Source organism: Urocampus carinirostris, chromosome 1, assembly GCF_059441175.1.
Source record: "Urocampus carinirostris isolate Australia breed hairy pipefish chromosome 1, RoL_Ucar_1.0, whole genome shotgun sequence".
NCBI classification, from domain to species: Eukaryota; Metazoa; Chordata; class Actinopteri; order Syngnathiformes; family Syngnathidae; genus Urocampus; species Urocampus carinirostris.
In genome coordinates, this window is record NC_142349.1 from 28,937,334 (window position 1) to 29,157,880 (window position 220,547).

The 220,547-nt window shown below is 39.5% G+C and overlaps 10 protein-coding genes across 16 annotated transcripts; 3 read left to right on the forward strand and 7 right to left on the reverse strand.

Moving 5' to 3' along the window:
• Positions 1–8,998: 8,998 nt before the first annotated feature.
• Positions 8,999–43,532, reverse strand: myo15aa (myosin XVAa). Of its 2 annotated transcripts, none has more exons than XM_088333673.1 (63): positions 43,450–43,532; positions 43,298–43,361; positions 43,092–43,201; positions 42,928–43,002; positions 42,698–42,788; positions 42,343–42,446; positions 42,185–42,248; positions 42,000–42,113; positions 41,729–41,890; positions 40,637–40,750; positions 39,591–39,649; positions 39,258–39,381; positions 39,026–39,121; positions 38,818–38,949; positions 38,634–38,759; positions 36,672–36,749; positions 36,373–36,524; positions 36,254–36,299; positions 36,066–36,190; positions 35,828–35,945; positions 35,510–35,685; positions 30,132–30,216; positions 29,948–30,001; positions 29,798–29,879; positions 29,571–29,707; positions 26,293–26,388; positions 25,980–26,215; positions 25,714–25,904; positions 25,556–25,628; positions 24,211–24,402; positions 24,020–24,135; positions 23,704–23,798; positions 23,055–23,190; positions 21,648–21,712; positions 20,824–20,949; positions 20,669–20,714; positions 19,201–19,345; positions 19,032–19,125; positions 18,861–18,969; positions 18,635–18,750; positions 18,488–18,547; positions 17,908–17,983; positions 17,712–17,827; positions 17,461–17,579; positions 17,066–17,207; positions 15,645–15,756; positions 15,483–15,557; positions 15,212–15,414; positions 14,961–15,082; positions 14,818–14,881; positions 14,634–14,706; positions 14,498–14,571; positions 14,345–14,427; positions 14,142–14,272; positions 13,986–14,080; positions 13,812–13,889; positions 13,600–13,696; positions 13,383–13,543; positions 12,737–12,870; positions 12,291–12,424; positions 12,089–12,222; positions 9,304–9,444; positions 8,999–9,216 (listed from the first exon to the last, which is right to left on the reverse strand). In XM_088333673.1, the coding sequence occupies exons 1-63, from the start codon at positions 43,530–43,532 to the stop codon at positions 9,115–9,117; spliced, it is 6,933 nt and encodes a 2,310-aa protein (XP_088189799.1). In that variant the 3' UTR covers positions 8,999–9,114. The 2 variants fall into 2 exon arrangements, with proteins under 2 accessions (XP_088189799.1, XP_088189810.1); XM_088333684.1 differs by having other exon boundaries at positions 19,050–19,125; positions 23,055–23,178; positions 40,574–40,750.
• Positions 43,533–62,893: 19,361 nt separating this feature from the next.
• drg2 (developmentally regulated GTP binding protein 2) lies at positions 62,894–71,043 on the reverse strand. The gene is made up of 14 exons (XM_088333696.1): positions 70,882–71,043; positions 70,677–70,769; positions 70,350–70,510; positions 67,231–67,320; positions 67,089–67,149; positions 66,910–67,000; positions 66,756–66,828; positions 65,202–65,292; positions 65,027–65,124; positions 64,890–64,966; positions 64,730–64,818; positions 64,597–64,655; positions 64,449–64,502; positions 62,894–63,201 (listed from the first exon to the last, which is right to left on the reverse strand). Exons 2-14 carry the CDS (start codon positions 70,738–70,740, stop codon positions 63,115–63,117), a joined length of 1,095 nt encoding a protein of 364 aa, XP_088189822.1. The 5' UTR covers positions 70,741–70,769; positions 70,882–71,043; the 3' UTR covers positions 62,894–63,114.
• Positions 71,044–74,301: 3,258 nt separating this feature from the next.
• gfer (growth factor, augmenter of liver regeneration (ERV1 homolog, S. cerevisiae)) lies at positions 74,302–79,851 on the forward strand. 2 transcript variants are annotated; one of them, XM_088354630.1, is made up of 3 exons: positions 74,302–74,726; positions 77,784–77,992; positions 79,493–79,851. In XM_088354630.1, the coding sequence occupies exons 1-3, from the start codon at positions 74,517–74,519 to the stop codon at positions 79,653–79,655; spliced, it is 582 nt and encodes a 193-aa protein (XP_088210756.1). In that variant the 5' UTR covers positions 74,302–74,516; the 3' UTR covers positions 79,656–79,851. The 2 variants fall into 2 exon arrangements, with proteins under 2 accessions (XP_088210756.1, XP_088210765.1); XM_088354639.1 differs by having other exon boundaries at positions 74,302–74,702.
• A 4,382-nt stretch (positions 79,852–84,233) lies between these two features.
• On the forward strand, positions 84,234–105,327 carry syngr3a (synaptogyrin 3a). The gene is made up of 4 exons (XM_088333730.1): positions 84,234–84,498; positions 95,488–95,722; positions 97,579–97,724; positions 100,721–105,327. Exons 1-4 carry the CDS (start codon positions 84,397–84,399, stop codon positions 100,925–100,927), a joined length of 690 nt encoding a protein of 229 aa, XP_088189856.1. The 5' UTR covers positions 84,234–84,396; the 3' UTR covers positions 100,928–105,327.
• A 328-nt stretch (positions 105,328–105,655) lies between these two features.
• Positions 105,656–116,178, reverse strand: znf598 (zinc finger protein 598). The gene is made up of 12 exons (XM_088333708.1): positions 115,781–116,178; positions 113,659–113,771; positions 113,373–113,502; positions 112,032–112,243; positions 111,726–111,943; positions 111,559–111,649; positions 111,230–111,417; positions 109,303–109,381; positions 108,369–109,219; positions 107,949–108,120; positions 107,714–107,861; positions 105,656–107,140 (listed from the first exon to the last, which is right to left on the reverse strand). The coding sequence occupies exons 1-12, from the start codon at positions 115,928–115,930 to the stop codon at positions 106,763–106,765; spliced, it is 2,730 nt and encodes a 909-aa protein (XP_088189834.1). The 5' UTR covers positions 115,931–116,178; the 3' UTR covers positions 105,656–106,762.
• A 991-nt stretch (positions 116,179–117,169) lies between these two features.
• On the reverse strand, positions 117,170–124,577 carry LOC148374213 (peroxisomal membrane protein PMP34-like). Its single transcript, XM_088333719.1, has 9 exons — positions 124,382–124,577; positions 123,694–123,754; positions 123,130–123,196; positions 122,130–122,281; positions 121,351–121,467; positions 121,124–121,272; positions 120,011–120,106; positions 119,566–119,651; positions 117,170–119,406 (listed from the first exon to the last, which is right to left on the reverse strand). Exons 1-9 carry the CDS (start codon positions 124,436–124,438, stop codon positions 119,253–119,255), a joined length of 939 nt encoding a protein of 312 aa, XP_088189845.1. The 5' UTR covers positions 124,439–124,577; the 3' UTR covers positions 117,170–119,252.
• Positions 124,578–125,627: 1,050 nt separating this feature from the next.
• On the reverse strand, positions 125,628–132,931 carry rpusd1 (RNA pseudouridine synthase domain containing 1). Of its 3 annotated transcripts, none has more exons than XM_088354660.1 (7): positions 132,845–132,931; positions 132,472–132,575; positions 132,184–132,365; positions 130,304–130,427; positions 130,126–130,228; positions 128,702–128,803; positions 125,628–126,959 (listed from the first exon to the last, which is right to left on the reverse strand). In XM_088354660.1, the coding sequence occupies exons 3-7, from the start codon at positions 132,363–132,365 to the stop codon at positions 126,553–126,555; spliced, it is 918 nt and encodes a 305-aa protein (XP_088210786.1). In that variant the 5' UTR covers positions 132,472–132,575; positions 132,845–132,931; the 3' UTR covers positions 125,628–126,552. The 3 variants fall into 3 exon arrangements, with proteins under 3 accessions (XP_088210786.1, XP_088210777.1, XP_088210794.1); XM_088354651.1 differs by having other exon boundaries at positions 132,184–132,383; XM_088354668.1 differs by having other exon boundaries at positions 132,184–132,400.
• Positions 132,932–138,588: 5,657 nt separating this feature from the next.
• LOC148374215 (rho GDP-dissociation inhibitor 2-like) lies at positions 138,589–163,935 on the reverse strand. Its single transcript, XM_088333743.1, has 6 exons — positions 163,437–163,935; positions 149,384–149,557; positions 148,872–148,955; positions 142,174–142,247; positions 141,044–141,107; positions 138,589–139,552 (listed from the first exon to the last, which is right to left on the reverse strand). Exons 1-6 carry the CDS (start codon positions 163,507–163,509, stop codon positions 139,353–139,355), a joined length of 669 nt encoding a protein of 222 aa, XP_088189869.1. The 5' UTR covers positions 163,510–163,935; the 3' UTR covers positions 138,589–139,352.
• Positions 163,936–169,262: 5,327 nt separating this feature from the next.
• Positions 169,263–190,812, reverse strand: clcn7 (Cl-/H+ antiporter 7). 2 transcript variants are annotated; one of them, XM_088333765.1, is made up of 25 exons: positions 190,558–190,812; positions 189,117–189,194; positions 187,431–187,496; positions 187,168–187,233; positions 186,907–187,039; positions 186,703–186,812; positions 186,548–186,628; positions 186,392–186,454; positions 185,182–185,265; positions 182,477–182,570; positions 182,230–182,294; positions 181,677–181,793; positions 181,513–181,567; positions 181,329–181,389; positions 179,407–179,548; positions 178,129–178,222; positions 177,856–178,028; positions 177,664–177,715; positions 177,447–177,574; positions 177,243–177,328; positions 177,028–177,163; positions 174,465–174,524; positions 174,191–174,367; positions 174,024–174,104; positions 169,263–171,699 (listed from the first exon to the last, which is right to left on the reverse strand). In XM_088333765.1, exons 1-25 carry the CDS (start codon positions 190,669–190,671, stop codon positions 171,613–171,615), a joined length of 2,403 nt encoding a protein of 800 aa, XP_088189891.1. In that variant the 5' UTR covers positions 190,672–190,812; the 3' UTR covers positions 169,263–171,612. The 2 variants fall into 2 exon arrangements, with proteins under 2 accessions (XP_088189891.1, XP_088189881.1); XM_088333755.1 differs by having other exon boundaries at positions 174,465–174,554.
• A 2,291-nt stretch (positions 190,813–193,103) lies between these two features.
• Positions 193,104–205,677, forward strand: slc2a6 (solute carrier family 2 member 6). 2 transcript variants are annotated; one of them, XM_088354681.1, is made up of 8 exons: positions 193,104–193,180; positions 193,669–193,940; positions 194,948–195,044; positions 196,674–196,773; positions 201,069–201,262; positions 203,746–203,921; positions 204,029–204,321; positions 205,136–205,677. In XM_088354681.1, the coding sequence occupies exons 1-8, from the start codon at positions 193,127–193,129 to the stop codon at positions 205,441–205,443; spliced, it is 1,494 nt and encodes a 497-aa protein (XP_088210807.1). In that variant the 5' UTR covers positions 193,104–193,126; the 3' UTR covers positions 205,444–205,677. The 2 variants fall into 2 exon arrangements, with proteins under 2 accessions (XP_088210807.1, XP_088210814.1); XM_088354688.1 differs by lacking the exons at positions 196,674–196,773; positions 201,069–201,262.
• Positions 205,678–220,547: the final 14,870 nt, after the last annotated feature.

Consider the following 220,547-nt stretch of genomic DNA (forward strand, 5'->3'; position numbering starts at 1 on the left):
GGGGCCGCCGAAAATAGGGTCTGTGTGAGGTTGGGCCAAATGGGGTTTTCTACAAAAACAGCGCTGACAAAAACATTCTGCTGTTCTTAAAGGGATCATGTTTTATAGTTGTAGACTAGATTTTGCTGTAAGGTGTAGTAGGACCAAAAATGGGTCCAAGGAAGACTACAAACTACAAAGACTGAAAGTGCGCAAAAAGCAACCTATTTCTTCTTATTTTTACATAGTCTTTCACAGAAAAAGACTAAAAGAAAGGAAATGTTTTTATTTTCAAATGAAAGAAAAATAGGAAAGAAGAAAAAATAAAAAGAGGCAAAAGCGAAAACATGGAATAAAAAAGGGTCCAGGGGAAAAGAAAGCAATAAAAAGAAAATGGAAAAAAGCAATAAAAGAAAAGAATTAAAGGGAAAAAGTACAAAAACATGGGGGGTGCAATTTCCTCTCTTTTTTGTTTCATTTCATTTATTTTTCTCCTTTTTATTTTTCCTTTTTTTAGTTGTCTCTTTTCTTCTTTTTAAATGTATTAAGGTATGTTTTGTTAACTTTGAGGGTCCGAATTTTTTCTTCTTTCGTTGCACTTTTAGCACTTGTTTTCGACAGAATACAGCGACATCTACTGGGCAAATAATACACTCTGTCCCTTTAACTTCCCTAACAAGTAAGGCCGCGAATTAGAGACCCCTCTATCACATGTTATATGAATGTTATTAATGGGCAATTTTTGGTAACACTCTGATAATTATTCCTACTTTTCTATGAGCTAACTCTTAAAGGTGGACGAAGGGAGCCGGCTCCCCACCAATCATCGGCTTGTTCCTTCCGAGACGCCCTTTTTTTCTTATGATTGTTCAATATGCATTTTGGAGGGATTCTGTGTTGTCCATCCATTATCTGCACCGCTTATCCTAAGTAGGGTCACGGGGGTGCTGGAGCCCATCATAGCCATCTTCGGGCAGTGGGCAGGGGACACCCTGAACTGGTTACCAGCCAATCGCGGGGCACACAGGGACAGACAATTCGCTCGCTCATTTACACCTAGGGACAATTTGGACCGGCCAAATAACCTAAAATGCATGTTTTTTTTGGAATGTGGGAGGAAACCGGAGTGCCCGGAGGAAACCCACACAAGCATGGCGAGAACATGCAACCTCCACGCAGGAAGGTTCGACCCCATGACCTCAGAACTGGACCGCACACGCGCTAACCACCGCGCTGCCATGCTGCCCATTCCATGTTGTTGACTTTAAAATTGTTGGGCATACAAAAGGTAAACATTGTTTTGTATTCAATCTTTTTTAATCCATAAATACTTTAATGTTATTTCTGGTTGTTTTCACTGTTATTGTGTTTATACAAAAATGTAAAGTTTATTCTTTTTTCTTCTTTTGTCTCCCTTTTTCCTTTTGTTATTGTATTTTTTCCTTTTGCTTTTTTCTTCCATTGTTTTCTTTTTTTCGTTTGGGGACGGACACCTGGTATAGAGTGAAAAAATAATGCTATTACAATTTAGCAGAATGATAGATTTTGATATAAATATCAATACATTTTGTGCAACATGTTATATTATTAATAAAGGGATTCCCCCAAACCAGTGTTTTTTTTCTAGCTTTTTTTGTTAAACCCACCCACCCACCCCTTGTTTCTATTTTCTCCGTTTTGTTGTTCTTTATATATATAATTGGTAATATATTGATCAAGGCAACGACAAAATCTAAAGAGGGAGCTGAAAGATTCGGCTCTTTTTAGTGAGCCAAGCCGTAGGAGCCGGTCCTCTAAAAGAGCCGGAATTTTCATCACTAAACATACGGTGTAGGGTTGTTAGATTAGTAACACAGAACACAACGTTTGAGATTTGCTTGCCGTCGACACTCAAAGGGGCGGCTTAACAGCTAGATAGACTTCATAATGAAGCTCAATGTCGTAAGAGTGATAGTCAGCAAAATATGTAGCATTTATTTGCCCTCCTTTTTTGTTCTGAAAAAATCTGCATACCTTAAATAGGAGCCATTTAGGTTCTTGGGTTTTGTACAGTATATATTGTAATGATAATGGGCCATTTATCTCAATTAGAATAAATATCTGGTAAAAACATCCAGAAATGGACATTGTGTATTATTTAGCGCCTTCTAGTGGTGAATATCAATCGTGTTTGAACAATATTGATTTGATTTATAGGCAAAAATACATTAACTATCATACAAAAGTGCATTTGTTAAAAAATAATAGGTCGAGAAGTTGTATTTTATTTACATAACATAAGATTCACCTAGAGGGAGCAGATATCGTTGTCGGCCATCTTGCTGCTACGGACATCCCCATTATAAAAAAAAAAACACTTTTAAAAGGCTGGTGCAGTTTGGTCACATTGAGTCCCTGTAGTTTGTATATTTCACAGGGCTTAGTAGCACCTTTTTTCAGTTGCACTACACAATACAGTAACATATAGTAATAAAACTGTATCCCTTTAAATGAGCAAAACTAATCTGCTGTTTCAGATAATTAAGCTAATTTTCTGGGAGGGGGGATATTTTACAAGAAAAACGTGATCAAATGTAATGTTATGTAAATATAATATTATTTGTAATATTTTAATGTTATATCTTTTTTATATATTTTGTTTTGATTGTGCCGACTGTTGCCCTGCGACTAGTTGGCAACCAGTTCAGGGTGTCCCCTGCCCACTGCCCGAGATACCTGGGATGGGCTCCAGCACCCCCGCGACCCTACTGAGGATGATCGGCACAGATAATTGATGGATGTGCCGAAATGAAAATGAAATTAAATGATCTGCATTTATATAGCGTTTTTCAAGTCAATGACTTCCCAAAGCGATTTACATTGTGCTTCACATTTCCCAATAGCGGCCGTGATCTTGTAAGGCGCTAACCTGCTTATTGGTGGTATTGGGGATTCAGTGTCTTACCCAAGGACACTTCGGCATGTAACACCGACAAGCCGGGATTCGAACTCCCTTAATCCTAAAACGATCACTCTACCTCCTGTGCTACTGCCGCCCCAAAGGAGTACACCCCAGATGGGGAAACCCACAATCCCTGGCTTAGGAGGCCAGTGCCTTATCCATTAGGCAACTGGGGCCGACTGTGTTGTATGGTGCAGAAACTTGTAGCCTGAATGCAGATTTGAGAAAGAAATTAAATGTTTTTGAGATGAAGTGTTTGAGGAGTACATTAGGAGTGACAAGATTGGATAGATTGAGAAACAAAATTGTGAGAGACAGAAATGGAGTAGTCGTGGAACTGAGCAAGCGTGTGGATAAGATAGTACTCAGTTGGTTTGGACACATAGAGAGGATGGATGAGGAGCGAATGTTGAAGAGGATCTACCGAGCAGAAGTAAATGGAAGGAGACCAAGAAGAAGGCCGTGATTGACGTGGATGGATGGTGTCATGAGTGCACTGCAGGAAAGAGGTCTAAATATCGTGGAAGCTAGAGCTCTTGTTGGTGATAGAAATTAGTGGAGAGGTGTTATAAAAGGATAGTGGGATGCTTAGACGCGCTTTCTTGTGTCCTGTTTCATCTGGAGGGACGAAAGCATGACCAACTTGGGTGCCTGTGTTTTTTGCTACTTTTACCTTTTTTCTTTTCCTTGTTTTTGTATACGTGTTTGTCTTGCTGTGAGTCACCCCTCTTGAGGGATATGACCAAGCTAGATAGATAGATAGATAGATTTGGTTTTACAAAATTAAATGTATTTTTAAAGTAGTAAACTACATTAATACTCAAAATGAGACCAATTATCTGCCAATGGGGCAAGATTGGCAAGATTGTTTTTTTTTTTGCAATATAGGTAGAAGGTTACCAAATGTTGTGAATTTTATTCTTGGCTATTAAAATATCATTTACCCCCATTTGAGAACCACTGGTTTAAACCATTCAAGTGCTAACAATGCAGAATAAAATCAGGGAAGGGGCAAGTCATTTGATACTGCTTAAATAAACTGATTTAGTGTTAGTGTTCAGTGCAGCAGAACAACTTTTTTGTTTTTATTCTCTGGATTTCTAATTTGATTTTTTTTGTCAAACCGAGATGTTTGTGTTTACTAGCTTACTTTCAAAACTAAATAAACCTTTGTGGTGGAAGAAGAAAATATTATTAGTTGCAGAGTTGTTGTTAAAATTTCTTGGTTGAACAATCAACCGATTTTTCTCAATTAATTCAGTTATGGGAAATATGTGAGTTATGTGTCCGTCTATTTTCCACAGTAAAATCCAAATTTCTCTTAAAGTACATTTGGGAAAACATGCAACATTCATCTCTGCACGGGCAAGGTAACATCAGTTGGCACCTACAACCGTAAAGCTTATTACTCACCATGAGAGGATTGTTGCCATTTGAATTTTGTTGCTAGGTAATCAAAACCAGACAAAGCCTTCTGCTCTTCAGAAAGGAATTTCTACTCCTACTCATCCCAATTTCCTTCAAATCAACTGTCATGCGACACCAAAGGGGAGTTACATTTTCCTGACTGTCTCACTTCCACATGTCTCGCACTGCATCGCTGCAGACATTTGACTCATGTCTGGTGTTTGTGTAAGTGTTCAAGTGTGCAGGGTGAAGCCGCTCTTTCAAAAGATAAGTACTTATAACAGATACGTCAACTTTAGAAATATTAAGAGTTCAAATGTTAACCAAGCTCCACTCATCATCAATGGAGGCTGTGTAAAGCATAGGTCTCAAACTCAATTGAGTTAGGGGCCACTGAAGCTAGGATCTGAGTGAAGTTGTGCCTTATTGGGGTTCCCACAAAAACAGCGCTGATAAAAAACATTTCGCTGTCCTTAAAGTGACAGTCCAAGGAAGACTCCAAACAATCGAGACTGAAAGTTAACAAATGAAATGAGGTTAAATTAAATGTTCTCTTTTTTCCTTTTTTGGGTCTTTTTCTATTTTTATATAATTTCATTTTTCTTTATCTTTTTTTTAGGTTTCACTTGTCTTATTATTATTTTTCAATTCTATCCCTTCTTTTTTTAATTTTTCAAATTTATTTTCTTTTCTTATTTCTCATCTTCAAAAGAGCGTTTTGGTCACTTGGAGTCTCAGAATTTTATCTTCTTCCATTGTGCTTTTAGTACTCGTTTTTGGTGGCACGACAGTATACCGAATATACAGAAACATCTGGTGGGAAAATATTCCACACTGTGCTGGTAACTTTCATATTTAGGGGGGTAGGGAGGAGCTCAAACTACTGCGGGCCGCAATTGGCCCCCCGGGCAGCGAGTTTGAAACCCCTCGTGTAGAGAATCCTGTTCAAAATCCTAAATGTGCACATCTGCTATGACCTCTGCTGGGCCACCAACACCAGAGATTTGGTAGGGAAGGGCCAGCAGCAGATCCTCATCATGAGAGTGTCACGAGACGCGGTGGCGTGGAAGGTGACCGGACCAGAACGGAGGCAGGAGGCATGAAGGGAGAACTCAAATGCGTTGACGATCCATAAGTTTTATTTAATAAAATAAAAGTCGCCCAATACTCCGGGGCAAAACAGAACAATACAGAGTTCCTCCGGCACGAACTCAACAGGACAAGGCATAACAGACTAAAACAGGACAAGGCATAACAGACCGGGATTATGAATAAGAGTAATGAACCAGCACCCGCCAAACCCAAAATCCAGCCTTAAATAGCAGAACAGCAATCAGCTGATCTGCTTCAGCTTGAGTTCGGGGGCGTGGCATACTGGTCGTCATGGCGACCGTGACAGAGCCCCCCTCTTAAGGGACAGCTCCCGAGGTCCCAAAAAAAAAGAAAAAATTACAACCTCACGCCCCGGAATGGTTCGACGCTCACGATTGGGGCAACCCCGCTCCCTCCTCCGAACACGCAGGAACGGGGAGAGGCAGGCGCCATCTGCGTCGGGCGGATCGGAATCGGCGCTCGGCAGGGGGGGTCCGGCGGGCAAGCTGGACAGGGGATAACAGACAGGCAGAACCGACGAGAACAGGACAGGCAAAATCAGGGCAGAATCAGAACAGGTAAACAGGACAGGCCTCTACAGAAGAGTCGCACTCTGGTCAGGCCGATGCAGAAGAGTCGCACTCTGGTCAGGCCGATGCAGAAGAGTCGCACTCTGGTCAGGCCGATGCAGAAGAGTCGCACTCTGGTCAGGCCGATGCAGAAGAGTCGCACTCTGGTCAGGCCGATGCAGAAGAGTCGCACTCTGGTCAGGCCGATGCAGAAGAGTCGCACTCAGGTCAGGCCGATGCAGAAGAGTCGCACTCAGGTCAGGCCGATGCAGAAGAGTCGCACTCAGGTCAGGCCGATGCAGAAGAGTCGCACTCAGGTCAGGCCGATGCAGAAGAGTCGCACTCAGGACAGGCCGATGCAGAAGAGTCGCACTCAGGACAGGCCGATGCAGAAGAGTCGCACTCAGGACAGGCCGATGCAGAAGAGTCGCACTCAGGACAGGCCGATGCAGAAGAGTCGCACTCAGGGGGGTCAGATTCAGAAGAGTCGCACTCAGGGGGGTCAGATTCAGAAGAGTCGCACTCAGGGGGGTCAGATTCAGAAGTGGCGATTCAGACAGGACAGGCGGAATCAGAACAGGCAAGACATGAGAGGGTCAAAATCAAAACAGGCAAGACATAAGAGAGTCAAAATCAAAACAGACAAGACATGAGAGAGTCAAAATCAGAACAGACAAGACATGAGAGAGTCAAAATCAGAACAGACAAGACATGAGAGAGTCAAAATCAGAACAGACAAGACATGAGAGAGTCAAAATCAGAACCGTCAAAACAGGAGGAGCGGAGTCGGGCTGGCAGGCAGCGGAGTCGGAGTCGGCCCGACGGGCAGCGGAGTCGGAGTCGGCCCGACGGGCAGCAGAGTCGGAGTCGGGCTGGCACGCAGGGGAGACGGAATAGCAGGCAATCGGCACGGGAGTCGGGCAGGCAGGCATGAGAGTCGAACAGGCAGGCGTCAATTCTTCCCGGGACTCCATTCGAGGCACAGCAAGGGCCACGACGGGCGGGGCCGTGGTTCGAACGGGCAGGGAAGGCCAACTCAGTAGGCGCCTGCCGAACTGCGCTCTCCAGCTCTCCCAAGTCGCGCTGGGATCGTTCGCTGAGTTCTATTTGTTGGCTGGTTCATTGTGTCACGAGACGCGGTGGCGTGGAAGGTGACCGGACCAGAACGGAGGCAGGAGGCATGAAGGGAGAACTCAAATGCGTTGACGATCCATAAGTTTTATTTAATAAAATAAAAGTCGCCCAATACTCCGGGGCAAAACAGAACAATACAGAGTTCCTCCGGCACGAACTCAACAGGACAAGGCATAACAGACTAAAACAGGACAAGGCATAACAGACCGGGATTGTGAATAAGAGTAATGAACCAGCACCCGCCAAACCCAAAATCCAGCCTTAAATAGCAGAACAGCAATCAGCTGATCTGCTTCAGCTTGAGTTCGGGGGCGTGGCATACTGGTCGTCATGGCGACCGTGACAGAGAGTGCTCATGAAAAACAACATGCAACAGAAGCTGCTGGTGTCCTTCTACAGAGACAATTGAAGAGCATACTGGCTTATGGCATCACAGTGGAATATGTTGGGAGCACAGCAGCAGACAGAAGAACCTTTCAGAGTTATCAACACAGCCCAGAAAATAAGTGACTCCTGTCTGCCTAGTCTGGAGGTCATTGCTGACTTGCGCTACTACAGCAGAGCCAACAACATCATCAAAGTACTCCTCTCACCCCATCTGGCATTTGTTACAGATACCTTAAAACAAAGACTAACGTGGCCAGAGTCAGTTTCTTCTCCAGAACCATCATAACCATAGGTAATACAAATTTGGTATGTATGATCTGCATTTATATAGCGCTTTTCAAGTCACTAAAAATTTCCCATAGCGCTTTACATTCACACACACTCACACACAAATAGCAGCGTCAGCCATGCAAGGCTGCTTATCAGGCATTAGTGTTTTGCCCAAGGACACGGAGCAGCCGGGAATTGAACCTGCAACTTCTTGACGAACGCTTTACCTCCTGAGCTACTGCCGCCCCATATCTTGACAATGTATAGAAAAATTGAGTTTAATATTTCATTTCTTTACTCTAATTTTTGCTAAAGGATGATGGTGTAGGTCATTGTACTACTTTTTATGATGCGCTTACAACTTAGACCAGGAATGTCAAACGTACAACCTGGTGGCCAAACCTTGGCTGTTGGACGATTTAATCCAGACCACCATGAATTTTTGGGTACGTCTAAAAAGAAGTAAGTTTCTAGGTCAATTCTATTTGAAGTTATGATTTTTAAAATAAATCCAAACCAAATGCTTCCTCTGGTGGGCAATAAACTATGTACTCTCAGCTTTAGTAGGCCGAGCCCATTAGTTTTAGTTAATGCAGTCTAATCTTATTGCCCATGCACAGCTAAAACTTTAGTTTTGTATTTCTTTTTTTGATCATTTCAAACAAGTACAACGATTGAGGCAAAACTTACATTTTTTTTCATAACTCCCACTTGAGTTTGTATAGCACGGCGAGTTGATGCAGGTGTAAAACTTCATTAACTCAGTTAACGCACTTAATACTAAACATGAAAATCAATTTTTCCCGTTGTGAAAGGTGTGTTATGCTTTGAAAGTATTCCTTGTCATCCCTGATTGTAATATGTAGGGTAGCTACTAATGTGGGCTGAATGATAAAACAAAATACTGAAAAATTGCAGTAAGCTTACTATTTTTAAGCTAAAATTCTTTTACTGTTAAAGCCCGCCTTAGAACAGAAAGTCTTGATCCCGCCTAAGTGCTAAACTGAGTTTGACATCCCTTAACTGAGACCAATCTACAAGCACTATCTTGTAAATAGTGCCTATGTATTTTAATTTTAATTTCATTTTCTCTTTTAAGTATGTTATCATTTGTTTATCCTATGCCTAAACTTGTTGTAAACAATGTTCACTTTGTTGTTATTAATGAAAATAAACACAAGTCTAATTCAAATTTTGATATATTAAATAAGTGAAACAGTGGTACAAAACAATTTATTGAATGGCATAGTTGCTAACGTCCCAGTTTTATTGTGGGGACACAATCAAAAAGCACAAAGATGAGATCCTCTCAAGCTTTTAAGACCCAAATGTATGCTATAACAATGTTATTTCGCTTGGTGGCAAAGTAAGTCTCTTTTCTCTGGCAGACAGAATGTTCTCCATGTGCATGGCAACCACTCGACACAGCTCCAGACCCTGGAAAACCCATAACACACACACATCTTGTAACAACTGCTCAAAAACCAATTACCAATCACAGCATTGTTCAATTAAAACACATACCTGCTCCAACTGAATCTGTATGATACGCTGGTTGAGCAGGTCTCCAACCATGATCTCAACATACGGGTAGCTTGATCCTGACGTTGGTCTTTGGGTACGAGTTGACTGGACTTCTTTTAAAGGGAAACACACCATGGCCTCCTAATCATATAGATACAGGCACAGCAATGTAACATAAATGTGACAATTGTAATGTAGAAAGATGAGCTTTTATTAATAGGGATATATCATTTATCAACCAAAAGGACCATCAGGGATTTAATAACAAATGGGGATAAGCAGGTCAAAGGTTCACTGTAATACACTCGAGGAATTGCGTTATGGCAAACAACATAACTCGTGGGTCAACTCACCAATGGTTTGCCCACAATTAATTTCAGCCAAAGTAGAAAATATTTAAGTGGATCGGTAGCTACATAAGAAGTATAGTGGCTCAAAAATCCTAGTGACTCTTGATGCATATTGCAGTAGGGATTTTTGAAGCTAAGAGCTCATTCATTGTTACAGATCACTGCAAAGAGCTACCCATTCAAAATAAATTTATGAAATGTAGTTAAAGCTTATCATGTTACTACTAAGTGATGCTAAAGTACACTAGGCCAACCAACCACAAAAAGGGGCAATACCCATTTACATACTGTTATATAAATAAAAGGCTAATTCTAAAATGATGTATTCATAGTTCATGTATGTGAAGGCACTGATCGTGCTAATGTTTTATGCCTGTAAAAAAGACAAGGGAACAGATACTTTTTACAATATCTATAATATAATCACAATTTCAGTTAAGGAGTTGATTTTTTGGGGGGAAAACCCTAAGGAAAACATTATTGTAAAGTAAAATCAAGAAGTCAAAAGTTCGGTCACATCCGTGATGAGAATGAAAAGTTTTAGGCTTACTACAAATGAAGATTGGGTAAATGTTGACAAAATTCACATAAACTCCACCAAAATATTAAAAACAGGAGCAGATTAGTTCTGCCTGGAAACACTTCAGTCTTGCTGGCAGCAACTGGTTAGTGAGGTTGCCACAATCTCTATTGGATGCAAATGTTGTGTATCCTCAGGTAAAACACTAAAAATAATTGCACACATTTCCTATCTGTCTGTGATTGGTATGGGAAAAGAAGAATTACGTTAGATATGTCAATAAGTCCCACTGCCCGATGATTGCTGGGATGGGCTCCAGCACCCCGCAACCCTACTGAGGATAAGCGGTACAGCTGATGAGATGAGATGAGATGAGATGTCAATAAGTCAAAAGGTGCTATCAAAGGTCTATCCATTCGTTTATCCATATTTCCCTTATCTACTCATTGCCTCTAATTTATAATGTAGGTTATCTGGTGGTCTTGTTCCAATACTACTGAAAAGTATCTGAAATTCCTTAAACCTGGGTATTGATTTATGTCCACAATTCAAGCAGCTTTGAAGATTGTCAGTTTTCTTGACTTGATTAACCGTCCCTCAAAGCGCGCGGCAAAAAAGGAAAACATTGCATGAACCAGTCCACCTTCCAATGGTTCCTCTTTGTGACTTCATTTGGAAAGTCCTCTTTGTGTTCACCAGGACCCCTGCTGACTGCAGCTGATGACAACAGAACCTTTTCAGAGGCTCTTTCACCTTCTGGAGTCCCAGGAAGACCAAGTGGATTCCTGTTTGTGGGTCGCTCCCCCATACTGCCAAAGATGTCCATGCATGTTTGTAAAGCTTGAAGCCTCTCTTCCATCTTTGACGTGTCCATGTCCTGCTGCTGTCCAGATAGCAGGTTGAAGGCATAGATCAGCAACTGTCCTTTCATCTTGTTCGCCTGAAACTCGAGCTCGGACTTCTTAGCCTGGAGGTCCTCAATTGTCTTCTCTGCAGTTTCGATGCTTTCTTTTTCCTTCATCAAATTTTCATGAAGCTGATATCTGAGGTCATTGATGATCTTCCAACTTGCATGTAAATTGTCTTCACTAAGCTGCTCTTTTTCTTCAGAAGCCTTCAGCTTCTCTCGAAGAGGAATGAGCTGCTTCCAAAGCTGAGTTAAGTTCATGTCTTGTACTCTCTTGCCTCGTAATTACTCAAGGACAGCAACTTGGACGTTGATTTCTCTATTTACATCTTCGCTCTCCCACGCGTGACGTGACAAAAGTCGGGTTCTTATGGCATCCTGATCTTTAGTGATACGCCTTGGGGGGTTATCAATGGAGTAACACGGGTTTGTATCTACATGATTCGGAATTTTACTTCAGCCCCCCAGTAAATCTTCTTCCAAGCATAAGTTATTTCAACTGTCACTAAAGCATCATGACATCAACAAAGCCATCAATCCGTGATGTCATTTATATTCAAACATCATCACAACGAGTGAGGAGAGCTTATTAAAATCACAGATCAACCTAAAAACTTAAGCTTCTGTTATTAGTGTCAATAAATTTGTTCAAACCAAAAAAAAGTGGGTTATTAGTGTCAATAAATTTGTTCAATCCAGGGTTATTATTTTAATTCATTTTCGAAATATTGTGTATTGCAACTGCTAGTATGTTTTTCCTTTTTTCTACTCTTTGTCTTGTTGATCATGAAAATGTGGAAGCCAAATGCTATGTTTGAAATATACTGGATTGTAGCACATTCTTAATCTTGGTGCAACAACAAATGTTGTTGGCCAAACTATGAAATTTTTTGAGGACATCGACGCAAATCTATCAGGATTTGCTTTTCAAGAAACAAATTTAAAGAATTACAGTATGTAAGTATGAGTAAATGAAAAAAAAAGTAAGCGTTAACAATTGTTTTATACGTGAGTGTCTTTGTTAAGAAAATGCAGCCCATTCAGATTCACAGCCAGGATGCATGGCGCCTTGATGGAGGCCGAACTGGAACTTTGAATGTAGAAGAAAGAAGAGCCAAACATGGGGAAGGGGCTGACCAAACCTGTGGAATTGCACGTAAACTGAATGACTACAAATTCACTCCGAAGCAACTGTGACGCACTATTTTACCGAGGAATTGTGCTCGGGCCTGATGTGGGTTTAGAGGGTGGACCTGTTGCATATGGTGAGTTGCCATAGCCAGCCACTGCTGTGGAGTCTGTTTGCTGTAGAACTGCGGGGGGACACACTCCTGCAACTCATGTCTGAACAAACAGATGCACACACATGTGCTTTATCATATAAGCATTTGGGGAACGCGGTTAATATAGTGAGCAGGCTAATGGAATGTTGTGTATTGAAATAATGACCATAGAGAATTCTCACAACCTTAGCGATGTTGATCCAATTTTTTGATATAAAACCTACAAGATAATTTTGTGCAGAATTGACAGGCATCATATTCATTCAAACATTAAATAATTTGGCTGTGATTTACAGGAAGTCAATTTCAAAGTTCTGCATTTTGAAATACTGAAAGAACAGATATCTAACATAAGATGTAAATGTATATTTACATTGTGAGCGGAGAGACGGCGTCTTTGGCACGATGCTGTAAAACAGCCAGTCTGGCAAGCTGTTGGAGATGTTGTTCACTTGCCTTACTCAGAGGGACCACACTTAGCAAAGCCTTCAAGTAATCTGGCAACACCTGAGACAGACACATTAAAATTGATGTATATATCTCATCTCATCAGCCGTACCGCTTATCCTCATTAGGGTCGCGGGGGGGCTGGAGCCCATCCCAGCCATCTCCCGGCAGTGGGCAGGGGACACCCTGAACTGGTTACCAGCCAATCGCAGGGCACACAGGGACAGACAACTCATTCGCTCATTCACACCTAGGGACAATTTGGACCGGCCAATTCACCTGAAATGCATGTTTTTGGAATGTGGGAGGAAACCGGAGTGCCCGGAGGAAACCCACGCAAGCACGGGGAGAACATACAAACTCCGCACAGGATGTCTGGAGCTGGATTTGAACCCACGACAGGTTCCCATGACATGAACTGTGCCGCACAAGCGCTAACCACTGCGCCGCCGTGCTGCCCGATGTATATATATATATATATATATATATATATTGCATGTTACATATAAATCCTTTCATAACGGAAGTAGCCTCATAACATATATATTCAACAGCGAGTTAACTTTATTTACCTGGTTATAAAGCATAGTAACATATATTTCATTGTCAAGTTTCAATGCAAGGCTCCATATAACTCTTCGAAACCAAAGACTGTAGTTGGTATCCATTGGTTCTGCTTCTGTAGCAACATCCAATATGTATTCCCTCTTGATCAGTGGACGAACATTCTGACCTAGTACAAAAAAACTTAAGCATTCATTTACATGAAATGACAGATATCAATATTACCTCTGTGTGTGACCAAAAAGATGGCATATTCATCCAAAGCCTCCACTCTATGTAGGTCCATTACACAACAAAGCTCTTCAATGGCATCCAAAGCGACCTGACATAAATAATCATTTTCAAAATAAGATGCATTCACGAGTAGGCCTACTGCACTCACTGAGTCTTAGATAGGTAAGTCAATTCACAGACAATATATTTAAGTATTTTCTTACGGAACACGTCTTGATTTTCAAGTGCCTTTCAGTCCCACCTGGCAACAAGAACAGCTGTCTTTTGGAGCTGCGCCCTGCCTGCACATACACCACCCATCACTTGAATTGTTTTCAAAACAAATACACACTAAATAACTGTTTTGTGAAGGAAGGATGGCGATTCTGGTAACTAACCATTATCGCTTTTAGTTCCATGCTGTTGGGATATTGCATGCGCCCGCCGTACTGAAAGGTTTTCCTCAGATTTTGCTCACATGCCATGGCAATACCTATTGACAAACAAAGGATGGATGGACAGATGGATGAATGAAAGGAGTTCTAGTGTTGTACCTTGGTACTGTAGTCCAATGTTCACGGTGGCATTGTGTAAAAAGCTGAATATAAATGGCTTCATAACATTTGAACAACGATGGAAAGCAGTCAAGATATAAAACAGCCTCCAACCCCTCTGGCAACTGTCTCTGTAAAATAAAACAGACATGATAAAGCAGGCTCCCCAAATCTTCGGCGTGTGCACGTGATCTGAGCCTTACGGTTTGGAGCTGTTGTTGGCAGTGACTTGCTTCATCACCTGGCAATAGGCTTCATCTTTCATCAGGCCATGATCTGAACTCAACTAAATCAACCACGCACCCATGAAAAAACTAGACATTTTAACATGAACTTATCTGCATCAACCACTGTACCTTCAGTATAATTGTGACAAGGTCCAGCTCAGTCTGACCTCTCAGGGGCAGGTCTCCCATGAACTTCATAACAGCTGTCAGTAAACAACATTGCATTCTAAGTTGATCAAACGTGCAAATGTATGTCTTCTCTCACCAGTGAAAATATCAGCAGCCACTTTGTTCATCCCACTGTCTGAGAAGTCAATCAAAGACTCCTGGAGTGGAGACTGGAAAGAGTAGCAGATAGGTAAGAGGAAATGCCTTTCAATTTGTACATTGAATGGCCATTTAATCAAATTACAGGTTTGAATGGAATCATGTATTCTAAATAAAATAACCTTGGAGAACTTGATCATATCAGCAGGCTCTCTGCACTCTCTCCCTTTTTTGGCTTTTGGACCACTTGGAAAAAATAAATAAAATGTTCAACCAAATATAAGTGTGAGTTTGACTTAAAAAGCTTGATTATATATTTTGTTACCTGTTCCGTTGTGCCTCCCTGAAGTACCTCTTGGCAAACTCAGTCATGTGGTACTGGTTTCCATACTGAGACACATCATCCAGCTCCTGACTGAGGCTCTCCAAATGTGTGTCCTTCACTATCTGATAGCATTAATAACACTGCGTACTTTTGTGTTCCATAAACCGAACATCCAAATCAAAAGCACTTTTTTATGAGGATAAGAACAATCAGGTTAGATTGTGCAGTGCTAAAATGAAACACAATCTTACTTCAGTTGAGCGGTCAAGCTCCTGGGCCACAACCGCTGAGCCCAACGCCACTGCAACAGCAGCAGAGGCAGCGACACAGCCTTGCCTGTGACGGGGCTCGGCCCTCTCTGTTGGCAGGAGCAGGAAGTCTGGAGCCGCCACAGGTCGAACATTTTCACTAAGAAATACACCCAACATCCCGTAAACTGCCCCAAACCGCCAACCTGTGCACATAAATCAAAACACAAAATCGGTATTTAATATGCTTATTGTGAAAATCTTGCCAACCTACCAAAGTCAGGCGTGTCTCTTTTGAGTTCCTCCAGCAGCATCACCTTTTTCTTCACAACGCAGCCATATCTTTTGCCTAAACACACCCCCACACACAACTCAAAGCTTGGACTGAGCGAACTGCACGCAGTTCACAGAAAGGCTGTAAACGAGTGTGCCTCACCTGCTTCCAGGCCGTCCATGTGTTGTAGTCTGATGATGTCGCCTTTGTGGAAGCTTAGCAGTGTCCTGTCCTCATTAATGCAGTTCCTAGTTGCCACCACGTACTCTGAATCCTGGTCGAGTAAAGTTTGTTGACAAGTCCTGAATTGATTGCTTTGTTATTTTACTGTATTGTTCTGTTGTGAACATTGTCTAACAACATATGTCCTGTGCTGCATTCCTTGTGCCATCTAAGGAAGTTCAATAATGACTTCAATCACCCTAAAAGGTTTGTAATTGTATTGTTATTTAACTAATATGTTACCTTGTTTCTGTTATAATAACCTCTATTTCTTTACACAGCCTTTTTGGTTGAGTTTTAAATCGTATTGGCTTTTGACCACCAATACTTGGGACTAGAACAGATGTGTCATAGTCAAACTAAATAAAGGCCCGAATAGAAACTTAAGCAACAAGCTGAGGGGAAGACTGATCGAATGTTGACAAATTTTAAAAAAGTAAATATAATGGAACTTACTGAGCACCTAACAAATACATTCCAATATAAATCATAAATGAAGCAATACTTTCTTATGGCTCTGTCAATAATCTTTACTTTTTAACAGGCACAAAAGACATTTACTTAACTTACTAATCATCATTACATGAGCATTAAATGAACGAAGCAGGCACCATCAGTAGCCTATATTTTGGCAAAAGTGGACAAAAATCAATTAAAAGAAAAAACAATTTTCTATCATTCACTAACTACGATAAAATAAAGTGCAAGGAGAAATAACGTACAATGAAAAGGAAAACAAAATGATTACTGGTGTTTGACACCATTATGAATAGAGTTCACATCAAGGGTTGAAGAAAACCTCCATTGGGGCCAGAAGAGGCCCACCGGCCTCGGCTTTGACATACATGGTCTAAACCAGGATTCTTTGATGCGGTGCCCGCAGGCACCAGGGTGCCACCTTAGGAGAGCTTGGATGCCCATGGAAACAGTCATCAAAATAGCCCACTAGTGCTGAGTCATTGTGATTTTCTAGTAAAATTATAATTTTAGTGGTTGAATGACTAATTAACCATACTTCCAAATAGTAACCTGGTAGTAACATAGAAACAACATATTAATAACATGATAAGTTATTATTTTAGAAATCCATATCAAACTGGGTGCCCTTTGCACTAATTAGTGAAAAAAAGGAGCTGTGACCTTGAAAAAGGTTGGTGACCCCTGGTTTGGATTCAATACCAAATGCTTGTACCAAAGGTAGTTTCAAAATACAAAGTTTCACAACACAGTGATCTAAGCGGTATTTTAGTGCCAAATAAAATAGAATATAATGTTGATAAAAATTTAAAATAATAATCATGGGTTTTCAAGAAATTACAGTATGTGTGTGTCAAATGAAAGAAAAGGAAAGACACCCTGACCTTCTTAATCTCTGTGAGGAAGTAGTCAATCATGCTTTTGACCTGCTGGGGTCTGGCGGAAAACAGGATCAGCTTCTCGTTGACCAGATTGAACTCCAACATATTCTTGGATGGAACAGACACGAACAGGATGTCCGAGTAGCTACAAAGGAAGTTGTAACATTTTGGGTCACATTTATAGACATTCTTATTTTAAATTCTTGGACATACCAAGACTTTCATAAAAAGCTGCCCACCGCAGGGAATAAACAATGCAAAGAATGCAATATGGGACTAGCATGTTTTTAACTATTTTAAGTATGAGTAAGTTCCATTTTTTTATAATGTGTGCTCTAGAAATGTGTACTTTTCATGACATTGTCTTCTACTGATTATTCAATTTATTCAAGTTTTACCTGTAAGGCCTCAGCACTCTGAAGTAGTCCGGAGCAGTGGTGCCACTCCTCACTAACTTAAGAAGCTTAATGCCTTTATGTGACACAGACAACACCTGCACTCCCGTCCCAACACTGCCCTGCAACACAAGGCGCAGAAACAAATAGATAAATGAGTGCTAAAAACACAAACAATGCCCAAAGTAAAATATACAGCAATAGTATCTTTGAACAGAATGGTTTGACTTCAGTAAAAAATGCAAAGAGCTCACAGAAGCTGGGAAAAGGCGAGAGAAGTAAATCTCGCACGAGTCTCTCGCCATGGCAACCACCTTTTTCTTAACATTCTCTGGGTGAGTTCCTGCAACTTGATCCACTTGATTTTCCACTGGAGACACATTCAATTACAAGATCAATCGAAGTTGTCCGTCTATAACAAACTTCCACCTGCTTTGTGGGTTCACGTACCAAACAAAGTCTTCATCATTTGTCTCTCTTCTTGAGTGATTCGTATGCAGGCCTCAGAGAATGTATCATGGACTACCTGCAGAGAAATCGGAAACAGAATAAATTCAATATCTTAATATCATAAGTTAGTTCCTTGCTTTGATTTTTTTCAAAAGCCCAAAATACCCTCCAAAAAAACTAGAAATGTAAATGGATTGCTAAAAATATGAAGAGCTAAATAAATAATCTCCTTTTCCTTTACTTTGAAATTTAGATGGAAAGTTTCAAGTTGCACCGGTAAACCTTTGAAAAACCAAAGGCAGGGTGGCTGTAAACATATTAACATCGGTGTTATGGTCTGATTTTAAAGTATGTGGTAAGAATAATCTGAGAGGTTTCAGTGGAAACTGTTTGAATTATTAAATAATGTAGAAATTGTTGGGGTAGAGGGTATTAATCGTTTTATTTTGAGAAATTTTAAATAACATAGACAGTAGTTATATAAAAAAGTTTCTAAATTATTTGAAATAAAGATTATTTATTGAGAAAAAATATTGTCAGTCACACTGTTAGTACTACTCCTTTCAATTCCTAAATTGACCTGTCTGAAGATCAGGTCCAACATCAACGGATCATTGAGGTTCTCTTTGGGATAAAACACCTAAAAGAGATTGAAGGAGGTGGAAAATAAAATGTCAAAATGACTTAATAAAATATTTTTAGTTATAGATGGATGGTGGAAATGCACCTCTTTTCTTAGATAAAGTTTCCAGGGAACATTAGTGTAGGTGTAATAGTCATCGCCGATCCTGCTGTGGAGTTTAGTTTGGATAACTTCATTTTCAACTGGCAATTCTCTGCAAACTGGACACACACAAACCAGTTACAAACGTTTATAATCACACTTAGCGTGTAAGTACATTTTGCCTTATTCTTTACCGACACGGAATTCAAATGTCATGTTGAAAACCCACCTGTAGGGGGCACACAGATTGACCTGGAGTGGGTTGGGTCAGTAAGCTTACTTGTTTTGGTATTTCTGCTCCCCTCTTTGTGATGAAAAGACGGAGGCTTCTTCTGAGTCTCAGGAGGAAAACAGAGTGAATCTACTATTTGTTTGTTTTATTGGTGTGTGTTTAATGTACTGGTTGAGGTGGATTGGCCATTTGTTCTTTAAGGATCTCCAGGGCTTCATCGTGAGGGTCTGGTTTCTTCATAAATATCTTTCCATCTTCTTTCCTGAACACATAAAACTAGACTTGAATGGGATCATTTGACCGATGAAACTGTGCTCACAAAATGTGTGTAGCGTACCGTTTAATGCAAGATTCAGTGGGAGTGATGCTGACCGGCTGGTGCTGTTTGATGATGTCTTTGATATCATGGCTGGGCTCCATGCGCTCAGTATTACTCACACTTGCACGGACCACATCGTCTGGAGGGGGGCTCCGTGTTGGGCCTAGTAATGACCGGTTTGAATATTAACGAAATGTACTATGTACAGTGCATGTTTCCACATTATCGCAATATAGATGGCTGCATTATACTAGTATTGCACTTTAAATGGTAAATGGTCTGGATTTGTATGGCGCTTTTCAGGTCACTGAAGACCCCCCAATGCGCTTTACAATGTGCTTCACGCTAGTGAAGAAATTAAAACGGCAAAGACCAAAGAAAAGTGCAGATCATGAATAACGAGTAAACAAGAGAGCTGCAAGTCCAAAACAGGAGTAGGCAATATTAGTTTTTATGTGGTAAAGTATATACAGTAATCCCTCGGTTATCACGGTTAATGAAGACCAAAACCACCCGTGAAAAGTGAAAATCCATGAAGTAGCGACGCCCCTTCAAAAATGCTTAAAAAAATAAATAAATAATAATAATAATGATAATTATTGTATTTTATTATTATTTTTTTTAGACCTGCAAAGCTCTGAACCCGTGACCGTGGAACCACGAAGTAGTGACGCCCCTTCAAAAATGCTTGAAAAAAAAATAAAAAAATTAAATATTTTGTTTTTTTTATTATCATTATTTGTTAGACCCGCGAAGCTCTGAACCCGCGAATGTGGAACCGCAAAGTAGCGAGGTCCCACTATATATATATATATATATATATATATATATATATATATATTATGTATATATATATATATATGTGTATATATATATGTGTATATATATATATATATGTGTATATATATATATATATATATATATATATATATATATATATATATATATATATGTGTATATATATATATATATATATATATATATATATATATATGTGTATATATATATATATATATATATATATATATATATATGTGTATATATATATATATATATATATATATATATATATATGTGTATATATATATATATATATATATATATATATATATATATATATATATATATATATATATATATATATATATATATATATGTATGTATATATATACAATATACACAAACAAATTGTTATATACCATACTCTTTTTGTCATATATTTCTATCAAGTAAAAGTTCTTCAAATATTGCACTATCTCAAGATCATAATAAATCCCACTGTTAAAACCGTCCACTACCAGTGTTACAACCATACTTGGTACTGGGTACAGTTGTAACACTGTGTATCTCTCTGTTTGAGAGACAGTCACCGAGTTTTGAAAAGAGTGTGTTACAGGGAATTGTGTGAAATAGATGTAGGTTGCACAGAGCCAATATTATTTTGTTCTAATATGGGAAAAATGTTCAAAATATGTTGCATACTTACTCATTTTGCTTTGGAAGTTGGACCGAGTTGGTGATTCTTCTCTAGTCTGCATTGATTGAAAAGTACACCAATGGATGGTATGATTTTGTATACATTGTGTCTGTAATGCATGCGTACAGAATAGCAAAATACAAATCAGCTATGTGTCTGCTTACTGGGCTTGGTGTGCGAGAGTTTTGCGGTGTTGGTGTGTAATAATGTAGTGGTGGCGACTGAGAGGCAGGTAATGAGGACATCATTTGCTGCTGAATTGCAAGAGCCTGCATGGTCATCTGCTGGGCCTGTAGAACACACACAGAAAAGTGTCGAGCACAAAATATACAGTAAGAGGTGCTCTTGCCTCTGTCTTCTCTCGAAAAAAAACATGCCCTTTTGGAGTTATCTAAAAATGAGGTACAATCCTCTTATAGGTTAAAAATAAATGTAAGTTGTTGTTTAATTGAATCCAACAAATTTTAAATAGCAAACGAAGGTGTGTAGGTATGTGAGATGGTTATGAATATAAATGTGATTAATGGGGCAGCTGCTAAATCACTAGTGATTGTTTGATGAAGATTTTAGATAAGCTATGCTACACCAGCTAGCTACTAGAGGAATGGAAATTGGAAGTTGCATTAAAGTATGAAAGTACTCCTCAACTAGAGGAATGCAAAAACATATTTGAGCTAGGTAAAGAAAAAAAACCACAATTGATTGTGTCAAACTCCATTTGATATTAACAGCGACCAGATGATTAAAGTGCTGTATCAGAGTCAAATCAGAAGGCTTCTCCTGCTACTGGTAACCATGTAAACCATTAAAATATATTTCATGTGGGGGAGATTACCCAACCCCAACAAAAGCCTATGGAGGGATCTGAGCCACCCCTCTATTTACTTCCTGTGTTGTGTCCAATTAGACACAACACAGGAAGTGGTGCCCCTACGACCTTGTTGCTTATGGGATCCGTAAACCATGATATAGCAGAAAGTATCCCTACCAGAATAATTGCTTGCTGGTTGATAATTGCTTGCTGCTGTTGAGTAAGTACTGCCTGATCCATTCCTGCAGGACAAGCACATAAAGTACTTCACGTTCCGGTACAATGGCAATAGACTGAGCACAGCAAACAGAGGAACACACCGTTAAAGCCAAAGAAAGCCCTTGAACCACACAATTTATAATACAGTTCGACACAACTTACTTTATCATGCCCTCGGGCCACACATTACATAAACACTCCATTTTTGTAGCTGACGCACCTGCTGTCAAAGCAGGCAAGCCTGGAATTACAGGCACTGGTTGAAGTGGGGGCAACACCAAACCTTGGAAACCGGTGCAATCAGGTGATGCTACATCGGTAGCACTCACAGAAGTAGGAAACAGAGAGGGGTGCACGGAAGAGGGTTTTGTTGGGGCGTGAGAGGGAGTGGGGAAGGTATGTGTGGAAGTGGATGAAGTCAGCTGTCGTGGTCGGTTGTATTGGTGGTATGGTTGTGGCTGCTGCTCTTCTTGTTTCTGTTGTTCACGGTGATAGAGATGAGAGGGGACTGGCATGGTAGGGATAGGTGGCATCATCCCTCCTGCTATTGGGAGCACTGGCACAGCTTGAGGAGCAGCAAGCAACATGTGAGCATTGAAAAAACCTTCCATTTTAAATTAAATATAAATACTTTTTGTTTTAGCCAACAATATGCAGAATAAGAGTAGAAAATGACTAGGAGGTGATTAGGGGAAGACCTTATGAAATGATTCAGATGGGGGAAATACTGCTTAAATAAAAACAAACACAAACAACTAGTGAAAGATTGGCAGCAACAAAATAAATGGTCAGCTTTGAGGTGGAATTAGAGTCAGGGAGATCAGGTGGGCAATGTGTGCTTACATTGAATAGTAGTCAATGCATTAACCATGAGGAGGAACAGTGCCCATTACAGTGGCTAAACCTAATGAAGCGTAGAGTTGTAACGTTTATAGGCTCAACTGGATATCAGAAAAACAATCTAGCTTGAATGGTTTGGAAATATATTTGCGCTTCCAACTAGATCATGTCTTGGTTATCGCTTCGTTGGGGTTAAAAGATTAGATACAAATCTGAGTTTACGGGATGAAGGGGAATTTACTGTGCAGGTTTACTTGAATTCTTGAAAATCTTGAATGGTGAAAATTAGCAGTGTATGTGATTTCTATACAACTGAAATGAACAATTATTGAACTGGCAAAACATTTCAACCACAAAGATGAATAATTGATACAACTGGAAAGTCAATGCATGTCACATGAAGGCAGGAGTGCTTGTAAAATCTTCGTTGTGGACAATTTTGTTCAAGTTTAACTCACAGCATTAAAACAAGGTAAACATAAAAATGTAGTTTCAACAAAGTGAAAAAAAAAATCAAATGTTTACCTCCAGGGTGTATTCCAGGTGGGTAAGACCTGTTTGGGACAAGATTAGGCTTTTCATCTTCTTTTCCTTCATCTGAGATGCCGATACCGCCGCCTCCTTTCAATCTTGCTGCTAATGCAGCGGCCTTTTCCATTTCCTGACAAAATTGTCAGAATTAAAAGAGACACTAACCTGGACAGAGAAGACCATGTCATGAAATAGAAGGAGGATAGAGGAAAACAAATTCAGACCCTGTTTAGTGTAAATGAGCAGATGCTATAGATTGGACTGCACTTTAAATAAAAAATACTAAAGGATACAGTATACACTAATGAATATGTTGACATTTTTTCAATACTAATACTGTCAGGTGGTGCTACCGCTAGCCGGAATTTTAGGTAAGAGTCCAAAGATATTTTCTAACGCCAGCGGTAGGCTGTCAGGGCCTGCAAGGCCTTCTCTGCAGGCCTAGAAAAATATAAGAATCATGTGATGTTATTTATTTTTTGTCCGTGTGAGTACTTATAAAATAATTCCAAATTGTCTGTCAGCTTCTTTAATTGATCTTCCCACAGGTTGGCAATAATATTTCGGATCTTTTGTTTTAAAAAAAAATAAATCTTGAAAATTGTATATCATTGTCTATGTTTATTAATTTTAATGCGCTTACCGCGTTGTTGTCAGACAGGACAGGATCGAACAGGCTGTCTAGGTAGCGGTCCATTCCCCTCTGAGTCTGGCCGTCACTGAATGCATCTGACTCCACTGCACATCAAGCAAAAAGGCCCATAACTTCAATCCATTTTAACAGACACTTCATTGTGTCATTGTGTATAAATATACCTAACTAATGACCTTCTCTAAGTGGCCATGATCAGACTTGACATATAAAAATCATTTTAAATCCAGCAAATAGATCGAGGCTAGTATCAAACCAAATTAAAATGGATTTATTTAGTGAGAGATAGCTGAGTGTGTGTTTGCACCGTGGCTGTGGTAACCGTCAGATTCCGACACGCTGTAAGCTGGTCTGCAACCTCCGCTCAGAGGAAGGGAAGGTGGAGGTTCATCGTCTGAATCAAACCCGCTTCCGAATAACGTTCTAAAAGAAAATAGAAGATGTATGCCTACAGGGGGCGAATGGCAATAATTAGTTAGATCGTATTCCTATACTGACAGGCTGGTATTGGCTCTGGCTTTCGTGGGGTTGTCACTACTGATGATAAAGTAACTCTTTTGCTTGGGAAAATCATTTGGAAGTTCCAGGTCTGCAATCAGGTCCATCACATAGTCATGACCGGCAAGCTCTACCCACTGGCCATGCTCCTTCATCAACACCGAACTCCCTCTCCACCAGTCTGACACGCCCCTGCAAAACGAGCCAAAGTGCAAATTCTTTAGATCAGACCTGTGCAATCTCGTCCTCGAGGGCCCCATGTCCTGCATGATTGTATTTAAGTTTCTCTACTCCAATATTCGGGTACGTGATTCTGTTAGGGTACTGCACGCCTCTGTCCACCGGGGGGCGCCTAATCGGTTGATTATATAATCACCCCACACTTCTTAATTAGCCTGACCCTTCAAAAGGACATTTTGGACAGCACCCAGGGTCGATTGATTTTCATTTTCCACCTTTGCTTTCCAACATCGCCTTTTTCCAGTCCATCCTGCTTTCTGGAGTTTTTGTTTTTGTTCTGACAGTTGAATTGTTGTTTTTGATTGTTGTTTGTTACTTTGATGATTTTGTTATTAAAGGCCATCTGTTTTCCTGCTTCCTGTGTTTGGATCCACCGCAAATCCCAACATAGTCCCCTGACCATGAAAGGACCCAGCGGGAAGCTCACTGTCATGACTGAGAGGAGAGTCTCCAGTTACTTCAGCTCCCTTCCACGGCAGCGAGTCCTTGGCTGGCTGTGAGGCAGGAATCCCGACTACTAGTACAAATGAAGTAACACCATGAACTCATTTTACATTTTATCAATCAGTTATGATCTGTTTTTCTTTATAAAAGAAAATAAATTATCCACTATTGGAGAACAGGATACAGTAAAAGTGCTAGTTCTTCCTACTACATTTGAGCAATGCTGATCTGGTTCATTTGTTCTTCTTTCTCCAAGTATATAGTGTTATATTTTGTAAAGTGTTTAACAAGATATGCGCCCATAGAGGTGAGCGTCTACATCAAGGGTTGATGAAATAGTCAGTTGTAGTGCATGTTTGAAAAGGGAGTGAATGGCACACCGCATATGAAATGAACTGTAAAGCTTGGTGGCACAGCCAGACATCCATTTTGCTATATAAACAATTCTCCTTTGTAGAACACCACTATTTAAGCATAAGAGTGCATTTTCCCCTCAACCTCACGCTGAGGTTTTGAGTTGTTCCTTGCCCGCATCTTGATTAAAGATCAGGTAATTGTATAATTGTAATCCTGTGCAGTCCTTTGAGACATTTTTGTGATTAAGGGCTATATAAATAAATTTAAATTGACTTGACTTGACTCAAGATCTTTAGTTGGGCACCTGTGGTGGAGGACGTCGCCCGCTAAATCTTCACCGCTGGTCCAGGAGTGAACTGGACAATGAAACGACAATCCTAAATGATAAGAGAAAGTACAATTTCAAGCAACAAGTATATCATTGTATGTATGTGCTAACAAACTAAAGTAAGTGTTTCTTACCATCGAAACAATACACTTGTAAAACCATGTTTGCTTTCTTCCTGTTGGCCGTCCACTCCAACAGGGAAAGGGGATAGGTCCGTGATGTTTCAGGGGCGGGACCTGAATTCCGCTGCATCTTCTGACTGGCCTGGATGAGTCTATGTTGAAGCGACGCTTGGCATCCTATGGGAGCGTGGTCCGAAACAAACCTAATGAGAATAGTTAAACGTTGAATTGTGTGCAGTGTGAGGTGTTGTGACTGTTCATTTCATCTGTGTTTTTACTTGAGTAAATATTTGTCCATCTGTGGTGAGGGAGCAAAGCTGCATACACACGCAAGTAATAGCAGCCATCCTCTCTCTGCGTTTTCAGCATTCACATTACGCCACACCTGGTTGACCACCTGAGACAAGATCTCATCTCGTAATCCTGGTGATGAAAGACCTTTTTGGATGATGTAATTGCCAAACATGTTCTCCTGTGCACCGTTCAGGTAAGGGTCTCCCATGAATCGTAAAACCTGCAGGAGAACACAGGTTGTGTGTCACATTACCTTTTGGTGCATTGGACATGAACAATATTAGGAGCTGTACATACCATGTTGAAAAGCTGCAGAGCTTCTGGCTTAAAATCTTCTTCTATGCAGGTTAAAGGTGCCTCCAAGGGTGTCATCAACATTCCAAACTTGGGCTCCTACCACAAGTATAATTTGGTGGGGGGAATTATACCAATGCAGAGTACAGTAGGTACCAATATATTTAAAAATGGGTATTGTATAGAAAAATGGGTATTCATGTCTCATTTTTGAGGATTGTGTTGCTGCTAAATGTTGTTGCACTACTTTTCATTGCGCTATTATTACAATGCACTATTTTATCATTATAAAAGAAAACTACGCTTACAACATGGGCCCATCTCCAAGCACTACCTTCTAAATCTCATCTCATCTCATTAGCTGTACCGCTTATCCTTATTAGGGTCGCGGGGGGGCTGGAGCCCATCCCAGCCATTCCTGGGCAGTGGGCAGGGGACACCCTGAACTGGTTGCCAGCCAATCCCAGGGCACACAGGGACAGACAACTCACTCGCTCAGTCACACCTAGGGACAATTTAGACCGGCCAATTCACCTGAAATGCATGTCTTTGGAATGAGGGAGGAAACCGGAGTGCCCAAAGGAAACCCACGCAAGAACAGGGAGAACATACAAACTCCGCACAGTAAGGCCGGTAGCTGGATTTGAACCCATGCAGGAGGTTCCCACGACCTCAGAACTGTGCCGCACACTCGCTAACCACTGCGCCGCCGTGCTGCCATACCTTCTAAATATCTTTGCCTATTTATACTGGCATTCTCCATCTCATTTTTTTCTTAAGAGTCTTTATGACGGGGCAGCACGGTGGATGGGTGGTTACAAAGCAGCCCCACGGTGTGAGATTCAGGATTGAGATTCAGGATTCAAGTCCAGCTACCGCAGCCTCCCCGTGTGGAGTTTGCATGTTTTCCCCGTGCCTGTGTGGCTTTCCTCCGGGCAATCCCGTTTCCACCCACATTCCCAAAAACATGCATGTCAGGTTAATTAGCTGGTCCAAATTGTCCCTAGGTATGAATGAGTTGTCTGTCTCTGTGTGCCCTGCGACTGGCTGGCAACCAGTTCATAGAGTCCCCTGCCCACTGCCCGAAGATGACTGGGATGGACTCCAGCACCCCCGCAACCCTACTGAGGAGAAGTGGTGCAGATAATGGAGTCTTTATGACGTGTTTATCTTGTTTACCCTGGGTTAGGGTCTAATCTTGTTGCAAACAATGATCACCACATCAACAATAAAGACAACAATATTATATTCTGATTTATTGTATTCTAATTCATTTATATTTATATGCACATTTCCAATTGTAGCCCAAAGTAAAGCACATAACGATTTTTTTTTTATTTTAAAAATATTTGTATAACTTTAAAACTGCACATGACTCTGTTTTTGTATGATGTTGTTTTATGTCTGATGAATGTGTTAAAGGGACACTGAGTATTAATTGACCGCTAGATGTCGCTGTCTTGTTTAGTGCAACCAAAAATAAGTCTTATATAAATAAGAATACAAACTACGTAGTCACATAGTGAGCAAACGGCACCATTCTTCATCTATTTTTTGCGCAATCTTTCAAAAGGTTTTTGTTTTTTGAGTGTACCCGTAGCAGTCAGATAGCGGAAATCAAGTCAGGTCCCTTCCGGTGAGCCATATGTTGTATAAAATAAATACAAATTTCTCGACCAACAAATATAAGGCTGTTGATGTATTTTTTCTTATTATTCAAATCAACACTCCTTTGTTTTATTAAGGTATTTTTTTACCACTAACAGGTGCTAAATAACTCACAATGTCCCTTAACATATATTTTCAACCAAAAATATAGAAAAACTATATTTTAAGGGATCCATTTTTGTTTTTCTATGAAAGGGGCCACACAGCAGTTTGCGGCTGAATCACGGCCAGAAATTTCTGCCTGTGAGGCGGACGCTATTGGACTCTTTGAGATCGCCATACAGACGAGATACAGCAGTGCTTAACACGCGGTCGGAAATTCGCGCGCGGGTGGCAGCGCGAAAATGTCTTGCGCCTCTCAATTCTTTAGAGCGCGGGTACACAGCCTTTCACGGGCGTATCGAGGCTTGACCACGGTCAGAAATTTCTGGCCGTGAAGCAAACGCTGTTGGGCGCTGTTGGACGCTTTGAGACCGCCATATAGAAGAGATACAGCAGTGCTTTACTCGCGGTCGGAAATTCACACGCGGTAGGCCGCGCGAAAAAGTTTTGAGCTGCTCAAAACTTTGAGCACGTGTTAACCGCGGGCGGCACATGAGGTAATGACGCGGAAATGACGCGGAACGACGTGCTCTGGCCGCGGCCAGGGCGTGGTTACACATGGGTAGGACGCGAAATTTCAGCGGGTAATCGTGGGTGGAGCACGGTCATAGCATGTTCTGCGCCTGTATCGCCGTGTTATTACGTGAAATTAGCGTGTTACGCGTGTGACGGTCAAACGCCTTTCTCCGCGTATATACAGCGCGATTTGCCGAGCACACGTCAGTTGTGCTCGAGACGTCAAGGGGGTGAACATGGATCCCCGTCAGCGTAATGACCTCGTCTTAATCCATTTTTATTTCTTGACATTTCTTTTCATTTCATAACAAGATAATAAAATAAAAATGAAAAACTATTACAATAATAACATATTGGCTTCTTCGGTGCCATAGCTTGAAATCTTGATCTTCACGGGACTGTGTCTTGAGCGGTTATGATTTCTACAGCGCGGTGTTATGCCGAGAAATGCATCCCTGCCGAGATTTGCATCCCCTCGCTAATACAACCACTTTTACCTCGTTTTATCTCACTTTTATCTCACTTTTAGGGAATGTAGGAGTAGGAGTCGGATTTGGGCACAACACCGGCTCGGGAGCTTTTATACCCGTGGTCCACACGAGAAAATGACGCGGAAATGACGCGATGAGGAAGCGGAACAGTCGCCGGCGTCTGTTTTGCGGGCATACCACTGATGAACAGCGGGTTGGCCAATTTTGCGCATTTTTCATCGCGGGCAACCACGGGCAAAAAAAAAAACGCTAAGGGTAGGCAAGTACTGGTGCAAGATTTGATATTAGCTAATACTTGACCTTTTGTGGCTTTTTAAAAACGAATGCATATTAGAAATAAGAATGATAAAACTGTCAATTATTTCACCGAGTTTTAAGGTGGATGCTATTTCGGGATCAATTGGTGCTTATATCAAAATGAATGTCAATTTTAATTTTGAATTGCCAAGATACTAATGGTGTCAGTACTTGTTATTGGTGATTCATGTTTTGCTTTAACCTTACTCTGAAGTTGCTGAGCACATAACGATAGAAGGGGTAGTTGTTGATGTCCAGGGGCAGGTTGAGATGACAGCTAGTTGATTCTTGGATATGAGGAGCTTGAAGGAGAGCCAAGCAGTCAGAGTGCAACTCTCGCCTGACTGATCAAGAAAAGGAAAATGAGCGCTGATTTTTCTCCAAGCGCTGACGTAGGTTGCACATTGCTCAATATGCAGACAATATATGCGGACCTCTAGCTAATTGCAGTAGAGTACCAAGCTCCCCAGGTATCACCAAGTGTGTAACATTTACTACCTCTCTTTTCAGGAGTTCCTGTTGGAAGAGTTATTGCATTTCACTTCAAAATCTTATCCTGCTGAATAGTGTAAGTTGGCGCTCACCATTTCCCTCTTCTTGCTCTCTTCCACAGCTTTTCGCTGGGCCATCAGCTTCATCTGTAGGTAAGACCGTAATCATTTTAAACATGATATGTGGAAGATATCCGGATGCAAGGTAAAATGTTGATTTTTTTTTTTTTTATTGCTTGTTTTGGGCACGGCACACAGTGAGTATGTACTTGTGTACCTTGACATATCGTTTCCGGCTGATGTAAAAGTTGACAAGGGACCGGAATCGTGCCAGGCTGTCTCTCATTTTTACAAAGCGCCGTCTAAAAGAAATGAGTTAGTCCAGTAGTGTCAAACTCATTGTGATCGAGGCACACATTTTAGTATAGGTGGTTCATTGCGGGCTTGCTGAACAGGATTTGGGGGAGTTGTTAGTGCAGTCATGTTATTTTCTGATTACTCTTGGTACATATTGAAGAGTCCTGGAGAGGGATGGGCGCCACAGGCTGTACTTGACCAAGACAACCACAGGAAATGGTGCCCCAAGACCCTAGTGGTTAAGGGATCCAACCAACCAACCACAGGTTGAAGGCTGATTTGATGTTTATAAAAAGTAAAAAAAAAATCTAATCAATTATTTTTTAAGAATTATGCATGTCGTATAAAGCAGGGGTCTCCAACGTGATGCCCCCCTAAGGACAGCTGAGGTGCCCGCGGACCTGTTCTGAAAATAGCTCACCAGTATTGGGTCAATAATTTTCCAGTACAATGATTTTTTTTAAAGGTTGGCTGAGTCTATTTAACCCGGCTTCCAATAACTAACTTTAGAAATGCATATCAAACTGAGTGCCCTTTGCGAACTGAGTGCCTGATGAACTTTGCTTGCTCCATGTTTTGAAACCATTTATTATGGACAAAAGTGATGGTCAAAATGAACCTCAACACTCTTAAGACAAAATTGAAGTGGCATATTTATTTAGAAGACAGGCTCTGGTATTATTGTTATTTCATAGATTTGATCCATTCATCAAATGACACACAGTGAAATAAAATGTGCTAGAGAATTAGCTTTTGTCTGGAGAGCGAGTTTGGCAGGTTGGTTGAATTTTGTCTTTATATATGTTGTGGTTCTTTCAAAAATTATTTATAAATATTTTTGCTTTTATGGTTCTTTGGATTCAAAAGGTTCTCTATACCTGATCCAAGGGGAATCCATAATTTCAAGATCTGATATTCTCATACAACATTGAAAATACATTGTGCTACACGAAAAGGCATGGAATGATTTAGATGATGACCATAAAAATGTCCCTAATTTACATCAATTAAAAAATTATATACTGTACGTATTTTAGAGAAATACTCTAAAGAGGATTAATGTATCAATAGTTGCTTTGGATATCATAATATAATAGCAGGTCTGGATGAGAGCACAGGTAAGAACTACATGCAGGCCTTTTCCGCCGGGCACTCCTCAACCGGGGTAAAATGAAAGGGGTAACTGCAGGGTCGTAAGCCGGGAGCCACGCTTCATTGATGTTTTGCTCCATAAATCTCAAGGTATTTCATGGGAGTGGCGCAACGGCAGGGACGTCCCCCTGCAACTACCCCCAGATCCCTTTTCCCCCACGACCTGTCCTTCTTTCTCAGCCACAACCAAAAGCTGGCTCTTTCCGCATCTTCTACCTGGTCCCTGGTTGCCCACTTCATTCTCGCTCCACTCACTCCAATCTTCCTGAGGAGAAAGTTGGATGGATGTTCCAACAAAACCCCTGCAGCCAACCTCCGCAGGGTAGATAAATGTTGCCCAACCCGATGTTGACACTCGGCTACCATCTCCGTGTATTTGTGTCTCTTTCTTTCATATGCAGCTTCTTCCCTCCCAAAGGACGATTAACTTTGCTAGGATCGCTGTGTTGCTTGCAGCGGACCACTGGATGACGTCTGGCCTCAGAGAGGTGATGGTTATCTCTGGTGAGAACTTGAGCTGCCTACCAAGGTCCACCTTTAAGTTCCATTCACATCGTGGTGTTAAAAGTGGTGGTGTCTCCCTTTGGCTTATGCTTTAAGCTCCGACCCCTTGTCCAATGAAGCGGATCAGATTTTGCATCCTGGAAGGACGGTCTTTGGAACCTACATTCTCTCTTAATCAAGGACTTCTGCAAGCTTCCGCAAAACCAGATTGTGCTGCCACCTATACCTACCCTGCCCCAGCACCGTATTCCAATTAGAAAGGATATGTTGTAGGCTTGGGTTTGGGGAATTGCAGAGATGGCAGTTCTCCTCAGAGCCATACCACTGCCTCAGATTGCTTGGACATACTAGGGTTCCGTACATGGCCACATTCTTTGTATCCTCAAGGAGACTCCTGGAAAACATAAAGGTAAGAACTCTGACCTCTCTTTCTTTCCTGCTTCTCCGTCTTTGGATTTGCTCTGTTGCCCTCCGCAAAGTTGCAAACCTCACTCTGATCTGGACCCGAAGTGCTTTGAGGCATTCCTTTTCATGGTCTTCAGCCTTTCTCCAAGCCTGCTTGAGGTACCTCCTCTCTTTCGCGAGGTGTTGTATCTCCTTCATTGGTCTTCCTGGCTCTGTACCTGTGTTTTTCCCTACGCACCTTTCCCCCAAACTTCTTGCCTTCTTTATATTTGATGTTACCAAAAAGATTCAGCTTGCTCCTTATGCTGCTTTGCAATTACTTCCCAAGGATAACATTTAGGTCTTGGTCGAGACCATGCAGAGGCCTACTTGTCACTAGCTTTGAGCCACTTGACTCTGGGTTGTCGGATAGGCTTCTCCTTCCTTGTTTTTGTGTGGGGTTCACTACTTGACACTCATTGTGGAGTGCGGGCTCAAGATGTTGTCTGTTCTCCTGCTCCAGGTAAAGGTAGTTTTGTCCCTCTGGGATTCTGCGATTTTGGAAACAGCAACACTGTGGTGCTCAACTGGACTTTGTCTCCTGCTTGCCTGATCTGGCTGGTTCTGCCGCACTTTGCGCTCCCCTGTTTGCTATGCAGGCCCCTATGAGTTGTCACGTTGGATCACCCTCAGCTACATTTTCTAAAGGTCCTATGCTGGTTAGTGGATGCCATTCCAGTTTGTACTGTGTTATCCGTCCAGTCTGGTCCATCTTCCATATAATTTATTTGTTTTCAAATTTCCCTTTTATGGGGTACAAATATGTTTTCTTGAACATGTCTTCCCTACAACTAAAAAATGTAATAAGGGTAGGCACTTAAACGCTTCGGCTTCAACCTAATTCCTTTGGCCACGTGTTTATGTATTATATTATTGTATTGTAAAGCTGTTTTGTGCAAATATTTCATTTTCTATAGTTAGTTCGTGTTTTATGTGTTTTTTTTATTCTGTGCCTAAATAAAAAGCCACACATAAACAATCAGACAAAAACTTTTTTTTTTTAATATAAGAAAGTTTAGACAGAGTGTCTGGTCTGTAAATGCACCGTAAGTCCAGGGCACTATTGGTTGCTTTTCCTGGAGAGGCTTACTTTTTGTGACCAAGGTACCCTTCTTTCAGGTGAAAATCATATTGACCAAATCATCTTTATTGAGGAAAATGTCATCACCATTTAGTTTTAGATTTATGGAGGATCGATCCTGCCAAATGTAGGGATAAAAAAAAAAACCTTCAAATATATGCCATATAAATAAAGGAATAAATAAATAAGTCAATTAATACATAATAAATGATCTTCTACTGGCAAAGGACTCCGGTGCTTCATCACTCTTGCTGCTGCTCGACCTTAGTGGTGCCTTTGACACTGCGGACCATAATATCTTACTAGAACGGTTGGAAAAATGGATTGGTCTCTCAGGAACCGTCCTCTTATGGTTCCGATCCTACCTCTCAGATAGGACGCACTGTGTTAAATATGGTGAAATGACATCTGAGCCCTTTAGTGTTAGTGGTGTTCCGCAGGGTTCAGTTGGCCCCCTTCTTTTCAGCATTTACATGCTTCCATTAAGTGATATTATTCGCAAGTATAATATAGATTTGCATTGCTACGCAGACGACACGCAACTATATCTTCCGATGGAGGAATCTACCACACCAAACTGTGGAAATTTTTGAGGCCTTACTCACTGAGCTAAAAGAATAGATGTCACTCAACTTCTTGAGCCTTAACTCTGAAAAGGCCGAAGTGCTAGTTATTGGTCCATCTAAATGCCGTGACTTCTCTGAACATTGACAAATGTAATATCACCCAGAGTGACTCTGTCAAAAATTTAGGTGTCATATTTGACCCCGATCTGTCCTTTCAAACACACGTTAAGAATATTACTAGAACAGCTTTTTACCATCTTCGCAACATTGCTCAAATTCGCCCTATGCTGTCTCAGTCAGATGCGGGGATTATAATTTATGCATTTGTTATTTCTCATCTCGATTACTGTAATGCACTACTCTCCGGTCTCCCGAAGTCCAAACTCAAGAGCCTTCAGCTCGTGCAAAATGCTGCAGCGAGGCTTTAAACTAAGACAAGAAAGTTTGATCACATTACCCCAATTTTAGCTAACCTGCATTGGCTCCCTGTTAGCTTTAAATGTGGTTTTAAGGTTATGTTGGTAGTACACAAAATCATGCATGGACTTGCTCCCTCATATCTTTCAGATATAATTTCCCCCTACGTTCCGGTCCGGCGCCTTCGCTCTGAAAATGCCGGTCTGCTAGTGATCCCAAGAGCCAAGAAGAGATCTGCAGGTTGGAGAGCGTTCTCCATTCGGGCCCCGGTGCTGTGGAATGCTCTTCCCCCTGAGATTTGATCTGCAACCTCCGTGGAAATGTATAAATCTAAACTTAAAACACACTTCTATTCTAGAGCATATGAATAACCTATATTTTATGTTAACAATATCTGTGTATTATTTGCCCTCATGTAGGTTTTAGATCAGGTGACAGTGCCATAATGGTCTGTATTTTGCAATAATCTTTGGTCTGTGCAGCCCTTTGAGACTCTTTGTGATTAAGGGCTATACAAATATACATGACTTGACTTGACTTGACTATTTTGTCCCGTAGTACATTGTGTATTTTGTTGTTTATCTTATCACATATTTTGTCATAATAAAAGGTTATTCAAATGAGTTGTGCAGGTCAAACAGATATTTTCACCATAGATCGACAAGTATGCCGATCAACCAATGCTCAGGCAACTGGGCTGTTTGTTGTGACAAAATATGGAAATGGAAAGGGTCTGCATTCATATAGCGTGTCAATGAAGACCTCCCAAGGCGCTTTACAATGTGCTTCACACTTACCCATTCAAAATACATGACAATAAAAATAATGAAGTAAATAGATGACAAAATGAATGACAAAATGCATAAATAATTAAATAAATTGTATTCATCTCATAGACTGAGGTATTATGTGTTCTATTCATTTAAAAAAAAAAATTTAAATGGCATATATTTGTCGTTTTTCACTTGTTTTCACCCTTATTTCAGCATATGCCAAGATCGGTCCTCCATAGAAATTGCATTGTATGTGTTATTCAGCCTCCAAAACTGAATTTGTTGTGAAATAAAAATACATTTATCTAACATTCTGACAATGACTTCGTGTGTAATAGGGTTGATGATTTTCCTTGTGTACCTCGTAAGAAAGCCCCTACAATGAGCCTGCAGCCCGATGATCACGTTGCAGAGGTCAACGTAACGTTTCCGGACCAAGTACATGCGAGCATAACGCTGCAGGGTGATCGCAGCAAACTGGCGACAGCGCTCCCGTTTACATTCCAACAGTTGATACACGGCCTCCTTCACAAACAACTGCAATGATCACAGCAAAGTGAGGGATAACCTAGTCAGTCTACGCTTGCTTCCGTTCAAGGTAAAAACACGACATAAACTTGCATGTCATAATCAAAGTGGAATGTGGAAACTTCATTTTGGTCAGAAAAAGGATGCAAACCTTAGTGACCCCGACATGGTAGTCGCCTGGTTGGAGAGGACAGAGTTTGCTGAGCAGCAGCACACAGTTGTCTCCATCAGCTGGTGGAAGCTCCTTACTTCCTACAAACGACTTATATCTGTAACAGACATTGTTAAGGGTTCAATTATAATCAAACTTGGACAAATTTAATGAAGATTCAGAATACAGTGGGATGTTCTTTAGTTAAAACCTCAAATAAAAAAAGAAAGTGCTCCACCTGGAAAGGAAGACAGAGAAAAGCATCCTGACAGGATATCCCTCTTTCCGGATCCTGATGGTCTCCATGATCCCGGAGTGCCGCAACTGACCTTTGACAAGGTCATCTTCAAACAGCCTCGCATGCTAAAGACATGAGATTAAATCGACTGTTTGTGGGATTGTGAGGAGGATGCTCTGAAGTTTTACCTTTGTGGTATTTGGTTTAATGCAGCGGACGAAAAATGGGTTGCACCTATAATATAATGAAAGAAACACAAATGAGAGATCTTTAAGTTCTTCCCATTCAACGTTGAATCTTATATCACCGCTCCATCTTTTCCACCAGCTCCAACAGCGACTGTTGAAACTTGCTGCTGACTGTGGATGCTTGATATTTCCTGGTAACCGTGCTGCTTTTCGGGCCTCCCCTTTGATGATCAAGGAGCTCTGCGTGACCCAGGAAGAGGTTCGACACCATCTTAAACACAATGACATATTAGGGTCACCGTGATGGATCTTTTTATTTCAATAAAGACAACTTTAAATCCGCAAAAGGCTGAAAATCTTGTTCATGTTTAGTAGGATGAGCATTTAGATACTGTACGTGTCAAGATGATTTTCTCACCTTGTTCCCGCTGTTAATGAACACATCGAGGACATCTTGTCGGACTTGGTCATAGTTTTTGTCAAGGAACTTATAAACCTGCAATAACAGATGAGGGGAAAAACATTGATATCACATCCTTCAAATGGGTGCTTGATTACTGTTAATGTTGGTAAGGTGATTTTTTATAATATATCTAACCTAATCCTACAACTGCTAACCATTCCTTTCTGCACATTTCTGAAATGCAAGCTCCAAAAATAACAATGTTGATACAGTTTACGACTGGTTCTTTGAGAGTCATTAATTGAAAAATACTGATTAGATGAGCTTGTTTCGAGTGACATTGTGTGCCCACAAACAGTTCTGATTAGGGGTCTCAAACAAATTTACTTGTGAGCAGGGCTCTTCCATTGTCCCCTAAACTTCAGTTCAACAGCGTCGACAATCTCCGCCCCAGACCCCTGCAGTTTCTCGTTCAGCGTTTCAATTTAAATCAAATGTTGTAAAATTAGATTGTAAGAAATTTAAGTTTGATTAATGGAATCTTCTGATGTGTTAAAATTATAGTCTGTGATGGGTTGATGTGCATATGTGCCCGAGCCAAAACAGGGAGTATCTCTCTCTCTTTCTCTTTCACTCTTTCTCTCTATCTATGCATCTATCAATCTATCTACGCTGGTCATATCCCTCGAAAAGGGTGACCAACAGCAAGACACACACATACACAAAAAAAAGAAAAGAAAAAAAGAAAATAAATAAAACACACACAACAATTGACCATGACCAACCTGAATGCCTAAACGCCCTAACAAGTTAAACACCTCGGCACCCAAGTTGGTCATGCTTTCATCCCTCCAGATGAAAGGGGAGTAGCTAGCCAGTCATATTGGAGGGCAGCCGCACATGGAGCTCAAACTTTCTTTCTCCCTAGTTTCTTTTCGCTCTTCCTCTATTTTGAGCTTTCAACGGGAGTTGTCAGTCAATGCAGTGACTTCTGAATACAATACATTTAAAACACACCCTAGATGGAACCTAAGTTTTGCAAGCTCATCCTGCTTTTTTAAATTGTTTCCCAATTTTAGCTCTGGCTAACTAAATAGTGCGGAGGTATCCATATCAAACTTGCAGGGGCCGCATTACATTAAAGAACCTGTACAGAATTTGGAATTTTTTACTCTCTGCCGCAACCTGCTAGCATGTGTCATTATTGCAATCTCAGTCAGCTCATTCATGGTGTGCGTACAAGTATATGCTTTTCTTAGACACACTCAAATAAACTGTTTTTTCATCTTTTTGGAGGTTTAGGTAGGTGATTAGACTGTTACTTTCACCATTCTTATGCTACACTTTCAAATGGAAATAAAAATAAGCAAACTGCTGAGACAAGGATGAGATCACTCTCCAGCACTAGCACCATCCCCCATTTGAGCCGCAAACAGCTCTGCTAAAAGTAAAATATAAGCAGATAGGCACAGTGGAAAATTCAACATAAGGGCTCTTTGAAATCAGTTGGACAGTGTCAACACAAGTTTGCATGTTCTCCCCGTTCTTGCATGGGTTTCTTTCGGACACTCCGGTTTCCTCCCACATTCCAAAAACATGCATGTCAGGTTATTGACCAGTCCAAATTGTCCCTAGGTGTGAATGAGCGAGTGAATGGTTGTCTGTCTCTCTGTGCCCTGTGACTGGCTGGCAACCAGTTCAGGGTGTCCCCTGCCTACTACCCGAAGATAGCTGGGATGGGCTCCAGCACCGCCGCAATCCTACTGAGGATAAGCGGTGCAGATAATAGATGGATGGATGGATTGTCAACACATTTAATGGAGAAATAATTTAATTTGCAACTTTTTATGGACACTTCAAATGACGCACCCCACTTTTAAGGATTTATAGAAAGGCAGGGGCCTCCAACTACTGTCCCGAGGGCTGAAATTTGCCTGCGGGCCTCCAGTTTGTGACAGCTGGTTCGTATCAACATACCTGATAAGTGACACGTCCTGCAAAATGCTTGATGGCAAACTCTGGATGGGGCATCTTTGGCTTCACATACAAGGGGTTGTTGCCATGATGATAGTGACACTTCTGGAGAAACGTGTGATCTGTCGCCTACAAAGGGGCCGTAGAGTTTAACTTACAGAATGTAAAACTATTTTTGCTTGCTCACCTGTGGGAAACAGCTCTGGTCATCAAGGATCCTCAGAATGCCATGAGGCTTGGCGGCAATAAGATCTATACAAGGTTGGTTGTCATTAAATGCAATGTCCTTCCATTGGATTTGTTCCCTGCTGTACTCCTCCTACATCACAATCAAAATACAGCAAACTACAAAGCGCGTCTTCATTTGAGTTGTTGACTGTGTGCAACCAACTTACCTGTTCTTCCCTGAAAACGATTTTGTTAAAAAAGTACTGCAGGTACTCATTTGCATAATTGATGCACAACTGCTCAAAACTGTTGTAAGCCAGATCCTGTTGTTTCAACACACAACGTGAGAGTTTTGGGTATAACTGGAAATTGCAAACTGAAACTTCAATGCCGTATGTTTGCTTTAGGAAGACATTTGGTTAACAAGGAAATAGCAATGTAAAGATCACGATGGCTAACCTCAAATCCATAAATGTCCAGGATAGAAATGGAGAGTGTGTGTTGGCGAGGGTACACCTGACTGTTGACCCTCTCCGTTAACCAATGAAAAAGAAGCGAGTACAAGATCTTGGCAACAGCATCTCTAGAAGAAGAAAATTACCGCTAAACCTTAGGACTCGTTTTGTGCTCAAGTGAATGAGTGTATTGGGAATTAAAACCCTCATTGTGTTTCTGACCACTCATGGTTATAGATGGGCTACAACAGTATCAAACACGTGTACTAGAATGACAATAAAGTAGATCTGAATCTGAATCTGAATCTGAATCTGAAAAGAAAAAAGTGTTGGTCACCTGGCATCTACAGCACTTTCCACAGTCAATGGAGTGTATATCTTGTCCCTCATCGTCTCCTGTCAAGCCAGAAGATGAGTCTTTATTGTTGCATATACTTACAGAAAACCACACATTTGAGGTTATTACACAGAAGAAGAAAAATAAAAGATCTAAACTAAAATAAAGCTAAACAATCGATATTGGCATTGTTTTGCAACAATAGTAAACACTGTATATTTTCAATTGAGAGAGTGTGTGTTTCTCCTTCAAAATGGACTTCTTGTAAATATGTAAATACAATACCTTACATTCTTGTAGGCAATTTTATTTTGAAACAAACGTTTTCACAAAAATGTCTACTCATGTAAAATGACTGCAGTTTAGTATGTCTACATGTTAAAACAGTCAGGTGAGTGACAAAGTAGTAGTAGCAGCAGCAGCAGAACTAGCAACAGTAGCAACAGCAGCAGTAGTAGTAGTAGCAGCAGTAGTTTCATCCAAAACATAAGTAGTAATAGTAGATCCAGCCTGACTAATCAATGTTAGTGCAGAGGACCATCTGAAGTCTAACTATCAGGAAGTAATTCTGCTGTACAAGGTAATTCAACCAAATAATCCGAATTATTGAACAAATAAGTCATCCTGTATATTTATGCAACTCAATTGGGGGGATTTATGGGAGAACGACCAGAAAATTAGCGTGCATATCCAATCACATTGAAATGCAATGAAAATATTTAATGGACATACAGTAAAACAGTGTATACATCTTCACTGGGTTATAGAAAAAAGTCCTCAAGCCAATCATGGAAAAAGGTTTTTGGAATGTGACACCAGGGATACATATGAGGTAGAATAACATTTACAAAGTCATCAAGGAGGCTGATTTAAAGAAAAGCAGAATATCTCATTATGATGTGAATAACAAGTTTTTTCCAGATACACAGTACGTATAACCCAGTTTTAAGACACAAACAGTACCAATAGGTGCTATCCTGTGCATTGCATATTGGATAACCTGTTGTGGTGTTAAACATGTCAACAAAACATGTTTTGATACTGACCATTACTTTATAAGTGATGGCTTTCTGCAGGCCCTCTGGAGAGATTTGCAACAATTCCGCTACCACCCTGATCTCTTGGGAGCTCACCACTGTCGCTACCTCTTGGCCGTCGCTCTAAATGCAGGAAAGGGGATACAACACAATGTATCAATCCTGAAGCTTCACTTCCTTCTTATACCAAGGGGTGGGCAACATGACGATATTACATGGCCATCTTGCTTACACAGTGCACGCAAACACATACCCTCACACTCATTCTGCCATTTCTCCAATGATTAAGACAACACCAAAGCATGATCCCCTTTCAGTAAAGCAACATATATTCCAATTGAAATAGTTCTTAATTGCTCGTTGGCGGGCAGAGGCAACAACCAGCTATGGAGATCCTATAGTCCCTGTTTGGGGAAAACCTACTGCTCCACTAAATGGCTTTTTGTGAGTGACGGGGGAGTCAGGTTACTGCAAGTTTTTGTGTTTTGTTAGATAACATTATTTTTAAATCGATAAATGGACAATTGAGAACGGTATAATCACAGCAGAATATTGGCAAAATTCTTGGCAAATACATAGAAGCAACGCACGTATAATACAGTTAATTGTCCGTTCATTCACTTTTACATTCATTTCCCAACCGCCTTTCCTCACAAGGATCGCGGCTGACTATGGACAGTGGGTAGGCGACACACTGGACTGGTTTCGCAGAGCACATAGAGACACAAATCGCGCACAATCTTAGGGAGTTTAAACTCATTATGGACCTGCCATGCATGTTTTTGGAATGTGGGAAATAACTGAAATGCTTGGGAAAAAAAAACACTAGGCACCTCTAAAATGTGAGGGCGACGTGCTAACCAGTGAAAAACTCCATGCACATTTCATACAAAATTGCATGTTGGGAATATTAAAATTGAATTTTGTTCATAAGACATTTTTAGCTAGATGTATCTGGGTTTTTTTCTGATCCATGATGGGTAAATTGTCAAAAAAAATGAAAACTTTTAAAAAATTGTGATAGAAGCGAGATTGTATTCCTCCCCCCCAAAAAATGACAGATAATCCACCCGTATTGTATCAGTGGAAATATTTAAAAACCTGATATTTCTCAAAGTAAACATTGCCCAAGTGCAATATAGAAGACAAAATCCTGAAAATGGCCAACTGGTCATCTAGGGTGAAGCGGAGGATCTCCATCGCAGCAAGCAGGCGGTGGAAGTCCTCGCCATCATCCTTACCAGTAATCCCACAATCTCCTCCCTGAGTGGGTGAACCAGAGTCAATGAAAAAACACATCTCACTCTGTTTCCATATTCAAGAAATTAAAGAAAGTGCTCTAGAACAAATATTAACGGAAATTGTCGCCCACCTGGTTTAGGTAATAGTAAGTCTCAGGGTCCTGGAGATAGAAAGTCTGCTTCTGTTGAAAGGGAAGACCTGCCAGCATCTCATAGAAGATGTGATAGTTTCTTTCATCTTTGGCCTAAGAGAAACAAACTCCTCTTTTAACATTCTGTGAGGATTTACCTAATCATGCAATTTACCACATATTACCTGAAAGACTATTCGAGACTTTTCCAGAAGATACTGAGAAGTTATGGCACCACTTATCACACCACTGAGTGGAATAAAGAAGATAAAGGAAAGGGTGCATGTGAAAAAGAGGGCTGCAAGGTATCAGGCCAAAGATAATTGCGAAGTGCCATACTAACTCCTCCAGAAAGACTTCCATGTGTTTCCCAAAGCGACTGGAGTTATCATTCCGTACTGTTTTGGCATTTCCAAAAGACTCCAGCAGAGGAGCAGCTTCAAGAATCTTAAATAAATATAATTACATATAAGCACATATTGTCTCTGTGTCGGTTCATGTCACATACAACAGCAAAACACAAAAACTATGATAAAATTATCATATGTGATGATGAGTTTTTATACCACACAGAACAAAACATGCAGTGAACCTTGTACTACCTCAATCTGTGCCCAGAGTGAAAGAAAACACACGCAAGGATATTTGTCATGATTCAAGTCACATCTCTGAGTTAATGTCAGAGTAAGAATTGTTACCTGTTGGGCAAGATTACATGTATGATGCAAAGCTACCAAGTAGCGAAGGACTAGTTTGGTTGCCTCTGTTTTCCCAGAGCCACTCTCCCCACTGAAAAAAAAAACAACAACATGAAATATCTGCTTAGCACTGTGTAAGCCTGGTTTTTCTGAACAGTGTTCAGTGTATGAAACAAGATAAAGTACTCTAAGAGATTATTGGCCTGCGAAGTGTATAAACAGTTACTTACCTTATAATTATGACCTGATTATGTTTGGCATCCATCATTTTGGAATAAGCAGCGTTTGCAATAGCATACAAATGTCTGGAGGAAAGACATGTCACTTTGGCAATAGGATGCTATAACCCCTTACATTCAAAGCTCTTTATGAAGTATTTCAAAGTAGCACTTACGGAGGGTTCTCACTCAGCGCATAACCTTTGTACTGCAGCACCGTGTCCGTTCCATAGATGTTATACATCTTATAAGGGTTCACAGAAACCAGGATACTACCTATATAGGTCTGACAAAAAAGGCAAAAAACATGCTCTATAGAATACAAAAAGAGTGTAATTTACCTTGAAAAGAACAATTCAGAATGAATGCACGTGACACTTACATAAATAAGATTCCGTTCAAACCTTCTTTTTAGATTAAGAAGAACAGCATCATCACGCATATCCCTAAGGATAAGAAGGAGATCAAATATTTTATTTGTGTTTATTTGTGGTCTGCCTTGGGCAATTTTGACTACTACATAAGAAATGTTACTCAAGCTGTGTCATATCTTCAATGCCATCTTCCTCTCTTTGCGCCCTCTGAGCTACTATGGGTAGACTTCTAATCGCGTACATCTGAAAAAACAAACAAATAAATAAATACAAAATTGTCAACACTGCAGTTTTGGTCGTGTTTTCATAAAGCTTTCCACAATTGTCTCAGTTTTTTTCTTAAAGGCTTAAGACCTAAAACAAAATCCTCAATTATAATATAAGAGCTACTTGCCTTGTCAAACCATGGACCTTGAGGTTCTCCTTCCCTGTTGAGATTACACACTGCTGATTTGCCACCAATATTTTGCTGAGCCAGTGACTTCTGTTGCTCAATTAAGTTCTCATCGCCATACATGGACCATTTATCAAGAATTTCGACTTTCCCATGAGATAATGCCGTTTCTGTATCCAGTACATCCATGTATTGTTGCAGATCAGGAACCTTGTCATCGGAGTCATGAGCCCGGTGCCCTTTAGGAACAGGAACAGTATCCTGAACTTGAGGGGACACCACTGCACATGTAGAAGGGAGCCTATATGAGGCTCCATGAAGCACTGGGTTCTTTAGGGCACCTGAGAGATCTACAGAGTGGTGCTGAGTGATACTTAGTTGAGGCATGACAATACTGTCAGATTTCAGATTTGTTTTACGAATTATAGGACTTTTTGACAAAGCACTGGTCAGATCAATGTTTTGTTGGGTAAATATAGGCTGGTGTTCGGCTGAAAAAGAGTTTGTTGGCAAGGAGTAGGTGTGACAATTGATGTTTGCGCTACAAAGCGCACTGGTAGGGTCTAAAGATGGATCCATTTTTGAATAAATTTCACTCTGTACCGATCGGTTTGAGAGGCTAAAAGAGGCGCCACGGATGCTAGTGTTTGACAAGGCACCAGAGAGGAAAGGACCAGTGGCTATTGAGGTTGAAGAATCATTTGGATGTAACGATCCCTGTGGAAGCTCAGACTGTGCCTCAAGAATAAGAGAATTCATCTCCCCACTTGGAAGCATTGGAGTTGTACTTTCAGTTTTTGCACCTGTTCCCCTTGGTTGGATTTTAATTGAACTGTTTGGTAGTTTGGAAGAGTTTTTAAGGGCATTTACATTTCCAAGAGCAGAAGAAAGCATAGGGGAGGGGGTTTTAACCTTTTCAAATGATGGTTTGGTTGTCAAAACTGAAGTCTCATCAGGCAATTTGTAAATAGGTGTCTTAATTTTGGGATTAAGTAGCGCTGAAGAAAGCATAGGCGATGTAGGCATGGTTGCATTTGTGGGCTCCAAGTTGGTCCTGAGCATTCCATTAGGTAAAGAATAGGGGCCTTGTTGCAAATGGGGATTAAGTAGGGCAGAGGACAAAATAGAAGAGGAACAGGGCTTCACAGAATTAGATTCAGCAGGTTCACTTTGATTTATGATCGTCCCATCGGGTAGTTGATAGGATGTCTTGGAAAAATGTAGGTTCTGTAGAGCATTTGGGAGCACAGGAGATGACTGATTTGCTCCATCAACTCCATCACCAACTGTAGACTGACTTTCTCCAGTATTTACAGGCATTGATAAAGTGTCAACTGGGAGTTTAAACATTGATTGTTGGATTTGTGAGGTCTGAAGTCCAGAGAAAAGGGATGAGTTGACAGTGGCAGTGTGTTGAGCAAGAGATACTTGGGTCACAGGAGAGGGATGTGACTGAAGTGATGAAACAAAATAATTGCTATGGAGTTGGGAATTGTGGAGAGCAGAAGATATTTGAGGGGGTGATGATGTTGAGGAGGGACCAGGAACAATTGAATAGGATAGGGTGGCATTGGATAAAGAGACAGATGAGTCGAAGGTACTATTTGGCTGAGAGTCCTGCACGAAAGTTTTGGAATGATCTAAAGAGGCTATTTGATTTACCTCGTGGCAATTCTGGGCTTCACCCACAAAAGATGAGTTAAGGTACATGTTCCACTGTGTTTGAGGAGTTTGTTGGGTTCCATAAGGTGGAGAAGGAAGGTTAGAGAGAGGTAAGGGTGCCTCTGCAACTTCAAGATTTTGAGAATTGATTGGAAATTGTTGCAAAGTAGCTCTGTTGTCAACCTGTATCACATTCTGAGGTGAGGTAGGCGGAAAAGGTGCTGGGTCGTGAAAAGATCCAATATTCTTGGCACTCACGGTTTGATAAGGTAAGGATGTGTGTGCATATAATGCATATTCTTTAGCAGAACCCAAATGGCCTGGAAGCATAGATGATTCTTGAAATGGTTTGGGACCTCTTAATTCATTATGAAGCCCATTGCTGAATGATTGGGGAGAAAATGTCCCCCTGTATTTTAACGGAGGCTGTTGCATGAGAGGCATTGGGAAAGGTGCTCTGAATGAAGGGGAGGACTGATTTCCGGGCATTCGCCCCAGTGGCTTGCCCATACCAATAGGCCTTTGGAAGTTCACCTGAGACGTTAAGTCCCTCGACGGAGAAGGTTTCCTTGCAAGCATGGGGCCTCCAACTACACCATTTAACTTTACAGAGGGAGAGCCTCGGCCACTGCGATTAGATGACCTAAATGGAGCTACATGTTGAGTAAGAGGGGGTCGACGCCTACTTTGTCTTCGTGAATGCACATTAACAGGAGAGGGTTTCGAGGGAGTTCTGGGAAGAATTGGACTACCTGAAGCATCTCTTGACTTACGAGTGGAAGATCGGCCGAAGAGGGGCTGGCTGACATTGTGTGACTGGGAAGGAGAGAGAGGGTGATAGATTGAGGCAGAATGAACAGTTTGATGGCGAGACTGAGCCTGGTCAGACACTGGATCCTTTTCTCTTGGTAAAGATGGAGGAGAAGAATGTGATCTTCTCACCTCGGCTATTTGCTGTTTATTTTGTACTCTAGAAGATTGAAGAGGTGTTTCATTTGAATGAGGATGGGGTCTGGGTGAAACATTTGGATCAGAAAGTTCGCACTCTCTCTTTTGCAGAGATCCTCTCGGTGTAGTATTTGCATTCAAAAAGGGTGTTCGGGTTTGAACTCTCTGAAGACCAATTCCATGCCTCCCTCCTGTAACACGTTGGTCAGTGGTAACTGAAGTTCTGTTCCCATGGAACTGTGGTGAAGCATATGGGTTTGGTAGCATTTGTAGAGGGGATGATCTTTTGTCTGCAATTGGGTATTGGTATGTTGAACCTATTTTGTGTAAGTGATGGGGAAAGTGGCCTGACTGATCGTGTGATTGAAAATCTATATGATGTGGTAAAATTCTTGGCCTCTGTAATGGATGAGGTTTAATGCTATGTATGGGTCTTAATGAGTCCTGAGACACATATGGTGGTGGATGCACCAATAAACTATTGTGTGTTTGTATTGGTGGAACTGTTGATGGCATTTCCTCCATCTGGAACATTAGTGGGTCTTGTGTGTAAGGTTGTTCATTGACCTGTGTATCAAAATGAGGTAAAGAAAATCCAATGACGTGATGAGAAGTTGACTGTGGCGTGTGAGTAGGTTGGTTTGAATTCATGTGGCCTTGTTGAATTATCTCAGATGTAGGTGAATGTGGTACGACGGGGGCTTGTTGGTGATTTATGGCAGTTCCAAAGTGGGGCTGTGCTGGGATGTAATTGGGAAAGGACTGTTTATTATGATTTTGAAAGTCAAATCCAAGGGATGGAGGTGACATTCTGGAAGTTGAAAGTGGTAGTGGAGGAGGCAAGGTTTCTACTTCCATTCTTTCTTTTCCAAATAATCTAACCTGAGGCCTGGGGACCCTGAATTGCTCAGAAGTGGAATTGAGAAAAGGGATTTGTTCTTGTCTGTAAATATGTTCTGTTTCTGTTGGTGTCAGGCCACCATGAACACTGAATAATTGTTGGTAGGGGAAATGAACTTTAGTACCATCTAAATATCTATGCATCCAATCCTGGTATAAAGGTAAGGCTGGGAGTGTATCATATTGCCCCCCAACCCTACCATTAGGATCAGATTCATATGGATTGTAGATTGTCTCCATACCATTGCCATAATAATCCAAAGGTTCTTGCACGATAGCATATAGTTTTCCATCATCACCATAGTAACACTCCAGCTCTTCATTATCATTATCGTCATACTGATAATTTGGGTAAGTGTAACAATCTACATCGTGACCATCATTAAACTCCTCATCAGGATAGAAGTTTCCATCCTCATCATGGTAGCCATACTCATTTTCCCATTCGTCATCATAGTATTCAAAGTCTTCTGTCAGGCCATTGAGGTAATCCTCCTCAGATTCAAACTCATCCTCGTCATAATCAGAAGGTTGGTTGTAATATCGTCTTCGTCTTCCTAGTGTGTTTCTGTTTGGAAACGGCAATCGTTTTTTACTTTGACGCTGTGCCCACGCCCCCAGTCGACCTCGACCCTGGGAACTTGGCAGCCCTCCTATCAACCAGTTGGTGGCAGCAGCTATCCTAGCTAACATCCACCCTTTTGTCTTGAACCGTAATCCCACTTTCTTTTTGCCAAACATGTCCTTGAATTTTGCCCTCAATCCCTTTGCTTCTGTAGCTATTGTCCCAGTCCCTCTTAAACAAGATACATCCAATGTCTTTTTACTATCAGATGAATTGTCTGGACCACTCACTGTTTCATTGAGCGGGGTGGAAGCAGATACTTTTTGTTCATCAGATATATCTTTAATCCCAATTCCTTTTAAAGGTTGGAAACCTGATGTACCTGGTTTTTGTTCCTTAAATGTGGATTTGGGCCCAAGTTCACTTAAAGGTTTGGTGGTGCTAAGAGGTTGACCAAAAGCAGATGAAAGCTCCTTTTTCTTAGTGGGAAGAATGAAAAGAGTGGATGTGCTTTTAAGGCTCCTCTTTGGTTGAGATTTGTCTGGCTGCTTTGGTTTGTTTAGTAAACTAAAAGGAGAAGTCTTTCCTGTGAAGCCACTGATAAGTTTAGAGGCCCCTCGGAGATGACTCTTGGCATCAGGTGTCTTTTTTCCGACAATTACATTTTTGATCTGTTCCTCTTCAGCAAGGTCCGTCGTGACTTTGGAGGTACCTATGATTTGGACATCAGTAATTTGTTTTAGGTTGATTGCATCAATTCCTTTTTTTTGTAATGGCTCCTCCTTGTCTGATATCGCATCCTCATCGTCTATCGAAGGAGAATCACTTGTGGGAGTCTCAGGACACTTCACAGCTGTCACTTTAAAGGCATTTTTAACAACCGCTTTACCTTTATCTAAATCAATTTGACCTGTGAGCTTAGGGCCCACTTCACTCACGTCACTATCTTCTTCCTCACTCACCAACTGCCTTTCATCTTCTTCAGATTCGTCTTCTGACTCACTGGCAGGTTTTTTCCCTTTTCCTTTCTTAGCTAAAACCTTCCTTTTTCCCTTGCCTGGTTCCTCTAATTTCTTTGCTGCCTTTTTATCATCCTTCTCTGCCTTTTTATTGTCCTTTACTCCCTTTTTTGTCTCCTGTGGTTTGCCTTTCTTGGCAACCGATTTTGTGTCTGCTTTCTTAGATGGCATGATATTGGCTAGAATGTACAAGTAGCTATATAGTTATTGAATTGATTTGTGCCAAGTTGGTCTCTGCTCATTCTGCTTTTTGTTTTCTTCAGTTAAATCAAGGTTTACTACAGGCCAAAAAGAAGCTCCTTAAGTCTTGGATCCAAATATTTAGCTTGCTTTTCCGATCACAAGACACTACATGTCTGGTTGTGAGATCACCCCCCTTTTATGTATGAATTGAAGAATCCAAACAAATTGGTGTATTTAAATATTGAAACTTATTACATATACAACTCCTCCTATTAAGGCATTTTACTTGCTTCCTCACAAATGTAGCATCCAGAAGAAAACATCTGTCCCTGATCCATCTTGTCTTTGAAAGTCATGCAAATTCACCAGGTCAAAAGAGAACAAAACCAAAAATAAAGGAGTCAGAGAGGTCCTTTGCGTAGTTCCCATGACAGCATGTCCTAAAAGTCCTCGACTGAATCCTCAAGTTGGCTGCCAATCATTCATTGTCGAGAAGATCCTCATCAAAAAAAAAGGAATAGCATAGGTCTTCCTTGCCTGAGAAGGGTACGTTCTTTATGGTTTGAGAATTAACTTTGTCGGTTTTGTGATCATCTTCTGCCTTTTGTAACGCTGGCTGGTACTGCGACTGACTCCTAATTTCTTAGCATCATATGACCATTCTGACAGTATCTGTGTGAGAGTCCGGTGTATATCCTCTTAAAATACCTGCTATACTGTCTCACAGTAACCTTATCTACGGACTCGCCTTTGTATGAATAATGCATGCTGACTGAGCTGTTGCTAAACTGTGTCTGAGAGGCGAAGCAACAGAGAGTCAAAACACAAACACCTGAAGCCCCAGTGTTGGACATTGAGAAGAAACACTTTGTTACCCGCTCTCTTCTTTACATAAACTTTCTCCCTCATCAATGTTGCACACTTAGCATAGATGTTTCTGTTAGCTTGTGGCTTACTGGTTATGCATGCCATTCCTCTTTATCTTTCAAGTTCAATAATCAATGATATAAAAGTGACATGATTACCGGAAAACAGATCCCCTTTGAATCAACCGCCCACCTCGTTATTTAATATTATTATTTTTATGAAATGTAACATACAGAAAAATAAATACATTTAGTTCCAGATAAGCACAAACAAAGAAGACATCTCTCATCATGCTTTACTCCTATCCCACACATCATGAGTTGTCCGTCACTACTAAGTTGCAGCATGCAAGAAGGGAGCTTATTGAAAATGGGCTGATATTCAAGGAGGTCATCTCAGTGGCAGATATGAATGTTTGATGACTGCCACTGTGTTCTGCCTACACAGATAAAACATTCATTGCAGGCCTCTCTAAATATATCACAAAGCATCACCTCCCACCCTGGCAAACTCCCCGGCCAACATATTATACATCTGGGTAACTATCAAGAGTTAACAGCCAGATAGCACTGAGCAGATAGAGGACAGAAGCTAGCTAATAAACAAAAAGAATAAATGGTCAAATAAAACAACAATTTGCTTTTAAAATAACTGAATCCTCCTAATAATAGATCATAATAATTGATAAGAAGAAAAGGATAATGAATATAAGCAGAAGAAGGAGTAATATTAATTGCAATGGTTGATGGGACGAACATTACCTTATCATTAAAATACAAAGGACATACTGTATATCAAGATAAATATGAAAAAAAAACGTGGGACTTTCGAAAGGGGACAAGATGGCTTGGGGGCATCAAGATAAATGTCGAAACTGATTCAAAGAAATGTAAATTCCAGACAACAGAGTGCACCTGATTGCTCTGAGAGTGGACCAAATTGCATTCGCTTGTTATCATTACTCGACGATTAAACGAAAATTCAGTGACCTGATATTGACGTCGATGATATGAAAAGAGAAGTGTAGTCTTTTCGATTGATTACTTTCAAAACTGTTCAATCCGGATGTATAAATTGAAGACTTGAATTGGGAGTGAAAAAAGTGAAATAGCATGAGTACTTTGTAAACATTGATGTTGGGGTTGTCCATCGATTCGATGATGACCATCTTCTTTTATTTGTGAGTCTGCTGATGTTTGAACAGTCCGATCCTGGATTGTGGTCGGAGACTCAGGTAAAAGAGGATACCTGCGCAATGATGGTTTTTAAAGTGGCGTAAGTGGTGCGCTTTCCCCAACGCCACTATCTTGATTGTAAAGAAGATGGTTCCAGTGGCAAGGGAGACCCTAGACGACCGGCATCTTTCTACAACTGCAGGCGGCTGCCGGGATCCAGGTCTGTAGGAAACCGCCTCAAAGCGTGCCGCCACCAGCTTTTGGGATCACTCTTAGTCTGGACTCTACCCTTCGACCTGTTTGGCTTAGGTAACCCTACCAGGAGTACAAGACTCCCGCCGACATAGCTCTAGGGGTCATGGAGACGCGCAAAGTGCCCCACCACGATAAGGTGGTGATCCGTCGGGACACAACATTGATAATATAGCACTGTCAAACATCTTGTTTTGCTCCTGTTACGTGTTATATGAAAAAATAGCAAAAACATCATCTAATTTCTCTCGTTTTGGAGCTCTGCAGAATTCGATTTGATTTAATTTTTGTGTTCAAAGTACTGCATGGAATGATCGATGTGCCTTTTGATCAATTTTTTGAGTTCTGTCGTGTTGATGGTTTACGTGGTCACAGATATAAGTTACAGGTGCCTAGACCTACCAGCAACTTGCATGGAAACTTTAATTCTTTCAGGATACCAAAAATTTGGAATTTTTTGCCTGACCGGGTTATTAGTGCAAATACGGTGCAAACCTTTAAGCAAAGGTTGGCAGAAACAGATCTGTCAAATTTCCTTAGGGGAGGGGGCGTAAGGTGACCATATTTGGCCATGCTCACTCTCAGCATTAGTTTTTTTGTGTCATGTTTTGATTAATGTATCCAACAATACCTTCAATAAACATTTATTATTATTATTTTATGGTGTCATCAATGTTTCCAGATGTCACAATGGTGTTTTGTATTTAAATTGAATTGTCTTTATCGTCATTGATACATTGTGAAACATTATATGCAACAAGATTAGACTTTAAGAGAAAAAAAGAGAAAATACTGTCAGGATAAATAGGCAAAAATATTTACACGGTAGTGTTAAGATCACCCGAAAGGACCTCGATTCAAGACCGGGGTGGACATATTTGTTGGCCTGGAGAAGGATGGGCGCCACCAGGCTGCACTTGCCCAAGACACACCTCAGGAATGGCGCCCGTTCGACCCTAATGGCCAAAGTTATAATCACAGCGCAATGAAAAAGATTAGTGCATTGTAACAGTAGTCCCATTAAATGAAGTGCTTTACCAAAACCCCAAATTAGTCTTAAAGTATATATTTTCACAGTTTTGCAACATTTAGCAACAAAAAAAAAACAAATACAAAAACATATATGTTTTCACGTATTTTTGAGCTTTAGGGTGCTAATGGCCTTGGGGATAAATGCTGTTTCTGAGCCTGAGACACATTTAGATCGCATGCATTGTGGAAAAGAGCAGCTTGCTGTTTACCTCGCTGCTGCGATGAAAAAAAATTAAGGGTTACCATATCTAAAGCCAAAGCTTTAAAAATGTAGCAAAAAGTTGCAGCTTGTAGTCCACAATTTACGGTACGTAACATACAAATGTGGATAAATATTGTGTGGTCAGGTCCTGAAGCAAAAAGTTGAAGTCCTTTTTATTGGTGCAGAGTGATTATTTTCTGTGAGCTGACTGAACAATAATTAGATACGCAGTCTTTAATATTGTGTTGAAAAATAATGTCAGCAGGTTCAAAAGTTTGAACCGTCCGAAACGACCTACTATAAGATAGGATCTTGAAATCTGTATCACATATCCCTGGTAGCAGTGACCATGAACGGGGCCAGGCACACAACGCACTGTCATCCACGGAAAGGTCACTACTCACCTAGGTAGGCGAATAGCTTTACAAAGAGATCTTTTGATAAGCTGTGTCAGCCAGTGTTCCTGAGTTGACATTGTTGACCTAACATTATTTTTGAGAAGGCAGACTATAAGGAGCCAGCTACATTAACCTGATCAGATAAAATATTACATTTTCACATATCAAATGTGTCAATGGATACGAAGTAATAAATACATCTAATCCTTATGGTAAAAAAAAATAAGTACATATGTATTAAATAACAAACGTTATATTATGTTGTTGTTTTTCGTCTCAGTTACACGTGAAAAATATTACTTGATTAGCTGTGTTCCAATTCCGTAATATCGCGAAGATTCGTCTGATGCTGTCTCAATCAGCTGCTGAGATTATAATTCATGCGTTTATTACTTCTTGGCTTGATTAGCGTAATGTATTGCTTTTTGGTCTCCCGATGTCTAGCATCAAAAGTTTGCTGCTGGTTTAAAATACGGCAGCGAGACGTTTGACTCAAACAAGAAAGTTTGACCATATCACTCCTATATTCACTAACTTGTAGTGGCTCCCAGTCTGCATAAAATGTGACTTTAAGGTTCTCTACCAAACATACACATGTTTGAATGGACCTGCCCACTTTTATCTCTCTGATTTGATTCACCCTTATGTTCCTGCACAGAGCCTCTGCTGATCTACTTAGGACTCAGAGAGCAAAAAAGAAATCTGCAGGCTCGAGAGCGTTCTCCATCCGGGCCCCAGTGCTGTGGAATGCTCAGCCTCCGGAGATAAGATCTGCAACTTCAATGGAAGTTTTTAAATCGAAACTTAAGTAAGACCCACTTCTACTCATTAGCTTATAAATGATGCCCACCTTCTACTTCTCGTTTTCTATATTTTCTAGCTGCCTGGCTGGTGGTGAAATGATGAAGAACGTATCAAGATGAGTCAGCAGACCAGCGTCTGAACCTGAAGCGTGTCAACGTCTGCATCGACCACGTGGCAGAGATGAGAAGCTACGTCATGGCTGTCATGAACTTTCTGAACAATTCTCTACATATCCAGGGTTGGGTAGGGTTACTTTAACTGGATTACTTTCAATTACTTTTGGATTACTCCAATACCAAATATGCTTATAAAAGACAAAAGAAACTAAATAAGAATAAAATTATGACTCACAACACGTAGTAAGCTTTCTCTCCTGGCTTTGACCTGTTTGATCTCCGGCAAAACTAACATAAAATGCGAGAGAAACAAAATGAAAATAAACCCAAACAGCTTGCCAACATCATTTTTGCCATTCCATGTATTCCGTTAACCAGCTCGGTGGCCTTGGGGTATGGCGCCTGCCCCGAGACTGGGAAGTTGTGGTTCAAGCCTCGGCCAAGTCATACCTAAGACTTAAACATTGGTGCCCGTTGCCTCCCTGCTTGGCGTTCAGCATTAGGGGTTGGAATTGGGGGGTTTGGTCACCTAATGACTCCCAACACCACAGTTGGGTTGAGCGAGGGGGCTGGGAATCCCCTCCTCTGAATCAACTCATATGTGTGTTAGCAGTTAGCACCTTTCAAGTCCCGGATTATGAGGTTGAAGGTGGAGCAATGACAGTGCGAAAAAAGAAAATAGAAGATCTGCCAGAATAAGATTATTAGAAGGATGAGAAAGTTGGAAACAGGTTTCTGGTGACTATTTAGCCTTCTTTTAAGTGCTCACCTTCAGTGCCCGACTTCTGCTGTTTCTGAAAAATTACAGACACATTCTGCTTTTGATTAATTCTGAATACTTTATTTCTGGTAGACATATTAGCCTCTATGCGGCCCAAGGCATAAGCGAGATGAGCTGCTGCTTAGGGCCTCGCAACCAGCTGGGGCCGCACAAGAGTGTTCAACTTTTTTGGTGCCAACATTGACCCAATTGTCACTTTGTGGCTCCACTCAAAAATACTTCTACAGAAATACAAAAAAAACCCACCATTAAATAACTACAAAACTAAATAAAAAATGTAGTGCTTAAATACAGGGACCTCATATATTATTTTGCTTTCATACTGAAAATAAAAAATTGTACTGAATTACTACAAATGTACGAATACAGTATTACTACATTAAAAATAATTCTACAGAATTATTTACTCCAAAAATACTACAAAAATACAACTACCGTAATATTACAAATATTCTAAAGGAACATGACAAAAATACTACTATGGAAATACTACAGAAATTCTACAAAAATACTTCTAAAATACTACTTTGCTACATCAATTATACTTCCACTGAAATTCTAAAGAAATACCAATACACAATACTATAATATAAAAAACTACTGATGAAATATTACTACAAAAATACTACTATAAGAGGTTTACAATAGAAATACTGCAAATTACACCTATATCACAAAAACACTACAAAAATAAAAGTACAGTCAACTGTACTACAGAAATACTACAGATATACAACAAACGTTCTTATATGGAAATAATACAAAATACTACAGAGATAGTACGAAAATAATAATAAAAATAATACTAAAGTAATACGACAAAAATACTATACTCATAAAACTAATAATACACAAATACTACAAAAATACTACGGATATGCAACAAAAAAATCTACTTTCGAAATACAACAAACTTACTACAGAAATACTAAAAGAATACTACTATGGAAATACTAAATACAAATTACTTCAGAAATACTACAAAAATACTAACATCAGAAAAAGAAAACAACTTTTGGAAAAACTACAGCAATACTTCAAAAACTAAATAACAAATTAAGTGCCTTAAAACAGGGACCTAATCTGTTATTTTACTCTTGTTGAGGTCGTTTCAAAAGCAATTTGATAAAACTTATCTATTTAAAAAGAAGTATATCATGTCAGATGCGGCCCCTGGAGTAGAACATGGAATGAGTTCTAGTAGGTATGCAAATTATCAAGTAATAGGAGCCCAAAATCTAATTTTGCTTAGGGCCCGATGAAGACTTGGGCCGGTCCTGCCTCCATTTGTCAACATGAAATCATGATTTACTGTCTACTTATCAGTGAGTTACGTGCCATATTTTAAACAGTGAACAAATTGCAATGTGGTATTGCCATCTAGCGGGGATTTTTTTACTCACATCAACTTGCTTATTAACGATGTAAGGGCTTAATTTTGAGTGTTAAAGCAGTTGAAGCGCTCAAACACTGAACTATTAATTTGAATGAACTTTCAAGTTTTCCACTAAATAAAAAAGGTTGGGGTTTTTTCTTATTGTCTTAAGAGTAATATACTAAGTAATAGCAGATTTGGAAGATTATGGATACTGTTTTAAGAGTATTCTTCCTTTCTTAGTTTGCAAGTCCTAAAATGTAGTTACTGTATAAGCACAATAACCTAAAAACTCCCCCAACTCTCTGGTTTATGTCATGGTCAATAGTTGTTTTTGTTGTTTTGTTTTCGAATATTATAGTTAAAGGGACCGTGAGTATTATTAAGCGTCTGATTATCCATCCATTATGTGCACTGCTTATCCTCAGTAGGGTCGCGGGGGTGTTGGAGCCCATCCCAGCCGTCTTCGGGCGGCGGGCAGGGGAAACCCTCAACTTAATTTGGACCAGCCAATTAAGCTGGCAGGCATGTTTTTGGAATGTCGGAAAAAATCCAAGCACGGAGAGAACATGAAAACTCTACACTAGGGTGGTCCTTATTTTTCGACTTTTAAAATTTCATGCTCTGACCCCTTGAATATGTTCCAATATATACAAAACGTAATTAGGCAAAGTTTCATCAAAATACAAGGATATTTAGAGGTCGCTCAAGGCCTCTGAAATTTTGGTATGAAAAATAAGGATTTTTCGCACATTATATCAGACCTAGTGTACAAAGTTACTTGTAACTTTTCTTGTGTTACAATTATAAGCAATGGACTGAAATTGGATGTTCTAAAACGCCGTACACATAGGGTTAAGATTTCCGTTTTTTCTCGCAAATTGCCAAAATTTTACCATTTTGGGAAATTTCAAAGTCGTTGAGCTACCTCTAAATATTATCCAAATTGTTCAAAATTGCACACAGTGTGTTTTTATCGATATAAGAACATATGTGGGGGGTCAGAGCCCAATATTTCAAAAAAAAAAAATTCGACACCCATTAAGGACCACCCTACTCTACACAGCTGGATTGGAACCCATGACCTCAGCGTTGTGTTGCCGTGCCGCTGAGTCTGATAACGGTAAAGCAAATTTAATTCATGAACCCATTCAATGCCAGACGTTTCTCTCAAATGGAAAGTTCGGGTGCTAGCCAAAGTTTACCATTTTGACTCATTTTTGAAGGCCTACAGAAAATTTTGTTTTCTGGCTATACAAGCACAAGACATATCAAAAGAAAGCTTTCATTAAAAAAGGATGTTTTTAGCTTTCACCATTGTTTAGTAAATTACAGTTGAAGATTCCGTTTCTAGAAAATACTAATATCTAACAAAACTTCTGAAGAAAACGACTTTTCGTGAAAGGATTCATTTCAAAAAGAATTTTCACCTCTGTGCTTTTTTATTTTTTGTTGTTGCTTTTTATAGCAAAAATGTAAATCTAAATGGTCTGCATTTATATAGCGCTTTTCAAGTCAATGAAGACTTCCCAAAGCGCTTTACAATGATCACTTAACATATGCTTGAAATTTTCAAGATCTTTTCAGCACTCGATGAATACATGATCCCGCGATTTTGGTCAATAGAGGGCCACCCACACAATCGCTGGATAGGAGGAGGAACACGAGGAAGTGGGGGCTCCTCGACGTGTCGACAAAGATCTGATCAAAGCCAATCCAGCCATCTAGTGGTGATTCATCATACTGAAATCATTCATTCCCAAAAACTTGATACTTACTGATCAGCTGCGCCAAAGCCTTTAGAATATAATTTTTAAATAGATCAAAATAATGTTTTCATGTTTTGGCACTCGGACTACGCTTCTGGAAACGTATTTATACGTTATGGCACAGAATGAGTTAAGAAAAAAACATATTGATTTATGTCTGTTTTTTCAATACTTGTAGATTGAGAAATTTGCAATTATTTTACATAGTATGAGCCTCACCTAAGGGGAGCAGACATAATTGTCTGCCATCTTGCTGCTACGGGTACCCTAAAAAAACTAACTTGCAAAAGGCTGAGTAAAAAAGATTTGTTTTACCTTGAGTCTCCGTACTTTGTATATTTCCTCGTATTTTGTGTTTTCAGTTGAACGACACAAAAAAGTGACATCTAGTAATGAAATAATATTCACAGTCCCTTTAACTTACTACACTGGCAGATAATTGTATCTGTTTTAGTCAGAAATATCTTTTAAAAAGTATTTATTTCACATATTTAGACAGTAGGTTTGCATTTTGTTTGTCGAAAAAGCGAGAACTTTCTATTTCAAATAATTTAGAGTGAGGAAATGAGTTAGAGGATGGATGGGTGGTGAATACGTTTTCTAAGCTTAAGTACAAAATGTAAATTGGGACATTATTAACAAAGACTGTAGGCAGAAAACATGAAAATGGTAAATCATTTTAATTTGTGCAGCAATAATCCTTTCAATCCTAACCATGGTTCATTTGAGTTGGTACAAAAGGCTGAATTAAAAAATCTTAATCTTTTAGACATTTAATCACTTTTTTGAACCACTTTGACTTCAAACATTCAACTGATTATTTTTTGGGGTAAAAAAAAACGAGCCCTCATTGAAATCAAAGAATCTCCCTTTGATTTTGAATAAAAAATCCACTTTTATAATCTAATTGAGGAATGTAGTTGGCGAAAAAAATTACAAAAAATTTTGACTTACCCTTCCGCTTAATTGCAGCCACAGTCACTGATCATAGTGCGCCGATATCCAATTGAGTGTTTGCCTTCTCCACTCACTGACTGCCTGTTTAAACCACAGAAATCTTCTCTGGTACATCTGCTCACATTTTTATAGCTCACCACACACACACACACACACACACACACACACAAATACACAACAAAGGCTCGTGGATTACACACACATTCGCAAAACAAAGGCCTATTATTTGCAAAATATACACATTGTCATATGAGCTTAATGGAACATTATTGTGCAATATTCATTTCTTTGTTAAAGATGCTTCACGTATACATTTGTGTTTCGAGCTTAGATAAACAACTGGCCAGCCCTATTGTATGTCGATAGGCGGGATAAAACACACACACACAACAGGCTTTCATCTTCCCGCATTGGTTGCCAGGGTCCAAAGCCTGATGTGAAACCCCTCTGACTGAAGGTTGAAGGCGTGTGTTTATATGTGTATGCTTATCAGTGCACCACACACACATTTAATGCAAAAAAGAGCACCCTCTCTCACACGCACTACCTGGGTCAACTTGTCAATACATGTGGGGTGTAAAGGGTTATGCAACAAAGAGGCAATCGCTACACGAAGAAAATATCTGAAAAAAAACTGAGCTGATCTCAAGAAACAAAAAAATCAGCTTGCTAGCCTGTCTTTCAAAATAATCAACGTGCATAATGGAGCAATAAACTTGGCTGTGTCCTTATCAAGCAGAATTCAAGGTAGCTAAGGTCCTTCCACATCAGTAAAGACTTGTCTTTTCTTGCAACTTTTCATCCACCAACAGCAAAAAAGCCTCCTTCAGTTTGTACCCAAAGGTGAGTAAACAGGCCGACAAAAACAGACAAGGTATATGTTTGTACAAAGATGCATATGTCTACTGTTTGTAATGCACCCAAACAGCATCCTGCGTTTGCAGTGTCAACAGTCACATGATAAAAGCCAGCACTCGCATCCTGCACAAACAAGGATGAGCGACATAGATAAAAGCTTTTGCCGTCTCAAATGTCTTCTGGTACGGTTATACATTGCAAACCAATGCTCTTTGCGCGGTTGCCACTAAATTGGAATTTCATCAAAGCAGTGGAGAGCGAAAAAAGCATCAAAAGTATGACAAAATATTGTATGAGTGCACCAAAAGGGTTGTGCACCTCAACAGCATTACCCAAGTTGAGACGCGAAATCATTTATGGGTGGCAGTTGCCTTTTAGATAGATAGATAGATAGATAGATAGATAGATAGATACTTTGTTCATCCCCGAAGGGAAATTCACATTTCCAGCAGCATCCCTGAGCTGAGAACAATCGAGAACAATCGAAAATAACACGGGAGCTGCTGGAGTGGCTGCCATTCGTGACGGCGCCGGAAGAAAAGATTCAATTTGAATCATGTACAAACAAACAAACAATTGAATCATGTACAAACAAACAAACAAACAAAATATTCATGTTTCAATAAGTGGAGTGTTAATAAAATGGGGGGAAAATAATACTGATATAACCAGGTAAAACTAATTTTAAGTTACCTGTCCAAATGAATGTAGGCAGGGTCATTGGCACATGAGGATGGAAAACTCAAAGAGTAAGACTGAGTCCAGAGGGAGCAGAAAATCTTGAAATAGGGGTACGAAGAGCCCCAATGTGGAATTGTCTACATATAGGCTACTGGTCTATTGTTTGGAAAAGATTAACTTCAAGATGCGAAGATCCAAGGAGAAAACAAAGGAAAATCGGAAGTTAAAAAGCAGCTGAAAAAATGCTGGGTCAACAACATATATGGGGCAGCACAGCAGCGCAGTGGTTAGCGTGTGAGCGACACAGTTCTGAGGTCATGAGATCTAACCTCCTGTGTGGAGTTTGCATGTTCTCCCCGTGCTTGCGTGGGTTTCCTTCGGGCACTTCAGTTTCCTCCTACATTCCAAAAACATGCCTGTTAGGTTAATTGGCCGGTCCGAATTGTCCCTAGGTGTAAATGAGCGAGTGAATTGTCTGTCTCTGTGTGCCCAGCGACTGGCTGGCAACCAGTTCAGGGTGTCCTCTGCCCACTGGCTCCAGCACCCTCGCGACCCTATCGAGGTCATGAGATCGAACCTTCCTTTATGATGTTTGTATGCGACCCTACGGAGGATAAGCGGAGCGGATAATGGATGGGATATATATAATAGATATATATCTCATCTCATTAGCTACACCGCTTATCCTCAGTAGGGTCGCGGGGGTGCTGGAGCCCATCCCAGCAAACATCGGACAGGGGACACTCTGAACTGGTTTCCAGCCAATATATATATATGTATATATATATATATATATATGTTTATTTATTGAGAGTGCCTTGAGGCCTAAAGTACAACTGTGTAAATTTTCACGAAAAATCCGTTTCGAAGCCTAAAAGTCACATACAAATACACAATTTGGGTTTTATCAAGTAATTCATATAGATGGATTTAAAAGATAAATTTAGTAGCTACAGAATAGAGGTATAATAGAGATAGATATATCTATATATATAAAGACTTCAAAAAAATCAAATCATATAAAGCGTATCATTTATTTGATTCAACACTGCAGCAAAGAATTTAGGAATTGCGATAGCCCAACACATTTCCTGAAATTAACCTTACAGCTTTTCACGCATCGGCAGAACTGGAAGTTTCTTAAAAGAGCACAATTGTAAGCTGTCTAGCACAACACACACACTCACAGTTAAAGTAGCATCAAGTGTCTGCTCCACTCGGGCAATGTATACCAAGTTGAATGACTGTACCTGTGACTCCTTCCCCCGGCAGTCACCCTTCGATTATTCTCTCACTTCTCGGGTCATTCCAAAGCACTTGCTCCATGAGCATAACGAAAACATATTTCATTAAGTCTTGAAAGGGGGTAGAAGGCACTGCTCAAGCCCACCCCGCTTCGGCAAAATGCATCCTCATTTCTCTCCCTCTCCATCCAAGAGATGCTCCTCAATTTTTAATGCTGCCATTGTGCTTGTAGGTTTGTGTGTGTGGTAAAGAGAAACGTGTACACTGGATCGGAGCTGAAAACGTTAAACAGTCAAGCAGCTGGGGGCTTGGGATAGAGGCTGAGGGAGAGGAAAGGGGTTTCGAAAGTAAGGCGAGTGCGCCTTCTGCAGAGTAAGAATTATGCAGGCAGACTCAAAGACGTCCTAGTAAGGGTGGACGGATCGATCCAAATATTGATATTATCAATACTGAGTGCTTTCTTGGCTTTGGCCAATACAATTTCTTTAAAAGTGCCGCTTCAATAAGTTAAAAGTGTAGTCCTCTCTCCCAGCGCATTCGGCTGCTCTATAAGTTCATGCATGTTTGAGCGACTGACAGGCACACTTTTAGCACATTTCCCTACCTGTTCTGCAGCTGCATCTTTCCTGCCAGGCAGAAGGCACTTAACAGAAGCTAAATAAGACATAGGCAAAAAGGCAGTGCAACACTGTGTGTACTTTTTTCTAATACAGGAAAGGACAATTCCAGGTGTCATTTATGTGGGAAAGTAGTCCGCAACTGTGGCAGATTCATAAAAAAAACATGAAGAGTTCACGCTACAGAGAGCAACAACCTGCAACCAAAAATGTAAACTTATTAGTGTTCCTGGACAGAAACCTGTAAATCCATAGTCACTTTGGCAACAGAGCCAAAAAGGTTTCTTCGTTACATTGCTGATTATGATACGACTCTTTTGACTCTTGCTGTTATCTTTCAGTTGTTGTAGAAGAATTATTTGCATTTTATAATGTTAGGTTTTTAGATTGTATTTTTACACTATTTGCACTTTGACTTTATTTTGGAAATATAGTGCAAGGGAAAATACAGATGCATGTTGACTTTGTTATATTTGTTTTTGTTACATTGCTGCTTTTTTATCTGACTCTCTGGGTTTTTGTTTCCAAAAAGGTGTAATGAAAATAAATTTGTATTTTTCATTGTTAAGTTTGAATTGTAGTTATTTTTAAAAATGAAACATTTTCAGAGCCTAAGATGTTCGTGAAGAGTTATTATTAACCAACTCAATATAACAATCATGACATTTCCAAGCAAAAGTACCAGATCGATATCAATTGATATGACCATGCAGATCGATCCTAAAATTCACTGTACTTTATCTCCCTCCCCTACCTCCTAGGAAATATTGACCTGGTGATACGTTATAAGAATGAAACAAAGACTGGTTTTGAAGTTACGTACACTTTTATTTCTTTAACAGGTTTGGTCGTTGAATTCAATTGTTAAAATTAAAAGGGAAAAGAATCAACTCAAAGCATGTTTGTTAAAAGTGATAAAGATTATGTAGAGACACTCCGGTTGAAAACCTGTAAGTAGAAATCCTTTCCGACCAATTGAACGCCAGCGAAAGCTCATGCAGAGTCCAAAAAAGCAGAGACTCTCTTTACTTCTTGACGATCTGGATGACATCCTCATGCTCCATGATGTGAGTCAGACCCACCCTCTGAGGACTGTACTTTGTGCTGGTGCCCTGCAAACGGTGGAAACACTTAAAAAGACAACACTTTTTAAGAGGTATTTGTACTTTCTCATTTTGAAGCCGAGGCGTGCGACGGAGGCTGATACTGATCTAGTATGCCCTTTAACTCATTTAATGCCAGATGTTTCTCAAATAGGAGCCATTTTTTCATTCTGACTCATGTTTGAAGGCCTACGGAAAACTTTGTTTTGTAGCTTTATAGGCACAGGAAAGGTTAATGATTATGCTGTATTGTTTAAATTTCAACTTTTTTTTTTAAAGTTCTCAAACAGCTTCACCAAAAACAAAATAAGTTATTGAATATATGTTCCTGTACGACCTCATGAGCAGATAATAAGTACCAGTATATACAAAAATAATAATAATGTGCCAGTGTCAACTTCATCAATGCATGTTACAGTTACTTGGCTGATCACTGGAAAAAAAGCAATGGCATGTTTTTTTCCTAAATAACAATAACATTGGGCAATTCCCTGCAGCACACTAAACATAGTCTCAAAGCAAACTGGTTGAAATACGCTCGTCTCAAACAAAAAAAAAAAAGTGTGGTTTTGTACTTAACTACATCCGAATGCTCTTAAGAGTGGACTATTCCATTTCAACCTAATATGGGTGTTTTTTGACCCAAATGTTTTCAGAGCGCCCTATTAAAGTATAGTGAGCTACTGTAAATCCTCATGTTGTAAGTGTTCTAACTGCACACAATAGCAATGGCTATAACTGTTGACAAATTATGCTTATTGTTCTAAAATGGGTAGATTGCATACACAAAATGTGAATATATTTGGTAAAACTGAAGGAAAAGGAGGTGCAGGAGTCTTTAGAAGAAGTATAGTTTTGTAATGATAGGGTATGCTGGGATCACGGCAGAGAAGAAAAGAAACCAAAATAATCAGCACAGCCCAGAAAATCATTGGCTTCTCTCTGCCTAGTTTAGAGGACATTGCCTGCTCGCGATACTGCAAAAAAGCTAACGGTATTATAAAGGACTCCTCTCACCACAGCCACCACCTAATTGACCTGTTGCCCTCTGGCAGGTGCTACGGGACCCTAAAACAAGCTCCAACAGGCACAAGATAGTTTATTCCCTAGGGCAATCACCACCATAAATAAGCAGGCAAGACAGGAAAATATCTATTTTGCACGCTGTTGACAGTTTTCCCAAGCAAATAAGAAAAATGTAATTTAATGCCTTTAATTGGAGTCATCCCCTCTAGTGCTTCAGAGTAATAACTTACCCAAACAAGAGCATACTTGAACTGGCTCGCTAAAGTTCTGTGAATGCGATGGCACTGCAAAGAAGCAAACATGAAGGCCTCAAGTCAAGCCAAAACACTACATATAAATGACATGAATCTCACTGCAGGAGACTGAGAAACTACTGACCACATGTTCGACACTTGCGGCTCTCCTCATAATGATGGCATCTGTGAAGTCCGGGCGTTCTGATTGAATATAGAGAAAAAACATTGATCAAGGAAAATGGACACAGAAAAGATTAAGTGTGTGTATGCATTACCGCCTCTTTTCTTGGTAAAAATACAAATCAAAGCCAAGTATTCCCACAACGTCTCAAGAAGGAAATCCAAGTTGAGCTTCATCCCACAACTGGTAAAAGAAGAGCAGTCGATTGGGCACTCAAACCAACACGCACATCAGCAACCAATTAAAATTCTAACCTGATCACAACACTGTGAGGTCTCCGAGCCAGGCGGTCCACCTCCTCCATAGAGATTTGATCCACTTTATTGTACACCTGTTTGAGGCACATACATCAAAGATGCAACTAAGAAACACCCTTCAAAAATCACCTTACGTATAGACAAGGCATGTAAACTCTGTTCCCGACGAGGACATCGATGAACTCGTCCGGCGTGCAGTCCTCCCTGAAGAGAACTTCAGCGTTAAAGATTTCTGAAAGCCGGTCAAGGAAAACAAGCGTACCAAACACTCATTTATTCCACATCTGATTCTGTGCTCGAGAGGGATACTGTATTCGTGAAGAATGAGCTGGACAAGCTTTTCTGAGCAGTGCGTCAGAGGCACTGTGGAGTTATAAGAGAGGCCGCCGCCTTTCTTTTGCTGTCAAAAGAAGGGAGAAAAACGAGACAGATCGTCACTGTCATATAAATAATAATCACTTAAATTCATTTTTTGTTAGTTATTGTAAATTTAATTGTCTGTCAATGGTTCATTAAAAAGTAATTTAAATAGGTATTCTTCTTTAAAGATTATGTATCGTTGCTTTAAAGCAGCAGTCTCCAACTTGTTTGAAACTAATAAGCATAAGGGGCACGCAGTTTTGTATGCATTTCTAAAATAACAGCGTATCATGTTATTAACAGGTTAATTATCTAAAGTAGGGTCAACAAGATTTCGCCAGACACTAAAAAAGTCATTTTACCAGAAATTTGCAATGATACAGCACTGGTGAGCTATTTTCAGAACAGGTCTGCTCCCCCAAGGTGAGCCTCGTGTTATTTTAAATAAATGCACATTTCTCGACCTACGAGTATTATTATTATTATTATTATTATTATTATTATTAAAAAAAAAACCTGCATGTTTAAATAACAGTTAATGTATCTTTGTTAATTATTCAAATTAATATCGTTATTTAATTTGAGTGTTTTACACTATGAGGCGTTAAATAATACACAATAGCCTTCAAAGCACACGTCAAACTCATGGCCCACAAACCAAATGTGGCCCGTCACATCCTGCTTTGACAAAAACTACATTTCCCACAGTAGCCGTCAACTACGATATCCGCTAAGTGACGGCTCAACCCGCTAGACACCAATATTTCATATTGATTGTATTGCGAAACAAATTATCCTAAAAATGTCCAAGAAAATTGTAATTTTGTTATAAAGCGATACCTCAACATACAACATGTATTTTTTTCGATATCGTGCTCAAATTTTGAGCAAATTTTCCCGAAAGGAAATAACAAAAAAACAATTAATTCTTTTATTAATCCAAGTGAACCCTATATAGCTATAAAACACATCTTCCTGATCACATAAAAAACATTCAAATAGTAAATAAGAATTTAAAATGTTTGCTGAAAAGAAATCTCATATCTTGATTTTCTCATAGTTCAAGTAGCTCGCATGTGGAGCTATCACTGTATTTAATTTATAAGATATTAAATAAGGGTAGTGACGTTTTTTCAATGCACATGTCATGTTTGTGACTTGAATATTTAACTTTCAGAGTTACCTTAGATAAATAAGTAGTTACATTTATTTGACATACAAATTGCATTTAGTTACATTTAAAAGTTACATCAGGCCCTTTGTGGCCAGCCATTAAACTGACGTGGCCCTTGGTAAAAATTAAGTTTACACCCCTGCTTTAAAGCAAAAAAAAATCCCCTCTGTTATTTTTAGGGGGGGAGTAATAACGTTTTTCTCATCATCCTGGAAAAAAAATTGGAGACCAGTTTTTTTCACATGACATTGATATATTTGTCCATTCACAAAAGAACAGAATTTCAACACAACCAAATGGAGGTCTTACAAATTACAAAAATGATTTACCTTGAAATATATATTGGGTTTTTTACAGTTCAACCTAATTCCCACAGACTCCAATTCTTTTTCTAAAAGTGTTCTGTAGAGAAACGACAAAAGCCACAGCTATTATTTAAACCGTTTGCACAGACAGAAAAAAAACATGTCGTACTCCTCTGACCTCTGAACGTCCCCTTTGGTAGCATCCAGCATCATGATGACGACGTCTGCTGTCCTAGCAACAGCGATGACTTGACGACCTCTTCCCTTTCCTGGCAGAATGTCACAATTATTTAACAAACGACCACACAGTGTCAGTCTGATGCGCTTATTAGACAAACGTGACCGAGCAGTAACTACCTTGAGCAGCTCCCTCGATGATTCCTGGCAAATCTAGCAACTGGATGTTGGCCCCTTTGTACTAAGAATAGCAAAACATGTTTTTGTGGAAAATAAGAAAAGACATAACGCCATTTGAGAAGTATGATGAAGACAAGTGTACCTCGATGACGCCTGGTATGCAGGTGAGGGTAGTGAACTCATAAGAGGCAGCTTCACTGGCAGTTGATGTCATCAAGCTGAGGAAAGTGGACTGGAGTATACAAAAGTGAGTCACTTTCCCAATAAATTCTTAATACATGAAAATGTGCTTGTAAGCCACAATAAACACAGTTAAATTAGGGTATTTGCCATTGTACTTACAGTAATGATACTTTGATGGCATAAATCTTTATACTTGATTAGAAACCGTGAGAAATTATTTAACAGCCACGAAAATGGGTCAGGGTTTAAAAAGGTAAGAAGGGTGTGGAGGAATTATGATAGATACACGGACTATATATTGAATACACCTTGAGGATATTGCTCAAAACCAAAATATTGGATTCAGCCTGGATATGTTTATTATTTTGGCTAAATTTAGCCTAAAGTCAATTGCATGAAAGCAGGTTAAATTTTGCCTGTTGCAGTTACTAGTCGTGTTCATTTCTATAGCCCTTAAACACAAGGAGTCTCAAAAGGCTGCACAGACTATCACAAACTACAGACTATTATTACACCATCCCCTGATCTAAATCCTACATGAGGGAAAGGGATTAACTCAAAAAATGAAAAATCAACACTGTCAATACAAAAATAAGGTGCATTGCTTTTAGTGTTAAAAAAGGTAAATTCACTGTTTTGTATCTATTTGTTGTTTGACAGATCAGTAATACATTCTCAACAGCAGGCTTGCTCCAGACAAGCTCATGATCCAGGCTAAGATTATCCCTAGATACACTAACATTTGTTTAAAGTGTTGAGTTTTGTGTCACTTAGAACTATTCATTCTTTGACAAAACCAAAGTTTGAGGGATATATGTTATTTTTATTGTTTAATATCGAGCATCCATTCAATTTGGTTGGTATAAAGTGTAAGGAAGAGGCGAGCCGTTTCTTTTGAATCAAAAGTGGAATTAGAAAGCTTGATGCGGTTGAGAAAATGGTTGGATCCCTTTTTTCGGCCACTCTTCGACACGGAGGAGGACCTCTTGAAGCTTATTTCCCAAAAGTAAGTTACACTTAACTTTATTTATCTTTATAGAGCATATGATGTTATGAAATGTTCATTTTTCAGTACAAAACAATACTGGTTACCTGTACAAGCCTTAAACATACTTACCGTAAATTCCAGACTATAAGCCGCTACTTTTTTCCCCAAACGTTCAACCCTGCGGCTTATTCAGTGATGAGGCCAATTTATGTAATTTTTCTAACAGCCGCCAGCGGCGCTCGAGTTAAAGGCACATGACGCAGCTTACAAGCTAAACGCAATCGAGCAGTCAGATAAAGGAGGAAACAGAGCTACTGCGCGCAAACTTTACCTTGCGAGCGTGTTGCTAGCGTGTTTTTGAATAAGTGAGCGTGGGACGTAGTCTGTAAGACAAAGTCTCTTTCCCATACTAAAGTAGGACAACTTTGATGACGTCAGTTATAGGGAGGAAGATGAGAACGGTTTACCGTGACCTCCACATGTACAGAATGTTTTTTATAACAGACCTGCTAACGGTATTGCGAGCGTGTTCTTAGTAGCGTTTTGCTACCCTTCACAGGCACGGTTTGGGATGAAAGTTATAATATTATTATTAAAGCTTTGAAAACTCTCGGTGTATCGTCTTTCTTTGTAAATATGTGTAACCATGTATAATATGTATTTACAACTGTATATTTTTGTAAAGTATTTATTTGTATTTATTTTGGACACTTATTCTGATAAGTCTTGCACTGACCAATTAAAAAGAAGGGGCGTAACAGACGCGGGGGATGACGGGAAGTAGGGACCGGTAAAGGTGAGTGTTTGTGGACACGGCAGACAATAGTGGATATATATTTTTCCCACCCTTACCTTTGGAAATATACACTTTTTTCCTTGGATTACTTCAAACGGGACCCGGACTCTGCAGGTCTGCATCAAATCTTAACTACCGGTATCATTTTCTGTTCATTTTACCGGCTGTGGTTTTTGAACTGTGTACTTTATGTTCAGTTAAAATCACGGGATTCAGAGTAGGGTTTGGGTTAGTTTCATTATTGTGTTACATATTTTAATGTGGGCGCGTGCGGCTTATATACAGGTGCGGCTTGTGTAAGTACAAAAGCGGTTATCTTCTTAAAATTTGGTGGGTGCGGCTTATAATCGGGTGCGCTCTATTGTCCGTAATTAACGGTATAAAAACCTTAAACATACATTCCATACAAACGTTAGCACTGAAGCAACTTACGGACAAATTCAACTTTTAAACGATCGTCTGGGACCTATCTCGTTCGGAAGTAGGGCAGCTTCTGTTCTGCATTAAGAGCTCACATATAGGCTACACTGTCATTTCATTAAACTCTGTTGACTGTCATTTTCCTAGCCATTCATGTAGTAAATCTATTGCCGTCAGGTCATTTGTATAACTGTATCTATTAGAAATGCGTGTCAATTTTTCAACAGAACTTTGTTGAATATGTTAATTATTGCTGTTTCTGTAATTCTAAAGTTACCAAAACTTGAAAAGGTGTTATCAAAGACATCTTTGACAAGGGTATTATAAATATGTTCAACTCCCACCTTAAATTTTAGTTTTAGAAGTTTAGCTTAATTAAAAATGAAATAAAAAGCTTGCGTTTGTTCAAATGAAAGGCTCTTAAGACACTTAAATGCTGACATATTAATTGGGATTTGTATTTATAACTATTGTGCTGGGTTGCATGTATTTGATTTGTATAATTCAGTTATCTTGTTGACAGCTGGAGCAAGTTAGGTTGTCTTAATTAGTGTATCAATTTCAACACTAAGAGACACTATGTAAGAGGAGTTTGTGAAGTATATATCAGTTAAAGTTGTGTATCATTTAGTGTTTGTAAATTGGAAAATAAGGCAGGCAAAAAAACTTTGGCAAGTCAAACATGCAGTAATCATCATTTTAGAGATAACAATTTGCAGTTGGGCAGAATTGTAACACGTAGCATAGCTTGTATTGTCACATCCATTGAGTGTTATGATGGTAGTATCAGAGCATCTTTAGGCAAAACTGGAATCTTGCCAAGGTGAAAATATAATGAAAGACTACAAACCGACACCCAAAACTGAAGTCATACCTTGCCCACAGAGGGGAAACCAATGAGTGCGACGCGTGCATCTCCAGATTTCATTACATCGAAGCCTTCACCTTTGGCTCCCGCCGACTTGGAGGGCTCTAGCAGCTGAGCTCTGTACTTTGCTAACTTGGCTTTTAACAAGCCCAGGTGGTACTCAGTGGCTGTAGAAGAAAAACAGTGAAATCACCACGACTCAGGAACACTGTTAGTGTCATTTTGTATAATTAACACATGAGGTCGACATTTCTGTTCCTTGTTTTCATATCACGACCATAAAAAGACCTCCAAAGTTATTTGCCAACGGTAACCCACTTGCTCCTACGTTACCTTTGTTTTTCTGCGTCCGAGAAATTTCTCTCTCTATTTCGGAGATTTTGTCTAGAATCCCCATGATGTCAGTTCAGCTGGGCTGCAGAGGCACTGCCAAATAAAGAAAAGGGCATTCAAAAACGTGTCCTATTAGCTTGCCTAGCCAAACCAAGTATGCAAAAAAACAAAAACAAAATCTAACAGTCGTGAGAATAAAACCCACATTTGTTCAAAAAGGGATGTGCATCCGCGATGCGTGACTTCTACAGTTTACAAGGCTGCAATTAACATTTACACTTTAACTTAAGATTCGCGAAACATCATGCTCCTGCTGACCAAAACCTTGGCATCCGATTATTCTTCGTTTGCAACGTAAATAGCCTCCATGGACTCAAGCTGCCATACTGCCACCTCGTGGAGGGAGTGTAAACGAATGGACAATAATTTGTGTTGAAAGCCTTTGGTAGTGTTTTAATATTGAAATGTGTCACTGCGTTTAGTCACAATTGTATGACTTTATCAGTTACATCCTGTTCAAGTTGATAACTATCTGGCAATTAATCCATACATTTGAACGTAGTTAATTACTCATTTTTTCTTGTTTTATTCATTTGACGTCCCGATATATTCATTCATCTAGTCCAGGTGTCAGCAATCCAAAATGTTGAAAGAGTCATCTTATTTCATCTCATTAGCTATGCCGCTTATCCTCAGTAGGGTCGCGGGGGTGCTGGAGCCCATCCCATCAATCATCGGGCAGTGGGCAGGGGACACCCTGAACTGGTTGCCAGCCAATCACAGGGCACACGGGGACAGACAACTCACTCGCTCAGTCACACCTAGGGACAATTTGGACCGGCCAATTCACCTGAAATGCCTGTTTTTTTGGAAAGAGTCATATTGGACCAAAAAAAAATCAAAAAAACAATTTGTCTGGAGTAACGATGCAGCCACCCATCTCTGCCGACCGGTCGATGCAGACGTTAAAATGCTTCAGGTCCAGGTGCTGGTTTGCTAAATCATCTTGATACATCCTTCTCCTATATCATACTACCAGCTAGGCAGCCAGAAAGAAAAGAAAAAGAAAAGTATGAGGCGGGCAATCAATTATAAGCTATTGAGTATAAGTGGGTCTTAACTCTAGATTTTAAAACTTCCATTGAGGTTACAGATCTGATCTCCAGAGGCAGAGAATTCCACAGCACCGGTGCCCGGATAGAGAATGCTCTTGAGCTTGCAGATTTCTACTTTGCTCTAGGAGTCACAAGTAGACCTTCATTTTCTGGATGGAGGCTCTGTGCAGGAAATAGCGGCAAATCAAATCAGAGAGATAAGAGTGGGCAAGTTCATGCAAACATTTGTATGTTAGGTATAAAACCTTAAAGTTACATCTTAAGCGGACTGGGAGCCACTGCAAGTTAGCGAAAATAGGAGTGATATGGTCAAACTTTCTCGTTTTAGTCAATAGTCTCGCAGCTGCATTTTGACCCAGCTCCAAACTTTTGATGCTAGACATCTGGAGACCAGAGAGCAATACATTACAGTTCTTAAACCAAGAAGTAATATATGCATAATTTATAATCTCAGCATTTGATTGCGACATAGAATCTTCGCAATTCTGCAGAGGTGGAAGACAGCTTTTTTGGTAATATTTTTCACATGTTACAGAAATAATAGATTAGGATCAAATATGACACCTAGATTTTTGAACAAGTCACTATGGGTGATATAAAATGTGTCTAGGTTCAGGGCAGTGTTTGAAAACAACTCACGACAATGAGCTGGACCAACAACAAACATCTCGTTTTTTCTGCGAAAAATTAGGTGACATTGATCTTTGTATCTCTGTAAGGCAGGCCTCCAGATTTCTAGAACTTAACTGCGCAGTTGTCTCCAGTGGCAGATACAGTTGAGTGTCATTTGCACAGCAATGGAAATTAATATTATACTTATGGATAATATCACCAAGCGGAAGTATATAAATACTAAAAAGAAGGGGGCCAAGTACAGAGCCCTGTGGAACACCACAGATAAATGGTAAATGGTCTGCATTTATATAGTGCTATTCAAGTCAATGAAAACCTCCTAAAGGCTTTACAATGTGGTTCACACTTACCCATTCACACACACACTCAGACACCAATAGCGGCCATGCAGCCATGCAAGGCGCCAACCTGCTTATTGGAGGCATTGTACTGTATTAGCTAGCCACCAATGCCAGTAGCAGCAAAAGCTAAACTAGCCACTAGTGCACATGTGTCAAACTCATTGACCAAGGGCCAAATGTGTGTAAAATGCCTGAGCGTCTAAAAATAATTCAGTGCTTTGACCAAAATGCACATTTTCCACAATACCTGTGAAGTGACGGCTCAGTACCACTACACAGCATTTAATATATATATATATATATATATATATATATATATATATATATATATATATATATATATATATATATATATATATATATATGTGTGTGTATATAATATGTGTGGCGACATTTCTTTCTAAGCAAACTTAATGTGTAATTACTTATTCTACATAAAATGACATCGAAATGTTCAGAGGTCAGACTGCTGTAATTGCCACTTTGTGTCCTGTCTGACAGGTAGGACCTAAGAGTACAGTTCCTGAGATACAGATGCATTCCAGACAAACAAGCAATATGTTTTGGTCCACAGTATCAAAAGCAGCAATGAGATCCAGCAGCAGTAACATTGACGAGGCACCGGAATCTATTGCAAAGAGGAGATCATTGGTTACTTTTTCAGTAGAGTGATTTGCTCTAAATCCTAGCTGGACCGTTTCAAAGACATTATTTTCCGACATAAAGTCGTTCAGTTGCTGTGCGAACCTTTTTCAAGTAATTTTGCAAAAAAATTGTAGATTTTACACTGGTCTATAATTACATAGGCTCTCCGGGTCAAGGTTAGGTCTCTTAAGCACGGGTTTAATGAAAGCAGACTTGAAGGCTACCGAAGAGATACCCGAAGAGAGCGATATGTTAATGACATTTAAAACTGAAAGTCCTAAAATCCCAAACAGATTTTTCACCAGTGAGCCCGGAAACGGGTCAAGCAGTCAAGTAGTTAATTTGGCCCTACTAACAATCTGTGTAAGTCTATCAAGGGACAAATCACCAAAACTGGAAAACATTTTTGAACAGCCGCTGACACGACAAACTTCTGGATCTATGAGGTAGAACAAAGTGGCAGAATGTTCATTTAAGAACTCTTTGAGGATGAGTTGAATATTTTTATTTAAAAATACCATAAAGTAATGGGGAGAATAGGTAGAACTATAAGGGTTAAGTTGCTGACTATTGGGTGTCGCCATTGTGTTGAACAAAAAATGTTAGTCATTGATCACATCGAGGGTCATTACAATACTGTACTTTTTTAAATCTTTAAAGTCTTTATTACATGTGTACCTTGGAGTTGCATAACATGTTTCGCAATGATGGTGTCAATGGCAATAAAAAACATTCATTCAATATTATTTGTAATTCATAATTAATTTTCCCTGTTTTTGCCAGAACTACAAATTTTACACCGTCATCCTCCACATTACGGGCCACCTTCATTCACCTGTTGTGCCGTTATAAACCGCTAGACTGTAGTGTTATCCAACTAATAGACTAAAATACCACGCCCCCTTATTCTAGTCACACCCGGAAGCCCGTAACCACTTTCTGGACATCTGCTTCCGGACACAAGTGCAAGACTTACGTCATACGTGAGAGCGTGTGAATTTAGTGTAATTATTTGCTTACATAAATATTTTTTTTGAAATATATATCAACAAGCGGACTCATAGCCAGTCAGTTACTCTTTAAATTACGCTTAGGTTAGGACAAACATGTCTGCAGCCTCCTTCCAGAAAAGCTCAGCAGCCCCTAACTCATCTGCTTCTGACGCTTTTCCTTTTGCGGTGGCCAGCACGACTTCTGAAGACAACTCCAGCAGGGAGCATAAACCAAGCGGGGAGAAAAAGAAGCCGTGCAGAGCTTGCACCGACTTCAAATCATGGATGAAGACACAAAAGGTGCAGACGACTGCTGCTGTGCAGGTGACATGAGGTCAAAGGAGATTGGCGGGTGTTTGAAGGACAGCGGTCTTCAACTTTCCCTTGTTTAACAACCTCTGTAGAATTACTTCCTAAGAGCTATGTTGAAATCACTTCAAGAAATCCAGTTATTCCTAGTCGTTAGTCAAAAGTCTGTGCCAATATTGTGGTTTATGAGCTGTTCCTAGTAATCGTCAGCTTGTCACCCCAAAACATTCATAATGATACATCTCATCTCATTAGCCGTACCGCTTATCCTCATTAGGGTTTTTGGGGGGGCGGGTTTGTGGGGGAGAGAGTTGGCTGGAGCCCATCCCAGCCATCTCCGGGCAGTGGGCAGGGGACACCCTGAACTGGTTGCCAGCCAATTGCAGGGCACACAGGGACAGACAACTCATTCGCTCATTCACACCTAGGGACACATTGGACCGGCCAATTCACCTGAAATGCATGTTTTTTGGAACGTGGGAGGAAACCGGAGTGCCCGGAGGAAACCCACGCAAGCACGGGGAGAACATACATACGTCTCTAAAAACAGAGGTGTCAAAGTCAAACTAATGGAGGGGGCCAGATAAAAGAGAAATGAGGACAAGCTGATCCCGGACTGATCGAATGTTGACGAAACTTAAAATGACGCATTTATAGTCTAGTGCAGTAGTCAGCAACCACCGAGCTGCGGACCAGTACCGGGCCGTGGGTCGTTGGTACTGGGCTGCACAGAAAAGGGAAAAAATGCCTTATTTTTTTGCTAATAGGCTACCGTATTTATCGTGAATCCACACATTTTATAACCCAAACTATGTACACATTTTTACAGTGGTATATTACCATATATGAGCCGGGATTATCGGTTGACAAATACCATTTACTACATTTGCTCAGCGTGGGATGCAATGGGAATCGAACCCTGATCGCAACAGTGACAGCATCAAATTCTACATGGAACATTGGAAAATGTATTAGATTTGATCTTTTCAGCTAATTTTTAGATTCGGTGCCACGTTGTACAACAGCGTAATGTAACATTATAGGAAAGAGTGCAGCCAAAACAATGTTGTACAACATGGTACCATGAGTAAAATCAGTGTCTGAAACAACGTTTGCCCGGACGCCTGTGGCGTCCATCTTTTGCGCCGAGCGTACAACTTTCACAACGTCTCTGCCCGGGTGGCCGACACATTTTCCAAGAAAAAAATCTTTCGTTTTAATTTTTAATTGTTTTACTTTTTTCAAATCAAACGTTTGCTATTTCCTGATTTAGAAATCTTTGTTTGGTTTGGAAATTTCAGAATTTCTGTTAGTTTGGCAATTTGCATACTCGGCTGCCAATCAGTAGCCTGCATCGAATAACTCCGTGCTTCCGGACTTTCCCGAGCGTTATAAGGTCGTGCTTTTGGATATAATTTTCCAAAGTAGAAGCTCAGAGAACACAAGAGAAATGGAGAAGTGGTTAGGAATCAAGCCAAAATCTCAGCCCCAGAAGAAAGATTCGAAAGAAGCTAACAAAATTTATGACGCTACAAAACATAAACGTACATTAAAAGCATCGTGGAAAGAGGAGTACACAAGGCTTGTAGCAGACGACGCAACGCAAACATTGCAATGAAGATGAGTAAATACAGGTACATACTGATGGCAGATGGAAAACGGCGATGTCATATACATGCAATGAATGTTATAAGTAGATTTATGATAGACCTAATTTTAAAGAGTTGTTCTGTTATATATTCTGATTAGCAATCCTTAATACGTTGCAACAACGTTTTTTTTTTTTTTTGCGATTAGTCGACTTATGGTGTTTCAAGTTGTGAAAAATGGGGCAGGCAACTTTTTGGCTGGGCAGGCAACTTTTCAGAGTTGTCTGCCCTGGTGTCCACTAACTTTTTGTCATGAGTTTCAGACACTGGTAAAATTAGGGAATGATGAGATAAAATCGAATGCCCTTTCCTATGTCATCCAGATTTGTTGTTGTCGTCTCATGATTACACAGTCGATTTAGGCTTTTTAATATTTCTATTTTTACTAATTTTGTTATTGGGCCGGGCCGCGCAAATATGTACAGAAAAGGTTGCAGACCTCTGGTCTAGGAAACCTAATTGAACCCACTGTAAAGCAAAGAAATATATTCAAATGTGATCAAATAAATACATTTTTTTTCATGGATTTATCTGTCATCTTCAAATATCAAAAGGCACTAAAGACAAATTTGTTTGATATGAAAGTTCCAACTATGAACATTAAATGAACTAAGCCAGTATTATTCATCAACAATCAGTAGCCTATATTCTATAGTTTAGTAAAGGTGGGCTAAAATGACTTTAAAGAAATAAAAATCATAGCTCTTTTCTATCATTGATTAAATTACATTAAAATAAAGGAGAAGTAATGTACAGTAAAGTTACATACACGATTCCTGGTGAAAGATACAATAATGCATTAAGATCATCTCTGGGGCCGAAGAAAAATTCGGGATGTGCTTTGCGAGCCTTTGACACATGTGCTCTCGATGTATTTTTTCGGGTACTCGTTTTTGCTAACTTGTGATCAGGATTTTTAAGTACAGTGTCTCCCGATTCAGTTACCAAATCTTTACACAAGGCACGACCCGACCTAACAGCTATTTTTTTTAATCTTCTAAATGTTTATGACGGGCAGCACGGCGGCGCAGTGGTTAGCACGTGTGCGGCACAGTTCTGAGGTCATGAGATCGAACCTCCTGTGTGGAGTTTGCATGTTCTCCCCGTGTTTGCGTGGGTTTCCTCCGAACACTCCGATTTCCTCCCACATTCCAAAAACATGCATATTAGGTTAATTGACCGGTCCAAATTGTCCCTAGGTGTGATTGAACTGTGTTCCCTGCGACTGCCTGGCAACCAGTTGAGGGTGTCCCCTGCCCACTGTCCGAAGATAGCTGGGATAGGCTCCAGCACCCCCGCGACCATACTGAGGATAAGGGGTGCAGATAATGGATGGATGGATGTTTACGTACCACATACCAACTAAAAGCAGATTATAGTGTCTCACACATAAGTGGTTAACTTTGGTTTGAAACTGTTTCAGGAGTCCCAAGTTGAGCAAGGAGCAGCAGAGCCCGAGTGCCCGCTGGATAGGCAGGAACTGGGCCGAAACACGTGGTCCTTTCTGCACACCATGGCAGCCTATTATCCTGATGAACCGTCTGCCAACCAACAGCAAGAGATGGGCCAGTTCATTCAACTCTTCTCCAAGTTTTTCCCCTGTGATGAATGTGCAGAAGACCTCAGGAACAGGTCGGAATACGCTTCGGTAGTTGTTTGAAATGATCATTATTATTGGCTTTTACTTTATTTTGTCTCATTTAAAAAAAAAACTCTCATATCAGTCTACATCACATATAAGCGACCCCTTAAAACTGCTTTAATATAACTGTTCTTAAGTCATTTGTAGTGTCATCTGCTGGACAGTATAAGGGTTGATGTGCGTTTTTTTTTTCCCCTTAAATTTTTTTAATTAGAGATAACAAAGTCCAGGGGTCGGGAATGTTGGCTCCCTAGCATAGTCTAAGGGATACTTTTGTCTTCAAAATGGAGCTCTTAAATGCTGCAATGAAAAATACTCTTTTATCCTTTAAGAATTAAAATTTGTTGTTAGCACTGTAATATGAAAAAAAAAAACAATATTTTATTCTCCCTAGTCACAAAAAACTTAATTATACCGGTTCTGTTTATAATTTAACACAGTGCTCTAAACACTGGGTACTGCCCATGTACTGTATTAACACAGTTAGTACGTTTGGCTTTCAATCCAATTTTCTGTGATGGATCCTTTTTCCATCCTCCAACATTGTTTTCATTTTCATATCAATTTCTTGCTGCTTCCAGGTTCTTCAGCAGCCTTCTTACTTTTAGCTTGAAGTCAGCAGTATAGGACATACATTTTCCTTTTGATCCAGGCATAGTGTAGTTTGGGCAGCGCAGTGGTTAGCGCGTGTGTGGCACAGTTCTGAGGTCATTAGATCAAACCTTCCTGTGTGGAGTTTGCATGTTCTTCCCGTGCTTGCGTGGGTTTCCTCCGGGCACTCCGGTTTCCTCCCACATTCCAAAAACATGCATATCAGGTTAATTGGCTGGTCCAAATTGTCCTTAGGTGTTAATGAGCGAGTGAGTTGTCTCTCTCTGTGTGCCCGGCGACTTCCTGGCAACCAGTTCAGGGTGTCCCCTGTCCACTGCCCGGAGATGGATGGGATGGGCTCCAGCCCCCCTGCGAACCTACTGAGGATAAGCCGAGCAGATAATGAATGTATGTATAGTGTAGTCTAGGTTAAAAATAATTTTACAATTCAATTCAGCCTTTTTTGATGAATTCTGTGGCTATGTGCTTGATTGGTTTTCTGTTGGTTTCTTTTTCCTCTATTAGCCACGTGCTGCCTGAAGGGTAGCCACTGGTGATACAAATATGTGCATTTACGAGTGCTTCTCAATTATTTTCTCTCACGCCCACCCTCGGAAGAAAAAAATCCTCTCTGGGTTTGTAAACTATATAATCGCATTTTTATGACCAAATTTAAATCAAAACTGTCATAGGATTTTTAGCAATTGGTATCTTACTAAATATCTACTTGGATATACAATGGGCCAAATTTTCGCTCTCCTCAAATGAATAGAATTTTTTTTTTCTATAAAGAAAAATAATTGACTTACGACTAGCTCTCCTCAAAAATGTTAACCTTCTGAGGAAATATTGCGCTATGTTTATGTTAAAAGCAGATGATATAATTTTCTTCTCCACAGCTTAAAAAGCAATCAGCCAGACACGAGGAGCCGCCACGCTCTTTCCCAGTGGCTCTGTGGACTCCATAACAACATCAATGTGCGCCTAGGCAAGCCCGAGTTTGATTGCTCTCGAGTCAATGAGAGGTGGAAGGATGGATGGAAAGACGGTTCCTGCGACTGAGCCAAACCCTTGAGCAACTTTCCAGTGCGGACACTCTTTGCTTCGGATCAACATCACCCGACAAGAAATAAATCCATTTTTTTAAAATTGATTTCCATTCTCATTACAAAATTAATTACACAAAGTGTGTTGTAGACCAACACATATATTTAAAAAGTGATGTGACTTTGTACATTAAAATTTCACATTAAGATGATTTTAGTGTAATGTCATTCCGCTTTATAACATTCTCTAATAATGTTCCCTGCATGGTTTTTTTCCTTAAACTGAGCATTTCCGTTTATCCATCATGGACCAATTATGAAGTTGCAAGGGAAATTAATTCTATATTTAAATGGTGAAAGAGCACATAAGTATATGTCTACTTACTTTCACTCTCTGTGTGAGGATAGAAATTTAACACACGTTACCCCACAATGTGCATGTTTTGTCACGATTGCCCATGGCGCCCAATTGGGCCCGCCCATTTGGCGCCAGCTGTGGCTCGTCGACTGATTGGCTTCCCTCCTATTTAAGGTCAGTGCTTTCACTCACCTTTTGTCAGTCCGTCAACGATCTTTTTTTGACTCTCTCCGGTTTACTGCTTGTGTTTCCTGTCCGTTTCGTTCACGTCTATTTTGTTCTGTTTAATATCAATCTCCAGTTTCGTTTCCGGCTATTTTGTTTTGTTTGATATCGATCTCCAGTGTCTGGTATCATTTCCGTCTATCTCGTCCTGCTTGTTATCGGACTCCAGTCCCCAGTGCCTGATATCAATCTTGTCTGTTCCGACCTGTCCGATATCGACCTCATCTCTCCGATATATGCTCCTGCAATTGTTATTGATCTCGTCGGCCACTGGGTTCCTGTCGTTCCACGCTAGAATGCTGCCTTACGTCTTCCGCCCAACGATAAGCGAATCACTGGCGTTTGGGTTAACGTGCATGACTGCCCCATTTCCCGTAAAATAAAGCTTGTGTGAGAAACGTCACGCATCTGGGTTCTCCTCCTGTTCCGGTTCTTGACATGTTTAGACGGAGCCAAATTTAAACCGAATTATTTTTATTGTTAATATTTTTGCTCAACTAAAACCAAAGTACAATATGAAAAGTGAGTTGTTGGTACTCCCCTCATATTTTTGCAGATATTTCTATCTTTTTATGGGACAATGTAATACTATGACACAGTGGAAATTGATGTACATTTATATAACAGGTCGAATTGATTGTTCCTATGTAGGACGGATCCTGCCATGTGTAGAAATAGATATATATATAGATACATCTCTACACAAGAATAAGCGCAATCAGGTAATACCCAAATCAATGACATGCAGACAATTTCTATAAACAGTATATTGGTGCGTTTTGTCATTATTTCTGGGTTTATTTTGTGATTCATTTTGTAGTGTGGGGGCGATGCGGCAGCTGAGGGGTTAACGGGTCCGTGGCACAGTTCTGAGAAATTAGTAAATTGCATTTATGTCATATATTTGGGTATTATGTGATTTATATGCGTGTTCATTTATTTTTATGGCATAAATCTGTAGGAATTTAGGGACATTTACTTTCATTATTTTACTTTTTATTTTTTATTTAATCGTTGGTTAATGCATAATCCATTGCAGCCTTGTCATCCTGGAAGGGGGATTACCTCCTGTGCGGTCCCTTCTCAAGGTTTCTTCATTTTCCTCACGCTGGAGTTTTTGAGTTTTTCCTTGCCCTCGGGTAAGTTTTAGATAAGGGGATGGTGTAATAACAGTCTGTTGTTTGCAATAGTCTGCGCAGCCCTTCGAGACTCCTTGTGATTAAGAGCTATTCAAATTAACTTGACTTCTACATATGACAGGATCAGTCTACCAAATGTTCACTGAAAATGGCTCAAAATAAAATAAAAGTAAGTACACCCCCAAAAAATAATTCACATTGCTCCAATGGCATTAAAGGTTTTTATTATAAATTTTCAGATATGACAAATTTTACATTATCCTAATATATTCACCATCTTAAGGTGCCTGCAGGGATCAGGTTATGGAGGGTTTCAGCATAAAATGCATTCGTTTGAATCAAATAGGGTCTCCGTGGCTTTGTCTTACTTCTGGGGCTTATTACTGGACATATTATCCCATATCCGACGATACCAAGAATGGTTTTAGATATGGAGACTACAAAGCCAAACGTACTTTGTATCATCACCTATGGTCGAACTGAATGCACACGACACGATGGTATAGGCCTGGGGTGGGCAAACCTTTTGAATGCGGGCCACATTGTTTAAAAACTTAGACTAGTAAGCATTGGCTCGCCTGTCACTATGGGCGGGCCATAAGGGGCCTGCGCCCCACTCATGGGGTTTGTGCTCCCCACTAATAGCCTTACCTTTGTTTTGTTTTGTGGGTGACAATTATTGTGCAGCCCTCTTCTTTCCCCCTTGAGATTGATGTCTGGTGACAGAGCTGGGCATTGGTAGCAAACACTAAGCATTTCCCTGACACTTATCCTACTTACACTAACTAAGGCATTTAGCATTAAAGTACATCTAAACCATATCGCCATGGTAATTTACCACACAAGCGTGGACATGGCTAATGATGTCTTCAGTTGAGTCAGTTCTTTTTCTTGTTCTTGTTTGCAACCGCAGGTCCTGCAGTAGTTTTGAAGATAATGTTTTCTCTGGGAATTACAAAAAAATAAAATAAATGAATTCCTTAAAATTGCAATGTGTTCACAAATGGGCACGTTTTTTTTTTTTTGAAAATCGCAACTCAACATACAAATTTTCTCTCAATCAATTTGAACTCGTATTGCTACATCCAATTTGCACGAATTGTCTTCCTAATCCATATTAATAATGTAAGCAAGGTAACGTAACATACATTTATCACAAATCTCTCAAAAATGTTGAATATAAATGTAAATGCAAATCGTCTGCATTCATATAGCGCTTTTAAAGTCACTGAAAACCTCCCAAAGCGCTTTACAATGTGCCTCACAGTCACACTTCACCCATTCGCACACACACTCACATACCGATAGCAGCGTCAGCCATGCAAGGCAACTACCTGCTTATCATGGGGCTTGCGGATTCAGTGTCTTGCTCAACGACACTTCTACATATAACAAGCCGGGAATGGACCTCTTGAAACTAGGTATTACATTTGATCATTGTATTTTATAAAAATATTATTCCCGCACCCAGAAATAAGTATGTAAATTAAATATTTGTTTTACGTATACCATACCTGTCAACCTGTACTGTTTTGCCGTACAAAGTACGTTTATTATGCATTTTAAGACGTGTACGACGTACTAGAAAATGTGTACGGAAAAAAGCAAATTTGTCAATTATGGTTACCATCCGGAATACACCGACTATCACGAAACAGCAAATCAATCAAGTCAAAAGAGTTCGCCGCGGAAGCCTCTATCTCTGTATCGTTTTTTTTTGTTACAAACAAAGCGTGCGGTTTGATGTGGTGAATGGAAGTCCGTCTCTTTTTAGAGAATCGGCTTTTTCGGCTCAACACATTAAAGAGAGATGGGCTCTCAAACGGCTCACTTGCTTTGATGCATTATATTATGCTTGCGTGGGTTTCTACCGTCCTCTCCGGTTTCCTCCCACATTCCAAAAACATGCATGTCAGGTAAATTGGCCGGTCCAAATTGTCCCTAGGTGTGAATGAGCGAGTGAGTTGTCTGTCCCTGTGTGCCCTGCGATTGGCTGGCAACCAGTTTAGGGTGTCCCCTGCCCACTGCCCGATGGTTGCTGGGATGGGGTCCAGCACCCCCGCGACCCTACTGAGGATAAGAGGTGTAGCTAATGAGATGTTGTATGAAGAAGTTAAGAGAAAAAGGAAGTATAAAATGAGAAAATGAAAAAAGACAGGTTTGTGGTTATCCATTTAATTAGTATATTACCAACAATAATTTCATGCAGAAAATGAATTCACAATTTGAATAAGAAAATGTATCATTCTACTTAATTATATTTGCATGTATTTTTTCCTTCTACGCTGAACGTCCAAACTACCTAATTTTTGAACTTTTTAAATAATAGACCTCATTCATGTCGAGCTACTCAGTATCTCACAACAAAATGTTCTCATCTCATCTCATCAGCTGCACCGCTTATCCTCAGTAGGGTCGCAGGGGTGCTGGAGCCCATCCCAGCAATCATCGGGCAGTGGGCAGGGAACACCCTGAACTGGTTGCCAGCCAATCGCAGGGCAACAACAAAATGTTAATTAACAATATATATAATATAACGAAACACATGTGCAATATAACACGTTAAACTACATAAATAAACACGTTTGAAAAAAATATGGTGTAAAATTATTTTGTATTTTGCAAGGGAAAATACGACAGTTTGTAAGGGCATGGAGCCGTGGAGGTTGACAGGTATGGGTATGTAATACAATATTGAAAATAAACATACCACATACGATTATAAAAATAAAATCATTGCACATGAGATAATGTTGAAGCCATTAGCTAAGGAATCAAATATTCCACTCTCGTGATTGAGTATTGCATTATTGATTCCAATGCGTAAGCAGCCCTCGTGCTCGCTGTGCGCGTGGCCACTGTTGGGGGCGTGGGCGCGCGCTTGCTCGTTCACACACGCGCACAGTCAGACAGGAGCTTCCCCGCAGCAACGCAGAGCATAGCTGGGCAGTGGGCTGAGCGCGCCCACCCGAGCCGCGAGGAAAGAGAGAGGGCGAGAGAGAGAGCTTTGAGGAGCGTTTACGAGATCAGCGAAGATGGACGGAGTGGGATCGTTCGGGGCGGGCCGCACCGGCTCTTCTATTGACCCTATTAGCTTCGTCAAACAGCCGCAGACCATTCTCAGAGCCTTAGCGTGGGTAAGAAGCGTTTATTTGTATTTCTAAAATGATTTGTGACCTTAATGATGTTTGTTCGCGTGGTTCATAGCAGCGCGAGCCTCATCACGAGGTCCTTGTGCAAATGTCAACCATCGTGAAGAAAAGGGGGAAAAAACACCAAACCTAATATGGTAGATGTATAAATATTGTGTTACGATGTGTGTTGCAAAGGATGCAAACGTTGCATCAAGGCCCAGCGTCGAGCGGTCGCGTTTTACAGGATACATGAACCTAAAGGGCTGCCTCTGCTTTTAGTGAAAGGTGCCAAATAAATAGACCTCCTTGACATTAAGCTAATTGCATCAACGTTCATGTTAAGACTTGTAATTTACAACCATTGAGCGATGGTCTTATCCAGCGCGCAAAACCATGATCTTCACAAATATTGGCCCCCTAATTGCCTTCAACGTCGTCGTCTGTCATCCCACCTGCGATTGGTCCGTGAACGTCACTGCGCAAGCACGCGCGCAGGCCCTGGAAATCACGTTGCGGCCTGACGTCTAAAAGCAAGCACCACTTCAGGGTTACAGGCACAAGGTCTTTTCTTCTCCTTCGGCACGACCGATGTGGGAATGTCTGTGATGTAACGACTGGAAATGCGTAGATATATTAGTCACGGGACGAGAGATGCTGTGGTTTTTTTCCCAAACGTTTCATCCATCCATCCATCCATCCATCCATCCATCCATCCCATACTCCAAACACACATAACCGTCAACCTCAGCCAATTGCTCCCCGTATGAACAGTGTTGGGCGTCTTACTGAAAAAAAGTCATTCGTCACAGTGACTTCATTTAACAAGTAATTGCGTAAATTAATCCCCCCAGAATCCTAACACCCAAAAGTAGCGCGTTACTCTAAAAGTAACTATCGAAGTTACTGTATAGACTCACATTGAAACCGACCCCCTGAAAATGTTTAAAAACAACCACTCAATAAAAGAAAAAGGGGAAAAACGTGTAAATCAACCCGTGGAAGCGTTGTGCAATCTTGAGAGCTTCCAAACGAACACAGCCGAGACACACCATATCCCCTTTGTCTTTTAGTTTTACACCACTTAAATTTTTTCCTTTCCCATTTCTTTTATTGTGTTGTTCTTATATAAGCCACACCCCTTACTCCTATGCTACTGGTGACACATTACCAAATGGGCACATATAAACTGACCCCCTGCTTCCAGTATTTCAGTTTATAGTTGTAAATCTGGCTTAGATGGAAGTATAGACGGTGGGGAGAATATCAGAACCTCAGTGCTTGTCAGTTGTATTTTAGAGGTAGCTCTAGACACACCCATCGTGTATCAAGTGCTGTATTGCTGACTTTTAAAAAGTAGCAGAGTATACGTAGTAATAACACTTGAGTGAATAAATGTTATTAACGCGTTACAGTACTCGACACTGAGAAAAGTAATTGCATTCCAGGAACGCATTCCTTTGTAACGCCTTTCTCCTAACACTGCTTATGAATAATTGTAACTCCCCTTATTAAACGTTAATAAACCTTGAAAAACACAAAACGGCATTTATTTACCCACAGCAGGAGAGCCCATGTAAAATACCGCAACAATATTAGCAATTTACGATGATGTGGTCATCTGCTACCAGTGACAGAGTCAATCCAGATCAGAGTTGCGATGGGCGAGACAAGATCGATGAAATGAAATGAAATGATCTGCATTTATATAGCGCTTTTCAAGGCAATGACTTCCCAAAGTGCTTTACAATGTGCTCCACATTTCCCAATAGCGGCCTTGCAGCCATGTAAGGCGCTAACCTGCTTATTGGGGGTATTAGGGGTTCAGTGTCTTACCCAAGGACACTTCGACATGTAACACTGAGGAGCCGGGATTCGAACTGGGATCCTTTGATCCCAAGACGAGCGCTCTACCTCCTGAGCTACTGCCGCCCTAATCCGATCTAACAAAAAAAGTCCACCCATACAAAGTTGTTAGACAGCGTACACAAAAACGTGAGAAATACGAGGAAAACGTATAAATTGACTGGTATGAAACACATAATGTGTATATTTTTGACATTGAATAATAATACCGGAAAGTTTTGATTTTGTGATTTTTGCAGGTGAATTGCTTGGCTGCAAAGTCACTCCAAGCACCTGTGTAACTAAGCAGATTACAAGCACACACGTGATCGCGTCCCCAACATTCTCCCTTTGTGTGTTCATCCACCATCATATGACCCTCACCCTCATGTGGAGGGGGGGTAATGTGCGCGCATATCACATGGCCCTGTTCTGCCATCCATTGTTACTCAAAGGATCAGTATGCAAGTGTGTGTGAGGAGAATAAAAATAAAAATTATAAATGAGAATTGTTGTTAATCAAAGGGAGAATATTGGACGGTTCCTAGCATTTTCCATGGCGACTTGTACCGCTCGTGTAGTCAAACACACAAACATGTCCACGATGCCTCAGGACTGTTTGATTCTGGAAAGGAAACGAAGCATCAAACTCTGGTCAGTCGGAACAGAGAGGATGAAAATTAGGTTAATGCCTATGGTCTGGGCGCATACAGGGACCTTTGCTACCATTGCTGCCAAGTGTGTTTGTCAAAGAGAGATGTGAGTCTTAAAGCTAATCAACAAACCATTTCTCTCAGTTTTACAAAGAACAAACTGAGTAGATTTAAGAGTTTGTGGATTATAGCGGTGACAACAGTTTCGGGAAAAACACTTAATTCTCTGAGTGCATATCCAGTACAAACAGAGACCCAAAACATTTATTCAAAAACATATTTTGTTAACCCAGACCAAAACCTTTTCTAGGTACTAGTCCGGTACAGTTTTAGGTAGGCGTTATGACCATGTTTGAAAGACTAACATTGACTTTTGCTAAACATCAATATAATTCAACAGTTTATCTTAAAAAAATTTTAGTTGATGCTAACAGCAAGTAATTAAGCCGTCCAATTCCTCCAGATTTTGTCTATGGAGCACCAAAAATGCCAAAATAACAAATGAATTAAAGGATATTGAAATTATAAATGAATCTTATCTAAGATACAATTCAAAGCTTAAATAAAAACTCATAAAAGTTGAAATAAACGCAGTAAAATAACTAAATGAACAAATGAAGCAGAAAGTACAAATAAATGCTGATTTATTATATAATCCACAAATCAAACAAGAGACTGCTAGGTTCGTCCGTTTTAACATTGTACACCTATAAAAGAGATTGCATTGGATTTTGACTACTATGACCTGTTTGCAGGTTGTCACTATGGGCTAAGAAGGGGCAGATCTGCTTTTGTAACCTAGGTGATTTACCAGAGAAAAGGGCTCATAGGTGGGCCTTTAGAACAGGTTGGAATTTCTTATCTGAGGTTTAGGCTATCTCCTTTGTGCTCTTTGCAAGTTCAAAATGTGTTGATGTCTTGTCTCCTCATTTTGAGTGTCTACTTAACTTTAAATGAGCTGATGTGGAACTTTGTTACACTCTGCCGCCATCCCCTGGCTTATAGTCATGACTGTAGCCATAGCCAGGTCGTTTATGACGCGCCTGCAAAGTCTTGCATTTCTGAGAAGCACTTGAATAAACCCTTCTTTTTTTTATCTTTTTTGGGGTTTGGTTGGCGTTTGGACTCGACTACAATTAGGCCCCTTGTTGCTTTCAGCATGTTCATCCTACACCAGGAACCTTTTTGACCCAAACAGCCATTACAGCGAAATATATAGATTTTTTTTTTTCCATATCATATATTTTAAGACAAATATCAGCAAACAGCCAAACCCGCTCTCCAGACAAAATCAGAATTTTCAGGGCATTTTATTCCATTGTGTGACTTGAGATGATTTGATCAAATTTATGAAACAAAATAATGCCAGCCTGTGTCCAATCTCAACAAATATACTACTTTAAACTTGTCTCCCTCCCACAATTACTTTAGACTCACTTTTACCTTCATTTTTTTCATAAATAATGGTTTCAAAGTATGGTGCAAGCTGGGTTCTTTTGTAAAAAAATGTCACAAAATATTGCAAACGAGGTTACTGACATATTTACTTTTGGTACAGAGTGACGTGAGCTATGTGCATAGCTCCGCCCACCCCTACAGCTCACCCAATCTAATTGCTTTGTGTGCTTGCCTGGCATTTCAGGCTATGTGGATTTTTATCGTAAAGTGTCTTGACAGTGAACCTAAATTGTTTAATGAGCTTCCATATAAACAATTCCTTAGTGACGTATAGCCAAAAAGGGGTCTGTGGGTGTGACACCTTGACTGGAAACTGTAGTGGGGAGTATGCTCGTTACATACCGGACCGAATCATGTACAAATTATTGCTATGTCAGCTATGCGTCCATTAGACATGACTATGCGCTTGTCTGAATTGAAATTCTATAGACATGATATGCATGATTATAATTTTATCTCCGAGCTATATATACTCATGAAAAGAGCAATTTATGGCTCTTGAGCTATATATCCATAACCCTTGCTACATCAACGGATAAAAACAAAATCAAAAACATGGGGATGACGTCACTCTACATCACTCCCCCCATCCTCATATGTCAAACCTAATCTGTTCGGCCCTGGACAGCTCTGATAAAAGTAAGATAAAAGCAGAGTGGAAAATAAAGCACAAGGGCTATTTGAACACAGTTCTTGCCATTCCAAAAGCCCTCCGGAGGTCCCTAATCAGCTAGACACCAATAAGCGACAGACTACTGTCTGCTCGCTTCCTCCACCATCACGGCAAGATGACAGTGATCGTCGCCTACGCCCCCACCAATGTCGCTGATGAGGATGCGAAGGACGCGTTCTTTGACCAACTCCACCAGGCTGTCGACCAAGCCCCACCACACGACGTCACCATCATCCTCACTGATGCCAACGCCACTCTATCCAGCAATGATCGGTCCCCCGGCTCACCTGTCGGCACCACCTTCGTTGACACAACAAACGACAATGGCAACCGCCTCCTCCTCCTCTGCCACCAAAACAACCTTTGTGTTGCTGACACCTGGTTTCCCCGGAAATGCATCCATCACTGGACGTGGTACAGCCCAGATGGCAGAACCAGGAAGGCATTGGACCACATCCTGATATCACGACGCTGGAAGTCGTTTGTAACCAACTGCCAACTGTGTTCAGAGGAGCACAGCTTGGCAACACAGACCTTCGTCTGCTAGTGGCCCAGCTCAAGCTAAAGCTCCGAGCCAACCAGCACAAGACTCTGCCTCGCCCCGACTCCTCCCGACTCAGCGACCCCAACATCGCCAGAGACTTCACTTGCTCCATCCGCCGCACTCTCGATGCCCTGGCTCCTGACAAGCTGACAGACTGGGCGGCCTTCAAGGAAAATGTCCTCCAGTCTGCTCACAATGTCCTCGGACGCCCGCGATCCTCCCCGAGAAAGCCCTGGATATCAGAGAGGACACTAAACATCATAGACCAGCGGCGTGAGGCCCGGCGTGAGGCCCGGCTCCGAGGCGACCTCACGTAGTATCGGAGACTGAACCGCCTGCGCAATGTGGCCATTGCTGAAGATAGGGAGAGGTTTTGGCAGGCAGAAGTCCAACAGCTTGAGTCCGCGGCCAACAACAACAACATGAGCCGCGTATTCAGTCTACTACGCCAAGCCCGTAGCGGCCCACACATAAAGACAGCCCTGGTAAAAGACTCAGACGGCAACCTCATCATGACAGAAGCCAACTGCCTCGCGCGCTGGTAGGAGCACTTTGGCCTCCTCTTGCAGCACAGCACCATCCCGGCTGATCCCACCTTCCTAGTGGCTGCAAACACAGCACCTCCTAGCGACGCCTGCTGCACAGACCCTGTAACACCCGAGGAAGTGAGAGCTGCTCTGAAGAAGCCGAACACCAAGAAAGCCCCCGGCATCTGTGCCATTACCGACGAGATGCTCAAGGCCGGCGGTGATGGCATGGTGGAGTGGCTAACCTGCCTCTTCAACCAGGTGTGGGAATCGGAGCAGCTGCCCACCGACTGGACCAGAGGAGTCATCATGCCCTTCTGGAAATGCAAGGGTGACAGGCTTGTCTGTGGAAACCACAGAGGTATAACTTTACTCTCCATCCCGGGCAAGGTCTTTACCAGGATCTTGCTCAGCCGTGCCCTTCCAGCAATCAGAAGCTGCCGCCGTCCCCAGCAGGCTGGCTTTATGCCCAACCGCTCCACAACGGACCACATCTCTGCCGTCCGTTTGCTGATAGAGAAGACCCGTGAATTTCGTAAAGATCGCCATCTATATATCGGATTCATTGATTTGAAGGCCGCCTTTGACACCGTCTGCCACTTTTCACTGTGGAACATCCTCCAAGCTCTCGGAGCACCACCCAAGATCATAGCCCTGTTCAAGCTGCTCTACAGCAACGCAGAGAGCTGTGTCCGTATCAACGGCATTGACTCCGACTGGTTTACTATCTCCAGCGGCGTTCGTCAAGGCTGCGTGGCTGCTCCCGACCTTTTTAATTGCATCATCGACCATCTGATGTTCAGGGTTAGTGAGCGCATCCCCGGAGTGTCTTTCGGCAACTACCACCTGACTGACCTGGAGTATGCTGACGACACCATCATGTTTAGCACTTCCTACAGCCAGCTGAGAGACGCTCTGGGCATTTACAGCGAAGAGGCAGCGCGGCTTGGCCTCCAAGTGAGTTGGACGAAAACCAAGTTCATGTATGTCGGTGATGGACCAGATCCACCTCCCATCCAAATTGGTAGCGACATCGTAGAGCCTGTCAAGAGCTTTGTGTATCTGGGGTCCATGGTGACAGACAATGGGGACCTAAAACCAGAGATTCTCCGCAGAAGAGCCCTGGCAGCATCTGCTCTGCAGTCTCTCTGGAAACCACTCTGGCGGCACCAGACCATCGCACGCAAGACGAAGCTCCGCATTTACAAACTCGCCGTACTCTCTATCCTGCTTTATGGCTCAGAAACATGGCCCCTGAACGACACCCTGGCCACAAGAATCGACGGTTTTGATAGCAGGGCTCTCAGAACCATCGAGAAAATCAAGTGGCCCCAGCGAGTCTCCAATAAAGAGCTCAGAGCCCGCACTTGCCAGCCCAGAGCATCTTCCTTGGTCGCACAACGCCGCACCCGCTGGTTTGGCCGTGTCCTTCGTCTACCACCAGACCATCCGACACGAGCCATTCTGCAGTTTGACCCAAAGGCCGCAGGCTGGAGACGACCACGAGGGAAACCCCGCACTCGATGGCTCGACGTCGTTGCGGGTGACCTCCAACAACACGGAGTTGCTGTAGAGGATGCAGAACAGCTGGCACAAGACCGCCAGCATTGGAAAAACCTGGTTCATCTGGTCGGCTCAACGCACAGGGACGGGACCCCCCGACCTTCGCTGGAGCAATAATCAATCAATCAATCAAAATATATTTTAAATACAAAAATGTGTATTACCAGAGTAGCAGAGTAAGAGTGTTCTGTATTACTTTGTTTCTATGCAACAAGTGAAAAAGTGAAATAAGGAGGTAGAATAAAGAGCGTATTCGATTTTATTTAAAAACTATAGATGTTTTGTTTTTGGACCCTTGTGGTTTCTTTTTTTGCTGAGAATTTTTCCTGCTTTAAAAAAAACTCACCATGGTACAGGTGACGCAGAGGTGCATAGGTGTTTGAGAGCAAGTTTGTAAAGAATTGGTAGTATATTTCTGTGATTCCCAGTATTAAAGGGGACTTTAAACTCCGGGGGCGTTTCTTTGCCGCTTCTATTTGGAACCACACTCAAAGCTATCGAATCGTTTCTTGAATCAGTCACCTTGTACACCCACTGACATGCCCTGGCCCAGAAAGCAAGTACTTTTCTGAGTTGCCTTTTCCCTTACAAGGATGTACCCCCACCATTCACATGCGATATAGGTCTCTTCTGTGGTCAAATTGGTTATTTACACTAAACCAAATTGGTTTATTTGTCCACCTGACACTTATAATGATTATTTATTTTGTCTAATATTATTGTTATCAATTATATTACTCGCGGTATTGCTATAATAGTAAGATTAAGATTAATATGATATCTTTCCCAATATTTACATTTATTCGCTTTTTTTCATTGATTTTTATTGATCCATTTTAACAACCTTTGTGTGTTAAAGAGAAAGGTGGAAATGTACACATTTATGCATTAAATATACAATTCAATACCTGCATATTAATATTATTTGTATTCTCATTATCATAATTGGTAATTCTGTTAGGATTGTGAGATGACTAATATTGTGTGTTTTCCACTATTAATTTTATTTTTTTTTATTTTATTGATTTTTTTTTTTTTTAAATTGGACCTTTATGTGCCCTCTACGCCATTTAAATAAACGTTTGTTTTTTAAGTTGAAAGACACGTTTTCGTCATGGTTTCGCATGCGGGAGGTCTTCAGCATTTCAATTACCAGAAGCTTTAAAAAAACAGTTTGACAAAAACAAAGGGAACCACTTGTATATAAAACGTTTTATTCATGTTATGTTCTCATAAAAGTAGAATAGTAAAATTAAAAGAAGGTGCCTCCCACACAGAGGTAAGGTTGCATAGATGAATGTTTCTTTGGACTTTGCGTTTTGGTGAAGCCTGGAACGATGACAAGATGTCATCACCACTAGGTAACTCGATCGCCAAACTGATGGTGTACGGCGGCAGTGGAAGATATGGAAGACATACACCCATATTTTAATATTCGATAGTAGGGGCTGAATGTAATAAACTAATCACATAGGTTTTAATAGGTGTTGTATTTTACAATTCAACCGAATTGCAATATTATTCAAGTACTCTTTTCCATCCAATTCATAACACACATTGGCTTTTAAGGCCTACTCAAACCATCCATCCATTATCTGCACCGCTTATTCTCAGTAGAGTCGCGGGGGTGCTGGAGCCCATCCCAGCTGTCTTCGGGCAGTGGGCAGGGGACACCCTGAACTGGTTGCCAAGACAGACAACTCACTCGCTCATTCACACCTAGGGACAATTTGGATCGGTCAATTAACCTGACATGCATGTTTTCGGAATGTGGGTGGAAACCGGAGTGCCCGGAGGAAACCCTCCCAAGCACGGGGAGAACATGCAGACCCCAGAACTGTGCCGCACACACGTTAACCACTCAGCCTACTCAAACCATGACATGAAAATAACTCAGGTCAAACTAACCCTTTATTGATTTAAAAATGACATTTATTGACATTTTTTGTAGAAAGACTAGATAAAAATGTAGGAAAATAAGATTCCACTGCAAAAATGATCAAATCAAAGATCTTGCTCAATGGTTTGCTGAAGTAGTTATTCTTAAAAAAATGTTCCCTTGGCAGATATTTTTTTCTCATTTTAAGTTTGCTGTTGTTATTTTTCCTAGAAAAAAAATATATAAAATCTTGTGAAACATGAAAAACAGGTTACCAAAATATAGTGAAATCAGAAAAATACAGTAAAATTGTATACTAAAATGAAATGAAGAACTTTCTACACCTTCATTCTAGGTGATGGTACAATCGAATGTTAAAAAAAACTTTGGGAATTAATTTGTAAACATTTTCAACAAACTTTGTGCCTGGAGATTTTTTAACCCCCCCAAAAAGTGTACTTTGGCTTAAAAATGTTGAAAAACCATACTATATTTTCTGGTACACTAGCAAATGTCATCATGTTGTAAGGACATAGAGTATTCTAAAATGTATTCCTTTCAAAATGAGAAGACAGATTTTAAACCGACATATTTCATATGTAGAGACCAGTAATCTGCTCATAAAATTAGATCAATAGCCACGGAAAATAGTTAACACTGTATCGCAACACATACGCTTTAGAAATATAAATTAAACATCTAGCAAACATTCAACGACAAAGAAATACTTAGGTACTGGTGTTTTTTCATTGTTTACCACCGAACACACATGCAAAATTTTAGCTAATAGCTACCACGCTAGCTTACCCTCATTTTGTTCCATCGAGCTCTCGCTGGATTCGTTCATAGACTGCATGTCGCCAACTGACCACAGGGCAGAGTTAGGGTTCACCGTAACTCGATTTTTTTTTTTGTACAGGTAATACGCGGACACGCAGTGTCGGCTTTGTTATGGATGCAGCTCTCGGGGCAGAGCCGTTGCTGACAACCTAGTTGTTAGTAGTTTAGTCGACAGAGGTGGTACCAAAAACGAAGGTGCTATGGACCAAGGACCAGGTCGCTTTTTATAATGGAAAAGCAAAATAGGCAAGGAAGGCAGGAACCAGTGGAAAAGCGCCTTATAAATACTCGGCACGATTCAGGGATTCGAACCAAGGGCCAAATCATTAGTTAACTCATACTTAATTGAGAAAATGTTAACCCTTCAACTTTTAATGACAACTCAAACGACGCACCCCACCTTTAAACTTACCCAAAACATTATAAATAAAATCCACACAAATATAAATACTAAAATTAAAATAGATAGACGTTAAACAGACAAATTGAATAAGAAATGTAAATTGAAAAAGAGAGAAAAAAGCTATATAAATGAATAAGTATGAGATTCATAAACCCCCCAAAATAATATATGCAGAGTTAAACACATTAAATTAATTTGAGAGCAGAATGGTTTTATTGTTTTTGGAGGAATTTTGTAATTATCTGTTTGTTTGTTTTTTTGTGAGTATTGAACTCCTTAACAAGCAGGACGTCGAGAAGAAAATACTTATCTGTACGATGTCACCAGTCACTGAAATATGTCAGGCCACATATCATTGGAAAGCCTAAACTCTTGTAATTCAAGATATGCACTCATCATAGAACAACTTTGTCCTGAAATTTTAAGTATCATATTGTACAATATGCACTTTTTAAGTTGGCATTTCTGGTTCCCCGGCCTACAAACAAGATGCCGTAACAAAGGTTACATATTAACAACTGAATAAAAGCAATTTTTTTTTTTAACGTCAGAATTTTAAAAGCTTTCCCAGAAACTACCTGATCTACCCTTTCTTATCTCCGCTGTCAAGATCTTCTCGCTGGTGGTGTTCGCCTCCATCGTGAACGAAGGCTACGTCAACATTGGCAGCGAGCGTCTGTACTGCGTTTTCAACAAGAACGCGGACGCTTGCAATTACGGCGTCTTTGTGGGCCTGGTGGGCCTGTTGGCCTGCTCCTTCTTCATGCTTCTCGACTACAAGTTCTCTTCCATCAGCTCCGTCAAAGATCGAAAGAAGGCCGTCATGTTCGAGATCGGCTTCTCAGGTCAGGACCAGGACACAGATATGAGAGGCAGTTTGAGGAGTAAATCATACTTGCTCTCATGTATAACATCGTACTCTCATTCATGTTCTACACTTCTTTCATTCAGACACAAGCATACTCATGCTCAAACACTACTTTACTCCCTCACTCATACCACTATACTCTCATACACACACTTGCGTATTTTCCAGAATATAAGTCTCTCCGGATTTTAAGTCGCACCAGCCAAAAACTGCATTCTGTAATTTCCAGGCTATTAAGTGCACCTGGTTCTAAGCCACACCCAGTACATTTTAAAGGAAAAAACAAATTTGTACATACATAAGCCGCACCTGACTATAAGCCCCATGTACCCACATTGAAATATGAGATATTTACAAAGGAAGACCGTACGCAGAAAGAGTTTTAATTATATGCAGTACCTTAAACCCTTAACACTGCACTTTAAATAAACAAATATGTGCCCGTACGATGTGACCAGTCTCAAAATTATATCATGCCACATGACATTGGAAAGCTTAAATTACTGGGATTCAAGACATGATGATCATTTTAAAATGTACTCGTCCTTGAAACATCACAATCAGTCAGAAACAAGATAACCAAAAACTAGAAAGCGGGTGAGACTCACAATTTCGTGCCCTGGCCGTCTTCAACTTCTTTGAATTATCTCCGAAAATGGCTTCTGACAATCCATAGAATCCAACCTTGTAAAATATTTACACCAAAATACAAGACAATGAAGACAGATAAATAGTAATCCGCCTAAAACATTTCTGCTCTGTTGGTCGTTATTTCTTGTTATCTCTTCGTTTCGCCAAATATTTTCCAATTGCAAAGAAACAGACTTGTAAAATAATTCCCAAAATGGTAGTTAGCCCTCCCCTTTCGATTGACACTTTTCCCATGATTAGGGTCTGTTCAGCTAGTTTTATTCATGAACAAAGCTCAAAAACTTACATTTAAATTGCACCAGTAATAAAAGTGTAAAACTCAATGATTTAATAATGTGTTGATAATTTCACATATAAGTCACCGGAGTATAAATCGCACCCCCGACTTTTAGTCTGGAAACTACGGTACTATATTCTCACCCGCATATTATCAAACCCTCATACACACACACACACACACACACTAATATCCTGTCAAACAAACTACTGTTCTCTCTCACATATACTATTATACTCTCTCACATATACTACTACACTGGGAGCAGCTCCAGTTTGACATTGAACTGAAGAAGATATACACACAGATCAGTGTGCATCGCTTTTGTTACCAAAAGTACTTAGTGTAAAGAGGTGAGGTCGTCATCAAACTAGGTGTGAAAAACTCTTATTGTAATATAAATGTTAATGGTGTGTCAGAGAGAGAATAGTCGTGTGTGTGTGTGCATGTGCGTGTGTGTGTGAGGGAGTTTATAGTAGTGTGTCTGTGTAAGTATAGTAGTGTGTGTGAGTGTGTATCGTAGTGTGTGTGGGGGGACTATACTATTATGTGTGTGCGGGTAAAGTAATGTGTGTGACTGCATAGTAGTGCGTGTATAAGAGTATGTGTGAGAGAGTATAGTTGTGTATATGAGACTATAATAGTGTATGTGTGGTATTACTGTCTGTATGAAAGTAGTTGTACATGTGTGAGCTTGATGTTTCATGTGAGCAAGTATGATTTACTTCTCACTATTTGCTTTTTACTGTGGGGATAGAAATTAGGTCGGGGTTCCCTTTTAAGGTACTAATGAAGCCGCCCCACTTTCTCATTTCTCATCAATGAAACTTATCACACCACATGACGTCAAAAGAAGACTGTATGTTTCCCTCCTTACAAGGCAACCTTGTCGGTCTTTATTGCAGGTTTCTGGGCCTTCTTGTACTTTGTGAGTTTTTGCTTCCTGGCCAATCAGTGGTCTCGGACGACACCTGCGAAACTGCCCCTTAACCAAGGCGCTGACGCAGCTCGAGCTGCTATCGCCTTCTCTTTTTTCTCCATCATCGCTTGGGTAAGAAAATGGAAATCATACCTGACATTAGTGTCTTTTTGAAGTCCATTTGCACTGACACTTTGAATAAAGGATATAATTACTGGTGTTCTGGCCCCAGGAAAAGTTTGTTTGAGATCTATGTAGTTTTGACATTTCAGACAGGAAGTGATGTCACATTGGGAGCCATATTAGTTCAGTATTTAAACATTCAGCAACCTACGTCTGCTGTTTTGCCATCTACTCCATGTTCTTTTTACTCGGTTTTGGAATGAAGTGGAGCTAGGACGTTATTCTTGACTTATCTGTTTTTGTAAAAGGAGTTATGCTGCTGCTTACATTGTGTACCAAACAGACAAGGAGAACAGAACAACTGGTATTGAAAGGGACAGTGAGTATTATTTAACCACTGTATGAGGTAGTGCAACCAAAACTAAGCGCTACAAAGCACAAGGAAAAATACAAACTAGAGAGACTGAAAATCACCGAAATGCACCATTTTACTGTAAAAAAAATTTCCCTGCCTTTTTGAGTTTTCCGGGTGGCCATAGGAGCAAGAGGGAAGGCAATTATGTCAGATCCCTTTTGGTGACGCTCATGTTATGTAAAATAAATATTAATTACTTGACCAACAGGTATTTGAAAAAAAGTTGCAGGTTTATATGATAGCTCATGTATTTTTGCGTATGATTCAAATTAATATTGAGTGTGTTCTAATAAATGAGGTCTTGCCCGTCCTTGCAGGTTTTTATTTTGAATCCATTCGTTGATTTAGCAGGAAAATGGTGAAAATAAAAAAGCTCTGCTTCAATTAGTCAAAAAAAAAAAAAACAATCAAAAACCCACAAAAAATGAAAAAAGATGAGTTTATTTGAGCACGTCTAATTAATGCACGTACTTGAACGGGGATCGTGACTGAAGCTGCAATGATGACACAAGCCAGGAGATGGTGGCAGTAAGAGTTTAATTTCCTTCAGCTCCTTTAAGCTGCATGCAATAGTCTGCAAAATATTGAATCAATAAATGGCCTGCAATATTTGAGTTGATGTATATTTAATCCATAGCATCTTTGTTTTTTGATTGCATGACAGAATCTAAAGAATGTTATCACAATATTCAAATTTTCTGAGACAGTCCTGTACTATTCATTGTTAGCAAATTTTCGGCAGGAAACCGGAGCAATCATGGTGGCCGGCAACATTACTTTTAATTAACGGGGAGTGGGCATTGGAAACCCCCAGATTTCTAATGCTGTTTCCAAACCATGTTCGTAATTCAAGTTTATTGTCACACTAAACAAAATAAAGAGGATCTACGTTGTAACAGAAACAAAAATAAATCCTTTTATGTGTAACCTTTAATCGAAACGGAATTCCATACATTTTTGGGTGTGTAATGGATGTGGAATAACGTTTAAATTGAAATATTCATTGATCTGAATGGGTGTCATAGTGGAGTAACAATATCCTCTGCTGGAGATTCAAATGAAGCTTACAACTGCCCTTGTGATTGTCATGTGACCAAAGCCGGGAGACATCTAGCAGACTAACTTGACTACACGATGGTTTAAATAACAATTGAGCAATTAATGGTTCAAAGAAGAAGAATGTTATGTAAACAAAAGTTACCTCTATTATTCCCCCCAAACTGTGTTTCGGATATTTTTTTCAAACAGAAAAACGATGACAAGTTTATTTTTGTAACAGATTTAGAAAATAATTACTCCTCGATAATTTAGGGGCGATTTTGCTACTGAACCCACAAAAACTATTTTCGGGGATGTGTTTATCAAATGCCAGCGCTGAAAGACTCTTTACACAGACTTGCAAAAATTCACTTAATTTTTAATGAATCCAGAATGTGTGACATTTTTGTTTTTTTTTAATTGCATAACAGAAAATTTAATGGAAAAAACGTCATGAGATTCTAATTTTCTGAAGCAGGATTGAATGGAACAAGAGAAAACTAGTCATCTGCTGCCACTTACTGACATGGATAAATTTGACAGTTACACAAGCAAATTAACTGAACAATGTCATGATTTTTTGCAAAATATAAAATTTCCTGCAGCATACTAGATAAGTTACGGCGTTAAAAAAAGTAGTTAAAAAAACACTGCTCTAAAGCGGGAGGTCTCACTTCAACTATTTTCAAATTCACACTTGTGACTGAATGAACTTATACCCTTTCACTTGAAGGCACGGCAAATATCTTCTAAAAATTAAGCCAAGCATGTCACTGTTGCCATTGCACCCAAATGGCCCCGCCCGTATGGCGCCAGCTGCGGCTCGTTGTCAGATTGGCTTTCCTTCTATTTGAGCTCAGTGCTCTCACTCTTCCTTTGTCAGTCCGTCAACGAACCTCTGCCCCGCAGGACGTGGGTTTTGACTCGGTCCTGTTTCCTGTTGGTATTTCCTGTTTGGTATTGTCCCTGTTTATTTTGTCCTGTTTAATATCGGTTTCCAGTTACGTTCCCGTCTGGTTTGTCCTGTTTAATTTCGATATCCTGTTTTGATATCAATCCGGTCTGTCCCGTCCTGTCCGGTATCGACCCCATCCGTCCGATATCTGCTCGGGCAATTGCTATAGATCTCGTGGGCCTCTTGCTTCTTGTCATTTCACACCAGACTGCTGCCTAACGTGCATGACTCCCTATTTCCCGTAAAATAAAAGGCTTGTGTGAGAAAGGTCACGTATTTGGGTCCTGATCCTGTTCCGGTTCTTGACAAAGCAGGATTTGGTATAAGAGACCTTTTAGGCACACACTACAAAAATAATCATTTAGAAATAAAAAAAAAACAACAGGTAAATCCCAGGTCTCAACCATGCAGTCCTTTTTCAGAAATTTTATTTTGTTTTTACAAATACAGATATTTGAGAACGTTTCTATCATAGATATTCTTGTGAAAAACCTGATGCGGCCCATCCTCACCTAGCCTCTGTGTGAGACCTTTGAGCTAAATAAATGCAAACATGTAAAAACAGTACTGTCAGACTAACTCGTGTTGACTTTCCAGGCTGGTCTTACGCTACGCGCCGTGCAGAAGTACCTGCTGGGTACCGACATGACCCTGTTCACCTCGGAGCACCTGGATGGTGTGGCCCCCACCCAGCCGTGCCCCTCCAACTCACCAGGGGCCACCACTGAGCTCACAGACACCTACCAAAATCCTCCCTTCACAGACAACAACGCAGCGCCAACATACCAGGTTCCCATTTACTAAAAGTGACGGATAGAAAAAGAATAAAAACGAGGCTAGGGGAGGGAAAGTCAAAAACAACCTGCAGTTTTGTTTCCTCCTCTTGTTTGTTTGAACATTCCAGCTTTATCTGCGCATTTTTAGACTCACTTTCATGCTAAATAGCTGAAACATATTTGAGAAAAAAAAACAAGGGGAGGAACCGTAGAAGATGAGCTCGTTTTGAAGCGTTCGCACACAAGATATGAACAGGCTAATGATGAACATGTGGCAAATTGTTCTGGAGAAGGTTATGGATTTCAATGAATGATAGTGTTTGTTTTCATCCCGCTGCAGTTCAACAGTGATCATGTGTATCCAGCCTGCATGTTTCCAAGAGTAGAGATAGCAACTCAAGTGCCAAACTGTACTGACAGTGACTTAACTAGGTAGATTTACACGTGAAAATCGTCATTTTCATCAACAACATCATCTCCATCACAATATTCTTGTGACTAAGTGCAATATCTCACAGTCTAATGCCGTTCCCTCGACTGTACTGCGGCGTGAGTTGATGACTGCAATCAACAGAGAGTGAATTATCACAATTATCTTGAGAAAAAAATGAATTCATTTATGCGATTTACAATGTGTTCTCCCAAAAGTTACTCATCCATCGTTTAACCAAGTGGTGTTGTTTTACGTTTGAATGTTGCGTTTTTATTTATTGTAAATTATATTAGTGGTTTTGAAAAAAGTGTACGCAGCCATTTTTAAATATCAGGTTTGAGGGGAACTAAAAAAACAAACAAACAAAAAATATTTAATGTGCTCCACCTAAAACTTGTGAAAAATGAAATACATGTTTTGCCTATAATTGTAAACGTTTGTACAGTGATCCCTTGATTTTGGTTGGGGTTGCGTTCCAAATAAGTCCTCTGATAGTCAAAACATTTTTGTATTAGATATTCGTAACACATAAAATATACGACTGTGAAATTGACAACAATAAATCTACAAACAAAAACAGAGAACACAGAATTGCAGTTTGATGAATGGTCAATCGTGTCATTAAAAAATAGTAAAACATAGTCTGAGGGCTTCTCCTTTCATTGTATGAAAGCGGCCAGCTAGCGTCATGCTAGCACCGAGGATCCTCGGGTTGAGCCTGGTCTCCGTGAATATTAAAATAAAAGTGTCACAAATTGTTCCAATTAGTTGGCATGCATATCTTCCCTATAACAAAATAATGCACTGGTTTTTGATCACATTAACTTTAAAAAGTATATCTGTACTCTGATGAGTGTGTTCACTTTCTGTGTCTTTTTCAACCAATCACAGGCTCGCCTCATTTGACACACTTGATTCAGCTTTGAAATGTACAAACAGACCTCAGGCTAATTCCATTTGTAGAATTTTTGATCCAATTCTAGCTTGAAATGTGTATTTATCTGTATTATTTTCATACATGTCATGGTGCAATGTAACATACTTCAAACCTGATTGAGTCAGATTCCATCTAAAATGTTTTAATTTCTACACCAAGTATACAAACTGTGTGTCCTTTGAAACAATGTCCTGCATTTATTCTCATCGCCAGCGAGTAGGAAGAATCTCTTTGTACATTCGATATGTTTCTGTTTACTTTTTAGAAGCTGCAAAACTGCCCAATCTTCATATAAATATTTGTCTTTCTTTAGAAACACACTACTGCTGAAACACATAACTGCTGTATGTTGTTGGGAGCTTGTGAGTGAATTCTTTAGGAGGATGTTGTGTGTTCGGATGCCAAATTATAGTATACTTTAGCGCGCTATTGAAATGATAAGGAGATAAGGAGGGCGGCGGGTCGCTAAATTGGGACATTGTCGGCCATTTGTTTATGGTTGGGTAATATTTTCTTTTTAAAATAATATTTTTTAAAACAGGTTTTAAGACTGATACTGCTTGACTAAATATTTAAACAAATCTTAGTTGGATTACCCTAGTAGTCTGACCAAATGTGCTTCTGTGCAACAGTGTGCTCTCCAGAACATGCCTATAATGGATGCAAAAGAATAAATAGAGCTCTCTCTCTAAAAAGTAACCCTAAGGGTGAAAATGCATGTTAAATATTGTGCAAAACTCACCATTTAAAATGAGATTCAACAGTCGTGAATGCAACTGACAGCGCCCCTTACTGTTTGAGGAATTTATCAATAACTAATAGTTATGACACATATAAATGTGCTCCGCCCCCCCCAAAAAAATTTGCATGCAATTGCTGTATACTGTACTTGTTAAACTCCCAATACTATTCTATTTCTCGTTGAGCTACCTTGACAAAAATTGTCCAAAAAGTCCTATAGTGGCGGCAGCCTGCTGACTATTCGTTCAATTTCGTCGTCACAAAACTCAAGATGACCTGATTTTGTCCCAATTAAGGCAAACAATTGGGAAAGGGGGGGGGGGTGTGTCTGAGGCCGAGAGATTGAGGGAGACTCAGAGAGAGACTGAGGAACTGGTGGAGACTTGGGAGACTCATGAAGTGAGAGAGAAACTGAGAGACTGGGAAACTGAAGGCGAGAGAGGGAGGGAGACGGAGAGACAGAGAGAGACTAACAGAGACAGAATGAATGATTTTAGTTCATTGTGATATATTTTTTAGATCTCATGAATTACCAAGCTGAAGCTAGTGGTCTAGATTTTTTGAACAAGAAGTCAAAGCCACGCGTGTTTTCTGTCATTGATTCAAGGCTGCTGCATTTGTCACCAAATGAAATAAATCAAGACACTGTCAAGTCAATTCTAAGATATATTTCTACATTTAATTTTTGTCTCCAAAACTAATTGTCAAAAACAAATTTTGAGAATGATGTAGTCATGAATGGTGAAGACATTGGCCATAAACTCAGCACTTCAGATTTTTAGGGCCTCTCCACCACACTGCCCCTTTATTCAAACTCAGGCGTGAGCCCTCTTCCCCCACAAGCTAGCTCAATATAATAATAATTTCCTTTGTATTGTCATTCTTTGTAACAATGTACACAGAACGAAATGTCGATACATCTGACCCGTTGTAGCGAGTCGATGCAGCCGCAGCCAGAGGGCGCCGCCATTATACCAATTAGGTATGTCTCATATAGCATCTAACCCTTCAGACAGTTCACTAATGTGGCTGCTTCAGAGTGCCTCCTTGTTAGCTGTGAATGCACTTTTAAAGCCCTGGTGTGTAATATTTGATTACTAGATGGCACTGTTGTGTAATACTGCTTCGCTGTGTTGTGGCACTGGTTTTCGATAGCAAGACGCCAGACAAACATGGCGGTGACCTTTAGGTATTGATTCCACTATGTCAACGAAATACAAATTTCTCGGCGTGTGACTTTTTCACGTTGGTATGAAAGTTATTTTAATTTTTCTTAGTATGCAAATCAATGTTTTTTTGACTGAATACAATTTCTTTGTACAACTAGGAAGCGCTAAATATGGCACCGTGTCGCTTTAAGCAGTACATTGTGACATACAAAGTGAGCCAATGCTGCAACCTTGTATCTCTGAGTGAGTGCCCCATTGTTGACCAGACGTTTGCGCAACTCAAAGGAACACAAAAAACCCTCATTTGTAATCTACAATGAAAATACCCTCAGCTATTATTCACATAGATACAATACATTGATTTCATTTTCAACCACAGGTTTACATTTCATATAAAAGAAAAATATCAAAGTAGGCAGAGATGAATTTATCCATGATCACACAGAAAACAATATGAAGACCAACGTGAAGTGTGGCTTTGTGTGACTCACGCACGAGTCAGATTTTATTGTTCTCTTTTTTCATCAGTGTTTCTAGACCCCAAATATCAAAAAAAGAAACAACAAAGCCCAAGATTCCATGTATTTTGTGCACTGCACTAGTGTCAGTTGATTGTACAATTATTCAAGTCATTGGAACATGTATGTGATTATGTCCAGGGTCTGGTTTGTCCTTTACCTGTTCTCGAGTTTAAAAAAAAAAAAAAAAAAAAAAGATCTCTAAATATGAGTATTCTAAACTCAAATGCACCGTTTGGAAAAAACCTCACCACTCCTAAATGCCTCATGGATACAAAAATTCAAGTCTGTGATCATGCTGTAGTTTGGTTGGACTGAAATATAATAAGAATTATATGTAGTAAGTTAACGCTAGTGCTGTCAAATGTGAGGGTTCTTTGCATGCATTTGACCTTTTTTTGTTTCTTCCGTCAAATTGATGGAAATCAGAAGTACATCAATAAGTGTTTTTTTTATTTAAGCGTGCTGTCGTTTTGGATGCCGCTTTTTTTTTCTCTTATTTTACCCGTGTTTGACTTCTGTGTGATAAAAAGACAAACCCTGTGTACAGAAAAGTGTCAATATCTTCTGAATGTCTCTGGAATACAGTCTGAGCAACACTTCCAATAAAAAAATAAATGACGAGACGTGCTATTTTGGTCATCTTATTTCTTCTCGCGAGTGCATAAATGTTACAAACTTATTAAGAGCTACACTTCACAAATCCTGTGACCACCAGTGTCATTGGGGCACCCTTTTCTGTGGTGTGTCTTGGGCAAGTAAAGCCTAGCAGCGCCCATCTTTCTACAGGACGTTTTTTTTCCCTTTGGGTAGGTGTTTATATATTACTTTAGTGTATTATTTCAAATATCGATCCATTATCGACCCATTCCAGCTATTTTCGGGCAGTGGGCAGGATTCACCCTGAACTGGTTGCCAGCCATACAATAATACAGTATAATAAGACAGGAAGCACACCTGACAGAAAATATTTATTCTAGTCCAAACTAACAGCAGCAGCAGCATGATGTCATGACAAACTAAACAGTTAGTCATTAAGTTTCATTCAATTGGACGCAAAACGCTGTAAGCTGAAGGTTCTGAGAGAAGATGAAAACAAATACCACCGCCACGAACAAGATGTGAGCCAGTAATGTGTTGCAGAATATAAATAGACACATAATACTAAATTGGAATTCAATCAGTACTACTGTAAATCTCGATGAGGTGTTATTGAACCAATTTTACAAACTGAAGTCTATAGTTAAACAAAAATAAACAAGCATAAAACTTAAATTTTGATCTTTTTCTTTAATTCCTCTCCCTGGTGCTTAGTTATAAATTATCATTATACAAAAACGGTAAAGCAAACCGTCAGAATCTTACCCATAATACTTATATGTACAGTAAGTATGTGCGTATGATTTGTTTTGACTTGATAGTAGTGCACCATAAATGTTTTGCAGCCAACTGTCACAGAATGGACGTTGTGTACAACCTAACAGACACATAACCGCAGCTTTACCAACATTTTAAAGCGTATCAGTTACAAGGTGCCTTTTCAAATGAACAGGTAACAATTAGAGTTGCAGGCATGTGCCACAAATGAATGCTATGTTAATCAATTTATCACTGATCGGTCAGTTTCTTCGATTTCATATCAGAGAATTATTTTTTTAATGCACTACTGTCAGGTGATAAAGAATAAAGGTGTTTTGTTTTTTTTACCTCTACCAGACTGTCAACTTTGCTTTCAAGTATTTGCAGAAAATGAGTGAACTTTTATTCTGCAGCCGAAACTCAAGACAGCTCTAGATCCTAAGTGATAGGAGTGAGAGGGGAGAGGAGGGTATTTTAAGGAGCAGTTCTTCAAGTAGCTCATAAGCACCCTTACGTCTGTTGCCATGGACCGGCAGCATGGACCGGCAGCCCAAGGCCCAGTTCCAAGTGATGTGTCGCCATTTCGACCGATACGCAATTGTTCGTCGGAACCACCTTGTTCCATTTTAGAGCTGTGATCATCGCTGCAGTCTTCCTTGCCGGCAGCTGACAAGAGCCATCAACTGAGAGTAAAACTGCGACGGTGCTAGCTGATTATTCGGCTAATGGACTGCAAAGAAGGGAACTCGTCGTTGTCCCTCGTGTGAAGTGTCTTGTGGGAGTTGAAATCTTTCGGGGCCAGAACCTGTCTACAGGTGGGGCACACTTGGCAGTCTAGATCGGCAGCGCTTGCATTAGCCTGCGTGCTAGGCATCTGCCAGACGTTTTTCTTGTTCTTGCTTTTCTTTCCACCTCCCGTTCCTGAGCGTTTCTCCCGAGCCTTGCAGTCTCCGTGCGCAGTCAGGAGCTCCTGCTGCTTGACAGTGTCCGGCAAAAGCACCAGCAGCTCGTTGAAGATGCGTTTGAAGTCCTCGCCAAGCAAATCCTGGCAGCTGCTGTGGTACTGGCTTGCTGATATGACGCCCTGGAAACATGCAAACATGTCAGTTGAACTTGCATTTTAAAATACAGTCATTTGAAATTATAGAATTACAACAGTCCCAACAAAGCCTTTATGACAGATCGTTGACTTTTTAATGTTGTAAGAAGTATTAGTAGCCAATTTGTAGTGAACACCGCCAAAGATTAAAATCGTTGTATTGGTTGCAAAATAAAATGTGTTTAAGATACAAGACCGTTTCGAAAAAATGTAATCTAGTGATAAAGTTCATTAATTTCTGTAATGATATTAGACAATTAGAAATATCACATTCTGGATTCATTACAAATACTGAAAAATTGCAAGCCCTATTTTAGTACTGCTGATTACGGTTTACAGCCTACCGGTATACCTTTTTATGATATTAGAATATCTTGAGATGGGATGTTTGCGTTTCTGCCATAATCAGCGTTATTAAAACAATAAAAGGGAAGAGTTTATCATGTTAACGAAGTGTACCCTGCAATTAATTATTTTTTACTATATTTAGTGGACTTTACATTTTCACAGGAATTTACCAGTGCAAAATTCAAATATGTGTTAATGCCTTTAAAATACCTGTCTGAATTGTGACGAGTAGTTCTTGAACCGATTGAATTTAGACTCATCATCGTGGAGGTATTTCCGAATAGACTGGATGAGCTCTAAGTTCCTTTGGTGGAAGTCTTCAGGAACCATGTAATCGCTCGTCGACATTTTAGGGAGACTGTCAAAACAACACAAAACACTACGACATTTACAAATAAGGATGTGATGGTGTCTCAAACCCATGTTTGCTGTTGGGTGAGCTCACAGGTTTATTGCTGTGGGAGCGGTTTCCACCACATTACTGTTGAGGGGTATCCCTGTGAAGCCCGGTGGCGGCTTTGTGGCCGAGACTCCCAGGCCAGGTGGAGGATGGGCTACTAAGGAGGATGGAGAAGGAGGAAGAGTTGATGACTTTGTTGGGAAGGAGCTCTTGAAGCCTGAGTCAAAAAATTGACAGGTTATTGACAGCAAGAAGCACAAATAGAAATTTACACATAGATTTATAGCATGGAGGCCCTATTCTGATTTGAAACAATCATGGCCCCGCTTTGCAGCTTTGAGTTGTGTTGTGTTGTGCTTGCTCTCCCAAAAAAGAACATTTCACAAATAAGTGAAATACACCTGGTTCTTGCTACAGTGTGTTATTTTTAGGCTGTAAAGCAAGCAAACAATACGTCATAAATACCTGGAGGTGGCTTCTTTGTCTTAAGGGCCGGGAAGTCTTCTTGTGTAAGCACCTCTGCGTTGGGCTGTGGAGATTCTGTGACTGTCTCCTTACTAATGGGTGGTTTCTCATTAAAGCCGTTAACTAAACGGGTGGGGGCAATGGCCGCCGCTGCAGCGTTGCCAGGCTTGTTCCTTTTTTCAGGAACATTTTCCTTTTGAGCAGTTGTTTCTATCGAAAGAGACATTCCAGGTGCTGGTATACCTGATACTGAAGTGTTAGGAAGACAGGCCGTGTTCTTAGTTTTTTTCTTTTTGCTGGCTTTAGTCTGAGGGGGCTCAGTGTTGTTGGTTGGGGTGAGCGAGTTGCTCGTCACAGCTAACAACTTCCCTTCACTTCCCTTAACTGTAAGCAAAGATGATATGTCGAGCATGGTGGGCACAGAGCGGAACTGCTGCTGTGTCATTCCACCATTCTCATCTTCGGAGGAAGGAGGAGATCGTACAGGAGAGGCTTTGAAGTTCTCCCCTACTTTCTTTTTTTTCCTCAAAGATGAGGATGTTTTAGAAGGGAGGAGTTGGGGGCTTCGGGATGCTGATGAGAGTGAGGGAGCAGGCCCGGAAGGAGGAGGCGGCTGAGCCGGAGCGCTGTGAGTGGACCACGCCGAGTTCTTGCCAGTTGCAGATTTGACAGGTCGGCTTTTAGAAACAAGAGCGGGGAAATCCTCCTCTTGAAAAGATGATGACTTCTTCGGTTGAGCTGGATAAGATGGAGTCATAGGGGCTGAGACATTAACCGTTGATAGGCTGGGAAAGTCATCTTCCTTTAAGGTTTTGGAAGTCGAAGTAAGCACCGGTGAAGAAGATTTTACACTGTACAAAAAACAAAAACATTTGAGCAAATTTCCATTGCAGGGTTTGCTTTCTGTCTGCTGTGTGGTGAAATGTTGTATTACATGGCAGATGGTGCAGCAGCTCCCAATGCTGGAAAGTCATCCTGCTCCTCCAAAGGATTTAAACTCCTCATGGTCCTAACTACAAAGAAAAGGCGACAAAATTGTTGCTGTTGCTGCTGATTTAGACCGATAGTGCAGTCTCTTTCTAACTTTTTCGCATCATGCATTATTATTTAGACTTTTGAGTGACTTCTACAGAGTAAATTCAAAGATCTGAGCATTGCTTTAACTTTTTTTAGGCATAAAATAGAAATGGTGTGACTTTGTTTTGTTGGTTGCAGAGCACAGGATTGGGTCATAATCCTATTTGTGGCAGTCCACCATCACCCTATTCATAACTATACGCGAAACAAACGCAATCGGCTTTGTGCAACCCAATGGTTGTTTTTTTCCTTGCACACAACGTAAATACAGGGTTCATACACCTTTTTTATGGCAAAATTCAAGCACTATTTTAGAAAATCTGGTGTGAATCATTCATTTTGCAGAGCCACAGTTATTATGTTTTTAATCTGTTGTGTGCATTCATAAAAATATGATTTTTAGATTTTAAGCAAATCGCAATTATATTTGTGTATCCTAACAATTTGTGTAACTATTTTTGAGAAATATCTCGCCCCATATAGGTGTTGGGTAAACAGTAAAAAATAGCACTCATTTGGAATTTAAAACTGGGAAATTTTGCATGGCCCGTAATTGATACCTAAAACTTGCACTTATACACATTTCATAGTACCAAATTTAGGTGTAGCATGCACGCTTCATAGGACAATGCCATACTAACTAATGACAGCTACTGTTAATCACGAGGGAAGAAAAACTAAAATGGTAAAGCAAAGCCACGAGAGAGCAGTGTCGGCGTCAGTTTTAAACAGACTTTTCGAGAAACATGGCAAAGACTCCAAGTATTTACCATATTTTCTGCACTGTAAGGCGCACCAGATTATGAGGCGCATTCCCCAAAAATAGTATTTTTTTTATATATTTTCCATACATAAGGCGCTACAGTAGGAACGTTAACAAAACAGTCAGATAGGTCAGTCAAACTTTATTAACCCCTTAACTGTTAAGAAGCAAATACGTATCTCAGACACGTATACCTGTAAACAAAGTGCCTGTACGATGTCACTAGTCACTGATATAAGTCATGCAACATATCAATGGAAAGCTTAAACCCTTGGGATTCAAGTTATACCGACCATTTAAAAAATATACTCATCAAAAAAAGATCACGCTCAGTCTGAAACAAGATACCTGAAAAATATAAAGCTGTGGAAGTTCACCAAAGACGCTTGCAGCCATTACATTCGATGATAATACACAACCATGCTCTCCTTACATCCGAACCGCGTAAAATACTTCTGTATTCCATATACGGATACAGACTAGTAAAAAAAATTCTCTAGGCCATAGACCTAAATGATTTTTTTCAGCCATTGCAGGCTTCGTTTTACCCTGCTTTAGCTTATACGAGCCTGTGAATGCTGAAAAGGAACCGCCTCCTTTAACCAATAGCGATCAATTCAAATGACGACACATTGGTTAGGAATGCAAGTATGCATATACAGTATATATCCATCCCAGGATGCACCTCGCACTTCTTTTACGGAGGAAAATCGAGTCGGCGGCTGCTTACCTTAGTTGCAAAACCTGTTGCGACTCAATATTGATCCATATATAAGGCGCATGGTTAGCTTTTAAAAAAAAAAAAAGGCTTTTAGGTGCGCCTTGTAGTGTGGAAAATACGGTAGAATCACTTCAGTCAAAATTCAAGCACTTTTCATTCCTTGAAAACCGCCATTAAAATTCAAGCATTTTCAAAGATTTCAAGCACCTTTACGAACTCCTGTAAATATGGCCACATTTCCTGGGAAATTGGTCGCTGTCTCAAGCCCTGCTGCGAATGAATAAGCATAATGTTGTTTACCTGGAGGTTTGCTTGCCGGTTTGATTGGTCCAGTCCTAGGATTCGACTCTTCTGAATCTGTTCGCTCAGTCCTTTCTTCTCTATAGTATTTAGGAGCAGTTCTCTCCAATGCAGCAATCCGATCCTCTTGCCGACGTAATGCCATGGACGCCCGCATAGCAGCAGCCACTTCTCTGTCTTCCTCTTCACTAAAGAGAATCAAATAAATTATTAGAACTTTTGTTAATGGGAGCAATCATTCAGAGAAAAATAGACCTGATAAAGAGTGTTGCAAATAATTTTGACTTGACTTCAGGTCACCTAACCATCCATTGGGAGTTAAGACTCACCGAGAGTACCGCCAGCTTTTTTGTCCCGCCAGAGGTCTTGGCCTTCCTCCTCTATGACGAGTCTCCTCATAATCCTCCCCCGTCACCAAGCCTGATACATGCAAAAATCCCTGTTTGGCTGTGCAGTCTCGACAGATCCGTTGCCCAACAATAATGGAGAGTCAAACCTTCGTTTCTTCTCTTTTGTCTTGGAGCCAAGTTGAACTGCAGGTCAATGTGCCGGTTTTGGCGAGCCTCAGCGCGGCTTTTGCTGTGCGCCGAAGCCTTGTGAGCCTTGTAATCAATCTCGGTGCGGAAGGCATGGGTAAACTGCTCGGAGGCACATAGGCCCTCCTCGCAAAGATAGTGACTTTCTCTGAAGTGCTCACTCAAGTACTGGTAGTCACTGTTGAGAGAGCATTTTGAATTTTTGGTATAGAAGAAAAAAACATTACAATTTGCACACCTCCCAGGTGGACTGTGAGCTTTCACACCTATAATATTCCTGGGAGCCGTCAGCGTCGCAGAAGTGGCAGAAGTAATGGTCCTTTCTCAAGTGTTTGAGCAACTCGTCGTTGTCAAGATAGCGGTCGTCGCAGAATTTACAGAGTGGATGTCCTCGGTGACTGGTGTCATCTGGATCTCCATGTGCTCTATGACGGGCGAGCTCTTTGCGGTTGTACCACTTCCGCTCATGAGAAAAGATCTAGTGCGGGATGGGAGGGATGTTAAATTCTTGCCCAAACAGTAAGTAGTCCAGTAAAGTTGATTATGGAAATGGATAAAATAGTGTGACTTTTTAAGGGTGGGAAACAATTTCAGTTCTTTAAAAGTATTGCCATTGAGAATGTTAACGCCCACCCGCATGCTCAGAAAATGATCAAAAATATATATGAGGTTGTTCTGCATTTCACACATTTTTAAAACTTTTTCCTGTGGAACATTTTCCCTTTTAACAGGTTATAAATCACAGAGGCTGTGTAAAAAATGTTAAATGTTTTTTTTGTTTTTTTTATCATTATCGTGTCAGTACAAAGGCGTTCTAATAATTTGGAATTACTGAACAAATGTATTTAGGATAGAACTTTGAATATAAGTTGTACGTTTTGTGTTATTTAGAGCACTTTGTGCACAAATTTGGGAAACCACGTTCCCAGGTAAGGAGCTACAAATCCATGAATCCAAATGCATTAAAACTGAGTTCACATGCTCAAGAGCAACCAAACCCAAAATGTTGAAAGAGCCATAAGGTAAAAATAAATAAATAAATAAAAAATACAAATATGTCTGGAGTGGCAAATCATGTAAAGTGTCATATAAAACTATTTTTTCAATTAGAACCATAAGGGGATTCATACTTAAGTTAGCCATTCCATATGTATTGAAAAATGTTTTATAAAGAATTTGAATGCTTGTGTTGTATTGTCCCATTAAAAAAAAAAATTGTATAGTGTTTATGCGCTTTCCATCTTTTTCCACTTTTCAACATTTCTGAAAAAGCTTCAAGGAACCACTAGGGCAGTACTAAAGAACAACAGGTTGCTGACCCCTGCACTTGCAACTGTACGGTGCACAGGACCACTTGCTGCTAAAGTACAGATTTTAGAAGTAGTGCGAGTGCAATGAAACATGGCAGGGATCCCCGGATGTGCATGCTTGGAAGAGGTGGCCCGGAGCACATTACAATTTCCGGCACATATGCACGGTCGACTAAGACTTGTGACGTTTTCAATTTACATAGCAGGTGACCAATATGAAAAAAAAACAATTAAAACTTTTGGCTCCCATGTTGTCGAGTTTACTCTCGGTAGCGCGACTTTGATAGCTCATTATACCTTCAGATGCTTTGTGCATAGTTTGCAACAGAAAAGCTCATGTTGCTTCCTCATGTGCTGCTCCAGTTCAACAAACTTTGAGAAAACCTTGGCTTCAGAACAGCATGGACACTGTGATAGCAACAGGTGCCTAAAAAAAAATTTAAAAAAATAAAGAGATGACAACCAATTACCGCATTATAACTTATATCCACTGGGAGAAATTAGTCTTGCCACTTCAAAAAGGAACAAAGCTGCATAATCAGTGAACATTGTTATCAGCCTACAATAAAATAACATAGCTGACCTGAACTGGGAATAGATCTTCTCATCACCAAAATAGATGTCATGCTTTTTGTCACAGGGAAACTGTTGATGTGGCAAAGAAGAGAAGTTCTCCGCAAACTTCACAAACACCACCTGAGAACGACATAGAGGTAAGTGCATTCATCATAGTTTCTAGGTGAGAAAATGTAAACATCATATACAAATTAGGACATTTGTTTCAAAGGTGTTCCACAAAACTGGCAATCTATTTGTGTGCGAAATTTGAGACAAAACTTGACAAGCTTTTATCAAGCAAAAAGACCCCCAATTGCTTAGTAGAAATAAGAGGATTTAATTTGAGTGTGTAAACTAACACAATCGTCAAAATAAAAAAAAATTGTAAAGGCTTTGTCAAAAATATGAGATCCCATTAACAGGACAGTATTTACAACTCTTCTTAGCTTTAGGGCAACACACCCCATGTCAGCAGGTTACAGATGACCTGTAACTTCAATCAGCTGCAAAATGTGCTCAAATCAATAATAAATCACCCATTTTTTCCCCGCATCTCTTGTTTTTTTTTTCTTGTTTTGGTGTGGGTCTTGGAGGCCTTTTTCTGCCTTATTACCACTTAATTTCTATTTATTTATTTTTTTAAATCTACTTTTTTAAAAGGTACAATGAACCTCAAGCTAATTATATAAATGGATAAGGGTTTTCTGGTACCTGATCATTATAGAAGAGTATTACAACACATCTGCTGTATATGGTTTTCATATTAACTACTGTATACGTTAATAACACACATTTTTCCTGTTTGTTTTTCTCAAATATGCCACTAGCAGCTTTACCTGTGTAAATCTGTAAATTCTAAAAAAAAAAAAAGAGTTGGTTTTGGCATTACAGGCCGCCCAGACTTGGATGCCATACTCCCCTGACTTACTTTCAGACTGAAGTGACAATGTTGCCCAAAATAATAAGGCCTTAAATGTCTTGACAAGACTTATTTTATTTTGTGCACATATAAAATCTGATCCTCAAAATTTTGGAACACAATGGTGTTCCCCAGTATCAGTATTGTCACACACCACTGCTCGTCAATGCTGAAGTTCGACTGAAGAGCGATATAACGCTAAACACCAAATAACAACAGCGAACTGATGATAAAGGTGCTGTATCCGAGTCAGATCAGGAGGGTTCTACTGCTAAACATGGAAATCAATATTAACATTTCATGTGGGGGAGCAAAATTCTACCCCAAAAATATGAGGGATAGGCACCGCCAGACTCTACTTGCCCAAGTCACACCACCGGAAGTGGGGCCCTGACAACCTTAGTGACTAAGAGGTCCGTGAACCATGATACTGGGAAAAACAGCAAAATGAGAATACCCTAAAGCTCACTAGAGAGGGTCTGGTTGTCACTATTGTCACATGACAGTAGATGTGGCGGTAGTTAGTGTATTATAATCATGTTTGTACAAATGTAACCATTTCAATTAGAGCATTTTATAATGTACTGTTTTTTTAACTGGATTGTGTTGAATTTTACTTTCCTCAAAGTCAAGAAGCCTTGACGAAATAAAGAAATGTATGTGGTTTTGTATGCATTCAAAATCAAAACACAACTCAGTTGCACAAAAACGTAATTTCCGAACTACAACGCTAGAATTTAATGAAATGTTTTAGTGAAGGAAATGGGCATAGTGGATTTTGAATACAGATAGCAGACTCCGAATTAAAGTCCAAGGAGTGGACTTGATAGGTAGAAAAAACGTAGTGACAGCTTGACAGATACGGTAGCCGGTTATTCGTTTACAATAATATCTTTAGGCAAAAATTGAGCACATAAATAATAATAGTAAAGTAAAAATGGGCTGTTAATCGCAATAGTAAAGGGGTTACAACGTGTTTGCCAACACACTACATATACGTAGCTAGCAGGCTAACATGAATGACTTGTTGACGTGTCCACGTAAAGTAATTCGTCAATTTCTTCGGACGCGGCGAATTTGATTTTGTTCGTCGATATTTTACAACAAAGAATATGTATTTTTTTGGTTGTTGTTTTTTTAATGTATGAACATTGACCCGTAGGGTGTTGCGGCCTAGCTAGCATGGCCAGGCGGCAACCTCGACCCACAGTGACATCGAAATCCGTACCTTGTCGAGTTCCTCCCGGCAGACGGCGCAGTACTTCTGCTCGCAAAGCACTCTCATTTTGGTGGAACAGCGAAAACACACCGGGTGGTCGCATTTCCCATAGGCGAAGATTTCTATGTCTTGGCAGCACAGAACACAGTGCTTTTCCATTTTTTCGGGTGTTATGGAATCTGAGATTGAGTTAAAATGGAAAGAAAAGGCTCAGGAGGTCCACTAGCTAACACTTTAGTGATTATGTAATTGTGAACATTCTAATGACGTCACATGCAACGTTTTACTGATGATCTGTATGTCAAGCGGATGAACTGTTGCCTTCCACCAATGGTTGGTCTGCGCAGTCAGATAATGTATAAATCTGTGCAGGCAAGTCCACGTGGGATACGACATGCGGAGTACGCCTTCATCCGGGTTTGGAGAACACGCTTTTATACAACTGGTCAAACCCATGTGACGCAATTACTATGAATTTACTTCATTTTGAAAATTCCCTTGAAAATTAAATGTCCGATATTATGCAAGAATATGACTTTGCTAATTATTTGCAGTTACATTTGAAATTAAATAAAAAATATGTAATCAACCAGTTATGGTTACCAATTTAAGAACTCCAGTTACGTGTTCTTTCTACGTTAATTTGTGAACGAGGAACCATTCAATGGTGATGTGTCGTTCGCGAACGAAATGACTTTATGAACCACCTCTTGGAAGTGAACGACGGGAGACGACCCCACCCCCCCACAATTGGTCAATACAGTATAAATTTTCCCCATGGACTACGCACTAGATTTAAATTTGTTACGTATATAAATGGTTAAAATTGTTTGGTGTTTTGTCTTTTTTGTAGATCTGTAAATATTGTATGTTTTCTGCGCTTTTCAGGAAAACGCATTTCACTATTTTTTAATGTAAAGAGTATACTTGTATTTCATAGTTTATTTGTTGCACTGAAAAGGTCATATTTGTAATTTACCTTTTCTGTGTACTGTATTGTGTTTTTTTCAGAGATCGAACTGCTTGGTTTTTGAGTAGCTTGGTGTAAAAGAGTTTAAATGAGTTAAAAGTTCGCTGTAGACTGAACTCAGGAATTCAATTAAAATTTAACTTTTTTTTTTTTTTTTTATTAAAACCGTAATTAATTTTGTGGATGTTACATTATTAATGGTAAGATACATCTCTTTTTTTCTTCTCCTTTTCCTAGCCTGTCTTTTTTTCCTTTTAAAAAAATATTTTCTCTTAGTTTATCACTCCTTTTCCTTTTGTTTCATTTTCTTCCTTTGCTTCTTTTTCTTAGCTTTTTATGTATTGTTTCTTGCTTTTTTTCATTTCGTTTTTTTGTAGCTTTTTAATTAACTTTTTCTTTTCTTCTACATTTGTGCATCTCACACAAACTTTCATTATATGCTTTATTTGATTTGGTGTAGTCATGTGCATTAACCTTGTTACAGATGACTCTACAATGTTTGGTGTAGTGACATATCAAATCAAATCTATGTGTAAATCACTTTTCATACATTGAATTGCCATTTAACAATGTACACTAATACAATAAAATACCCTTCTTTATTCCCACCTAACAACCCCAAAACACCGAATACACAAAACCACACGCGATCGTTCAAATACAAAAAAAAAACGAAATAAATAGTAACAGAATTGAATTTTGATTATGGCAAGGCACAAACGAACCATATGAGGAAAGGGGCCTAAGGGAGGCTTATTCACACTAATAGTGATGGCAGAAGATAGCCTCAGGATTTTCAGCCACTGAACGGAACCCTACCAGTTTACCCCCTAGCCCCACAAAGGAAACACTGAAATTATACAGATGAAAAAAGACCCTACTGCAGAACAAAAACATTAAAATGTGAAATAAAAAGTTAAGTATGTTGTAGTAAAATGTTATAAGTAAAACAAATCAAACCAATTAAAAATGATCAATAGAAAGCCACATTTTAAAGGTGGATCTTAAGCCTCCTCTTAAAAATATCAAGGGTCCCTACAGACATGACGTCTATGGGGAGATCGTACCATGGTTGAGGACCAAGTTGCCTGAATGCTGCTTCACCATTTGTTTTGGTCTCCACCATGAGAACAGTCAACAAACCGCTGGACCACAAGGGCAGATGTAATGAAAGCAAAACAGACAGATAGGATGGCCCAAGGCCATTAAGACATTTAAAAACTAGTAAAAGCACCTTAAAATCTATCCCGATACGCATGGTAAGCTAAAGTGACGTAATGATTAGTAATCTTAGACAAGTGATAACTACTTTAGAGCGGACCTTTTAGGGCTGCACGATTATGGTAAAAAAACTGATTGTGATTTTTTTTCAGACCAGTATTACAATTTCAGTGCAATTTTAAATTTATATTTATTTTCTTTTGTTTAAAGTGAATTTTCGCCGATATTCCTTTGTGAATACTTAATCATAGTGAGCATTGTTTCCCAGAGATTTTTGAGACCCCAGTGGGTGGATAGTTTAGGGCAAGGGGTTTGTAACACGCCTACCAAAATATAAACGTTTTTAAAGGGACTGTTGTATTATTTATCACCTCCTAGTAATAGAAAAAAATTGAATGAAAAGAACAAAAAATTGATTAAAAAAAAAAAAAAAGAATCCAAATATACCAACTATTAATTAAACGTGTATTTCTAAATAACAATCCGTTGATTGAGAAATTAGCATTTTTCTTTACTTAATATGAGTTAATGGTCAGCCATCTTGCTGCTAAGGGTAACTAAAAACCTCCTAAAAAGCTGGGCAAGAAAATGGAAGGTTAAATCTTGCATTTTGGTCAAGTTGAGTCTCCATAGTGCTTCCTTGCACTCGTTTATTGGTTGCACTACACAATATAGCAACAACTAGTGGTCAAATAATACACATTTCCTTTGCGTACGTAAAGCCTATGCAAATTGCGGTTACATATATATACTCTTTCACATTGATTTATTTATAGTTTCACCCTAATTCTTAATGTTTCTACATCTTTACTCGTGTAGCAAATATAAATATATATTTGAAAACAATTAAATGTTTTTGATCTTAAGTTTTCTTGTGGAAAACTTAATTTTGCCCAGTTTCACACGGACCCTAGCTCCAGAGCAGTGCTAAGGAATTTAATGTACTGAACTAGTTAAAGGCAGTGGAGTATTTTGATGGTGCATCATTCAACCACCAGCGCATTTGCTCTATCATATAGCACCGTTCTGGTTGGCCAAACACTCAATCAATCAAATAAACTATAATCCTTGAAAAAAACACAGTGTTTTTCGATTACACAATCGCATCACGTCACACCGCGATATCAATTAGATTTCGGTTAATCGTGCAGTCCTAGTACCTTTGTTAATCAAAATTTAATCATGTATTAAATTTTGCCTAAATATCGGCTCTGATCATGTCACCCAAGCAAGGCAAGCCAAACAAGTAATCTCGAAGTGATCCAGAGTCCAGGTTTTGGAATAATAATGCTACCGAGCATGATTTTGGTGGCCCCTCAGTCCCATGACTCTGAAAGTGAAGCTGGATATCTTCTCATAAAGAAGAAACATGAGGGCGGCAGTCAGCACCGTCTGCAATAACTTGGCCTCCAGTCCTTTAAACAGACCCAACATACCAAATTTCCTGTGGAACAGGACAACCTAATTAATTTTCATACATTAAAAAACAGATCTATGCAAGTAATGTAACATAGCTCTTATTAAATAACGTGTTTTTTTCTTTTTCAAATATGTATACAAAACGTGTGTCAATCATTTAACCAAAGTCAAGTTGTGCACCCACCTCACTCTGTTGATAAGCAGACGTTTGATTGTCATTAGACTGGGAAGCAGTGTTGACTTACTCCTGGACTTGTCGAATTGTCCGAACTGTGGAGATTTTTTAGGAATTAACAGACATTTGCCACTACAAAAGAAAAACAACTGATCTGGAATCTCAATGTGTTAGCCTTCAGCAGGAAGGAAACTAAGTGTGACACAATATTCATATGAATAAATAAAATTGAATCTCAAACGGTTAGATTTCCTAGTAATGGTAAATGTCAACATTTTAAATTGTGTTCTCTTTGTGTGCAAAACACATTAATTCTGGATCAATATCAAAGTTTATTATATAGTGACTAAATGACTTGCTTCTAAATTCTTCTAAAATAATAATGACAATACATCATTGTTTGTGTGTGTGAGAGGATGAAAAAGGAGGGAGACGTACAGTATGCAACACCTACTCTGAGAACTGACTGTATGGTCTGCAGTGGATAAGTCGCAATGGTGGCAACAGCTTTGGCCACTGCGCCAATCAGGAAAACCTCAAAAGATTCAAGCTGAGGATGGCAAAAAGAACAATATGTAGTGAACATATTCAATCCAACAGTTTTAATGCGGTTATATTCCCAGTCATTTTTGTGCCATGTAGTTTTTTTTTAATCAGCACTCTCATATAAGTTTGTGATTGAGTAGAGAATACATTAGATGACGTAACTAGTAGGAAATATTTTTGATGATTTAGCTTAGCCTCTTTTCTCTTCTATAATAATGACTTTAGAACAGCTCACATTTTATAACCACTGTTGCATAAAAAATGTGAGTAGATATTTGGGCACATTTTAAATTAAGCTAAATATTTCTCACTTTTTGCACTTGTTGTTTGTGGTCTGAGCAGATATGCTGAGAGGGAGTTGGCAGATTAAAACAGCGACAATAAACATACGGCCTGCGCGCCCGTCAGATGATTTAATCCGGCTTGACATGTTTCTGTCAAAAAAACAAGTGAGTCTCATGTTCACTTCTTCCAGCTTCAAAATAAAGCAGCTGTGGAAGAGATCTTGATTCAAGATTTTTTTTTGTTTAAATGTGAAAAAAGTTTTTTAATAAAGTGGTAGTGTTGGTGGTATAAATGCGTTGTTTGGAAAAAAAATCCCTTGGAGATTATAATATGTAGAGTAATGTAGACTGAATGATAACGCATAAAAACAGAAAACAATACAATTTGGAGTTGACATTCTTTTACTGATTTTGCCCGCCTTAGAACAAAAAATCTGGATCCGGCCCCAAAGCCAAATTAAGTTTGACATCCCTGGACTAAAAGGTATTTCTACCCTAGATATGATCAGCACAAAACATTCCACTTAATGTTTCCCTAATCCTCAAAAGAATGTGACCAGAAATAAAAAGGCTCAATTGGTGCCTCTTAATCATGGAATTTTGGATGCTTGTGTTATCAGAACACTTTCAATGAAGTATTTTGACCGTAAAGTAGATGATCATGTTTATAGGCAGAATGATGTTGCTATAAAAATATATTTTTTAAATTGTATATGGGCATGAAGCCCCCTCCTTACTTCTCTGGGAATTCCCTTTCTAAGTTGCCGCTTTAGACCTTCATAAATCATGAACTGGATTGCAGGGTTGAGCACCAACAAGAGGGAGGGAAAGGTGCCGTTCCATAGTGCACCAACGCCCTCGTCGCGAGTGATCTGCACCAAGGCATCTGCGTCAGCGGAATATTAGTTACAGCAAGAGATAAAGCAATACAAAGCGATAGATGACACAATCAGATTTTGTTTACCCCAAATACCACGGTAGTTAGTGGGTTGAATATCTGTGTTATGAAACCTGGAGCCTTGAAGCTTTAAACGTGTGTTGACAACCCACATGGGAGTGGTTACTAATACATTTACAATGCCTGAAAGAGGAAAAAAATGAATAATTTAGAATATTGTTTTTCATATGTTGTTTTTTCATTAGTTCAGCTGTTGCTATGTAAGGTTCATGATGCACAGCTCCTTATTTTATTTTAAAACCAAATCCGCATAGCTCAGCTTTACAGGTGTCTTTGATAAAGGAAAGGCACCATCTTCTTTTGGGCACAATTGAAGCATGGAAAGGTTCATACCTATTTTGATATATATTCTCATCTCATCAGCTACACCGCTTATCCTCAGTAGGGTCGCGGGGGTGCTGTAGCCCATCCCAGCAATCATCGGGCAGTGGGCAGGGGACACCCTGAACTGGTTGCCAGCCAATCGCAGGGCACACGGGGACAGACAACTCACTCGCTCATTCACACCTAGGGACAATTTGGACCGGCCAATTCACCTGAAATGCATGTTTTTGGAATGTGGGAGGAAACCGGAGTGCCCGGAGGAAACCCACGCAAGCACGGGGAGAACATACTAACTCCACACCGGAAGTCCGGAGCTGGATTTGAACCCTAGCAGGAGGTTCCCAAGACATGAACTGTGCCGCATATGCGCTAACCACTGCGCCGCCGTGCTGCTTGATATATATTATTATCTGTAATTAAAATGCACCTTGAAGATTATAGTGCTGACCACTGCATGTTACCTGAAGTTATCCCAACCAACAAGTCAATGTGAGGCGCTGACTGATGTCCCTTCAACCAGCTTGCCTTCAGGCTGTGGAAGCTGTAGAAGTAGACAAAATTGGAACAACACAGGCTGCAGATCACTGGTAGCCAACCTCTGTAAAGCGCTTGTCTGCAGAAAGAGGCAAGAACATAATAGTACACCTATATTAATTTTAATTAGTTTTGTGTCATTCATCTCAAAATTGTGAAACATTGTATGCAATGAGATTAAACATTGCACTCCAGGATTAACATTTAATAAAGACTTCAAAAGGGAAAAAAAAGATAAAAGACCATCAGGATAAAAAGCTGAAAAAAAATATTTACAACAGTCATAATTGTAATGTTTGTGAATGAAAATAAATAATGCATTGTCACTATAGTGCAATAAAAAAAGCATAATGACATTAAGCATTAACAAGTCCTAAAATAAGTCTCTTTGTAGCCTGTATAATCTAATAAGCTAATGAGCTAATGAACTATACAGTTGAGTCGCGCAACCAAAATCCATAGAGTCCAAATGAATCAGTTTCATTTTGTTCACTACATCGCAAACTTAATAGTATAAAGAACACATATATTTATGAGAACTGCTTCACAACGAATGCCAAGACATTCAACCAAAAAAACAGCAATATACCTCAAATACAAACACAGTACTGTAGAGCTATCAACTAGAGAACTAAGATACCTTGTATTACCCAATTTTTTGAAAATAAAGTCAGTAATGCAAATTAAGTGTGATTTGCTTCGCATAGCCTCTGTTGCCATATTGACAATGGATTTACATGTTTTTGTTCGGAAACAGTAAGAAGTTTACCTTTTTGGTTGCAGCTCGTTGCTTTATACAACGGTGAGCCTTTTTCACGTTTTTATGTGAATTTTTGGTGGTAACACAGTAGCAGTCCACTTTACCTCACAAATTACATCTCAATGAAGAAAAATGCATAAACGATCAATTGATGGATAGTCACTCACAGGCCTTCCTCCTTTACAATTTCTGCTAAAATGGCTGGGGTTGATGCAGCTCTCATTTTCTCGTCCACTTTAAGACATACAGATAACATACAAATCAGCATATCAATCCCCCAAAAAATATATACAGAATTGAATTGTTTTATTATCATTGGCAACAACGTAGTAAACATTGCATGGACATGGAACTCCAGGGTAAATGTGTAATAAAACATTTGAAGAGAGGAAAAAAGATAGAACATCAGGATAAGAGGCAGACAAAAATATTTACAACGCTGTGCTTATAGACTGGCCTAAGTTGTAATATTAGTGCAATGTTTGTAAATGGAAAAATAGTGCATCGTAACAATAGTGCAATGAAAATAACTGCAACAATACTTAGCAGCAACTAAATCCTTAAGATAAGTCGCAAGGTATATATTTTCACAATTTCGTGCGTGCGTGCATCTATTTACATACTGCACATATAGACACAAAGTATATATACTGTCTTCCCACATACACCCCCATTATGTAAAAAAATGCACACAAATGTATAAATTGTTGCAAAGGTAAATATTGACATACCTTGAAGTCTCAGTCTAGCAGTATCCAGGGGGAACGACAAAGTCATGGCTGTAACGCCTCCCTAAAACCAGTTATTGGAGAAATTGGGGATTGCATCCGTCCATGAGACAATATACATGAGCAATACATTTAATCTATACGTTCACCAGCAATGGGTTTTGTAAAATTGCAACAAACAAACACACTAATGTACAGGATAATGCATAATTTTTTGACAGAAAAAATAAAAATACTTAAACCCTAAAAAAACGTTTGACTATTTTTTTCTTTTGAGGTTTTTACATCAGTTCTGTGTGCAGACGATACACAAAGACCTGCTTAAATTGTATTTAGATAGATAGATAGATAAATAGATAGATACTTTATTCATCCCCGAAGGGAAATTCACTTTTCCAGCAGCATCCCTAAGCTGAGAACAATCGAAAATAACTGAGAACAATCGAAAATAACACGGGAGCTGCTGGAGTGGCTGCCATTCGTGACGGCGCCGGAGAAACGATTCAATTTGAATCATGTACAAACAAACAAACAATTGAATCATGTACAAGAAACGATTCAATCTGAATCATGTACAAACAAACAAACAATTGAATCATGTACAATGTTCTGTTCTAAAATTTATTCATGAAACGCTCTAAACTACAAACCTACGCTACTTTAAATACGAAATGTGTTGGAATGAACTTACCATTGCTCCAGACACGGCATGGACCAAAGCCTCGTACGAAAAAACCTCATAACTCATAATGACTGCAATATAAGTAATTTTGTTTATCGCAAGAAAACAAAAAGTTTACTTTTCAGTTTGATTTTATGGCCAAGTCTAGAATTATGCCGGCGTTCACGTTTTATTAGCTTAACAAATAGTGTTTCCTGCCTGCACTGCCGTATCCAGTAGAGGAGACCCATGGGTAATGTAGTCGCAAGTGAATAGAAGTAACGAATGTTATGGATTTTTTTTAAAATGAAAAAGACAGTCTTTTAAAAGTGAAACCCCTTTAGTGAAACATTACATGATGATATTCCAAAAATCGTTTTATAAAATACAATTTTCATTTTACGGGCTAGTTTTTTTTTTGTCAACTTTGCAGTTTCCGTGTATTTCATACGTTTATTGATCATTTCTAAATGTCTATGCCGTACAACTTTTTTTTACTAGAAAGAAAACACATTTTGAAAAAAAAAATGTTAAACCTCTAATCTGGATTGTCTCAACACCAGTGGGGACAAACTAAAAGATAATAAAACAATGGTTTGTGTTCTTTATTTGCTAAATGAAATTAACGTGTTTACACGAATTACCTTTTTTTATTCTACTCAGTCTGTCTTTTTGTCAGTAAATAGGTATGACGTGTGTTTGTAAGGTTGATTATCGCTTAAAGAGAATCGCAATCACTCTTAATGAGAAAAATTGGCTGGTATGCACAGCAATTAGTATATACGATGAACTCACAATTTGTTTTGTATTCAAATTGCTAGGTTTGTTCAGTGAACAAATTAAACAATTCCCTTGAATACGATATATAATATGTACAACATGTTTTGCCAATTTTGGCTTCATATTTCTAAAACCTCATGCTTTATTGTGTATTGAAGGTAAGGGTGGACAACGCTATGAATTTTGATATTGATACCAATCCAATACTTTTTGCTTGAAAATGTCTTGATCTACTTGAACCCCCTCCCCTTGAGTCTGTTTATAACCATTGACAAATTTTCTGTTGGCTGGTTGGATGGATGCCTTAACCACTAGGGTCGTAGGGGCACCATTTCCTGTGGTGTGTCTTTGGTGTGACCTGCCTGGTCAGTGGCATCCATGCCTCTCCAGGCCAATATATGTTTCCAACCGGTCTTGAAACGGGGATTTTTGCGTGTTAGGCGAATATGCTTTGGGCACTAAAATGTTTAATTTTTTAATTAGATTGCAAACATAACAGTGTGAAAAACATTTTTTTATTATAACCACATCAGAACAAAAGCCAAGAGATTCCAACCAAAAAAGCAAAAATGCAACCATAATACTAATTCAGAACTCTACAGCAATGTTGAGTACTAAAATACCTTCCATTACACAATATTTTAAAAAATAAATCGAGTAATCTCGTTGATGATATCTGTGTATTAATTGTTATTAAAACATCCATTGCAGCCTGGTCATCCTGAAAGGGGGATGACCTCATGTGCGATGTGTTGAGGTTTTTGAATTTTTCCTTGCCCTCATGTTGGTTTTAAATCAGGGGATGGTGCAATAATAATCTGTGGTTTTCAATAATCTGTCGTCTGTGCAGCCCTTTGAGACTCCTTTTGATTCAAGGCCATTCAAATAAACATAACTTGACTTAATACAAATTAAGTGCCATTTCTCTCTTTATCTCTTTTGCCATAGTGACAACGGATTGACAGGTCTTTGTTCAGGAACAGTAAGATGTTAACATATTTGGTTGCAGCCCGTTGCTCTCTGTGGATTGCTTCGGTCATTTTTGCCTTCTGGTCGTGATGAGCACACAAATGTGTCCCTCTCTTCTGGCTGAATGGTATGTATGCAGCAGCAGGCCAGGTGGGAAAATGTGTTAAAAGTGTGCCTGTCAATCACACGGTAAGTCATAAACCTAAGAGTGGGCGAGGGTGCTGCAAAAAGCAGCACTTTGAGGAAATTAGTGGAGCGTGAAGTATCGATCAGAGGACAACAATTTCGATCCGATACAAGTACTTGATTAGTATCAAAAAAATTGATATTTGGATCAATCCAACCACCCTTAATTAAGGTAATTAATTTTGAAATTGAAATATGCCTAGCAAACATTCCCGGATGAACTTCTAAAATAAATAAAAATAATGCCTAAAATAAACTACACTACACTAGGAGTCCCCAGCCCATTCCATGAGCCACTCTTCACACTCCCTCGCCTGCTTCATACTCTCCTTTTCCCTCCTTTTGTTTGCCCTCCGCTCCTTTTCCTGTCTCACTTGGTCCATCTGCATCTCTTTCATTTGTCTCTGCTCATCCATTCTGCGCGCAAGCAGGGCGTCCACAGTGGCCTTCAAGGGTCTTAAGGAGTTTTGCGGGAGCCACTTTGGGTCCACTGAAGGTAGAAAGGGGTCTCCCGCGCACACCAGCATGTGTTCAGGATTGAGGGGGATGTGGAGGAGGTGAGCATGAAGCATCATGCGGAAAGGGGCGTCATCAGCCCCAGAACTATAGGTGACGTCCCCAACGATGGGGTGGCCGATAGAACAGCAGTGGACTCTCAACTGGTGGGTTCGGCCTGGTCAACACATAAGTAACAAAAACTCGTTAAAAGGTATTCCCAAACTGATTTTTTTTTTCCAATTAGACACATAACGTGTATTGTCCCTCCCAACAATTATGCAAATATGTTGCAAAATTTTCTTTTTGTATCAAAGTATATGGAAAAGCAGCGTTTCTCAACTGGTGGGTCAGGACAAAAAGTGGGTCATGAACCCATCTTCAGTGGGTGAATGCCTTTGCCTTGTCAAAATAATGCGAAGAATTAAAAACTGAGGGTCAATTACACTTCATAGCAGTAGAGGGCACCAATGCACTGCTTGATGTTTTTTCCTCTTCAATCAGAAGTGACTTAATTGTTTTTGAGGGAGACCAAATCTTATTTAATTGTACATTTTGTTGGTTTTATTTATTAATTTAACGAGTCCCAAGAAAGTTAGAGATATGGGGAAGGCAGTGGAAAAAGTGTTGCAATGATTGAGTGGAAGAGGCTAAATACGAAAATGGTTTATCTGCCATTAAAGCGCTGCTAAAGGATTTAGTAAATGGTTTAAAAATGTTATATTTTTCGTCTTTTACCAGTAAATTATTCTTTTTTTATCTACATAATTTAATATTTATTGTGGTGTAGGTACAAGCTTTAATTAATACTTTTATTTTCTTGTAGTACGTGACTAACTAAAGTAGTTTTAGGGGTTCTCCTGTTTTCCGGTATGAACCGTACTTCATGTTGTTTTGGTTTTGCTAGTGATTTTGTTTTTTGACCAAAAAATTGAATATATTATTCAGTCTCTGCTTTAAAGTGCAAAATACTTTCAGTTAATTTAATAGGTGGAATATTTTCTGAATATATGTCGCTTGACCTAGGGTGGAATGGTAGGTTGTGAAGTCAGACCAGCGATTGTAGTGAACAACAATTGCATTTTAATTGTTTCTGCTTGGAGAAATCAGAACTTTGCTTACCTTGTTGCTTGGGGAACATGTGACTATTTTGTCAGAGTTGCCTGCTTCGACCTCAAAGCTATGTGCGGTAACTTAACCTGCAGTCCTTACAATGTGCGTTTCTTTGCTTTCACCTCCTTTTAGGTAGGTGATTGTGGCTTTTCATTTGTGTTTTTTTGCCGCGTGTGTCGCGGTTGATATAAATTTGTCTGGCCAACTCCCCGTTAGCGGTCGGGATGCTGAGGGCATTCCTGTTTTGTTTGCTCCCGGTTGGGGCTCACTGGCTGCTCGCAATGTGTTGTTTGGGCGGCTAGCCTGGATTTAGCACAGGTTTTGCCGTGTGCCTAGATTTATTAAGGTCGGGCTTCACTATTGTCGCCGTAGCCATTGCCACTTTTCATAGTTGATTCCCGGTCAGCCTGGAATCTCACTGCATGGTTTTTGGTCGTCTAGCCTCGTATTTTTCCGCAATGGCCGCGGTCGCCTTTCTTTGATAGGTCCCGGTTAGACCCCGGTCCCAGTTCTCAGTGGCTTAAAACACTCGTAACATCTTTGACGAATTAACACGTAAACACGATGGCGACTGGCTTGCGTGGGTGCTGGTGTTATTCTGATGACATCACAGCTCAGGAAATCAAAGATGAGACAAGTTGTCTTCAAAATGCTTGATCTTGTAACATAATTTGAATACACCGATTAAATATATATACATTTTATTTGAAAAATATGTACTATTTCCTCACATTTTGCATGTTTAAGAATTTGGGAATACCTACAAGTTTATCACGTCAGTAGAGTGGTACGGAAGTGGCACTTTACCTGTCAAGGGCTGCAGTAACACCTTAGTGACAAGTTCCCCATCATACAAGCCATACTCCAACACTGTCAGCACAGTTTGGCATGGTTTGGAATTCTCACAACCTTAAATGAGAAAGACATGAGAATATTAGGAGAAAAGGCGTATACTGCGTTGCATTTCCTGTTTTGTAAGACACATCTGAAGATAGTAGTGACATCTACTGGCAAAAATACATTGCCAACAGCAAAATGTTTTCTTCTAAGTACACTTATTAATGTTGAGGCACCCCATTGAGCTGGAAACTCATAAACAAGCGGTCTCCAAACTAAGGCCTGCCTCCACATTTGGTCCGCCCTCCCGAACAATACCACAGAGCATTTTTAAGGCGCATTTTTTTTTTAACCTAAATAAGAATTCTTAGGCTAGGTGGGCGTTTATAGTTGTAACAGGATTCAAACTTTAGTCTGAGCAGTAAGAGCGCCGAATTTATGCCACTGTAATACCAGTCATTTAGATGACATATGAAAATGCATTGGGTTTTACCAATGGTGGTCCAGTGCACATCGAAGCTGAACTTGGATCTGTTGAGACTGTGCACAGCACAACATGTAGATTATGTTCTACTACCAGTCCATTTTTTTCTGAAGAACCCAGAGAGTTATTTAGTTAATATTTATTTCAGTACTATTACACATTTTTGTAACTTTTAGGATTATTTGATTGTGGCCTTCTGGAAAGGAATATTTTTTTAACTTAAGCACTCCTGCAATCGTCAAAATTCTTCCTATTACAAACCAGTGCTGGGAAGAACGACGTTATATTTTCAGTTATGGCATATTCTATATAATTACTTTTTCCTTCGTTACAACACCGTTATCGTTACTGATGTTCAAAAGCGTTGCGTTACATTGTCTCCAGAACTCCAAGGGCAGCGTGTCCACGAGCGCCTGACGCCGTTTTCAAACGGCGCAGTTTTTCACTCTCCTCAGAGTTTGTTACGTCACATCTTTTGGGATCATGTCACCATTCAAAATAGTGACTACCATATAGTAAATTAGCGATTAAGAATACAGTATTTACTAACGTGTCAAAAGAAAAGGTGAATTGGTGAATGCGGCAACCGACTCGTGTAATTCACAAACAAAAGGGCTCTATGAGCAGTCTCTTTAAAGTGCGAGCCGGCTACTCACCTATCGAGAGCTAGTTTCCTTCTCAAGACGTTAGTTTTCTCTTGTGATTGGTCAAAATGCATTTTTTCAGGGATTCAAGTAATATGCTCAACACTAGTTACAACTGAACCCATGCCCACATCATAGAACATGAAAGTAATGTGGCACTCACAATAAAAGGTTTGGGGACCCCTGTCTTAAAGGATAATACTAATCTATTTCATTTCATACTTTGCTTTCATTATGTTCCACGTTTAGGAATCTCCTAAGCATACCGTCTGTTCCCTCAATGCACATCATATGTGTTTTTCCAACTGAAGTATTTTTGCCAATGGAAAAATCAAGAGTTTGTATTTCTTCTTTCACCAATCCACGGACCTGTTAAAACAAAACAAAAAAGTGACATCCACACAACTACATGTGATCTTGAGATGTGTTTCACCGCATACTTACTAAAGCGATGTATGCCTTGGTGACAGTGCGCTCCTTGAAACAATGATACGCCTTGCCAGCTGCAGCCTTGTTGAGGGCCACACATAATGCGCCGCTGGTGGAAAAGTCTAACTGGTGACAAAACCTGATATGAAGTGAAGAAGGCGACATTAATATTGCTTCGCACGCATTCATTTTAAGTCTAATTGTAACCTTTTTGTATTACATTGACGACGTGTACATGCAGGCAAAAATACAATGGAAACAAAATATTTGAATTAGACAGAAATCTGAATGAATTTTTGTTTACATTTCTAGAGACAAATGACCCTGTATATAGATGGCCTCTGTTACAAGGTTGCAAATTGATGTTTTTTTCCACAATTAACTTTTTGCCATTAAAAAGGGATTTCATTCATGTAATCAACCAATATAGATGTGGCTTTTTTAGTGACTAAAGGGATTCATACAACTTTTAATGGCCAAATCCAGGCACTTTTTACGGACTTTTACGGAAAATTTTACCATTAAACGAAGAAATCCAGTGTGAATCATGTCTTCTACAGAGCCACAAATGTAAATGCAATTTTTATTCTTGTAAGTGCATTGATCAAGACGTATGATTTTTCAATATTGAGTAAATCACGAATCTATTAGGTAGATCTGAATACTAAATATTTTTGAGACATATCTCTTACCACATAGGTTTTGGCTAAAATGACAGTTTCAGGTGGTTCTTTCCATACAATTTACCACTACCATAATGTTTTGCATGGCCCAAAATAAATGTCTATAATTGATGTGTAATCCTTGCCCTAATTCACATTTCATAGTGCCCTATTCCAGCACAGCATACACCTGTCCTCTTGGGCGCAACATGTAGGGGGCGATGACGCTTCATAAGAAAATGCATCACAAACTAATACCAGCTGCCATTAATCACAAGGGAAGAATTGCAATGGCAAAGCAAATCCCCCACAGATCATTTTTAACCAGACTTGTTAAGAGACATGGCAACAATATCAAGCTTTTCCAAGCACAACAAGCAAAATTCAAAAACCTCTGAATCCTTAAAAACACAATATTAAAACTCAAGCATCTTCAAGGATTTCAAGCACCCAAACAAACCCTGGACTGGATCAGAATATGGATGCATCATTCGTCTCTATACTATGAGTCCCACAGTGCTTTGGGGCATAAAAAAATCCAGAATGATGGAAAATGCGCACATTATTCGATTACTCAAATGTCTATACTGAACATGCAGGAGCAAAGAGAAAATGAACGGACTACCTGATCAAATCGGAAATTCCGCAGTGAGACTTAATAAACAATGTATTGTGTGCGTTTTCATGGCTTTACATAATCAAAATACTGGCAATATTCCGTTTCAAATCGGATTGCTGCCTGCCAGGGGCGATTTGAAGTTAACAGCTTTGGGGGTGCTGGGCACCCAGAGCATCATATGCAACTTGCATTAGATTCAATGCAGCTAAAATAAGTACTAATATCTATTGTCAATGTTATGGTATATGGTTGTAAATTGTTTTTCAACATAACCACTATCCTACATACTCTAACCTGTAATACACCAGAGCCTCCACAGACTCTGCCGCAAGTTACACTTGCCGGGGGTGAGAGAGGTGCTAGGAATCAAATGAACTGAAGCAATTCAAGGCAGTGGAGTATTTCCGAGGCTGCGCAGTTTACATTTTTGTTTTATTTTAGTTTTTTTAAAAAATCAGTTGTTTTTCATCACATTCAAGCCTATCGTGTCCTGAGAGTTCTAACAATGCTATAATTTTAGGAGTACATGGGTTAAATTTATGGGTGCTTGAGCACCCCCAAGAGGGTCTGCTTACGCACATGGAGTGCCCAATGAAAGTTGAGTTAAAATGTACCGGAATCCATAGTAGGTGTTGGGGTCTGCCAGTTGAGGGAAACGGTGGCGAAGCTGGGCTTGCACTGTACTTTTTTCATACCACATCTTACTATCAATGCGGATGTCCCAGTGCTTGTCCACTACGATGTAATCGTCATTCTGAAAAAGCACGTGAAGCTTCTCCACACTGGCTGGCTCCATCTGGCGCCACAAACACACCTTATAATCACAGAAACCTCTATCTTATTTATATTTTTAATGAACATTTTTCCACGAGTAATTGACCGATTCGTGACGTTTGACTTACTTTAGACCGTCTTTGGTTATAAAAAGGTAATGTTGAGGAGATATGCTGATGAGCTGGTTCGTGTGATGCTACGCTTTTGCGTTCGTTTACTCGGCATGAAAAACCTGCATAAAGAACATCGGTGGTATTGTACCAAAAACATATAATTGGGGGTGGGTGGGGATTACATGTTACAAAAAGTTTATAACAACCCAGATAATCCGACCCAAAATGGAAAGAACACTCGTGTATCTGACAGCAATTGAATTGGGGGTTAAACATAGGCTGACATAATTTAAAATTAACAGCTACTACAATTAAAATATACGACTCAATTGATGCATCTTTGTCCAATAAAGGACATATAATAAATGGAAAACCTTTCCCTACATACCAAAATCAAATTCTTCATGCCATGTTTTAGTCGTTTTTCCGCTAGAGGCTTAACTGTGCTTTAAAGAAGTAACAGCGCGAACGAGCGTCACCTACCATGCTGGAGTCAAAATGCAAGACATTTTTAAGGGTTTTTTTGCGCGTCTTATTGCATTAAGTCAAATCAAACCAAATCATGTTTACTTGTATAGCCCTTAATCACAGATTATTGCAAACTACAGACTACTATTACTGTACACAATCCCCTGATCTAAAACCTACACGAGGGCAAGGAAAAACTCAAAAACACCAACTTGAAGAAACTTTGAGAAGGAACCGCACATGAGGTCAAAGCCCTTCCAGGAAGACCAGGCTGCAACTGATGTTGCAATAACAAACAATACACACATATTTTCAACGTGAAATATAGGTCATTCATGAGATATGCAATATAAGTGTGTTTTAAGCCTAGATTTAAATAGTTCCACTGATGCTGTATATTTACTGTGCTTCATAATATTAACAATTCTAAAACCAATTGTTTTTTAAAATCCCAATTAAAAAAAAAGAAAAAACTGAGTATACATCTCAACACTGAACTGTCCAGAATTACAACAAAATAATAACCAACAAAAATAAATTAAAAAAAGTTTCCATCAAGCACTTTCACAACATCCTTCTAAAATCCCCACTTTTGTTGTTTGCTCCTATTCATAAATATTAACACTATTGTTCAAAAGTTAAGGGTCACCCAGACAATAGTGTGTTTTCCATGAAAAGTCACACTTTTTTTTAATAAAGTGAGTTGCAAGAAAAAAAGAAAGTATAGTTAGGAAATATAGTTTTTATCTGGAAAACAAATGTGTCCTTCAAACGTTGCTTACATCAAAAAATATATATTTCTAGGCGGACCAAAAATGTTGAACGGTAGTGTATTTACACATGTATGTGCACACCTGCCAACACTACTGCTTTAGGCATCAGATACCGTTTTTACCTCTTAAAAACAACTACCACTTATAAAAAAAATGTCTACTGCTTTTTCAGAACGGAAAAAAAATCTTGACTCGAGACCAGTATTAAAATCTACAGCTACTTTATTTTGAAGCAAGACTATCTATATCTATATCTATATCTATATCCATATATCCATATATCCATATATCTATGTACCTATATATCCATATATTTCTCTCTCTCTCTCTCTCTCTCTCTCTCTCTCTCTCTCTCTCTCTCTCTCTATATATATATATATATATATATATATATATATATATATATATATATATATATATATGTGTGTGTGTGTATATACATCTATATCTATGTTGATAGATATAGATAGATAGTATCTATATCTATATTTATTAGATATAGATAGATATCAATATATAGATACAGCTATAGGTATAGATATCGATATAGATACAATTTATTTATATCTAGATCCAGATCTAGATCTGGATCTAGATATAGAAATAGATATATAGATATAGGCCTGGTGAGAGATGGATGCCTTCAGGCCGTAATTGCCCAAGGCACACCAAAGAAAATGGTGTCCTTATTTTTTGCGGGGGTTCAAAAATAGTTAATTGATAGTCAAAACTTGCTAAGTTGAAAAACATTTTTATCAATTTATTAAACATCAGTAACATATAATCTATACAACTGTTACATAATAACAACTATAGATCTACAAATAAAAACAGAGCACAAAATGATTTAATTGCTTTTAATTTCATTCAAACTCATTATACAATAGTAAAACGAAATTGCACGCTAGCATCGGGCAACCTCGGATTCAGCCCCGTCTCAATGATGATTGAAATACAAGAGTCACGAATGTATTGATTTCCCACAAGTTGTGGCTCCAGGTCATCCGTTTCATGGGTAATGGATCTGGCCATGGTGGGATACGGGCTCTACAGGGGAGGGCTGTTACGTCGTCGGGGCAGTAGACACGACTTGAATGAATGAATGAAAACTTTATTTCTAACTTTAAAATAAAAACAGGACAAAAACAGTAACTCAACACCAAAATAATGTTACATAACATGTTCGAAAAGGGGCAGTAAGAAGCAGATGCTTGTTTTCCTATTGCTTGCCCTCCTGGCCCCACCTCAGTCTCTTACCGGCAACAATCCACAAAGCACCTGCTGGTGATTTTTTTTTGCTTTCTTATGACTTTCCATTGAGTCCAATTCAATTGATGACATTCTTTTAAATGTAACGAGCTGCTAAAATACTAGCTGTAGACACACACCCCAAAAACATACATGGCAGGTCATTTGATGGTTACAAAATTGTTTGTATTGTGTGGTTCAAAGCGTGTGTTTTTGTGTTCGTAAGTGAATGGTTGTCTGTCTCCGTGTGTCCTGTGATTGGCTGGTAGCCAGTCCAGGGTGTCCCCGAAAGTCGGCTGGGATGGCTTCCAGCACCCCGTAGCCGTCGATACTTCAGTGACAGTAACAAATCAAGACTTAAGCTTCAACCAAGGGCGTTATGTTCATTGAACGTACTGTACTTAATCAGCGTGCTGTGTCACGATTACCCATTTATAATCCCTCACCTCAAACTCACCTCCAACAGCGGTTAACAGTTTGGTATGAAATGAAGTTACTGTTGTGACACTGACAATATTATTTTCTTTTAAATTCTTCAACTGCATATAAGACAACTTTTCTAGACTGCTGATAAAATACTCGTCTGTCAACTATGTTTTGCCCGAGTTTTTATTAATGCTTTACTATTATTTGAAATTGTGTACGCCGTAAAACAATTCATTTATGAGATTTTTTGTTACTGTTGTGTTTTTGACCAATCTCGTCTTGCCCATTGGCCGGGATGGGCTCCAGCACCCCCTACAGAGAATAACCTATGCAGAAAAAAGATGGAGGAGGTTGGCAGTGATAGAAAAGTGCAAACCCTCATCATATTCCAAAGAAAATTCCTAATGTTGTTTTGTTCATTGTTACATAACACCTCGAAGGATAATAATTCAGTGAACTGGAGTGTCACCTGGGCACGCAGGATAGCACACAACAGTACACGTGACATTCGGGCCAAATCCCAGCACAAAGCTTTTAGGAAAGTGAAACGGCAGAGAGCCTCACTGGTGTTGAAGACCAACATTGTTACACATTCCTGCTTGTAGAACAACCATAACAACCTTTTTTGCTGATCTTTACAGAATCCGGAAGTATTTGCGGCCCAAGTGCAAAAAAGGAATCGCTTCACGTCTACGTCGTTATGACGACCAAAGGATTCTGCGCTCCTGTGACACAACATCTACCACGCACGGGAGAACGCTGATGCCTTTGGTTGTTGACTTCTCCTGGTAGCATGCATAACAAGTCCTTCCTGCAGGCTCGCTGCGAGGAGCCCATCATGACTTCGGACTGGGGCCTCCCTTTGCTGCTGGCTCTGCTCCTGCTTGCCTTGATCTACGCTTTTCTGTATCTGCCCGCTGTTGCCCACCGCGCTTTGCTGGAGGAAGCCTTCCGCAGAAACAACACCACCACACTCATGGCACCTGAAAAGGATAACTGGCTTTCCGAAGAATAAGCTTTCGAGGGATGTTTGTTGTTTTGCATTGTTGGATAATGAAACCTGTCCGAAGATCTCTCAAGTGAGAACATCTCCCCTAAAAGTATCTTTTAACATTTTTGACTAGATAAGAAATGTTCTATCGAGTAGATTTATTGAAATAAGATGCTCAAAACCCTGCATTTCAGTCTACCTGTCTGTTCTTCCCTGCTGTTTTCTCCATGCAGTCATTTGAAAATCTCTCAATTGTAGCCTTATGGATTATAGTTGATGTTGTAACGTTATTTGCTTTTTTTAAATGGACACTGTGTGATGTTGGAACACTAGATGTTGCTGTGTTGTGTAGTGCAACCGAAAATGAGTGCAACAAAGCACAAGGAAAATATAAACTACGGAGATTCATAGAGATGAAACCACACTATTTTAATTTTCAATCATCAGCTCCCTCTAGGTGAGCCTCATGTTATGTAAAATAAATACCAATTTCTTGACCAACAGGTATTTAAAAATGCACGTTAAGATGCTAATTCATATGTTTTTGCTTTTAGTCAGACTAATATGTTTTCTTTCATTGTTAATGAAGTCTCTCCTTTACCACTGGGTCGCACTAAAAAATACAGAATATTCTGCGCAATATATTTGCCGTACCTAGGGCTGCGCTCTTCTGGATTGAGGTTTCAGATGTTGTTCGTGGGATCTGTTGGAGCCAATTTCCCAGTTTTTACTGCCCCGAGTGCCCCTCCAATCAAGGGGACCACATTGGCGTTGAACATCCACATCTGCTCCAACTGCTGTGTCAACCTCTGTTACTTCCAGTTTCCCCTGTTCCTTCTACCTGATGTTGGCGTCATCTGGGTTATGTTTTCTATGTATACATGCATAAGCAGATTGAAAAGTAAATTTCATGAAAATAGAATATTGTTTCTTTTCAGTAGCCTTTATTAAAAGATACAGCATACAAGACACCACTGATGAACATTTCAGCGATGAATACGTGTTACCGCTGCTGTTCAGCTTGCCCTGCTTTAAAGAAGATCTGATTTGAATCCTGCACCATACCAGTAGTCAACCTTTGACATCTGGATATGTCATAGTGCTGTTGTTGACCTTTTTAACCACATTTGTACAATCAAGTTGTATAAAAAAAAAGACATACTTGCTTATTAAAGCATGCAACACCAAACAACATTTATATTTTTTTTCCAATAACAGGTTGAATAAATTCATAGTTCAATATGTTTTTCTAACAACAACACGTGAGTCATTGGTACTACTGGGATGAATAAATCACACTTGAATGTATGTTTCCTATATACAGTACATTCCGGTGCTTAAAAATTGTCTCTACTCACCAACATTAGGCAGACTAGCAGGATCAAATCAAACTAAATAGTCTCTTGTTATTATGTAACGCATTTCAACAAATACGTTAACTTCATACTTGTATGTAAAGTTTTTTTTTCTTATTTTGTTAATATTTTTTTGGTAAAGTCAAGATTTGGGAAACCACTTCTGCATCAGATATCATTTAAAGAAGCCAGCATACGCCTATTAATGTGTCAATTGATCATTCCGAGCAAATTTACAGATGAGGTCTGACGTTAATGGGAGTGCGTGACGAGTATCAAATCCTAAACATGCATTTCTTTCTTTCTACAATATACACGGTCTACCTGTTTCGTTTAGGTCCTTCTCCGGTTGGAAGGAACCGCTGCTTTATAAGCAAAACACGTTGAAAAAAAGTGGACTTTTTGAGGTTTGCTCTTTGCGAAATGTTCATCTTATAGATTTTCCTCTCATTTCTAATGTGCTAGTTCACTTTGTACTTAGGTATTAAATATGTTTCAGAAGACAAAGGACCTGTAATTAGAGCAATAACTAGAAAACTATTTGCTAGTCCAGCACAATGTTGAGACTGAGGTTATTGTGCGGGTCTCTGTTTTTTGATGTCTTTTATGAGTTTTTGAGTTGCTGTTTTTTTATCTTTTATGTTTTGTGCTGCACTCTGGTTCACCCCCCCCCCCCTGGATGTAACGATTTATCGAAAAAATGATGCCGTAATAAAAAGACATTTGAAAACAAGCGCGACAGAAGCCTCCTCCTCTTGTTGTTTTTTTGCATTTTCATCCACTTTGTTAAGTGACAAAAAAAATGGGACGAGGAGAATTGCTTCCTAAAGCCTCAAAGAGACAGTTTATAATATTTGACCACTAGATGTCGCTGTTTTGTGTCATGCAACCAAAAAGGAGTGTTACATACTAGAGAAAGATAAAAAACTACAGGGAGACTCAAGCGGAACTAAGCCCACCTTTTTTTCTTCTGATTTTATTTTGCCAAGTCTTCGGCAGAGAAAGCAGGAAAGCCAAAAGGAAGACAGAAGGAAAGAATGAAGGAAATATACATGAAAAGAATCAAGAAAAAACAGGAAGAAACAGAAAAGGAAAGAAATAAAAAAGAGAAGAAAGGGAAAAAAAGGGGAGAAGAAAGGAAGAGAAGAAAAAGAGGGAGGCAAAAAAGAAAAAAGCAACTCGCAAAAAAAACCCGATACAAAGCTAGAAAAAGGAAAACAGGCAGGTTTTTGGAGGTACCCTTTGCAGCAAGATGGCTGGCCATTTTGTCAGCTCCCTACAGGTGAGCCTCACGTTATTTTAAATATAGACAATTTTTTTCGACCCAGGAATTTGAAAAATGCACTCTTACATGATAGGTCATGTATTTCTGCATTTTACTCAAATACAGTACATTGTTCGCTTTTTAAACAAATTACATTCTTACTACCACTAGGGGGCACTAAATAACCCATACTGTCCCTTGAACATTCAGATATTTTACAATGTGCTGGGACAAAAGGAGATGATGACCTGAACCCTTCTGATAATCCCTTTAAGCTTTAAGATAGTTGCGTATATAGACATGGATAAGAAGACAAAATGATTCCTATCACTGCAAAGGGAACAAAAGAAGAGAAGATGAGGAAGAAGAACCTACACATCCAAGTCCTTCTTTAACTCGAAGTTCCAGTCCCAGGCTGAGTAGGTGTTCTTGTCGTCGTCAGTGAGGTGGGACTTGATTTGGTAGAGGCCGCGTGAAACCAAGCCCTGGGGCGTCTCGTCGGCGGGGAACACAAACTCGTGTTCGTCCTCGCGAGGACAATAACTGCCCATCATGTAAGAAACTTTGTCCACTGGAGGCACAAAACAAGTTGACAGTTACAATCAGAAATGATTTATATATCAAGGTGGCCGTAGCTCAGGAGGTAGAGCGATCATTTTAGGATTAAGGGATCCCAGTTCGAATCCCGGCTTGTCCGTGTTACATGCCGAAGTAAGACACTGAAACCCCAATACCCACAATAAGCAGGTTAGCGCCTTACATGGCTGCACAGATCACGGCCGCTATTGGGAAATGTGAAGCACAATGTAAAGCGCTTTGGGAAGTCATTGACTTGAAAAGCGCTATGTAAATGCAGATCATTTCATTTCATCAATCCAGCCACAATAATATTCAATAAAAATTGTGCCCCTGCTCTGCAATGTGGCTTTTATGGGACTTAAGCAGAAAAATCTTATTTTATTCATCTCAGGCGACTTTGATTTATGCTGAAAACTAAACCAAAAAATTGAATGTCCTGCTTTGTTCATGTCCCACTTATGGCATGATCAGATTCCCGTGTTTCGATTAGATTACTGGGAGCAAATAAGACATAATAATGTTCAATGAGCTTTACGGAATTTGAAACTTTGTTACTCTCTGCCACCATCTCTTGGCTTAAAGTCAGAATTGCTGCCATTGTCAGGTTGTTCATGATGCGTGTGCAAGTACATGCGTTTCTTAGACACGGTACAAATTCTTCTTTTCTCGTTTTTGTTGGACTTTGGGTTTGGTTTGAACTCTACTTGAAGCTGGCCATTTCTTATTTTCACCATTTTCATGTTACACTGACCAAAAAAAAACCTGCGGACGGAGGATGACACCTACCACCGCCCCAGCAACCCGCCCCTAAATCCTCCTACCTAATGTGTTCCGGCCTGAACACCTCAGATAAAAGTAAGATAAAAGGTGTTAGACATAATGGAAAATAAAGCATCGGGGCTTTTTGAACTGAGTTGGGAATTGTTAACTCATACTTAATAGAGAAAATATTTTACTTTCAATTTTTTATATCTGGGGTGCGTCGTTTGAGGTGTCAATAAACAGTTGAAAGTAGAATATTTTTTCCATTAAGTATGTGTTTGACAATGCCCAACTGAGTTCAAAGAGCCATTACAAATGCTTTCCCACCACACTTAATCTACTTTTATCAGAGCTGTTCCAGCCACAGAACACATTAGGATGATGATTTTAGGTGATGCTGGAAAGAGACTTTATGCTTGTCACTGCAGTTTTTTTTTTGTTAGTGTAACATGAAAATGGTGAAAGAAAGAAAAGGCCTGTTACAAATACAATCCAAACGCCGACTCAAACTTCCCCAAGAAAAATAAAACGAAAAAAAAGAGTTAATTCAGTCGCATCTAAGAAATGCACACACTTGCACGCACCACAAAAAGAGCTTTACAGAGGATACAATCATTACTCAAGCCAGACGATGGCATCAGTGAGTAGAAACATTTCCAAATCTTATTTGACACACCCCATCTTTAAGTTTCATTCCATGTCTTTAAAACCATGAACTTACGTTTTAGTCCTTTTCTCAAACTCACATGATGGTACTTCAACCCAGAAACGATTTCTTTGTTCACCTGCAAACACATTCAATTTTTCAGAGAGGTAATGATGATGGCGGGGATAGGTTGTTGTGTGTTTTTGTATGTGATATATGGGCTCTGAAATGGCTGAACCGCTTTTGGGGAAAATTTACACACTTGTACTCTGAGCCTCCACGAGGTTCTTTAGTTAGGTTTCGTGTCAAGGCACCCCAAATAATTACGAACAAAATCGATAAACATCTGCTTTCATGTGGTCTGCTTTCATGGGGTCTCTAACGCTCTCTGGCAGCCAAAATGGATACTGCAGCCTCTGACCACCGACCATATTCTTAAATTTGTATATTTTTTTAATCCTGATGCTACACGATTATTTTCAAACACTGGGATAAACAGTGGAGTTTAGTTGCAAAGTTGCAGTAAAGGGAGTCATCCACGCAATACACGTGAGTGCATCCAATACTTCTATTTTAAGTAAAGTAAAATTGAGATAGTTGTTTCCTCAAATCTTCTCTGGTTGATAAATTGTAGTCAGCAAATACAGCTACAGTATGTGGTTTTCTCTGGGAATAGTGCCTGGCTCTGGTGACATCCAGTGGATATTTGAAACTGCAGGTCATCATTTTTCTCTTGTGCTTTTCTCAGTATTGTCTCGCGGGCTTAATTGAATTCGTTGACGGCCTTGATTTGACCCACAGGCCAGATGTTTAACACCTGTTCTGAACCTTTAAGAATATCAAATGAGCTATAATTTGTGTTCTCGTCATTGAAAAACTTTAAAATGTTATCTGTTTGGCTTTTATTTCTGTGTTTGTGTGTGTGTGTGTGTGTGTGTGTGTGTGTGTGTGTGTGTGTGTGTGTCTTGCATGTGTTCAACAAAATGGGGTCAATTCAAACTTCGGTTTCTGCGAAAATCTGTAATAAAGGTGAGACCATAATTGCTTTACCTGAGATAACAATTTATACAGAAAATGCAAAACTGCTGAGAGAACCAACAAGTGTCGTGACAATTGTGATTCTCGTTGGTCGTCCAAGACATTAAGATCACTTTAAGCTTTGAATTTTAAGCTACTTAAGGCTGCAATGGCCACTTTCCTTTTACCTTAAAGTGGAGTTTGAGCCTGTATTTGACTCCTTCCTTTAAGGTGACGGTCTTCTCCTTTGGGCTTGTAACATCTGTAAAAACACATGACCTCAGCTGTGAAAATGTAGACGTTGTTGTGACGTGATGTGTGACTGAATAGAGGTGACCACATGCTGATGACTCACTGTGTGATCATATCAACATGGTTGCTGCTGCAAAATGAAGTGCCCTATATCTTCTCATATGGACTCAAATAATTATTGATGAAAAGAGCAACCAAACAAGGTGAAAACACACTAGTTTCATCCAGTTAGAGATCTAATTAAAACCCACATTTCTTGTAAATGATGTGCCCTGTGACCCCAGCGAGGATAAGAGGTTTGGAAGATGAATGAACTTCCATGAGATGTAAGAATCATCGAGGTATTGTTAGGGTCTAATAAGCCTCCTTCCAACAGAGGGCCCCAACCGGTTTGGCAACTGGCCACAGGTTTGTCCAATCTCCACAAATCTGTGCCTAATAATCCTAGCTATATATATATATATGACCGTCTGGACATCCATACTTGTTTGGTAATTGTCATTTTCATGTCATTTGTCATTACTTCTGCCATTGTCAATGTAGTTTTCATGTAATTTTTGTATCCAACTTAATTTCAGGTAAGTTTGGTTTCATATTTTTCTGTGTACAAGCAAAGTGGAAAGAGGGGGGTCTGAGATAAAACATCGAAAATCCAAGAGTAAAAAAAACAAATGGCCCCCCAAAAAATGACCTGCCGAGTGAGTGTCTCAGGCAGCAGAACCCCAATGAGAGTGTAGTGCTGGAGCAGCAGATATCCTGTAAGGAAAATCCCTTACATGGAACGTGCCATCATCAGAAAGAAAAACATGAAGAACTGGAGAAGTACCAAGGGTGGAAGAGCAGCTCGAACAGATGTGGAAGGTCAAGGCAATCGTAGTCCCCGTGGTAGTGGGGACACTCGGGGCATTAACCCACAAACCAGGAACAACGTCTAAAGCCTCAGTCCAGAAGAGCGCAGTCCAACAAACAGCTAAGATTCTGTGCGGATCCCTCAAGCTCCCAGGCCTCTAATCGAGGAACTGAGTCTGAGGACTCCCAGGGACAGACAGATAAAGAGGTAGACAAAGAGAGAGGAAGACAGAGAGATATACTGGGAGAGACAGAAAAAGAGAGAGATTGAGAGAGAGAGAACGAGAGAGATGTACTGATGAATTAAAATTATTGTGTTGCACTTAGGGGCCATTCAGTCTCTGTCAGGCGAAATTTGTTATTAACTACAATTGGCTGATCTTTTTTCTTTTTCAAAAAGAAGTTAATTTGGCTTCACTCTGAGCACGAATGGCTACACACAGAGGAAGAAGAAGTTTTAAAAGCAATCAGAAATGGATTCACTCCATAATCCTTTTATATGTCAATTTAAATCAGAGTATTGGTCCTGAGTGCTTCCTAATGGACAGTGAAGCAGGAAGTACGATAGCAAAATGAGGCTAATATAAACAGTGGGGACGTGCTGATAACAAGCACACACATTTACAATACATGGATAATAAACATAGCATTTCAGGTTAGAGGTCCCTTATTAAAAATAGATATCCCTGTGTCACATTCGGGCATTGAAGTAACATCATTATTCTAGTAACATTTAAACCCCCAATTACTCTCAATCCAAATACTTGTATGAGGAAATGTATTGTTGAATTTTTACTATCCCTCTGCTCTTCCCCTCAATTCCCTCAATCTTCATACATCTTGTTTAGTCCTATGAGGCCCAGAGGAGGGAGAAGCCATTGAGAAAATAGGTCAGACTGTCTGGATGGTCTCCCCAGACATCTTGTGCATAGCATGCATGTACACATTCATGTATGTGCACCTCAGGTACGTTTGAATACACCCTGCTCCCTCTGAAGCTTACATCTGAATCACTGCATTGAAAAGGGGTTTGCTTGTACGTAAGCTTGCACTGTTATACAATTTTCTTCATAATGTGTTTAAGTTATTTGTTTGTAAATAAGGAAATACAACGGGGTTTCAAAACAATACTAGAAGAGAAGAATTAAGAGGTTTTTCTGTTGACCACAACGTCACTCAACTTCTTGTGCCTTAACTCTGAAAATACCTAAATATTAATCATTGGTCCATCTAAATGCCGTGACTTGTTTTTAAAAAAAACCTCTGAACATTGAAAAGTAAAAAATGTAGGTGTCACATTTGACACCAATCTGTCCTTCCAAGCACACGTTAAGAATATTACTCGAACAGGTTTTTTCCATCTTCGCAACATTGCTAAAATTCACCCTATGCTGTCCCAGTCCGATGCGGAAATTATGATTCATTAGTTTGTTACCTCCCGTCTCAATTACTGTAATACACTACTCTCCGGTCTCCCGAAGTCCAAAATCAAGAACCTGCAGCTGGTACAAAATGCTGCATCAAGGCTTTTTACTAAGACAAGAAAGTCTGATCACATTACCCTGATTTTAGCTAACCTGCATTGGCTCCCTGTTAGCTTAAGATGTGATGGTAGTTTACAAAATCATGCATGGAATTGCTCCCTCATATCTTTCGGATTTAATTTCCCCCTATCTTCCAGTCCGGAGCCCTTGCTCTGAAAATGCTGGTCTACGAGTGAACCCAAGAGCCAAGAAGAGAACCGCAGGTTCGAGAGCATTCTCCATTCGGGCCCCGGTGCTGTGGAATGCTCTGCCCCTGGAAGGGGGATTCTTCTTTTCTTAATTTTCCTCATGTTGAGGTTTTTGAGTTTTTCCTTGCCCTCGTGTTGGTTTTAGATCAGGGGTTTGTGTAATAATAGTCTGTGGTTTGCAATCACATGTAAAGCCCTTTGAAAATCCTTGTGATTTAGGGCTCTACAAATAAACATGACTTGACTTGGTCATTTTTAACCTGATACACCAGGCGAGGGCAAACTTTTGGAGTCGCATGGTGAATAGGGATAGAAAAAATTGGCCAGGGGCCCGAGCGTGGAGACCTATACATTTTTTCTCATTTAAATTTATGAATAAATATACATGCAGACATTTACATGTTATATTTCTATTTGTCTTTTAATAGATTTGTTTCACACTAGTTTTGAACCGCTCAGAATAAATCAAAACATTAAGTCTCTGTTTTAAGCACTTAACTTGATATTTTGGGGTATTTCTGCAGAATTTTTGTAGTATTTCTGTAGTGTTACTGTCGTGAAATCTTTGTAGTATTTTTGTAGTGTCTGTGATTAACCTATGTGGTAATACTGTAATTGTATTATGTAGTATTTTTGTAGTACTGTTACGGTCTTTTTATTCATGTTATACATTATTTCGAAACAAAATATTTTTTCTTCAATAATTTAGGTTTTAGTATCCGTATTGTCACATGCCGCTGCCCATCAATGCCAAGGTCAAGCTCATCTCTGAAGAGAGGGATGAAAATTTACATTTAAATACAACGGTGACCAGATTATGAAGGTGCTGTATCTGAGTCTTATCAGGAGGGTAAATCCCTGCCTAATAAAACCAACCTGGAGAGGGAAAGGCGCCGCCAGGCTATACCTGTCCAAGACACACCACAGGAAGAGGTTCTCCGACCCAGGTGGTTATGGTATCCTTGATCCGTGTGACGACTGCACTATTTTGGTAATATTTTTGTAGTAGAAATTTTGTCTTATATCATTACTGTACTAGAATTTTAATGCATTTTGGTACTAGTATTTTTTTCTTTTCAGAATAAAAGCAAAATAAAGTATTAAGTCCTTTTTTTAAGCACTGAACTTTATTTTTAATGTCTTGTTTGTAATTTGTGTTCTATTTTTGTAGTACTTCTGACACACAAAGGGACAATTTGGACAATTACTTTATTTACTATCATATGTATTGTCATTATAGTTTCACAATTTTCGTTCGGTTGGTAGGATTAAAAAGCCTGACATGACATATGTGGCCCATGGGTCTTGGTTTTCCCACCTCTGTGGTAGACAATGAGATAATTTGCATAGGAGCCTGTGAACACGTTTTGGGCTCCATTGTACTCAATTATTCCTTCACTTAGCACTTTTAATTTGCGTCATATTCTTATGAATTCCACTATAAAGTAGGGAAGGCCTTTATTCCCCAAATGTGAAGTAACTGTCACATAAAGAATTTTAAACCTTAAATTAATTCAACTTTTTTCGGACCACACAACTCTAAACTGTCTATGTTTTTTAGGTTGGCAAAAGATAGTCTGGTCTCATTGTTTTCATCTAATTATCTTCCGTAGAGAAGGAATATACCGTGACAGCATCTTGAGATACAAGTTTAATTTGTCATCAAAACTGTTGTATCTGAAAAAATGTTTTCAGATTTGAATGAATAAAGAGAAATACGACCCAGGTTCCTCCCCTCCCAAATAAAATCCGGAAAGAGGTTCGAATAAAAGAATATTTGTTAATACTGTAAATTTTAGTGTGAGTGGTCGGTGAGGTTATATGCGGACCATATGACATCATTTTTTGAAAAAATTTAACTACAAATGCTTAGCAGTTGTTTTAAATACAGTATTTCTGTCTCTTTGATTCTTTTTTAATGTGAAGATCCATTAAAAAAAGAAGTATCAATAAATAGAGGAATGTTTCAATAGCTGCCAAACTGATTCTTGTTGTTAGTCAAATCCACTGGCACTGCAAAACATTCAAGCTTGCTTAAAAACAAAAACATAAACAAAAAAAAAACCTGATTATTAAATATTACAGTAGCCGGCACGGGGACTGGGTGTTTAGAGTGCAGCGCAGGGTTCGATACGAGCTATTGCAGCCTACCCTTGCGGAGTTTGCATGTTTTCCCTGGGCCCGTGTGGGTTTTTAGAAATGTATATGAAACTCGTAGCCTTTTGCGCTAATCAGGTTACTTCCAGATGCCCAGCTCTCTGCCCTCCAATTCATTTATACTTGTATACTGTAATGACAGTAAGGTATATTCAATTTTCATTCATTCATTCATTCATTATTTAAATCAATATCGTTTTTTTAATGAAGATTTGTTTCCCACTGGGAGGTGCTAAAAACTGCACGTCTCTCTAAATTAATACAATGATAAATATGTACTAAATAATAAGATAATAAAAATGGACAACTCAGAACACTCATAAATTCCTCCTCATAAGCAAAAAAACGACTTTGTTGCGAACATGCAAATTTATTTAACAGCAACCATGTTTCTGTCATTAAAAAAAAAACGTCTCAATATCATTTCCTTCCATAAAGGTAGTACCACAGGTCCCAGATTGTCCAATTCAGCAAGAATTACGTGATAAGATGCCCATTATGTTGAGTCAATTTGCATGACAGGAAATTGTCCCTTCTGCTTTGCAAATACAGTACAACACATAGGTAATGTGTGAGTGAATAAATTCAATTACAAGCAAATCCATACACTTATACAGTACATGAATACATGCATGAATGCAGGCCAACGTGCACGCACACATACACCTCTCACTACATCTCCAGGAAAAAATGTCAATAATGCCCACTAAGCAAACATTTAGCTCTCTCGCACGCTTCAGCTTCCTCTCTTTTCGGACACACCCAATGCAGACATTATGCTCTAGAACAGGGGTGAGCAAACCTAGTTCTCCAGGGCTGCATGTCTTGCGTGTTTTGGGAGTTTCTCTGCTCCAATGCTGGTTCCAATAACAGGGAACTGTATCAATCTTCTGCACAACTTGTACATGCATGAAAAGAAATTGCTCATCCTTGCTCTAGAACAGGGGTCAGGAACCTTTTTGACCCAAAGAGCAATAAAAGCAAAATTCTTGCAAAAAAAAAAGAGAGAGTCACACCTAAAATTTTAAGACAAAATTCAAGAAGACCACCAAACACGCTCTCCCGACAAAAGTGAATTGTTCAGCGCATTTTATTTCATTGTGTGAGATTTGATAATTTGATCAAATCTGTAAAATAATAATAATGCAAGAGCCTGTGTCCCATATCAATAATATGCCACTTAAAATTTGTCTCCCTCACTCATTTTCTTAAGAGTGTTAAAGTGCATTTTACCCGTCATTTTTGTCCTTAATAATGGTTTCAAAACAAGGTGCCAGCAAGGACCTTTTGTAAACGTGTCACAAAATACTGCCCACAAGGAGAATATCGTCGTACTTACCTTCGGCGCAGTCGGCCCTGATCGAGAGAACAGAGGGAGTGCCATGCGATGTAAGTAGAGATCTGCCCACCTCTACCGCTTTCCCTATCAAATTGTGGTTTGCTAGGGTTTTAACCCGTTTACATTTCGTTTGTGGGTTTTCATCTCAACAGTGAACATAAGAAGTTTAAGGAGCTTCCGTTTAAAGCGTTTTTAGCGACCTACTACCAAAACGAGTACAAGTTAGTGTGACAACCTGACTGTAAACTGTAGTTGAAAAATACCCTATATTTAAAAGACTGAACCAATAACACCACAGAGTTGCCTTGGCATTGTATTATGTGCCATATATAATGTCCATTTTGCTGACTTTGAACCATCACAGAGAAATATGCAAAGTCAAACTTTATCTCCGAGCCATATGTAATCATCAAAGGAGCTAAATATGGGTCGCGAACCATAGGTTCCAGAGCACTGCTCTAAAATGATGCAAAACTGGAGCAGATGCCTTGCTCCAGACCAGCCACAAATATAAAAGAAACACATGGTAATGGCAGCGTGTGTGCGCGTGTGTATACCTGTGAGGTTGATGGTGATTGGTCCACAGGGCTCATCAACTAGCAGGGTCAGTTTGGTCACTTGGACATTTGGGCCTGAGAAATCTGCAGGATATCATATTCATTACACCAAAATTGTCTTTATATTTTGGGATTGCAATTGACAACATGACTCCGCTCCAAATACTGTGCAGTGTACAGAATCTCGTGTCATGTTCCAGCCTACTGTTTGCTGCGTTCTGGTATCTGTTGTGGGCCTGACTCTGTGATATGATATGCTGCTACGCAAGCAGATTTGTGCGGGTCTGTCTGTGTAATCACAACTTCATGACTTCAACTATATCTATGCTAAGGAGCAGTTGCATTGATTGAATTACAGCTGCAACAACAGAGCCACTGGCATAAATCATGCTTGATCATTTAATAACATATGCATACACTGCACCCGTGTACACACACACACACACACACACACACACACACACACACACACACACACACACACACACACACACACACACACACACGTCTACCTGTCATCATTGGTCGGGTCCCCAGTAGAGTGTGCTTGTATTTCACCAGACTCTCATCCTCTTTATCAAGTTCCTGAATCTCCTCCAGTGTTTTTCTTGCAGGGGGATTGTAGTTGAGGTTCCTGTCGTCTTCCTCCTCCTCCAATGGCAATTCTCTCTTGTCCATCAGGAATCCTTTCACAAATATTCCTGATGTTATGCATAATATAATCAAATGTTCACTCATTACCAGAGTTGATAATTTTATCAGCAGTCATAGGCACGGCCCCACCTCATATTTTCTCCCTGCACACTTTTGTGACAATGTTGTCATCCACTATCCTTTGGTTGGTCTTATAATTGTATTGTCATGCCCCAGACTATTTTTTTGCTGTATCACCATTCAAAACTTTTGAGTTATTCATTGTACCCACAAGAAATTCTCATTTTTAACTTTTAAGATCCCGGTCTTTATCATACAGTGGAACGGTCACCAAACCTTTACTCTACCTCTATACTACTGATACTGTGAGTGTAAAGGGCTTTCAGTTTAATATGTATTTAGTAAATAACAACTGTTATTATGCAATTACTACGATATTATTATGTTATTATAAGGTTGTTTTTATTAGGAGTGGGGATGGAATAGGCCCAGCCAGCCACAGCAGTATCCTCCTTGAAAAAATAATACCGGGTGATTACATATACTGTATAACTAATAAGCTAATTCTAAAAATGCATGTTTAGAGTTCTTATGAGAATGTTTATTTATTTTGCTACTTAGGAATCAGGTACAACCTTTTTTTTGATCAAAGTTTTTTTACATATCTTTTTACAATTTTAAATTTCCAGGTGCTTATCTAGTTTACTACGCTAGTTTATAGCAAGTTAGATAATACGCATTTTCAGTGAAAACTAAAAATATTATAAAAAAGTCAAGCAATGTTAATTTTGTTTTGAAAATGTTGACTGTTCCAAATATACAAGTTTGTACAAAAAAGATATTAATGATCACTACTTTGTTGTGTGTTGTTATTTGTTTTAAGTGATAACATTGTCCAAGAACATCTTTCAACCTAGATATAATGCTCTTCAATTCTACTGGGAAAATAAAATCCTAATCTGAATACATTTTTAAGTATGATTTCCGACGTATGCCAGTTCTGTAATTGCTAAGCAATAAGATAGTTAGAATATTCATGGATTATGTTTTCAACCAAACGAGGTAAAAGAAAAAACCTTTGTTTTAAATCTACCGCAACAATAAATGTACAAAAACTCCACACGGCACATAAAGAGCACATGGAATTTTCTCTAAACACCTAGCCTGCACACCTTTGTTTGTACCTTTTATATTTGGGCCGTTATCATAAGTTGCCCCCTACAGTCGTCAAAGGCAATGTTCACTTCTTAAAGCCTGTGGAGAATAAGCTCAGACAAGCCCAGACTCAAGGGCTGCAAGAAACCCTAAAAAAGGTCCCTATTTGCCAAGATTATAGTGCAGACCACAACAGACTTTTTGTAACGTATATTTGATAGTGGGTGGGAGGGTGTTGGGTGGATTTCGCAGACTTCGCATGCTTTTTGGCATCTCACAACACACTGTTGTTGGAATAGGCGTAACCTTTAATGTCCATATTGAACTCCTACTACAGGCACCTCAGTTACGCCTATTGGTTCCTACCAATATTCCCACATCTCCAACTTTAAGTGAGTTACCCACATTTCTTTTAACAACACAATTAATAAAAACAATCATAAAAAGATTCCAGAGATTTTGAGTTGTTGCTTTACTTGACCAAAATGGTGATGCTTTTCAAATCAATTTATTAGTTTACACATCACACACAGCTGATGATATTCTGAGCACACTGGAGCTAAGTGATGAAGACAGACAAAACTACAAGCCAGAAAAATAAGCCTTCTATAAATACTTAATTTGGAAGCTCAATGTGATTTATCAACGGTGAAGGTTTGACAAAAAGAGCCATGGGCCACGCGAATCGGCCAAATAAATTATTCCTGCAGTTTACAAACTGGCACAACACTCTAACTATGGGACAATTCAAAAATCAGAGACAGGTTGGGGGTTAGCATCATACACCAGACCAGGGACTGTCGGAAAGCCTGCAGATGGACAGTGACTTGGCACTTTCCAAAACAATCCTGAAAACAAGACAGCATGTAGAAATAAGGAAAGAATAACAGTCTGCATGGCACAACTAATGAAGCTAATGTGGACATGATGAAATGCAAGAAAAGGTTACAGAAACACACATTAAAGGTTCCCAAATCAAGGGATCAAGGAACAATGAAAGTGCACAAAGACCACAAAGAGCCTGTGGACATTGTGGCAAAGCGCCGTCCTATATCCTGACTGATTGTGCTGCAAGAAAGCAGAATGCCGAAAGTGACACAAAAATGGTCACTTTGCACCCCTCTGCAAAACGAAGCTGAGCAGTGCACAAGAGATCCAAGAAAATGAGGTAAATACTGTTTGAATGGGAAGTCTGCCAGCGAGTGGCCAATCACAAACATGGCGAAAGACGCTGATACTGCACGACCAACAAATCACCTTTAAATTGGACACAGAAATGGATGTGACTCCCATATCAGCTGAAGTTTTCTCAAAGAAGCAGCACGTTCTACTCACCACTGCAACAAAAAGACTGCTGGGACCAGGCAGCAACGTTCTACCGTTGCAAACAACTGAACAGCCAGTATTTGTTGTCTGAAGGTTAGCCAACCTACTACTTGGTCTGCAAGTTAAAGAAGCGCTACAGCTGGCCTACACAGTTGACACCATTAGAAACATGTACCACAAGGACACCTGAAGGGCATGTACTAAATTCAACTGTCAAAGGATCCCAAACACTATGCATTATCGCTGATGCAGAGGTTCCCATTCCCTCATTTGGAAAAGTCAAGGAGGGGCTCCTGTGAATGGTGACCCTGGGAGTGATAACCTCTATTGATGAGGCAAGAGTGTGGTGCGCAGGGATTGTTGTGGTCCCAAAGCCCAACAGAACAATGAGAATCTGCATCGAACCGACCCATCACTTTGACTATTTCTGTCGCTAAAGACTCATCCTTCCTCCAGTCGACAAAACTCTCGCCAAGTTGTCAGGAGCGACGGTGTTAACAAAACTCAACGCCACAGTTTCTGGCAGGTTCCCTACACCCACAATCACTCCTCCTGACAACATTCAGCACCTACCTGCGTTAAAGGGAGGCTGACTCAGATCAGGGTTGCAGAAGACACAGATGGTGTCCTCAACAGACTGAAGAACCTGGTGCAAACTGGATGACCTGACCTATAGATGCAGCAGGGACAGGTGCTGTGCCCAGGACAGAGTGTCTAGGTGAAGAATACAGCACAACCTTGAGTCATCACTGGCCCAGCCAAGGCACCAAGCTCCGACAACATTGAGATGCCCTCAGGAAGTCTTAAAAGAAACAGATTCCATATCAAGGTAATTCCAGAGACTTCTACTTTGACTCGATTAGGGCACATGATTCGAAGACCAGTGAGAATACATTAATAACTTGTCTTATATAAAAAGCAGTTACTGATGTTACTTATGTTGTTAAAAGGAAGGTGGGTAACTAACTTAAAGGAGGAAATGTGGGAATATTGGTAGGAACCATTTGGCAGAACTAAGGTGCCTGTGTTAGGAGTTGACTAAGGACATTGAAGGTAAAACCCATTTATTTCACTTAAAGTGATTTCGGATCATTCACTGTCCAGGTGTTTCACTACTCATCCATGAGCGTCATATAACACTTTGGGGTTGGCAGAAACACTATTACTATGCCATGCTCAGTTTTTACTCATTTATCTCTAATAGAGTACACACACACATATACATACAGAAAAAGAAGCACGGAACTTTTTTGACAATGATGCATTCTATTTAACACCTATATCATTCTACTTATCACTTGACAGATGGAGCTGTATCATTATTGCATTAAATTCAGTGCTGCTAAAATGATGACAAATATCTATTGATGATCACAAAGTCTTGGTATTAGGTGGTAAAATAGTTGTTCAACATAACCACTTCATAACATACAGTCATGTCTCACTGTAATACTCAGAGCCTCCACAGACTCCGCCGCTTTGCAGCAATTGACAGTAACCGAGCGAAAGAGGAGCGGGGTGGGGGGTTGGTTGAAGAGCGGTGCTATGGATTTAAGGGACACAAGCATTTCAAGACAGTATTCTGACTCTGCATTGTTTACATTTTTGTTTTGTTTTACTTAAAAAAATATCGCGGTTTGCATCATATTTAAGCGTATCGTTTATTAAGGAAAATAGTTTTTAAAATACTATAATTTTGGGGGGTGAAAATAGGCTGGTTACGCCCATGTACTCAACGATTTCTTTAATTGTCTTGTGTGTTTTGCTGCTTATTAGGTGTGTTACTTTTTCACTTGAATATTTCAATCACGGCATGGCTGTGTCTTAATACCACAAGCAGAGCTGGCAAAACATTAACACCATATTGTCTTGTGTAATAATTTGGCCAAAATGATTTCGGCAATAAAAAGTGTCAAAAAAATAACATGTTTCCTACAGTGCGCACAATAAACCTGCTGTTTATTTTGAAATCTCAGCAGTGGCAAGCTATGGATTTCATACCCAAGCATTAAGCTACAGTCTGAATTAGTGGTGTGTCGTACGCAAACGAGCACCAGCTTTATGAGCTGTGAGTCTTTTTTTGTGATGACTTGCGTGGAGACGTGATTTTGGCCGACACCGGCCCCCGCCACGTGCCCGGTTCTCTGGGTTTGACGCTGCCGGACGCGCCGCCGCCTGCAACACCACCCGGGGTCCGTTTGGCAGGCCAGCAATGCAGTCTCGAGAGCTGGGGTGCAACATGACAGACCCTACACTGTGTGTATGTAAAGCCTGTCTTTTGTAACTAAATCTAGGTTACACAAGACTGTATGAACAGAGAGAAAGAATGCCAATGACAAAAAAAAATCAGCGAGAGAGAGAGAACTTAGTGAAATCTGATTGGCTAAATCAACATCTTCCTCGAAGTCTGATGTTACAGGACACAGCTTTTAGGATTAATGCTGAAGGATTTTATACATTTGACTATAAAGGATTTTGTACGATCAAATACAAATTACATTTAATGTAAAGGATATTCACTGGCTGGGCTGTGGGGCAAGGTCAGTGCAACCTAGTGGAGAATGATGTTTACAGGAACAGCGGGAACGGGATGTGAGGCTGATAAGATAGTCAGCACATCCGACGACGCAGAAAGGCCTTGATGACGGAGGACGGCGGGCAATGTTTTGAGAAACGCTCTGCTGTTTTGAGTTTTCCAGACATCGAGCCGAGGTGGTGGAGCCCACGTGGGGCTTCCCTGGCACGCCCATGGGAGGAGCCGGGACACCATCTTGCGGAAAGACGTGGACCGAGAGGAGAAGCTAGAGAACTGGAGAACTGGAGAGAGAAGGCTTCCCAGAGACTCCAACGACATTAATTCGACTAATTCGGCCATTTACGATGGAGTTCACTTAGTTCAATTAATAATGAAATTAAATCTGCCCGTGTGTGAAAATGTCGACTTTTCTTGTTCAACTTTTCCATCAAGAAACGAGCGCGCATTGTTGGGTGAATGTAGGTTGTGTTTGGTTACTGGAGTCAGATAACTAATTCGAACAATTTGGTAAACGGTACATTTTAATATTTAATTCCCAACAATTTCTAAAATTTGATTGGTTAGAGCTTAAATATCCATAATATAATATCTGGTAGCTGTGCAACAAGGGGGAAAGCAATGAAAGTAAGGTGACTGAAAATTTGGAATTATTCGATAGTAGTAAGTAAGTATTCATGGACAGAACATAATTAACATCACATGATTCAGATAATTTTTATCCCAGCAGAGAAGGCCTCACATGTCCTATCTGCCCACCACTTTGTCTCAATAGTAATAAGATTACCATTGCATTCTAGCTCAGTATGTAGATTGAGTTAGATGACAGAAGGTACATGAAAGCACAACATCACTGCAAAAATAATTCTTATTTCCAATTTTGTTAATTTATTAGGCTATTGCAAACATAATTCTGCATTGCTTGCTTATACAGCTTATACAGCACCACACCCATTCTCAGCCAAACACGCTTGCCTTTGTCCATCACCATGGCAACACTTTCGACTCCCTGTAAGGTGACATCATCCCTTTTGCTTTCCTTCTCTTTGGATGAGACTGGGGATCACGCTCGTGGACAATAATTTTCATAGAAATCTCGCCAGGTGGCCGTTATCTTTATCTACACCATGTGCCGTGAACTGGGTCACCTGGGAGGGGGGTGGGGTCGATCACCTGTCAGTTAAACGGATGAAGCATAAAGAACATAAATGATTGACATATGGTATCTGGGACGTGACTAAATTCCTGATGTAGTCTAAAACGCTCCACCCTGATTTACATTGCATGGGGGGCACAAAGCGATTATCACATAAGGTTGTACGTTTTCTATTTTTTATATTAACTGTCAATCATTTTCGGAAGGATTTATTTTTTTTGTCTGCAATCTAATAGACTGGTAAAACACATTTTAAGGTACTATTGGTATAAATTCCTAAAACCCTACGTTAAGAAATGCAATAAATGTATTTCTGATCATTCTGAATGGATGCAGCATTACCTCATACATTATTCCTCTGCCATCGTTTGCATATGAAACTTTTTTTACCAACCCCACCAGGTTTGAGTGATGTTCTCCCCTTTGCTTCTTTGCTTTTCAAATGCCTGCCACACTGACAACCTTATTTCTCAAGTATTTTTAAAGAGGGCTTTTACAAAAATCATATCTGGTGTGGTCCGACAAGGATTTTTTGAAATTTGTTTTCAAATTTACTCTTGAACACTTATCATTAAATCTAAAGGGAAATCATTCAAAAGTTTATAGTTGAGTAGACACTCAAAATAAGGAAAGAACAAGAGATGACTGTGCAAAACAAACCCTCAAAAAGCTAATTCCAATTCTAAAAGCCCTTTCTCACCATGAAACCTCCTAGGTTACAAAAAGCAGATCTTGCCTAAAGGAAGTGAAAATCAACGAACAGCAACATTATTGGTGATAAAGATACAAACAGTGCATAATAGTCAAAAGAACAAACAACAGTGAAGTATAATAGTCAAATTAACAAACTGCCATATTATGCAATCTCCTTTGCATTTATCCAACATTAATAATAGAAACAAGTAAAATTAACGTATTAATTAATTATTGGATATACAGTTTGGTGGTCAATGTGTCATGGTCTGGTAGGCCTCCTTCCACCAGAGGGCGCCAACCGGGTTTGGAACTGGGCCGAAGAGTGTCCACAATTTGTTAGTTGTTTACGCATAATTTTTGGGGGTTGACACTTTGTTCCCTGCATCTCTATTTCCAGTTTGGTGTTTGTTTTTCCTTTGAATCATGTCAAGTTTTGTTTTGTTAGGAGATTTTGTTGTTTTGTGAACCCTTGTTTGTTTGTCACTTTGTATTTCCTTTTGTTGTTAAATACCATTCCTATTTTTGAGCACTCCTGCCACAGTTCCGTCTTCCGCATTCTTGGGTCCACCCACAAATACAAATACAATGGCCAGTCACAGGGCACATAGGGACAGACAACTCACTTTCTCAATCACACCTAGGGACAACTTGGGCTGGACAATTAACCTGACATGCATGTTTTTGGAATGTGGGAGGAAACCGGAGTGCCCAGAGGAAACCCACACAAGCACGGGGAGAACATTCAAACTCCGCACAGGAGGATTCGATCCCATGACCTTAGAACTGTGCCGCGGACGTGCTAACCACTCAGCCGCCAAGCCGCCATAGCCACCTCCATTTTCATTAATTCAACTCGCATGAACTGAAACGAGAGCTCCAAAACGCATCGCTACTTTTCACCTACGCGTAGTTCTTGCAAAATCCATTCCTGCTTTGTTACATGACAAATTAGGGGAAGGATTGTCGCTGCCAGGTTTCGGAATTAAATCAACATTTTGTGTAAAATCAACACAGATTTTGGCAGCCAACAGATGGCTTCAGGCGGAGCAGACTGAGATGATGAGAAGACAGAACAAAGCAACAGTCTTGGCAAACATTAAAGGTATCCTTGTTCTTGGAAATAGACTAATATATTTAAATATCATGACAAATACTGGATGCATTCTTTTCTTGACAATGAAACATCAAACTCACCTCATTCGTCCAGATATCATTGTCTTATGTTTTCCAGCCTATTTTTTCCATTTAACGTTTTATTGCCAAGGTAAATCCCTCAACCATTGTATAATGTTTATTAAGTGAGCAAGACATTTTTTGATTAAATTTCAAACTAAATAAGTAAAGCTTTAAAATACAAAGATAGTGGAAACTGTCAAAATAGTGTCGATAAATCTTAGTGTGATGCAATTTAAGACATTTCATCCTCTTATTATACTTCAAGCATCTGACTTGACAAATTGCACTGATGTACAGAACAGTCTTTACCATGGTGAAAAGTATATTTATTTTGATTTGACCTTTATTGATAAGTCACTATTGATCATTGTTGGCACTTATTTGCACAAAGTCTCTTCAAAAAGAAGCATAAGAAAAACGTTAAAAAAACATTTTGAATCTTATTATTCCAAACAATTGTACAGCACGCCAATTGAAAAAATTCAATAGTAAATGTGTAACTGGAGTCGTCCAATTTCGTTGTCACAGAATATCCCATGTTGTAACAATGACAATAAAGGCATATTCTATTCTACTCTATTCTATTTTTTATTGCTGACAGTACTATTATCAGAGCTACCAAAAACTAATAATCTTCCTTAGTTTACTACGCCAGTTAATGACAATTAACAAAACATGTATTTCCTATGAAAACTATGAACAGTGGAAATACTCAAGCAGTGGTCATTTTTGTATGAAAAATGTTGGTTGTTACATTGACTATTACAAATATCATTGTCTCAATCGTGCACTCTGATTTCTTTTTCTATGTGTATCTGCTCTCTATCCCTCTCGATCTCTCTTCTCTCTTGCTTGACCTTACGTTATTTGGTCACTCACATCCTGGTACGATTTTACTTCTCACAGCTGATGTCACTTGTCTTAATTTACCCACCTTTTTTCCTTCTATAATAACTAGTACTCCGTTTCCTTTGGTTCCTTGCTAGTTTGTTGCCTTTCTCGTAATGTTTACAAGCACCCTTATCATGGCGCTTTTGTCTACCCAGTGTACCAAATCCTGACGTACCAGACTTTGAATAGTGTCTGATGAACTTTGGACTGTCGACTGCTTGGACTCATTGGATCTCTGAACCTTTTGCCTATTTGGTAACGCTTGTTTGCCTCTGCCTTTGGACACTCTTGCCTTGCAGCCTGTCTTTTTTTGTGACAATTTCTGCTTTAATAAAGGACAACCGTTTGTTTGTACCGATCTGTGCTTCTGCACCATTTCGAGAGACATTCTGACAATTCAACAATTATATTCATATCAAATTTGTACATTAAAGTTGTTTAAGGTGGAGTGCGTATTTTGAGGTGTCCTTAAAAAGTTGAAAACGGAATATTTTCTCTATTAAGAATGTGTTAACAATGTCTATCTAACTGAGCCCAAAGAGCTCTTATGCTATATTTTCCATTTCCCATACCTTCTTTTATTTTACTTTTATCAGACCTGTTCAGGGCGGAACAAACCCCCTAAAAAAAGAAAGAAGAAGAGTTTATTCTGCGTGTCTAAAACACAAAACATGTGTTACTCTTGCTTAAAGTCATGATTGCAGGCTTGAATTGTCAAACTACGCACCACACCTTGAATGATCAATACTTTTGTTGTTTGCTGATATTCTACTAACTGATAACACTTTCTAAGAACCACTTTCAAATTAAAAACAATACTCTTAAATGCTACTTTGTATTATGACCAAACAACGAACTATTACCCAAATTATCTACAGTTATAGTCAGCAATAGACACAACTAGTGGAATGGCTCAAGGGGAAAAAAGGGAAAACTGGACAATTTGAATGTATTAATGGAAACAAATATTAAAATTGATAATTTTCACATGCGTTATTTTGAATTAAAGGTGGTGTCCTCAACTCGAACTTGCTACTCTTTACTGTAGCTCCTGGCCTAAAGTCAGTCATCTCATTCCTCAAGTACTAGTAGTCTTTTTTTGAGGGTTTGGGTTGGTGTGCGGAATGTATTTGAAAAAGGGCTTTTCATACCTATACCATTTTTAGGCTACACTAACAAAAAACCCTTCCTGGTTCCTAATGTGTTTCCCGGAACAGCAATACCAAAAGTAAAACCAGATAGGCGGTGGGGAAAAAAAAAAAGACAAAGCCTCCTTGATCTCAGTTGGGCATTGTTAAAACACGCTCAATAGAGAAAATATTCTACTAACAAATTTTTAAAGACACCTCAAACAACGCACCGTACGTACCCTTACGAATTTTCAACATGAATTGGTTCTGAATGTAGAGATGGATTTGGGCCGCTGTTTGTAATATTTGTAAAATCCTAATTTTTTTGGATACCATTTAACAACGCAGAAATTTAAGTCTGAAATGTACCCGATTGATGAATATCATAACATAAAAATATCGCTGGTAAACAGTCTGTGACACAATAAGAATCAGAAAGGCAATTATACGAGTGCAAAATTGCATTCTGGAGGGCCAGGCGGGCTTCGCTGCAACGTGAAAACAAGACCCCCATCGATTCGTTGAATGCCAGCTTGTAGATTCCCCGTCAGCAGCACTCAGTGACACACAACTTGCTGGCATGGCATGATTGGCGTACCCTCCTTCAGCCTGTTTATTATACGGACCTCAAACACACGCAGGCAGTTCAATAGCCTTTTATTATTACGGCGCACTTGTCAATACTGTTTACGAGCTCGGAGGAAATGCAGCTACTTCTCACTTGCTATTTAAATTAGTTTTTAGCAGCAATACGTAAGACTTTCCTGAGACAGAGCTAGTGCCTTGGGAACCGAGTTGTTACAATTTAAATTAGTCCTCAATGAGTCCCTTCGGTTATCAGAACTGAATGTGAATAATAATTCAAAAAGACAAATGCAAATAGGCATAAGCTTTCACACATAAAAACGGGCAAATAGTGTCAAGCATTGTAAAGAGTGAACGTGTGCATTCACGTGAACGAGAAATAAAGATGATTTTACTCTTTAATCCAACCGTGGGTGATAGTAAGGCAAGAAAGATAAGGGAAAATATGGCCAAAAATGATTGAAGGTACAAAATAGAAGAGCAGGGTGGGCATGGTTATCATTGGAAAGGATTAGAGGGGAGGCTGTAAATGGAAGCAAGGATGGGCGGGACTCGACGTGAAGAAAGATGGAATGATTTGATCTTCAAAATCTTGGAAAAATACTCAAAACTACCGAAGGCTTTCTTTTTGCTGTGTCATGTGGGTTATAACCACATATTTAAACGATTTTCATTTCAGTCTCCAAAGTGCTGTCTTCAAAAGCATGCATGAGGTTTTTATCTCAAACTAATGGGTTTGGTGGCTCCACCTGGGCGGGCAGAGCCTATAGAGTGTTTTAATTCAAACATCAATGTGCAAAGAAGCCGATTATTACCATGGCCATAGGATGACCTGCTGCTGCTGCAAAAGCTTTGTGAGATATTTGGTATCGGAAAGTCGCTCTAAGAGAGGATGTTGGCTGCCTGTCCTTAAATCTAACATGTAATTGGTAATCAATAAGGTCCATTCAATCAAGTAGAATTGTTGTGTCTTTTGTAGTTTTTATGTTACTGGTGGCACATTGGTTAAGTGGTCAGTACGTTGCAATGTGCGTCTGACGGCAACCAAGGAAGATCATAGCAGAGAAGCAAGCTGGGCTGGATGGCACCATCAAAATTATATAAGACTAATCATCCTGACAACACATTACCGAAAACTCAAAGGTCCTGTTAACCGGACGCTCAGATTTATAGTTGAAAAAGAACTGAAAAGTCCTGGCCATATGTCCCAGAGTCACACCAAAACATAGAGGCTCAATCATGTAGTGTTGTGCTAGATTTTTTTCAACTTAACTCTGCTGGTTAGGGATCTGTGAACCGTGATATTAATATGACTACCTCCCTTTACTTCACAATCACACGGCAGAATTTTTAAACATTTTGATGAGCATGTCAGTCATACGTGCCATTAGCCACACATCAGTGACTGATACCTGTATCAATAGCCGCCACAAGTACCGATACCTCAAAATATAGCTCATTACCGATGCTTGCTCAGCCCAAGTTTGAATCTCGTTAAAATATTCTGGAATCTACTTCAGAGAATGAGCTCAAAAATTGTGCTGAGCAAAACTTTTGATCAGTTTTTCTGAGCAATTACAATTTTAACCAGATGCTATAATAATTGACCACTAGATGTTATTGTAGTGCAACCAAATTTGAAGGCTACAAAGCACAAGAAAGAATACAAACTACGGCGACTCAAAGTGACCAAACCCCACCCTTTTTTCCTTATTTTTGCCAAAACTTTCACAAGGTTGTTCTTTATTGATGATACCTGCAACAACAAGATGCACAATTATGTGAGCTCCCTCATGGTGAGCTTTATGATATGTAAAATAAATACAAATTTCTTGACCTCCACGTAATTACAAATAAAAGGTCATATGGAAGTTTGTGTATGTAGGCTTATTTTTTTTTAAATCAATAGTTTTCCCCACTTGGAGATGCTAAATAATACGCTATGTCCTTTTAATATTAATGATTTATTTATGATGAATCTAACCCAACAACAATCTATTCAAATAGAAGCATCCTCTGCAAAACTGTGTATTATTTAGCGCCTAATAGCAGTAACAAAATCTTCATCTGATAAAAAAGAAACATTATTCATTTGAATTATAACCAAAATTACATGAACTATCATCTAAGTACGTCAAGAAATATGTATTTATTTTACATAACATGAGCCTCACCTAATTGGAGCTGACAAATTGTCCGCCATCTTGCGTTGACTGGTACCCCATAAACCTTGTGAAATGCTGGACAATAAATGGGAAGAAAAATGGAGCGGTTTGGCTACTTTGAGTCTCTGTTTGTATTCTTTTTTGTTTTTTTAGCACCCACCTTTGGTTGCACTACCCAATACAGCGACATCTTGTGGTCAGCTATTGTGCAATGACCCTTCAATTTGTTATGCTCATGAAAAAGTATACTGATATTATATGCTTAAATTGACTCACAAATGTCTTCATTCAGAGGATTCTAATTACTTACTCTCTTCTTTGTCTTTGTTCTGTCATAAATTTCAAAGTCCCCTACACACCTGAGCATAGGGGGACCCCAGAACGTTCCACCACCTGTCAACCTTCTGCACTACTGCAGAAAAACAATCAAACACAAAAACACACACAGGAGCTTCAAGAAGTTGGTGACATCATTTGCTCGGCAGCTAGCCGTGACATCACATTTGCACGTTCTCAAAATAAATCATTTGCATGGCAGATAATTTCCCTTTAGAAGCAAGAAAGAATCTCCATTTAAGATAGAATCCAACGTTTGAAATAAAGAAACATGAAAGTGAACCATCATGATGCAGGGAGACAAACACACTCAGCACCCCCACAACCACATGTGATCAATAGCTATTGATTTGCTATCTTTGGCTTGTCTTGGCAACGTTTCATGTCGGACATAAAAATGTCCACACCCGCCACGATTGAGACATATGGCACATGTGCGCACACATACACACAAACTCACTGCATATATGCACTCTCGTGAAGCACTGCAAATTAAACATGATCATGAAGTTGGCTGAAAACCAGACCTTTCGACTGGGGAGCGTATCAAATGAATGGGGGGCATAATTATTATCACCCCCCCCAAAAAAACAGAGATCCAGGGGGGGGGGGGCAAGTCCATAGTGGGGGGGGGCACACCCCTCATGCACCGCCCATAGCTACGGGTGTGCCTAAAACTAATACAGAATCAATGAAGTTAGTGTATGTAAGTTAAGATCCCTCTTCCACAACACACACACACAGACACTGGCATAAGCTCACCTCTGAAGCACATGGTTAGCCACAGCAGTTCCAGCACCTGACCTCCAAACTCACACGCGTCCACTCCCAACATGCTGCGCTTAACGTGGGTAGGGAAGAACCGGAGAAGCAGGGGACCTCCACAGGTAGCAAAAAACAAAAACAAAAAAAGTGGAGTATCCGCTAAAGAGTTAAAAAGAAGAGAACGGGGTCAGGCTTGCATTTTCTGACCCAAATTCCAATACTGCAAAAGGAAGCTTTCTGGGAAGAAAGATGCCAGAGAGGTGGCAGTGTGGAGGTTATCCTTGGGTGTGGATGTGAGGAGGATGTGTCGAGGAGAGAGCGAGAGAGGGAGAGAGAGGGGAGGAAGGGAGGAGGGTGAGGCAGCTTTCCACACTTCTTCCTTTTTCATGTGAAGAGACAAAAAGAGAAACGCAGCCCGAATCAAAAGTGAAGGATGCTCTAAGTGTGTATGCAGCAGTGTGTGCGGGAGATACTCAGACGTTGGGCATCGATTCGTAGCTGTGTAGACACCGTCCCCTCCCCACCTTCCCCATCGTACCTCTGTCATGAGCCCAGAGACTGCAATGAGCTCATCCCTTAACCCCCCCACCCCCTTTCCCTCCCCTCATCTCTTTACACCTTGTTCCCACTCAGTCAAACACCCGCACACTGTATGACTTCCCTCTCCATATTTTATCATCACATCAGGTGTCCTCTCCCTTCGTCCGGTCGTTGCTCACCCCTTCATCATTGTCTCTTTTCATCCCACCTCTTCTTTATCATCCCGGTGGATGACCACACCCTGGATCACCCACAACTTCACTCCAACCCCCTGTTTCCATCCTCCTCCCCAAAATGCAGGGGGTTACATCTGCCACTGACCACCAAACGTCTCGTTAAGCGGCAACTCGTTGTGGAGGTTTGCTTTGTCCCTTTCGAAATGTGCAATATTTCTTTCAGGGAAACAAAATGGACAGTATATGTAATGGCAGGAAAAAAAAGCCAGAAGGGATTCAAGTTTGTGTAGGGGAAAAATGGTTTCAGAATGATGGATGAGGCTATTGTGTAGTTGAGATAGGAAATAAAAAGAAATTAAAGGAAAGAGAAACAAACTGCTTACTGAGGATGATTTTGAAGCACTTTGTTTTGGCTTCATTTTGTTCTACTCTTTATTTAAACATAAAAATATTCTCACTAATATAAATGATAAGTTATTGGTGACAATCAAAATGAGGATCAAAAACAACAATGGATTTTTATCTTGCGAGAACACGAAAGCACAAACCCCAGATAAAAAATTCCAACCTGTTCTAAAAGCCCTCCCCTGAGCCCTTTCTTTGTATTAAATGGTAAATGGTCTGCATTTATACAGCGCTTTTCGAGTCAATGAAGACCTCCCAAAGCGCTTTACAATATGCTTCACACTGAACCATTCACTCACACACCAATTGGGAGTCAGCCATGCAAGGCGCCTACCTGCTTATTGGGGGCATTAGGGATTCAGTGTCTTGCCCAAGGACACGTCGACATATAACACGGAGGAGCCGGGAATCGAACGTGCGATCTAATAATTGTCGGCTTTCACAAGCTTTTTACTTTTTATTTGTCTCCACGTGAGGCTCCTTTTATGTTAAATATGTGCAAATTTCTCAACTGTCTTAGATATTTTAAAAATGCACCTTTATGTGAAAGTACATGTATGTTTCCTTAATATTTATATCAATGTTTTTTCGAAGAATTGCATTTTTTTACCACCATCAGGTAATAAATAATGCACACCGTCTCTTTAAAGATTGTTGAGGGAGACGGCCCATAGAAAATGTAAAGGAAATTCATACTTAGCACCAGTTTCATTATTTCAAATCTTTATATTTTCAAAAAGGACTATCATGTAGCCTCAAGTCTATTGTATAAAGTTGTTCTGCTCGAAGTCTGGGAATAATCGTTTTCATTTGTGTATGCCAAAACTCAGAAGTTCGTATTTTTAGGACAATTTGGTACATAATTTTTTTTTTTCAATTTTGTTTATTGTCATATTATTTTCAGGTTGAGCTTAACAGTCAAATGTATTCATGTGCTTTGTTTCACTTGTTTTGACTTCCTCGGACTGTTAACCAATCCCATTCTAAAAACAAAATTGTGAAGTTTGCTGATGACTCATCTCTGATAAAGATTAAGCAGCATTCAGGTAGAAGGTAGAGATGTTGACAATGCGGTAATAAACTCATGCTAAACACAACAAAATCCAAAGAAGTCATACTTGACTTAAAAGGAAGACAAACACAAATCCAGTTCCACTCATTATCAATGGATTCTATGTGAAACTAGTCCAGGTCTTTAAATTCCTGGGCGAGCACTTCTCTGAAGATCTGACCTGGTCTGCTAACACCGGAGCTCTGTTAGGGAAGGCCTAGCAGCGACTCCACTTCTACTGGTGTCCTTCTTTCTACAAAGCTACAATACAAAGTGTTCTGCCACACAGCATTATAGTGTGAGATGCTGTATGCTGGGAGCAGGACATCATGCAGCAAAAATATACAGTTTTCAACACAGCTCAGCAAATCATTGTCTGCTCTGAAGTACAGACGCAATGCACACAGCCGGCTCCACTTACAGGGCGTTGACTATGACTGTTCCTCTTGACGGAAACTCCCCTTTTCCACCTTTAAAACTAACACGCAAGCTCCAAATGCTCGCTCTTCAAGCACGCTCTACTCAACACAAGCTCTCCAGCCAAGCACTCCCCCTGACCACCCCCTGGGGGGAGCACGGGATGGTCTTTGTTTCTTCAGAAGGCTGAGACTCCATGCGGCCACAAACCAGAATAGGCTGGGATGGCTTTTGTTCTCGTTAGGAAAATCAAGAAAATATGTAATTTAATTTTTCTTGCCATGTAAATAAATGGAGTTTGTTAGTATCAAACACGTGCATTATTTATTTGTGTGTCTTAACTAATTTCCTTCTGGACTGATCAATCATTGTCCATATCAATGAACTAAAAAATCGATAATTTAAAGCAAAAATAAATTATGTTTAGAGCATTGCTTCCTCCATGATAATTGCTAGACCCAATGCGAGGCTATGTCGGATTAATTCGTTTGGGCAACCGTGAGCACTACATGTTGGCTGAATCGGTAACCACAGAATTAGATTGTGAATTAAATAGATAGAATGTGAAGCAATTACTCTACAGCAGTCTTAAAGACATTGCCAGCTTGCTATACCGCAACAGAGGCAACAACATGATAAAGGACTCCTCTCACCCTGGCCACCACCTCTTTGACCTGCTGCAGGTCCTTAAAAACAAGGACTAAAAAAAAAACTCAGTTTCTTCCTGAGGGCCATCTCTACACTGAATAAGAGCACAAGACTGAAACATATTTGCTGTATCTTGCCAGTTGTATGGAAAAATTGGTATTTTGTATTAAACATGGGCATTCATATCTTATTTCTGAACCATACTTATTTGGGATGTTTGTTGATGATTCATGTTTTTGCAGTGCTTTTTACTGCACTATTGTTACAATACACCATTTTTCATTGCGCTATTATTACAAAAGAAAATTGCACTTTCTTCAAGCATTACCTTGTAAATATTTTTGCCTTTTACATCTTGACACTTTTTAAAATCAGTTTTTTACGAGGCGTTCATCTCGAAACGCCATGTCTAATCTCAATGCAAACAATGTTCACTATGTTGTTTATAAAGAAAATTCTACTCTTTTCAGATGAGATTTATTTCCTCCCTTGTAACAATCATCTAACCAGTCCTGGTATCCTCTGTGTTGTATATTTCCGTCTGTTGGCTTTCATAAACCATTGTTTCATTGTATTTTTAGGACTTGAGTAAGTGACAAAAGTAGTGGCAAGTAATGCTGTAGACTGATAAATGAGAACGTGTAAAAAGGCCTTCAAACAATCTGAAGAAATGTGTAAAAGTTGATCCGACGTGCATGCATTTGCAATATTCTGCAACCGCTCCATTCCCCTATCCAATTCTGTTAAGGATGCATTTTGCGTTTTCTGAATAAGGTCTTAAAACAACACTAATGATGGAAAAAAATTTGTAAGTGGTCAAAATACAACGGCATAGCCAGGAAAGGCGAAAACGTGAACTTCTGAATTTGGCCAAATCCAAAGAAGATTCCATCAATAAACAAAAAGTATTGTTGTCACTCTGGTCTAAATAAGCATCTTAAATGCTTAATGACAAAAATGAATGTGATAGAACACCCTCACTCTATCAATCGGCCTGTCAGTGGTGGCACCGGAGTGTGTCTCTCCGGTCTGTCTTAAAGCAAACGGAGCATAAAGCCATTATATTCCTATTGCTTTATGGAAATATAAATCAGAGGCAGCAGCGGTCCCAGGAGGGGGACTCATCTATAAAAACGCGCGCCTGAACTCGGCAGCCTAGATGTTGTCATAAAGAGTGTGTCAGAGGAAAGGACCCTGGGGCTTAACCGGGCATTATCGCAATTTTTTTTTTCGGCAAACGGGACAAAACTGTTAAAGTACCAGCGCTGCCATTATTTGTAGTATGAAAATAAAAAAATCAGCCAAGCAAAGAGTATACAGTACTGTATCATGAGAAAATGTCAAAAGGGGCAAGAGTGCATGCTAACAAAGGTGAAATGACATGAAGTGTAGAGTACTTAAAGCTGCCATTTTTCACTTGGTATTGTCTATTGAAACTGAGCTGTAGTATTCCTACCAAGGGCATCGTTTTGAAATGGACGAAGGGGAGGTGTCCCCACCAATATACAGAAGTAATTGTTCCCCCCACCCCAGCCGCAAACATTAGATGACCCCTAAAAAAAAGATTGATTATGTTAGTTGTCTTCTTGCTGAGACAAAACCTATGCCCATTAACACCAACAAACAAGCATTCACACCTTGGAGGAAATCAAGTTTTTTTCTGAAAATGGAGAAAGCTTCGTCTCCCCTCCGCTGACTCATATCAACATCCGGAAATTGCGAGACTTTTGGCAAGTAAACGAGAGCTGGGACATAGCAGTTCAGTTGAGGTTTAGATTAAAATTTAACAAAAAATGTATATATATATTCTGGGTGTGTGAAATACAGAACCAGCTGTTTGTCACAAGGGAGTACACAAAATCACGATGCTTGTATATATATAAGAAATGGGTGTGGTTTGAAAGAACAAAGCTTCGAGAGTGGAAAGTTCACACCACCTTAGTGTTAAAGGAGTTGGAAGAACGGTCTGGCAAGATATGTCCCACCCACCTCATTAATAGAATTCACTTGGAACAGTTTGAGACTGAGACGTCAAATGAACACAATACCAACAGTATTTATTCAAGAATAGCGCACAGATAGAGTGGTTAGTGCGTCAGCCCACAGTGCTGAGCTCCAGGGTTCAATTCCAGCTCCCCGCCTTCCTTTGCAGAGTTTTCATGTTCTCCCCGTGCCTGTGTGGGTTTCCTCCAGGTACTCTGGTTTACTCCCACACTCCAAAAACATGCGTGGCAGGTTGATCGGTGAGTTCAAAAAAAGAGTGTGTGAATGGGTGTACGTCTCTGTGTGGCCTGCAACTGGCTGGCAACCGGTTCAGGGTGTCCCCTGCCCACTCCCCAAAGATAGGATGGGCTCAAGATCCTCCACAACCCTACTAAGAACAAGCGGTGCAGAAATGGATGAACAGTGCACACATGTGTATAATGCATATCCTTAATTTTTAAGTAAAAATCAATATAACATTTTATTTCAACAAAGTATATTAGGTGACAAAAGTTGAGGCCAGGCCTCCAGGTTTTAGAGCCATCACCCCCTTTGTGTGATGGTATGCCCCGGCGGGAGTGTTGTGTAATGCCACATAGCACATAAAGGAGTTCAAAAAACTTTACTTGAGCATACGCTACTGTCACAGACTAATCACATCACACATTTAGTACAATACATTTTGTTCAGCCTGCAAAAAAGACTGATATTTAGAAAGAGTAATTTTGAATCCCAACAGAATTGTTTCCCTCAATACTGAATTTAAAGGCCCATTGGTTGGTTGGATTCCTTATTCCTTGGGGTGTAGGAGAACCAGTTTCTGTGGTGTATCTTGGGCAAGTACAGCCTGGTGGCGCCCATCCCTCTCCAGGCCAACAAGTTTCCACCTGGTCTCGAACCAGGGACATTTAACGTGTTAAGCGAATGTGCTAACCACTGATTTTCTATAATGTCACAGTTCCTGGTTATTAAATTGCTGCTACAAGGTAGCTAATAATGCTAATGGCCACCAAAGTGGCTGGTATTGGCACTGATACCAATATCTGGTACTGGTACTTGTCTCGTCTATTTCTAGTACAGAATATTTCATAGTTTAAGTACATTGCGTAAATATTGGGGTGTTTTTTTATTATTATTATTATTATTATTATTGTCAAACAGGCATTTGTCACTTTTGTCCAATTGATCCAATCTAAATAAGAAAGCCTAAGCACACTTCCTAGAGGACCCCTGTTGAATATATGCATAAATATATGTATGTATTTTTCTTTGTTCTGCCACTTGGCCATTTGGCATCAGCCAGTGCATGTGGAGTGCTGGCTTGGAGCTTTAAAAAACGCCAGTTTGGCACTTAATGCTTCTTTGCATTGATATGGCAGGGTTTGTATATATTTGCACAGGCTTTCATGAGTATCAAAGGAACACCTACTGTAAAGGTTTGTTTCTCCTCCACAGACAGTAACGTGTGTAGCAACCTTTGAATCAAGAGTTTCCACCTATTTTCAAGCTCAAAGATACTTTTTGGCACTCATTTTTATTATGCATTTCTAAAATAACATGTTAATACTATGTTGTTACTATGTTATAACCAGGTTCATTTTTAGAAGTAGGGTTTAATAGAAATTCAACAATGAAAAAAATGCATTTTCATATAACACCACAATGACCCAGCACTGGAGAGCTATTTTCAGAACAGGTCTGTGGGCACCTCAGCTGTCCTGCAGCTGTACCCCCTGAGGCATATCGTTCAAGACCCCTGCTTAAAATAATGCCATAGCAAATAGATGGTCCAACAGACTTGGACTAAGGAGGGGAACCAGATTATGTATTTTAACAAATTTGAATTACTTAAAAGTAGCTTTACAACCATTATGGTTCAATGTGCCATACACAAATTAAAAATAAGTATCCGTTCACATGCTCACGACATGAACATTTTTTGTTGTTGTTTTATTTGATAATGTCTAATCGAGTAGTTATAAAAACAGAGCATGGGCTTTATTTCATACAACTGTAAAACACAAAATGAAAAAGGCCGGACAATAAAGGTAACAACAAATATGACAAAGCAGAGATAAAGTAAACAAAGTAGAATAAAAGTTTAAAATCTGTTCAACTTTGTCTGCCATCAGGGAAATTAATGTAAATTGCATTAGAATTTAAACTGTTATGTGCTTATATACTGTTTGAAATCCCTGTATCACATGCTATATTTCAGTAGTTACCACAGTGCAAACATCTTTTAGTAATTATTTTTGATTTTAAAGAGCCTTTTGTGGAAATGAAGGATATATTGAAAGTATGCCTAATGTTTAACCAAGACGGTCTCACCAGGCAGCAAGAAAAAGCTGTTCATCACTACCAGTTTATTATGAGACACACTTGACAGGTTGCATGACACATAAAAGCCTTCTGTCTCTCTCATTCATGTTCCTTTAAAACTAAAACTAGGAATAAATTATTTCAGTGCAAAAATTCAGAACATTAGAGATGGGGGTGTTGTGGGGGAACTACTTTTTGTACCATTTTAATGTCCAAATGCAACACTTAGACTTTATGTACCGCACAAGGGCATTAGATTGAATTATTTAACTCCATTTAGTCTAGATGGCAAAAACGTCATCATCGCTTAACTACAGACAGAATACTTGACGATTTCAGAGCAACTACGGGGACTTTCCTTAATACAAATCATCCATTGTGGAAGAACACAATTGTTGAGTATTTTGGACAAAAAAAAACAGAATACTGCATGCATACAAAATAGTGTTTTAGTGTTCGAGTGTGTTTATCTGGGTGTCTGTAGTCACTGTAGAGGATTTTCACTCAGACTTGCAGGAAAAGACATTGTTCCTGCCTGCAGTTGTGTTCGGTTGTCATGGCAATCCTCTTGACCATCACATTAGGCACTTGTGACAGTTGGGCTGCAAGAATGAATTATAGCACATGTGTACTATGTCTGGGCCAGCTGAAGTTCCTCCAGTCCATGTTTACCCAGGTGATATCTGGCTAAGTCTTTCCTGGTCACTAGTCCCACCACCTGCAGAAAAATATAACAAAAAAAAATAAAGAGTTTAAAAGAGCGATGGATGGTAGGCCAAGCAAATCTAATCAATGCCAAATAAATGGTTAAAGGGAGCTCAAATAAAAAAATGAAAGATGCTTTAGCTCCTTCCTATAACAGATATGAAACCTAGCAACACAGTTCTCATATTGAAGTGAACAATTACACATATAATAAAAAAGAATAGACTTTTAAATCATTAATTTAAATTATGCTATGTTTGTCACTTTTTGTCTGCTTTATTCTACATGAGTCATAGAAACTAGTGGAAATGAATTAAATTGTTCTTTTACCTTTTTTCTTTTTTTAACCTATTGCCCAGTTGATACAGTGGCTTGCGAAACTATTTGGCCCCCTTGAACTTTGTGACCTTTTGCCACATTTCAGACTTCAAACATCAAGATATAAAACTAATTTCTTGTGAAGCATCAACAACAAGTGGGACACAATCATGGAGTAGAACACACCTTATTGGATATTTCAAACTTTTTTAACAAATAAAAAACGAAAAAGTGTGCAAAATTATTCAGCTCCATTGAGTTAATACTTTGTAGCGCCAGCTTTTGCTGCGATTACAGCTGCAAGTAGCTTGGGGTATGTCTCTATCAGATTTGCACATCGAAAAACTGATATTTTTGCCCATTCCTTCTTGCAAAACAGCACGAGCTCAGTGAGATTGGATGGAAAGCGTTTGTGAACGGCAGTTTTCAGTTCTTTCCGCAGATTCTCAATTGGATTGAGGTCTGGACTTTGACTTGGCCATTCTAAGACCTTGATATGTTTTTGGTGAACCATTCCATTGTAGCTTTTGCTTTATGTTTTGGATCATTGTCTTGTTGGAAGACAAATCTCAGTCCCAGGTTTTCTGTGGACTCCATTAGGTTTTCTTCTAGAATGGTCCTGTGTTTGGCTCCATCCATCTTCCCATTAATTTTAACCATCTTCCCTGTCCCTGCTGAAGAAAAGCAGCCCCAAACCATGATGCTGCCAGCACCACGTTTGCCTGTGGGGATGGTGTGTTGAGTGTGATGAGCTGTGCTGCTTTTACGCCAAACATAACGTCTTGCATTGTTGCTAAAAAGTTCGATTTTGGTCTCATCTGACCAGAGCACCTTCTTCCAAATGTTTGGTGTGTCTCACAGGTGGCTTGTGGCAAACAACACTTTTTATGGATATCTTTAAGAAATGGCTTCCTTTTTGCCACTCTTCCATAAAGGCCAGATTTGTGCAGTATACGACTGATTGTTGTCCTATGGACAGATTCTCCCACCTCAGCTGTAGACCTCTGCAGTTCATCCAGAGTGATCATGGGCCTCTTGGCTGCATCTCTGATCAGTTTTCTCCTTGTATGAGCTGAAAGTTTAGGGGGACAGCCCAATCTTGGTAGTGGTCTGATACTCATTCCATTTCAATATTATTGCTTCCACAGTGCTTCTTGGGATGTTTAAAGCTTAGGAAAAATGTTGTGTCCAAATCCAGCTTTAAACCTCTCCACAACACTATCTCGGACCTGCCTGATGTGTTCCTTGTTCTTCATGATGCTCTCTGCGCTTTAAAACGACCTCAGACTATCACAGTGAATGTGCATTTATAGAGACTTGATTACAAACAGGTGGATTCCATTTATCATCGTTAGTCATTTAGATCCACATTGAATCATTCATAGATCCTCACTGAGCTTCTGGACAGAGTTTGCTGCACTGAAAGTAAAGGGGCTGAATAATTTTGCTGACCCATTTTTTTGTTTTTTATTTGTTAAAAAAAGTGTAAAATGTCCAATGAAGAGTGTTCCACTTCATGATTTTGTCCCACTTATTGTTGATGCTTCACAAGACATTATAGTTTTATATCTTTATGTTTGATGTCTAAAATGTGGCAAAAGGTCACAAGGGGGCCAAATAGTTTCGCTAGCTACTGTAAAGCACTATAGGAGATTAAATCTTAGTGCAGGAAAAAATATTGAGGAAAAAAACCCAAAAAGCCTTTTATAATCAAACCATACATCCCAATTAATTGTGAGCCTCCGAAAAGGCCCCCAGCCCTCTAGCTAAGGCACAATCTATATGCCATTAATTTACTAGTATGAACCCCGTGAGAATGTTTTTTTTCTAGCATGCATCCCCTAAGCTAAAAGGAGTTTGACACGCCTACTTTAAATGCTTGAATAAAATATTCTCTCGTGTTAAAACAATAAAAGAAAAATAATCACGCTAGGCTGTAAATTTAAGAAGTAGTTTTATTGTGAGATTAACATAATCTTAAATTCGTTCTTGAAACTATAAACAATTTGTCACACTTACCCTGTTTTCATCGTCCACCACAACAAGGTGCCTAAGGCCCAGCGCTCTCACCAGTTTAAACACACGAGGAAGAGATGTTTCCTGCCAACAAAAAGCTCTCTGTGAATCACAATTCATTCTCTTGAAGCAGCAGACACAACACGGTTGCTGGACTTGATGCGATTTACCTGTGGAACAGTGTAAGGTGTTGGGTTCATGAACTCTGAGAGGTCCATCATGCATTCGCGCTCATCTTGAGAGACGTGGATGCTTTGGATTGGAGGGAATCGCGGGTAGGCATCCCTGAAGTCCTTGAGCTGGAGCTTCCTCTGGGTTAGCCGCGACCGAGCCAGCTCTACAAAGACCTTTGAGCACAGAACAGGGATTAGCGACGGTCAATACTCAATATATAACCGTGTCTCTGCAGATCCACAAGCCACCCGCCTGCTTCATGCCACTTACCTTGTGCTTGAGGAGAACAATGAGCTGTGAGCGAAGGATGAGTCCGCAGAGTTTTGCAGGCTGGACCGGAGACAAGATAAAGAAATTTATCTGGAAGCCCAACAGTCACATTTGGAATATTTGGATTAGGTGTCACAAGTATGTGTAGTTTCATTAAGGCAAACTGAGGATATATTTGAAATAACACATAAAAGACACTTAAGGTCACACTAAACATTTTTCTCATCTTTAATGCAATGGTGATGCCCTTTCTCATAGACTTATAGTAATTTTGGTGGACAAAATTCTCACCTGGTAGTAAGATCTGCTCTGGACTTGTGATCCATTTAATTATTGCACTCATTCTCAAATTTAAATATTTATAAAAAGAAAAAAAAGAATCCTGGCGTCTGAATGCTTGACATCCAAGTACTTCTTCATAATTATGTTTCTCTAATGAGCTTATTGTATGACTATCACTTGTATGGCTGAGATGAAAAAAGATTTCACAGTCCCAATGTTGTACCCCACTTTACACGACTGTTGCTATTTTCACAAAAAGGAAACTGACGCTGGTTGGAGTGTAAGTGCAGTAACTCTCCCAGATTGGTTACTGGAGTGAATTAGCATTTTAAAAAGGCTAAAAAGTTGAGATTCAGTTTATTATATTTATTGTAAGTACCGTAAATTCTGGACTACAGAGCACGTCGGTGAAAGCGCCATGTGCAAATTTAAAGAATGAAACTCAATTCTGTCTTTGTACAAGCCTCACAGGCTTTATATTGGGTCTCATTGAGGTGTCCTTAGAAAAGTTAAATACTTTCTCTTAAGTATGTGTCAACAGTGCCCAACTGAGTTCAAAGAGCCCTTATACTTTCTTTCTACCACGCCTATGTGCTTTTCTTACCTTTTGGAGAGCCGTTCAGGGCAAACTCATTAAGTCTCCCCTCTAATTTTCCAAGGTCACGTGTTTTCAGTTTAGGTGACCATTCAAGATGGTGATTATAAAGGCGAGTACATATTTACTACTTCGCAAATACAAAACGAGAATGAAGGCTGCGTCAAACAGACGGGTCTGTTTTTTTGTCATCAGTGGTTGCGGCGACGATGTACCAAATTGTATTCGCTTGTCATTGTTCCTCGTGGATTACAGGATACTCCAGCGACCTGGCATTGACGGCAATAATACGGAGATAGAAGTGGGGTGTTTTTGATGAATAACTTTAAAATGCTGTTTAATTTGAATGTATAAATTGAGGACTTGATTTGTGGGTGCAAAAGTACAAATACGGTGTCTATGTTAAAAATATATATTGGAAAAATAACCTATGGTCAAACCTCCTGTTTTGCTCCTATTATATGAATGTTGGCAAAAAAGATCGAATTGATTTATCTCAAAGAAATGTTTTCAGACGTAAACGCAGTGTTTTGCATGCGTATTTGTATGCTCACCATTTTCTTAAGTATTGCTGCTTACAAAGATATATATACAAGTGAATACAAGTTAAAAAAAAAGGAAGAAAAAAATAAGCCATACCGTATTTCAAGTCAGTTTTAAAATGTAAGAAAAAGAGGGCGTCTTGTAGTCTGGAATTTATGGTTATATTTTTATAGTCTTGTATTATATTTCAGGTAAGAATTTAAGGTGATGGTTATTAAATACATTAAGTGGCATCTGAAATCACAAATGCAGCAACTGATGTTTAGAGGCGCAGCATATAACAGGAATAATGCAAAGATTTGTATGAAATATTATACTATAGTAGTATTTGTCGACTTAATTACGAATAATTTGTTAGGACTCTCTCAGAAGATTAGAATATTGTGATATTTATTTTCTGTAACTCAATTAAGAACAAATGTCACACATTCTGAATCCATTACAAACCAACTGAAATATTGCAAGCCTTTTATTATTGTATTATTATTGATTAACATTTAAAGCCCATCAGTATATTTTTTCAAGATATTCTATTATTTTGAGATGGGATATTTCAGTTTTAGCCATAATCAGCAATCATGGTTCAGTTGATTTGTAATGAATCCAGAGTGTAGGAAATTTGTTTTTTTAAATTGCATTACATAAAATTAAAGGACTTTACAGTATATTAATATTGATTGATTGATTAATCAAGGTTTCATTAAGGCACAGCAAAAAAACAACCCCAACAAACAGAAACAACATTTTTGCACAAAAAACAGCTGTACAATAACCCAATACATGACATGTGCTAAAAGGGAGTAGAATGAAGCCGAAACTTTGAAGTGCCTACCCCTAATCCATTTTTTCCTTGCAGGGAATGCTTACTCAAAATCAAAACTATAACAAAACACTATTCTTCAACAAGGAAAATTTGAAAAACAGATAAATTATATTTCAATCATACAATTTCAACACAATAATATACTAACAATGGTAAGGACAGGTACTAGTAATATTCTAATTTTCTGAGATGGTACTGTATATTCAATGTGGGACAATTTTACTTCAGTCATTTTATTTTTGTTTCAATTTTTATAGTCCCACTTGATGATCTCTGTGCAACCCCTTTAAAGACCAAAAACAGAAAAAGAACCCTTTTACCTCTTCATCAGAATCCCCTTGCACAACGACAACAGGAAAGCCATTGTGATTGGTTGATGTGTTGCTCAGGATGTCAACAATGGTTCCCACCTTCTCTATCTTGTTCAAACAGGTGACAGGAGAGCTCATCACTTCTCTACAGGAAATGGAGAAAAGTCATCTTAAGTCATTTGACACAAATTAACTCATTTGCTCGTGGGGAATAGGAACCTTACCGAGCTGTTAGCCAGTGTGAGGTGGCAGGAGCTTCCCAATGCAGGAAGGGAATACTCTGCAGCTTAATGTGGATGTCATACAGACCCTAACAGAAAAAGGAAAAATAAGTGATCAGACAAAAGTGTTTTTTTTCCCCCACAGTAAACGGAAATTGAGCCGTTTTAGGACAGACACCAAACAAAAACTAAGAATAATGCTAATACCTCCACAAAGTAGTCTCCTACAATCTTGGCCGTCATCAAGACTAGCATGATGGGAAGACCATATGTGACGTTTCCTGTGGCCTCCACCATGATGACCGTCAAACTGAGAGTCATCCTTACAATGCCGCCTGCACACAATCTTTTGCATTAGAAACTGCTGCAGATCAAGTAAAACCAGAGGTCAGTGTTGGTGTCCAATAGAAATTGTACGACTCACCTAACTGAGCAGCAGCTCCGATCAGGGCATATTTTCCAGGATCAGCCCAAATCTAAACAAACACACCTATTGTTATGAAGACGGTACTCTTTTGTGCAGCTGCAAATAATTTACATTTAGAGAAAATGGTATGCTTTATTACAAATTTCTTCAAGTGAATTTTCTTAGTTCACTACAGAACAACACACTTACTGATCCTTTGGCCGAGATGGTAGACAGGAGAATTCCGCAAAGTCTTCCCCATGCTGCTCCAATGAGCAGAGAGGGGATGAAGACTCCTGCAGATACAGTGAGGCCATATGTCCAACAGGCCAGGAAGAAGTATGTGAGAGTGAACAAGCCTAGCGTCAGAGGATTGTAAGATCCTTTGGGGAGAAACAGAAATACACAAAATTTGTTAACACTTAATATACCGGTACTAGTAATTCGAATTAGCTTTTAGAATCAGAAACCACTATAATTAACCTGGCTGGTTGTGGAAAAGGCTTCGGACACTTCTCTCTGGAGTGTTGAAGAAGGCTGTTGCCATGGAGTTGTATTCTCCATCTGCACAGAACAGCTGCAAGCACATGAAGAAACGATAAGAATAAGAGGATTTTGCTTCTTTCTATCATTGTTTTGGTCCGTTTTTTTCTATAAATTGACAGCATGAATTGCAATTGTTCCTTTGTTCAATTGTACCTAAAAGCGTCATTTTAGAGTGGCAATTCTAAATTAACCTCAAGTAACAATACACAATTTACAGAGTGGTTATTTTTCAGATTGGTTAGGGTAGGGGATGGCAAAAGTATTGGTGGAAATATGAAAACAGGCTCTCTGAAACATTCAAATAACCCCAAAAAAATTCAAGTCAAGTGATCCACATCGTCAATTTTAATGTCAATAAAAACAAAACATTGTAAGGTTACTTGAACAGGCACCAAACTTAGATACTGCAAACTCAGAATCCTTGTTGAATTCTCCTCTAACAACATGATTGGAAAAGTAAGTTGGATATTTAAGAGGTTTCAAAAGAAGGAATCATGGGCATTTTAGGTTTAAGATTTTCAATTTAATCTGGCTGTAGCTCCTTTATTGCAAACACGAGATGGATCCAAATTCAAGATTTTGCGCTGTCAAAAATTGAAGCAAGGTTCATGTTAAGTTTATATAGTTTATTGGACACCCAAGATAAGGAGAAAAGACTTCAAAAGGATTTTGATGCGACAAGGAGAACAGGAGAGAGCCCAAACCTCAGATAAGAAAATTTTGTTCTAAAAGCCCTCCACTGAGCCCTTTCTTTTTATTAAATCTTCTAAGGTACAAAAGCAGATCTGCCCTAAAGTGATGAAAATATCAAAGAACAGCAACACAATTGGCTGAGAGTGACAAGGTTAACGGTACATAATAAGTCAAAATAACCAACAGTGAGGTATTATAGTCAAAAGAACGTACTGGCATCCTATGCGATCTAATTTGCAGTTGTCTAATAGTAAAATCAAAATAAACTCATAAGTTGATTAAAATCAAAACCTCCTTGGTAAAATCCCTGGATGATTTGGAATGCCTAATTTGGCAAGTAGAGGAAAATGAGGGAAATTCAGATTGGTCTGACAACGGTAGTGCGTTATTTACCACATGGGACATAAAACACATGAGGGACTGTATAAAATTCTGAACTTCATTGTTGAAGCAAAGACACCTTTTGATATTTGAGAATTACAACCGATAGAATGTTGAACTCTATTCTACCAGAGCATTCACCTGGAGAGGATATTCCTCTGTGTGGTCGGGGTCGAGAGGTTGACAGTCATCGGAGAAATAAATCATTGTGAAAGACACCGTTGCAGTCACTGCAGTGACTAACATCGCTTCCATTACTTGCAGGCAAGGCCGATGAACGTACCTGATGGACACACATGATCACACAGTGGCTTCACACGTTCATGTTTTGAGGCCACCAACATTGAAAGATTGGAATGATGGATTCATCCAAGATTGTGAAGCAGGTCAGGGCACTCAAATTGAAATACTCTACCATTGTCTCCAACTAAACCAAAATAAAGTTAAAAAGTTCAGGTTGGATTGCAGTCTTTCCTAGTTTGGTTTAGGGGCAATTATATTTGGAGCGCTGTAAAAGTATTTTCAGGTTAACCGGACGAAACCAATAAAAACGATTCAACAGTAGGTGTCTTTGTTAAGACTTCCCACATCCAAAGTGATCATACCTGTTCTGACGCTACGAGTATTTTTTACACTTAATTCACAAGATGCCAAATGATGTGTGCACAGAGAAAAAAAGCACCCTGCATGGGCACATTGTTTTTTTTATTTTTGCTGTCAAGATGCAAATCAGTAAGACATGAATCACTCGACTCGTCAAATTTTGTATATGAGAAACCAGACTTTAGCTTAAATACCAATGGATTAGGTCCAGTAGATATTGGGCAAAGTCTCAACTATATTTTTCAGGGTGCGACACCGACAGACCCAGTTTGGGCTGTACGTCGCCAAGGAATCCTTTGTATAGAAGCTTATTAAACAAACTATGTGTACTAGTGAAGTGAAGTGCTCCTTGGCTCAAATCCTTAAAGCGTCTAGCGCACAGTTTAGATGAGGGGGCATCATGAACCTCGTTTTGAAGTGTGTTTGTGACATATGCGATGACGTTTGAAGGCCCGCGAAAGCAGGTGTACCACGTGACTGATTCAATAAAATGATTCGCGAGCTTTGAGTGTGGTTGGAAATAAAAGCGGCAAAGAAACTCCCGCAGAATTAAAAGTCCGATTCAGTACTGGGGATGACAGAAATATGCACTTCCAATTCTAACAAATTAGCTATCACACATCTATGCACCCCTGCTTCATCTGTACCATGTGAAAGGGTTTTGTCATAGACAGGTAAAATTCTCTGCAAAAAGCAACCTTCTGGGTCTTAAAACAAAAAAATATATCTTTTTAAAATAAAAATGAATAAGGACTTTATTATACCTCCTTAACTCACTTTTTTCACTTGTTGCATAGGCACAAATAAACACAGAACAATCCATGGAACTCTTGTAATAAACTCTTCAAATATATATATTTTTTTGCATTCAGAGCACATATTACACCCCCCCCCCCCCATTTTATTGCATGCACCAAGCATGTTATACATATTTCTGTTCACATGAGAGCGCAGGCGAGGAAACTTGAAGCCAGTACGTGTGTGATGAAAACGCACAGAACAAATTATAAACACCCAAAAATGCAAGCAAAGTCATAGGAGTGGGCAGAGCTATTCACAAAGGGCACACACACTACTTTCTTTCTCTCGCAGAGCGCCGTCTGTGCCAAAGGTAAATACGTTGGGATCATTCTTATTTCCAGTATTCTGTTATATTTTTACAAAAGAATTTGTTTGGAAACCATAATTTTCAGACAAACAAGATTCTCATAATCAGCCTTAACACTCTTAGATAGAGGGGAGGAAGGGGGACTTAGGTCAAGTCAAGTCTTGTTTGTTTATATTTATATATATATTTTTATTCCATAAATATTATCAAATCATCAGACATGTTTACAGGAAAATAAAAGACTGTGAAGAATTAGCTTTTGTCTGGAAAATAAATTAAAATATTTAGCTTTTATTGGTCTTCGGATCAAAAAGGTTCCCAACCCCTGTGCTAGAATATAGCTGCCCCATACCTTATCCTGAAGATGGTTAGCCAGTAGTTGAGAATGTTGAACAGAGCTCCCAAAAGTCCACCTGAACAGTTATGTAAAAAAAAAAAAAAGTATACAAGAAAAACTTAAAGAATGTTTCTTTTGTACCACAGTCTACTATTAAAATGATGATTGAGACAGTGTCCATGTAATATGATAAATGTACCTATTGCACCCATGGCAATGAACAGTGGGATTTCATAGAGGTAATACGCCACACTCTGTGGGGAGAGGGAAAAAAGAAAAAAAAAAAAAAGTTTTATGCCGTTATTCGGCAACATTTAATATGATTGTAATATAAATAGTTAATTTTGACATTTACGTGCTTACGTCATTCTCAAATCGTCCAAAATTGATGAGACCAGGGTTAGAAAGGTCACCTGGGTTGTTGTGATAGATACTGAGGAAGAAGTTAAGGGTGAAGGTGGAGATCATGGAGGCAAAGAACTGAGGACAGAAACAAAACAAATCAAAACGGTAAATATTTCTTAACCAACCATCTTACACAAGGAAAACCTTCTTATTGACAGGTTTAATTTTGTTGTAAACAGTGTTTACTACACTGATGTGCAGTCCCTTCTCAAGATTTCTTCATTTTCCTCAAGTTGAGATTTTTGAGTTTTTCTTTGCCCTCATGTAGGTTTTAGATCAGGGAATGGTGTAATAATTGTCCGTGGTTTGCAATAATCTGTGTTCTGTGCAGAGACTCTTTGTGATTAAGGGTGTCACAAATAAACATAACTTGACATTGTTATCAGACAATAAATACAATTCTCATTCCAATTATTGACTGGTACTTGTGATAAGTGTGTGTATCGCAAATACATTAGTTAATCTGGTATTGTGCCGGTTTTATATTTCAAGAATTCTTTATGCGACTTACTATCCTCCATGTGAGCATCTGGTTCCAGAAAGAAGCACCTTCTTCAAGAGAGAAAAGCACGCCCCCTATTGACCAAAGATAAAAAATATTTGAGTTACAATTTTTATTTTTAATGCCGCCTAGGGTCACTCAATAGAAAAAACATTTGAGACACATTTCAGCTGAAAAAGGTAGAAAGAACATTTCAACACAATTCCCGCATTTTTAGATGCTATAATTCACTTTGATAGGTAAGAGTTGAGCTCACCAACTGGTGCTCCAAAAGCAGCGGATACTCCAGCAGCAGCCCCTGCAGAAACAAAGTCTCGTTTCTCAGTGTCTCTGCGGAAGTATTCAAAGATCTGCAAAAGGGCCAAAAACATTTTCAACACACTCTACAGACAAAAACAAAGCATGGTGTTAATGAAAGTTTCTAAAAGTATTAATCCTTCCATAACTACACACTGGATTTTAAGAATACAGTAATCCCTTGTTGTATCGGAGTTTACTTTTTGCGCTTTCAATACTTCGCGGATTTTCATAATGCAATAGTGTTTTGCAACAGAAACCACAAAAACACACAGTAAATGCTATTGTGGAGGCAGGTCCCGGAGGGCTGTGCGTGTGTTGGGTGCACATGACTCTCCGTGCGTGCGACTGTGATAGGCTGGTGTATGCTGTCATTCAAATAGCCTGGGCAGGCTGGCACACAAGTCAATGTGTCCAGCAGAAACAGACCAAGAAGCGAAAGCTAGCATCGAAGCTGCTTGTTACATTGAAAAGAAATCCATAAATCAAATCCGAATCTGAGGAAAGTCAGAAGAACTCAAAGACCACCACCTGGCGGATGGTTATCGTGTCTGGGAAGAGACTGAGGCAGCGTAGGGAGAGGAAGCAAAAGCGGGGTTGCCGGTCCAGCCTACTCCTGCGGCTACATAACAACCCACACAAGCTGCCCTTAGAGAGCCTGTATTGCACCAACTCGTGAAACCGCTACATTTATGGCGGTAGTGTTTTAATTATCATGGAGACCTGGCGTTGAGGATCCCGGTTGCTAGCGTCCACCTTGACAGCCACTCTCTACATTGCTTTTTTTATACTGAAGAAGAAGAAGCCCTCCAACTTCATCATGCAATTGTATAATGGCAATAAAGACCATTCATTTATTCATTCAACTCAAATTTCGTGTACCGTGTTTGTGAGATTGTAAGGGACTTGAAAAGCGCTATATAAATGCAGACCATTTACCATCATATATTTAATAGGTTACTGTTATCTAATAAATGTTTCTGCTTAGTGGGTTTTCACTATCGCAGGACATTTTTGGAAGCAACCTCATCAAAAAACATGGGATTACTGTGTACTAATTTCTTAAGATATACATTTTACAGTGAATGCAGTGTCTGGTAATCAGATGGGGCCTAAATGTATCCGTGGTTGCAATTTAACTTTACACCACTGGTCAGGGGCGCTTTTAGGTCTAGAGTTTTGGGGATGTTGGGCACCCAGAAGGTCTTGCTGTTTTTTTCTTTTGTTTTGTTTTTTCACTTAAAGCAATTTAGGATCATTGAGCACTGTTCATGAGTGTCACTTCCCATTTGTGAACATCACATAATACTTTGAGGTTAGCAAAAACACTATTACTACGCCATTCCCTAATTTTACTCGTTTATTTCTAATAGAATGCACAAACAAGAATTCAGTATCAATTCATGACTTTTTTTCAAAATAGTAAATGGTATATAGAAAATCCATCAAAATATCATAATAATAATAGGGTCAACTGATGAAAAAATACATAATGATGAGAATACATTAGAATTTCTATTTTGGATAGTACGTTTTTAACTTGTTCATATTTTTCTTCTTTGTGTGACACTTGTTACCTGTGGTCTACTACCTTTCTACACCTCTCTCCAAACGCTGACAACCATAAACAAAAAAAATAGGAAGATATTTTGTCTCATCTCATCTCATTAGCCGTACCGCTTATCCTCATCAGGGTCGCGGGAGGGCTGGAGCCCATCCCAGCCATCTCCAGGCAGTGGGCAGGGGACACCCTGAACTGGTTGCCAGCCAATCGCAGGGCACACAGGGACCGACAACTCATTCGCTCATTCACACCTAGGGACAATTTGGACCGGCCAATTCACCTGAAATGCATGTTTTTGGAACGTGGGAGGAAACCGGAGTGCCCGAAGGAAACCCACGCAAGCACAGGGAGAACATACAAACTCCGCACAGGAAGTCTGGAGCTGGATTTGAACCCACGACAGGTTCCCATGACATGAACTGTGCCGCACAAGCGCTAACCACTGCACCACTAAGATATTTTGTGTATTGTGTTTATAGTTACTGTGGGTAATTGACTCTCACATGAACTTCATGCTAGTTTACAGAAAAAACTGCAAATGTCCGTGCAGGTGCAGGGAGGATGACCAAACACAAAGCTTACACACGTGCAACAATTAAGCTAGGCTGATCATTGTTGCATTTGATTCAATGTAGCTAAAATGAGGACTAATATCGGTTGATGATAACAAAGTCATGGTATTAGGTGGTAAAATGGTTGTTCAACATAACCACTGTAAACAAACACTCACCATAAAACACCGGAGCCTCCACAGACTCTACCACTATGCCATAAGTGACTAGCTAAGCAAAAGAGGAGCGGTGCAAGGAATCAAATGGACTCAATCCTTTCATGGCAGAGGAGTGCTTCCCATACCGCTTTGTTCACATTTTTATTTTTTTTGTTGCATTTATTTTTTTCATTTTTCATTTAGCTTTTTTCATCACATTTAAAACAATCCTGTCCTCTATTAAGTTTTAAAATGCTCTACTTTTTGGGGTGCGTGTGTTTGGGGACACAGGTAGCCAGAATTTATTTTAAGTTAGCTATACGCTCAGTGGTTAGCTTTGTGTTCAGTGAATGCTCAAGGTCCACTTGCGTGTCCACAACAATTTACAAACCTTAAAGTCTCTTTTCAAAGAGGTGCTCCTGCCCTGGGAGACTCCTGCAGCTACAACTGCACCCGAGTGGATCATAGGACCTTCCTAAAAGATGGTGACCAGCAAAAAGATAGAGAAAGGATCGTTATACAGTTAAAAATTATCCAAAAGAAAAACAAACAGACAATTCTAATTAAGGCAAGGAACATATTTACCCACAATCAACCTAAAGGGGGAACTTGAGGGAGCCCATATAAATAAAAGTCAATACAGCACAAATGCCTGTGAAGCTCATGGATTCAAAGCGGGGATCTCGCCTAGCATAAGGATTTGCAGTAACTTTGAATTAACTTTTTGGGCTTTCGCGTAAGCAATAAGCATAGATTGCAAAACATCACGTTTCAGAAATAACAGAAATATTGCTGCAATACACAAACAGGTAAACAAAAAAAATCAAATAAAATAAAAACAATGGAGTTCTAGTAATTATCACGGTTCACAGATACAAGGAACTTTAAAACATGGATGGTTACATGATCCGAGAACAAAGCCCCCCACAAAAAAGTGTTGAGTGTAGCATTTGCCTTTCCTTTGTGAATTTGTTGATTTTCAAAGTTTCCAAACATTTCCAAAAGGTTCTCTGACAATTTTATGTTTTTTTTAGTTGGTGTAAAAGTCTCGTCTGTTTTTTGCAGTGGTGCGAAAAAAGCAAGCCCGCTTTAGCATGAGCAAATCTACAAACAATATTCGCGGTGATACACAATATTTTGTTATGTGGACATAGCATCATGGGAAACCTGAAATCATGATCTCATCACATTTACTAAAAAGAGTAGAAACAGATTCTAGGTTATTGAACGCAAATCTATTCTTCTGGTGTTCGATTGCAAATTTTAGCTGCAAACAATTTCTGTGATTTTTTGATATTTTAGAATAATTTTACTATTTGTAACAAATGTAAAAATGAATTACATGGATAGATGAAGGACGATCATTTTCAACCAATGAAAGCAATTGTAAGGTAGGCATAATTATTCTAGCCCTAAAAGAATTATTAAAATATTCACGATAGTAATAATAAAAGTAAATGTGTGAGTCAAACATCTGTGTAAAATCAAAGCAATACATATTTTGTTGCGACTGTCACTTTGGAGTGTTAACATGCACATTTAAATAAAGTGAAGTCTATATTTTCATGTATCTATTAATTTAATTTACTAAACTTTCTTACCTTGCCAACAGCAAGTCCACCCACCACTGAGCAAATAACACCACACACTTTCACCACCAGAGTCTGACAAGGAACACAAAAGCACATTATATACATGACGATCTTTGTTTTGTTTAACATTAATCTCTTATCCCGAGTGGCCTCTTGTGTGCTTACCTTCAGTCTAACCACTCTAGGAATCTTTACTCCATTCAGGTAACACTTAATTTGTGGAATACCACTTCCTGCTGCTATAGGCTATAATAGGTGGATACAAGAAGTAATTAAAAGAGTATCATTAAAACTTCATTCATTTTCACTTACACGCTTACCTCAAAAAACGCAACAATGATTGCGCCCACCATAACAAAGGCAGAGTTTAGGACAGCCCAGAGAATAAGGGAGAGGGACAGCCCACCCACTTCTGTAAATCTATCTATGTCTGTGAGGGCCAGCAGTCAAGGGAAGATGTGCTGTGTGATGGCGACCAACCATCTAGTCATGACTTGAATATAACTGAGGAAACATTAGGATACTTTCTTTGACCACTTGATATTTGATTCCAGCCAGCTGTTCCACCACAATGTCAATGAAACAGGCAATGAGGCCTGTCAGAAAGCCGATTAAGCCGCACACGACCCAGCGACTGATCTCCAAACAGCGAAAACCCTAAAACAATGACAAAAGAAAAAAAAATACATTCTCATCCACACCTTTCACAAGTGTGGGGGAGCTCTCGTATCAGACCCCTGAAGTTTGCGCCAAATGAAGTACTTAAACCAGGGTTTGCAACCCACCAAGTAACTCATGCGTCTCTCCTCTTCCAAAAACAGCTGGTTCTCAATGTTATCGTAGTCAAGACTCTGTACATAAAAACAAAAACAAAGAAATACAAATTAACATTTCGGTGTCCTAAAGAAAACTCATTTTAAAATCAATGTTGGGTGATACTGTTTTTGACAAAGTTCAAACTGACTTGACTTAATAGTAGTAACATACACAGAGTCAACTTTAAAAGCATTCAAATGACTTCTAAGGATGTTTAAAAAGAAAACTGTACCTCATATTTGAGTGACAGCAGCTTCTCATTATGAGGAATTTCTTTTGGATGACCCCGGTGGGATTCCTGAAAAGGGGTGTCATAATGGGGAGAACACTATATTAGATTGCTGCAAAGTCAACCATTATGACCCTTATTTGCAAGCAAGTGATAGTTTCAATAGGAAATGATAAACTTGTGCTTTGCAAATTCTTGTCTGAGAGACGAATCACATGTCTTCATTCTCATTGATTTTGCAAGGAAACGATTATTTTGTTCCACTAAACCAAATGATGATGACCGTCGAGTCTTCAGACAGTCATGTGACACTCAAATGCTAACTGAATGAGGTCGTGCAGAGTGGAAGGTACATACAGTGTGTTTGAGTAATAATTTTAACGAAATGATCATAAGTAATAGTTTCATGTATTTATTTATAAAAACATTTTGTTACAAACAAAATGAGAAAACTTGTATCGTTCACTACCAGTTCAAATGCAAGAGGCACCCGTCTCTACAGGCATACCACACCCATCCATCCATTCATTCATTATCTGCACCGCTTATGGTCGCAGGGGTGCTGGAGCCCATCCCAACTATCTTCGGGCAGTGGGCAGGGGATACCCTGAACTGGTTGCCAGCCAGTCGCAGGGCACACAGAGATAAACAAGTCACTCGCTCATTCACACCAAGGGACAATTCTGACCGGTCAATTAACCTGACATGCATGTATTTTGGAATGTGGGAGAAAACCGGAGTGCCCGAACAATCCCACACAAGGGGAGTACATGCAAACTCCGCACAGGAAGAATGGTAGCTGGATGCCACACCCACTTTATTTTAAATTTCACCTATGAGATATGAAATTGAATACACAAAAATCATCAATACAGCACACTAAATCTACAACAATGGTGAAAATAAGTATGTATGCCGTAAAAGTAATGATGTGTTGAGTTTACTCAAGGATTTTCTTCCATCAAGTGCTTATGCACAAGAAAATCACATGCAAAAGAAAATATGGGTCTGAGCAACTTGCAACCACTTCACAAAGTAGAATCACTTTTTTCAGTAGGGAAGACTACAAAAAACATAGACTCCACTCTACAAGTATTTTTTCCCCCGATGGTTATTTGGTTAGGTTTACCCAAAACAAAAATGCAAAATATGGCAACAGAGTCTGTACTAACTCAATGGTACCGTTTTTAGTCTGGTTTACAGGCTGTAAATGGTAAGCCTGACACAAATGGCTACCAATTAATATTTTGAGTGAACAAGCGACCAGAAAGAATGTAAATTTGCATTGAATAATCAGACAAAATGAGAAGCTTGGTGAGTTACTATGTGACCAAGGTCTCAGCAAGAGCCAGAGTAGCTAACAAGAGTGACAAGAGGGTTAATCTGGAAAAATAATGCAAAATTAAGGCAGAACCATAGCCCTACTTATAAGACTGGGTCTGACAGTATCTGAATTCACCATGGGAGCCAACTGTGTTTGCCAAGTTCCCATTTGGACATCCATAACAAAATGATGAAGGTGAAAAACGTCAGTTTCATGTAAAGCTAAGTCGTGAGTTACGGACTGTTCATCTCTTTTGTTTAAATGTTCTTCACACAAGAATAGAACAGACAAGGAATATTATCTGATGCGATAAAACAAGTGAAGTAGTGAAGAAATTATAGGCAAAGTGTCACTTTATTGTGTACCTCATCTGATGTAATCTCCTCTTCTAATTCCACATTACTAAGTCTTCCTATGTGGAACACAGCACCCCCTCCAGAGGGCTTCAGAGCAGACATAAAATAAGATGCATTATGGTTAGTTTTCAAACATACAAGTCATGATAATATACAATTGGGATATTTATTTTTGGGGTAACCCCATCTTTGTGTGGTTGACAGGTTTTGACCTTTTCTCCACACACTGGAACTTTTAAGCAACAGTTGTATTACATATTTATTTTTACAATATATATATATAAGACTGTAACTTGAATTGTGCTTGCACTTACACTTCAGCATTAATTGACAACAAATTTCAAAAATGATTTACTTCGCTGCATTAGCTAAACAGAGTGAAAATGACAGAGAAAAAAATACAATGGAGAATGTTTTGCAATAAATACAGAGTTGTGTGCTTCTACGTTGTCCATTTTTAGTGAGGACTAGTGAGACATGAATAGTTCTGGTGGAAATACGCCTCATTTTCCAGCAGTGTTCCGCCAATGGAACACTTGACAAGAATGACCGTAGCAGAATGAGTGTGAACTTTGATGAATGATAAATGCATTCCGTTTAATAATATTTTAATTCTGTGCATTGTATTAAGTAGTGTAATCAAAACAGAAATATAAAAAAATAAACAAAACACTTTGGGTGAAGATTTTAAGAAATGTTAAAATTGTGTCAGTTCACTACACGGGAGGCTATATAAGAGACAGATAAGTTGACATATCAATTGGGATTTTGTTGAACGTTGGGCAATTTAGGGTACTCTAAGCAAGCGTTACCTAGTCAAAACGGTTAAATTGATACATCTAGAAAAGAAATATGCGCGCCAGTAAATCCATCTTTTCTGTTACTTGTCCTCATTAGAAATGGGTGAACTGGGACCTATCCCATCTGACTCCCAGTGAAAACCAAATGAAGTATGTGGAAGACATTCAAATTCCAAACATGAATGCCGACGTTGACAAATTCGCCCGTGAAAAAAATTACAATAGTAAAATCACAAGTGTCAAATTTCAGATAATAAATAAATTGTATGGATTATACAAATAACCGAATTATTATTTTATTATATCATTTGAACGCTGTGTATTTATTATTCGGACTCTTCTGAATTTACAATTGTAGCTTCAGCTAACAAACAAGTTAGAATGCTTACCGTTGATTTTTTTTTATGTATCTTTATTAAACATTATGCAGATTTCGAACAAAATAATAATTAATTTTGAATCAAAAGGCTTTGCATGCAATTAAGTACAAAATCAGTGTTGTTGCAAGATACGTACGGCATATAGCACGATTTAAAAAATGTGTTTTTGGTCTTGTATTTGGGATTTTACGACATATCACTAAGTAATAATGCATGTCGTTGTAAAGCCAAGCAGCTGTTAGCTTAGCATGCTAACCGTACTCTACGGACCTCCTTGTAGTGTTGACGTTTCTCGGATCCGTTTAGCAGCGGCGTCGCTTCGCCAGCGGGACCAGACTCGTCGGCTCGGCTAGACCACGACACTTTCTTTGTGATGTTGGCCATCGTGCAACCACTGTAATTCCAATGGTTGCAGCGTTACTTCATGAATTTGGATAAGGAGTTAGATAAAGCCATATTTGCTCAAGTTCCCCATGACCATCATTCTTGATCCTCGTGACGCTTTAGTAAGGGTCGCGTGCTGGCCCAAACATTTTTTTTGCAAAGAATGCTGGGACTTGTTGTTTTATAAAAGTTAAAGAGATGCTATACTGTACGCTGATGTATGTCAACCTCCACGGGTCCATGCCCTTACAAATTGTCGTATTTCCCAGACATGGGACCAAGTCACACATGTGCAAGTCTCAAGTAAGTCTCAAGTCTTCACCTTCAAGTCCCAAGTAAGTCCCAAGTATTTTTTTTTTGGGCAAGTCAAGTCACAAGTCAAGTCCCGAGTCTTAGATTGCCAAGTCCAAGTCAAGTCACAAGTCATAAAAACAGCGACTCGAGTCGACTCGAGTCCAAGTCACTAAGTCTCAAGTCCCCATACTATTTCCCCTTACAAAATACAAATTAATCTTACACCATTTTTTTTTCAAACATGATTATTTATGTAGTTTAACATGTTATATTATTGTACATGTGTTTCGTTTAATCATATATATTGTTAATCAACATTTTGTTGTGAGATCCTGATTACTCTACATGATTAAGGTTTATTATAAAAAAGTTCAAAAATAAAGTAGCTCGGAAGTTCACTTTAGAAGGAAAAAATACATTCAAATATAATTAAGGAGAATAATACATTTTCTTATTCAAATTATTAATTTATTTTCTGCATTAGATTATTGTTGGTAATATACTGATTAAAGGGATAACCACAAACCTGTCTTTTTTAATTTTCTCATTTTATATTTTATTTTTTTCTTAACTTCTTTCATCTCATCTCATTAGCCGTACCGCTTATCGTCATTAGGGTCGCGGGGGGGCTGGAGCCCATCCCAGCCATCTCCGGGCAGTGGGCAGGGGACACCCTGAACTGGTGGCCAGCCAATTGCAGGGCACACAGGGACAGACAACTCATTCGCTCATTCACACCTAGGGACAATTTGGACCGGCCAATTAACCTGAAATGCATGTTTTTGGAACGTGGGAGGAAACCGGAGTGCCCGGAGGAAACCCACGCAAGCACGGGGAGAACATACAAACTCCGCACAGGAAGTCTGGAGCTGGATTTGAACCCACGACAGGTTCCCATGACATGAACTGTGCCGCACAAGCGCTAACCACTGCGCTGCCGTGCTGCCCTTGACTCCTTTATACAACATAATAATTCGTAATACAATGCATCAAAGCAAGTGGGCCGTTTGAGAGCTGGCTCTCCTTAATGAGTTGAGCCGAAAAAGCCGGTTCTCTAAAAAGAGACGGACTTCTTTTCACTACATTCAAACCGCTCGCTTCGTTTGCAACGAAAAAAACGATATCGCGGCGAACTCGTTTGACTTGATTAATTTCCTGTTTCGTGATAGTCGGTGTATACCGGATGGTCCCCATAATTGACAAATTTGCGTTTTTCCGTACAGATTTTCTCGTATGTCGTACACGTCTTAAAATGCATAATAAACGTATTTTGTACGGCAAAACAGTACAGGTTGACAGGTATGGTATACGTAAAACAAATATTTCATTTACATACTTATTTCTGGGTGCGGGAATAATATTTTTATAAAATACAATGACCAAATGTAATACCTAGTTTCAAGAGGTCCATTCCCGGCTTGTTATATGTAGAAGTGTCATTGAGCAAGACACTGAATCCGCAAGCCCCATGATAAGCAGGTAGTTGCCTTGCATGGCTGACGCTGCTATCGGTATGTGAGTGTGTGTGCGAATGGGTTAAGTGTGACTGTGAGGCACATTGTAAAGCGCTTTGGGAGGTCTTCAGTGACTTTAAAAGCGCTATATCAATGCAGACGATTTGCATTTACACTCAACATTTTTGAGAGATTTGTGATAAATGTATGTTACGTTACCTTGCTTACATTATTAATATAGATTAGGAAGACAATTCATACAAATTGGATGAGAGCGTGCAAAAAAAAAAGAATATGTGCAAAAAACAGGCATGCGAATGAAATTAAAAATGGAGAACTGTTGATGATTAGTACTAGGGCCTCTACAAAAAATGCATTTTTTGTGATTGGTTTGATTGGTTTGGTTTGGTATTATTGGAATTATCATACAAAATGACAAACCACGTAGGTCACTAAAGAATTGCTAACAATAATTTTCCATTTGGTTGACATTCACAAAAGTCCAATGGTGACATACTTCCCACTTTCAGTTTCATGTTGGTGATTTCCCGAGCAGACAATGTGTTAATTTCTTCTCCAACGGGACAATCCTGCATTTCACATCACCCACAGGTTCCTTTTTTTGTGCATAAAAAACACAAATTACACTACATGAGCCACTTTATCGTACTTGATGAAGTCTAGTTGTGTCGCCCAGTGGTGCTGTCATGGATGAAGAAAAACCTTTAATAAACCCCAAGGAGCCAGCACAGGAACATACGGTATGAAATACAAAACCCAAACCTAGAAAAGATAAAACTACGTTGGACTGTATGTTACAACACATTTGAAGTTTTCTCAGCATTGCAATTACTATGTGTTTCAAGTTTTAAGCTTTCTTTGATGTTTGAAACAAACTAGTTGGACTTGATCTCTTGGAAGTCTTAACATTAGCCGATATCTGGCTAATTTAGATGTTAAAGATGCTAAAGGAGAGAATGCATTAAACCAGCACACTGCAAGCCTGTGTAGATGTGTAAATGTGGGAATGCTTTATGGCTCAGCAGACAGGATTGCCAACTCTGCTGAAAACTATATACAGTTCTGTTAAATTTATAGCCTTAAAGCTATAAATCCAAGTGAAACTTTAAACTCTGTGTTAAATCTTTCATTTGACAGCACTATCAAGATTGGAAGCTTTAACACTAACATTAATGATAAATCACTGGTATCATGATATCTTTAAATAACCCACTATTCTAAATCCCAGCCCAGCAGATCAAATCTGTTCCTGGCTGTTTTTGCAGCGGTCTTGGGGAACTTGACTGTTGGCTATTTTCTGGTCTATCCGTCTCCTGTCCTGCCAGTGCTGCAGGGCTCCGATGTGGACCCCAAGCTGAGGATGGACACCTCTCAGGCCGCCTTGTTCGGCTCTGTTTTCATGCTGGGCATGGTTTGTGGTGGCCTCAGCTCCATGCTCCTCAATGACTGTATTGGCAGGAAGTTGAGCATTATGGTGTCAGCGATCCCTTCTACCATTGGGTAAGATATTACCTATTGTCCACATAGCTTATCATAGCACACTTAACTAAGTGTATAGAGTGCAACCTACAGGTGCACTTTGTGACTCTCAAATGATTTGTTTGCCTTAACTGATATGGTCTACCTCAGGGGTTTTAAGTAGCGGGTCGCATTGGTTTGAAAAACCATGCACATAGGGCTGGGCCAGAAGGGCAAAAAAAAGCTGATTGATGTATGAAGTTTTTTTATTTTCCGATAGAAAATCTTAAACCGATACATCGGCAATAAGTGTGGAAAATAGATAACACAAACCAATGCATTTTTTTCACATTTGTATTTACCGATTCATTGTCTATTTGTTTATAAAGGCAGCTTCCATTCAATTGGTTTTGAAACAGACCAAATATACAAATAAATATATTCATTTACAAATAAAATTTTGATCAAGACTAAAAAGCAAAGTGATGTATCCCTTTTCAAGCACTAAAATGTATATGAAAAAGCATTCATAGAAAAATGTAGCCGGCTTTTTAATGTTGGCCATGAGCTCAGTTAGAAAATATAGTTTTTATCCGAGTACAGAGGAATATAAGATAAGAAATCCAGGGGAGTATTGCCTAGAACAAAGACATCTATTTTATTTCAAATAACATCAGAATGGGTGTTAGCCCAAATGTCTCTGTTCAATAAATGGTAGTCAGCATATACAGTACAGCTACCATGGGTGGAGTGGCGCGTGGCTTTGGCGACATCCAGTGTACATATTAAAAACTTTTTTTGACAAGAAGCGCTGGCAGGCCCGATAAGGCCCGGGCGTCGTAGTTTGGTGACCCGTGGTTTACCTCCTCAAGGGTGCGAATTGGAATCTATACTTTGTGTAATCATTTCTGACTTGACTAACTAACAATTAAAAAACATTGCATTTCGGAAAGGAAAACGAAGTATGAAAAAAACTTCTCAATTAATCTCAGGGTAAAATCATGGTAGTAATGGCAACTGGGATTTCATTGGTGATGTTTTGGTTTCAGCTGGATGATGATGGCAGGGGCTGTGGAATTGTGGATGCTACATTTGGGCCGTTTCTTCACAGGCGTCGCCGGTGGAGTGACATCAGCATCCATCCCTGTATGTTACCGCAGGAACATTTTAATGTGACTCTATGCAGCTCATTTTGCCTTAAATAATAAGCTGAAGTATGCATTGTGACATTCAATACTTCATTTAAAGCAGAAGTCAGGAACCTTATTGACTCAAAAAGCCATGATAGCAAAACAATTAGATTTTTTTTTTATTAAGCTACACCTTATATTTTTAAGACAAAATTCAACAAAACTGCCAAACCTGCTCTCTAGACAAAAGCTAATTCTCCAGCGCATTTTATTTCACTGTGCGATGTTTGATGATTCTCTAAAAAATATGAAATAAGAATAATGCCAGAGACTGTTTCCCATATCAACAAATAAACCCTTAAAAGTTTTCTCTCTCCAGCAGTTACTCAAGATTGTTGAGGCTCCTTTTAAACATAATTTTTGTCGTAAATAATGGTTCTAAAACAAGGTGGGAGCAGAAAATGTCACTTGATGCTGCAAACTAGAAGGATATGCATGTATTGGGGGGAGTACTATGTATGCAGCGATCTACTCACCCCTACCGCTCACCCGATCAAATTGCTCTGGGTGCTTGGCTGTTTTTTTCAGGTGATTACAGTTTGTTCTGTGGGCATCATGAAGTATCTCTACAGTGAACATAGATTGTTTAATGAGCTTCCAAATAAAAGACTCCTTAAAGACGTACAGCCAAAACGGGGTCTGTTAGTGTAACTGTAAACTTTGCCCTATATATCCTGGACTACTTAATTGTTTCAGCTTTGCATACACTTAAGTTGGAAAGGCAGAGAGAAGATCAATATGATGCTTATTTTATCCCCGAGATTGATTAACACATGAAAAGAGCCATATTTGGCTCACAAGCCATACATTCCCGACCCCTGATTTAAAGTAACCGCTTAAAGATTGTTAGCGACATTTTTCAGTACAATAGATAAATAAAAAATTATCTTCTACATTTTACTATCCATCCATTATCTGCACCGCTTAACCTCAGTAGGGTCGTGAGGGTGCTGGAGCCCATCCCAGCTATCCTCGGGCAGTGGGCAGGGGACTCCCTGAACCGGTTGCCAGCCAGTCGCAACTCACTCGCTCATTCACACTTAGGGACAATTTGGATTTGCCAATTAACCTGACATGCATGTTTTGGGAAATGTGGAAGAAAAGTGCCCGGGGGAAACATGCAAACTCCAGACGGGGAGGCTGCGGTAGTTGGACTTGAACCCTAAACCTCTGCACTGCGAGGCTGCGTGCTAACCACCCAGCTTCCCTGCTGCCTACATTTGACTAAATCTTTAAAAATGGGTTTTTTTTTGTAATCTGCTGGAAACGGCTGCACCATGATGTCCAAATATAATAATAATATAATAATAATTTCCTTGTATTGTCATTCTGTGTAACAATGTACACAGAACGAAATGTCGATTGCACCTCGTTGTAGCGAGACGATGCAGCCGCAGCCAACAGAGGGCGCCGCCGACCACTTTTTAAGTCTTAGGAATGACTCGGCCGGGGCGCGAACCACCGACCTCCCAGTCTCAAAGCGGGCGCCTTACCATCTAGGCTACTGAGCTGGTTACATAATTTACTTATTACATAGTCTGTTCTGGTAAATTTCCATTGGAGTGCATTCCCCATTTTTTTCCAGGTCTACATCTCTGAGATCTCTCATAAATCACTGAGGGGAACATTGGGAACCTGCCCTCAGATTACTTCTGTGTTAGGAGCGCTGGCCCTATACTCATTAGGTAATTTTTGCTTTCCATCTATACACACACCACACAAAAGTCTTCTCTAAAAAGAAAACTCACTGTATGTGAGTAGTTAGTGTTCCTACATCAGTAATCCTGTGCTGGTTTACTTTTCACGGTTTCGTTAGTTCACAGGTTTGCATGGTGAGCTGTGTTCTGCAATCCGATTGGCTAAACACTCTCCTCGTTTATTATCATTTGATAGTACATGATATATTTGTATAAATGAGTATAAAAACCGGCTCTTTAACTCTACCCGGCAGAGTAAAAGCCCACAGTAAACCACACCACCTACATTGCATATTACCGAATCTTATTGCAATATGTATTCTGTGTAGCACTATTTAGTTATTCTATATAACACGCTACAGTGGGCATTTGCACGTCACACTGGGTATTTGTATATTGTATTCTTTTTGCTTTATTACTGTATTGTTTTCAGCGAAGGGATGCTCCTGGAAATGGGAATTTCCCTTCGGGGATGAATAAAGTATCTATCTATCTATCTATCTATCTATCTATCTATCTATCTATCTATCTATCTATCTATCTATCTATCTATCTATCTATCTATCTATCTATCTATCTATCTATCTATCTATCTATCTATCTATCTATCTATCTATCTATCTATCTATCTATCTATCCATCCATCCATCCATCTATCTATCTATCTATCTATCTATCTATCTATCTATCTATCTATCTATCTATCTATCTATCTATCTATCTATCTATCTATCTATCTATCTATCTATCTATCTATCTATCTATCTATCTATCTATCTATCTATCTATCTATCTATCTATCTATCTATCTATCTATCTATCTATCTATCTATCTATCTATCTATCTATCTATCTATCTATCTATCTATCTATCTATCTATCTATCTATCTATCTATCTATCTATCTATCTATCTATCTATCTATCTATCTATCTATCTATCTATCTATCTATCTATCTATCTATCTATCTATCTATCTATCTATCTATCTATCTATCTATCTATCTATCTATCTATCTATCTATCTATCTATCTATCTATCTATCTATCTATCTATCTATCTATCTATCTATCTATCTATCTATCTAAAAACGTTTATCCAGTACTTTTAGCTGTTGAATAAATGCCGAGCCTGTAAAAAGTTTTTTTTCAAGTCAAGTCATGTTTATTTGTACAGACCATATACTATTGCAAACAGACTATAGCACACCATCCCCTGATCTAAAACCTACATGAGGGCAAGGAAAAACTTAATATAATATATAGTATAATATTATATATATATATATATATATATATATATATATATATATATATATATATATATATATATATATATATATATATATATATATATATATATATACCGGAGCCATTTCCCCCTAGTGGGAGGTGGCTAGAGTCAAGAACAGATTCCTGACTCTTTCTGGGAGATTGATACAGAGGATGGGATTCCCAGCCCCTTCGCTCATCCAAACTGAGGTGTTGGGAGTCATTAGGTGACCAAACCCCCCAATTCCAACCCCTACTGCCGAGCACCAAGGGAGGCAATGAGTACCAATGTTGTAAGTCTTGGGTATGACTCGGCCGAGGCTTGAACCAGCAACCTCCCAGTCTCGGAGTGGGCACCCTACCCCCAAGGCCACCGAGCTGGTATAGTATAGTATAGTATAGTATAGTATAGTATAGTATAGTATAGTATAGTATAGTATAGTATAGAATAGTATAGTATAGTATATAATTATATAATAATTGTGAAGAAGATAAAGGTTCATCTTCACAGATTTTGCCCATTACGGGTTCATTTTTGAACCTCGCCCCCTCGATAAACGAGGCATCGCTGTATTCTGTTTTTCAAGGTTCATCAACCTTTTTAAAGCTGTGAATTAAATTTGGAAAGTCTGGCATGTTACCTTTTTGCATGCTGCTACCAGTTTGATGCAAAGAGCTTAACTATTATTTATATTTTTATCATTAGTCGTACTAGAATATCTGTATTATTACTATGCCTTGGTTTTAATTATTCATACATTTTCCAAAAGGGGAAGGCGGGTATTAGTGTACTGAATTAGTCAAAAATTAAATAATTCCAGACCTTTTCTTAGTGACAGCTCTAGTTGTTGCATTGAATATATGAAATATGTGAAAACACTGAAGTTGACATACAACTTTTGGGAAACACACAAACACTAATTGGAAACACCTTATATTGATAAACATTGAATATTGTTTACATTTTCAAATATCCTTGAAAATACAACTAACTGTTATGAGTGTGTTATTTTTGGCACTTTTCTATTGTGTAGTCATGTTGTTCTTGTAGGCAACATGTTAAACTTTCCTGTATATTTATAAGTAACAATAAATACATTAATTAAATGATCAAAAAACATATTTAAAAAAAACATACTTATACCCATTCATAAAAATGGTTTTAGTCTAATTTTGTGTGTAATTATGTTGAATTAAATAGTGTAATGATACACTGTAAATTATAATATTACATTCATTGTCTCACTTCATTTTTAAATGATTATTATTATTTTATTTTATTTGAATGATGCTCATATGTGAACGTAAAACACCTTGTCATAATAGTTCGTTACACGATTTGTTCGAGTAAAAAATGTTTGGACTGTCAACAGCGGCGGGTAGTAACAAGTTACATTTACTCCGTTACATTTACTTGAGTAAGTTTTGGAACAGAATTTGTTCTTTTAAGAATGTTTTTAAATCAGTATACTTTTTACTGAGTAGATTTGTGAGAAAGAAAGTGTACTCTTACTCTGCTACTTTAGCCTACATTGAAGCCGTTACTTAAGTACGTAAACACCCGTCTGTGTGTCTTTGTGGCTGACCGTCCGGTTTACACTTCACTCCAGTCCGAACCAGTAATGTGTCATCCGCGAACTAACCAGCTTGTTTAGCCATTTGTTTGCGGACTACATCTTTTTTCCGGGGATTATTTGCTATTAACTGAGTATAAAAAGGTTAACATTGTTTTGTATTTAATTTTATCTTACATCTATAAATATTTTAGTTTATGGTTCCTGTTTTGTTCATTCAATGTGTTTTACATAACAAATGTAAAGTTTATACTTGTTTTACATAGTTTTTTGTTGTTGCATTGAATAGTCATGATTTTTGAATAACATTTTGCTGTTTGTTTTTCAGAGATTCTGAGTTGTTGACTTTAAAATTGCCTATAATGGTGATTGGGCTGCATATATATATATATAGTGCTTTTTAAGTCACTGATGACCTCCCAAAGTGCTTTATAATGTGCTTAACACTTACCCATTCACAGTATACAAAAAGTTCCGTGTTTAAACAACACAGCGACATCTTGTGATAGAGTGAAAAAACAAATGTTATTACGATTTAGTAGAATCATAGATTTTTTTCTAAATTATTATTATGATTCATTTTGTGAATGATGTAAAATAATTATTGGTTATATACAGATTAAGGGGAGCCCCAAAAACCTGTCTTTCTTTTTACGCAGACTGAAACACACACACACACACACACACACACACACACACACAGATACACACAATTTATGAGTTCATGGGCTATTTTGTTTTTCTGTCTGCAGAGCGTGTTCAAAAAGTACTGGGGTTGTTAATGTGGTTCTTGCGCTTAATTTATTGTTTTTATTGATACAATTATCATTTTATCGTTTAATAAATTACTTGGATTTACTTTGATTATGGTAAGTATCCTGTAATTTTTAGATAAAATGTGATGTATCATTGACTGGATGGACTTCGATGATTTGATAATCTGATTGAACATTTGTTGTTAAAAAAAAATCAATAAATAAGACGTTGCTACACTTACTCAGTACTTGAGTAGTTTTTTCACCAAAAACTTTTTTACTTTTACTCAAGTAATTATTTGGATCACTCCTTTTTACTTCTACTTGAGCCATATTATTATGAAGTAACGGTACTTTTACTTGAGTAACATGTTTGGCTACTCTACCCACCTCTGACTGTCAAGAGGGCAGGACCAAGATAAGCGCTGGCTTTTTTTCCGACAGACCTTTTTCTCCACTTCTGTTTTCTCAATTTTTTTATCAAAGTTGTTGATCTTTTACGCATCGTTACCTTATATTTGATGAACAGAGGGAAATAGAAATGTCAATCTATTAGGGAAAGTGAGATAAAACCATCAAAAATGTGTTTACATTTGAAAATAAAATATAGTAATGTAATAAATCTGAGTATACAGGACAATATATGAAATGAGTAAAAAAAACATATTTTTTTCTCCTCCAGGTTTAGTGTTACCATGGAGATGGCTCGCTGTGGCAGGAGGCTTGCCATCATTTGTGATGGTCGTGTTGCTGGTCTTCATGCCCGAATCCCCCAGAAGGCTCCTCTCCTTAGGTAGAGAGGAGCAGGCTAAGAACGCCCTCCACTGGCTGAGGGGTAATAACCATGACATACAGAACGAGCTCGACACCATCAAGGTGAGAAGTAAAGTGACTATACTAACTGAAATTAAAACCCAGGAGTGTCAAACTTATGCCCTACGGCAGGTTGAACTATGACACTCAGTTTTAAATATGTCCGCTGGAAATCACCAAAGTTAGGCGCCACTCCCAAAGCAAACCACCCATTGTAGCTGTATTTGCGAAAATACTATTTATCAACCCTGGAACTTTGAGGAAACCCATCTTGATGTCATTTTACATCACGTTGTTTAAGGCAATACGGTTGCACTAACTTGTGGCACGTAGAAATCTCTCTTCAGTGCAACATTCACTAGAATTGGAAATTATCTGTTGGCTCCCGGATTGAAATTACAAAGTTAAAAAATGGCACCAGAAGTTTGAAGAAGTTCCTTTCTATAATAGATGTGAAAAATAACAGCGAAGTTCCATAATTCAAATAAATATTTTCATTGAGTGTAGCACGGCGGTTAGCGCGTGTACGGCACAGTTCTGAGGTCATGAGATCGAACCTTCCTGTGTGGAGTTTGCATGTTCTCCCCGGTCTTGCGTGGGTTTCCTCCAGGCACTCCGGTTTCCTCCCACATTCCAAAAACATTCATGTCAGGTTAATTGGCTGGTTCAAATTGTCCGTAGCTGTGAATGAGCGAGTGAGTTGTCTGTCTCTGTGTGCCCTCTGACTGGCTGGCAACCAGTTCAGGGTGTCCCCTGCCCACTGCCTGAAGATAGCTGGGATGGGCTCCAGCACCCTCGAGACCCTACTGAGGATAAGCGGTGCAGATAATGGATGGATGGATGGATTTTCATTGAGAAAAAAATAAAATAAAAGGCAGAAAAAGACCGTTAATCATTAAAATAATTATGTAAATCATTAGCCCTTTTTTGGCTATTTTTTTGTAACTTTCTAGTTTGCATGTTTACGCGAGTTCAAAAATGTGTAAATTAGTAAAGAATTACCGTAAATTACGGACTGTAGGGTCCACCTGATATAAGCCGCACTCAGTATATCTTTGAAGGAAATACCATTTTGTACATACATAAGCTGCGGCACGGCGGCTGGGTGGCCAGGGCACAGCCCCACCGTGCAGAGGTCCAGGGCTCAATTCCAGCTACTACAGCCTCCCCATGCAGAGTTTGCATGTTCTCCCTGTGCCTGCGTGTGTTTCCTCCAGTTTCCTCCCACATTCCAAGAGCATCCATGTCAGGTTAATTGATGTGAGTTGCCTGTTGCTGTGTGCCCTGTGACTGGCTGGCAACCAGTTCAGGGTGTCTCCTACCCACTGCCCAAAGGTGGCTGGCATCATAAGTGAGGCACGGATATCGAGTGTTGTTTTGATTTTTTTTTTTTTAAACAAATGTACAGTTGCTAAATACATTATGGTTCACAGATCACTTCTTGTTGTTAGTCTTGGGTATGTACATCCTTGCGACGCCGATCCCTTTCCTGGCCTGTTTTTCAGTATGGGTTTGCTCCCCCACATGAAACCGATAGTACTGGTTTCCAATGATACCAGTAGTAGGAGAAGCCTCCTACTCAGATACAGCACCTTCATCATTTTGTCGCAATTGTTGTCAGTGTAAAGCAAGCTCCTAGTCTTCAGAGATGAGCCAGATATTCTAAATTAGTAGTTCTGAACTGGTGGGTTGGGACCCAAAAGAGGGTCCAGGAGACATTTTCAGTGGGTCACGGGCCTTTGCCTTGGCAAAATAGTGCAATTGTACTCCTTAACAGTGGATGGCGATAATTTCCTGCAAATGCACGTTGAAATCCACCGTTTTACCACACAGAAAAAGACAGATGAAGTTTGTTCACACTTGTCAAATATGGCTAAAGGCAATTACAGCAGGGACTAAATGAGATATGGATTTTATTATCTTGAAGACAAAGCCACAGAAGTAAAGCATTTTGGGTTTTATTAAAAATGTGAGCATTAAAGGGAATACTGTTGCTCAAAGTCATTTTGGTTTTGCAGGTCATTTTTTCAGATGATATGAATGTATTCTACTAGCCCTGGTTCAAACAGCACAATTATTTAATTCAATAAATTTAAAAAGTGGAATTTTAATTTGGGTCACAGCTTCTAATTAGTGTGTGACGGTGGGTCCTGAAGTCCGACCAGTTGAAAACCACTGTCATAAATCCAAGAGGAAAAACTCATTTTTTCTGAAATTTAGAGTAACAGGTTAAATCTTATCGTAGGAAAGTAAAAAATTGAGAGGGGAAAAAAACACATTAATAGTTTTATGATCAAGTTTTACAACCATAAATCCTAATCTTGATTGAATTGTGAGCCTGTAAAAGACCCCCAGCCCTAAAACTAAGGCACACTTTTAATGTCATTATTTCCTAGTCGGGCTCCCGTGAGAGCCCCTGAGCTAAGATGAGTTTGACACTCCTGAGCTTTTTTTTTTATATATATTTATGTAAACTGTTGATAATCAACATAGCCCAAAGTGTCATTAGTTATTTGACTTTTTACAAACAATCCTCTTCCATGAAGCACAGCATCGGTCTTCAGAGCAGGGTATCGTGGTCCCAGCTGGCCAAGCCTGTCTACTATCGACCACTCTTGATCTCTGTGGCTATGCGCTTCCTGCAGCAGTTGACTGGAATCAGTCCCATTCTCGTTTACTTGGAGCCCATATTTTCCCAGAGCAACGTCTCACTGGAGCCCAGGTGTGCAATGCAATCTGACTTGTTCATTCTGACATATCATTACCCTTAATTAATGGCCATTTTTCGCATACTGTAATTAGTGACTGACTGTATGTAATCGCTTTCAGGTACGACGCTGCAATCGTGGGTTTGGTCCGACTTGTTTCTGTCTGCTTGGCAGCAGTTTTGATGGACAAGGCTGGGCGCAAAGTCTTGCTGTACACCTCCAGCTTTCTCTTGTTTGTGTCCATGCTGACTCTGACAGTAATTTCTGGCACCCATCCCCACCAGCCAGGGCCCGCCCCTCAGAATTTCACCGCAAGTATGGAGAGCAAACTCCATAGTGACATGGATTGGCTGGCTCACAATCAAACCACTTCAGGCCCCGTTCCAATTATCAGCGTTGTACTATTTATATTTGGTGAGTGATATAACCTGAACATTTTCCTTTATTGTCATAATGACACCATCAACTACACATCACATGCATGCTTGGAAGTATTGTAATTCCAGTGGAAAATCCTGTCAATAGTGTCACTCAGCCATGGTAATCTGCAATTCCCAGGGGTTTTCTTGGGCGCAACACTGCATGACCTCGTAAACCCCCTTATATGCTTTGTTAAATACAGCAGTGATCCATTGTAGTCATAGCAATGAGTCATTCAGCAGTGGGCGGCAACCACCAGGCTGCGGACCGTATACGTGTTTTTGGCTGGTAAAGGAATTTGCCCTTTTTATATTGTTGTAGCTGTATTCAAATTATGTATTTTTCAAATGAACATTTACAAAATACACAAAACACTTCACAATCCGATTTTCTTTGTTTATCATTGATTATAAATGTCAGCTTACCCCAACAAGCGGATGTAACCGCAATCCCAAAATAATATTCGCACAACATGGGGAATACTTCTTCATTATTGAGGCAATGCTGCACTGCAGTAAGTTATAAATGTTTAAGACATTCTATGTCAATATAGTTTTCTTAGTGGTAAGGCCCACAAACCTGCGATGATTAGTCCCCCTCAGGTATAACTTTATGGGCAGCATCTCTCAGTTGAGCACAGTGACAATTGATCATTTTTACAATCATTTTAATACAAGGCTGAAGAATCGAATTTCCCCAATTTTTTTGCTTAATATCTGATCTGCTCACACATGCACACACACATTCACATGAAAAAGAAAGGCATCGGCTTCCATGCATCAACACAAGCCCTTTCTTTGTTTCCTAGGATACGCCTTGGGATGGGGGCCAATCACGTGGCTCCTCATGTCAGAAGTGTTGCCGCTGGCCGTGAGGGGCGTGGCTTCAGGCCTGTGCGTGACCGTCAGCTGGTTGACTGCTTTTGTTATCACCGACGCCTTCACTTACCTGCAAGACTGGGTCGGCCTGTACGTGCCGTGTATTTTTTTTACGGGGGTGTGTGTCGTGTGTATGCTGTTCACTGCCTTGTGCGTCCCAGAAACCCGGGGCCGATCTCTAGAGGAAATTGAGAACTATTTCAGGGCACGCAGGTTTACTTTGAATCATGCAACTTAAATGGGATGGAACTCTCTGGGGATACTGTGAGGAAAAGATTGGTGGTAACCATTGTCCAGGAATGTTTAAATTCATTCATTAACCTCAGTAGGAATCCTACGCCATATTTTGCAAACTTATTTTCTTTTGTCCTAAAAAAGGAAATTTCTTTGAATGCATTTAATATATTTGACTGTACATGAATGAATTTTACATTATACTGCAAACGATGGACTCCAAGGAAGGGGTCACAGAAATCGCATACATGTCAACTTATACATTTTCCCTGTATTTTATACATATTTTACATTGTTATACAGTTTTTATAAAAGAATTCTTATGTGTAAAAAAAGACCGATCTCATCTTGCCTATGTGCTCTAATACAAATGGTCTCTTGTCACTGGTAGCAAACGACAACGTAATCGTAGATTGATAATATTGTGAAGGTGTTCTACATTATACGTCTTGCTGTAAGTAAATAGGTGCCAAGTTCTGCTGGTAAAGTTTCTTATTGCTTAATAAGGAAGATTTACAAGAATTAATAAGAGGATCAATTGGCAGAAGTTGACAGGTAGAAGCTGGAGAGACTGTCGATAGATAGGCACTTACTGCACACTTAAAATTCAAGTTACTGTAGCTATCAATGAACATACAAACAAAAACATTTTCCAGCACAATGTTCTATTTTCATTTTATGCTTGTTGTAGTTTGCATGGACAAACTAGTCAAGTTGATGTTGGCGGTAAGCAGCCACCAGGGGGTGAGCAGTTTTGAGCGGTCTCTAGTGGTAGATTCTGGATCTGCACGCGAGCTGGATTTTCCTACATATAACAAACCTTATGTGAAAAGAATTGTAGACCGAATTCTAGTTTTTAGAGGGGCTCATATAAAGAGGTACCACTGTACTTCATATGCATCAACACTTTAGTCCACCAATACTGAATTCCAATCATTCATCTAAGTATGATTACTACGTCATATTTTGCGACCACATTTTCTTCGGCCCTAACAAAGAAGCACATCTCCTTGAATAAATTTTGCATTTTTCTGTAACTTATGAATTTTACAATATGCTGCAAATGACAGATAAACTGACTAAGAATGTTATTTCGTGGCTAGTTGCCCAGTGAAAACAAATGGAATAGATATAATGCATTAATGCAACAATAAAATAAAAATTGAAAAATGTACGGGGACAAAATCATAATATTGACAAATTGATATAGTTTAAGAAGAAGAAAGAGACAAAAGAAATAAAAAAGCAAAAATTGAAAAAAATTTAAAATGACAAAAAAGGAAAAGGACATTAATATGAAAAACAAGATGAATAACAAAATATATTTTTTTCTTTGACATTACATTTTTCATTAGGCCCCTTATTCATTGGATGATTGTGCTCATACTGAAAGCCAACAACAGTTTTTAAACACTTTAACATATTTGCATAATAGTGGCAAGTTAGCTAATCCTATAAACAAATATGTCTGTTTGTTGTCAAGTGTTCTCTTGTGGTCGAAGATACATATGTTTTTTATTGAGACATTGTTTTTAAAAAACAAATAAAACATTTTTGTAATCAAACTTTAAATAAAACTGAATCAAAAATGATTTAAATGGTCTCCTTTTGTTTTGATAAAATATGATAAATGATTGGATTTTGTGGACTGGTTTACTGAGTTCAAATGTTTTTAAATAATTTATTATAAAGCAAAGGATCCATGCGCAAGACCACATTGCACCAGAAAACACATTTCCTTAATATAATCACACTGCGTCCACCCTTTTAAGGACCACCAAGGGAAAAGATTCATTCAGGAAAAGGCATGTCTCGTCCAACAAGTCGAGCTCCAGATACAATTACAGAAATGCATTACATAAAAGTTATTGGCACAGTTGAGAAGAGGTCTATTTGAGTGACGAAAATACTGTAGCTATATTGTTTTCAAAATAGAATTAAAACTGATTTTGTGTTTGCGAATAAAAATTTGGAATGTAATCAACACCGGGTGGCATTCACTTCATTCCCATTGAAGTTTAGTGTCAAAGTAAACGTGAAACAAAATAGTCATTTTGTCACGAAGTGGGATGAGACCGGACCAGAACGGAGGCAGGAAGGGAGAACTCAATTGCGTGACGATCAAAACTTTTATTTACCAAAATAAAAGTCGTCCAAAAACTCCGGGACAAAACAGAACAAAAACACTCAGGTACAGGTTTCCTCCGACTCAAACTAAACAGGACAGGGCATAACAGAACGGAAAAGGTGTAATGAGCCAACACCCGCAATACCCACAACCCAACCTTAAGTAGCAGCCACGCAATTAGCTGATCTGCTTCAGCTGGTGCCCAGGGGGCGGGGCAGACCGGTCGCCGCGGCGACCATGACAGAGCCCCCCCTTTAAGGGACAGCTCCTGAGGTCCCAAAAAGAAAAAATTACTACCTCGCGCCCCGGAATGGTTCGACGCTCGGCAGGGGGGGTCCGGCTGGCAAACTGGACAGGCGAAAACAGACAGGCAGAACCGGCGAAAACAGGACAGGTAAACAAGGGAGTCGGACAGGCAGAATCAGAACCGGCAAACAAGACAGAATCAGAACCGGCAAACAGGACAGGTAAACAAGGGAGTCGGACAGGCGGAATCAGGGGAGTCGGAATCATGACAGGCAAAACAGGAGAGTCGGAATCAGGACAGGGGGAAACAGGAGAGTCGGAATCAGGACAGGCGGAAACAGGAGAGGCAGAATCAGGACAGGCGGAAACAGGAGAGGCAGAATCAGGACAGGACAGGCGGAAACAGGAGAAGCAGAATCAGGACAGGACAGGCAAAATCAGGAGAGGCAGAATCAGGAGAGTCGGACTCAGGACAGGCAGAATCAGGAGAGTCGGACTCAGGACAGGCAGAATCAGGAGAGTCGGACTCAGGACAGGCAGAATCAGGAGCGGCGATTCAGACAGGAAAGGCAGAATCAGAACAGGCAAGACAGGACAGGCGGAATCAGAACAGGCAAGACAGGACAGGCGGAATCAGAACAGGCAAGACAGGACAGGCGGAATCAGAACAGGCAAGACAGAACAAGCGGAATCAGAACAGGCAAGACAGGACAGGCGGAATCAGGACCGGCAAACAGGACAGGACAGGCAGAATCAGGACCGGCAAACAGAACAGGCAAAATCAGTACAGGCAAACAGGACAGAATCAGAACAGGCAGAATCAGAACCTGAAAAAATCAGTACAGGCAAACAGGCAAAATCAGGACAGGCAGACTTAGGGCAGGCAGGGGAGTCGGACTGGCAGGCAGGGGAGTTGGACTGGCAGGCAGGGAAGTCGAACAGTCAGGCCGGAGAGTCGAACAGGCAGGCCGGAGAGTCGAACAGGCAGGCCGGAGAGTCGAACGGACAGGCAGAGGAGTCAAACAGGACAGGCAGGGGAGTCGAACAGGACAGGCGAAAACAGGACAGGCGGAGTCGGACTGGCAGGCAGCGGAGTCGGAGTGGGACTGGCAGGCAGCGGAGTCGGAGTCGCACTTGCAGGCCGCGGAGTCGGACTGGCAGGCCGCGGAGTTGGAGTCGGACTGGCAGGCCGGGGAGTCGGACTGGCAGGCCGCGGAGTCGGACTGGCAGGCCGCGGAGTCGGAGTCGGACTGGCAGGCGTCAAATCCTCCCGGGACCCCATTCGAGGCACAGCATTGGTCACGACGGGCGGGGCTGTGGTTCGAACGGGCAGGGAAGGTTACCTCAATGGGTGCTTGCCAAACGGCGTCCTCCAGCTCTCCCCAAATCGCGCTGGGATCGTTCGCTGAGTTCATTTCTGGTTGGCTCATTCTGTCACGAAGTGGGATGAGACCGGACCAGAACGGAGGCAGGAGGCAGGAAGGGAGAACTCAATTGCGTGACGATCAAAACTTTTATTTACCAAAATAAAAGTCGTCCAAAAACTCCGGGACAAAACAGAACAAAAACATTCTTACACTCAGAATGGTTAGGTACAGGTTTCCTCCGACTCAAACTAAACAGGACAGGGCATAACAGAACGGAAAAGGTGTAATGAGCCAACACCCGCAATACCCACAACCCAACCTTAAGTAGCAGCCACGCAATTAGCTGATCTGCTTCAGCTGGTGCCCAGGGGGCGGGGCAGACCGGTCGCCACGGCGACCATGACACATTTTTGTTTTTCTATTTATATTTATTTTGTTACTGCACTGTTTTAATTCTAATCTAAAATTCGCCCTGACATCACATGTGATGAAAACCATGGAGCAGTTGCTGCTACACCACCTGAGGCCACAGGTCCGCCACGCCATCGACCGTCTGCAATTTGCCTACCAGGAGCAGGCGGAGTGGAGGAGGCTATAGTCTACATGCTACACTGATTCCTTTCTCACCTGGACAGGGGCAAGGGTGCTGTGAGGATTACATTTTTGGACTTCTCCAGTGCCTTCAACACCATACAGCCTCTTTTACATAGTGGTAAACTGACAGAGATGGGAGTAAGCTCACACCTTGTAGCATAGATTACCGACTACCTGACAGGCAGACCACAGTATGTGTAAGGTGGGGGCTGTACATCTGACACTGTGGTCAGCAGCACGGGAGCGCTGCAGGGGACCGTGCTCTCTCCGGTCCTATTCACCCTGTATACGTCGGACTTTCAGTACAACTCTGAGTCCTGTCACGTGCAGAAGTTTGCTGATGACACTGCTATCGTGGGATGTATCAGAAGTGGGCAGGAGGAGAATTACAGGAAATTGATATCGAACTTTGTCCAATGGAGCGACGCTAACCACCTGCACCTGAACACAACCAAGACCAGGGAGATGGTGGTGGACTTAAGGAGGACTAGACCTCACCCGGAACCTGTAACTATCAAAGGAGAATGTGTAGAGTTTGTTCAGACCTACAAATACCTGGGTGTGCAGATGGACAATAAACTGGACTGGACTGCCAACACAGAAGCTCTGTGCAGGAAAGGACAAAGACGACTGTACTTCCTCAGAAGGCTGGCGTCCTTCAACATCTGCAAAAGCTCCTGCAAATGTTCTATGAGACTGTTGCGGCAAGCACCCTCTTCTATGCAGCAGTGTGTTGGGGAGGCAGCGCTAAAAAGGATGTCTCTCATCTTAATAAACTGGTGAGGAAGGCGGGCTCTGTTGTGGGCACAGAGCTGGACATCCTGACAACTGTAGTTGAGGGACGGTCACTGAACAAGCTGCGGTCATTCATGTACAATTTATTACATCCACTGCACAGCATCACATCCAAACAGAACAGCAGCTTCAGCGACAGACTGCTGTCACAGTCTTGTTCCACGAACAGACTGAGGAGATCATTTCTTCCTCATGCCATGAGGCTCTTTAACCCCACCCGGGGGAGCTACAGCCCACATTAAACCCCACCCCCGCATTTGCATATTACCCTGTTTTTATCACAGTGTGTATTTTCCGTAGCACTATTTAAATACTCTATAGCAAAAGGTTATATTGGGTATTTTTGTTTTATATATCTTCATTTTATTATTTTATTTTTCAACACAAGGATACTGCTGGAAGTGTGAATTTCCCTACGGGGATGAATAAAGTATCTATCTATCTATCTATCTATCTATCTATCTATCTATCTATCTATCTCTCTATCTATCTATCTATCTATCTATCTATCTATCTATCTATCTACCTACCTATCTATCTATCTATCTATCTATCTATCTATCTATCTATCTATCTATCTATCTATCTATCTATCTATCTATCTATCCATCTAAAATGATTTTTCAGTGGTAGACTGAGTCTATTTAACACTTTTTACAATTATTAAACTGGTAATGATACAGTAACAACATAGTGACCCTATAGTTGGAGTAGTAGTGGAACTGAGCAAGCCTGTGGATAAGAGAGTAATCGGTTGGTTTGGTCACATGTATAGGATGGATGAGGAGCGAATGTTGAAGAGGATCTACGGAGCAGAAGTAAATGGAAGGAGACCAAGAGGAAGGCCGCGATTGACGTGGATGGATGGTGTTATCAGTGCACTGCAAGAAAGAGGTCTAAATATAGTGGAAGCTAGAACTCTTGTTGGTGATAGGAATGAGTGGAGAGGTGTTGTAAAAGGATAGTGGGATGTCGATAGTGGGACTTGACATGACTTTAGACGTGTTTTTAGGGATGGGCAGGGCACCAGTGTGATGTTGCAGGGGAAAACCAGTGAAAGCGCTATTTAGTAACAAAAAGTAGCTCTCGGCTTAAAAAAGGTTGGAGACCCCTGTTTTACTGTAATACCACACAAGAACATGGGAAAAATTCAAGCCTTCAGCAGACGTCACCTAAACAGAGGTGTATATACTGTAAGTGAACAGCGCATTCTGTCTTATGAGGCGTGTACTTTCTCTCCAACCTTGAATTTATATACCTGCAGAGTCGGGCTATTTTTGCCTCTGTGACCCCACCCACATTGTTTGGCTCCTCAAACTAACTTCCTCTCACTCGTGCCATCCCATTTTTTAAATTTTGAAAGCAACATCATTGTTTTTTTAAATCAAGATCAAATATGCTTTCTTTGCAAAGGCTGAACTTTTCCCCTATTGGTTCATCGACGGATATATCGATCAACTACAATGCCTTCCCTCAGCTAGCAGTCGATCAACCAATAGGTAAAAAGCTGAGACAGTTTGACCCCAACTACAAAATGCATGACAAAATAAATGACCAAATAAATGACAACATGAAAAAATTGCATTCATATCATATACTGAGTTTTTACGTAATTTATTTGTATGTTCATTTGATTATGACATGTATTTCTGTGTATTTAAATATTTATACATTTATTTCTGTCCTCCATATTTATATGCCTCAGAACGTTTTTGATATGGAAGGAAGGAGATTTAAATCTTCAGTGCCTTTGACAGCTATACACGTCAAACGTCCATTGTCCTTTGTAGGTAGGATGAAAATGAAGGAGTTTACATTTTCTATTTGATGGACTTATTTCAATAACATTTTAATAAAACAGCTGCTCTAAGGCACTATTTTGAGAAAAAAATGTAACCAATATGTTTGAATTGATAACTACGTTTGGTTTCTCATTATTTCTTTTGGTACAACTATTGGAATATAGGCATGATATAAACCTCATATCTTTAATACATTCTTTTTTTTAATTTTTCATGTCTTTGAGTTTTTTTGTAAAAAACTGTAAAATACACGAAGTTTGTACAAGAGCTTGAAATCCTTGAAAATGCTTGAATTTCAATGTTATGATTTCAAGGACAAAAAAAACCGATTTAATTTGAATTGAATAAACGAAAAAAAACGATTGAATTTGAATTTAATTTTGGGCAAAGTGCTTGTAAATGCTTGATTTTGTTGCCATGTTTCTCAATGAATCTGCTTAAAAAGGATGCCTCCACTGCTCCCCACTGGCTTCGCTTTGCCATTGCATTTCTTCTTTTCTTTTAAATTACGGCAGCTGCCATTAGTTTGTATGGCATTGTACATTGAAGGGTCACGCCCAAGCGAACCGGTTCATGCTACACCTAAACAGGGCACTATGAAATGTGTGAATGTGTGTTAGTAAATGTGTATTAGTGCAAGGGTTACGTATCAAATATGGAAATTTTTATGGACCATGAAAAAAAAAGGAAGGTAGCCTGTTCCAGTGATAAATTGTAATGGTACGAACTCCATGGAACTGAATATGTAATTTATATATTGCTGACATTTTACCTAACACCTATATGGGGAGAGATTTCTCATAAATAAATATATTCACAACTTACTCTAGGTCTAAAAATCGTATGTTTTGATAAATGCAAGATAAATAACAACAATATATATGAATCGCAGCCATATTTGTGGCTCTGCAAAATACATGATTCACACCAGATTTCTTCTTTGAATGGTTCTGGAGACATTTTGAAAATTGCCTTTTAAAGTCTTTAAAAAATGTTTGAATTTGGCCATAAAAAAGGGGTGTTGGTTAGTTGGTTGGATCCCTTAACCACTAGAGTTGTATGGGCACCATTTCCTGTAGTGTGTCTTGGGCAAGTACAGCCTGGTGGCGCCCGTTAAATACATATTAAAGTATGATCGGCACTGTTTGAATGGGCCAAAACTAGGCTATCCTTGCATGTTTATTTCAACACTAACACAGTATACTGTACAACCTTGTCAGGATGCTTTCATTGTCAGGAATGTTGTCAATCAGGCCTGTCGAAAAAGCCACCCACATACCACTACCTCACCCATTTGACATCATGAAGAGGCAACGCCCTCTCACACACCTTCACCTGCGAGGATGCCACAGCTGACATATTTTTATTTACTCTGCGGAATTGACCAATTTTTCTGACGATAATGTAAAATTTAAGATTACTACTTGCAGTATTTTTCTGAGAAAGCCCCCCTGCCATATAATTGGGTCTACATTGTAAAACAGACACTTCAACAAAAATGCTTTGGTGCTGTACATGCTGATCCTATGACAAGGGTGTTAAAAAATGTGGTTAAGCAGGCATAAAATCTTCCTAAGATGCATTTAGGGGAGAGACACTGTGACAGATGTGCTGTAAAGTAAAGCACAGCAAGATCGCAACAGTTAAATATTTCTTTAGTTGGCTTAATTGAACCGTTTTTATAGGAATGTGAAGAGAATTGCAATTGTTGAAGACGACCTGTCACACGTGTGCCTAGTTTTACAAGCTACAAGTGTCCTGACTAACAGAGTGGTGGAAGATACGTCCTCTGAATTCCAAAGTAGCTGCGGGCCTAGACATAGCAAAGAAATGCTTCAATAGTTTAAACTTTTCTAGGTAATTTATTACTAATAACCGGACGTTTTTTTTTTTTTTTTCATTTTAACTCACGCCAACTGTAAAACACGAAGGTTGTTGTTGTTTTTGCACCCCTTGGTCATGCCTCTGTGATTATAACAAGCGAGATCGTCAACATGGGCCAAATCGGGGATAAATCACATTTTGAGAAGTTGTCACCAAAATATATGGGCCAAAAGGTCCCTCCAAGTATGTAAACTAATTGGTGTTTGAACATAGTGCTTCCAGATAGGATTTTCTTTAATCTGGGCAAAGATCCGTGACTTGCAATAAATCGTGATTGCAAATCGAGTTGGTGGCAAGATCAATGTGAATGTAACGTTGTTTGGTGACAATCTTGTGGGCTTCCAAAAAGCACGCCAAAACTCCTGCCCAGCCCCTTTAATTGGATGAAACTTTTCCATTTTTTTTTCATCTTGGCGCTTTGATATGGTCTTGTATGGTTGGATCATAGGTCTCAAGTCATTTCTTTTCGCCCCAAGGATGAGAGTAATAGTTGTGGAGATTGTCAAGAATATAGTATCAACAACAACTAAAATAACATGTATATAAACCAACTTAGACAGGTTAACTAAATATAAGCAATAGAAACGTTTTACATTTCTTATTGTACTATTTTCAACTTTGAAATACTTGGTTGTAACTTGTTTTTCAGCGACTCGATGATGAAGGTGCTGTATCTGACTCAGTTTAGGAGGCTACTCCTGCTGCTGGTAACCATAGAAACCACTACCATCTTTCATGTGGGGGAGCGAACCCTCTACCCTAAAAAGAGATGGGCGCTTCCAAACTGTCTTGCACAAGGCACCCCACAGGAAGTGGACCCAGATGGTTAACGGTTCCATAAATTGTGAACCGTAAAGTGTCAGGTTTTCAATGTAAATCTCTTGAATTTCTGTCTCAAGGTAATTAGCTTGTTTTTATATTACTAAATATAAAAACAATGTTTTTCATACAAACACACACATAAAGTAACGTTTCAACAATGAGTGTAATTATATCTCTTGTACTTTTATCAATCTTGTATTCCTTTTTTTTGAAGTCGTGTTCTGGCTCTGTACTGATTCCTCTGACGTCACGAATAAACTCTCTCTTTTTTCGGAAACTCAGCAAGAAGTCGCGTGAGTTTTTTCCCCCACCGTCATGTCAAATTAAACTATATAACATGTATTTTATCTGTGCAAATATGGCCACGAAATAGTCATAATAATGATTGACTTTAACATAAAGAAGAGTATTAGACACATTGAGCCAAATCACCCCAGAAGCTACCTCAGAAGTTGGCAATTGGTCATTGAAGACCCCATCTCCTATGTGTTTTAAGAGGTTTCAACCCAGCTGATTACGATTATCAGCTCATTAGCAAGCTTCAAAGAACTTGATAAGGATCCGAGTGATTGGAATCACTTGTAATGGAGCAGATTATTCACCAAAATCATGCAAGACATGTGGCCCTCAAGGACCCGGTTTATCCACCTCTGACCTAAGCTAAAATGTTTCTTAATAATTGAACAAACAAAATCCAGGAAACTGTAAATCATATACACGTATATAATTAAAGGTAGGAAATCACAAACAAAAATTGTGTTTTCAAGTTAATTAATTGAATCTAGCAAATGTTTCCTGTTTAAAGCAGAGCTAGGCAACTTGTTCCTTGAGGGCCGCGTGTCCTACCTGTTTTTGAAAGTTTTTCATCTTTTAATCAGCAGATGCAAATTATCTTTTTAACAAACTGGCAGGGGCTTCCTGGTGATCCTGGTGATCAGCCTGAAGTCACTAGGCATGAGCTCTGTGGGTCTTGGTTGGACAGTGAATAAATGAAAATGGGCAAAACTATCTGGCATGGTAGACATTCTAAAAAAATATATTTAGTAACATGAAAACATTTAATACAATACAATCTGAAAAATATACATGGTGTTCATTTAAAAAAAGTAAAATAGCATTAAATTAGAAAATAATACTGGATGTGAGCCATATCCATTCAACCCCCCACCTGCTCATTTTATTTATTTAACAGTGTAGGGTACTAACATCTTGGTACTGAGTAAAAGTGACTAAGTGTCACCACTAACTGTGAGTTTATTTTTCTTCGACATGCTTGTGATAGGGGCAGCACAGCAGCGCAGTGGTTAGCGCATGTGCGGCACAGTTCTGAGGTCATGAGATTGAACCTCCTGTGTGGAGTTTGCATGTTCCCACTGTGCTTGCGTGGGTTTCTTCCGGGCACTCCGGTTTCCTCCCACATTCCAAAAACATGCATGTTAGGTTAATTGGCCGTTCCAAATTGTCCCTATGTGTGTATGAGCGAGCGAATTGTCTGTCTCCGGCAACCAGTTCAGGGTGTCCCCTGCCCACTGCCCGAAGATAGCCCTACTGAGGATAAGTGGTGCAGATAATGGATGGATGGATGTTTGTGATAGTGATACAATTATTATGATATCATTTCAAAAGCAAAACAAAAAGAAGTACTTACACATGAAATATTTGGAATATTACTGTAAAATCATTCAGACACCAGAGTTTGTCTTTGAAAATATGAAGGTCAAAGACCTGTCTAGTCTTCGAACATACCATAAGTCCAGCAAAGAATGCGCCTGGTTGCTTTGCTTCAGAGAGGCGTAATTTCCATCAACAGAAGGACTTACTTCCGGGTAAGAATCCTCACCGACAAAATAACTTTTGTTTCATAAGAAAAAGCATCATCATTGCGTCAAAGATAAGGTAGAATCATGTTAATGCGTGAAGTTTAGCGGAACTAACAAGAACTGATGCAAGAGAAATAAAGATAGACAATCAGCCAACAAAGAAACAATAGAAGCAATGTTACAATCAAGGATTGTGGTTTTTTTTTTCTTCCACTCAGGTTATCTGATTTACAACCTCAACACATATAAACAACAAATATTACGTATTTCCCTCTTTTTTCTCTGGCTAACCTAACCAACCCAATTTGCTTTGTGTTATGTAAATATGTACAATAACCACAATTAAGAAACAACACATAAATAAATAACCGTTCAGAATCTCATAAACAATGGGCAGTCTTTCAATGGTGGACACAAGTGAGAGACATCAGTTTGAAGTCAGTCAGTAAACTTGTATTCCATTTTGTTTAACCTTTTGTGCTCGCTTGCTGCTAGGATGCTGAAAACTTTGACTTCCTACCTACTTAACTACCACTTAAGTGGAGCTCTTTTGAGAGAAAAGAGACAGGACAATAAGTAAAACCTTCACAAGTCAGTGACTGAGGGAGCCTGTTGTCCAACAGGCAGATAATAGCAAGCCGAAACAAATCAGGAAATACTATGTACTGTACATGAAAGACGAGTGCCAAATCAAAAAAAGGTAGATGGAATTTCAAAACCGCTAAAAGTGAATCGAGATTTTTCAGGCATGAGCTAACTTCAAATACAAACATGTATGTAAACACATCAACAGGAGTTCTTCCTCTGTGGTCTTTTCGCAACTGGCGACAAAAAATGGTGATCTTGGGCTTCCATGCTTTGTGCACTCCACCTCACGATAAATACTATGGCAAACAAATTCTGCCTGAAAAGCCCTTTACCCAGACCCGTCGCTAGACACCATATTATTACCCAAAAAACAGAAATCAGAACTCCATTGGGGGAGCAATTACCTATACCAAAAAGCTTCCTTAATTTTACAGGCAAACCCAGGGTACGTTTACTTGCATTTTACATGGTTATTTCTGGGATTTCCAGTCATATAAAGCTATGTAAAGTAAATGAGCGCAGAAATCCAGTTATGGTATTAGTCCAACCGTGAGTTATCCAATTGGAAAGGTTGGGTTAATACTTACATTTTTGTTTTACTATTGCATATAGGCGCATACCAATAATCTGGTTGCAGTAATGCACACGCGTAGTTTCTACATCAAGGATTATTTTTCTTAATTGGTGGCGCAAAGAACTGCGGATTGTTGAAACTAATGATACACGTAAACACCATGTTTGCTTGGTTATTTGCTTTTTATTTTCTGTCCTCTTGGTGGAAAGGCCATACGTGTATACTGTAAAGTGTAAGTCAGTGCTTGTGTCAAGCAATGTACAAGCACAACTTGTTACCCTTGAGACACAACAGTAGAGCACACTTTTAGGTCAAGTCAAGTCACATTTGTTTGTATGGCCCTTAATCAAGAGCAGGGAGGGAACTATGTTCTTAGTGGATTGGGGCGAGTGACACGAATGTAATCATATTTCTTTTAATGTCAAATTTTTAATGTGAAAACAACTTCTATTTGAGAACTGACGCTCAACTGCCGTGTATTAGGGTTGTTCGTTTGTTTTTAATTATGTAAACAATTCGTGCCGTTTGGTCCAAAATTACGAATTCTGATCGCAGTTGGACTTTTCACTGCAAGTAAACGTACTCACAGTTAGCTTTAACCTGGTTAAAATCTTCGAAGCTTGTGGAACTCCACCCATGTTACACTTTTGGAATTTCAATTATTCTAATAAAAATTTGCACTCTTGTTTTTGTTTTTTTTTGCCTCTGCCTGTGTTGCTTATCTCCTTGTACACTGCTCTATGTCACGAGGATTACCAGAACAGAGCAGGAGACCCCAGAGCGTTCGTACAATACTTTTATTTGGGGAGACGTAAGGGTTAGCGGGAAACACGATGACCGTCGAACGTCAGCAGCAACGTCGTGAAGACAACTTCGGACGACGTAGCCAATCGTAGCGTGGGACGGAAGCAGGTTGAGTTTACCGGGACTGACGAGAAGATCGTAGCTTGGGACGGAAGCAGGTCGGATCGGAGGCAGGCAGGCAGGATCAGGTAAACAAGGCACAGGTAATCGGGAGCGTCATACGGGGTACAGATGTAATCCTCCGACAAGGAGTTCTCCGCGTAACGCGTTTAAAAAGGGAGCATTGACCAATCAGGAAGCACATTCCAGCGCGCCACATGATTACCCCAGGTGGCTCCACTTGGGTAATCATGACAGCTCTAGTCTTTATGTTATAGCTGCTTGTCTCACTTGATGCGCAATGCTTTTGGACTGCCTGGCTTGTAGACACGTTATTTATCCATGAAAAATGAAAGCTCCCTTTGAACTTAATCTCCGTGTTAGAGTCCACTGATTTTCAAAAGACTACTGCATCAGGTCCTTACCTGAATTTGTTGTAGTGTAGCAGTATTTTTAGCCAGAAGAAACCAATTATTGGACTCCCGAAACAATAATGCCAAACCAGTAATTGTCATCGATGGGCCTATGAGAGATCATGTGGTGTGCTGTAGGGAATGTAAAATATTTCCCTTGCTTATGATATTACATAATGCTTCTATTTTGGTGAAAAATGAAGCTCTTAACAATTATTTCAATAGCTTTGATTAAAAACTGCCCAAACAAATTTAGCATTCAACAGTTCTCCAAAATAGGCCATGGGTGGGGAATGTTTTGCTTCTTTAAACCTGTTGCTGTCATCATGAACACTCCTCAGTTTATGTTACTGAACTTCCTGCCTCTGTAGCATTTTATAGCCTTATAATATTTGAGATCACAAATAACCCATCAGTGCAAGAACCGCCAACAACTATATACGGTGCCTAGCAAAAGTATTCCCCCCAACAGAACTTGTCATTTTTCCTTATTTCAGGCTTCAAACTTAAACTAAAATAAAAATATTTTTAAGAATCTACAACATGTGAAACACAATCGTGAAGTGGAACCAAATTTTTCAACACTTGATTTTATATTATATTAACAACAACAAAAACTGAAAAGCAGGTGTTGCAAAAATACTGGCACCTGTTCTCTCAGCTCAGCCAACTGACTCTATAGGTTTCCTGATGAATTCTGAATGAACAAATGTCGACAGAAATGATGAACAATGAGAAATAGAGTTTAAATGCACCTACTCTGATTGGCTCGGAAGACTGTGAAAGCAAACACAGGAGAACAGACAGTATTATGAAGCCCAAAGAACACAACAGGCATGTCTGGGATAAACTTGTGAAAAGGTTTAAAGCAGGAATGGAGAAAAGAAGATTTCTTAACATTTACACATCTCCAAAAGCTCTGTACAAGCAATAATATTAAAACGGAAAGAGCGGAAAACTACTGCCGACTAACCTACCAAGACCTGGCCGTCCCGCTAAACTTTTGGCCCAAAAAGAGAAAACTAATCAGAGAAGCAACAAAGAGATCCATTATAACATTGGATGACTTGCAGTCATACATAGTGTATCTAAGGAGGGACAATCTGTGTAATCAGTTTTTCTCTTAAAAAAATACTAAATAAAAATAATTGTATTATTTTCCGATTTTTATC

Excerpts from the sequence above, each read along its gene's own strand:
- syngr3a (XM_088333730.1), top strand. The coding sequence starts at position 84,397 with ATGGACGGAGTGGGATCGTTCGGGGCGGGCCGCACCGGCTCTTCTATT. Across the intron at positions 84,499-95,487 it reads TTCTCAGAGCCTTAGCGTGG|ATCTTCTCGCTGGTGGTGTT; the intron begins GTAAGAAGCGTT and ends TCCGCTGTCAAG. Across the intron at positions 97,725-100,720 it reads TTTTCTCCATCATCGCTTGG|GCTGGTCTTACGCTACGCGC; the intron begins GTAAGAAAATGG and ends TTGACTTTCCAG.
- rpusd1 (XM_088354660.1), bottom strand. The coding sequence starts at position 132,365 with ATGGAGCCAGCCAGTGTGGAGAAGCTTCACGTGCTTTTTCAGAATGAC. Across the intron at positions 128,804-130,125 it reads GTGCATTGAGGGAACAGACG|GTTGTGAGAATTCCAAACCA; the intron begins GTATGCTTAGGA and ends TTCTCATTTAAG. Across the intron at positions 126,960-128,701 it reads GTTACTGCAGCCCTTGACAG|GCCGAACCCACCAGTTGAGA; the intron begins GTAAAGTGCCAC and ends TGTGTTGACCAG.
- LOC148374215 (XM_088333743.1), bottom strand. The coding sequence starts at position 163,509 with ATGTTGGGAGTGGACGCGTGTGAGTTTGGAGGTCAGGTGCTGGAACTG. Across the intron at positions 141,108-142,173 it reads GGCTCAAACTCCACTTTAAG|GTGAACAAAGAAATCGTTTC; the intron begins GTAAAAGGAAAG and ends ATGTGTTTGCAG. Across the intron at positions 139,553-141,043 it reads TTTGAGAAAAGGACTAAAAC|TGGACAAAGTTTCTTACATG; the intron begins GTAAGTTCATGG and ends TTGTGCCTCCAG.
- clcn7 (XM_088333755.1), bottom strand. The coding sequence starts at position 190,671 with ATGGCCAACATCACAAAGAAAGTGTCGTGGTCTAGCCGAGCCGACGAG. Across the intron at positions 178,223-179,406 it reads CAGAGGAATATCCTCTCCAG|CTGTTCTGTGCAGATGGAGA; the intron begins GTGAATGCTCTG and ends ATGTGCTTGCAG. Across the intron at positions 177,329-177,446 it reads TAGGAGACTACTTTGTGGAG|GGTCTGTATGACATCCACAT; the intron begins GTATTAGCATTA and ends TTTTTCTGTTAG.
- slc2a6 (XM_088354681.1), top strand. The coding sequence starts at position 193,127 with ATGGATGAAGAAAAACCTTTAATAAACCCCAAGGAGCCAGCACAGGAA. Across the intron at positions 201,263-203,745 it reads ACGAGCTCGACACCATCAAG|CACAGCATCGGTCTTCAGAG; the intron begins GTGAGAAGTAAA and ends TCTTCCATGAAG. Across the intron at positions 204,322-205,135 it reads CGTTGTACTATTTATATTTG|GATACGCCTTGGGATGGGGG; the intron begins GTGAGTGATATA and ends TTTGTTTCCTAG.
- myo15aa (XM_088333684.1), bottom strand. The coding sequence starts at position 43,532 with ATGTACGCGATTAGAAGTCTACCCATAGTAGCTCAGAGGGCGCAAAGA. Across the intron at positions 43,362-43,449 it reads GAAGATATGACACAGCTTGA|GGATATGCGTGATGATGCTG; the intron begins GTAACATTTCTT and ends TCTTATCCTTAG. Across the intron at positions 30,002-30,131 it reads GCCGGAAACGATATGTCAAG|ATGAAGCTGATGGCCCAGCG; the intron begins GTACACAAGTAC and ends TCTTACCTACAG.
- gfer (XM_088354630.1), top strand. The coding sequence starts at position 74,517 with ATGTCTGCAGCCTCCTTCCAGAAAAGCTCAGCAGCCCCTAACTCATCT. Across the intron at positions 74,727-77,783 it reads AGACGACTGCTGCTGTGCAG|GAGTCCCAAGTTGAGCAAGG; the intron begins GTGACATGAGGT and ends AAACTGTTTCAG. Across the intron at positions 77,993-79,492 it reads GCAGAAGACCTCAGGAACAG|CTTAAAAAGCAATCAGCCAG; the intron begins GTCGGAATACGC and ends TCTTCTCCACAG.
- znf598 (XM_088333708.1), bottom strand. The coding sequence starts at position 115,930 with ATGGAAAAGCACTGTGTTCTGTGCTGCCAAGACATAGAAATCTTCGCC. Across the intron at positions 113,772-115,780 it reads GCCGGGAGGAACTCGACAAG|GTGGTGTTTGTGAAGTTTGC; the intron begins GTACGGATTTCG and ends TGTCGTTCTCAG. Across the intron at positions 111,650-111,725 it reads ACAAAAGAGAAGAAACGAAG|GCTTGGTGACGGGGGAGGAT; the intron begins GTTTGACTCTCC and ends TGCATGTATCAG.
- LOC148374213 (XM_088333719.1), bottom strand. The coding sequence starts at position 124,438 with ATGAGTTATGAGGTTTTTTCGTACGAGGCTTTGGTCCATGCCGTGTCT. Across the intron at positions 123,197-123,693 it reads TGCTAGACTGAGACTTCAAG|TGGACGAGAAAATGAGAGCT; the intron begins GTATGTCAATAT and ends TATGTCTTAAAG. Across the intron at positions 120,107-121,123 it reads GAAAGGGAATTCCCAGAGAA|CTTGAATCTTTTGAGGTTTT; the intron begins GTAAGGAGGGGG and ends TGCCATCCTCAG.
- drg2 (XM_088333696.1), bottom strand. The coding sequence starts at position 70,740 with ATGGGGATTCTAGACAAAATCTCCGAAATAGAGAGAGAAATTTCTCGG. Across the intron at positions 67,321-70,349 it reads GTTTCCCCTCTGTGGGCAAG|TCCACTTTCCTCAGCTTGAT; the intron begins GTATGACTTCAG and ends TGTATACTCCAG. Across the intron at positions 64,967-65,026 it reads TTTACATGCCTTGTCTATAC|GTGTACAATAAAGTGGATCA; the intron begins GTAAGGTGATTT and ends TGCCTCAAACAG.